The sequence below is a fragment of the Gymnogyps californianus genome, chromosome 3 (assembly GCF_018139145.2).
Source record: "Gymnogyps californianus isolate 813 chromosome 3, ASM1813914v2, whole genome shotgun sequence".
NCBI classification, from domain to species: Eukaryota; Metazoa; Chordata; class Aves; order Accipitriformes; family Cathartidae; genus Gymnogyps; species Gymnogyps californianus.
The window spans coordinates 21802579-22090936 of NC_059473.1; the positions used below are offsets into that span (position 1 = coordinate 21802579).

The window sequence follows — 288358 nt, forward strand, 5'->3', positions numbered from 1 at the left end:
AGCGCTCCCTCCGGACCCACCTCAGATGGTCTGCGGTTCATTTAGTGACTGGCTTGCACTGGAAGGGTGGATGTTCCACCTCCTTAACAGTAACTGAATCCTATCCACAACTGTAGTAGCGATTTCAGACACTAACTTGAATGAAACCTTTTCTCCCAATTTTCAAATTTAATTCTCAACAGCGAAAGGGCAAGAGGTTCCAAAATAATGGAGGAACAGGTGACCACTGAGATGTGAATAAAATAGAGCAAAATCTTGGTCTTTATTGCCTTTCATTGCACCAGGACATCTACTATGTTGTGGAAAATGAAATGAAAGACCTGGCCAATATGTAAGAGTAATATACCTCCAGCTGCATGTAATAAGGCTGCAATGGCATTTAGGACTCCTGAGGTCATTACAAACTACAGTTACAGGGCTCCATGGATTAGTTACTTTCATGAGGGACACAGGGCAAAATTATATGTACTCTGAATATATGTAGACTTTGTAAATATATTATTAGTTACAGTCAAGATTCTGATTTTGCCATAAGAATCATTAGGAAGTACAGTCTTGGTGAAAAGTTAAATAACGTATAATTTGCCCCAAATACTTTAAACCTCCAAACAAGTGAGCATTTTTTTTTTCATTTTAATAGGAACACATACCTCTTGTGAATACTCTTACCATGTATATACAAACAAAGGTTTAAATACATTTACCAGGCCAGAATTTGTCTCAAAGTCAGTTGTACAGAAATTTGTCCCTAAATGTAGTTAAGTTTGTGTTTTCACATTTTCTGGGTAACTGAAGATTTTTATAGTTTTGATGCCGTTATGAGGAACTGCCATAAGAATGTGCATCTAAGAACTTCATATGAAAACAGTGAATAAAAGGAGCATTTGTCACTGATCAGCCTGGATATCTGGGAGGAGTATAATAAAATCACAGTACAACTTTGTAGTTACAGGGCTTTCTTGCACATCCCCAGGGCCTCTAAAACGGTATCAGCAAATCTATTTCACAGAAGGAAGACCACCTCTAAAACATGTGGGTTGCCAATGGTCTGAAGAAGCTAGTAAGGACATTTGCTCTGTCCCTGGGCATGCCTCTGATGGCCTGAAAATACAGAAGAGTGTTATAAATCGGTCCTACATTGCTAAAGATCTCTGTACTGGCTCGTAATAATCATTGCTAAAAATAACTAGTTTCGATTGTTTCCTTCAGCTTTGATATCTCATCTTTCTTTTGACGCCCCCAGTCTCTACAGCCACAGCCAACTTCTTCCCACATCTGAAGAGTTTCAAAAAGGAAACTAGCAAGCTGCTGTAGCACTGAGGTAGAACCACAATGAAACCTGGGGCAATGGCAACTGCAGGAATTTCAGCCCTTGTTTTCATTTGCTGCAGTCTTTTTTTGACTGTTGTGGCTTTCAATAGTGGTTTCAAACTTACTTTTTAAAAAATCTCATTTTCTTTCTTTCCTTTTTGTAGCTTGAGCTTAGATTAAGTACATTAGCAGAGGAGGTAAGGCTTGAATCATTTTCATGCATCAGCACTGACAATATCTTATTTGATATTCATTTTTTTGGAAATGTTAACATTCTTAGAAAAGACTATGTATCAGAGAGTAATAACAATGAAAACATAGTGTAGCATGTTGGAAACGTGTGTAACATAATGCAATAGCTTGGTATCCCTTTTATCTGAAAATATTTATTTGTTATGAAAGCACGTTAAAGAGGAAAATAACTATTTAAAGCAGGTACTTACACGATTCCTATCACAGCTGTATCTGAGCTATCACATAAGACATAATGCACCACTGCATTAGACCTGTGAAGCTGGGCAGCTTCCCTAGCTGTTGCTCAGCTGTAGATCTGAGGAGTGGAGGGACTAAATGGTCTGTCCAGGAACAGAGAGGAAGCCAGGGACAAAGGAGACAGCAGACTCTCTATAAGTAGTCCTTTGGGACCCTCTGGGTACAGATTTAAAACCAGCTTTAGATAACCCCAGGAGATGGGGCAGGATGGCAGAAAGCCTGCAATAAGATGCCTGGTGATCTGCCATTGATCTTCAGAGGGCCATCAGAGACCAGAAGTGGGGGAAGAGTTGGGAAAGGCAATTAACCTAAGTGGTCACAGATGTTCTCACTCTACATCTGCCCTCTGCAGACTTCAGTGGTGTGGTTTCTGTGGAAACAGAAACTCTGTGCTAAATGGAGCTGCTATCCCTGGCAGGATCTAATTTTTCCAAAGATGTATCCTACAGCAGCGCAACAAGAGCTTGTTGATGCAGAAAGATGCAAAGCTATCCTACAGCAGCATTGCATATTTTGATCCAAACTAGAACAGCTTTTGATCCAGAAATAATTTCAGGGTTTGATATGAGTTAATCCAATAAATGATTCTGTAACAGGGAAATCTCTAACTGCTGCAAAGACCCTACATAATACTCAGTGAGTGCGGGGTCCGTTCCAGTCATCTTTCCTCTCCCCCATTTTAAGGTGACCAAGGAAAGAAAGATTTGAGCTAAACTCCTGACTGCAAGATTTAAGCATGTGTGTGTGTCTGTCTGAGTGAATATTTTTGTAGTTAATTAGGGCAACTTTTGTATTTTTATAATATTTTATTTGGTTAAGATACCTTGTTGAGTGGACTGGGCACATTTTCTTACTGAGTCATTCTACCACTTTCGAGGCTTAAAATGACTTGGGATGTTGGGTACTTTTTTTTTTCATCTCTCCCCAAACCCCCCCCAAAAAAGCAGTCTCCCTGTTTTGTTTTCTGCTGACTGCACTGAACTGGCAGAATAGCCTTAAAGATAATTGACAAAATGACAGGATAGAATAAAATGTTGGGAGGCAAGAACTGACACAGGCATTCCTGGACTTTTTAACAGTTAAACCACAATGGCCTGTTCAAGTGAACGCATTACTCCCACAAGAGAAAGTAAATTTTATCCCTCCCAGAATTTGTATGCGGAACAAAATGGCAAACAACTGCGTACTGCTGTGAGTCGTACTGACCAGGTCTTACAGCGGACTGAAGACTAAGCTGAAATCCGTCCCGCCTTCTCCAAGGTTATCAATTGGGAGCAAAGAAAGGCCATCTAGACCTCCTGTAACAGCCGCTGAGCCAGAGCGGGCAATAACCTTGGCTGCAATAGCTTCAGCGATGGATTTAAAAGAGGACGCATTCTAGAGGTCTCCTTTAAATGGTCCTAAGAGCGTGTAAAACGACCAGATGAGAATGATACGCAGCAGGGTTCACTTTGCATTGACTAAATGACTGCACAAAACCACCACCCCGAAGTCAGGCGCAGGGAGAGGAAAGAGGACCTTACTCTGAGTTACCTGGTCACCCCTGAGATGTGACTACTGACCGTACAGGGCCGTAGTCTGCCACCAGTACCATTGTCTTCCAAAACCACATCGTCTTGCTTTCCCAGCCTGTGAAGGGAGGGTGTCTGGAAACAGATACGAGAACACGGCAAACAAGAAAAGAAGCACATTGTCGGATTTTACTTTTTAAGTTAGCCAGAGAAGTAAGAAACAATACCAACCCAATTTCCAGAATGAGCTAAAAATAAACCAAAGGGTTTATTTTTAGATGTACCAAGCTATCCAATAACAGCTCAGCTTTACGGCATGTAGGAATAGGATCCAGATTCTGATTTTGGTTATATTGCTGGAAGTTTTCCATTGGCTTCAAAGATAATTAGGAGTTTCACCAAAGTAATTTGATCAGAATTTGGCCATAGATCTATTGTTCCTTGATGTGATGCACTTACACATAAGATTTAATGGAAAAATAATTATGAAAAGAAAAATAGAAGCAACATACTGATCTACCTCACAGCTTTTTTGAGGTTTAAATGATTTTAAGTGTTTTGAGAATGAACAGTGCTATATGCATACTAAGCATTATTATGCATTATATAAATGCATAATGTCAGGCATGCTGTTTTCATCTTTGACCACAGCACAATAGTGACGTATCTGCAGTGGGATGAAATGCAACTCTATATTTAATAAAGGTTATGGATTATGTTTGTATTTCGTGTTGTTAGGTGATATGCTGCTTCTAGTGTCTAGGTCCCTGTTCAAATCTGTCAAGGGTTAACCATGGCCAGTCATTCCTATCCGACACCTGGTATGCTTCTGCTGCTAGAGGAAAAGTTGTTCCCCTCTGTAACTCATCAACTTAGTTTAGAGCCAGTGAAAATGCTCTGTGATGATGCCAGCGCTTACAGGGGTGGAAGAAAATGCCAGTCTTTATTCTGGGATAACCTATTCAAAACTCAGCTAAGCAGTGTTGGTGATAGTGTTGTAAAATGAATTAAGGACATATAGGTAAAATACTGTAAAGTCCAGCACCTTTTAGGAGCACTAAAAAGCTAACTAAAATATCTGAGAACAAGTTTAGTAAGCTAATGGTTTACTTAAGATAATAGTTCCTTTTTTTGCAGAGATCTGATATGGTTGCAATGAAGTATGGGACAGAAGATCTCACTGGAGTACCAAAACATTTTCCAGTATGGTTTGCAAGTCCATCTTTGAGAACGCTGAAGTTTATTTCAGTTGCAAAACTGGAATATATATACAAATTTTTCAGGTTAGATTTGTGTCTCAAGCCTAACTTTTGGCACTGCTCCTGTATTGCCAATATTTGCCCCGCAGAAGTACATTGAAAATCCACTGGATCAAATCTTAAGGCCTTCTGGTCAGTTTTTATTGAGCTCTTACTAGCAACAGAACTCGCAGTAGTTCAAATCCTGACGGATAAAAAGCAGCTGAGCACGCACCCTTCCCTCTGATTTCCATAGCAGTTGTTGCTGAGTAAGGACTGGATGCGTCTCCTGCTCCTGCGTCAGGACTGCTGACATGAAGAAGTGGGAGGAAGATCAAGCTCTGGCGAGGACGGACTTCAGGAGCTGGTCCATTCTTCTTTCACACGGATGGGAGTGTCACAGCGTGCTTTCCTGCCTAATCAGTCTCAACACAGCCTTGCACAACTCAGCCTGTTTTAAGCTTTTAACCAGGGTGTAGGAGTTCAGAAAAAAAACCACCTCCCTTCCCCCAAGAAAAATGTAATTGCAAAGATTTGTTTTGATGTAGCATGTACAGTAAACTTGAATCACTGAAAGTGAACTACGCATTTGTGCGAGTATTTTTCTTTCCCTAATTTTCATTCCTAGTTAGCTATTAATTTTATTTACCTCCTAGAGAAAACACAGTAGAGACTGGATCCAACTCCCAGTGAGGCTCATGGTGGAGCTGCCAAGGCCGTAATCCCTGGGGCTGTAAGACAGCTCCTCTCTGTTGACCCCACTGGGGCTATCCCAGTATATACCAACGGATAATCTGGTCCCCATCATTGTTAATGCAGACAGTCCTCCGTGTGACTCATCTTATGGGCCAAAGCAAATGTTAATGCATAGTAATAATATCAAAATAGTGCATGGTGATAGGTTCCACTCTCATTGTAATTGTGTTACTAGTTACAAGTGCTACTTATTCTTTATGACACTCATTTGTTTTAATACTCAGAGAGATCAGGAGCCTAGTGCATTTAAAGCTTCATACAAACAAAAGCCTTGATGTTACAACATGATGTGCACTAAAAGCCATGCATATATGCAACTTCAGTGTCAAGATCATGGTCCTTGCAAGCTCTCTAGACCTCTGGTGAAGCCAACACAGAAGCTTCAAATTTATTCTTCCGTTAACAAGCTCAGAATATGGATCTTGGTTGTTATTATTACCAGTACGTAGCATGCCAAGATGTGGAGGACAAATGGAAGAGCAGTCTAAAATTCAAATTATGCAATAAATGGGCATAGTAAACAGCAGGGCAAGAATGGAATACCAAGGGACAAAGCCAAGAAGATGATTGTTCAGTTTAGGGAAGATGGTCGAACAAAATTGACTAATATTTAACAATCAAGTACTCACTGTAGAGTCATTTATTGTGACCAGCAATAAGAAAAACACTAGTGAATGGCTAGAGAAATGTACTGGTTGGGCCCCTTAATATAGATTCAAAACAATGCCGTCAATGAATATGGGAATTCCTTGACAAGATGAAGAGGAATATAATCCTATCTCTGGTACTTACAGACTCTTTTACCAGGGCACCTGAGCGCCTTTCTCACAGTAGTCCTCATATCCCATGCAATTGGGAAGCTTTAGAGCAGGCCCACAGCAGCAGGCATCCCTGGGAGGGGGGCAGGCTGCCAGGGATGGCACAGCTGCCATGGGTTGTCCTAGACTGAGTGGCTGATCCCTACCTCCTACTAGCACACCTGCTGGCACCATCACCTAGTGGTAGCTCTCCAAGCCTTCCCCATCCCATCCCATCCCATCCCATCCCATCCCATCCCATCCCATCCTTCTCTTCACCTCTGCTCTTGGTCTCCCTGCAGCAGGACTACGCCACGATCTCAGCCTTCTTTCCCTCTATTTCCAGCAGCATGGGAGATACAGGAGAGAAGGCTGGGACTGCTGCTTCTCAGGGGAAAGGAGAGAGCTGTTGCTTTTTGGAGAGGGAAAGAAAGTAAACTCTTACTCTTCCTATCCCCATCTGTATTTAACTGATCTTACCAGTCCTCCTCCCTTCAGACCTGCTCAGTGCAAGTACAAAATTCACTTTTACCCATCTATTTGGGATTCTTGGGAAATCTTATGTCCTTCATACTAATTGGGAACAGAAGCATGGAAAGAATAAATGAGGCTATCCAGAAAGTCTACAGCAGAGAGAGACCCAAAAAATGAATCTTCTCACATGCAGGCTGTTACCCTAGCTATCGAACCTTTCTTTTTGTGGAGCTGTACTTTCTACATGTTAATCCAGGCTTCTCTTTTCTTTTTCTCATATTTTTGGGCCTTGAGTTCAGTAAGAATGTGTTTTTGCTTCCTCTGACAATGTTGATCAACAGAATTTCTCTTGCAAGCATATCTAGGTAGCAAGAAAGTTTTGCAAATATTTGTGCAAATGTTCATCCAGTTCATTAACTGCATGATTTGACCATCTTGAAACCTTCCTATGGGTTGGAGAGTTGTGCAGACAGGGATTAGAAACGGTGCCATCTGACAAATCAGGCCAAACTATAGGCAGCTGGTATAGAATACAGTTGTCCTAATGCATAGTTCATGAGCGAGCCATTGGCTGCAATATGTTTGTGTTAGTCATTTATCAAATAATAATGAGCACCGAAGGCTAGATCCTGTAAATGGATGAATGGGGCTGATTCCCGCACCTTGGTATGAGGAATGTGTCTCGAGGCCCATGTTTATGGAGCTACAAATTTGTTCTTTGATCTCTTACCAATAATAAGACTAAAGGAATGCAATTTTTGTTGTTAATATTTTGCTTAATGTTAGTCTAGGGAAAGGTCGTTAGTATTCTATAGCTATCTCGTCAGTCTCAAGGGACATGTCATATACATTAAAGGACACAAATCAATAATTAACATAAACCCCTCCTAATCCTAAAGTCAAATATTAACATCCTCTCTTACTTTTTTCTTTTCTTTTTCTTTTTTTTTAACTTCTGGCAAATTCCTAAAGAACCCAAGGCTGAGAGTGGTAGAATTTTGCCCAGAGATGACAAAAATAATGAGACCACCATGTGCCTGCCTGTGCCAGATTTCAGGCATATAAGTCTGCAGTAAGTTCAAAAGTTAAGTATGCAGGGAAGTGCTTTATGATGTGTCATAATTCTGCAGTTTGCTCTAATCAAGAGAAAGTTCAATACCTAGTACCTATAAAACAAGAAATTTTTGGGACAAAAGGTATTCGTCTCTGGATTAAAACTGCTTCTTTCTAAAAGTCTGTAAAAAACCTCATTGCCATTTATAGAAACAATTCCATTGATATAAACCTTTAAAATATGCCTATTTAATTAGTTTCAAAATTAAATATTGTTAGATGTTTCTGAAACTGTGTTATGAACCTGTACATAAATCCTTGTAGTAAAAGCTCTGTTTTCATCTTGCAGCATTAACATTTAGAGCATTTAAAAAGGTGCAATAGTCCACATGTTCAAAGCAATTCCAAATTCCAATTAAAGGGTAACATCATGTTAAACAGTTATAAAGTTAAATATATGTGCATAATTTATTAGGTATAGGCATAAACTTTTTTCAAATGTCTACGCACATCTGAAAATGGTACCTATCACTATATATTTATACCTGTATGCATAATAAACTGCACACCCATAGATACACTAGGTACAGGCATATAGATAGTTCAGATACATTCCCAAGGCTTCTTCAATTACTAACATGTTTGTCAGTGAGAAGGAACGTGATCTTTCATAACAATGAAGTAATTGTTTATTTTCTCCTTGCCATTTTGTTGCAGGAATTAGACATTTTCGGTTACTTATTACCATGAGATAATTCCTGCCGGCCTGCTGAAGGCACAAGCAAGACAAAGTGTTTCCTAATTCCCAGAAGGCATGTGTTATCTCATGGTAACACACACACACACTGCAGTGTGACATTTCTTCTTGATACAGGTAAATGGACCATACTGTATCGAGGATACAGCTTTGTGCTTCCATTAAAATCTCACTTGTATTTCCCTGCTTGCAAAATACTTTATCAAGCTGTATAGTACAGAATAAAAATTTCACGGAGCGCTTGTACCACTGCGATTTTAATAAAATCCAGAGAAAGACTAAACAGAAACATACAACTGCTAAAAAGCTAAAGGGCTGACTTTTAGGTGAAAGTTGCTGGTTTTACTCTTGTGCGTGTGGGAAAGGATATTGATAATCTCATGCTACTGATGGGCAACAGTGTGTGGATAGCTGTCTTAAAACATATTGTGAATATAATGGAAACACATTATTGCTAAATGTTTTCAGGATGTTGCTGCTGGTGCCTGACTATAACAAGGTTTCCTAACTTCGTTCAGCAAATCAGATGAAGAGCCTTCTGCAAGTTGTCTCCACCCTGGCTTTCTGTATTTCTCAATATTCTCAGTCAGCTGCTCATCCAGGATCCATCCCAACTTTCAGATGGCTCCTTGTACTGTTGGTTCTGCAGTTAGTCGCTTAGAAAGATGGACAAGTCTGCGCAGTGGGCAGCCATCTTGCATCACGTCAACTGCCTTCCGGGCCAGCTCTGACTTATTTTTCCACATACTGGTTTACTCTGAGGCAGAGATTCTCCATCCTGCTAACGTCTGCTCAAGGGAGATGTAAAATCTCCCTTATACGAGATGCAGCAGAAGGAAATAGAGGAAGGCAAGCCCCCAAATCCATTATTAATTTCTGATTGCAGCATATTTTTCTCAGTTCCCCATAGTAGAGTCTCATTCCACTACTCTCAGCTCTTCATTTGAGTTTATAGTCCTGAGATCAGTATACAATGAATGTGGACATGAGAGGACAGATTAATGATGGAACAGAGAGAGGACAGTGAAAGTGGCCTACTAATTATTGCACTTGGGGATTTCCTCCAGAAACTAAGGTCCTTCCAGATTCCCTCTAGAAAGGAATTTGCAGCCACTGGGCACATACTCTTTGTGTCAATAATTCATTGTATACTGCCAATGAGGCGATACAGCCCTTTCTTCATGAACAAATAGCTATTACACTTGCAAATAAAGTCACGCATATCATATTATAAATGTGATCTTTAAACCCCAAGTTCTTCTGTGTTACAGAATCATCAACAGAGGAATCTCTTACTTCTATTAAATGGAGACTTGGATATGGGAAGATTCTCCACAGGGAACTCCCATATACCATAAAAATTATCATGAACCTGGTTATCTTCTAAATCCAGTCATAAATCATCTTTTCCTTTTTGTTAGTAAAAATCCCCCTGATTAGTTTGGGACATTAACAGGCAAATTTTTAGCAATAGCTTTTGGTGCTTCAGATGCTTTCCTTCAAGAAAAAAGGGGAAAAGACATTTGGATTGGAGGGAACTGGAGAGGCACGCTGACTCGAACACAGTTAGCTGCAGTAGCAAGACCAACATGAAAAACAGATTTTTTGCTTGTGGTTTTCTTTTTCCCCAAAGTTGTCTGTGGGACTAGCTCCCCTACGGATGTATTTCTCAAGAAGACAGCCTCTGCTTTGCGTCTGTTACATACAGAGCTGAACATGGGCTCTGAAGTTTGAAACTGGATTTCCAGTCAGTCAGAGTTCATGGAAGACTTGGGATTTTGGCTTGGTTTCATAGCTGATTACATGGGGTAAAATCGTAGCTGTCTTGAAGTCAATGGCACAAATCCTGCTGGTTTCAGTGGGGCAAGAATGTCACCCCTTGCAGTTTAGAGGTCAACTACAAAAAAAAAGAACTATGATTCTGACCATACAGTAATTATATCATCTTTATTCATGGCCGTGCTTGTCATGCTTTTAGTCTACCGGATCTATCCATTTCCCTTACTATATATTTGTAAAGGTATCCCTGCCTGCCTCTTTCTGGAGTTCCTGTGATCTGTTCAAGGGGTGTGATCTTCAAATCCAAGAGACAGAAAGACCACTACGAAGTGCATAAGCTTGTGATAAAATGCTGATAGCATTCTGGTGCTTAAATTCCAAATCCCAATGGGGTCACAAGACAGAGTCCATTTATTTTAATTGTCTCTACATCAGTTCTTTTTAGTGCTTAAGGAGTACTGGACACCATCAGATGAGACGTGCCATAAGTGTTTGTCAGAACAAATTGGCAATAATCTTCTGTGTAGCTATAATCTTCATTTTTTTTATCAGCACGTCTTCCTCAAATATTCCTGGCCATATATGGTATGAACTTTTTGCCTTTATTCAGGAATTTCCTTTTCAATTTCTCTTTTTCTTAAGGCAGCCTGTACTAGGACAACATGAAAAAATTCTGGAGTGTGATCCAGTCCCTCGCATTCATATCTGATAAACAGATGGTTCTGAGAGCCTCAGGCAGTGGAGGAATATCATCACATTTATAGAGTTTTAGTGATAACTCAGATAGTTACTCCAAAACATCATATGTTACACCAATATTTTGCACCAACTGAGTAATGTGGAGTGTTCTGCCAAGGCTCCTCTGTGTGCTTTTTCACAGCTGTGATGCTGTCAGCCCAAAGACAATGCTTGCAGTGAGGAGCCCAGTGCTCCTACAGACGCTCAGCTGTCTCGAGGCTGGATCTCAGCCAAAAGGCTCCTGAAACATTTTCCATGGGCTGCATCCTAATGTATGTTGCCTGTGCATTCATACAGTTCTTTCTAATGGGAGGATGGTTTGCAGCATAGCTGCTGGGCTGGCTTATAGTCCGCTCTGGAAGTGCATAAGGCAGAGGTCCCCTCTGTAGAACTAACATCGCATTATTTTCTATGATGACAACTATGAGTTTACACATAGATATTGTGTTGCGTTACTTTGTTTACTCAAACCTCATTAAACTATGTGGCGTTTAAACCCACCCATTTAAAGAACCCAAGCCATGATGGTTTATAGTATCCTCCTTGTTGACCACTGTGTTGACGTAGCTATGACCTTATTTGACTGAATGGCATGGTGTTCTGGGAAGACAGCCCCTGGTGTGATGATATGCCCCTTCGTTCTGCACCGAGTGGTTTCTCTGGCAGTACACCATGGGTTGGCCACCACGAAGTACAGGGGCTGGGGGCTTGGAAATTAAAGTCCCTGCTTCTTCTCTAGGTATTGATTATGAAGAAACTGAGTGAGTACTTCAGCAGAGCATTTGTCTGCAACAGCTCTGCTCAGTGCAGCACCACTTTGGGTGCAGTGGTGGGTGCAGCAGGGTACAGATGCCATCCTGGGGTCACCAACGAGAGTGACTATTGCACAGGAGAGCTAAAAGCTCCACTCATGCCTGCATCAGCAACATGCACACACACAGAGCTCCTCTCCAAGTTTTGCAATGACTGATCAACTGTGGAGGCTGTTGTTAAATGAGCATTTGTGGTTTTGTGAGAAGGTTGCTGCTGTATCACTTAATAAGATATAGCAATGCAAAGGAGTCTATAGTTGCTCTGCATTTCAAACAGTTTAGAAAAAGTCGTTACTGACAAATGGGCTTTATCAGATACCTTTAGCAGGTGACACATTAATACTTTGATTACTAATAATAACATAAAAAATAAGATGACCACACAAAATTAAATCACATACCCCAAGTCACAGGTTCGTTCTTTGGTGAAGAGGTAATTTATGCAAACCTAAGTTCCTTTCACACCCTTCGTGCAAAGACATCATCACTGAGAATGGTTATTTCTTAGTGGATTTTGACGTATGTCAGTTCAGTGCTCCATATCATTATAGAAAAAACACCTTGCCTTATGCTTCTCTACTTTCTAAAACTTTTTATATCTGTTGGTTGGACAGGAGAAAACTGTGGTCTAATTCTGAACTATGTGTTTGCAGAGTGCTGTGAATATGCTCTGGAATAGCTGAAGGTGGTAGCAACGCCTGTGTAAAAGCTGATGTTTCTTAGCATCTTGAGTATGTCATGCTAAGTGCCTGATGGTTTTTGCACATTTGTGAGGGTAAGAGAAAGATGCTGAAGGACTGTGGGGAACAGGAGGTCAAGAGATCCTCTGGACATATGTAAGCCAAAGAGGGTATGTTGGCAAGCTGCCTCGTGTGGTCAGGAAAACAGGATCAGGGAGGCATTATGCTCCCATTTAGAGACCAGAAAATAGTTGGAGGGAAGGAATGTCGTGTAACCAAGAATATGTGTTTGCATTTACTCATACTTGGAGTTAACAGCACAGAAGGATATTATGCTATTTATAGGTGGTACCGCAATGAAATTCTGCAACTGAGTGGTATCAGAATAAGTTTATTTTGCGATAAATAATAACAGAAAATAAATGTAAAAATATAGGTAGCACATTGTTTCTTGAATAACAAGCCCCTGGCGAACTGACCTTTTGGTAATTAGGTAGGTAAGTAATAAAGCAAGCAGACGGTGTAAGTTAATTGAATACAAATTAGGACCTCCACTGGAAAAGTGCTAGAGGTCTGCAAACCACAGACCACAGGTTAAGAATGACCAATATAGGTAATGCATTTGTTCTCGTCCATCTTCTGGGGGGTGGATTGCACATCGCATGCTGTGGGAGGGCCCTCCAATTACCCCTGAATGGTGTATCTTCTCCAGAGTGCAGTACTCCGGGATGCAGTCATTAGAGCCGATCACAAAAGAAGTTAATCCGTGACATTCCTCCCCTGCAATGCCTGTGTCAGGGTTTTTTCCAGGGCAATGAGCTCCATTTCAGTCCTCTGAGGATTCTCCGGGAAATGCTTTAGGGCCTTCTGTTGGGTTAGGTCCAGTAGCTGCTGGAACAGATCCCTCTCTCACTCCTTCTTTTTGAACTACATGTTGACCATTCCGTCTGTGTGCACTACTTACTGCTTTGGGGGAGCCGTGGCATGAAAAAGCCTAAAGCAGATTTAAAAAAAAGAGGAAGGGGTTTAGCATTATACTTTCTTAATATCAGTCCTCATGCTAAATGCAGCAAAACTGCTCCCCTAACACTACCCCATCTTCAGTTCATGCTCTGGAGTCCGGACGAGGCAGTAAAGTGTAATCCAAATTGCTTTTGCTTGCTGTAGGTCTTCGTGTAGCAAAGATGAGATGCTTTGGAATATGGCAAGACAGGGGGCAATTAGCTGGGGGGGCTGTGGTGGCTCATGTAAACAGAGGACATCAGTCAGCAGGTTAGCAATTCCGTTGTACCCTCGGTTCTCTTTGTACAGGAGGATATTACAGCCTCAGGAATCAGAAAGAGCCTTGCAAGGGTCTTGTGCAAGAGAAAGGACTTTGTCACGATGGTGGCCCAGTGGCTTCAGTAGTCCTCTCTGTGCTGGGTTCTTGTGCAATTTTCAGCCCTGCTGGTTTGTGCAGCATTGGCTGCTCTCATAAATCTCCTGGTTGAATCCCAATGCATACACAAGATCAAAGGATCTCGCAATGGGTTTTATGCTGTTTGTTTGGCTGTCTTCAGTGCCTGCGCTGCAGCCTTGGGTGCTTTGCGAATAGATAACCACCACGTAACATTCAGAGCCTCTGCCTGCAATACTTGCAAAAAGGTGGTCCAGCTTGTCCTTGGGTAATTCGCCTGGAGCTCTCTAGCTTTGCCTTGGTAGAGCGGCCAGCGCAGTGTATTCGTTATTCCCTATTTATCTTGAAAGTGTTCTCTAAAGGTGTCTGCATTCTGGTGGTTCTTCTGAGAGAGACCGCAAAGGTCTGTACGAGTGCCAGTAAAACCTTATCTCTCAGAAAAGGCATACTACGGCATAGTTGCTACAGCGCTGGTAGTGACTCTTCTTTAAAATATCAAATAGTAGTAAATTCACACATAATATTGTAACCTGGGGTCTTTACAGACCTCAAAACTAGCCCCATGTGAAGTGCTGACCCCAAACCCTGTAGCTCCTATTCTAAGTCTAGCCTGGGAAACTTGGCAAGTTCCAGCCCTAACCACAGCTTGCCAACACTTACATACCATGGAGCTGTGTGGTGTGAGGTGGCAGTGACCGTGGCCTATATTTGAGCCCATGAGCTGTAGCAACAGTTGTAGGAAGTAGAGGTATGGAGAATGTGGTTTTAAGTACAGAAATTCTGCAAGACCATTAAGATATGCTTTCTTTTGCCAAGTTGTTCCTGACGGTAACTTTCTTATAAACCTTGCATGACGCATCTGCTTGCTGCTCGGCTAGTTTTCATTGTACCTCTGAAAATTGATGCCCAACTCTAAGACATCACGAGACAATTCAACTTTGCTCCTTAGCACCATTGCAGGACTGCAATCTATCATTTCATATTGCTGCTTGTGACGGTCACTAGCCACCCACTGAATTTTATAGTCCGCACTTCTGTTAACAGAGCAGCTAGTTCTGATTTCTTCAAACTGAATATTTGCATGTTTATAGCAACCTGCTCCCTGCCTCTCTGTGTGAAAATACAGGTTCTGTAATCTTCTATACAGCTATTCACATGCTGAGTGTTTTCTGGAGACTTAAAGCTATGCCATCAATGCATGCATCTCCTATTCCAATCCGAAAGGTAGAACTTTACTGTTTTGTTAAAATCACAAATGACCTGTATACACTACACTTTCCCTTAAAATCACTCATGCAGCTCCACTGTGTAAGTTATAGGGAAATTGGTGTCGGCTGGTAATGAGGTTTCTACCACCACGTCAGCCAACCTTGTCTGCAACAGTGGCCTGTTTTGCATATTCAAGCTGGAAGCATAGTATACCAGTACATAGGAACACCTAATTTCATTTTAGCATCCATAAAGGGGACATTTTGATCTCTTCTGCAAAAATGAACTCTGATTATCATTTGATGAAGTAATTTGATGAACATACAGAGTTATGGGAACAAAAATATTGCAGCCATTATCTTTTGCCAGCTGATTAATACAGTGGAAGAGGGTTAATTAGGAAGTTGAACAAATCATCACAGAAATATATATCGTAGAAACGTCATTTTCAAGTGTTGTTGATCTTTTCCAACAGCATCGTGTAGACAATTTTAACAGAAGAAATTAAGACAAATAATAAGCAGTTACTGCTAGAGGTGAGCAACATATCAGTCTCTTAAAAATACCACTGACTGACTTCACATTCCAGACACTCCACAGAGATCATTCCCTGAATGGTGTTATGAATCATTTGCCCATCCCAACATTTTGTTTGAACAACAACTCTACTAGTCATCTGAGACAACTGGATGATGTCAAATTTCTCCTCTGCATCTCACTTCATGCCCCCAAGGCTGAGAAAATGGATTGATTTTAAAATAAGACCTATCGTGCCAAATTTCCTGAGCACTTCAAATGAATACTCTCGCTCGGTCATGACTAATGCCTTCTCAGATTCTGAGAACATGTCCGTGGCTTGCGTGCTCTCCTTTTGGTTGAATAACAAAGAACCTCCATTCATAAAGAGATCTTTCAAGAAACTTCTTGTAAATCAATCACTGACAACTGCATAGTCAGTCTTCTTGGTCTTGTCAGTTTTTAATTAAAAAGTTATGCCAACAACTGATGACAGACACGAGCAGCACAGCCTTCTTCATAATGTCCAAATGTGTCTGAAGGTGAGCACGCAGGACAGGTTACTGTGCCACTCACAGAATACCAGCTGAAAATGACCTGCCATGTAGAAATAAAAAACAAACATTAAAAGACAGATTTTTTTTTAGTTCTTTGTGATTTGTGTATACCCGAAATGTGGTCTCTAACTTTCTGCCCTATTCCAAGCCTAGATGTAGCCCCAGAATAAATAAGGCGACTGTACTTACTCTTGCATCATTTGACAGCATGACATCAGCATTCACTCGGTGGTGCTAGCATACAAGGAGTGAGGGAATGATGGCTCTGTGTTTCCATCCATATATTCTCCTAAAAAGCACTTTACTGTTTGGATTTTAAATTAATTAATGTGTTGGAGGAAGGAAGTCTCTGTTACAAAGCTATCCAGCACTAAGCGTGTCTTTCCCTTCACATCACCTCCTCCTGGCAATTTTAACCAGCGTGTGAGAAGTATTGACACACATCCTTACAGGATGCCAACAGATGTTCATGCAAAACTAGTGAAGACCCAGAATTGACAATCCAGACGATATGAGGTGAAAGGAAAGCAAGGCAATATCATTTAGAGGTTAAATCTTCTCAGGCTGCCTTTCAACATCAGAAAGAAGGAAAGGGAGAGAGAAAGGACAACTCAGATTAAAATGACTTCTTTCAAGGCACATAACCTTAAAAATAGAGAGAAGAAACCAGCTGATTTGGGGCTTGTGAAATCTTCTGTCCCTAGACTCATAACTCATGTAGTTTTCTGCTTGGTCAGGAAGCAGAGATCAAGGAAATTGGACCAGATTCACAAGAAAACTTGAGGCTCATTTGGAGACTTTTTTTATCTTTGACCCCAACTATGAAAGTTTACATTTTTATCATTCAGTTAGTCAACTCCGGATTACCTAAGATACAGAGACTTACTGAGGATTTGTAGAAGTCTTTTCAAAGGGCTTTTGCTTCTACACTATCAAGTAGTTCAGGCTGGCAACTTCAGAATTCCCCACTGTTTTTTTTTTTGTTTTATGTCAAGAGGTGCTTCATACAGCTTAACATGAACATTATTATTTTGCTTTCCATTAATAATTCAATGTCTTAAGAAAATGCCATGATTTTGCCTATTTTTATCCTTCCATTCTTTGTAGCAATGTCTGAGAGTAAAGTAACTGGAGAGTAGAACAAAAAAAGATAAATTTTCTCAACTTTATTTTATCCCAGCACATTGCATAGCTTTTACTTTCTCACTTTTTATGGTTATTTCACCTGCATTGCCAGTTAGGGCTTAGTTCTACCTATCGATCCAGCAGCATTGACTACTGCATTTATGTGGTATTTTATTCTCTGAACCCTGTTTTTCTTGCATTCTGAGTACACAAGGCAGATCATGGCTTTAACATTTAACTTTCTGCCTATTCTTGCATTACAAGAAGATCCTTTTAGACTGTGCAAGTTTCCAGCAGCGCTTGATGCTCGGTGCACCAAGTATACGCAGTGAATATATGTGAGGTACATTACTTGCATGGCCCAGCATGTTTTATAGCTTGTAGTATTTAAGAGATATATTTCACTGTAGGAAAGGCAGAACACAATGTTAAGCAGGCAGGCAGATCTGCTGGGAAAGCAAGTGAAAATATTAAAAAGAAAAAAAAGAGGAGAGAAAAGGTAAAAGACCAAATCAATGCTATGTAGTTAACAACTCCATAATGATCAATAAAACCCTGCACTTCTCAGAGACAGGCAGGGCAACCACAACAACATTTACAGAAAAAATTAAATAATTACAGATCAAGAAATAACATGTTTATTCATAACTTTGTCATTACAAACAAGTGATATATTTGTAGGAAGAAGACAAACATATTCCCCTCCTCCCAATAAATGATTTTGCCCCTCTTTAAATAGCCAGTAACTTCCCAGATAGAGAAGTACTCGTCCATATCTACCATACATTCTTTTCCTGAGGTTTGCATTATTGCTTAAAAAACCTATATGAAACACTTTGGCTTGACCCTTAGATTCTAGACTTTTCTGTAACTTCTCTCATTAAGAGGAAAGGATAGTATTGTGGTTAAGGTATGGCAGTTGGGCTCAAAACGTAGGGGAGCAATCCCCTACAAGTTATCCCAGGCCTCCTTTGGCAGAGAGCTGTAGGGCTTGTTTTCAAAACTGGCTTCTGATTTTTGCTGTGTTTGGTTTTGTTTGCCCAGTTGGAGGCCTGGCCTTTAATGCCTCCAACTCCATATGAAGTCCACGGGACCTGCAGTTTTTACCATGTGCAAATCAAGGTCAAGATGCTCCCAGAGCAACGAGAAATGGCATATCCCCAAATTAGAAGCCATGCTTCAAAGTCAGGTTTTTAATCTCTTTGTGATAATTCAGAATACCTAATTTACGTGGCTGGGGACTTAACTGACTCTATATGTGCCGAGCCAGAAGCTTAAAGGTTGGCAGTGTGAATATGTAATCCCCTGTAAAACGGGATACCGTCCCATCGCACAAGGCCACCATGAGGTTGAACCCCTGCATGCTTTTGAAGTGCTCAGACACTATCAGGTGTACATCAAAGACAATATATAGAAAAAGTAGAACAGGGCTCTGATGAGCCTTCAGTTATGCCAACTGCAGGCACAGAGCAGTACGCTACCAGTTTCCCCCCAACAAAATCCCTTGAGTAGGTCCCAGTTTAACTATATCCAGAAATCACACCAGCATCAATATCTTTATGGCAGGGATAAGGAACGATGGTGGGTAGCCAAGCAGAAAGTTAATATATTAATATTAGGGGCCTGATTCTCATCCTTTTTATACTCGTTCAAACCAAGAGCATCTCTCCTGAAACGGATGGATTTGCCTTTGTGAAATTCATTCAGTGGAAATGTAAAACAGGCTCTGACTGACAGAGACTCCTCTCCTCAGTTTCAGATGCCAGTACATAGGCAATAGATATTGACAGCGAGAAAGAGCTTAAGTTCGGTTTAATCCTCTTAATGACTTATTATATGTTCTAGTGAGCTTGACGTCATTTTGGGATATCATCCAAGACTAATAATAATTATGATACTATCGCATGAAGATTGGCTTTTACCCTTACCAGAACCCAGCGCAGCAGCAAGGAGGAGAGAGAAGAGAGAGGAGACAGAGACCCTTCACGGCTTTTCCCTGTCCACTCTGCGCACAGGCATTCAGGGAAAACTCACTCTGTCTTCTGCAACACAAACATGCTTTGGATGAGGGTCAAAGAAAGAATAATGGCAACGCCAGCGGCTATAACTGTGCCAAATCCTTTCCTGATGTGGGATTTACAAAGGTTATCATGGACTGGGGAATAATTTCAAAGGACTTCTTTATTGCTATGGCCTGGGGCCAAGGGAATAAACCTTCTGGAGCAAAGGAGGATTCCCTTTACCTTAGGCTATTTGTTGTAACTGTGAACACAGAGCAGAATTGGACCTACCAGTCTCTCCCCTCCAGAGGATCCTCAAAGTCTCTTCTTACAGCATCTAAAGAAAATCAGCTGCTTCTGGAGATGAAAAGATTAGAGCTGAATTTGCCACTACCCAAAGCACATTGTGTAACACTGTGGAGGGAAAAGGCTGGGCCAACGTCAGGGGAAATATGTGCTCCTATAAAAGCAGTACCAGGAGAGAGAAGCCAGGAACTGATTTCCAAAGCCCCATGTGACACTTCAAGACAAGACTACAGAGATCTATTTTTAAAAACTTAACAGATAAACTGAACAGTTAAAGTGGGGATTTTTTAATTCTTTGGAGTCCGTGGTCTGAGGCAAACACTTTGTCAGCTCTTTCAAAAGTCCTAGCCTTCATTTTTTAAAATTACTTATATTTCTTAGCAGATGGTTATTACTTTCTGTAAGTCAGACATCATCTAAAGCTCAGGCGGGGCAGTTAAATACTGAACTTTCCTCTTCCTCAAATCAAGGTTTGGGTGCTCCAGACTAGGCACAGTTGTACTGAGGCAACAAATGGGGAACTCCTGGAGAAGGTGTTCAATGCTGGGAGACCACCATCTCCAGCAGGACGTCCTCAAGGGGCCTGGCCTCGTTAGAGCATTTCTATTAGTTTTTTTTCCCCTGGTCCCTCGTTTCATTGAACTCTGGAGCCTGCTGGATCACCATGGCTGGTAGAACTCAGTATATGCCTTTTTTTGCTTTCTAATGGAGATGTTGTAAGCTTGTGTAATCTTTGTGTCCTAGGCAGGTTGACATAGTTGTGGTTTGTAAATGAAAGAAGGCTGGAAACTTTCATTCTTTGCTGTCGTTAGTGAAAAGGCTATGGCACAGTCACCCTGTTTTGATTGTGCCCTACCTTATAGTGTGGCAGAGGTGCTCAGACACTGATTTCTGGTTTACTGTGGAATATATTAAAGCCCCATTTTTTTTCCCCTATCCTTTATTCATTTTCCCGGTCTCTTCTTTCCACAACAATCACAACTGCCATCATTCTTTGCCTAAAAAAAAAATCCCCAGCCAGTCAGGAAACAGACTGAAATCCTGGGAGTAGCCATACGCTGCTGTCAGCTTTAATGCATATCCTTTTCATTGGCATTAAACCTTGGGGTCACGTGGAGCTGATCATCACGGGCCGAGGGCAGGGTATGAATGTGCGCGTGCAATCGCAGGACTTATCCCTCAGTCAGTGCAAATACAAAGCCCATCCCCAGGCCATTATTCATTTGGAGTCCTGCCTTTTGATCAGTTAATTAGGCCCTACTTTTGGATGATGCTAAGTACACCTAAACTCCAAGTAACTTCAATGGAAGCTAAGACCAAGCTTTCCAAGCACTGAGCACAAAAGAATAACAAGAAAACCTACTCCTGACCAGGTCTCATTGCTTAGTTGGTTCCCTGCTCAGAAGTGAGCTTGTTACACAGCCTCAGAGCAGATCATCTTCTTCTCTTACATGGTAAGACTGATGCAGAAGAGGGTTACTGCTGCAGATTCCAGCCCGAGCAGCTCCTTCTTGGAATCACTTCTGAAAATGAATTTACAGCTTCAAGACTACACCTGCACAGGAGATGCCTGTGGCAGTCAGTAGGGAATGTGGCTAATTAAATAGGAACAGATTTTCAAAGATTACTTCATCCAAGAAGCGAAAGCTAATAATTATATGGAACAAGATGATCACCTGGAACAAGATAATAAAACTGCTAATGTTCCTGTTTATAATATGACTGTGCGGCTTCTCTGTTAAAGCTGGGCTGCAATGCATTACAGTTGATTGTCTAATAATACAAGAAATAATGCTGCTGGTATTCTGTCAGAATCGTGCTTTTCTTCCAAATAAAATTCCACCTGGAACTGACCTGTCCAAGTAACTCCCACGGTTTTCTGTGGTTTATCCTCACCTGGGAGGAAGGAAGACTTAAGAAGGGAGAATTCTGGTTTTGCCTCATATATCAAATATATCCGGGAACTTCGGTAGATGTTGAAGGATTGGTCCCTTCTTTACAGGAGGGAAACCCCCCGACATTTCTACGAGACAGCAAGTTGCAGTCAGTGGGGTAGAGCTGTGATCCTGTGCCTCCTGTTTTGTGTGACAAGAATGTACTGATGCAATGGCCACAGCTACCCCTCTCTCCTGGATTTTATTCTAAAAGGAGAGCTCTGCCACTGTGTGCGCACCGTCAAAAGCTACCGGAGATCTTTTGTTCACTGTCAGCTGGGGGGGTGATTGCAGGGTGTGCCTCATCCATGCATCCAGCCATTACACAAGCAAATATAGCTGTTAAAATGTTGATATTTCTGTTATCGTTGCTGAGTTAACTCCTCTGACCTTCCCGTGGCAGAGTCCCAAGCTCTGTGCAGGCTCCACTCTGCTCTCCACCCAGCCTCTATGCCTTTTTATTTATATTCACATTTTTTTTTGTACCTTTCCCTATTTCTTTTAAAGAAACTTGAGATTCTGGAGAATAAAATAGCAGCTTACGAGAGGTGCCAATGTGTTGTACCACGAGTATAGCTCAGTACAAGCGCTGTCTAGACTCAACCACAGTACTCTCTATATTTTACTGATGACCCTCTGCAGAACATTAAATTACTGCTTGTCTCAAAACCAACCCTTCCTCCTGCTTTACCATCTCCCACATCTGCCCTGAAGCCATTTATATTGACCTCTGCAGGTTGGCTTCAAAAATTTGAAGGCATCTTGGCATCTGCCAGGCTAAGTGGCCTGGATGCTGTAGCTCCACACCCATGTGAAACCCCCGCCGAAGTGAATCTTGACAGTGGGGGTCAGCATCATTGGGGTTTCAATGCACCACTTTTAGCCCTTTGGAAATTTTTTAATTCTTTCAATTTCCGTGAGACAGTTCACATCTTGAGAGCTAAGTATGACTTGAAAAGGCTTCTTGGATCAGGACTTAAGGCTTTACCTGAGACAGTATCTCAGGATTGGGACCTGCATTTCTATATGGCCTTTAGCGTGCCTGCGTAAAATCTCCTGCAGGCAGGGATCCTGGAGTCTCTGCGTTTATAGGGCTGAGCAGCCTATTTCAAGTTAAAAACACTCTGATCAATAATGGGTCTGTTTCAGTTGCTGTTTGTTTTTAACCATTTGTGCAATACCTCAAGCCAATTGGCAGGATTAATAGGTTAACAGTACTATATTAATTAATATCATAAAATTGCTTTGAAGGAGGGAATAGCTAATTAACTACGAAGCATTAATACTCCAACCGAGAGAGAACCCAAGGGAAAAAGTCTACAGTGTAATTAAGAGAGAATACATTTTTCTTCCTGCCCTACTGTCTCCCCATTGTCACAGTCACTAATGACTTTCACTTGGCTTTCTGAAAGGTTTTCTGCTGTCAACCTATGCCATGCATAAAAAAACCCAGAGGTAATTTGTATTATTTGTTCTTTCTCGACCTTTTTTCCTGGTGATACCCTCGATGCAAGCTATGAACTCTCCTCTTCCCTTTCCTACTGTGAAATACTTGTGAAGCAGCTTCTTTCTTACATGGGAAGGGCCGAGCTGGTTAAGATCCAATCTCCAGCCGTCAGTAACACAGGCACGGCAGGAGAACAGGGCATGCTGCAGCAACCCTTTCCATTCTATACTTTCCCTTCCTACTGTACATCCCACATTTTTCCTGTGAATGTCAGATGACTCACTGATTTATTACAGGCTTTTTTTTTATCTAGTTGGCAGTCAATCTGCTTCAAACCACACTGCATTTTATTTGTTTGCTGTTCTCTAGTAACAATCCTCAAGAAACAAACAAACAAAATGACAAATTATAGACCATTAAGGGGGAAAAAAAGTTAACAAATATGTGCTTGCTTCTATAAAATTCCAGCTGTCCTGAGACAGAGTTTGAAATGAAAGCTTACTGCCCTGCTTTTTGTGTTTGGACTTCAACCACCTGCGCAGCAAACATTTGTGAAGGTGCCCGTGAATGAGGAGCTGGGGAAGGGCACAAGGAGAATTGTCAAAATAAACATCACATAAGGTGAAAATAGCTACCTTCTCACTGTAAAAATATCTCCATGCTAGAGTTTGGGCCGAGTTAACCGATGGCATCCAGGAAACAAATGTTTACAAACATCTAAACCAGCATTTATAAACATCTAAACCAGAATTTACAAACATGCAATAGCAGCTTCAGTGAACTAGCCATCAAAAATGAAAACCTTTGTCCAGATGAAAATGCTTTAACTACATCAGTATAATTGAAAGAGTAGAACAAACAAACTAATAAAACCCAACTGTAATACTGAAGCATTTCCACAACGTATAGCTTATTCCCTGGTAAGAAGTATTTTCATGCATCTGCAGCAGTGATTATGCCTAATTATTCAGTTTAAGAAAAAAATCATAATAATCAATTGAATTTATTTTTAAAAAGCCCAGGACTCCAACCTACACAGTCTTTAGAAGTTATTATGCATCCTCCAGCTCTGCTTTCTTAGTGGAAAGCAGTTAGTACAACCCATACACCTGAGTCAGGAGGTTCAGGTCTGAGTCCAACATGGAAAATACAGCTGTGTGGTATCGCCAGGGGAGTGCTATGTCATTAAAGAGTCTGTCCTTCAAAGGAGAGGTTAAATCAAGCTCCCTAATCTCTGGATGAATAATCTCATTATTTTCCTGAGAAATCATCTCACTGAGCAAATATAGTTGAGTCTTGCCCAGACATGTTTTCTATAGGTGGGAATTGATAATATGTGGATGAGGGTATGGAATGGCCCGTCTTGATGAAGTCTCTCTATGTTAATCATTACATGTCTCATACACGACAAGAAGTGTTGATGGAATAGGTTTAGACGTACTTTTGAGTTAGAACAAAACCCATGTCACACCAGCTCAACTAACATTAGTTTTCGTGTTGGTGGTTGTCTGGTATGATGCAATGGAAAATTGCTAATAAAATTCTGATGTGCTGTCAGCTCCCGTGAACTTTATCTGCAGGCAGGAGGGTGTCACAGAAATAGAGCAGCTCCCCAGGTCTTGCCACAGACACCTTCCTGGGACAGGAGGAGGGGAAGACTAAGATCACCATTGTGAGAGATGACTTTTCTCACAAAAGGGGGTTTGACTTTGAGGGCTTTGTGTCTTTATTTTAGTTACCTAGGGTTAAATTTCCTTTATCACCTTCTATTAGTCTGTTTAATCCACACAGGCCAAATTCAGCTGTCAGCTTTATAGAGATAGGCAATGCACTGTGATCCCTGTTGCTGGGCTAACACTTCACATGGTAAAAGGTTCCTGCCACCTCTTCTGAGAAGCTCCAACACCTTTATTATTTGTCTCACGCTTTGAAATCTGGCAGGAAGAAAGCAATCCGCACAGAAAAGTACCTGTTTTTTCCCTGTGAATTTCTCTTCAGGTATTGCCACAATAGAAATGATTGAAAACTTACTATTTCCTCACTCCTGGAGGAACTGCTGAAAGAAAAAATATTGGCAGCACATCAAAATCGTAGCTGATTACAAATATTCTGAAGAGAGGGATTCGCGCACCACCAGCGCAGCTGTGAGAACTGATACGGCACTGGCAGTGCTTGGAAACTGCCAGAGCAGATGGAGCAGCAGGTCTGGGAAGGAAGAGCGAGTCCAAGCTTCTCTAGCCATCACCTGGTGGTGTTCCCTGCCTGAAAGACATGCAGGGATCCTCCAAGCTATTTCCTCCCCCATCCTCTCCCCACATTATTCCTTACCAAGTCCCATGGGTGACCTGGAATAGGGTTCTCCTAGTATACCGGACAGGCTGCAGGCTCTCCTGCCTGATACTAGGTCCTTATCCCTTTTTAGAGAATCTTGCCTATTCTGTGGGTCAAAAAAACCCCAAACCACCTCCAGCCCAGTCCCAGGCTTCTCACCCATTTTACTCTGGGCTGACTGGTTGTTGCCTGAGGGAAGAGCGTTGCAATCTGGCACTTACCACTTATCCTGGACGTCAGCCCAACTGGCAAGGCATCCATAGCAGCCTCGGGAGAGAGCTGGAATAGGTTTGGGACTGGTGCCAGCTGTCCTCGGTAGGGCCAGGGAGGTAGAAGTAGCCTTGTTTGTTGAAGCAACTGAAGATGGAGCTGAGGGTCCCCTCCCCTGGGCTGAACCAGTGTCTGTGGAAGATAAGGAGTATCCACGGCTCACTGGGATGTTTGCACCTCCCATCTTGAGCTGCCTTGACACACAGCTCACAAGGTATCACTCTGCTCTCTGATGGGAGGAAGGTAGCTCTTGGAAATACCTTTGCAATGTAAATCCTCAGGGCGGCAGGTTCAAAAACCAAACCTTTGACAAATCCTTTTGTGATATTTCCTTACAATGTCATTGTTATCATGTACCTTTGCCAGTAAATTCATTTACTGGAGTCCTTACAAAGTAGAAATACAAAATGGGTAGAAATCCATTCGAAGCAAAGAAAACCAGTGGGATAGCAGAGTTCATCTGGACTTTTGGTGGCAGAAATGAAGCGGAGCCCGCACTCAGCCATGAGTAGTACAAAAAACATTGCTTGCTTTTTCTTTACAGCCCACTTCCTGGGCTTCTCCAGCTTGTCAAGTTTAGTGCATTAGCATACTTAACAGCTATGCCTGAAGCATGTTCATTTACACATTCAAACTGGGAAATATTTATGCAAAAACCTCTTGCAATATTCACCCAATTCTAGGGCTGCTTTTCTATATATATATTCAAGGGAAGAAAAACAGGTAGAAAAACATATGTTGTATGTAATGTTCAATATAGTTTTTAAAATGTGCAGTTTGAGCCTAAGGAAGCAAGCGACATCTTCTGCTTCTCTTACACTTTTGCAGGATGTGCATGATTCAAGTTCGAGTGTATGGCCAAAAAATAATGCAGACTTGTGAGCCAAAGGTAATATGCCCAACTTACTGGCACGAAGCACATTTTCCCTGCAGATACTCTACACTGCTTCATCATTTGGCTCTTTATTTTTAGCAGCTTCCAAAACTGATAAAATGTATATTGTTACAAACATTTTGGATGTACATTTTCAAGGCCGTATGACCATGAAGTCATGCTTGTGTGTGTCATTCTTTCCATTAGTGATGAGCCCGAGGTGCTGAGTTTATTTCTGAATCCAGATGGGTGTTTGGAGCCTGATTTTTCATCTGGGCACATGTTCAGATGCATTTCCTGGCTAAACGCATATCAGTATCTGTTATTTTTTGAGTATTCAGAGAAAAATGTAGTCAGCTTTATGTTACTACTGAATGAGACTATCAGTATTTCTTTCCATGCAGCGGACAAAATCAGGTGCAACTGTAATAAGTGAACACAAAAAGTGGAATCCCCATAGTCTTCTGAAAATTTTAGTCTGTTATACGTCTGTCTGGGTTCAGCATCTTTTCACACTTCCTTATTTTTAGCTTGAAAAAGAAAGAGAAAGCGTTGCCTAGACTGCATCGCTAGAGCCGATTAACTGTTAAGGGGGAAATACACAGCAGGCATAAATACAAAGATTCGGGTGGGAACCTTGTTATGTATTTGCACACTGTGTCCTGCAGCATAATTCATTCCTCTGGGAATGCACGTAGTACAGACTGCTATATTGTGCTACAAAGTCATACTGAAGTTGGTATTTAGGTCTGTTGAGACTGCCCAGGCTCTTGCTGTAGAGCCTGGGCAGTCTCTTGGGGCTTGTCCTTGAATCAAAAGTTGCAGTTCCTGAAAGCAGGAAAATGAATGCATGTGATATTTTCTATATATGCTGTATACATGCCAGCTAAGCTCCCTTTGCCCTTAGCTTCAAGATTTATTACTTGCTGCAGAGTGCTAGTTTCAGCTGCTATCCAGATCAGTGTTATATCTGGTTAAGAGCTAGCTAGGGACCCAGAATGGGTACAGGGTTTTTTACATACACCACCAGTAGGCAGCACACTGGCCTTCCAGGGAACATGGCAACACGCATCTGTAAAATGGGCATAATAATCCTTACTTGTCTGTGGTGTAGGAAGCTTAATTAGCAATTTTAAATCATCTTGAGATCCTCAGAGGGATGGCACATATGCTAATAGAGTGAGTAATTTGGCACAAATGTGTTATCACACCTACAACTTTATTACCATGTAGATATGCTAGGGCAACTAGTGCAGCGTGTGTCTCAAATGCTGTGGAGACAAATAGCTCTGGAATTGCCCAAAGGCCTCTAGCAGAAGAGAAGGATACACCTACTGTGCACGGGCTTTATTACAGCACATACTGATACATCAGCAGCCCACAACTTTTCAGCCCTATAGACAAAGACATCCACAACCACAGGCTTTCTGGCAGCACAGAGATACACCTACAGTCCAAAACCTTTTGGGAAGCCTTAGGGATATAGTCACAGCCACAACTTACTGGCAATGCACAAAAGATATGTCTATAGTGTGCAGACTTTCTGGCAACACAGCTGCATCCCCAGAGCCTGGTTTTCTATGAGCAGTGATATACCAATCATACCACATCCCTTAAGGCAGAGAGATGATACAGAAACACCTCACGTTGCAAAGGCAGATGCCTTTGAAAAAGAAAAAGACTTTTTTTTTTTCAAATACACTAGATAACAGGGGCTCTAATTGTTACCTAAGTGCCAACAATGTCAAAAGCTATCTGTGCATGAAGTGAATGCTCAATGTTAATAAAATACATCCAAACTGAATAGTCTGTACATTCTGCTGAGCTGTACAAACCACGAGAGCTCTCTGCTCTTGTGGTTTATGTTTCCACCAAGAACCCATAATAATGAAAGCACTGACCTAGCAATCAGCATTTTGAGTGCAAGCCCCGAGATTGCTCAGCTGGGTATAGTTTCTTTCTCTAGAAAAGAGCATGTAACGCCGTTAATCCAGCTAGTGGTGCACAGCACGTTAGGGGACGGCTGCTCCTCCGTATAAACAAAACAGCTGGCGTTTGAGTATTTCCTTATTTCTGGGTACTTGACTGTCAAAGCTTATGATGTTCTTTGACACAGGGAAGACAAAAAGTAAGGGAGGAGTTATTTAATATTATACAGCAGATCCAGATTTGTTGTTATTTAGGATTATAGCTAGAATAAAATACTCTGGGATTTACTTTAATCTCCACAAGGGTCTAGGTCTGTTCGGAATTGTCAATGTTTATACTATAGCTGATCTACTGGGGATCGCTTAGACCCAGAGCTTTTCTCATGGTGATTGTCCTCACGTTACACTCAAGAACTATTCAAAATGGGGTCTCGATTTCCAGGTGTTTTGCTGGCTGCAGCTGAGTGATGTGGTGGGAATGTAAAGGAGTTTTCTGCTACCTCGTGTCTTCTGCTCTCAGGTGGGAGGGCAGCCAGGAGGGCTGGAGGCAAGCAGCTGCCAGATTGCTGGTTGTCGTCTTGCTCAGTCCAAAGCAGCCACGCCACTCCCCCAGCGCCATGTCCTTCAGGGACTCCAGGAATCAACAGAGCAGGACATCTCTGCCACTTTCACACCACCAAAGGAGGAGAGTGGAGCCAGTACTCTGTGCAGAGTAGAAAATGATCAGAAGTCCTTGTAAATGGCTTGCTAAGTAATAAATCAAAAAGTCACTTAAATTTTGCCTATCATGCAGCAATAAAAGATGCCCATTACCCTGTAGGATGTGACTACACAAGGGCTCTGGAGAAACCCAGATTAGGATTTGGAGTTTCTTGCTCAAGCTTGTCTCCAGTAGACGTAACTCACCAAGAGTGATTCTGCCTTCTCTCTAGCTCATTGCTATAGCCCAGTGGTCGACTAGCTGCATTGCACATGTTAGTGAGAAGACACTTTGCCTGGAGTATGCCTTCAGGTGTGAGACTGTGTAAGGGGTGGTATGCACTTACAGTAGATGCAGTTTTTTCTCCAGCTGATGCTCATTCACCTTCTTCTGTGGAATGAAAGGCAGGAAAAAGGCCCCATCCATAGGCGATGGGGAGCCATAGTGGCAGAAGGATTGCCCCACACAGCCTCCAACATTGGAGACCGAGAATTGTGAAGACCTGCGTGGTTATGAGTGAAGGGTGTTGCTTCCCTCAAGAGCCTGCATAGACATACATGGCTGGAACCAGGAGACAAGCCTTTTCTAAGTATAGTTGACAGGTCTGGAAAATGAAAGTCAGCACAGCTGCTTCCAGCACTGTAGCTTTTATGAGAGGTTCTACATGAAGATGAAAATGGAGGTGGATGAAAGGAGACTGCTAAGTGCACTGATGCACTTACATCCCGACACCTTCTCTTGGGCCTTTATTGAGCTCTCTGTTTGCTGCATGGTGGTTTTGTGGGGGCACTGACAGTGTTCGTCGTGTGCTAGTGGAGCTGGTAAACTGCACTGGTCTGCTGTATGGTAAAATGCTATAAACAGTGTTTACAAAAAGAAAATGTAGTCCGTATCTCTATGGAAAGCTTGTAAAATAAGTTGCCAGGACAGCTAGTACTTAATGGCAGTGAGAACCAAAATGTAAAATAATAATAATAATAATAAAAAAGTAAGTCTTAAGGCTGGTATCTTGGACAGGAAATTGAAAATGAAATATTTCCAGTTTGTTGGGTTATGCCTAAGTACAGTATGTCTTGCTAGGCTATGTCAGGCTCCATTCCTACTTCAAAGTTTACTTTGATCTTCCTTTATTTACATTAGCCTTTGCCACAGTATTCAGAAAGAGTTTTCAATGACTGCTCCAAGTCATGTATTGCACCGTGCTAAGCCAAGTTTTAAGTCAGTATTGTGATGGTGCACATTATCTGGAATAATGATAATACCCCCAGCAGTACGAAGTATTACCCTTATTCCTTTAATGCACATACGTCAGAACTTATACAAACTCAATGGTGGTTCCAGATAATTAGTGACAGTTTCTAACCAAAACTCCCCAAAGTTCTGTGAAAGTTGCCTTATAGACCCAAAATTTGCAGTCAATATGCTTTTTCACAGAGTGTGCTTCCTCAGAGTGGTACATAATGGTACATAACAGTCCATAATGAGCAAACTCATAGCTTCCTTTGCCCAAGACAGGTACATAAACAATTGCACTAGGACAACCAGCCAAGTAAGGATCAAGCTAGGCACCAAGTATGGTGGCAGAAAGTGACTCTATATCCCACCTATATGCGTCAGGGAAGCACAAAATGTGCAGGGTTTTTACCTTTTGCTTAGGTGTAAGCAACCCGCATGTTTGAGGGCAACAGAAAATCAAGCCGTAAACACAGAACCTTTTTTGCATCTCTTGGCCCTCCCTTGCCTGATGCCATGGGCAGGCAGAATGGTGGCTGGCTTGGTTGTTCCCGTGGAAATCACAAGACAACGTGGCTTCTCCATATTTCTAAACATCCCGAGGACGAGGCAGGAAGTTTCAAAATGCTAGCTCTTTCATTACTTATAGCCAGGTCTATTTAGGAAGTATCATAATAATAACATTGTAAGCAATTGTCATGATAAATTAGGTAGCATTTTGCAATGCAAAATCCTAGATTTTTTCCCTCCCATTGACTTTGGCTAGGTAGTTGAAAGGGTGACGTAATGGAGAGACTCGTGAGATGATCAAAGCATTAGGCCATGAGTTTCATTTTCATTAAGGCCACCTTAGACTCCTGTAGAGCAAGGGAATCCTAAACCAAGCAGGTATACCAGCAGTGACAGACAGCGTGAGAGGACTATGAATGACTTTGAATGCAGATTTTATTCTGTAATTTACACTTGTCAGAAGGCTACAATAACTATATCACTCACGTAGGGTGTGGAATATGAATATTCCACCACATTTTCCAGAAACCAGACAGCTGGTACAGAAGACATTATGTAAACACCAAGCTTCTTGCTCCCATTAAGAATCTGTTGCAATCCAAGTAATGTTCCAAACTTGAATGTGCTTAGGAAAACACAGAATTCTTTAGATTAAAAATTTTAATTTTACTTATATAGCAATCTACCACGTTTCCATCATCATTTAAAATAACAATAGGAAACCAAATAATGCTTTCTGGCAGCCACACTGAAGGGTAAAGGGAAGAAAGCCAACCTCATGCCCTGCAACACATGCATAGAAGAATGCCTAGGAAAATATACTCTTTTCCATAATGCCATTTTAAGAACAATTGTATTCTTACCATAATGCCATTTTAAGAACAATTGTATTCTTACCAGTATCTGTTGTTGCAATAAGTCTAATTGATATTGCATTTTCATAATAGATTTTTTAAAACCAAAAATGTCACATTAATTACTGCAAAATGACCAAGTAGTAATAAATCATTAATGAGAAGCTATGGAAAAATATTTGGATGGTTGTATTTAAAAAGAGACCCAGAATTACTACTTTGTGAGCTGCTAATGTTTCAGTGATTGCGTTGTTTAAAATGGAGTGTTAAACGCTAAGTAATTCTCATTTGATGTACTGTAGTGTGTGCAAATTGTGAAAGGAATGGACAGACAATTAGAAATCCAGGAATTCAGATGTGACATTGGACTCAGTTCATTTTTCTATAATTCTCTTAAACTTTCTGTGTCCTAATTTCTCTGCCTTTCAGTCCGAGAAAATAATGTATTCTTATCTTTTAATAAAACACTGTGAGATCACCATATACAATTTTATTCATAAAAACAAACCATTCTAATTTTACATATAGAAAATATGGTCAATATTTTCAGTGAATACTGACAAGTGGATTTTAACCTTTCCTCTTTAACAACATCACTAGCACAAGCCTGGGAGCGATGCTGACTATAAACAAAAGTCACACCCTTTCTGCTTTCATCGTATGCCTTAGTGGATGGCATGCAGTTTGGGGAAAAGACTCTATTACAGTGAAGAGGTGTAAAACTGAAGTAGGACAAGAGATGGCTACCATATTCCAAACTGGAGGTAAAAGGGGAGCTGGACACATTACTCTTGTTGCCACTGAAACCACTCATCTCTATCAGTAAGGAAAATAAGTGGAGAGATGCAGCTGATGCTGTATACTAGAAGTCTGTGTCTGCTGTGTTGTTCTGGGTTGACTGGTTATAAAATCAGCAGAGCAGCTGGAAAAAGAGACTGTAGGAGGTATTGTCTGTGGGAAAGCAGACTGCAAATCCTGTGGAGCACAGAGGCACCACAAATTAAAGATAGGATGTGCTCCTCAAGCTCAGATGGGAACATAAACACTTCTGGACTTCAGGATATTCAGATTCCAGATTTGGATGCTTCCCACTATAAAATACGGGGCATTTTTTTCAGGATCCAAATCCAAACTCCATCAAGTTCATAGAAGCATGAATGAAATGCTTTTTATACTTAAAGACCTAATGTGCAGTGACTATAAATCTTTGTAGGTCCATTGATCTCACTGAGAATCTGACCTAAAAATTTTAATGTTCTCTCTATTTTTTTCCTAAACATTTGTTTAGGAAATGTTAACAGCATTATCAGTCATGGACTGGAAATGTCAGAAATGGTTCATTAAACCTCACAATGCTGAAAATTTCATTTTAGAGAGACATTAGTGGAAAAAATTTAATGACCAGATCTTTCTGTTCAAGAGTGCATTATAACCCATAACAGGCAGGTAATCTCTTTTCCAAGATGTCTTTTTTCTAGAGTTTTTATTGAATTGAATGAAATTATATAGCTCCTGCTTGTATGATTTTTTTCTCTTTCAAAACAAAAAAGCATCATAATTGCCATGAAAATTGAATTGTGCTGTCAGGTCACCATCCTGGGTTGCTGTGACCAACAGGGGGTCTTGGAAAACAGTATTAATCTGGAGGGTTTTTCCGTAGTAGGTTCAAAGCTTTGCTGAACTGCCCTGAAATCATCTTGGGATGCACAACTATAAAGCAACACCAACGAAGTTTTAAGAACAGTATGAAACAGAAAACCTGTTATCCAGTCTTGGTGAAATGCCAGCCCATTTGGGTATCCCCATGCAGTGAGCCAGCACAGATTCAGAGTAAACTTCAATTGGGGAGAGGTTTAGTCAGAGAAAATACAAAGCTAACAGTTCTTAAGCAACAAACTGAAAAGTTTCAAAGACCTGTGTCAATGAAATGTCCAGCACCATCTTGTGGCATTATCATTAATTCAACCAGTTGGTCTTTCTACTGTGAAACTACATAACTCGTGTGTTTTTCTCCCCTGAAGAGAGCTGATCAGAGATTTCTCGTTATAAAGGAAGAGTACAGCTACAAATCTGCTGACAAAAAGAAAGAGCTTAGGACTAGCAGTATCGTTAAAGATAAAATGTGCTCCTCAAGTTCAGATGGGAACATAAACACTTTCAACGCTTGCCATTATTACTTGAAAAGTACTTAAAAGCTAAAATTAAGGAGTGTTTATAAAATGCTGTTAGGCAGGAACTAGACAAGGTGACATCACGTATACCCAAAGCACGATGGGGCAAAAGGCAAGAATGCCTACAGCCAGCGTGAAATTTTGCAGCGCCTGTGTTGCAGGCTTCCTGACAAGGCTGTGATCTGGGTCCTGCTTTCCCTTGCGCTGCCAGTATCCAGGAGGAGGCTGGGAATCCATCGCTCCTTTCAAAATAGGCTGGGGAATAATTTTCCTTCTGATGGCCTGGCCAACATTCCCTTCTCCGTAAGATGGGATCTACTTTGTGCCAGCTATTACTGAAATAGAACTGCTGCCACATTTGCTTACGTAGCTGATGCATTACCAGTATCTAAGTCATTGTTTGTAGAGCACTATGCAAGATGTTCTGCATAAATGTGTATATAAAACCACATCATGCTCTCAGCTAAGTTTATAAAATACTGCCATACAGCTTCACAGCTTCAGCCCAGAGTTAAATTGGGCCAAAGAATGGAAAGAGTAATTTATGGGAAGTTTTCAATATTCTGGACTAATGCTTCTTCATCTTACTTTGTTCAAACAACAAAACAACCCAGCTGAATTGTCTTGTTTTCTCCACATCCGTGTGTGAATTAAATTCCACTGTGAGGTGCCTGGTTCACAGAAGTGAAGATTTTATCCAATTCAGAGGAAACTCTGGAAGCTCATCCTATCATTGCTTGAAAGCTGAAGTTTTCTGTGTCTTCTATCCCAGTGCTTCTCAGCCTGGACTTTAAAAGCCTGTATTTATGAATGAGGTTTTAGTTCACTCAGTCTTTGGCCTCTGCTGAGATGATTGATAAAACATTCCAACTTTAAACAGCACCTGGCAGGGGGGTTGTTTGTTTATTTTTAATATGGTTTGTTGCAGCAGAAGTTGTATTATTGTTACCAGATTCATTTCAGAGGTCGTTGGATTCTTTGGCCTCCACCCACAACTAATGTACACTAGTATAACTCCACAGATATAATATCTCCTGAGGATCTGGCTACATTTATTAATAGCATTCATAGCTATGCTGCAAATGTTGCTAATGCATAATGCACATGTGTATAAGTATCCACGTATTTTTTAAAGCCTTTGCTTTAAATTTTGAAGCTCATCCAAATCACTTTTATGAGCCCTTAAGTGGCAAAAAATAAAAAATAAAAAAAAGGCATAAGGATGTAGCACCTTCTTCAATTCTGTAATTGTTACTTAATCAGAAAGTCATGATCATGCCCTGAATTAAAATGATGGAGATGATGTCCTTCTTATAAGAAATACCTGCTCACATTAACCTCTGACAGCAGGGAGTGTCATTGTAGCTGGTTGTAGCCTTGCAGCCAGTTGTTGCACTCTTTGGTGTGCCCTTCCCCAGAAATCAAGAACGGGATTTCAAAGGGAATTAAAATGGGGCCTTACAGTCAGCACTTCAGATAGCATCTTTCTCCACTCTGAGACTGCATTCAGAGCCACGGAGGATGCTGTACCAGAGCCTGGAGAAGTAGAAGTCAGGGAACCTGCTTATGAACTCATTGTGACTTGCTCATGCTCCAGTCACAGCACTGGTAGATACTGGATAGATGCCTCAAAAGACCCCTGAAGGGTTGATAATTTAGATCTAGGGTAATGTTTTGTTTTGTAACGGCCCCTTCAAGCAGGGAGCGAATACAGGTTCTTGAGGTGCACCTTGGCAGTATCAGCACCTGCAGCCTGGTGCAGCTTCTTCTTTTTAAAAAAATAAATATTTTGGGATAAAACCAATTGTTGACCAAAGGTAAATGTACACAGATATTTTTTGGACAAAAAAAAGTTAATAGGTATTGAATTTCAGGTGTACTTGATATTTAGTTTAGCTATCAGTTTACTTGCTATTTAAGTGAGACAAGGCTGCACTTTGTTGTAAAACTTCAGTCCGTAGCTACTGTTAACTCCTTCTTTGCTTTTCACAATAAATCAGGTGAAACAGAGCTCTGAAATAAGACACATGCAGACACATGATTTGTAGTCAGTGGCCACCACAAGATATTCTAAGTCGCAAAGCAAGTGGATAAGACTACTCTACCAGAAACTTGAAATATAGTTGGGAATATATATTAATCAGATGGGTGCCAGGGGGACTTCCCCATGCTTTTATAAAAAATTGCTTTACAAACAGATGTCTGATCTCTAGCTAAAGGGATTACAGAATAAATAGCAGATTTGTCCTTCTAAGTGCACCTTAGTGAACCATTGGTAATATGTCACACTTGATGCACATCAATAAATTGACTTAAAGTGTAAGTTGTTGGGTGGGTTGTTTAGTTTTGGTTTTTGTCAAATGGAATTTCAATCTGTCAGGAATAAAGTAACGTGAACTACAGAAATGGAGTACCTTGATGCGCCTGAAAAAATAAGGAAGAATTACCAAAATTCAGTGTTGACAAAAGAAATTATCTGCTTTGGGCTAGGAGAGCAGACTGTGGCCTTACTAACTTATACAGGATAACTAAATGAATTCATATTCAGAAAAAAATTGCTAAAGCTATAAATTAATATATAATAATGATAGATAACCTAAGTGAAGAAAAATAATTGTTTTATTTGCAAAAATGTTAGAAAAAGATACAATATTCAGTAGTCAATCACTGAAAGAAATGCCTCTGAATGCTTTGAATATGTTTTTAAAGACAGACTTTCTTTTACCGTTGCCTGTCTGGAAACTTGACGAATGAAGACTGTTAGTTTTTAACACAGGACTACTGAAAACAATTTTTTTGTATAAAGTGTTATTCAGCAGCGATGTTTGCCTTTTTAAATTAAAATAAAGACATGGCATTGGCTTTGACAACAAATTTCTGTAACGCAGCTTCGTATCCGTTATCTACCCACGCCTGCAATTGTGCGCTAAGGGAAGAGGATGTTTTCTTTCAGACTAGAAATACACCATTTCTGCGGGGCAGCGATGTCTCTCGGCTCTTCCCAGGAGCAATGCTTGTCCCAGGATACTTTGGAAACAGGGAATTATGTATAATTGGACAAGGAGCAGGCCCACATAACCTTACAACCAACTTTAAGAGAAAATTGATATGTTTGATTCCTGTGACATTGAAAGGATTAACAGCTGAGATATTGAATCCAAACCCCTCTATTAATCCACTGGGCGAGCATAACATCAGTATGAGCACTGGCAGCGCACTCGAGACATTATTCTGTCACTGCCCTCTGTGCCTGAAATCATTTTCAACATCAGTAACCGCGGTGTGTGGCATGCCCATGCTTCTGCAGGACATCCCGCTGAGGGATGGGGCAGCTCCCGCCTTCACCCAGTGCAGCATCAGCATGGCTGAGAGGGCTGGCCGTGGGAGGCTGCTGCCAGTTTCATTTCCTTTGCCTGGAAAAAAATCTGTTTCAAAATGCTTTTCTTCTGATTTCCACACCCCTGATCTTCCGGGTGGCTCCTTGAGGTGATGAAACGAGGGCGAGAGTTGCTTCATCCTCACCAGTGAGGGGACTTGAGCTCTCCGTACCCCCTGTCCCCTGTGAGCAGGAGAGGACCCTTCACCACCTCCTGGCAGTCTGAGCAGTGTGGCACCCCTGTACTCGGGGTGCTACAGCACTGGCCTCCCAGCAGTCTCTGAAGCCCCTTGGCTCATGAAGTGCTCCGAGCCTCCATGCATCCCGGGTACACAGTCCCCTCCTGCTCGTGGGTGAGCCAGGTGGCCACCTGGGCTTGGCAGATCTCTGTCTGCACCAGCAGATCAGCACTGACTCCTGCCCTGGGCTGACGGAGGGCTCAGGCTGGGAGACAGGCAAGGGTGACAGCCCTGTAGCCAGGGTGTGCGTCATCTGGCACTCTGCAGCCCTCTGTCCCCACGAGCAGCTCCCCACGAGCTTGGTGCCCCTGCTTCAGCCAGGAATGACCCCTCCAGCCCTGTGCCAAGGGGCAACTGGAGGCAGTCCAGTGGTTCCCACTGGCTTCCTCCCAATATGACCACCTCCCCACCATTGGGGCGAGGTGTGTCGTAGTTTCTTGACAATATCTAGTGGAATCTTAGTGCCAATACAGATGTTTTCATGTAGGACCTTGCCGATGGTGGAGTATTCCTGTGGAAATTTTCAAGTGAAAACTTGTTGATGTGGTAATGCTGTTGTGGCATTTTTCTTGTAGGAGTTTGTTGATGGTGGAGTGTTTTTGTGGGAGTTTCCACACGGGAATTTGTTGATGGTGGAGTGTTACTGTAGAAGGACTTCTGGATTTATTTTGAGGTGCAATGCGGAGAGGACAACAGTGGTTTAGTGCAAGTTCATGGAAGCAGGACTCTTGTAAGGGACTGGTAGGTGCAGCGTAGAGGGCAAAGCTGAGGTTGCCTGCGCAGTGCAATGGGACTGGTGTGGAGAGCTAACATGAGTGCTTTTCCAAAAGTGAAGAGAGTTGAGATATAGCTGGCTGCTTCAGCCCCTTCTGCCTGGGCTGAGGAAGGCCAGGTGGAGCTGAAGTGTTTCCTCAGCAACTTACTGCACCACTGTAAATCTGAACTTCCAGAAATCTGAGTGGAAGCATAAGGTTTGCAGAAAAATCCATTTCTAAGCTATAACATCTATTAAACAGGCAATGAACTTTCCTCTGCATGGAGTAGATTTGGATAGAAGTGGCACTCTTTAACTTTATTTCAAGAGAGAATTTCAAAAGATATTGAAGTTTATTTCAAGAGAGGCCACTGTAAATTATCAAATAAGATCACTTCTTATAGTGCTATTATAATATAATTAAATAAAGTTCAGAAAGACTCTGGACTTAATTAAAGAAGAGGAAAGACAACACAACTGTCAGCTTTGTAGTGAAAATGAAATAAAACCTGCCCTTCGTGATGTAGGAGAGTATTTTATTGTAATGCCTTGCCTACTAATTTACTTTGTATAATAGAGACTCAAAGTTCAAAGAAGATCTCACCTAAACCAAAAAGAAATCAAATAAGGCTGGTGGGTTTTGGTATTAAACCTAAATTACACCCACCTGAGAGAAAGGTGGGGACTTGAAACTGGGAGCAGAGAATATTACAGTCAAGAAGGGTGTCGTCTTTGGAAGAGGTGGGCTGTGCTTTTGGGAGTGATGGGCGTGTGGTTTGGGTAATAAAAGAGCAACACTCGAGGCTTGCCTCCTGGTTAGAAGTGGAGGGCAGTGCAGTTATAGAGGTGGTAAGGAGGATAAGGGCTGTATTGTCTTTGGGAGAAGTGGGTTTTGTCGTTCAGAACAAGTGCAGGTGGACTGAAAACAAATTTTTAGAATAAAGTAGAGACATGTTTCCCAGCCCCTATGCTGAGCCAGCTGCCCAGGCTCCCTCTGCACAGTGACCTCATCTGGAACCAGGACACTGTAAAAGAGTTAGTGTAACTGTGCTGGGGAGTCTACATCATGATGAGAAATGTATCTATAAACCATTTTTTTTTTAAAAAGTCATGCTAGCGCATTTGGGAGCTGTTTGAGCAGGGATTTTCTTCTGTGTGGCAGAAAGAGAAACAGTAAACCAGACCCTCAAAGCTAAGGGGGTTGCACAGTTGTATTCCAGGTTCCCTCGGGGCTGGAGTGCCCGTTGGCAATAGGATGGCTGTTAACAGGCATGGGAGGCATTGGGGGCTCTAGAAAACTGACAGTTCTGCAGTCTTTGCAGCTAGTTGGGATATTGGCTACATGAGTGTGCAAAGAACATGCAGTCTATTGGTACACTGTTTAGATCAATTAAAAAATCCAAATCATAAGACCATTGCAGTCAGTTCGAAAGACAGATACACTGGACCCCAAAGGAAGATAATGAACTTGGTTAGAGTACTAGTGATCGTTTGCTTCCCTGCTTGGCTAGCGTATCTCTGGTTTCCCTAAGTTAGTCCATTTGCAATGGGTTTCTTTTTTCCCCCCTTTTGTTCAGCAGGTGCTTGTCAGTGCCATCAAAAGTCATACACTTAGGAAATCTCTGTAGGAGCTGAGAGGTGGGGGAAAAAAGCTCCTATCTGCCTGGGAAGGGGAGTAAGTGCAGCTGTGTGATCTTAGTACACCTGTCTTGAATCTTTTAATCTTCCCCAAGCAAAAATAAAAGACCAGCCTGCCACCTATAAAGATCGTAAGTAAAATTGTCCTTGGTTTCTGGGGGATTATGGGGTAATAGCTGGAACAGACTTGTACAGAGGTGAAAGAGCGTTGCTGGCTCTGTTCCTTTTCTAATTCCAGATGAAAAGTGTTTTTCAGCCTTTGCTTGCAGAAGTTCACCCTATGCTCCCTGGGCTGAGGGAACGTGCTTCATCTACTGATTTACATTTGTACGCTGTAGGCTTTTATTCTGCTGGTGGTCTGCAAAACTCAGCATCTGTCATTTTAACTGATATAATGACTTGACATTTAAGTTACATTCCTCCCGTCTGCAGAATGCAGCCGTAGATAGCTCTCCATGACAGGCCAGTGTTAGCAACAAAGTGCAAACAGGTTTATTCCCTTAGCTGTGAAACGTGTTCAACAAGGACAAAGAAGTTAAAAAATGAAACAGTAAAGTTTTAGAGGTCTCCTACAACTAATTATTTCCAGCTACAGCCAGCTCCTAGGGTAACATTGGAGGAAGTTAAAGTTAATTAGCGGGTATTTTAGCCATCTGCTCAAATTATATTTCTACATTCAGCTAGGTCAGAGTATCTAAACAATAATAATATCTTCTAAAAGTCATAACAGACTGCTCTTTTATCCTCACTGCAGCCATTTTTCAGAAATTACTTGAGTAAATTTTGTAGCTAGATGTGTAGGTGGAGACCTCAGAAGAGAGCAGCCTTGCCCTCAGGCCAGGACCCTCTCCTGCTCCTAAACCAACGTGCTCCCACATACCCCAAGAGCAGCTGGATGTTCCAGGCTTTCATTCTTCGCTTTCTCTGATGCACAACCAAGCCAAAAACACCTCACAGAAAGCTTTCCCAGGGGAAGAATCCTCTCTGCATCTGCTGCAGCCCCCCAAAGCTTGCAGCAGCAGGCATGTTGCAGCTTAGCCTGCATACAGAAAGGTGTCCACCAGAGAAGGATCCTGGATCCGTCACAAGGTAATGGGCATTTCTTTCTTTTTTCTTTAATATTTATTTTTCTTTATTTAATATTCTCATTCTGTTCATATCATTCTGAATATGAATAGCCTATGCTGTTCTTGTTTTGCATTACATTGTTTCCTTAAGGTCTCTTGCCTTCTACAAATGCCCACAGGCACCTGCACACATCTCCAAAGTTTTCTGTTGAGATGTCCACTGGCTAAAAAGCATTAAAGTTGTTGCCATCTACCATATTCAGATTTAAGGCTTTTCTTTACTTATACAGCAGGTAAGTACCAGCAGTGATATTCACATCTGGGTGCAGCTCTATACGCTATGAAAATCCAAGTGTATTTGTATCCGGATTGCCAGCTGAAGCTTTTATTTGAGAATGCATCATTGGTAATTCCCCACCTGCAGGCTGGTCTCAGTGAAGCAGATGACAGAGAATTATTCCTGGACAGCCTCAGACTCTACACTGAGAAATTGGTACAAAGAAACTTTTTCTTTTCTAGAGCTACCCTGTTCTTTCGGTTTTTCAAAAAAACCCAAAAAGTTAGTACATTGACATTTTCTCTTCTGCTTTCAGCTGAAACAAATTACTCCTGCTACTAACAGCTGTTTCCGCAGTCATGAACTAATTTCTTTAATAAAACGCACATTAAAAATATAGTTTGGTTGTCGCTGTCACTGACCTTGGTGTAATACCTGTGCACTAGAAAAAAAAAGAAGTGGATTAGGAAAGAAGAGGACTTGAAAAATATGGGAATGGGAAAAAGGAATGAGTTCTTAAATTACCACAGGTCAGGCAGAAATGCTTAAGAGAAAGTAAGATATTTAATGAAGTAATGAATAATTCCTTCAACTGGTTAGAATGAAAGTGGTACAGGAGCCTGGATCTTTTGGATGTTGGCATATTTAACGATAAGATGTTCTGTTTAAATAGGCTGTTCTTATTAACCATCTGCAGAAATGAATGTCAGAAAGGGAAGGAAGACAACACTACATTATATGTTGCTGAGCCTGAGCTCAGCTCATTCATTCAACAGGACAGCAGACAATTTTCACTGGACTGGCTGATGTCCACCCTGTATCATCTTTACTATTAGAAAAACTTCTCGCAGCCCGTTCTCTTCGTAGCCCACGCTTTCCTTTGGCAGCCCCTCTCAGTCCCACTCCAACGGCAGCTCTAGGCTTTCACTCAACCCAAACCTGAATCCTAACCCTAAAAATAACCATAATCTGAGGATTATCCTTCAACATGGGCAACCAGCCATTACCCAGAAAAACGGTTCTTAGAACCCAGGTCTCTCCACAGCCCACACTTCCCTTCGGGTGCCCCCTTCTAGCCCCACTGCAGCTGCAGCTCTCGAGGCTCTCTCTTTCTCTCAACTAAACCCAACTTCTATTTAGCCTGAGTCTGTAAAAAAGCTCCCTGGTTATTGTCCAGATGAAAAATGTCTCACGGCACAGTCCTCTCTGCAGCCTATGCTTTTCTTCGCTAACTTCCCTTGTGACATGGATTTATTTACTTATTTGTTTACGTATTGGAGGTGCAAGTGGTCATCGCACGTGCAAACCTCTGACTTTCTTCATTTTCTTTATTTATGAGGAAACATTTATATTCAGTATCTTTAATCAGGCTGTTATAATTAGTCAGGATTTTCAAGAGAAGCAGTCTGAAACTAAGTAACTGGAGAAGGTCTCTTTTTTGTGCAGTACACTAATTATTTGTGTATATTCTTCTGAATAATTCTGAATAATTCTTCCAAAGGAATAGTAGTCCCTGAAATGCAAATCACATGTTGGTCTGTGGAAGAAACAATACCTATGTTCAAAATAGACTCACCAGGAAAGAGAAGAAAGAAGAAATGACTCCTGAATGTACACATTTCTATTTAAGATTTAATGATGAAGTAGAACTTCAGGCAGTTTGCATCCTAAGTTTGCATTAACAAAGCAAACAAAAATACCCCAAAACCTGATGAGGTGAGATTCTGAACTCACAGGGCTAAATGTGGAATAACGCAGACATTTATTTCCTTATCTTAGCTCCTTTATACTGGCTTGGTTGTGTGGATCAGCAGAAACACTGTCCTCAATAGCTTCCTGCGAGTGGCCCTGAATAGGAAGAACCAGTGGGGCACAGCAAGATGGGCTGGGGTGCTACAACTGGGCCCCCACAGACAGGAGTTACAAGTGCCCGTATGAGATCTATCAAATACCCACTGTGTACTAAAATGGTTCACTCCTTCACCATACTCATATATTTTGCTTAACTAATGCTACCGTTTACTTCTGATTCAGTCACAGATTTTCAAAGGATTTGCACGTGCTTTCTCCAAATTAAAACGTGGCCTGCATAAAGCATAGTTTTCTATCAGCTCTTTGCTGAATTGTCTTTCTTCTCAGCATAAACAATGAAAAGTAGTCTGACAGTATTCCTTTCATATAACTTCTTCATGAACGAGATGCCCCATATCGCATAAGAGGTATTAATTTATTTATTTAAATAAATCCAGCAATGAGTAATGTGTGGTAAGTAAAGCGCTTCCCGTGGGAAATGTTCTTCTCTAGCTGAAACTGGACTTTCTGAAGAAACTGCACTGAAGCAAGCGATTTTATTTCAGCAGTGAACTTGATTAGATTTATTTATGCACATGCCTTTAGAAATTTTAATGGGACCTAAACTTATAAATTTCTGCACTGCTAAAAGGGCTTTTATTTTCATTGTCTGGAAGGAAACACTGTATTAATTTATTAAAATAGCAAGTTACAGTTTGACTTTTCTGCTATGTTGAGTGTTTACCACTAGGAAGATATTGTGCAATAACAAATCCCTTGAATTTTTAATACAACTCAGAGTTATTAAAATTCTAACTGTAAGCTGTTTAGTGGTACTTTCTAGGGGACAAGAAGCCAGAAAGGAATAAAACACTTATGTTGTTTATATGCATCATTTTGGCTACGGTATTAATAACGCCTTCCATTTTGTGAGACACAAGGGAGATCCTACTGCCCTTGCCATCAAAGCACTGCTGTGGCCAGAGGAGAATCCATGGGGGCTGTGACTTCCCCCACCAGCTTTGAGAAGCAGCTTCCAAAGTGGCTCAGGCACTCCGTTATTTTAATACGAGCTTGGTCCTGCTTCTCTTCAAATCGGTGAGAATTTCTGACGTTTATTTAAATGGAATCGGGACCTGTGAGGTCTTGGGTCAATCCTGGGCCAACAAGGTAAAGTGATGTCCTTTTTTTTAATAGAAGACATAACTCAAGCACTTCAAAAGTCAAGCACCTTGAGTCAGAAATGCCAGAATTAAGGCTGTATGCGCAGTTTCAATTCTTCTCCTTTACGTGTATGCATTGCAATACAGCCTATATAACGATGTTCTGCTTTCTCCAGGAGACGCTGGTTCTCTCAGATGTACAGGACAGACAGAGAATATGGCAGGAACATGTTTGGGATGAGTTGGTTTCTGTAGGATCCTTCCTACCTCACACGTGAAAGTTAGTTGGCAGAGGATGAGTCATGAGATATGGGGAGAAGCGTGCTTGCAAGTCTTGGCTATGATCTTAGTTGTGGCATTTCCAGATATCTGGTGTTTGATTATTTATGTAAAGTAATAACAAACAAAACCAGCTCGATCTTGATGCTGTTGCCTGCACAATTTTTGAAAGAAAACTGAGCTTTCACACATTTAACTCTATGACACTGATGTGGAATGACAACAGTGACTCCTGGATTCATTTATTAGATTTCTTGGGCTCTTGAGTTCAAGCAGTCAGTAAAGTAATAAGCTGTTACCTTTTTTTTTGCATGCCACCTTTAAAGGGAGATCCTACACTTTTCCAGAAAGAAAATATTTTGAAGGCTCAAGTCTGAACTTTCTGCTGTTTAAACAAAAAATCCAGAGGAGCCAATTAAATGCCTTTTTTAGACTAGTATTTATAGGTATCAGAGCTATGTGTACAGACAATTTCCTTTGGAAAGCAGTGTGGTTAAATGGACAAAAATTAAATTATAGTTCCTATACTGGGGAATTGAATCTGCAGGACTTAACTCACCTGCCACAGGATGGTCTCTTAGGTCAGGATGTGCAGGTTTGCTTAACACTTTAACTAATTGTTAAACTACTGTCATTGAAAGAGTTGAAGCTTAAAAAACTTCCAGAATCCTAGGCCATTTTTTTGTTTGTTTGTTTGCTTTTCCCCCACCTCTGAGATCACAGATGTGGGATGAGAGCTGAAGGAGGAGAAGGACATGCAGGTATCCTGATAAAGAGAGTAAAAGCACAGTATTGATCAAATATCTGCAAGCTTAAAAAGCAGATATTCAAGAGGTTTAAGTGGTTGTATCAGAATTTTATAATAGAATTATGTATGTTTACAAAAATTAAAAAAGCTCTAGAGTCCAGAATTACACTTTTCTAAAAATTCCACTCCCGAATGTTAGAAACATTAGGTGATTTGAAGAAATGCTTGGTAGGAGTATTTTTGGCATTAGCAGAATGATAGATTTTAGATTAATTGCCACCCTGAAGATGGTTGTAAAACTGTTCAAATTCTCAAGGAAGCCTGAGCTAAGAAAGATAAGAGCATGGAAAATATTAACCTGAAAAATTAAAACTTAGAAAATTCATAGCTGACTAGACCCAGTGGTTGAAACGAGTGCTGGGCAACGTTTCTCTGCCAGTCACTGCAGATGCCAAAAAGCCCTGGCAGAACTAGGTCAGTGTCCAGAGACCTTATTTAGGATATCTGCTGCCCTCTAACAGCAATACATAGGAATCACATATTGTTTTTTACTAGTAAACTAGAAAACACAGGACCAGATCCTGCTCTGAGCTGCACACCCTCCTGTCTCCTGTAACTCCAGAAGCGCGTGCTGCTTCTGTTTTGCTATAGCTTTAGAAGAGAAACTGCATGCTGCTTTTGCCTATCAGCCATCTCTCCTTTGATTTTAATCAGCCATCAGAAATGTAAAGGGACTCTCAGTACATGCGTAGCTCGGAGACCCTCCAACACCATCACAGTTTAAAACCAAACCAAAACAACCCTTCTAGGAAAGAAAGGGTCTTTTGGGTTGACTTTTTTTATTCCCTCCCTCAGTAGCTCTGCCTCCTGCACACATGCAAAGTCTGATTGCTACCGAGTGAATCACAGCTGCCGTTGCATTTACCAAAAAACACCTCCCAAACTAAATTTCAAAGGCATGTTATCTTCTTGAACCTGTGAAAAAAATGTCAAGGCTACGGTATTGATGTCCATGCTACAGAACTCAGGATATCTTCTCCCTAGAACCACATGGCTGATGTATAAAAAGATTACTGCCATTTCTGAGATAAGACTGTGAAGAGGAGGCTGTGTTAGGTACTCAGTTTGCTTCCACTTCATGAATGTAATACTCTGATAGACTCTTGAAAGGGTAACAGCATAAATAAAAATGCAGGAAATAAAATTTTCTTCCTGAAACCTATACAAGTACAGTTGCATAAACAGGAGGTTAACATTTTTTTATTATTTGAAATTAGTATAATAGGTAGATCCAGACAGGATAATCTCAAAATGTTTAAAATACCAATTTAGAAAGCCAATTTATGTAAGTACTGTAATTGCACTCTCTTTCTGCACAATAAACTCACGCTGTTCTGTGCAGTTTGAAAGGGGGAAGAGAAACTCTTTCCCTGCCAACCTAATTTCTTTTGAGAATTTATTTTTCATGCTGTGTAGGTCTTCAAATCTGAAGGAGAGCTCTAGCTAAAACAATAAAGCTGAATAAGACTGTCATCCAGTATGTTGGTTCCAGTTTTAGAAACTAAGCAGCTAATGTTAATGGGATTAACTGTTAGCCCACTGGCACACTTGGTGCTTGTGACACTGGCCAATCTAATGAGCCCATGGCACTATGAAGTTAAATAAATTACATAGAGCTTAAAGCTAGCAGCTGGTCTGTCTCCTTTCTCTATCTAGAGGTTGTTTATTTCTCTCAGGAGGCACAAATCATGCAATTTTCATAGTTATAGCTGAGATCTGGACTCCTAACCGTGTCATCCAGCTCAGCAATACACAACTGCTTGCTTTGTGCATGCAATACATCATCTGAGAGGCATTTATGGATGTTCCCTTTCCTTATGTCTTCTAACAACGACGCATTGACTTTGGTCTCTCTACTTCTCTGGAGTTACATATAGAAATAAGAAAAATTAGTAAAATCCCTCTGAGTTGAGCAGATGACAACACGATGTAAAGTAATCATATCTTAACAGACAGTAATTCTCCATGATTATATAAACAGATTGGTTATCTACTGATGCTCTTAATTGGGGATTTAAAAGACAAATTACTATTCGCTTAGCATTTGAGAAAACACATTCACAGATCTTTAAGTACACCTTAATAAATGGCATTCTGATTTTGATGTGATTCATTACCTTGGTTAGGTGGGAAGATGACAGAGAAAGCATTTCAATAGAAATGTTATGTCTACAGCCTTAATCCCATTTGCAAGTCCGTTCACATCGACCACATCCACACTATTTAAAATAATAGGTAGTGCCGGTCCCATTTCTGCTTTGGTAATGAATAACCACTGCCATGGATTAAAGAGTCAAGAGGACTAGCAAAACTTTTTCCTTTCTAAAATATCCGTGAAAGTCTCTTTGGGTGCTGACTGTAGATTTGTAACCTTCTGTGCCTGCGTGGATAAGCCCCTTGCTACATGAATAATTGTTAGGAAGAAAGATTATTCTGAGGGTGATAAGAGAAATCCAGTTATTTGTTTCCTGCTGATGGGGTGCTTCCTCCACAGGGAAAAAGGAAATCATTTAGAGATCAATGCAGAAACGAAAGAGAAATTACAGATAACATTGCGTATCTGTGTGCATCTCTAAGATAGACTTCCCTTAGTTTAGTTTAGTTATAATCTCCTCTCTTACTTTTTCTTTCATGCTTCTGAATGTGTAAAATAATAAAATTAATGTGCTAAGGAAAGAATGGTAGTTCGCAGGCTCCAGTTTTGCAGAAACTTATACTACCACTATCCTGATCTCAGCTAGAAAGGGCTGTGTAGCCACACAAACCGCCAATTTCGTGGTTCTCAAAAAATCACTAAAGAGCACTGCTGAGACTCAGTGCTGAGCTCTTCTGTTCTTAAACTGTGGAACAAAACCAAATGTAATGCCTGGCTGTAAAGCTTATTCTGGCACAGATGAGGTTGAGAGTTCTCTCTGTATATAGGAAAATATGTCTAATGACTGTTGACCAGATATATTTATTTCAGAAAAATCTCAAAACCACACTATATAAATGTATTTGTTCAGGATCTGCTTTTTACTCAGTCTCAGCCTGCTTACATCTATGTAGACAGGAATCTGCAATCACTCGTATTTTCTTTTACTCTTCAGTTCATGTCATCATCTAAGTTACTGCAGAAAACAGCTAGATTCAGCTCTTACAGATCTTTAACTAGAATCACCTTTTAAGCTGATGGTTGATAGACAGGGAATCCCGTTTTTATCAAGACCATAGAAAACTGCCTCAGGTGTGATAAAAGAAGAATTATTTGCCTGCAGAGACCTAGGATAATTTCTTATTACTGTTATTGCCCTTCAGGAAAGACGAAAGCAGATGCAAAGAAATGAAGCGTCTTGCCTAAGCTGTGATAAATCAATTGCCATTAGAACCAAAACCTGCCCTGTCTCTCAAAAGTCTTGGCTAGACACATATATTAAGAGTAAAGATAAGACAAACAGTATGTGAAATTAGGGACATTGGGAACTTGTACAGACAGTGCAGACGCCACTGCCCCACTTTTGCAGCATCCCAACATCCCTAGGAAATGATCCAGGCATGCCCTTCCCTGCCCTAGAAGGGCTTCTCTAGAGAAGTATGTGGCAATAAGCTAAAATATCCAAACAAGACTAAAAGAACCCACTACTCAGAATAGGAAATTTCCCCTTGCTCCAGGGAGTTATGGTGATACCTGGAACCAGCATGATGTGGATTAATGCGGCTTGATCTATTCTATAACAAGAGCCTCTGCTGACCCACGTCAAGCCGTCTTGCACCCCTGGCTCCTGCCACACCACTGTGGTTTGACAGCTCAGGCCTGCCTTCTGCTTGCACTCCAGTGATGATTTCATTACAAGCATTTGTGGGTGGCAATTAGCACTCTAGCTGGCTGTTATGTTAGATGGCGTTTGTGTTAGGCTATTCATAAACTTTTACACAAACCCAATGTTGTACACACAAACTTTAGGGAAGCATTTCCCCAGCTTCTTATGAATACCTGGATAGAGACGGATGTTCTTTTCTCTTCTGGTGATGATCACAGACAGGTGACTTACAATAGCATGATTTTTTGTTTATTAACCACTCTTTATTATTCAGTATATTTTACTTCCCTCTTTAAAAGGAAACAAAGGGGGAAAAAAATCCAACGAAAATTGAACAAAAATCCTATGTAAAGTAAATAACCGGTCACAGATCAGAAACACATTAAAGGGAAGTTTGAGAACAGGCTGCAGTTTGAAAATGATTCATCCAAACAATTCCACAAGTACTCAGAAATCACGCCAGGTTTACAAAGAGTTTGCAAACTGAACAACTCAGTAAAAAGTTCACTGGGTACGATATTTGCAGTGAATGCTTTGACTACTGGAAGATATCCAGTTAGATCCACCACGCAGGCTAAATTTCTCAGCCCTTCAGCCAGATTTATCAATCAGCCCTAAGTCCCCCAGATGGCAGTCTGAACTCATCCTCTGAGATGGTAAATTTGCTTTGCCGACGTTCAGGTTTTCTGTCATTAAGGATCATGAAGACTAGGCATGCTTTCTTCTCTATGTTTATATCTCTCCCTGATATTTCTCTCAGATCTGTGACATCAAAGTCTCACTGTAATGAATAAAGACATTGAAAAGATGAACTTCAAATACAGAAAATGAGTATTTTTTGCTTGATTGATAGCATGTTAGCAAAGTAGGAATGATACAGCATCTATGGATATGTCAGCTGCATTCTTAACAATACCGAAACCAAAAGAGAGGTCCCTAACTTTTAAGCACCTCTCTAGTGTTCTAGCTTACATGCTAAAAACCCAGATATATAATATTCTACTAAGACAACCAATTATTTAAAAAATGTACTTCAGACTTATGAATTATGTAAGAAATCCACCTTATTTGACTCTGTCACTGAATAAGCCTATGAGATTTAACTATCTTGCTTTATGTAAAACTCGAAGTAGTATCTGAAAGTTGTCTGAAGGTATATTTGTGAACTAAGATCTCTTAAAATCTATTGCTGACGTTTAAGAGCAGGAGAGAAATGGAAAAAGTGATTGACTGATACCCACTACAAGCAAGCCTACATTGCTGAAAAGCAATCACCTTACTTTTTTCTCTCTGCTTTCATTTTCAGTGTTCTGAACACCAGAAAACTGTGTTAAGCTTGTTCAGATTCACTCACAAGTTCATTGTAACAAAGAATTCTTGGCCTGTAAATTTTCCAGTCTAAATATTCAATATTTAAATTCTCATTCACATCGATTTGTCATGACTAGACCAAAAATTCAGTGGGGTACACATATGCTCCATGGCTGGGGGGGTGTAACTGGTTGAATCACAGTTGTAGTACAGGGTTTTTTTGGCAATGTTCTTCAATATTTGCATACTTTTTTTTCTAAGACTATCTCAGCCTGTGAAATTATTTGCTGAAATATTCATGAAAAGTGAACATAGATGGGAATAAGTACTATTGCAGTGAATTAATGACAAAACATTAATATGCTCAGAAAAACTTGCATATTTTTTGCTTGGCCTTTGTATCTCTAGAAGAATAATGTAAGAAATTGAGCCCAATAGCTGATGTGCCTTTTCGTGGAATGCTATGATCTGGATTCTGAGGTTGGGGAACTCGGGCAATACAAAAGAATGAGATTTGGCCACGCTTAGTTAGCACAGAATGTCCTTATTGGAAGAAAAATTCTTTATGGGCTATGCATGAATGCAGTAGTGACTTTTGTAGGGTTACAAAAAAAATACAGCGAGTCTCCAGTCACTGCGCAGTCACCCAAGGCCACTGCACGCTTCATGTCATGCAAGCCAGGGTGGCTCACGGAGTCAACGGAGGTAACAATTCCCCAGGACAGAAAACTGAACTATTAAATTCCCTCACTTTTCTTTCCATATTCTTTATCTCCTATTAGAGGTGGCTGTGAGGCTGTATCGAAATCCGGACCAGAGAGAGGGGGAGGTGGAAGGTTCTGCGGCAGCAATTTTTTTCACTTGTTTATATTATGATAGTGTCCCGAAGTCTCCCTAGACTTGGAGCTTTGCTGTGCTAGGCGATGTACAACTAGAGAGACAGCGCTTGCCCTGAAGAACACCTAATTCTCTATTTATTTCTTCCACTTGGGCCACATACATCATTCCCTCTTTGCTTTCAAAACTCCCCTTTCTGCTTGGACACCTTTTGTCCTCTAGGGCAAATCACAGCTGCCCTTTTTTTTTTCTCACTCCTGCCTGCTTGTCAGCTGTATCTTGTCTTCATCAAAACTAATTTAGTTAATTCTCCATTTTAGAACCAGGCTGTGGTGCCTGGTCCACAGTTGCTTAGCAACAGCTACCCTCCATGCAGAGATAACAGGCAGGCAGGGATGCCAGTCTGAGTCTGGCCCAGGAAGGTGAGAAAAAAAGGAGCAAGACAGATTGTCTCCCTCTAGGCTTTGACGCTGCACATTGTACTGCTACATGCTGGCAGATATGTCGGAGGGGCAGGGTTTGCTTTAATTTCCAGAACTGGTTTTTCAAATAAAATAATACTGGCTCAGCACAGGGTAACTTTATTACACAGAAATTAGGGGACTAAGAGTTAAAATCTCTAGTCAGGAGGCCTGGCATTTCCACGATGGATGTGTAGGATTTATGGTACAGATCCCTTCTGTCCCAAGACTGCCTTGCAAAAATGCGGAGGAAACTGTGGGAAGAAAACTTTGGGGGTTTTCACCATCCTCTATAGGTATTTGTACGTGGGAATATATCTTGGCTCTCTGTTAAAACAGTGTTTAAACCACATCTTGGTGAAAATCAAGAGATGCAATAGATAAGACTCTGAGTGGGCAGCATCAATCACAAACATTCAATGATGAAAAAAGATCCAGATTATCTTAAAAATCTTCTTACTTCAAAAATAAAAATCTGGAATATGAATTTAGGATTCAGATTATCTAGAGTTTGGGTGAAAATATTCTTTTAATTGAAGGCCAGGATAGTAAATACATCTCTCCAGAAAGATTTGTGAATAAAATCTGAAGAGTAGTCAAGTCGAGACACTAGTCTTCATGCCTTCCACATTACCTCAAGCTGCAAAGGATGAATTTGCAGCGAGGCAGAGCCAGAATTTTGTGAAGCCTTACAGGCTGTTGTAGATAAATTTCAGCTGGAGCTGCCTGCAGTGGCCTGCCTAAGTATGTTGAGAGGAAAAAAGCTTGCTTAAATCCAGACTTAACCCAACCCAGAATGGTCAGAAGAGACGTACTGTCTGGCCCTCTCTATCTTCACTCCTGTCCTGCCTTTGCTGTGAGTCAGAACATCTGATCTAGTGACAAAATGGAAGCAATTTCTTCAGTATGTTGTTTTTACTCCACAAACTCAGGTTTAGAATATATTTTTCTATATGCAAGAAATGTAATACATAGGAAAAGAGAAATATCAAGTGCATCTTTCCATCCTCTGTTCTTCAAATACAACCTTTACTAAATTTCGTAAGCTGTCTGTAACAGCAGTAATGAATCTTCATGCTTCTAGCCCTGCCCCAGTTCTGCCTCGTGCCCGTGTGGGAGCTCGGAACAACGAATTCAATGCCTTGTCTGCTAGATAGACAGAAAGGTCTGTTACAGATATCCCAAGACAGATAATTTTGTGACATACAGCTCTTTTTATATCTTTATATTTGACATATATTTATATAAATCTGAATTTAGAAATTTATATAAAGATATAAATATGCAAATTGATGTTCAGAGGTGACAAACCACCGTAAGTTACATTGAAGCTTTGGGAATCGCGGATATTTGGCGTGAGACAGACATCACTTACTCAGGCATCTAAGGATGCAGTTCTCTGCCTAGCTGTGCTCAGACAGCAGTGAAAGGCTTGGTACAAGCATGAATGTTTGACTGAGATTCTCTCTGTTCTCTGCATTTTATTGAACGCGGATTAATTCTTGCTCCCTCCCCACGAGTGCTAATTGCATAACTTGGAAGCCACTTATGCATGTATTTGATAAGGTGATTGTCTGTATCAAGCTGACATTACAGTATAGATGTGTCTGCTGTAACTACTACTAAATTGCCGGTTTCGGTTGCTCTTATCAAAGACCAAATTCAGGACTCTGCATATGATAGTACAATCACATTCATTTATGCTAACTAGCATGAATGAATGACAGGCGGAGATCATCACTGATGATGAAGAAAGCAGAGTTTTACTCGCAGTACTCCACAGATCTGTGGATTGACCCTGAGCAGATCACTTAATCTTTCATTACCTTCATTTCCCCAAGTGAAAATCCCTAACATCCATAATTATGCGTTTTTGTAAACTGCATTAAGGTCTCCAAATGACAGGACCTACGTAAATGAAAAGTATTGCTGTTACTGTACATGTATTGTTAATTTCGGACGTTAAGCATTTATCTGAACGGCTTCAAGAACTTTGATTAATATTTATGACAAAGGTATTTCAAAGCGTTTTTTTTTAATAGCCTCCCATATAATTACAATGAATATTTAAAAATCAGTAACTATTGAAGATGATGTAGCAAACACACAAAAGGTAATTCAGATGCCAAAGTGATAACGTGAGTTCATCAGAGCTCAACCCTGTCTTGAAATATTAACTCATTTGCTGAATTATTCATTGCCGTATTTTATGCATTAATTAGTATCTTGGCAGTTCTGTAACCTGACTTCTTTCTGTGCAGCAAACCAGGCAGGGATATGACAGTGTCTTACACTGTTCACTAGTCTCTAAATAAGGAAATTTTCATAATGTGATAAAAGCATCACTAAAGAATGACAAATAAGATTGTTAATTTAATTTCTTGCATACTCTTTATTTATTCACTTGACATTACTAGTGACTTTGCATGTTACACATCTAAAATGTCATTAAATATTTTTTCCCCCACAGGCTTTACATGTTTAATTACAGCATCTTCAAAGTCATTAGCCATTCCTCCATACCAGTTGCCTTCAACGTTTCCCACATTGTAACCTTATTTTCAAAGAACCTCCTTCCCATTGGTACACAGCATGTAGTTTCATGCCCGTTCAGAAAAACAGGATTCAACAACTCTGTATTGAATAGGCACAGGATTATTTATCATCTGCTTAAATTCAAGTCTAACCTGTGTATTGCCGGAGGAGCCACAGATTTTAAATGTAAAACCAAAATGTCCTTGCTGTCGCTAAGGGCAAAACTGCTGTTGGGTCCCAAGTATTGCAACAACATAGAACAGCTGAAGACGTTACAAAGTTGTCAGGATAAGTTAAAGCCAGTTTCTTTGACAGTCTGATTTTCTAGATTTTCTAGAGTTTATAGCCTGTTACAGTCTGTGCCTTCAGGACAGTCCAAATGGATTCCAGTTTGGAATGAAACTTCTTTTAGTAAAAATGTATTCAGTCTTAGGTGTTTAAAGACCACCCAAAAAACCTAGATCACAAACCAAACTTTCAGAATGACTTGGACTGCTTGCTCAATCATTTCTGCTTTTAACTACTAAACACACACACACATTGTTATCTACCAAATCAAAGACATCTGTGTGAAAACAAGCAACCATATTTTATATATATATAAGAAAGCCTGGTAAAGTAGGATCCATTAAAAGAAATTGTAAAGTCCTGTGGACGGGGCAATTTCTATTTCTTCGGGGCCAAGAAAACATCACCTGGTGTTCTTCTCACACATGCTTTTTTTCTCCTTGCCCTAGGGGGAGATTTTTGAGGCTGTGGATCAGCTGTCAACACTATACTGATGTCACTCCACACCAAATCTCACTCATCATAATGGCTGTTGCGACTAATATGCCTCAGTGTCCAAAGAAGGAATAGAAATTGGTCAACATTAAACCCAAGCAAAAACTTCCTATTTCCAAGAGCAATTAAGACTGAAAGAAACCCTGTCCTCACTACCTGTTAAAGGTGTTCCCTATTCATCAAAGTAACATAGGCATTGAGGGCCATGTTGGTTCATCATTAGGCCTGGATGATGAAATTGTATCAGCATCTCACAGCACCTTCCTTTACACCCAGGCCGGCTGGGAAGCTGTCCTGTCTTCCCTGCCAAGTACGCAGTCATTGTCATCAATGCAACTCTCACATGCCAATTACTGCCACTGACTGCGTGATGAGTTGGCCCTGAAGACAACACAAGACTTGGCGGCTGTTCTGCCTCCTGGGTTTGCCAAGACCGGGTGTTCACAGCCGCTCCATGGTGCTGCTGCCTGGGCCGCGAGCAGAGCTAGCCCCGAGGGCCGCAGGCGTACGGCAACTCGCACCCCAGCCGCGCCGCTCTGGGGACAAGGCCCTCCCAGCGGCGGGCCCAAGGGCCAGGGAAAAAACACACACGTAGGCCGCTATTCCCCACAGGAACCGCGGCGGGGAGGCAGCGCCCGCCACCGCCGATCCCGCCTCCTCAGAGCGGCGCCCGCCGCCTCTCCGCTGGGCCACTGTTTTTTTGCCCGCAAGCAGCCACGTCGCTGCCCGCCCGAGGACGACCGCGATCCCGGCCCTGCCGACCCGCGGCTGCAGCCGGCTCCGCCCCATCCCCGCTACTCCCCCGGCCCGAGGCGGACGGAGCCCCGCCGCCGCCTCAGAGGCTCCGCCGCGACCGCCGCCCCACCTCCCGCGGCCACCGCTCAACGGCTGCCGGGCTCACGTGACAGCTCCCGCGGTACGCGGAAGCGGGAGGGGGGAGGGCGGCCGCGACTCTCCGCGCCGCGCATGCGCTCTGCGCGGGCCGCACGGCGCCGGGCGTAAGGGAAGTCGGCGAGCGTTTCCGGGTTCGGCGGCGGCAGCAGCGGTAACGGCAACATGTCGTGCGCCCTGGTTCCCTTCGGCCACTTCCAGGACCTGGAGGCGGCTCGCGACTTCCTGTGCCCGCACTGCCGCCAGGGCAGCGCCGCGGCCGGCAAGGAGAGCGGTGAGTCCGCCCCGCGGTGCAGGGGAGCTGAGGGCCCGGCCCGGCCCGGTTCGGCCCGGCCCGGCCCAGCGGGGCGCATGTGGGGGCGGCGATGGTGGGGCTGTTCCCTGCGGCCCTCTCGGGGCTCTGTATGGCGGGAGTCTGGATGCTCCCGCGGAGAACGGCCCGGTGACGGGGGCCTGTCCCGACGGGGCCGTGCCCCCCTGCCCGGTGGCCACAGCTTGACGGTGAGGCCGGGGGTGCCGGCTGGGCTCTGGCCTCCTTCATCTCCGCTTTCCTAACCGTGTCTGTCCGCTCAAGAGTGTGCCAGGGGCGTGTAGGGGCTAACCGCGGGTAGCTGAGTGCTCGGCATCGTTACCGCGATAAAGGGCTGTAAAGGGTGGGTGTCCTGCTGCAGGTGCCACATCTTCACTTACAAGTTCAGATTTTCTTGGTGTCTGGAAGCTTCAGGTGTTCGTCTGTTCTCAGATGTTGGTCCTTATCCTGTAGTGTGTAGGTGAAGCTTTTTGGCCACAGACCCTGTGTGCCACAAACTTCGAGATGAAAGTTTGTAATTTTCTCGTAAAGAGAGTGCAGTTGTCTGAAGATGTTGTAGTAAAATTAACAAATGTTGTGCATGCAGGGTTGTCTAATAATGCAAAACGTGCTTAAAGTATATTAAAGATTTAGTTTGGCAACTTAAATTAAAAGACTAAATCTTAGCGCAACTACAGTCTGAAGTTGTGGACCAGATTTCCATTGTGTGAGGCAATGCACAGCGAAAGCTGAGCTGTCTGGCGCAGAAGCTGTATTCTCAACAGAGAAGAAGGACCAACAGATCCATGCCCAGGGTAGACAGTACAGGGAAATGAAACACTGGCCTGTATGTTGCTAGTGCTGTACTGTGTTAACTATATTTGGCTAATGTTTTGGCTTTCTGGCAACAGCATGGAAGGAAAGCATTTGAAGAGGACAATGAAGATGGTTGTAAAGTCCTCTCAACTGTAAACAGAGCTATGAGAGAAGGCAGCAAGGTGCTTATTTAAAAAGCTTAAAAGGTCTGTGGGGGAATTAAAAGGGAGGGGGGAGATCATAGGATGGTTTGGGTTGGAAGGGACCTTTAAAGTCCATCTAGTCCAACCCCCTGCCACGGGCAGGGACATCTTTCACTAGATCAGATTGCTCAAAGCCCCGTCCAATGTGACCTTGAACACTTGCGATGATGGGACATCTGTAACTTCTCTGGGCAGCTTCTTCCAGTGTCTCACCACCTTCATGGTAAAAAATTTCTTCCTTATATCCAATCTAAATCTACCATCTTTCACTTTAAAACTGTTGGCCCTTGTCCTGTCACTACAGGTCCTGGTAAAAAGTTGACACAACAATTGTGAAAAAGTTTTAAAAGTACACTATATGTTCAACTAGTTAACTTTACCACTAAAACTTCTGTATGCATGTTGTATTTTATTATTGCTTTCTTTTTGTGTTGAAGATTAAATTTATTTTCCTTTATTGTTGAAATGCACTTGGAAGAAAATAATTCTGGAAGAATTTTGTACAGCCAGTCTTCATTGTCCAAAACCTTTGGTAGAAGACAGTTATGTGTTGCTACTAGTGCTTGTTGTTTTACTCTAATAATGCTCTGAAAAATGCATACAGATTCCGTATGGCTTTTCTTTTGGTATCATCTGTATCTAAAGGAGGGATTCTAGAACCAGTAGGGTCCTGTTAGTGCCTCTTGAATACTGACGATAAAAGCAAAATATTGTAATGTGTTCGTGTTTCTAAAAGTACGTGCTGAAAGAAATTAAAACATTTCTTTCCTATTTGATGGTACATGTGAGAGAAGTTTGTGTAAAATAACTTTTGGATACTTTTGTTGGAGTGGATTTATCAAATAGCTGTAAAGAGAGAAAACATTTAGTATGTTTTAAAATTACAAAAATGATAGAAGCAAAGAAGATGCATATTCTAAAATGCGCTGTTCTTCCATTTTAATGAGTTAGCTGTATTCTGGACTATTTTTATATTTGCTTATTCAGTCATTGAAGCAGAGTGTCAGAATAAAGTATTTTTCAAAATATTGCTCATTTAGATTCTTTGAAATCTTTTGGATTTGTGCCTGTAATTTTTTGATACCACAGCTGTTTTCATGGTTCAGGATAAATGAGCATAAATGTAAGCAAGTGAGAGTTCCCAAAAGTGACTTTTACGTAAGATTATAGATTAGTAATTTTGAAGCAGAAGTCCTTAGTGCATTCATCTTTGACAGGGAGAAACACTGTTACAACTTGCAGAGGTATCTTAAGTTAGAAATAAGTAAATTGTGGAGGTATCCTAAGTTAGAAAAAACTGGATTTGGCTGCGTGAAACAGGAGATTCTTTTCCCGTTAGGCTTGTTGCTCCAAGTCTGCTTTGCTGCCAGTTTGTGGCCTAACCAACTGAATAGCTAAGCTGCAGCGTTGTTTTAAGCTCAGGTTGCGATGAGATGGTATAGATCCTGCAGTTACTGCTAGTCTCTTGGACTTGCACCCAGAGTTATTGCTCTGGTTGGAAATACTTAATTCAGTTTTTCATTCTTTCTTCCTTTATTTTTTTTTGCCTACGTACTGATCCATTCATTTTTCTTAGTAAGCAACTGACTTGTTGCATGGCAGTCCAAAATGACTCCATTTTCTCTTTGATGGTTGTTGTGTACCTTGACTTTTACATTGTTCACATGGAAGAACTCTTTGCTGTAAATAAAGTATAAGTGAGGAAGCATGAGAACATAAAACAAATCTCTGCTTCTAATGTTGTGCACCAAGGAAAGAAAAAAATTTTGTCCAAGCAGGTTTTTGTTGGTTTTTTTTAAGTGCATATTGCACTTTTATGGCACAAAGAGTCAAGGCAAATATTTTTAACTAAGCAAGACATAAATAAGTGATTTTTATCAATGAATGCTTTAGTAAAAACTGTTCCATTGGCAGAATGTACTGTTTTAAAACAGTAGTTTAATGAAATTGTACATTTAAAAACTTGAACTTTAATCTGCTTTTTGTATTTTTACTCTTTAGGGAAAGAAACTAGAGTAGTTTGTTTTTACTGATAAGTTCAACAAAGAAAATATGTTCATTTGCTATCAAATACAGCTTTTGTCCTGAACTTAAGCTATGTTTATTCACATATAAGCAATTACATAAATATTAATAAACATATGTCAAAGTTCTAAGTATTTTTTATTTTAAACTGGAGAACCAGCACCTTTTATTTACTATTTTTTTTTCTTGTGTGAGGTGTTTTTTTTTTAAAGTTACGCTGCATTTGTATGGAAACTTTTTCACTAGTATTTAAACTCTATAGTTAAATGAAAAATGCTGGCTAGCTTAGGAAAATAAATGTTTGTTAAACATTTTTATTTAACAAAGAGTATTTCAATTAACAAATTGATAACTTTTTTTTTGAGTCAGAACTTAATGTTTTAGGTGCTTACTACAATTTTCAAAAGCTCCTGTCAGATTCTGGATATCAAATGTTTTTGAAAAGGTGCCTCCAGGATCTTCAACGGGTGGAGTTTAGGGTTTTTGGTAGAAGCTGTAGGTCTTCTCTTTTTTGGTTGCTTAGTTATAGATCAGATAAGGTTTTTTTTCTGCTGTTTTAGTTTTGGCCATTTTTTCATTCTAACCAAAATATTTTCTGTGAGTGTATTTGCTACACTAAAATCTAGGATGATTAATGTAAAAGCATTTTTGTAGATACATTTTAAACAAAAAGAATTTTCTTGCTTCTGAAAATGCAAGCAGTATACACTTCCAAATCACTATGTGACACTGTGACTTTCATTAAAGTTTGAAGTTAGGTGTCTTTAGTATGAATAAAAAAGCTGTACCTTCTCACCTAGTCATATTTGACATAGCAACATATTTCATTTATTTATAGTAAGTTAATCTAGGTTGTAAATTTCAAATTTAGTTTGAAAAGGCTTATCAAAGTGCTACATATATTAAAAATACAGGTGTAAGTAACTGACTAAAAAAAAGGCTGCATGTTTATTCTAAGGGAACTTTATTTTTTTTCCTTCCTTTGTACAGGTAAACATTTAAACACATTCAACAGTAGAAAAAGATGATGGAAAGCATCCTATCAACTACAACTTCACTTAATCTTTTTCTGTAGCCCAACAGTTTGTCTAGTTTGTACAAAGGATTGTACTTGTCTGGTAAACTGAGGAGGAAAAGAAAAGGTGTCCTCCTCCTTTGAACCTTGTGTAAAGTCAGTTCTGCAGGTACCTGTTTCCTGCTTGGTCAGGAAACACTGGAAAGAAGGGTTCATGTTATTCTTGCTTGCATTATGCAATCATATGTTAAGATTGCTAATAATGCAATGCTGAAATAACTTAAGAAATGTTCATAGACTCTTTGAGGTGACCATTGATCTGCTGTGAAGCAAAACATAGCTACTTTTTAATTGTACATATTAGAATAGAAGGTGTTGAGGTGGATCTTGCCTCATGTGGCTTAAATAAATAAAAACGATATTATGGAGTAAGCTGGTTAAAGATGCTTTGTATGGAGTTCCCATACCTTTATTCTCTAGGAAAAAAAGGATTTGAATGCTTTTTCATATTTTAATGAACAGGACTAATAAAGCATGAGAATTTAAGATTCTTGGGAAAAGTTAATGCTAATAATGAGGCACAAATCCTCTGTGGAGCCTGAGCTTAGTGGTATTTAAGTGGCTTTGAAAACTGCTGTTTCAAGTGTGCAAATACTGGGAATAGAAAGTATTTGCATTACATTTAATTTGACAGCTTGCTGTGTTGAAGATATTTTGGGATGTGTGTTGGCTAGATCAGAAAACAGCTGTAACAGTTAACTCCATTATACCACTGTCTATAATAAGGCGTACACATGAATGAAAAAATCCATCTTATTTGCAAAATGTGATAAAGCTTCATAGGCATAACAGAATTTTAGCATTAAGAAATTAATGGATATTTAACTGAAAAGAGCAGAAAATTGAGCAATAAAGACACATAACACTTTCTATAATCTTTAGAATTTGAGGAATTTAACTACAGTTTATTTGAAGTGATGTGTGTGTCTGTTCTTCCAGTAGACTCTGAGCTTGAACTGTGTATTTTAAAACACTTGATAGGCTTGATGACAGCAATTCAGTGACATAGCCAGGTAGGACTGCTGCTAGGTAAACTTTGGGGGCGTTAAGATGAAATAAAAAAATTGGTACTTTCCTGGTGTGCAGATATTTTTAGTTCCCAAGTGTGTTTATCTCCCATTACCAAAATGAATTAATAAGAAAAAAAAAAACCAGAACCAAACTTGGCCTTGGGAGTTCCCAAGCAATGATACCTGCATCTGTGACAGTGAGCTGGTCACTTCAAAGCGGTGTGTGGCACAGCGCACAGCTTTGAGATGCTGCTGCTTATTTGGGGGAAAGAAAAAAAACCCCTGATTTGGGGGGTTGCTCAGAGCTGTGAGGTGTCGCTTTACTGCTTCTTTTTGTAGTAGGAATTATGGCTTAAGCCTGGCAGAGAAACTCTTCTCCAAAATCCAGCCCTGTTACATTGACAGCATCCTGAAAAGTGCTCTTCGGCCCGTTCCTCTAAACAACGTCTTTGGAGTTGTGCTTGCACACTCTGCTTTATCTGGATCCACTAATTTAATTCAGAAATACGGAAGGCCAGGCTTTTTATTTCAGAGTTGCAAACAAGGTTACAAAGAAAAAATATGTTACAGAATCAAATTCTAGATTGCATTTAGCAGTAGGGCTGTTCTTAACTGTTTCTGTATCCCTCTTATTGAATTTGGTATATTCCCATTGAAGAGTCTTCTGACAAACTCTTTTGTATTGCGTCTTTAATCAGATCCTCTCTCTCCAGATTGCATTATATAAATTTAAGATTCCTTTCTTTCCGTTTTCATGTAAAATATCATACAAATATGCACTCCACTTGAATTGTGTTACATCTGTAATTGTTAATACATTCTGAGATATGGGAAAGACTAAATGGCATGCTCTCAACACACATTACAGAATGGTGTCAGAGTACTTTGTCCAAATTATCTTCGCACCTGAGTTTTTTGCTGCTTTAGCACCTCCTTTACTGTATAGACTTCCTTCTTTCTTGCTATAACTTAAGCTGAAGTGCTGTGTTTTGTATGTAATCTGTTTCATTTGCTTCCTGTGCTATTATAGCATCACAAAGCTTTTTTTTTTTTCTTTTTCCTGTGGTACCTCAAACTTTGTTTTTGGACTTAAGTTACAACTGTAAGCCATGGAAATTTGCAGCATTACTTTAAAGAATCTATGTAATACCTGGATTATTTTTAACTTAGTCATCTTTTATTCTGTTGAAAGCAATTGTGACCAGCTGAAGGAAGAGAAGTTGCTCAAGTGGTTCTTTTTCAGATTAGCGAGCTAACTTAGTTCGAGTGTCATCTTCCCCCCCCCCCCCCCCTTATGGATGTCTGAAGTGATAAGAGAAAACAAATGTAATGCTAGTCTCAAAAGGGGCTTCCCAGTAATGCTGGCAAAACAACCTAATATATTTGTCAGTCCCTATGTTGGAGGAGCTTTGGGAATAAATACCCCATGATTACTGAATAGCAAGAAGATTCTAAACTATTTCTAAAATTCCTTGGCCTGAAGAGAAGAGAAACTGCTTCTATTTCTTCACTAATTATGCAATCCAGTGGTATCAGAATTGCAGTGAATATACATAGAAAAAAAATCTGAAACTCTTGCACTTAAGTAATAGTGCAAGAAATGATTGCTTAGGAATTTTATAAATTCTTAAAGCACGGATGGGGAAACAAGCTGGAAGATCATAAACCGAACAAACTACACACATGCAATTAAGTGTCATGGTTTAACCCTGGTAGGCAGCTAATACAACACAGCTGCTTGCTCACTTCCCCCTACAGTGGGGGGGGAAGGGTAAAGAGAATTGGAAGGGTAAAAGTGAGAAAACTTGTGGGTTGAGATAAAGACGGTTTAACAGGTAAAGCAAAAACTCTGTGGGCAATCAAAGCAAAACAAGGAATTCATTCACTACTTCCCATCAGTAGGCAAGTGTTCAGCCATCTCCAGGAAAGCAGGGCTCCATCACGCATAACAGCTACATGGGAAAACAAATGCCATAACTCTGAATGTCGCCCCCCAACAACTTCTCTCCCCCTGATTTTATTGGTGGGAAGGACATTGTATGGTATGGGATATCCCTTTGGTCAGTTGGGGTCAGCTGTCCCAGCTGTGTCCCCTCCCAAATTCTTGTGCACCCCCAACCCACTTGCTGCAGGGCAGTGTGAGAAACAGAAAAGGCCTTGATGCTGTAAGCACTGCTCAGCAACAGCTAAAACATGGGTGTGCTTGTGTCATCACAAGTCCAGAACGTAACACCATACCAGCTACTATGAAGAAAATTAACTCTATGCCAGCCAAACCCAGTACATTAAGATCTGAAAGAAATTGATGCATGACTTGGTTTTATTTATAGTTTTTATATGTGCAAAGAGTGTACATATTAGTTTTTTGGCTGATGCAGCTTGTTATTTTATGGCCGATAATCTAAAAGCTGTTGAGGACAGATTATTGTCTTGTGCATGAGTTGAAATTTTTCTCATTTATTTAAAAAAAAAAAAAATCTATGAACATAAACTTGCTCGTTTTAAAGCTATGTGTATGTAGGGGTAGTTTGACCTTTGTGGCTTTGGGGGTCCAGTTTTCAACACATGCTCTCCCACTTGGGCAAACATAGACTCTCCCGGGCAAGCCCATGCCACGCATGTCCTCTGGTAACCTGCTGCATAGAGCTGGAACATAGATGTGAGGGCAGGACGGAAAGGCTTCTGCTGCCTTCCCCAGGTCATCGTGCTGCTCTGGAAGGGAGGACACTGGCAGTTTTCTGTGCTCAGAGGTACATTCTGCAATTTGGGGAGGAAGTCTTAGACTGAGTAAAAACATCTTTTGTAGCGAATTTGACCTGTTAAATGCCAGTTAGACCTCATTGGTCTAGATCTGTTGCTAAGGTTTCTCTCTCTCCTCTGTTCCTGTCTTTTAAACAAAACATGCTTATCAGTAGAAATTGTTCTTTTGGGTATTAAGTTTATGATAAATATGCTTGAAATGAATTCTCTTGTACATTAAAACCAATGCTGCACATGTGCAGCATTTAAAGCGGCTCTAAAGTTTTAGATGTGCTGATGATGGAGTTTTAATGCCATATGCTTCAAATTAAAGAATGAAGTGGTTCTTGTAGACCCAGTAGATGAACTTTTATTTTTGCAATCTCTGCAGTAAAGCAAAATCTGGAATATTGCTGCTGTTTTCTCAAAGTAGGGAGAACTGTTTACCAGACATCTACTACTAGTCAGAGATAGAGATGAATGGGAATGTAGATTTGCACAGGGAAGCTTGATTTTTTCCCAACAGTGGAAAAAATGAACATGTTGCAAGTCAAGAACTGTTTAGGGCTTGTTTGAGTATTGGTTACTAGATAATGACTTACATTCCACAGTTGCTAGTTCTGATCTGTAATGTTACTAAAGGAAATGGCGGGGTATTTCTTAAAATCTTCATTGTAAACAGAACTTGGATCCTATGTCATCTCTCACTTGACCAACCTTATCAGGTGCTGGTGCATGGGAAAGTCTCTGCAAGCTGACAGCTTCTCTGGTATATTTTATAATTCATTGGCACAGGTGAATAGCAGTGTGCTTTGAGTTAAAGTGTGACAGGGGTATGACAGGGGCAACCCCCTCTGCTTCTCTGTCCATTGTTTCAGAGATTAGTTATCTGTTGTTTAATACCTTGCTTCAATAGCCATTGCATAGGTGAAGTGTCTGAATAATATGGATAAGGAAACAATTTTATTTTTAATTTAGTTTCTTTTTTAAAAAGGAATTAATGTATGGAAGAAAGGAAAGAATGCATGCAGGGGTTTGAGAAATACATATGACTAGCACATGCAGGGGCGGTCTATACGATGTGGAGGAGGGATATGAAGGAGCAAGCTTGTAAACCCTTGTAAGCTGGAGGAGATGCTGGCTTTGCAGAGCAGGTCGCAGTTCTGAAAGATCTCTGCAGCTTCATCAGTGGCATGGTGCCTCACCATTACCTCATTTTTCCATCCTTTTTTGATTGATCTAGCTTCATCCGAGGAAGATGACAACAACTATGAAAACGTAGCTATTCACAAAGAGGCAGCAAGAATCCTCACAGTTGAAGTCTTATGTTGGGTGTTCAGTCTCAGCATTGAAGTGGCTGAGGTTTCTTGGAAAGGTTGGTCTGCTCTGCTCTGTGCTGTAGGGAAGGCATTGGCCCCGACTGTTTCTTGGATATGGTTATGTTTCTCTCTGGACTGTGGCACACTGAGAGATTTCTTTCCTCCATGAATTTTATAGGAAGGAGATTTTGTTGCCTTTGGAGGTAATAAAATGCAAACAGAAGTAGAATCTTGTTAGCTGTCTTAAACTAAACATTGAAGTTAGTTACTGTTTTCTTCCTGTGGTTTATATTCAACAGTATTTGCCATAATTCTCCTTTATATATTTGTACGCTGGAAAATTTTCAACCTCAAATACAAGATGAGACTGTGACTCTTGGAAGCTTGTTGTTTATATAGTTATGCCTGAAATAACTGTGCAGTCAGATCTCTATTGATGATGATGCAGTAAAACTGGCTGTCTTACCCATTTTGTAGATGGTTCAGACCTTTCAGTTTTAACAAAGGTTATTCATGGAGTGGGCATTTTGTTTTCTACAGTCTTGTGAAATACCTTCTCAACAGCATTGGTGGAAAGTTTCTTCCTTAAGCGAAAATATTTTTTAAAAAGTTTTTTGTCTTCATTAGCCATACAAAAGTTTAAAAATCTGCCTAAACAGACAGAATACAGATTTCTGTTTTGTTGTACTGGATTCTGCCTTTCTTTGGTGGTAAAGGAACAAGAGTTTTTAGACGAAATAAAATTGGAGTGTTCTTGATACAAACCTTCTTGTGTGTACTGTTTGACCAACCAAAATGGCGAAATCTTGCTTGCTTAAAACTGAATTTAAACTAACTTGAGACATGGCATTTAGACTTCTTCTTAAGGTTAAAGTAGCCATGCCATCAGTTAATGAAAAAGTTGAAAGAAATCCTTGGAAAAGTCTTGAAGTCTTATTGATGTTACTGCTTCAGATTTCATGCTAGTGCATCTAGATGGAAGTCAGTGCTTGGCTTTTCTACTGAACTACAGTGATGCTTATTGACTTACTGAGGGTCCCAGTGATGGTGGTGTTTGAGAATTGTACGTCTTCTACTACTAAATGGCTGTGCATAATTACCCTTTGCATAGGCTTTTAAGTTCACATCAAATTCTGTATTTTTAGATGAAAGACTTTCAGATGTTTTTTATATAAGAGTGAATGTATTAGTCTTATATAAAAAAAGAGAACTGAGAAGTAGGCCTGTCTCTATGAATCTCCGTTTTCTCAGGTGTTTGAGGTATTTTGTAAGCTTGTGGTTTCTCTGAGGTTTCTGAATGACATAATTGAAACTGATCAGTGCCTCATTAATTTTCCTCTGTGTTGTCTTGCAAAGACATGAATAGCCAAGGTCCATGGGCTCATTTTCCCCTCAGAGGCCACAGCTTCAACTTTTGCTTTGGCTGCTTTGGGACTGGTGGTGGGATCTGCGTTATCCTGGGCTCAGATGTTTTGTTGTCACAGATGAATTTCCATGTACTGTCATTCCTTGTTAAAATGAATTTATGTTGCTACTGGCTGATCCTGCAATTGACTGAAACCAAAATCCACCATTATGGAAAAGAAGATACTTCTGTATAGAAATACTGTTTCTCATAAAATTGTGCATATGTGGTTCTTGTGGTGTACAGGTCATCTTATGCCAGTTAGTAAAACATCTGGGGGCATATACGTAGAGTCCTGAAGGGTTGGAGAGAGCCTGCTGTCCCCCTACTTTCCCTCTGTAGCTGCCTAATATGTAGAGGATGGGGCTTTTGTTGCCTTTGGAGTAGTAACAATTGGATAAATCAAGCTAAAGCTTAAATTTTGCAGTGAGGTTAGGTCTCTACCTACTGGAGAAAGTTTTTGTCAAGTGGACACATAGGGTTTCCCCCCTTGTGCCCTCGCTCTTTGCTTCAGCTTGCTGTATAAAACTAGAAATACGTCTTAGCTCTCTTGAAATGTCTGTGAGAAACTGAGAAAAGACAAATTTGAGTAATTTGTTCTAGTAAAGTGCAGAGAGGCCCTGTTGAATGATCAATGATGTGTTGTACCAGGCACTGTAAGATGTTACTTACCCAGAGTTCTAGATGCAGTCTGTCAGAATTAGACACAAGTGTCATTACATTTGTTTCCAATTTGTACTTAGGTTACATCTTCTGTATTACTTTTCCATAGTGTCAAAAATGGAAGTAAACACAGAGAAATGACAGCCATTTCTACCACTTCATGGCTCTTTCTGTAGAACTCATTTAGTATTTGCCATAAATGAAGTTATAATGCATTGGTGGGGAAAGGAAAACAACGACCAGCAATCCTTTTTGATTGTGTTTTTTGTTGCCTATGCTGTATTCAGGTGACATGTTTTTTCGCTTAAAGCAGGCAAATCAACAAGCTGGGAAGATGGTGGCTGGGGAGCCTGGGATGAAGCAGAATTACAAGAACCTGTAAGTTCATATTTATGAATTTTCATTGCTAACTTGCCTATTCTAAAAGACTCTTCCACTTGTTTGTGTGTGTGGTGGGTTTTTTTTCTCCTGTATAGTTATCACTTGGGCAAGAAGAATCTTGACCATTGTTTTACATGCAACTGCTTGTTTGTCCCTTGCTCCTGTAATTGTTTATAAATATAGCTTGGATGTTACCTATTGTGATAATTATTCATATTCTTGCATTCTGTAGGTTTTTTTTCTCATGAGAGTATACACAGCTCTTTCTGTGCTGCTGCAGCTGGGGGCATCTTTTTTGTCCTATAGCTAGCCAGAGACAGTAGGGCATGGCAGTGGAGTTATAATCTACCATGATTTAATATAAATTAAAAACTCCTAAGTCATGGACCACTGAGACAAGCATCTTCCTAATGATCATGTAGTACTCCTTTTATGTTGTGATGTGTGGATGGTGTTACAGGAGGAATCAAATTACCTATGTAGGATGGGGCAGCACAGTTGCTCTTTAAAGGGTGAAAAACATCTCTCTGCCCAACTAGTTCAACTAAGAATAATGTGGCTAGTCTATAATTGTTTGTAAGGTTGAGACTTCTAGCTACCAGCTGACTTGCATAAGATGTTAGCGAAGCTGTCTGTGTAGAAATCCTCTGCACCTGAATGAATCATCTGAACAGAGTTGCTTGATTAATTCCCTGTTAGAGAGAGCTAATGGGGTAGACTGAGGAATCCAGACCTCACCTTGCTAACAAAACTCTCTTATCTGCTGTCTTTACCTCAGTATTCAGGAATTACACCCAAGGAGTTGGGCAGTATCCTTGTAACTACTTACTTCAGCAGGGAAACAGATTTTTCGGCTAGGGTGACAAACAATTTGAAACGAGCATGGTGTCTCCCAGGGATGAATCACTGATGTCAGGGAATGACAAGAGTATAAAAACTTTTAAATAGGTTGGGTGTTCAGCTCCACTATAATTGCCATGAAACGAGTGTGTTTCTCAGGCCACATCTTTGTTAGATGTGCTGTAATGTTTATAACTTCCTTAATGAGGAAAACAAATGCTTTATTTTCTACTTATGTGGTAATTTGATAGCACCAGCAGGTGTTGCTAAATTGAAATTGTCTTATTTTTCACTCTTTTCTTTAAAATGTCAAACTCTTCTGCCAGGTAGTTCACACCCTTCTTGCTAAAGACCTCCTTCTCTGCTTATGTGTTTTCCTCCAAAGTTGGTAGTGGTTCCAGGTCAAACTCTTCAGAAAGAAAAAACTGTCATCCACAGCAAACAGGTTGTTCTGTGTAGGAGCATATAAGTACCTGAGTCTGTATGTCTGAACACACACCAAAATGAGTGCATCAGTCTAGCACAGAGTTGAGAATTGTTAGTACAATATAACAATGAATTCCCTTGTTAAAACTTTTAACTGTTGGTTGATTTGCATTATAGTTGGTGTAAAAAGCATCTTTTCTTGGAATTACTCAAGTGACCTGGACAAGTATCTATTTCATGGAACACAGCAACTTTTGAGAAGGCATTGAAAATTAAAAAAAAAAAAAAAGAAAAAACTTTAAAATGTTTTCTTCCATAAGGTGTCTTTTTATAGAACTGATTAACTATTTTGTAGGGATGATGATGTTGAAGTCTTGTCTTAAATGCTGATTTTAATCATTCTGTCTTTCACCTTTTAAAGTAGTTTCTTTTGACAAGTTCAGTGCTTTTCCTGTTTTAACCTTTAGCTTATGTCTGTCACTAATAGAAGATGGCCATACTTTATGTCTTTAGATTTTAAGTTCTTTGTTTATGCATACAGATAATTTTATTTAAATTCTCTGGGATAGGATTTTAATTTCTTTTAATCTTTAAACAGGCCTTTAATTTCTGTTTCTTCTTCCTCAGTTTGAAAATCATTACATTAAAAATTAGTACAAGGCTTTTCTTTGGGTTTTGGTTATATGTTTTTGCACATGATACATTTATCTCTGTCATGCGGAGTTAAAGTTGTCATGAGTATCCCAGACAACTTCATTGCCTTTTTGTAAAGTCTTGAAAAATACCAGTAATTAGGGAAAAATTGTTGCTATAGAACTTGGCATCCATCAACAGACAAGAATGACATGAAAATAGATTGTTGTCTTGCACAAATCGAGATAGCGTGGACAAAGGTAGTTAGCAGAGTGTTTGTAGTGTGCTAATGTAGACCTTATGATGGATATACAGGGTATTCTTATGTGCACAAAGTGACCGTTTTTTATGGTAAAACCTTCTGAAAGGAAATAAGTACAATGAATAGCTGATTAAGAGTATGATATGCAAATCCTTCTTACAGTTTGAGGTTTTTTTCTGCTGGGAGTAAATGTGTATATTTTCAAGTAGGTGCAACTTTACAACAGAATAAATCGCATGGATCAGAAAATGATCACACTGAAGTTGTTGGGTTTTTTGTTTATGCATAGCTGCTTTGAGATACTAGAGGATGGAGTAATATTTTGGAGAGCTACGAGGAGGTAGGATTGGATATGTGGCTATGGAAATGGAGACTGTGGACAAGGGAAGGTGTTTGTATTGCTGTGATCAGGGTAAGAGGATGGAGCTAAGAAAGCAGGAGTATCATCTCCGAGAGACCTCGTAGCAATCTGCTCAAAACGTATTACCTCCTTTCTGCCTTTGAACTATGGTTAGCAGGAGCTACCTTGTTTGTTCCGCAATGAAATATTTGGCTTGTTGGTCCGAGGAAAAAAGACGCAATCTTTTTGCTTTTATACATAACGATGGTATCTAAGTCTTTACTTGCCCATCATTAAACCCTTAAAACTTGGCACTTCTTAGTTTGGATTTGTTTCTTTGTAAAGTTCCTTGTTGTGGAAGGGCCCATGATACCTGTTGCATGTTACCATGAGGCTTTAGTGTGAATGTCAGTTTAGTTACTTTCTTCATATGTGCATATATTTACTTAATGCTGGTCAGTGTATTAGCTTGGATAAAGTGTTCGTTTTGAGAATGGATTATAATGAGAATAACTAAAGAGATTCTTTCCAGTCTCTAATCAATAATAATAAAACTTTAAATCTCGTTCTTCTGGTGTCTCTTTGGTGAAAGGAGAAGATTTTGAAGAGTAGAGTTAGTGATGAGTACGTCTTTGTTTTCTGTTTCGTAAACACACAGATAGAATTAGTGCAAGGCTGATGCATTTCTCATGGCTTTTCATGCAAGTTGGAGCTCTAGTGACTTGATAAGTAATAGTCCATTCAGCGCTGGTATTGAGGGCAAGCCAAATTGTTGTCACGAATCTTGCAAGTTCTGCTGTGTTTAAAGACTGTTGCATACATTGACTAAAGCTTTACCTGTAGGAAGAAGAGGAATCTAATTCCAAGAACCAGAGAAATTACTGGCTTCAGGACTGTGTGTTGTCCTTGTCACCAACAAATGACCTGATGGTAATAGCTAATGAACAGAAAGCAGTCTTTTTAGTGCGTAAGTATACATTCTACTAAGTAGGTATGCTAGTACACTTAATAGTAATCAGGACAAGATTTGTTTCCCCCCAACCCCATCTGCTTACCCCCCAAGTCATACTTTCAAGAATTTTGGAGTGGTTTATAGTAACACATTATGCATTTTCTAGGTACTGCGTGGCAAGTAAGTTGTTTTGGCTTTACTCCTCAGCTATATTTTGATCTGAGAAAACTATTTTATCATGTGTAATTAATGTATACTATAACTACCTAGTTGTTTGAGATGCTCAGAGATATTGTCATTAATTGTGTTCAATAAGAAAAACAAAAGTTTTGTATTAATTTTAGCCATTAAGAAATACTTGATCTTTATTTTTCTTTTCCCTTGGAAAAAATGAGCTAACTGAGCCAGTGTCACTTGGAGGAGGGAGTATTGGGCTGGATTGTTTTTCAGGTTTCCACCTTCAGTAGAAAATTCTTCTCTATCTTGAAGAATGGGTGGCTTTATATTTTACCCAAAGGTAGGGCGCTCAGAATTTTTAAAGGTACCCTTAGTAATATATGAACACTGATCAGCCAGCTGCTGTTTACATATGTGCTGTTGCCTGGGGTCCTGGTGCCATTAACAGCTGCAGTTGGTGGCACGTGAGCATGATGAAGGGAAACCTCCTGATATGGGGAATGTTATATCACTTTAAAACAAAAACAGGCTGTTGAAGCTCAGAGTTACATAATCAGATTGCATTGCGTTGTCATGCTGCATTTGTCATTCCCTGCAAAGTTGTGTGTTCCAAAACCGATGTAGATTAGTTGCTAATTTTTCAACAAAAATGAAAACATAGCAGTACTCCTCAGAAAGTTCTTATTGGATCAAGAATAAGGAGGTGATTTAGCTCACTTGCTGGAGAACTGCTTCTGCTGAACTGCACGGTGACAACTGTACCACACAGTGGCAGAAGTGTCCCTGTGTCTCAGGTTTTAGGTGTCAGACAAATGGCACACAACACTAACATTTTTTTAGTTGTCCATTGGCACCTGGGAGATGATTTAACAATTAAATGTCAGCTGTAATAGCACCCTATGAATAACAAAGTATAGTGTTTTCTAACCTTGATTATGATGCAATGATTAAAAACTGTCAGATTTAATGTAGGATTCCCATGTCCTTCTTGGCCATTAAAACTAAAATTTTCTATTTGTTTAAGCTGATCTTCAGTAATCTTCCCAGAAGTTTGCGCTTGCTTAGTACTTTTCTCCTAAGGATCCCTGTTTCATGAATTGAACCTTTTAAAATTTGATGAAGTAGATATTATTGTATAAATCTTTTTAAACGAAACTAGGCATTTCAGAATTTTAGTAGTGTGTTGTTCCATGTAAATTGCAAAGAAAACATGAGAGTTCTTTAGAAAAGTCACTAAAAATGTCTTGTTATTTTTATGGTCTTCAAGGTTTGTAATTGGTACTTAATCTAAGTGTGGTAGGATGTATTGTACAGAAGAGAAGGATTAGGAATAGAACTACATTTGTGAGATGCAAAACGTTACAGTTTTATAGATGGTGTCTTTATTCTTAATGGCAGCTAAATGGAAGCACAGTGACAAGGGAAAAGAGGAAATGCAATACGCTGTTGGCTGGAGTGGCTCTCTGAATGTTGAAGAAGGGTAGGTGTTGAAATGCAGCTGTGATTAAAATGTCATTTTCATGTTTAATACTTAGTAGCATATGCTTTTTACTTGTACTCTTTTTTCCTTTCATCTGAGTGTGTTCATGGTCTTACACATTTTAATGTTGAAAACAGAAGTGGAGTAACCTGGGTGATCAGAAATATTGTCTGCAAAGGTCACTCTTCATGTGTAGTGTGATATCTCAGGACAGGTTCATACAAATTAACAGAGGTACTCTCTGTGCAAATCAGTGTATTTGCATGTAATTTAGACATTTTAAGAGATCTGGGTTATCATGCTTTTTATAAGTTCCTGTTCCAGAAGGGAAAAAAATAAGTACCCTTTTTGAAAAATCTCCTTTTATAGTAGAGATGAAATTTTGTTAGGGGATGTTGCAACTGGAAATGTATGAAGTTGTTTTAGAAATACTTCTTTTCATTTTCAAAACTTTGAGCAAATACAAAGTCATCTCTCTGATCAAGAAATGGTTTTGGGCTCCAAGTCATCTAGGGACTTGGAAAATTTGCTTTGGTCATACATTTGGTATTTATACAATATTTCTGCTTGATCTGTCTTCAAATAACCAGACAGACGCTTTCACGAATCTCCCATATGGAAGAGAATTTTTCATTTTGTTATTAAGTTTGCAGCCTTGAGTTGCTGTCTGCCTTTGAACATGCTCCCTATCGGCTTCAACCTTCTGTTATGCTGCAGGAGGTGTTGACTTAATCAGCTTCTCTCCAATCTGTACAAATAATAATCCTTTTTTATAAAACTGCTGCTGCCACACATTTGAACTGTTTTAAGTGCATCTCGTTAAGTTTTTTTCCCCCCTTACTATCACTCAAATTACCCTGTCATCTTAAAAGGAAAAGAAATGCTGTTTGGGGGGTTGTTTCTTACTACTGTTACAGCCCCAAGAGACGCTATCATACGGAACAGGTAGCTTTCTTTAGATAGGCATGGTTATATTCAGTACAAATTGATTTAAGGTTTGTGAGTGTTTCCTGTAGGTGAGGGTTCTATTTCTGTGGAAGTGTAAATATGGCAATTACTGTCAGATTGTCAAAAGACTTTTTTTTTCTTTCTTCCCCCCCAAATTGCCTTCAACTGATAATGTTCTGTGGTGGCTAAGCTTTGCTATTGGAAGATGAGATTTCACTGAGATATTTAATATTGCTTTGAAGTTGTAATTGAATTGCATCTCATGTCAAACTTGCATTTAGAAAGCTTTTTTTGTGTAATTGTCTAGCCTGATTATTTAATCACTCCTTGGGGAATGGAGGTGACCTGAAATGCAAATAACAGTCCTGCGGGCATTTATGCTCTAAGTGCTGTTTGGGATGTCATCTTGAATTTATATGCTCTTTCATAAAACCTTTGTACTGCTTCTGTTTCCCCAGACAGTGTAAAACTTTCTATCATGGTAACAGTTAAATAACTTTTGATTTGATATATTGACGCCTGCTCATCTGCTTGCCTTCTGCATGCTTTGCCTGCTATGCATTGGGCATGCTCACTTATTGCATTAACTGGGAAGATCATTTTAGTCCTTCAAATGCTGTCAAATTATAAAGCAGTGAAATGTAAAGGATATAAAATCTACCTAATTGCATAATGTATTTAAAAAATTTGTTTTGATAAGTATGGTTCAGTTGTTTTTTAAAAAAAAGTGATTGTTCTTGGTATATCATTAAAGATCAGAAAAAAATTATTTGCCTTTAGGTACATGAGATTTAACTTGAATCTTTATTGAAGAGTACTGGCAGAATAATCAGTCTGTGAATGATGAAAGACAACATTAGCAAGGTGTAATAAGCACTCATGCAATCTATTTGGGCACTCTTGAACTTGTAATTGAAAATGTCTTTAAAATGAAAGGGATTTTTTTGCTTTTTAGTATGAATTTGATATATTGTGTGCTGCATTAATGTATTCTTAAAATATTAAAAATGCTGACTTGGCAAGATCTCTTGTGTAGAGCAAAATTTCACATCTGGAGAAAAAATATACTTACTAGTTTTATGTTTCTGTTTCTAGTGAATGTGTGAGTAGTGTGTTGTGTATCCCATTGGCAAGTCAGAAAAGGTAAGGATTGATATTCTTATGTGTATGCATCATCAGTCTCCTTACATTACACTTTTATATATCTACAGCTTAGAGCAGGATTTGTTTTTAACTTCTAGTATATCTTTGTGAAACAGGAGTTCCACAGGCCGTCCTGACTGGACCTGCATTGTGGTTGGCTTCACCTCTGGCTATGTTCGTTTTTACACCGAGGTATGTTTCTCAGCATGGCAGGCACGCAAGCAAGCTATTGTAATAAACATGTATTTCTATAAAACTTCTGTTTCTGCAGAGAGTGCTTTTTGCCTTCCGTAAGAAAAGGGACAGAAATGTTCATGCTTATTATTCTTTCTCTTCTAGAGTGGAGTACTGCTTCTTGCACAGCTTTTAAATGAAGATCCTGTCCTACAGCTTAAGTGCAGAACCTATGAAATTCCCAGGCATCCCGGTGTCACAGAACAGGTTTTGTCAGATTATTTCAAAAGCGAAGTGGCAGTGTTATGGGGTATGGAAGGGAGTCTTCTCTGTGAATCCTCTATGTCCTTTACCACTTTTTGATGGGATGGACAATTCCTTAGAACAAGAGACTCTGGATTTCTTGTTCTAGAAGTATTCATGCCTGTATAGTTTGAGGATTCAGAATTTCTTTTTATTTTTTGGATTATTTAGTTAGCTCTGTAGATTTGTTCTGTTTTTCTCTGTGATAATCTTGCAAAGGAAGGCTTCATTCATTTCTTGTTTATTCATTTATGTGCACAAAATACAATAATGTATTGATGAAAGGAGAAAATGCAACTTGACAGGTGCCAAGAGCTATATGTACTCATTCACAAGAACTTATCTTAATTATAGAATAAACATAGAAGATAGCTGAAAATTAAAACAATCTTTACAGGAGATAGTGCTAGGAACCTGCATGTCATTATGAGTATTTCCTGCAGAGGAGGCTCTTGCAGAGCTCAAGCTATTTAGTAGAAAAGCCAGCTTGCTTTGCTCCTGGCTGAGTTGGCATGCTTTATGCAGAAAACTAATGAAGTTACAGAAATTTCCAAGTTTGCTATATACAAATGCTCATGTGATTTAGCATGACGTTTTGGGATCAGTTTTGAAATACAGAAGCATTAAGGAATTTGAGTCTTGAATTTATATCGCCAAATCAGCATTTATGTGCCCAAGTGGTAGTTCAGGCGTTAATCCAGTTTCAGAATTTGCCTCATAAATCCTTGATACCTGCATTCTAGATAAACCTGTTTTTCTGTGGCCTTCACAAGCTGCTGCAACTTTTGTGTTTTCTCCCTAAGCTATAAAATATATTAAGCAAACATAAAAGTCATTGAAAGAAGATAAAAATATAAAATTATGTGCCTAAGTAACTTATTAATATATTGGATGGTTTAATACAGAATTTCTATAGTTTTGCCTTAGTCTGTTGCCTGTGGCTTGTTAGATATTAACTCTCTGGATGTAATCCTCATCTTTGTGTACATCTTTGTGTAGTTAATAGTATAAGAAGCCAGAAAAGAAGCTGTTACAACAGTAACAGTGATTTTTTTTTTTTTTGTCTCCCTTCTCTCATTTTCTTCCACAGAATGAAGAACTAAGTATCTTGTACCCAGCAGCAATTGTGACAATTGATGGTTTCAGCCTCTTTCAGTCCCTTCGTGCATGTCGGAATCAGGTAGCAAGAGGTACGTTTAAGAGGAAATGTTTGTTTCTGACTCTGTTGATAGTACTTTACATTACATGAAATTTACTTATATTTGTTAAATATCAAATCAAGATGGAATTTGGATCTTCCTTGCTTGTCCATCAATATATAGGCATCTACTGCATATAAGGAAATTTCTTCCTCTACAGAAGATGTTCTCAGAGCACAAGTTGTCCAAGTAGCATTGACTGTCTTGTACATTCTCACCGTAATACTGTATACTGGTTTTGGCTGGGATAAAGTTAATTTTCTTCATAGTAGCTGGTATGGTGCTATGTTCTGGATTTGTGATGAAAACAGCCTTGATAACACACCAGTGTTTTAGCTATTGCTGAACAGCGCTTATGCAGTGTCAGGGCTTTTTCTGTTTCTCACACTGCCCCACCAGCAAGCAGGCTGGGGGTTCACCAGAAATTGAGGGGGGGACACAGCTGGGACAGCTGACCCCAACTGACCAAAGCGCTATCCCATACCATATGATGTTGTGCCCGGCAATAAAAGCTGGGAGGAGAGGAGGAGGAAAGGGGGAACATTCAGAGTTATGGCATTTGAATTTCCAACTAACCGTTATGTGTGATGAAGCCCTGCTTTCCTGGAAACAGCTAAACACCTGCCTGCTGATGGGAAGTAGTGAATGAATTCATTATTTTGCTTTGCTTGTGTGCAGAGCTTTTGCTTTAACTGTTAAACTGTCTTTATCTCAGCCCACAAGTTTTCTGACTTTTACTCTTCTGATTGTTTTCCCCACCTCACTAGGAGGAGTGAGCGAGCAGCTGTATGGTCCTTAGCTGCCCACTGGGGTTAACCTACAGCATACTGCGAAGGTGCTTCTTAGCATGTCAGGATGCTGATTTCACTGTCAGTGAAATGCTTTCCTTCCCAGTAAGGACTTTCTGGGAAGTGATAATGCTGTGATGATGATGTCAGTAATGATCACTGCTCTTTGTGTTAATGTCTAAGAGCTTTTGATACCTGGTTTGATTGTGCAGCCTTTGATCCTGTTCCTTTAGCATAGTGCGTGTTTATACTCTAATTTGGAAACGGTCAGTTTCCTGGGGTGAGAGGAGAACCACGTAACAGTACTGTGTAGTAGATTGCATGAGTATGGCACTGTTACAATGCTGCAAGACAAAATGTTAAACAGGTGCTGTTGCTGAATTGTTCTCCCGAATTTCCTGATGATTGTTCTCATTGAACTTCAGATTTGCGAGATTCTTGTTTCCTCTACAGCAAGCCACATTAGCAGACAATCGTAAGGCTGGGTGTAGGTGGGAAGCACAGTGGATCTGCCAGCATGACAGCATTAGGAACTGTTCAGACAGCAGCACCCTTAAGCTAAGGCTTGAATCTTACATAGAAGGGATGAGTGGTAAAGAACTGAGAAATGCTACTGTGGTGAGACAGCTCTTCTCTGAATTATATGGGGATGGCCAATAGGAATGGATTGCTCACTCTTTCTTCCAGTTCAGGATGAAGTGGCATGAAATGAAGCTAGGTGATAGTAAATTCAAAATAAAAAGTAGACGTGTGTTTATGTAATGTGAGATTCAATTGTGGAATTCTTTGTCTGAGGTTGATGTGGATGCTAAAAGCTTGCTTGGGCTCAGAGGGAAACTGACAAATTAGTGGAGAAGCAAGCTGGGGATGTTTACTGAGTCCTTAGAGCTTACCTCTGGCTGAGAAGGTCTCTTCAGAAACTGGTTTAGAGGAAGCATCAGATACATGTCCTTGTTCTAATAGTCTTCCCTAGACATCTAGTTTTACCTCTGCTCAGATCCTGATCTGCCATGCTAAATGGTTCCCTGGGTCTATCTAATAATGTCTGTTCTTATCCTCTTAATGAAAAGGTAGCATTTCCATGGAGTATAAGAGAAAGCAAAACTCTTGTAAATCGGAACTTTAAAAACTGATATTCTGACAATCATGCAACAAATACAAAAAGAAACAGACACTGTAATGAGAAATTGCCATCTACTTTCACAACCAGAACATGCTCTACTCTTTCAATGAGATCACCATTTGCAGAGAAGCACTTACAGCTAGTTGTAACATCTGCAGCCAGAGTGCTATATCTTCTTTCATTCTTGATCATTTACGTTTGTTGTAATAGATATTTTGAAGAGTTTCAATCATTGCTTTAGTTTTACCGCTGTCCTTACCTCACACTGTTAAATATCTAGTGAATGTGCTGACTGTGCAAGTACCTTGGCAGGGGAGTTTCCACTTAAACATGCCCAGACCACAGAAATAAATTGTACTAGCATTTTAAAATTGTACAGAATATTAAACCATAAATGATTAGTAAAACAAAGCTCTCTGCAGGTAAAAAATATGGTTGTGATGGAATATCATGTGCAATTTTATTCAGTTAATTTTTTTAAAATATTTTGATTTCGTTAAGGTAAGTATTTCAAAAGGCCATTTTAGCTCAGCAGGTGTTTAAATGTATGTTAGTTTAAAACTGGGTTATTTTGTGGCTTCAGATTACATCAGGTTTTTTTCCCTCTGTTATGCTATTCCTTTGTCTTTGACTCAGTAGGAATTTTTTGTGTTTTATCGACTTTTGTCAGCTGCAGCATCTGGCAATGAGAATGTTCAGCCTCCACCATTAGCTTATAAGAAATGGGGTTTGCAAGATGTGGATACGATTGTTGACCATGCTAGTATTGGTAAGCATTTCTGTTTAATTTCAAATATTTGACTTAAATGAAACTGAATGTTTTCGTGCTGTTAAATTTGGGGTGAGAGCACTTAGTGGTATTGGTTGGATAGAAATAAATAGTGGGAGGAGGCTGTCATAGTGAATGATCTCATTAACCATCATCAAAAATATATTTTACTTTCTCTTCTAATTTGATTGAGCCTCCCCTCTCCACTTGAGGGGAGAAAGGATGCTACAGCTGTAGCTGTCTTGTCCTCTCTTGTTTGGTAAGAAACAGCTGAGAGAGACTAGATCAGATGCAGTTATTCCCATTTCTGTCAGGTTAAAGAACTGTCTGGCAGGCAGGTTAAGACTGGTATGGGTCTTCCCTGAGTCTAGCACATAAAGAAACTAAAATTTGAGATTGCTCCTTTCCAAAAAAGACAAACTGACTTCTAGGCTCTCAAAGACTTTTACTCCTTAGGAATTTGCAGAAGCACAGGTTCTTGTCAGACAGGCAGATCTGAGGGACAGTAAGCTTCATTTCTCTTCCACCCTTTTCACAAAAGCAGGTAAGAGGTCAGAAGGGGGCTAACGAGGCGAGGTGAAGTGAATTTGGTAGATGTGTTTTTGCTGCTGAACTCTGTTTTGTGTGTTTTTTTTTTTTTTTCTTCTAAGCAAACCAACTATGCTTTATAATTAAAGTACATTAGGTTACTTCTGCTGTGTTCTTTGGAATTTCTGTGGTTAAAGCTGCTCCTCCTCCTTTCCCCCTGAATGTTGGCTGGTCAGTCAAGAAGGCGGGAATATATTGAGGCTTCTAGAGCAATTGCGTGCCTTTGTTCTCAAAGTTAAAGACATTTACTTTAATGTTTTTATTAGGCATCATGACACTGTCTCCTTTTGATCAAATGAAGACTGCGTCCAATATAGGTGGATATAATGCAGCTATAAAAAACAGCCCGCCTGCTATGTCTCAGTACGTTACTGTTGGATCCAATCCTTTCACTGGTTTCTTTTTTGCCCTGGAGGTATGTACTACAAAGCTGACTTTCTGAAACTTTGAATAATTAATCCCTCTCTTCTGTATGGGTATTTCTGAAATATTCTTATGTTCATTTTATGCTGATATTTCCCATTCTTGATCTTCTGAAACTTGAATGATTTGCAGTGGGTGTGATAGTAATGTCTACCACAGGTTCCTGCTAATGAGAAATTTTATTTTCTATCTTAAAATGAATATGATAGTCAAGTATTTTTTTTATTTATTTTTTCATTTGTTAATTTATTGCCAATTAGGTAACCTAAGGTTTTTTGAAAAATTATTTTGAGATTGTGTAAACATGCATCTTATGGATTTTTGGAGGCCTTTGATCATGTACACACATGGCCTGAGTATACTGTGGTGATTTCATGTAGTGGAACTACTACTTGTAGAAGAAAACTGCAACTTATGCTTAACAATATCTGTAGCACACTTACGTCGTCTTCTGTTGTATTGGAGCAGAAGGATGGCAATGTAGCTGTTTGTCTTGTACATTCAGGCCCTACGCGTGTGCTGTCCTTACCAGGATCAAAAGTTGATTGAAAATGCTAGAATTGGAATTTTGATTTTGTACTTGCTTTTCCAGTATGTTGATGAAAAAACTGCTTACGTTGATATTTGCAAGGATGCCAAAGCCATACACCAGCTAACTCTCCATGATAAATCATACACAGGGTTTTTTTAACTTCTGTTGCAGACAAACATACTGAGCTACCAGTGACTTGCAGGAGGATTTTGAAATGGTAAAGAGATGTCAGAATGGCTTTTCTGGGGGCAATGAATTAAAATTTTGCAGAGTCTTAAAGCTATGCTTTCTGAGCTGAAAGTCCATAGGAGGCCTGAAAAACTATTCTGCAGTTGAGTTCAGTGTAAGAACTATTTCTTGGCTTTCTAAACACTTTGTTCCTTCATTTCAGGGTGGCTCACAGCTGACTATTTCTTGACTTTCTAAACACTTTACTCCTTTCTTTCAGGGTAGCTCACAACCACTGTTGTCTCATGTTGCCTTAGCAGTTGCAAGTAAACTGACTTCAGCATTATTTAATGCTGCCAGGTAATAAAATAAAAAATTACATTAAATTGTTTTTGTTGTAGTAGCTACATAACAGTTTGAGAATTTTTAGGACCATTAGTATGATTCTCATAATGTATTTTTCTATTGCAAGTGGCTGGCTTGGTTGGAAGAGTAAACATGAAGAAGAACCTGCCCAAAAACAGAAACCAAAAGTTGAACCTGCAACCCCATTGGCAGTGAGGTAAGTTTTACATACTGTCTCAGTTGCTTTAGATCTCTTGTGTTTTTAATTATTTGAAATATTTTGAAAGGTGCATAATTGATGAACATGTTTATTTTTCTTGACTAAGCAGTGATGATAGTTTGCAGGTCATTTGTTTTAAGCTTTGTTTTATTTCGGTTTATCATTCTGGACAAATAATTACTCATCTCTTTCACTTGCAGTGTGTGGGTTCATTGTTACTGTAAAAGAACAGTGTGCACAGTTTAATGACAGTATAAGTACACAAATATCAGTCCTGAAGTTTATCACTGAAGTGCTTCAAAGAAGTTGCATAAGGTGCCTGCTGCTTATGATAGTTTAAAGCCCCTCACAAAAATTAGGAGGTATCCTGTTTCCCTGTTGATTGTGGAGAGAGGAGAATGGGAACAACAGGTTGTAGCCTAATGTTATCAAGAAAGCTGGTAAAAGACTAAATTAATTCCTGATTGGTTTTCCTGATTTTTTTTTTTAAAGTATTCTCAAGACTGTTCGGCAATAAGAGAGGCCTTATAAAGTAACCCACTGCTGAGATCCTTGCCTGACAGTGCATGACAAGGCAATCGCTTATCCTAGTTTCTGAACTTTGGTTTTCAGTAGGATTTTAACAGATCTATGAGATCTCCCAGTAGACAGCACAAGAACTTTTTTCATAATTTGCTCTTAATTTTACCCATACCTTTATGTTACCTTAAAAAAAAGAAATCTTAGTCCTTATAAGATACCTATTTTTCTTCAGAAACAGTAAACAGTATCTAGTGGGTTTGATTTTTTTTTTAACTTTTTTTTAGGTTTGGACTTCCAGATTCCCGTCGCCATGGTGAAAGAATATGTCTTTCTCCGTGTAACACTTTGGCAGCAGTAACAGATGATTTTGGAAGGGTTATTTTACTGGATGTTACAAGAGGACTTGCAGTTCGCATGTGGAAAGGTATGGTAGTGTATGTTAGTATAGCAAATAATATTCTTCAAAACACTGTGGCTTCTTATGTTCAGACCTAGAATTCCAAGTGTTTTTCCGTTGTTAAGAAAGACTTTAGTACATTGTGTTATTACGCACCAAAGGCAGATGTAATACAAAGTCCATAAGGGTATTGTGCGGATCCCTGAAATACTGGTATGGCGTATAGTAAAAATTTGGTCTGTTTGGTTTGTGTTGTATAGATTTATTTTTTTTTATTCCCACAGACTGTATCCCAACAGAAAGCTTTTGACCTAATAATTTTTTTGGAAGAGCTTTCTCTCTATTCTCCAAGATTCTTTCTCTTGATAAGCTCTAGTATCTTCTTTAATTCTGCTGAGAAAATAAACAGAAGTTTGCAAAATGAGTAAGAAGATATGCAACTTGTTAGATTCTCATTTCATCATGGTGACTGTGCAAGAAGGGAGTGCTCAGTCTCTTCTAAACTGAGGGCTTTTTGTAAAATAATGCAGACGTTAAGCTCTCAAATTGTAATTATACCTAAAGTTATAATGCTTCTTATTTCCTCTATAGAATTAAAATTTTGCAGCTTTTTATGAGATGGAAGATAGGTTTTTAAGAACAGGTAGAAAATCTCTAGCTCTTTTCTCTCCCACACTGCCAATTCAGAAGATTAGCAGTCATGAATATAGTAGGTACTTCAGCGACATGGTAACAGTGTAATAGCTAGAGTAATCATGTTTCCCCTGTGCGTTGTCCTTCTCTCATATTTTGAAGCATATTAGCTATAATGTGCTTTCTAATATTCTTGGACTTTTTTTTCTTCATTACTGAGAGCTTCATATTGTCTAGGAAGTACTGTTAAAGTCCCAAGCTTTATTTGACAGTCAGACACATATTTACAATTTGCCAGCCTTTCCCTAGTGAGGCTGTTAAGAAGTGAAATAGCTTCTTCTTTTCTTTTTTTTCTTTTTTTAAGCAAAACTCTCTACTGAATTAAATACTTTGGATTGTACCTTTTCTCATCGAGTTGTGGATACTTTTCGACCTCCTCAGTATAATGTATCGTGTTATAAACTTGTTTTATACATTAGTATTTCACTTGTGGTTTGGAGTCATCATTTGTACTTGCTAAACCATTACATAGTTTAGTGATGTCATTAGAGCATCTCTGCCTTTTTTGTTTAGGAAGATTTTATGAGGGAAAGTATTTGCATTACTCAGAGAGAGAGAGAAAAGATGAGTATTCTTCATGGGTTACTAAAAATTGCATGTTAATGATGAAAACATACGAATGAAAACACATGAATAAAAACTTACATATCCTATTTAATAGGTTATGCAAATTTCTTTCCTTAAATCTTTTTTGTTGTTTTGAAACGTGAGAAATCTGGACACTTACTACAGATCTTTCTTCTCTGAGACGCTTTTGTGTTGGTGTAATGTCCAGAGTACAGACCTGATGAGTTTTGTGTTTTTTGTGACTTCTGCCAGAAGAACTTGTTCCTCCCCAAAGCTTTGCAGGAGGGTGCATTTGATTCTGAGGAGTCCTCTGGTGGACCCTGCTCTGAGCCCATGGACCACAGTTCTTGACAGGAGTCTGGCTACTGGCCAGAGTTGCAGTGTTTGAAACAAAGTTTAAGCCAGCTTGCTTCTGGAATAGTACTTAAGTGGGTGGTGATGTGTACTAATCATGTATTAATTTCTGTACACTAATGAACTTCTGTCTTCTCTTACAAAGGATACCGTGATGCAGAAGTTGGTTGGATACAGACTGTAGAGGACCTTCATGAGAGGGAAACTGAGAAGATGGATTTTTCTCCTTTTGGAAATGCACAGGGTCCAAGCAGAGTAGCTCAGTTCCTTGTGATCTATGCTCCGAGGAGAGGCATTCTGGAAGTGTGGAGCACGCAGCAAGGCCCTCGGGTTGGAGCTTTCAATGTGGGGAAATATTGTAGGTAAGAAACAGTTAGCAGGTAGGCATATTGGCTGTGCTGCTGCAATAAAGTGATATGTGGATATGCCAGTGGTAAATGTGGAAGGTGCTGGCAGGTGCTTTGTGTTGCCCACAGTGTTTCTACTGAATGCAGCTTATTGTTTTGTAGAAGGGGACTTTGTCATGTTTCATTACTCTACAGTCTTTCCTGATAAACACATTTACCCGTCATTAAACCTTAGCTTTATAAAACTTGTCTTCTTTTTATTCAGTGTGTGGAAAGGGAAGGTTGCTAATTTTGTGCTTCGCTGTAAAGGCTGTGTTTTTTGTTGGTTTCAGGTTGTTGTATCCTGGTTATAAAATAATGGGTGTAAACAATGTGACCAGTCAGGGATGGCAGCCCCAGACTTACCAGATATGCCTTGTTGATCCAGTCTCTGGAAGTGTAAAAACTGTCCATGTACCTTTCCATTTAGCACTGAGGTAAGGACTTTCTGTGCTCTGTCTAACCAAGTGAATTTCATTATTGTTTTTGGAAACAATGTTTTATTTAGAGAGCACAATTCTGGGGTTCTTTCTTAAGCTGAATAGTATTCTGGTAATAGTCTCATTGGTTTGTATGCATTAACTTGATTTTTATTAATGTGATGTTACCTTAAGGTAGCATAAATAATTTAAAAAATGTATATTTTTTTTTCTGAATCATTCACTTTAGTTCTCTTCACTAATACAATTAAAATTATTTCCCTTCAGCGATAAAAAGAGTGAGCGAGCAAAGGATATGCATCTAGTGAAGAAGTTAAATGCTTTACTCAAAGCTAAAACCTCAGATCCAGGTAGGTTCTCTTGTATAATTTCTTAAGATTGTATGTTATCAAATGGTTCTTATAATATCTGTCCTGTAAGTGTACAAACACAGGTATGATTGTGGTGCCTTCTGACAGCTGTATGTGCTATGAATTATGATCTTTAAGTAGCTTGTATTTTTTTTAATAAGCTACCAGATTAAATTTAATCTCATACAAGGATCCAGTATAAGCCTTGTCTGCCATGTAAATCTTAACTAAACTCTAATTTGAGTGCTTGCATAAAACATGGTCTGTTTGCAATCCATTATGCTATGTAATGGAGTTCAGCACTTGACTCTATATATCCTTCTTCCTGTAAGTAATACATGTTTCTTACAAAAGACAGATTTGGAGTAAGAGATGCCACTGAGCTGTTATTTTGTTTCATCTTCCCCAAGCTTACTTTGGCAACTTTTGTAATAGTGTCTTCATCTCTGTAGCATGAACCCATGTGCATCTTAACTGTGGTGCAGGTTGACTTGCTTTTCAGAATGCATTTGAGAAATTTGAATTGAAGTCATGATTGTCTTTGTTTGCAGATTTGATTGAAGCTGAAGCAAAGGAATTAATACTTGATATCAAATACCCTGCTACAAAGAAACAGGTGAATATTGAGAAGCCCATATACTTTAATATTAGAAAAAAAAATTGCATTACCAGATTAGAGTGCTAAATCTTTTTAAATCTTTCAAAATAGGTTATTTTTTCTTAGAGTTACTTGAAGCAAATAATTGAGCTGTTTTGTTTTGGTGGTGTGGTTTTCTTTTTCTTTTTCTTTTTTTTTTTTAAAACAACATATTGACTGGAAGTAATTTTGACTTGTGACTTCCCCAAGGCATCTTCCATGATAAAAGTCAAGATGATAAAAAGGGAGCAGACCTTTCTGTAGGATCAAATTATGCCACAAGTATATGTGAAGACAAAATACAGATGAAAAATCATTGTCAAAGTTGTGCTATTGTTGGCTTATCTTACATGTTTTTACAGTAAAATTAAGTAAATGTTTAATTCTGTTGAACGTCTGCTTAACAGGCTCTGGAAAGTATATTGACAAGTGAACGTGTGCCACTTTCATCTCTCACAAACATCACTCAGACATTAATGGATAATTTAAAAAAACAGGGTAGGTGGATATTTATTTTGCAAATATAGAGAGGCATTTGCACTTTGTCTGCAGTGCTGTAAGATTATTGTAGAACTGTTCTGTCCCACAGGGAGACCAGAGTTGGTCTGCTTAGTTTTGCTGCTAGATATCACAGGATGTTGCTTCTACATACTTGTTTGGTTTTTTTTATGCAGACTGCAAATAGCTTGCTAGTAAGTATGCTTTGCTGTGCTTGCTATGTGCCTAGTAACTTGTGATTGTAGTAAAAAAAGAAAAAACAACCCCAACAACTGGACTGGGTACTTGCATCCAGTAAAAGCTTCCTTCAGAAAGAAGCTTGCACAGACTTTTGCCTGTAGATGTTTTAGTTTGTTCTCTCTCTCCAAGGAAGGCAGTAAGGATATGGTACTCTGGATCTGTGAATTTTAATGTACTGGTACCATAAAATCCTTATCACTGAGGATCTGAGCTCTGAGCCAGGTGCCTAGTATCTTTTCCTGGTAAACTTCACTGAAGTTGTATTTCATATGTTTTGCTAGAGATTTCAGAGCCAATGTCAGGAAATGCCATTACCCATTCAAAAATCTTGTTGCTGAAAGTCTGCAAGATTGTTTCTTTGAAATTATACGCTTGGATCTTTCTAAATTGGGAGAACCTTCTTTGTGCTTGAGGTGACCCCATTTTGGAGACCCAACTGGGTACTGAGGAATAGAGTGGAGAAGCATGTGCCTGCCACTTCCTTTGCATGTGTTGGGATTTCTCAGCAATAGAAGTCTGCTTTGGTGGTTTTTTTGGTGGTTTTTTTTTTGTTATCACTGGATTCATTTCAGCTTGTTAGAAGATGAGGCTTTAGCAATAGGAGTCAAGAAATCCCTACCACTGTTGCATGGAAGTCCCAAATAAACCATTTGTAAATTAGGAAGGCTGTGTCCCTTGTCCTGCCTCAGTGAGAACATGACAACACGTTTTTGTAGTTTCAAAGCCTTGAGAGGAAGTCTCTTTCACTTGTATCAGTGGGGGTTTTTTTACCATTTTCTTGAAGTAGTTAGAGGAGATTGAGAGCTTCACAGGTGCAGTTCTCTACCTAATTTTGGTCTGGCATTCTAAATCACTAGCATTATCCATTTCTATTAGAACTCCTAAAAAACCAAAGAAAAATGGGAATGTGACCTTTTAAACTGAAGAGAGATTGACAGAACTGTATACTTACTGAAGTCTGTCTGAGTGTGTCTTTTTCATCATTAATCTCTTATTGTCATACATAACATTATTTCCTCGCAGTCACAATAAAGAACAAACTTGGCTGATATTCTAGCCTTCTAATTTCAGAAGACTAGTGGCATATCCTTCCACTTGTGCTTAGTAGGTAAAAGATAATGTGAAGCAGATGCTGGGCTCTGTGAATGCTGTGGTTGTGAAGAAAAGGTCAAGTGACTGTGCAGCAAGCTCTGTGCATTTCTCTTTTGTTTGCAGGATTTTTAATAGCAATGTTTCAAAAGTATTTAAGGGTTCGTAGGGAGGAAATCGTGTTTAGGAGCTGCTTCAGGTGAAGATGATATATTCAGATACCTTTTGTATAGAAAAGTCCTTGTAGGATCTCTAAAATGCTTTCTTTTAAAACAAGTTGGAATAGAGGTTTTTTTCAACATTGTGTTGGTGTTAGTTTCCTGTATTCTGATTGCTTTAGTTGTTACTGAAATTTGGATGTCAATAGATACATTAAATTTCTGAGACTAAGATTGTAGAAATACAAAAGGCAGTGTCTTGCAGAGGTGAAATTGAATTCATATCAGTAGATACCAAGCTCTCTTCTGATGCAAGGAATATGTTTAAAATATTGGCAGAATGAATAAAAGATTATAGTTTGGTATTCTTGATTTTAAAAAAATATGTTTGAGACTTAGTGTATTTCAGTTTTTTGCAATCTCTGGTTTGGCCTTAAACCAGGAAAAGACAATAGATTTGTCTTTGTTCAGTTCCACATTGTCAACCTCCTTCAGTTTAAAAATAAGCCTGATATCTTTCTCTAATATTTCTCATAAAAATAATTCTTGTTTTATACTGCTGTGAATTAAATACAATCATTGCAAGTGGCGGTGCATCAAAAAATTACACTGAGACATAAGTCCTCCAGTTCTAATAAAGGAGGAGTTTAATGCAGCTGCAAAGTATGTTTCGCTATTCCAGGCCATATATTCAAGTTCAAATGCAGTTTTATTTCTCCTCAGAGCTTGAGTGCGTGGATGAAGGACTACTGCAGTTCTGCGCAAACAAGTTAAAGCTGTTACATCTGTATGAACTCGTTAGCAAACTGAATTCCCAAAGCATACAGAAAGACACTCCACCCTCAGATAATGTGAGTAAATTCAGACTTTGGTTGTCTTATAGAATCAAGTGATGATTTAAGCATAAAAATACGTTTTCAAGGCCTCAGATAAAATAAGTAGGTAAGCAAGCTACCCGTTTTTGTGGCCTGGAACTTTTAATGAAGTAGTTGTTTTATAATGCCTTCCTTCTCCTGCCCCCAGTACAAATGCCTAGCAATTCATCTATGTAATATTCTTTAGCAGTCACATAAAGTTGAGACAGAAGTGAATATAGAACCAGGATCTCCCGATTTCAGTCCTCTATCCAAAGTACATAGCATATTCTTAACTTTGTTTAGTTTTAGAGGGGTATTTTGGGACCAGTAGAAATTACAAATTCTCATATTTGCTTGTGTAGCATCATAATTTGGCTTGCTTTTGATATCATTTGTAAAACTGCTTATACATTTATAAAAGCCATGCGGAGTGGTGTTATATAGGCTTGTTTGCTTGATTGTTATACTATGAGCAGGATGTAAATACAGGAAATGTATCTGAGATCCTTAAAAATGAAGCTAGACAAGGTCTTCATTGGAGCTATGAATAACTGATTTTGAGATTATTCAATCATTTTGGCCCTTCTTAAAGATATTTTTAATGTTAAAAACGAAATATTTTGACTCTTCTGACTTGTTTTAGTTTTTACTGTGTTTTGAAAAACAGATGTTTGCATTAGTCTTGTGATGTGGGATTTTTTGGGCTTTTGCTTTTAAGGACTTGGCTAAACTTCTTCGGCTGGAAGAAAAAGATTTTCATAGGCTTGAAACTTTACTGGAGAACTACAGGAAAGAAAACACCCAAACTACTGTTCAGTTTGCTGATGAGAAGGATGATGTATTGTCTGTGAAAATGTTCTTAGAATATTTGGAATATGAAAAGGACGTGATTAATGTGAAAAATATGGAAAATGGAGAATATGTAGCTTTAGGTAAGAACTACTGAACTGTTTGTCAAATTACTTAAAGACTGATTATGATCTAAGATGGTATAAATATTTTAGCCTTAATTTGGGGGCCTTAACAAGCTGACTTGCCTTGAAGTAGTATGTGACAGTGCTAGTTCCAGACTCTTACCTTTAGCCATAGGACAAGTCTTTCTACCTAGATGGATATTAATACAAGTTAACTACATTTGTGGATATAATTACCCTAAAGCCATGTTATCACTGTTCGTTCATTTATTAATGCCACTAAGTTGGACAGTAGTAACTAGGTACTTTTCAGAGCAGCAGTATCCTGCTGTTTCTTTCGTGGTCACAGCACCTCAAGAGTTCAATTAATGACAGGACTGACTTTAGGCTCAGAGATGAGGGAGCTGACCGGTGGCAGCACAGCACCATTAAGTGAAGGAATAACTTGTGGAGTTGAGGAGATTTTGGACAATGTTGATCTGAAATATTATGGATGGGGAGAGTGTCTGGGGTGTCTGTTGGGGTGTGGGATATGGTTACGGTCTGTAGTCTGCTTTAGTTTGCAAATCTGTTCAGGACTGTCCTTGAGGGGCTCTTGGGAAATAACTAGTGGAAGCAGCTTGAGTTAAATCTGTCTCAAAGGCACTGGCTTTCCAGATAATTACTTTTCTGGGGAAATTTTGGTGCAAACACAGAATTCTGTGCCCAGGTGTTGTATGGTGTTCAGTTTGTAGCCTCCTGCTTCTTTTGGCTTTAATCGTCAGACTTTGAGAGTAATTGGGATTGAAAAGTTAGGCAGAAGAGCTTGGCTTTCATCTGTATGAAGATGAAAGGCTGTTTCTAATAATCTTAGTTTGCATGTTCTCTACCATACCACTATACTTCGTTTTAAGAACTGAAGTAGAAGTACTCTTCTCCCCACGCCATTGGACAGGGATCACCAGTAACTTACTAGGTTGTTCAGCTGTAAACAAATATAATTGAAACATGAATGTCATGCTGAGCAGTTTAGATGGTTTCTTGAAGACCTTGTTTTTCCAATTTTCTTCTGCCTCAAAGGGACACTCACACTTTTTGTAGTGCTGGTAAGGTATGAATTATGTAATTGTTTGGCTTTTTTAATTGGTTGAAGTACCACTAGTTTGCTATATGAGATACAACATGCTGCCACACAGTTATGGGTTACTCCCAAGTGTCTGACACTTCAAGCCATTCTTTGAATTGAACAAAATATGTAATCCAATGTCGTGATTTAACCTGGCAGGTAGCTAAACAGCTGCTTGCTCACTCCACCCCCACCTGAGTGGGATGGGGGAGAGAATTGGGGAAAAAAAAAAAGAGGTAAAATTCATGACTTGAGATAAAGACAATTTAATAAGACAGAAAAGGAAGGGAAAATAATAATAATAGTAATGATAAAAGAATTAACATATACAAAACAAGTGATGCACAATGCAATTGCTCACCACCTGCCAACCGATGCCCAGCCAGTTCCCAAGGAGTGGCCCCCGGCCAGCTTTCCCCCTAGTTTTGTATACTAAGCATGATGTCATATGGTATGGAATATCCCCCTTTGGCCAGTTTGGGTCAGCTGTCCTGGCTGTGTCTCCTCCCAGCTTCTTGTGCCCTCCGGCCTGCTCGCTGGTGGGGTGGTGTGAGAAGCTGAAAAGTCCTTGACTTAGTGTAAACACAGCTTAGCAACACCTAAAACATCAGTGTGTTATCAACATTATTCTCATCCTAAATCCAAACCACAGCACTGTACCAGCTACTAGGAAGAAAATTAACTCTATCCCAGCTGAAACCAGGACAATATCCACCCCTTATTCTATACCATTTACATCATGCCCAGGTCCCATGCTTTCTAATACGTCCCAATTAATCACCACCACCTTTCCTATCTTTTGATATATATATATATATATATATATATATATATATACACACACACACACACACATATCATTCCCTTAGTCTATGGGCCATTCCTCTAAAATGTTGAGTTCATTTAGTCCATGACTTTGGACTCTATCTGTCATAGTAGTCCTTCAGGGCAGGAGAGATGGTGTGTGGTACTGGATTGTTGCACGCTAGAGACAGTTCTGGTTCCATCACTGCTGCGCTTGTCCAGTTCTATCAGTGCTGCACTCTGCCCAGTTTCATCAAAATTCATTCTTCATTAGTCTGGGTAATTTTTACTGTAATACCGTTGATATGGCATATAGCAACCATAGTAGTGATGACATACAATATTATATACCAATTAACATCATACAATTCAAATCATTGGCTATTCTCACCCAGAATCAAATGCCCCTAAGGTACACATCGGACATCCCCATCCTTCTGCATTATCCACCAAGTGCATTCAGGTCCTTGAGCAAAAGCAGTCCCATGGATGGGTTTGCCTTTGCCTGAGGCAGGAATAACCCAGACTGTCTTCCCCAGCATATTTTTTGTGTGCATGATAGGGACTTTATCCCCTTATATAGTACATAAAAGTTTTGAGTGGGCAGGGCCAGCTCGATTGGCAGATCCCCTAGTGTTGACTAACCAAGTGGCTTTTGCTAAATGTGTATCCCAGTGTTTAAAGGTCCCAGCACCCATTGCTCTCAGTGTAGTCTTTAACAGTCCATTGTATCGTTTGATTTTCCCAGAGGCTGGTGCATGATAGGGGATGTGATATACCCACTCAATGCCATGCTCTTTGGCCCAGGTGTCTATGAGATTGTTTCGGAAATGAGTCCCTTTGTCTGACTCAATTCTTTCTGGGGTACCGTGTCGCCATAAGACTTGTTTTGCAAGGCCCAGGATAGTATTTTGGGCGGTGGCATGGGATACGTTTCCAGCCATCTGGTGGCTGCTTCCACCATTGCAAGCACATGGCGCTTGCCTTGGTGGGTTTGTGGGAGTGTGATATAGTCAATCTGCCAGGCCTCCCCGTATTTATATTTCAGCCAGAGAGGCTTTAACTGCTTGGCTTGCGTGATTGCAGCACATGTTTCACATTCATGGATAACCTGTGCAATAGTGTCCATGGTCAAGTCCACCCCTTGATCACGAGCCCATCTATAGGTTGCATCTCTTCCTTGATGGCTCAAGGTGTCACGGACCCATCGGACTATAAATAATTCACCCTTATGTTGCCAATCCAGATCCACCTGAGCTACTTCAATCTTAGCAGCCTGATCTACCTGCTGGTTGTTTTGATGTTCTTCAGTGGCCTGACTCTTGGGTACATGAGCATCTACGTGATGTACTTTTACAAGCTGGTTCTCTACCCAAGCAGCAATATCTTGCCATAATTCAGCAGCCCAGATGGGTTTACCTCTGCGCTGCCAGTTGGTCTGCTTCTATTGCTGTAGCCACCCCCACAGAGCATTTGCCACCATCCATGAGTCAGTATAGAGATAAAGTACTGGCCATTTTTCTCGTTCATCAGTATCTAAAACCAGCTGGGTAGCTTTCACCTCTGCAAACTTGACTCAATTCACCTTCTCCTTCAGCAGTTTCTGTGACTTGTCGTGTAGGATTCCACACAGCAGCTTTCCACCCTCGATGTTTTCCTGCAATACGACACGACCCATCAGTGAACAGGGCATATTTCTTTTCATTTTCTGGCAATTTATTATACAGTTGGGCCTCTTCAGCACGCGTCACCTCCTCCTTTGGCGATATTCTGAAGTCTTTGCCTTCTGGCCAGTCCACGATCTCTTCCAAAACTCCTAGACGACTGGGGTTTCCTATTTGAGCCCGTTGTGTGATCCACTTGCTCCACGTCACCTCAGTTGCATGATGTGTAGAGAGGACCCTCCCTTTGAACATCCAGCCCAGCACCAGCAGTCGGGGTGCCAAGAAGAGCTGTGCTTCAGTACCAGTCACTTCCAAAGCAGCTCCAACTGCTTCGTATGCTGCCAATATTTCTTTTTCAGTTGGAGTATAGTGGGCCTTGGATCCTCTGTATCCCCGACTCCAAAACCGTAGGGGTCGACCTCGAGTCTCCCCTCGTGCTTTCTGCCAGAGACTCTAGGTAGGGCCATTCTCCCTGGCTGTGTAGAGCACACTTTTTTAAATCTTGTTCTGCCCAGACTGGCCCAAGGGCTACTGCATGAACTATCTCCCATTTAATTTGTTCAAAGGCTTGTCATTGCTCAGGGCCTCATTTGAAATCGTTCCTTCTCTGGGTCACTTGATAGAGAGGGCTTACAATCAGACTGTAATTTGAAATATGCATTCTCCAAAAACCCACAACACCTAAGAAAGCTTGCATTTCCTTCTTACTAGTTGGTGGGGACATAGCTGTTGTTTTATTGATCACATCCATTGGGATCTGACGACGTCCATCTTGCCATTTTATTCCTAAAAACTGGATTTCCTATGCAGGTCCCTCGACCTTACTTGTTTTATGGCAAAACTGGCCTTCAGAAGGATTTGGGCTATTTCCTTCCCTTTCTCAAAAACCACTGTGTTGCCCCATATGATGATGTCATCAATGTATTGCAGGTGTTCTGGAGCTTCACCCTGTTCCAGTGCAGCCTGGATCAGTCCATGGCAAATGGTGGGGCTGTGTTTCCACCCCTGGGGCAGTCGATTCCAGGTGTACTGGACGCCCCTCCAAGTGCAAGCAAACTGTGGCCGGCACTCTGCTGCCAAAGGGATTGAGACAAATGCATTAGCGATATCAGTTGTGGCATACCACTTGGCTGCCCTGGACTCCAGTTCATATTGAAGTTCTAGCATGTCTGGCACAGCAGCACTCAGCGGCAGCATGACTTCATTCAGGCCACGATAGTCTACTGTTAGTTTCCACTCTCCATTAGACTTTTGCACGAGCCATGTGGGACCGTTAAAGGGTGAGCGAGTTTTGCTGATCACTCCTTGGCTCTCCAGTCGATGAATCAGCGTTTGGATGGGAATCAGGGAGTCTCGGTTGGTGCAATATTGCTGCTGGTGCACCATTGTGGCAGTAATCAGCACCTGTTGTTCTTCGACCTTCAGCAACCCCACAACCAAAGGGTCCTCAGAGAGACCGGGTGAGGTAGACAGCTGTTTAATTTTCTCCATCTCCAAAGCAGCTATACCAAAAGCCCACCGGTACCCTTTTGGGTCCCTAAAATACCCTCTCCTGAGATAGTCTATGCCAAGGATGCGTGGAGCCTCTGGGCCAGTCACAATGGGGTACTTTTGCCTCTCATTCCCAGTCAGGCTCACTTCAGCCTCCAATACAGTTAGCTGTTGGGATCCCCCTGTCAATCCAGAAATACAGATGGGTTCTGCCCCTTTACAGCGTGATGGCATTAGAGTACACTCTGCACTGGCGTCTACTAGAGCTTTATACTCCTGTGGATCTGATGTGCTAGGCCATCAAATCCACACAGTCCAGTAAATCCGGTTGTCCTTTTCCTCCACCTGGCTGGAGGCAGGGCCCCTCTACTCCTGGCCATAGTATTTGCTACTCACTTCTTGTAAATACAAATCAGAAGTCCCTTCATTAAGATCAGGAGTAAGATCAGCTCTTCTGCTGTCTGGGGAACCGCCTGCTGGAGACTGGAGCAGCAATTTTCCTGGAAGAACCTGCTTTTGTGATTGTTTTTCCTTGCAACTCATGTACCCATATGTCTAGGGTTGAGGTAGATTTTTTTCCATCCCACTTCCTCATGTCCTCTCTGTAGTCACGCGGGTAAAACCACAGGGTGGCCCGTGGTGTGTACCCACTACATCCTTTCTCTTGAGCAGAGGAATGCTTACTCCTAATAGCTAAGATACTGGTCTGTACAGGTGGGGAAGTAGGATCTACCTTCTTTGAGTTGCTGGGCTAGTTTCTCCACAGCCGAGATGAGGGAGGAAGAGAGGCTTCCTTCGTATTGCTGGAGTTGGCCAGCCAATTCATCCACCGTTGGTCCCTCTCCATCTTTCCAGGTCATTACTGCCAATGAGTTGGCATACGACGATGGTGCACTCCGTACAAACTTCTGCCACGTGGGTCATGTGCACCTGACTTCATCTGGATCTTTGGATAACTGCGTGTTGTCCAGGTCATCATAAATCACCTCCAGCACAGCTAATTCCCTCAGGTACTGGATACCTTTTCCATGGTGGTCTGCTTGCCTGGGTGACATATGACATCTTCCTTGAAGGGATACCTTTCCTTCACGCCTGACAGGAATTGCCTCCAGAGGCTGAGGACTTGTGCCCCTTTTCCAATCACTTTGTCAATGCCCCCTTCCCTAGAAAGGAATCCCAGCTGTTTGGCTTCCTTACCCTCTAATTCCAGGCTACTGGCCCCGTTATCCCAACATTGGAGCAGCCAGGTGACAATGTGCTCACCTGGACGACAGCTGAAATCTTTTCGCATATCTTGCAGCTCACTCAGGGATAGGGATTGGGTGGTTACCACGTCATTTATGAGTTCTTCCTCTTCCTCCTCCCCGAGCAGCGGCTGCCTCTCTTCCTCCTCCTGTTCTTGTGATGGCCGTGCTTCAGAGTGGTCTGCCTCGTCCACTTCTTCCTCCTGCTCCCTCTTAGAAAAAGCTCCTTCATCCCTTACTAAATGAGCTGACTTCCACTTCCAATATTTCTTCTTGTGTATCTGGGTGACTGATACCAGCACAGGTTGGTTCTCTGGCTCAGCCACAGTGTCTGTCACTGGGGTTGTAGTAGCTGCAGTGCCTGTCGTGGGGGTTGGAGTAATCACAGAGCCTGTTGCCGGGGTTGTAGTAGCTGCAGTGCCTGTCGTGGGGGTTGGAGTAATCACAGAGCCTGTTGCCGGGGTTGGAGTAGCTGCAGTGCCTGTCATTTTGTCATTGGATCCAGAGACCTTCTCTTCCCCTTGAGGGTACTGAATAGTGTTGAACAGGGCTCGGTAGGCATGGGCCAGGCCCCAGCACATTGCAGTGATTTGTGTCTCTGGAATTGCCAGGGTGACAGCATACTTTTTCCAAATATTTTACTAGTTTTTCAGGATTCTGTACGTGTTCAGGTGTGAAATTCCAGAATGTTGGAGGTGACCGCTGTCTTAGGCACTTGCCCGTACTATCCCACGCACCCTGCTACTCATAACTGTCCAGCCTTGGGGCGGATCTCTGGGTGGTATTCTTAAATAGTTGTTTAACCCTAAACAAGACCTGAAACACATTCAGGAGACATAGCAATGGGAACATGCTGGTTTGAACATCCCGAGGATATTCAAAATTCTCAAGAGCTATTGTAATGAGCCTGGAGGAGAAGGGGAAGATGGAGGAAGTTGTCTCCCCCATAGATTGGCTCTCTGAGGAGAAAAGGTAAAAGGTGTAATTATTAATAGTTTCCAATAGATGGCTCCCGAAGTACGGAGATGGTGGCAAAGCTGAGTACAAATACCAGATTAGTCTCACGACCAGCAATTTTATCACATCATAAGCCAGTGTTACAAAGTACAACAAAATGATAACGTTAACCCAGCCCCCAGAGGTGATGAACAGCACAATAGGGAACATATACAGCAAGTAAGGTGATACATAACACAACTCTGAGAACAAGTGCAACAACTCTGACAGCAAATAAATCAACATTGTGACCAGTGACTAGTGAACTAATATAATGAATGCTTATAACAAATTTGTTTTAACATGCTCTGGTCAGATCTGTTATCTCAACCCTTTGTGCCCCATGTTGGGTGCCAAAAAGGACTGTCATGGTTTAACCCGGCAGGTAGCTAAACACCACACAGCTGCTTGCTCACTCCCCCCCTGCTCCCTGCCCCAGTAGGATGGGGGAGAGAATTGGGGGGGAACAAAAAAAAAAAGTAAAATTCATGACTTGAGATAAAGACAATTTAATAGGACAGAAAAGGAAGGGAAAATAATAATAATAATAGTAATGATAAAAGAATTAGCATATACAAAACAAGTGATGCACAATGCAATTGCTCACCACCTGCCAACCGATGCCCAGCCAGTTCCTGAGCAGCGGCCCCCGGCCAGCTTTCCCCCTAGTTTTGTATACTAAGCATGATGTCATATGGTATGGAATATCCCCCTTTGGCCAGTTTGGGTCAGCTGTCCTGGCTGTGTCTCCTCCCAGCTTCTTGTGCCCTCCGGCCTGCTCGCTGGTGGGGTGGTGTGAGAAGCTGAAAAGTCCTTGACTTAGTGTAAACACAGCTTAGCAACACCTAAAACATCAGTGTGTTATCAACATTATTCTCATCCTAAATCCAAACCACAGCACTGTACCAGCTACTAGGAAGAAAATTAACTCTATCCCAGCTGAAACCAGGACATCCAAGCAGTACAATAACCTTTGTTTTGTTATAAATCCATTTTCCATAGGACTCCTTTAGTGGTATGAACACTTACGTCCTTTGTGATGAACCTTCTTCTCCACTAAGGGTAAACCGTCAGGGTATCCTGGATGTAACTTAGTCCTTTATATTGCATTCAGTGGAACCAGATCAATAGATGATCTTTCATATAAGTGTAAGGGGAGAGGCTGTGGCTTTAGATGTCATTCATAATGTCAACTTATTTTTGCTTCAGGCAGCTTTTTTTTCTGGAAGTGTTTGTGTGGGGAGAGTTCCACGGAGGAAATGTGTCATGCATTGGAATCAGCAGGTTTTAGCCCTCAAATCTTGTTGGTAAGGTATTTATTACATACTTTAAAACTTTGATTTAGTATTTTGAAAACAAAATTTCTTCTACAAAGAAGCAAAAACTATGGCTAGTTAATTTCAGGTACCGATACATTTGTTACAATTCCTTTTTGCAAGCAAGGAAATTTAAAAAGAATTAAAAGTAAATTTTTCAGAATCACTAGTAGTGTTCAGACAATCATCTTTATCTTTCATCTGCATGTAATTTTAGTCTTTTGCTGCTTTTCTTCCATCCACTACATAATGATGGAAATACATATTTCAGTATTACTTGCCTGTGTTAAGATTTTCAACTGTGATATTAATAACTAATAATGTTTACCAAGTTGAGATTGCTAACATACTGGTATTAGCTGGCTGTGCCTTCAAAAGAGGATGTTTTCTAAGATATCTTTCTAAATTGTGTTGTTGTATCTAAATACAGATTGTGTTGTTTCATTTCAAAGTCTGTCATAGGGTGCCTTATGCAATATATTTTTAACTTTCTATGTTAATATAATAAGGGTTCATGGGTATAACATTTCTGCTCCATGACACAAAATTTGTTCGACAAAATGTTTGCATTAGGTATATTGCAATATTAGAGTTTCATTCTGTTGCTTTAATTCCATATTTTCCCTTTTTTTTTTTTTACAGTCACTCCTTCTCAATTTATGGCTTTCCAAGGAAAAAGATATTCTAGACAAACCAGATTCTGTCAGTTGCCTTCACACTATGCTGTCACTTCTGAGCAAAATGAAAGGTGAAATATGCATTTGGAACACTTAAATGCAACTGATGTTATCAGAAGTTTCCTACTCTGAGTAGCCTATATTATCACTTAAGGTTTTCCCCGCCTCACAAATTATGTAACAGAGCTAAATGCTGCATGTTGATGAACTAACTAAAAATACAATCACAATCTGAAGAGTGTCACAATTAAAGGCCTGCTTCATGCCCTGTAGTTTCACTCTCCACTAAGTTGACACAACTCCTATTTGGCACCCGAAGGTGGCTGTCCAGCTCCCCTTCCTCCCTTTTTTGGGTGTATAGTCCTGCCCCTCTCCCTTGTGCTGACTGGCTCTCAGAAGTCCTTTGAGTTGCTTTAACTCATTAAGACACTGTTACTCTAGCAGCATTTGTATATTGAACATCTCTGTAACTTGAGGGGTACTCTATAAAGTCAACTTGCCATTATTTGGGATAAGTTGTGTAATGAATAAATACTGATTCTCCTACCTCACTATGCTATGGGTATGTCTGTGCCAAGTTCCCTTATGTCTAGTTCACCATAGGGCACCATTATCAGCTTGAAACTGGAAGATAAGCTACTGCTGCTATCTGAATAAATTAATTCTGCTGAACACGAGGTAGCCTGAAGAGAGCCAGCTTGAGTACATTGAATATGTGTGGCATCTTGAAGTCAGAAAAGAAGCTGTCTGCATTGTGAAGTGTCATTTTGTAATATTCCTTAGATCTAGTAAGCGTGCAGCAGGTTTTACTACCTAGTGATTTAGATCTATTGCCTGTTTCCTACAAATGAAACTTGGAGAATGAGTAATTCACATTCTGCTCTTTATTTTAAATTTGAGTTATAATCTAGAAATTGTATGCTACGTATCTAGAAAAAGATAATGTAGAGTAATTGGAAATTACTCCTAATATAAGCTATATTAATAGGTGCTGCTTTCAGGTTGGTTGCTGCTTTACTAGTTTTAGCACCCAATGACCCAAGTTGAGTTTCCTACTCTCCCTTTCTCTACAGTTGCTATAGATGAGTCATGGGACACTCAGTCAGTTTCCCCCTGGTGGCAGCAAATGCGTACAGCTTGTGTTCAGTCTGAAAATAATGCAGCTGCCTTGTTATCTGCTCACGTTGGACATTCTGTAACTGCACAGATAATTGATAGTGTGACAGAGAAAAAGGTAAGTCATCTTGGACCTCCCCTTTCTATTTGATTTACTGTGTCAGTTCCATGCAAATTGCTCTCTTTGTAATAGCATAACATCCTCAGCATTCATTTGTTGTCATTCTAACATGGGCACAAGCATGCCATCCTACAAGCCTGGAAATTTGTATTTGAAGACTATTATGTTGAGCTGAATGAGTTGATATCTCAGAATTGTTTACTAAACATATTTAAATATGTGATGGGAACTGTACAGTAAGTTTTTTCTCTTGATAGCAAATGATGTTGACAAACTTAAAGCCTACACAGTTTCCACATAAATTTGAGAAGTCCACTGAACTTTGGATGGTAAACTTGTTTTAATATACTTGTGATTTTTTTTTTTAAATATACTGGTGAATTTTCTTAGCACCTATGTTACTATGCCGCCTTAAGGTGATGGGTGTTTGGTTTTCTTGACAATAAGTATCTTTTCACAAAGTTGTGATTAAGACTGTGAAACTGCACACAGCATTGCCATTCAAGATGGAAAAAGTTATTCCATTCCTAAATAGCACTAGTGTTTTACTACTTGTCCTAACAGATTAGATGGGGTTTAGGTGATGTTCAGTCTTGTAAATAGACTGCCTTATGAATTATAACTAGATTACCGGGAAGTGTTTTAGTATTTTTGCACATTCATCTTAACTACTGCAATTCTGTATATTAAAATTCTCAGCGTTGCCCAAATAGGAGTGTTGGTATGTTGCAACATACTATGCTTTACTCATATGCTCTCTCCTTTGTCACCTTTTCTTCTCTTCTGCTCTTAAAAAGAATAAAGCAACAGCTTTATTTCCCTCAAAACTTCCCTTCCATAAAGCCCCATCTTCCCCCCCCTTTTTTTTTTTCCTACCGTCCTTTGGCTTAAAGCCTAGAAGTGTTAATGGCCGGGCTTCTGAGAGCTCTAGAGTTTGCTGTCTTGGTGCGCAAAGCTAAAAATCAGATGTGCACGCTACCGGAAAGATTCTTGGGCTTCCCGGCAGACCATTTGCTGATAAACACAAGAATTATCAAATAATGCACAGAACTGCGATGTTGTATGATCCAATATTTCTGAGTGCATGATATATTTTTTTAATATGGCAGCAAATTGAAATGTAGGTGGATTAATCATATATGTAGGGAATGTGTATATAGTGGAGGATTTAAAATTAAATCTTTTTGAAGGAATTCTAACCCACTTTTCAACTAAATATGAACTTAAAAATGGGACTGTAAGATGACCTTTCAGGTCTTTTTATTTCCTTAGGCTTTTATTTAAGAATCTGTGCATCTTGTGAGCAGTGTGGGATATTAATTGATCTTTGCATAGTAGTTAATGTACATACTTTGAACTAAATTATTCTTTAAAATGCAATAGCTCTTGGGATATAGCTTTCAATTTTAATACTATGCATTTTTTTTAAACAAAACTGTACTACTTTGAAGTGAACAGACCTAAAACAGTTCATATGTTCTCTCAGTTTTCCCAAATAATTGTAGGTTCAGACACGGAATCCTGGGAAGCACTTTCCCTTGATACTGAATATTGGAAACTTTTGCTGAAACAGTTAGAAGATTGTCTGATACTTCAAACACTACTGCATAGCAAAGTGAGCAAAAGGACAAAAAGAGTTTCATCACTCCAGACTGAGCCTTTGGGCAGGCTTTCTGTAAAGAAATTGCTTGAAGCTGGAAAAGGTACATTTTTTTCTCTTGGAAAGATGGTTGATTGTCTTTCTAATAGACTTCTGAGCCATCCTTACCTCCTTAATGATATACACTGCACTGGAAATTGTTCTGCTGGTTACTTAATTTAAAAACCAATGCAAACCATGTAGAATACTGCTTTAAAATTGTAAAAGGCTACTACTGTAAAGACTGAATTGTAAACCTGTAATCAGTTGATTAGGAAGTTTTCTAATTGGCAGAGTTATCCTTATGTAATTAATGGTAGTAGTAAAAACTCGTATCTCTTGTCTTGTCCTTTGATTCTGAACCATAAATCTTCTGGGATACATTGACTATACTTCATACTTTTTTTTTAATGTCCTAGGAGGTATTGCTGACACTGTAGCAAAGTGGGTTTTTAAGCAAGGCTTCAGTCCTCTTGTACTGAATTTGGCCCAACACAAAACCAATACAGATAGTACTGAAGAATCTGTAGAAATGCATACTAATATCTTTCTTGAGGAACCAGAAGCAGATGCAGGCTTGGAAACAATCCTAGGTAAGAAAATAACATGAATTTTTCAAATTCTAAATGTCTGCAGAGATATTTTATTTGCTACTGTTGTGAACTAGCAGAAATTATAGTGGGAAGAGGTCTGTCTTGTAACTCCAGGTTTTCTTTTTCTAGAGCTGCTGCAACTAGCATATCAGCAATTTCCATGTAGTCTTGAAGTGGATGTACTCCATGCACATTGCTGTTGGGAATATGTAGTGCAATGGAATAAGGACCCAGAGGTAAAAGAATTTCATTTGGGGGGAGTAATGGTGAAGACCAACTCAATAGAAGCAGTTTCACAAGTTTGCAATAGTTCATAAAAACCTTCATTGGGAAAACTGACTTTGAAAGCATGCTAGTTACAATTTTTCTGTGGTTAGTGGCAAGCAGAAATTGAATTGAGAAAATGAATGCAGGTCCTGAGGGTGAATGGCACCTCACAAAGACAGGACTGTACGTTTCTAAGCTATCAGATTCTCAAAACTGGAAGTGTGGAAAGTAGATTCAAATATGCAGCGCAAAGAAGAGTTTTGACTGTATTTTGTGTGAGGACAGAACGGTTTAAGTACTGCAAAATAGTAATGAACCTTTCCTCTGTTCTAGATATGCTAAAACAGATCACAGAATACTAAATTTGTTAGACTAGAATCCATTCCATTTAAAGAGGAAAGAGGGATTTCTTGAATATTCTTAGATTACCTGGCCATTGCTGGGAATTGTCATAGCAGAAAGGAAAAAAAAATTCCTTTTTTCTGCTGCTGTCCTATAGCTTCTCTAATGTTGGAAAATGTTGTCCTAAGTTCAGATGATATTAAAATTGAAATTAACGCTCCTTAGATCTGTGCAACATAACACCTTGCTATAGAATAGAAGGCTCCTTTGAGATTGTTAAAAACTTACTCCATCATAATGAAATGGAGTAAAAATTAATCTTTCTAGCACAAATGGATTTTGTGTTTGAAAAATGACTGTAGTCAGTGGAGGTACCTTTCAGCAAAGAGTATGTCAGCAGTACATGTACTAAAACAAAGCTCTGAAAATAGTGCTGAAATCACAATGTGTTTCATGATTACTGAAACATACTTTGCCACATGCATGTATGTTTGTCAGATAGTAGCAGAGAAGATTGCAGTATCAGAGTAACTTCCAAGTTTTATAACTGTCAAAATATAGTAGCTTTACAGTAATCTACCTGGGCCCTTTAAGAATCAATGGTTTACATTTAAAACAAGTTTTGAATAATGTAGTAACTTGTTCTTTTACTTTTTTGTTTTACATAAGGAAGCATGTTTTCTCATTAGGTCTATAGATCATCTAAGATGCATCATTAATGCTCATGTTCAGCATGGTAAGTATGAAGCTGCTATTAAAAATGATCTTTGAAATTGTAAAACAGCAGAATAAATGAATTTGTCAATTAGTGTAAATGTATGCAGTTTGTAGTAGTGATGGCCATTTTGTTTAAAAAAAAAAAACCACCAAATTTTCTGCTGACATTCAAGCTTTTGTTTTTCATGGTGAAACTGATTTTCTGTCAGAGCCATGAAAATAAGTTGCTTAGATAAAGTTAATGTGTTTTTAAAAAATTTTAAAATAAAATTGCTCTGAAACTATTTTTTTTTATTTGTATTTAAATAGTGGCACATGCTTCTTGCAGTCAATTACTTTTCATGCATCTTTTTTTAATTCCTTCCCCCCACCCCCCTCAAGGAACTTTAGCCCATGGCTTTTCACTCTGTACTTGTAACATCTCTTTTCTATTCACTTGGAGTTTACAAGTTTGCAATTTGTTCTAGGTATCGCTCTGATGATGTGGAATACATTCATAGTAAAAAGGCTTTCTTCTGCTACGTATCTAATGGACAAGGTGAGTGCAGTATTGCGACAGTACTTTTGAGGCTGAATTTTTATTATTAACTGAAAAGTGAAACTAGTACTTTTAAACCATTGTTTTGGTTTTTTTAAAGTAAGTTTGGAATATCTTTGATTCAAATATCAAAACACCCCCCTGCTTATTTGGTTTATAATGTAGCTAACTTCTGGAATTGAAGGAATGCATATTTTAAAAAATCAAATCTGTGGAATGATCAACTATAGGCAGCTTTAAGTAATAGCTGATCAGCACTGGCTGATGTATACTGAAGACTTATGTGCAGTGTTAGCTTGTAATTGCTAAATAAAAAGTATTTGTGAAACAGTTTGAAACTATATGTGTGTGTATATAAAATTTTAAGTTAGAAGACAATAAATAAGGTGCTTTCTCTGTGCCTGTTTCCTGCTAAGTTATTGCCGTGAAACTTTCAGGTTACCACAAGCAGCAGCTTTTCCTAATGTTGTGGTCCAAGTTTTGCATGTATGAGCTCTTACTCTGCAACTTGCAGAACATTTTGTGGATGTTGTTGAGCATTTTTAACTATTGCTACCATTGTAAATCGGCTTCTGTTCTAGTATGCAGCTTGTTTGCTATGAGTTTTAGTAGTCTTTTGTCCCTGCTAAACTTCAGTTTTTTCCATGCTTATAAATATGCACTGGATCTGTTTACTGGAAGACAATTCTGTTTAGGACTGGAAGACAGTTTAGGAAGAGTACTGCCAGTAAGTGATAGATATGTTTAAATTGTGTAAGGGGAATCTGCCTGTTGGTTTGCTGGATGTAGAGCAGCAGCTAAGTGTTTTTCAGCCTAGAAGTCCAGATGCAAAGAGAGAAGTGTTGATGGTGATTAAAAAAAAAAGGGGGGAAAAAAAAAAATCCAGCACAAAACCCACAAGAATTTGCTGTCTCATCGTCTTTTTTCCGTCTCCTTTGCTCCTCTCGTTTTCTGCTTTTGCTTTTTGTTTAGCTCTGTAAGAATTGGAGAATATCATCTTCCTCATTCCTTTCAGCAAATAGGCTCAGTTGTATACAGTTGTAGTAGGTGTTTCTTCTTCAAACACTCTTTTCCAGTTTTTCTGCGTGCCTTTATGTAAATCCACTGCCATTACTTCTGCCTACATTAACACCTGCAGGAGAAGAGAGAAAGGTTTTTATTAACTTAACTAACTGGTTTTGCACACATCTGTTACCTCAAACAAATATCATTTAATAACAAATGTTGCTAACTTTTAATAGTTATTTATGTGTGTTTGAAAGCTGGGAATTAGTCCTTAGGTTTGTGTTACAGAAGCAGTAGCACAAGTGATCTCTCCCCAACTTCTAGAAAAATGCAGTTTCCAAATCTGTTGGCACTTAATCAGTCCCAAAATTGACAGCTGAAAGTTGTCTTGAATTCAGACTTTGAAACAGTGTGACGGATCACTTGAATTCGAGTTTAAATAATCCTGTAATTCAGGATCCTGGAATCTCACTTCAGCTGTTGTTTAGACTTTGCTATGATATTGTAATCATTACTTTTATTTTTTCATGCTATGGAAGAGAGAACTTCCACTTACATGTATGTGCTTCATCATGTGCAGCATTTGATTCAACTTGCAGAAATTGGACCTCGTAGTAACATTCCTAAACAGGATATGATTGAGGTGTCTCTTCTGAAGAATTCAGATAGGCAAAGCATGGAAACCATGTAATAACTTTCTTATTAGACCTTCTCCATCTCAGTGAATATGCTGGAACATTCACTCTTCCTTTCCTCTTCCCTTGTTCCCTAGTGTTTCTTTCTAATATCACGCTTGGTATTATAGCTCTAGTTCTGTATTATAGAAATCACTGGGAATTTTTTAGCTGCCTTTGAGATTTGAATGGGACCTTGGGGCCTTATTTCTAATCCTAGACTTTAAGAAGGATGAATGAAATATGGGCATCAGTGATGTTCATTTCTGAGTTGTATGATCTGTATCAAATCTTTTGTTGAAAGCAAGCTATGCAATGTGTTGCATTATGTAGCTGTAATGAACTATTTTCTCATTTTATATTAGGAAAATAGTAATAAAAGGTTAAAACATGGGGTAACAGATACCTTATGATGAAAATTATTTAATTGTGCTGAATTTTTTTTTTTCCTAAAACAGGTTGGAAAAGCTCCAAAGGACAGATTATGCAGACGGGCAAGTAATACTACTTTTGTCTAAATGGGAAGAATAAATAAAAATGCCTTAATTTTAGTACTAGTTTGTGATTTATTTTTGAAAGTTTCAGAAAAATTCAAAATGCAGCCCTAGAGAAAATGTTACAAATTTTAAGACATGTAAATTAATTTACATCTGCCAAGCAAATTAGAACAGTAGTATAACTTCGAATGTTATAGAAGGTAGACTTGAGACTATAACATGAAAGATTACTATTTTTTCATGCGTAATTTCATTAGTTAAAACTTTTTTGGAAGACAACTGATATGCTCAGAAAATGAAATTTACGCCATGTGATTACTTGAGGAATTCAGTCATCTTTAGAGATACAGTATTGTAAATGGCTACATTTAGCTTTATTCCTATTTTTCCCTGTTTTTTCTAATTCTTTGTTGTACTTCAGTGAATGTTGTTTACCTTTAAATATAATAGGTTAATAAACTGAGCTTAACAATGTGTTTTATGTCAACAACTGTCTTCTCAAACATACAGAGCTAATAAAAGCCTGTTTCAATTCCAACTGAAACAATTTAAATCATACTGTTTGTTAACAGGACGTAGGTATGGGTGACACAGCAATGACAGCTTTTCTTGGCTGCTGTTCAGATCTTCTGCAGACATTGCTAGAGGTAAATTTTTATTTTTCCTGTAGAAAGTAAGGAACTAATTGATTCAAACTTAATTTTAAAGAATATGGTTACACTAATTTCTGTACCGTTCAATTTAGACAAAGATTAATGAACTTCTAGACAACATGAAATTTTCTTTTTAATTTCACTGCAGAGAACTTGTGATTAAAGCTGTGTCTCTTGCATAGAAAGCCAATATAGATGACATTTGGTGCATGACTACTTTTCTGTGTTGCTCTGGCAGGCTGACGTTAGTAGCGACGAAATGCAGGCTCCTGTCTTAGATACTGAAGATGCTTGGGTGTCGGTAGAAGGACCAGTATCGATAGTAGAACTGGCTCTTGAGCAGAAACGCATTCACTACCCGCTTGTTGAACACCAGTTTGTGCTGTGTACTATCTTGTACGCCATCATGAGATTTTCTCTGAAGAGTGTGAAGCCTCTTTCGCTGTTTGATAGCAAGGTATGTCTTTTGAAAGCATACATCTTAATATTGCTATCCTTCCTCTTGGTATCTATAATATATGCTAGCTTTCACTCTTTAAACAGGTCATGCATAATTTTATGAAAGACATTTAGTCCACTGTGGTGCATTAATAAAGTTGTCACCAGAATTCAGGCTGAGACCCGATCTTGGTGCTTTTCCTTATGAATAAAAGATTTGTAGTGACCTCAGATGCATGAAAATCAGCCTCTTAATAATTAGCTGGCCTGAAAATACTGCGTGGCAAGAACACTGGATGACAGGTTTTTCTAGTTGCTTTGAGAAGTGCCAGATCAGAGAAAACATAAATATTTAACGTCAGAAATGTTATGTTAGTGTCACTGTTTTATCCATTATTGCTGATGATTATTCCAGAATTCTGAGCATCTCAAAGAGAATAAACAGCTTGTCATTTAATGCATATAAACCACTTTAAAAAAAAAAAAAAAGTCACTGCATTTAAAATGCAGTATGTCTCCAATCAGAGCTTGACCCTGATACAAAGCAGGTACCACAAATTGAGCTTTCCTCCTCCTAGCTTTACCACACTACAATTCTAAAAAAATTTAAACACACAGTACTGGTGTAGACGGTCATTGAATTCCTGCTGGGGAGAAAATTATTTAGTCCTGTAATACTGCGCAGATTTCTTCTTAATTATTTACTGGAATGTTATAAATGCAGAATATTACTCTCCTTTTGCCATAGGTTCTTGTCTGTATGCAAGCTCTGATGAAGCAGTTGGGTTTGGTTTTAGCATTTTACCGTAGATCAAATTCCATTGGTTTTATGCCTTTTTTTTTGCCTGTTAGCAGAAAGCATTGTGCTACCTTTTGTCATTTAAGAATGCATATTATGTCTCAAGAGTAAAATTAGATCCTGTTCCTGTGCCTCCTTTCTTTTACATACAACTGTTATTCTCAGCTGCTGCCTTTTTGCCTCCACTCACTCCAGATTTCCATTTGTTCTATGAGCTTTATGAGAGAATTTCTAACAGGTCTTTAGAGAATCTGGGCTGATGACTCAAAAAGTGGTTAAAAGTTTCAAAGACCATTTATTACCTTATTTCTGACAAGGCAAGTCACTAGACCTACACATTCATCACTGTCTTTTAACATAGGTGGGTTTTTTGTACCCGTTTCCCTACTCCCTGCGTTAGTATGGAGCAGGACTGCCAGAGATGCTTGGCATTGAGTATGTCACTGCTGGAGCGTGGTGGGCTGAAACAAGGGCTACCATGTGCCATCGTTCAGGGGTTTACCTGAAATTTGATTAATCTGTAGTGGAAGAGACCTTAAAATTAAGCGGTGTCAACTATATCAACAGGTATAAATAAAATACTGGATAAAATGTATTTTTGTATCAGCTAGTTTGCATTTCTTCCTACATATTATGCTTGGTGTGTTGGTCTAGAGCCAGGGACCAGGAAATATATCCAAACTTCAGCTCCAGCTGGTAGTATATCAGCTACCTAATTTAGTAGGCAGGCAGTTTTAAGTTTGAAAGCAAATCCTTGACATGTTGTGATTGCATGAACAAAAGTTTGGTTTGTTCTGTGGCTTTAACTTACAATGTTACTTTTTTGTCCTCAAAGAGAAATAGAAGATGCAGTACAAATTAAACGTAAAAAATAAGTAGGCTTCTTAGTATTGGATCAAAATGGATTACTTGTATTCCCCTGTATCTCTGAGGCCTGTCTTTGGTTCTCAATTTTAGGGCAAAAATGCATTTTTCAAAGACCTTACTTCAATTCAGCTGCTACCTAGTGGGGATATGGATCCAAGTGTGTTATCCATACGACAACAGGTAGGTGTAAGTTTTGTACTGGAAGTTCTTAAACTTCTAAAATTTCAAATAATACTGAAGTAACCTGCAATTTTTGCTTCCAAGTTCTTGGTCAAAGTTGTGAGTGCAGCGGTTCAAACACTCTGTTCATCACAAAAGGCCAAAGAAGTCTCAGAAGAGGAATTGTTTCCTTTTGAAAAGGGGAAGAATTGGCCAACTTTGGCTGTGGACCTGGCTCAGTATCTTCAAATCTCTGAGGATGCTGTCAAAAGGCATTATGTCTGTGAACTGTACAGTTATGGGATGGATCATCTTGGTGAAGAGGTAATAACAGCTTTTAACAATTTTAAATCAATACAGTATTATGTCAGATATTCTGCTAAAATTACTTTTTCACTTACTTAATACTTGCCTAACACTTCCAGGCATCTTATCAGGCTCAAAAATCCCCAGGCTGAAAAAGTCAGAGGTTGGAAAAGTACTTTTTCAAGACCAGTAGTTACCTTCATTTTTCCTTCTTCCCAACAAGAATCTGTGTATTAGCAACTAGTGGAAACACGTTAGGGAGTTATACTACTGGTCTAAACCAGTATAGCCTTTTTTATTTTACTGTATTTCATAGTTTCAGGAATCTGCTTTTTTGCCTGTAATCCCTTCTTTTAGGAAAAGTTTATCAGTCCTTAGACAAGAAAATCCTTCCCTTTCTTGAGGGGGAAAAGCAAACAAGATTATATGGAAGTTAGGAATGTGTTGCTGAACTGTAAAACGGATCTCGTGCTCATGCTAATCACTGTGTAAATTACGGAGTAATTCTCTGCCTTTGCTCACTCTTCTGCTCTTCTGAAGCTTTTAATAACGTGCTTTATTACAGTAACAGGTAACACAAGAAACAGTCTCAAAACTATTTGTCCTTTTAGTATCGAGAAGCTTCTTTTGATGCAGCTTTTCAAGCCTCCAGATAAGTGAGCTGTGTCATGCTGAAATGGTTTCTAGTTCCTTATATTTTTCTATTTTCAGGCCTTTCTTCAGGTGACTGACAAAGAAGTGCTTGCATCACAGCTGCTCATACTGGCTGGACAGAGACTGGCCTTTGCTTTACTTCGTACGCAGACAAAGGAGGGTATGGAACTCCTTGCTAGGCTTCCTCCAACATTATGTACTTGGCTCAAAGCTATGGTAAGTTAAGCTCAATTTAGGAAAGCAGCCTGATTTTCAGAAGCTTCTGTTCACCAAGACAGAGATCACATCTGAATGGTCCTTTCTTACTAATGGAAACAACAATTTGTTCTCATTTTTCCTGGTGCTGGTTCTGTTTCCTGAAGTGTAAAGCAGTTTCATGGGTCAAAGCATCAGCTTAATTGAGTTAATAAACCTTAGTGATCTGTTTTATGCAAGTTCAGGAGGTCTTATATGCAGATGATCATCTGTAAAATTACTCTAATGCTGTGTTTATTCTTTTCTTTTATATAGGACCCCCAGGAACTTCAAAATGTGGAAGTGCCAATTGCAACAACAGCTAAACTAGTTAACAAAGTCATAGAGCACTTACCGGAGAACCACGGGCAGTATGGCTTTGCCTTGAACCTGATCGAGGCCATAGAAGCCATCTCATCATGACATTCTTGGTTGGCACAGTTCTGCTATATAGTGGTATAATGCATGATTTTACACAATGAGGCTGAACTTTACAGAAAGAAACTTCCACGTGGCTCTTGTTAAACAACAAAAAGAACAATGCTTACTATCCCAGAATTTCAGAAGGTAATTTTAAATTGGAGTTTATTTTAAATTCTGCACTAGTACAAAGATGTTTAGTTTCTAGTACACTTGTCAGTATCTGAAATGCTTTGTTATTTATTTGACTTGAGCGCTTTTTGCGGTAGTCTAAATTGGATATATTTGACAGCAGTTTTAGTCTATTTACAAAATCACATCTTGTGAAATTCTGTATTTCATGCTGGCAGTAACTGCTGCAGTTTCAGTGTTCCATGTATGATTTGTTTTTCAAAACAAGCTGTAGAATTATACCTGAGAAGAACTTCAGTGTCTGAAGTTACCATGTAAAGCCAATACTGCTTTTTCAGAAGCTAGAGCTGGTGTTGGGCTCATGCCTTGTAACTGCATTATATGTGACAATGACAACTGCACTGGACGTAGGATGAAATGTGCTGGGGCCTTACACAAAGGGAGAATAGCCCACATTAGAAACAGCTTGCGAAGGAGAATCCAGTTCTCCAGACACAAATACAGACTCATCTTTTAGTCCAGATCTCCCAGTATTGTCTCTGGAGTGCTGGGCTTCAGCTAAAACTGGATTTATGTCCCTCTCCTTTATTATTAAGCTCTGCTGAGTTTAAGTAGGTCAAGGAATGTCTTACTGTAAGATTGTTCCCCCATCTTATCACTGTAGAAGACGTAGTATGCTATAAATCTCTGCACATGTTAACTTGTAGTCAAAAGCTGCTCAAATAGTTGACCCAACTTCACTGAAGATCTATAGTACTGAGTACTTTAGCCTTAAAAAAACCACTTTTATTTACAGTACCTACAGGGAATCATATAGTGAGTATCTTCACTATTGGAGTGGTATTAAATGTGATTATCTTGCATCAGTTAGTACTGTTTACTTTCTACCTAAAGGAAGCCAGGAGAGAAAAATGAAATTGGTGTAAACTGGTCATGTCTTGAAGTCAGCTGAAATTACTAGCTCCATCTTGTAACCTGCTCATCTTGCATTGTATGTAAGAAACATTCACGGTATTCTGCCTTGCCGGAGACAGAATTTGGTCTTACCTTTCTGAAGTACATGCTGCTGTCATCTAAGGGTTAGATTCCCCCTAAAACAAAGGTTATGTAGGTGGCTTGTTCTACACAGCCTCCTTCACCTGTGCAGCACCCCCAGTTCTTAATCACTGCACTTTAATGTAGCTGATGAAGGCTTCTTGAAAAGTTTTGATACTACATGTTTGACTTCCTACAGTGACACGAGATCAGACAGAGTAAAGAATAGTAAGAACTCTGGTAGAACTATGTTTTAGGTACTTCTATACTGACTTCTGTAACTGAGGTTAAAAGAGCTGTAGGGGAAAAACAGAGGAAGGCCAGATTGTACAGGTGACTTTACCACCTTGCCTGACAGCACTTCAAACTTCTGCAGAAATGAGTATGCTAGAGACTTGGTCATCATGGAAACTGAGGAAAACCAAAAGTGTTTCTTAGTTGCATTACATTCCTGTATCCTGGTACAGCTGTGTAAAGGATTTTACTGTGACTGAGTACATGTCAGAGCTGACACACTACACCAATCAAATCTGTAATGTATTGTAAGTAATACTCTGTATATAGTGCTATTTTGTGTCTAATTTGCTGTGGATTTGTGTAAATTGATTAAATAAAATTTGAGGTTTCATTGTGTCTTTTCCTTCTTTTTAGGGAATGGTGGTCACCACTTTTTCTTCTTCTGTTTTTTACAAGAGTAGATACTCCAGTGTAGAGAAGACTTGTTCTCTGCAGAACTACCTGCTGGCAGTATAAAAATTAGACAATAGCTATTTTACTGTGGAGTTTCACTTAAATGCAAGTGAACTTCAAAAGAACCCAGGTTGCCAAAAACTAGTAAATCAGTCAGTTACTTTGAACCACCCTTTTTATTAAGCGAAAAAGTGATATACACAATTGGGTATATACATAAAGTTCCCCCCAAAACACATGCTAATTCTGCTCAGGCTGGGGCTTAAGCATCTGTACAGGCCTCAGTACACAGACCTTCTGGTTAGCCACCACTTTTGTATACTTCAATACTCATGACTTTGGAGCAGCTTGTGCATAGGCATTTCATCTTCACGTGCTCCCTTTTCCAGCAATGACTTTCAGGCACCGTGGGCAGGGAGTGCTTGAGGAATTGGAAGTGTATCTCCTGCAGCGAGGGCACCTTGCTTTGGCAATTGGTAGGGCTATAACTTTATATGAAGATTCTTCACAAATATCGCCACCTGTTAAAGAAAGCATTACTACTGAGATCATGTAGGTGTAGTTAGCATACTCAACTCTACCTATGAAGTGAACAACAGAGTACAGTGTAGTGCAGAAAAGCAGCAGCTGCTTAGCACACAGCAGCCTGCCTGGAAGAGTTCTCTTACCTTCCAAGTTAATCAGAAAGGTCCCTTGGATGATGTTTGCATCTGCAGGTGTTTCTTTAGGTAGCTCACTCAGCAGGGTTGTCTGGGAAGCCATCATTATTTCATTCAGCTGTGAAACACTAGAACTTTCTTCAGCCTGCAGTGCCTAGGGAAGAGAGTTAATTTTCAGACTTGCAACCTGGTTTTGTTCCTCAGCATCCTCTTCCTGGAAAATGTTACAGCAAAAGTAGAATTACTGTGCAACAGCTGTCACAGCCTTGTTATGAAGAGAGCACAAGTTTGTTTACACACATGTGTGTCTAAATATATGCATATATATGTTTAGCATCAAAACTGAGGTCTACCACTGTAAGCTCTAAGATGCTCCATTCTCAAAAACAAATGCTAAGACAGTGGTTCCTAATCAGAGTGGATGATTTGAACCTAGAGTCTAATTTACTTAGTCCTGCCAGGAGTAAGAGTACAGACTTGAACTGCAGTGTCCAAGCTTCCCTCTGCAGAAATTTTCAAGTTACTTTGACCCTCACACCAAGAAAAGCAGATTACTTCAGAAGAGCACTGCCAGTGGCACTAGAAGAGGCATTTTCAAGGAGTCCAGAGCTAGAGGCCAGTCACTAGTTGTGTGGGCCAGTACAGAGTCCAGTACTGTTTAACATGATAACCTGGATGATGGGGCAGAGCACACCCTTAGCACCTGTGCTGTGATACAGTGCTGGGAAGGAGTGGCTGATACACCAGATGGCTGCACTGTCATTCAGAGGGACTTCAACAGGATGGAGAAACAGGCGAGCAGCAATCTCATGAAGTTCAATAAAGGGAAAAGCCCAGTCCTGCCCCTGGGGAGGAATAACCCCAGGCACCAGTACAACTGGCCGGAAAGCAGCTTAGCAGGGAAGGGGTCCTGCTGGACAAGCAGCTGACCATGATCCAGCAATATGCTCTCACAACAGAAGCAGCCAGCAGCATCCTCCATTAGGGTGCTGCGTTAGGAAGAGTGCTGCCAGCAGGTTGAAGGAGATGATTCTTCCTCGCTACTCAGCCCTGGTGAGACACATCTGCAGTGCTGGGTCCAGGTCTGAGCCACCAGTAAGAGAGATGTGAACTTACTGTGCGAGTCCAGCAAAGGACCACAAAGATGACAGACTGGAGCACCTCTTATATGAAGAGAGGCTGACAGTTGGGACTGCTCGGCCCACAGAAGAGAAGGCTCAGGGGGATCTTATTAATGTATATAAATACCTGATGGGAGGGTGTAAAGAAAGAAGATGGAGCCAGGCCCTTGCAGTGGTGCCCAGTGACAGGACAAGAGGCAACAGACAGAAACTGAAAGAGGAAATTCCAAGAAAACACAAACCCACTTTTTTTTACTGAGGGCAGTCAAACACTGGCACAGGTAGCCCGGAAAGGTTGTGGAGTCTCCATCCTCAGAAGCACGCAAAACCCAACTGCACACAGTCCTGGGCAACCCGCTCTAGCTGACCCTGCCTGAGCAAGGGGCTTGGACTACACGATCTCCAGCAGTCCCTTCCAACCTCAACTATTCTGTGATTTTCTGGCAAAAGCAGAAGAAAGTTTACAGAAATCAGTATTGTTTGCACAGACAACACTATTCTTAGTTGCATCTTTTACCTCCATTAATTCAAACAGCAATCCAGGCTCAATTACAATGATGACTTCATATTCCAAAGCATTCTTGCCAGAGATGGACCCAAGGAAAGAGTCTCTCATTGCACATGCACCTTCGATTGCTTCCTCAATGCCAGGCTTCTTCCACGCTGAGCTTGCATTAATCCAGCCAGTACGAAACACACCCTCCGAGTCTTGAAAGCAAAGCAAACAAAGGAATTTTTCATTTAGTGTCTTTCTATTCAAGTGTTTATTAAATGAGTAAGAAAGAATGACATATCTCTGTATTTGCATTCCTTTTAACTGTGCAATTAAACAGTGCACTACAAGAATTCCTTGGAAATTATACGTGCTTTACCTTTCTTATAAGGGAGGTGCTGGAAAACCTCCTCTGCCAAGTGAGGAAGAATTGGTGCAAAGGATCGGACTACTATGTCTAAAGCCTCTGCTAGCACAGTTTGACAGGAACGACGCTTAGGATCTTTTTCTTCTTCACAATAGAGCCTGCAAGACAGAGATGAAAGCTGGAAAGTATTCGTATGTTCATGTTACTGTTCTTGCTCAAGAGCCCTTGCTCAAGAGCCATACTTTCAGGACTGCCACTGAAAGTACAGAAGTCTGACCTAGCTTGACTTCTAAGGAAGGCTTTTCTTAACTGCCGTTCCTAGGCAAGCACAGTGGTACAGGTATAGGGCCATTTGCATATGCAGCCACATTGTGTCGTAGGAAAGGAGATTTTGTACATAGCATGTTAATTTGCTTCATTTATATAGAAGAGAATTGTTTCTCAGGGAGGTGAACCTGCAGCTCTGTTAGCCCTTTGTTCTGGTTCATCTATAAAATTTAGCATTAGGGCTTTTTTCTTTTTTTTCCCCTTTACTTGCATTCTGGAAACTAAAGATCAGTATAACCCCCGATCAGTATAACCCCCTACCTCCTTCCCCCATGAAACAGCCCTTTCAAAATTTACAAAGGTATCATCAGTCACATCCTTAGGATTCTTTACCTGTTTTTCAGACGAGTAAATGGCATTAGGTTGCCCAGATATGTGCTAAAAGCCCATCCCCCTACCTTCCCAAATTCAGATGCACACACTTCTAGGTAGAAATACAGATCCAAGCATCTATCTTTAAAACTTGATTTAGTTTTAAATGCGTAGGCTTGATTACGTTTCAAAATGACTCAGCACCCCTAGTGGACAGAATATAGAAGCACACCAATGACAAAATACTCGGCTGAAAGCAGCTAAGCCTTCACCTGTGAGCTTCAGTGCACTAAAGCACAATACATAACTGTGAGACATCTGTATTCACTCAACATTCGCCTGGAATGTTATTACCTCAAACTGATTAGCTTGTTTTTTCCCCCTTTACAGACAGCAGTAATGAACTTACCTGTCTTTGATGACGCTGAAATAAAAGTTAGACAAGTTTCTGGAACAAAATGCCTGCAATAATCGAACAACTTTGCTATAATCATATTCTTTGTATGCTTCTGTAACCTGGGAGAGGGAGCAGAGAGAGATAAGAACAGAGTATCAATTTTCATCACATGGCATACACTAATAACCCCTGATGAACCTGAACTTGCAGAAACTGTAATGAGTGACAAAAAGTCTGGGAGAATCTTTTCTTTAAAAGGTTGTTGGAGGGGGGAAAAAAAAAAAAATGTTAATTCAGTTAACACTTAGGACAAAGAAATAATTTCAATTCAAATTTGAGGGGAGAGGGCAGGGGGAACCCCAGAAATTATGCCCATACTTTCTCATTCAGCAGAACAGTTCTGAGTGACAGGAATGACTAAATTTTGGACTACAGCAGATTTCCAAAGCTCTAGAAGTTTTTGGTTTTGTTTTTTTTATATCCTATTCTAACTATTTCTAAAGACTTCTAATTTGAGGCCTTCGGCAGGGGGGAAGTGGGAAAAAACGGTCGATGTCCAAACCAAGTTAAGAATGTTAAAAACAAAGCTTTCCTCTCAAAAGTTGAAACAGGCTTAAGGGAGCGCACACTGCATCAAAGAAACCTTTGTAGTCATAATTTACCTAATTGACACATACTTTTTACTCATACACTTAAAGAATCTTCCCTAGAGGGTATCACCATTGAAAAACGTTACATATATATTCATCTAAACACAATTTATCCCTACCTTGCTGCCATAATCTTGCAATAAATGCAGCATGTATTGATCTACTATGTACATCTCTGAAGCGGGGATGGAATCAGTTTCTGGATTGAAGCCAGCCATGTTTCCCACCATGAAGCGTAGTGTATTCCGAAGCTAGGAACAAACCAGAAAAATTAAACAGTAATGGTCTGTACTTCAGATGAAACACAAAATGATAATATTCTGTAATGAATTAACTAAAGTTGGCTGTTTTTCAAAATGATTGTTTGAATATTTACAAAAGCATCATGAAAAACATATGCCAAAAGGACCTATAGAAAAGTAAAGAAAAGACTGGCTATTACCGAAGCATGCTGCAAAAACTAGTCTTTTCCTTCGTACACTTTACTATTTGATCCACAAATGTAAAAAGCAGTAGTACCTACCTAAATGAGTTCGGGAAAGCTTTCTTTAGTCTAAAAATTGAAAAGCTTTGCAATGAATTCTACTCAGCCAACACAAAACCAAATATAAAGAGGACCTGTCATTAGAATGAAGAGCATTAGCATATTTGGCTCTTACCTTGTTGATATCATCTTTTGCAGCATTAAGTACAACAGGCCCAACCAGCACCTCAGTAAAAACATTCGATTCTGCCACCCACCAGCGGAGAACATCGGCACCGTACGGAGGATCCTTGGTGTGATCCTTAAGTAGAGACAGAAAGGCACACGAGTAAAACTGCTGGGGGTCCTGCAGCACGGTGAGCAGTGCAATTCCGTGCTGTCAGTGCTGCGAACACACCTGTCAGCGTGCCCAGAAGGCCACTGTATTTGGAGGCCTTCACCCTCTTTTAGCAAGATTTACTGTTAAGCCAGGGCTACAATATATACTCGCAGCACTGTGTACAGGCAATGCTAGAACTCAGGTGAGATAAAACTCATCTTGCAGCCTTGAATCCTTTGAATGCTTAACATTAAGATAGCAATGTTAATATCTAAAACTACATACTTTTTTTCCCCCCCCCTTCAGACTGTTTTCCACCCCATTTTCAACTGTAAAAATGGCGCTCTCCTTTTTAAAAGAATAGAAACTATTGCATGTTTTATTGAGTCAGGTAAGCCAGTCTTTGTAAGGATTGATTCTTTTGTCTAGAGAGCTGCAAAATCTGCATGGCAGCCTCAGAAAGAGCAACAGCAGGACGGGGGAGGGAAAAAAAAATTGAGAGCATCACCTACAGTGCAACCTCCCTGACCACGGAATGACATAAAAGTTTCCAGAGTCAATAAACAGCCTAGGCTGAGAGCAGACAGGCTGCTGGGGTGCAACCGCTACTCTGACTGCTCTACCGCTAGGCCCAGCTTGTAGGTTTCAGTCAGTGTGAAAGCAAAGGTTAATTATTTTAATTTTTTTTAATCCCCACCATCACTCCATCAACAGTGTTCCCAAGTAAAAAGGAACCATTCAACACCTTCTATATAATGCATTTTTTCTCTTAGCACCAAACAAAGGTGTGGGGGTTTTTTGGGGCTACAGCTGAAGCAAAACAACTCAAGGTTCTTACTCCAGCCAAATGGAATAGCAGTGTAGCCAAAGTCTTTAGAGGAGCCTTACAGAGTTCTGCTACAAGACAACTGTTTAGAGAAAAACATGCCACAAGACAGGTGCAGAATCTGGTAGTGAAAAATTGTAACTAGCAATTCTAAGAAACTCAAGAGTTTGACTTACTTCGCCTCCATTGATAACTACATCCGGGTCAACCACGTTGCCAATAGATTTAGACATCTTCTCCCCTTTCTCACCAAGGGTAAATCCATGAACTACCAGAGTCCTGAGGAAAAGATTTTAGTGAAAACAAAATCCCAGTGAAAAATCTATGTTAAGAATAGATTTCTAATGAGGATATTCCTAAGTCAAAACATACAGAAATCCTCTATTTTGCTAAGCCTGAGGCTTCATCTGTCGAGTTCAACCAACCATAAATATGCCGTACCACCATCCAAGTAGTGCATACAACTTTATTTTCCTCATTTAATTTTGCCATGCAAGCAACAGATTGTTTGCAGATATCCAGGGCACACATATTTCAGGTGAATTACAGATTAAAGTATTATTTACTCTTTAAGCCAATACATTTCCCAAAATTGCACAGCCTCCTTGCAACTGACCCACATTACCATTCCCTATGCTCTTCATCTTCCAGGGGACAAAAGTATGTCACAGCTCCAGTGTAATACATGCACACAGTGATGCTGAATTCCTTACAGCCTAACGTTCAATTCACAAGTCAATGATCTTAGGAGATTTTCATACTGCACCTCCCGTAATAATCCCTTTGATTATGGGAGTGGGAGAGATGGCAAAAGAACAGACTTGTATCTGATAACGTAACAGGGTATACCTAAATGACTGAGAAAGAAAATATCTATTAAAATTACGATGAAAAAAATTTAAACAATAAATCCATTACAATCTAATCCGAGAAAAACTTTATACTGAAAATGTAAGAACATAAATCAGATACTTAGTAATGGCTTGATTTCTCTTGTATATACACTACTGTCCACACTATCAGAAGCCCAATATTTAATAAATGAACTAGCAGTGTGTTTGCAATCCACACACTTACTTATATGGTGCTTTCTTCCTTGCGGCCACACTAGTTAATAGAGAGGACTGAAACCAACCTCCCAGCTGGTCTTTTCCTTCAAGGTATGTATCTGCTCTTTGCTCTGTACCTTTAAAAACAGAAAATTTAAAAATATCAGCCTGTATCTTCAAACAATTAATACACTTAACAGAAAATCTCTGAAAGTGATTAGTAAAACTTATTCTGCTCTTTAAACCCTGTAGATAAGTTACTTTTATAAATGGTGTATGGTTACTTGAACATGATACAAGTGATTCATTAGTATCACAATTTTTTTTAAAATCCAAGACTCACTGAACTCCAAAATTTAACAAATAAGCTTGCTTTCCCCCAAACAAAATAAAAAATTATGAAAACAGAAGCTATCACACTCAGAGGGCTTCATAAGAAGTTCTCGAAATACCTTCCAAGTACTCCTAAACAAACTGAAGGACCCAAGAAAAGATCACATACTTTGGAATTAATAAAAGTCTACGCTACAACCTGAAACTTCACCAGTTGGGAGTTACTCAGGAAACAAGCCACAGATGTAACGTGCCTGACTAGCCTGTGTAAGGCATCAGGTATTTTCAGAGGAGATCAGGAAGCTTTGGCAGTGACCGCAGCTCACCTGCGACAGAATTTACATTTCTGGTCACTGGTGTTCCAGGAAGATTAAAAATTTCAGGGAAGGGTTAGGACAACATGGGAAACAGAAAGCCTGTGGTGGAAGAGAGGGGTCTGGAGGAGCCTGGCTTGTTTAGCTTATCCAGGTGAAGGCCGAGTGGAGATATTATTCCCTATAAATACACAAAAAAGAGCAATGCTAGAAAAGAACAACTGGAGCCAATGAGTACTGTTGGCATCAGAGAAAAAATGAGATGCAAGGCACACAGACTGGGTATTAGCTGACTGCACATTAAAAGCAGAAGAAGAGCAGACCCAGCTTTCCCACAGGGTTGAAAGAGGGCAGCAAAGTTTTAATGGCTTTACTGGTGGAATTCAGTCACTGTACAAAAAGGTACAAGACTTGTTGACTCAAGAAGTCCCTCTTTGTCCTAAACAACCCCAGACAGGTCACCATCAGAGTGAGAACAGACTAATGTGCAGCACAGCAGAACATGCAAGTCAAAGCCTACAAATGTGCAAAATCATACACTTATTTGGCAGGAATTTAGTTTTGATTCCAGAAGTTGGTGGTGTAATTTTCCAGATATTCAGAAAAAAAGTTTCTCTACTCAGTTTTTATCTACTAGCTCCTTTTATCCTCTTCCTAGGACCCCTGAGACAATGCTTCTTTCTGCTGCTGACACACTTGATTTATTTGTTTAACTTAATGGAAGTTTCGATATTTAGATCCATCCTGCAATAAAAGGAAGTTCAACATTACAAAGGTCAAGGCCATACAGTTCCAGCTAGCACAGGAAAAACGTGTGGGTGGATGTTACGGTTTTTAGCACATTTGTTTATTCCTTCAAGAAAATCTACACAGAGTTTGCATTTTAAAAGTCGAATAAGTAGGCATCAGCCTTTGTATTAACAGACTGCAAAAATATTTGTGAGGACAAGATAAAAAAAAGAATATTTGTGGTAAGGAAGAAAATAACAGTGGAAAATCTGTAACAACACATTTGTTATTTACAACTAACTTACTAGCCACTGGTTTTAGAGAAGTGAACTTTTCATGGAAATGCCAGAAGTTACAACTTAGAGGAGAGAATAATTTAAACAAACAACTGATTACGAACAGCAAATTGCATTGGTCTTTTCTGACAGGAACTAGTACATCTGGCAGGCTGGCTAATGTAGCTTACAAAATTAATGGAGGCCTGAACATTTTATCTCCGTAACATACAAACATGGGTTTTGCATATACAAAGCCTGCCTTTTAAGTGCACAGGTAGCTCCCCTACCTCAGTTTCATTAAAGTTACGATGGTTATATATAAATTAATTAGAACAGTGCACACGTTCCTTTGTAAATGGAAGAGTATGTCCGACAACCCAGAAGAGACTTTTCAGTTGTTTATTTTACACTGAGGTACAGTACATAGGTCACTGAAGAGAATTACAATTTATGATCCTTCTCGTTTGGATTTCAAGATTCCATATCTTTGATCTTACAGACTTTGACTTTTAGATTAAACGTATTGTATTTTAATGCCAGGAATGAATCAGCTAAGATGAATTCAGGTCTCTCAGTCAGCACAAAAGTTTAAACACTTAGATAGGTAAGTTGTAAAATAATCACATTCATTCAGTTAAATATTAGCCAATAAGATAGGGAAAAAAGTTACGATGTTGAAAACTACCATCATTGAGAGACAAAACTATGGGTAAAAAGCTGTGTGACTTTTACCAATGGCATATCACATCGCAATAGAGTCCAGTGTGCATTTTTATATGAAATATTTTGAAAAATAATAACCTCAAGGTTGTAGTGCAGATGGCACTCTGCCCACGAGGAAAATCTCAAGACCTGTACAAGAATTTTAAGACAGAAAAGAATTCTCTAAAATGGATACTCCAAAGACAGCTACTGAAATAAGCACTATCAAAAGGCTGAACACAAACTGAACTTCAAAGCAAAAGAGAAAAAAAAAAAGTCCTAGGCACCACAGCATTGAGTATTCAAAATTACCAAATGCTTTTGAACCAAATTTTGCTTTTACTACACCTTCTTTTTGGAGGCAGTGTATTAACACTCTTCTACCTTACAGCAGTACTGTGAAAATGAATTTATTCATGCATGAAGCATTCAGACTTAAATTTTAACATTGCATAAAAGAATATGGAAACAGTTCTTTCAAAAAATATTTGAGGCATGTGTAGCAAGAAAGAAACAGGATTAGATAGCACAACAATAAACTGTTCAGTGAAAACAGTGCTAGGCAAACACAGCATTAACGAAGCAAACAGTATCCCCAGAAAGCTTCAGTAGCAGTGGGTTTTCCAGAGCACATTGCACTTGTGGATCTGCTCTCAATGGTGCAAGTGGGGTAGCATTTATTTTACACACAATCTAGTTATAACTGTACATTTTTGATTTTGTGACTACAGTAGCTAAATCTTTGATCTTAGTGTGTAAGTCGCACCTTCCTACCTGCCACACTGCTGATGTAGAACGGTTTGGTTAATTCGTCATTTAGCTCAAACTAGTACCTTTGACACAACTAGGCTGGAAAAAGGAATTCAACCATAATTTAATGAAAAAAGAGCAACTTTAAGTCATTTCCATCAGAACTATGCCCAGTCTCTGGTAGGAAACGCAGCAGGGCAAGTGTTAGAAATACGACTGTATCCATGCAACCTATGATTTAGGCCACTGAGCTTGCTGTCACTGAGCAATTCCTTCAACCTGTTCAAAAACCTCATATTGCTGAATCTCTCTCTCTTCTTCCTCCTCCCCACCCCCTTTCCAACCTGCCATATTTTCTGAAAGCAATCTGTGCGGCCACCAGCTAAAGGGATGAATTTTATAACTGCTGCATCTCATTTAATAAGCTTGGACACAGCTAGTTCAAGTCCAGTGAAAACTCAGGCCTAAGTTCCCCAAGTTGCAGAAATGGAGAGAACGACTTATTTTTGCGAGACTGGAACTGGCAGGGAAATCTGTAATGCCTTTTATTCCTGCTGATTACTAACAGACAGATCATTGATTTATAATTTTCAATAACTTGAGTTCACGGTAGAGTGAAACAATTATAAACATTACTCTCACAGTTTTAGCCATCTATTATATCCTCCAGTTGCCCTGAAATTAACTCATGTGCTGCGAAAGCACCACTGCCATGCATGACACTGTCATCAGAAGGCAAGCAATAACTGTTGTTATCACTGATCTCCTACTACAAAATTAACAGGTAGCACTTTACAGGCAGCACACCAGCTTCCATATGTCTCTGTGCTTTCATGAGTTTAAGCCATGGAAAGTTTTTCTTCTTGTTACGACATTCTCTAAGCAATTTTGGATTTCTCTGTGGATTTCATCCATTGTTCCCCAAGAGTATTTTGGAAAAGAATCCCATCAGTCAGTCTGTTTGTAAGCCCTGCCAATTATTTTTGTTGACGTAGGAAGAAGTTCTGCAAAAAGTTTTAAAAGCTGGAGCATACTGGGAAATACAAGACAGAACTATTAATTCAACAACTTCTCTTGCAAAGTGGATTTTTCATAAAGGGTAAATTAAAACAGTAATTTCATATGAATCACTGAGACTGTACTTCCACTTCTGGCAGTGGCTGGGAGCCTCAATTACATAGGCGAAAAGGTAATGCAACTTTTGTGTCATTTCTGAAGATAAATAGGCTTACGAGATCACACTGCTTGTTAGTCCCTTCCCCAACTTTTGAACCAGTGGGTCCACTCCAGTCATGTCAGACAGCAAAAGAAGATGCCTTACACACACCAAGTTCCAGCAAGTTTCATGAAAATAGATGACTAGATAGAGAAGAGGAACTTTTAATGGTTCCATGAAAGAAGAAGTCTGTACTGTGAAAGACCCAACATTTATTAGAATTATTACATTTATTAGAATATATATTACAGAATCCATATGGCAGCCTTACACAAATTAACAGTGAATCAAGAGTCTTGATTCTCCTATTCCTTATTAAACACAGTGTCTTTCCTCTACACAGGATTAGAGATAGTTTTTGCATACTGAGGCGTTAAGCCCTTAAAGAATGCAAGTATGTAACTGTGCATAAAATACCACTACTTTGTTATACCTTTCAAAACCAAACCAGAAACATTTTTAAAGAGTATGAACTTTAATATATGTAAAGGTCTTCTAGAAAATGAATGTTTGCTGATGGTACTGTTGCCTGACCATGTTGCTAAGAAATAAAACCTCTGGTACTAACGTGTTTTATAATTCAACAAGATTGTTATCACTCAATTGTGTACTGAGGGTTTAAAGTCCAACAGACTTGATGTATGGGACCAGACTCCTCCTTTACAAAGGACTCCTGACTTTGGACTATCCTCCAGGCAAATAGCGTAAATTTTATATATTTTTATACATATATATATATATATCTGCTACCTGCTGAGTAGCAACTACTGGCAGCAGGAGCTATAAATAGGATAGAGCAAGTATAAATATTTTAAGCCACAATATACTGCTTTAGTTACCGAAAGTAATCAGAAGTGAAAAAGTACACCTACACTGTTAAAATTATACAACTTACTTAGATTCAGCAGCTGATCTCAATTTTGTTCTGCTTCAAATAGCATGCACAAGCACAAACTGAAATTTGTTAACTGAAAATAATTTAAGAGTTACCAACTAGCAGCGAAGTACCTTGGCCATTTGTGTCATGAAACTTCTATACTCAAAACAAGTATGTTCTGGTTAGATGATGCATGGTATGCCACACGGCAGAATCAGTCAGAATAGAATATTAGAAAAATGTCAACTTCAACTATGCTGAAAATGAGTTTGCCAACATTAAACCCTTATCTTTACAAGCAAAAGCAGCTTTACAAGAAGTCACAACCTGTTTGCTGCTGGCATAATCTAACTCATTTTTGCTGATACCAACACCATCATGCAAAACAGTTATATTTTGTTCTCCGAGTATTTTAAAAGAAAGATCAACTTATTAATTCTGTACCTTCCAAAACATGAGCCCAAGAAGTTCCACTGTCAAACCAGATGTCTAGGACATCCTGTCCCTTGACATAATCCAAAACATCATGACCACCAGCCTATTGGAAAAACAATTATTAAATAATGCAAATAGAATACTCCATATCATCAATGATTTTCAAAGCTAGAAATAAAATAGATTTGGTTTCTGGACCAGTTTTGTAGAGGCTCTGCTACCAACTTTGTGAGTGAACACAAAATAATTTAGGTAACTGTTCACAATAGTTTTCAGATAATTACTGACGAAAACCCAAAACAGAACAAGGAAAAATTACAAAAAACCCCTGAGATGGCAGAGTAACACTACAGTTTGAATGCTAGCTTAAGAACACAATTATTAAAAGAACAATACAAAGTTAGGAAGAACTAAATAAAAATTCTTATCTATTTTAATGACAAAGACTTAATATATATTTGGGCTCATAATTTGGTTAATTAGGATGTCACTTTCCTCCTGAACTAAAAGGAGGAGGACTGAGATCTCTGCCCTGAATTAGTGGCACAAATCTGATTGTGTGTATTTTGCCATACTCAGATTTCACTTTCTGAATATTTCTTTCATAGGATACCTTCTCAAAGGTACAAGACTGAAAAGGATCATGGGAATATATGAAGGTTTTATATTATTTCCCATCACATCAAGCACTTTCTGTATTTGAAGTCAAAAAATTACCTTCGCTACAGCCTCTTTTGATAGTAGTTGTTCAATAGGAAGGGTCCACCATGCATCTGTTCCGTGCTGCTCCACTATTTTGATGACACCTGTGATAGTTTCACTGGTTAGAAGGAAAAAAGGAGTTTATGAATTGATGAGTTAATCGTACCTTTCTACAAGTATCCCAGATCCAAAGTGGTGAGATAAACTGATAAAGAGATCAAGCTATTTAAACCCGTGATTTTCCAGCTTCTAATCCAGACAAGACTCCACAGAGCTTTCTGCCTGTATTAAAAAGACTTCCTACTTTTGTCTTCCAAGATGGGGAGGGTTACGTAAAACCTGGACATACAGAAACCTGCATGTATTCCAAATAGCTTTTTCTGCAAACACTCAATAACTGGGCACTCAGAAAAGATGCCAGCAGCTTGAAAACTTCGAAAATCCATTTCACTTGCTATTTCTTGACCTTGAATTTACAGAAACTAAACAACTACTTCCCCCTCAAAACATTTGCTCTTTTTGACAACAGGCTGCTTTTCTCCACTGGATAAAGAGACCTTGAGAACTCATGTGGAAATGGAGAGTTACGAAATAGCAGCATTTTGAATAACGTACATATATATTAGACTTCTGGTTGCCTGGATCTCCTCCCCTTTTTAGCAATATATTTTTTAAATGGTAAGAAACACATATATAAATATATTAATCCCAATAGTCTGGGAAACCGAGACTTCTGTACCCAGTAGAGGAGTGATGTAAACAACCATTCAACATTCACTCGGAAGGCAAATACGAGTTCATATGGTATAGCACCAGCCAGGACAAAGGTCCTGAAATAAATGGATACTACGGAAATAAGAAAAATAAAAAAATTAACTAAGCATTTTTCCTGATGTGAACAGTAACACAACCACAAGGCGTGCAGTTCTCTGCACTATTTATGACACATTTAATTGTTGTCCCCAGTAGGTAAGGCTATGGGGAACTGATTTTTAACATCATTTAATGCCAAGTCTAGACATAAATTAAGATAGCTTAAAAAACAAAACAAACCCCACATACTTTGTCTTGCTGACTCACAGAGCACTTTAGTAAAGAAGTGATTTTTAAGACATCTACTGTATTTAAGGAGTACAGCAGATCATCATGACCTGCCAACTTCAAACTAAAATCGCTGTGTTACCCAAGCCACCAGAGATTTGTTTTTAACTGGAGAAATGAAGATTTAATCACTTAACTAACTTCTTGACACAGTATTGCGAACAGGGAAAAAGTAAAATAATGATCTGGCATAATTAACTTGAAAACACAGAAGGCAGATGATCTAACTTCTTCAGTGTCATTACTGGGTTTTGTATTTGGACGTCAGTACAGTATTTTTTCTGCACTGCTAATAAGTTGAGCTACATCACTACAACATTTAGTGGACTCTTATACACGGAGTTTAAGCATGAAAACCCATGTTCTCCAAGAAGATGTAGAACAAATTATTACTTAATTACATGGCATGAGGTGCAACAGTAAGAAGAAAATGCAGTTTTGCTCTTGATTGTGGGAATAAAATTGCAACATAGACCAATGGTTTTGTATTAACCAATCAATCATCAATTAATCAATTTACTTTTCAAAGTAAATTCCTGGAGAACATCCCAGCAGGTTTTCTGGAGAGAAAACCCACTAACCAGTAACACTCACAAAGCGACAGCCAGCTAGCATACCACTGCCATTCTTACCCTTTCAGACTAGAATGGGTATCATTCACCTTCCAGTTTAATGATGCTAGGACACAATTTATGGCTTTAATATATCTGCTAACATTTATCTTGGTAAAACAACATTTAGGAGCTCTGGTTCTGAATGGTATCATTTCCTTTCAGAAATATTTGCACAGAGGCCTATTTGCCTATACTTCCAGTTGTGAAGTGTTACTTCTCCAAGACAAAAGCACACAACTCCAGTCCTGGTAGATTCCTGGCAGATAGCTGATAAGTATCCCTTATGTCTTGCCTCCCTCAGGCTAAATCTTCAAATTCAGAAAGCTCTCAGAAAAAAAAAAAATCAAATAAGCCAAGGAGAAGTTTGTTTGTCTCAGCCCAGACTAAAACTATTCCACTGAATTTGTCTCTCTCTTGTGGGGTTAGTACCTTCCACTGAAGAGGCAGGCTTTACACCCAGACCTTCAATGACGACACAGACTGTAGCACCTGGGAACGCTTCAGAAAAAGCAATACACAACATTATTTTTCACTCCTTGCCAACAGAAGGCTCCATCTTTGATTCTTCTCAAATACACTATCAGTGTATTTTTAAAGACGATTATGGGTAACTAGTTGTCTTCAAGTGAGTATTTCAAGAGCTCCCTCCACAGTCTCAATGCCTTCCTGTTACTGGCCAAGTGTTACCCATGGAAGTCACCAGCAGAAGACAGAGTAGCTAAATTTAAAAGATGATTTATGCTAAAATGTGGTTATTACCACATAAAATGTTAGTGCATGTCAAGTGATTCATGGAAGAGGTAATTCAGTGCTCAGCTAATGATTCTGGCATCAAATTAGAGCCAGAAAATTTTTCTAATCAAGAATCATACCCATAACTAGTTTAGAAAAGCTACCAGCATGCCCTATTAAAGCAAGTAGAAAATTTAAACAGGAACTAAGCTTGTCTTCCACATAACTTTTCCATATTGCAAATACACTTCAGTGGAGGGACATAAACTCTAGGGATGAATTCATTTTCAACCTATACATTTTTAATGCATTCAACAGGTATTTGATGATATCAGTGTTTGTAGGGATTTTTAAAAGGTGATAAATCCAGCTACAGACCAAAACTAACAGCTACCTTGGACAACATGTAGGAATATACTCTTAACAAACAATGTTTTCCAGCAACTGTCTGGATACAGTTTGATCACAGCAGAAATCTCAGTTTGTCAGATGTTCTAAGCTTTAAGTAAAGGAGATACAGCCTGAAGTGCCACCAGTTTTCTGACACTGCAACTGTTAATTGCAATGACATCTCTCCTCAGTGGAAGAGATAATGATTAAGGTCTGGCCTATCACACAAATATTTGGAGAAATTAACAAGGTGGGGGGGACCTGAAACACTGTGTTAGTGCAAACTGTATTACCTGTAGTGAGGATGAACTGTTCCCCTTTCCATTGGAGGCGGGGGGAGGGACAAGAAGGAAATAAAACCTCGCTATCGATCTCCTTTGGGAAACCATCATAAAACGACTGCCTTCATTTACAGTAAGTATTGCCATTGCTACACAACAGTTGTCTACTATCGTAGATACACCATTACTACAAAACATACTATGGACTAACCTTTTACCAAGTGTATTGCTATGCAACACAAAGGCTTATATTGTTAATTTATGAAGGGCAGAATTATTTTAAAGACTCATTTTCGTGACAGATACAATTATGCTACAGATAAAAGTTTTCAGACAACTAAAAGAAGGTCAGGTTTGTGTTATCAATCACTTACAAGAAATAAGGAGTCATTGACTGTGAATTCAACTTGTTATTGACCAATATTCTCAAAATTCTATCATAGTTTCAAATCAAGTAAAAAAAAAAAAAAAAATTTTTAGCAGTACAAGTTTTTTTCATTACATTCAGTTTCCCTACAGAATATAAGTGAAGATTAACAGGCAAGTATTTTCTAAGAGGAGATAGTTAAGACCAAAGATTTCCAGGATACCGTTTCAACAAATACTTTTTCCTCCTACAGTTTGAAAAACCCAAGACAAACACAACCCCCCTCCCCGTTCCTCTAATCTTTTCCCAGGATCCTTATGATTAACTATTACCACAAGAGAGAGAAATGACTATATTTAAGGTATCAGTATTGTAAGGAAGAAGATTTTTGCAAAGTACTTTTATGTAAGGTGCAAGTGAAAACCACCTTTCTCAAATAACTACTCATCACTTTATAATCTGTGGCTTCAACGTGAGCATGATAATTCACCGAGTTAGCAATAAACACCATCGTAAAACTTTGCCCTGTATTCATACACTATCTAGAAGAACTTGCATTACGTGTCACTCGCTACAATTTAACGCTGAAACCCCTACGGCAATTCACGCTACCACGACGCCAGCCAATCACTCCAAAGTCTGATATTGATTATGCTGAACACTTATTTAATGTGTTAACAGAAATTAGGCAGCATTAAGATACAGTCGGGAGGAGAAGAGTACAGTGCCTGATGTTCTCTCGACCTCTTTTCAAACAACAGTAAGGAGGGCAAGTTACCTTCTCTTTTACGTGAACACTGATACTGCAGCAGTACGTATTTAGGTTATGGTAAGTTGCTATTGCTTACAAGTCACTGAAATGTCTTAATATTTTAAAAAGCAAATTACAGCGCAGGGTAGATCTACTTCAAAAACAGGTTGGGGTTTTCTCTGTCAGAAATTTAAGTTACTCGTTAATCAAAGTCACAGAGAAGGGGACAAAAGTTCTTAGACATTAGAATAATCTTTGCAATAGTACTTATTATTACCAATATCTGAACAGTGAATTTGTAAAGAACTTATTGCATGAGGTCAGATTAAAGTATGTATCTCACATTTATTACCTGGTCTGAGCTAATACGGGAAATACAAATCTCTCGTTTTACTTTTGGAGCTCCTTCTCTCTTCTCTTCCATGAGTTACAGAATTTCCTAGAATCAGAATGTTTTCTCTCAAAATCTATTAAATTTTGAAAGTTGACAAACAGTATAAGCGTTTACTTGTGCATGTATTCTATTTAAAGTCTTTTTTCCCCACTCATGCAGAAAAATTGCACAGAATCTTACCTCCGTATTGTTACTGAAAATGGCAATAATGACAAAATATTCTCTCTTTTCTCTCTCTCTCATATAGGGTTTTGTTATTTTATAGTAATTTTTTAATTCTTGATTGCAATATGATGTGGTATACTCTACATAAAGAATCTAATCATTAGTAGCGTATTAAATTTACAACCATAGACAACAGTGTCATACAATCGAATGTCTTTTAGGGCTATGACGGGGCCACAGCAGCAAACAGGAAGACTCATGGAGATCTTGAATCAAACTTGTTACATACAAGATTACAATCTAGCTCTTGGCTTTCAAGTTAGAAAGACAGGATTGTTGGTGTGCGAAAAATATTCTATTAGAGAGCAACAGTTGCATCTTGAAAGAGAAGCTTTCTGCGGCCTTTCGCATGACAAATTCCGGGTAAACTCTCACTTACAGAGGGAAACACAGCGGTTTATGTTAGGGACTTTTTTTTTTTTTTAAAAAGTCTTTTTACAGGTGATACATAAACAAGATCACTCAAGATCGACCATTGGTGCTCTCACATGTAACAGCAACTCCATGTGGACTACACTGACTTCCAGTGGAGATGCTGTTACTTTTGATAGCCACTCAAAAACTCCAGAGCAGCTGCCACTGGAAGCATGTTTATCCAGCATTCAAGGTAAGAAAACAGCTTTTTTTTTGAAATGTAAGTTATTTACTGTTGTTTTAATGATATTAATAATTCACACAATCTGAATATGAAAATTCTTAAGTGTTAGAAATATGTCAGCAACCTATTGTGATACGATTTTCAAAATGATCACGCAAATGCAACGAAGTATTTAAGCTTAGCTGTTTATTTCAATAAGAACTGGTGTCCAGGAAAATGACCTATGAATTGACAGACTGCTTTCTAAATTTGCCTGTCATTTCTATAGGCCAATATTCTGTGCACTTTTCCTACTCTGGTTACAGAAGTCTGCTACGGCTAACTTTAAATATTTGATGAGTATTTTACACTTTTCTTTGAAAATTTCACCTCTACTGTAAAATACGTTAGAATTAAAGAGTACTGACTACAAATGAGCATCAGAAGCTGTCAGTCAAATGAAATAAATCTACTTTTCAAGCGTATTGGATCTGTCTCTTTTTTTTCCTAAATGTCTTCTTTTTTCCTCCAGATCAATTCTAACCAAACATGCCATACTCTCCCTTTGTTCATTCACCTACATGCGTGACTGCTAGGCCAATACCTACACATAAAGGTCGAGTTGTTAAACTACTGCAGAGTTTATCATATCAAAACGCCCCGATGGCCACATATTGTACAACTCCAGCAATAATCTCACACAGCTCAAGCACTTACAAAGACATGTGCTTTAATACAGGTCACTGGCTTTCAAGGTAATTTTATGACAACCTAAAGGAACTCCCATGCATCCCTCCTTCCAAATACTTTCTGTACCAGCTGGGTCAGCTCCTCTATGTTCTGAAGGAGATATTGCTTCATGGTGCCCTTCATGTTTGACTGCCAACTGCTAAACTGTTTTTCATCACACTCTTATTTTGTTGTTAAACTACATATTTAACAATCTTAAGCAAGCACAAGTAACACACTCAAGTCTACTCTGCAGATAGACTACAATAAGTATTCCTCAGAAATGGTAATTTTATGTGAACATACACTTACTTTTTAATACAGTAACAATTTTTGCAGGTAAAATGATTTTATACCCCACAGAGTCTCCATGCATTTATTTCCTGATGTGCGTCTGCATTATTCAGGTACTATAAATGACTAGAGGTTATTGTGGTCTTTTCTCACAGTTACTGCTTACTGTGGGAGAGTCAAAGTACGTATCTGTGCACCTACACGCCCAGCCACACTAGGTGAAGCTAAGGACTAACTGCTTAAAGTCCATTCCCTGCTCTCCACACCCTAAGCCTCACCTACTACTATACTTACGTGCTCAGCCCAGACTCTGGAAAACATGCTGGCCTCTCTGCAGTATATTTATTCAACACCAGAATAAAACAGGTTCTGCGACAGTACTTAAGTTCATCTCCAGCTATGCAATCTTATTTTCCATAATAAATTTGCACAAATGGTTGTAAAGTTAAGATGTATAAAATGGAGTTACACTAGCATATCTCAAGACAGAAAACAATTATGGAAATAAACAATGAATGTGGAACTCCACAATACTATTTTTATGAAATCACCTCTTAGAGGATACTCACAATTGAAACCCTCTGTTCCCCAAAGGGGTAAAAGCAGAACTCTATTACTCCTTAAAAGACAGAAAAGGATATTTGGTTGAGTTTTCTTGTTTTAAAGCATAGCTTGGATTTCCTCTGCATTACATTGTCTGGAATTCCTGAAATGCAGTGTTTGCAATATCTGGATACTATTAACCAAAAGGTTAGCAGAATAAGGCTAGCACCTGAAGCTTTAGACATACCAAATCATATAGCTAAAGGTCACTTACATTTATTGAGGCTGGCTCTTCAAAAACACTCTAATTTTATTTTGAAACAAAGTGCAGTTATTTATTCTGAAACCGATTTGATCATTCCGCTTCAGATATCTCATTGCCACTTACTCAACGGCAAAAAGCTACTTTGACAAAATACCTGTATTGTTCAATTTACAGCGCTACAATTACACTTGCAATCTATTCTAACTACAACTTGCATTTTACTCCTTGCTTAAATGTAAAGGCCAGTGATTACTGCCAGCTCACTTAACTTGAAGACGAGGGATGAAAGCAGCAATTACTATCAAGGGGACTTTTCAGGTAACTTAAGTATCCAAGTAAATTGATTCCTATTACTTACATATAAGTCACCTTCAGCAATGAGTTTTTGATTGTTTTAATTTATAGCTGAATTAGTTCTGTGTATAAACAATTACAAATAAAAGCATGTACTTATACTTAAATAGACGTTTTATAATGTTGTGTAACTGCAGCACAACAGACAGTGCTCATTCTTTCATTTTTCAGTACATAAAGCTAGACAAATACCTGTTTATCAAGCATTCTCCTGTGTTCTTCTGATAAAAAACAGGAATCGGAACACCCCAACATCTTTGCCGTGATATACACCAAAACGTCCTTCTGTCCAGCATTTCGAGCATTCTGTTCACTGCAGACGTAGGAATAACTTTCACTTTTTTCAGCACTTCCTATAAAGTAGACAGTGAATTGTTGAACACGCTTCAGCATTCAGACAAACACTGTTTATGCTACCAGTAAAAAAAAGCTACAAGTCTACACTCCCGCTCCCAGTACCGAATAACATGTTCTTGGGCCACTGTCACATTTACTTTGTTTACTTCACCACATGTTGCTCTTCAATAACATACTTCGAACGCTGCATATACTGTACATTTCCCCACAGAGCAACCAACGCTTTTTTGCCAGCTCTGATTCTCTAGCAGACGCACCCTAAAGTGAGTTAGAAATGGTATCAGTATCTCTATCTGAAGTTTAAAAGCTCATTGTGTCTCGTGCTGTTGTCTACCTTGAAACCCCATCTTGATACATACTGCCTGTATTACAGAGTGTGGGCTACCACCCACTCCCATGAATAACCATCATATTTCTTTCATTCTAGATAAAGATGAATATGGAATAAACACCTCATGCCCTAATTAGAATGAAATCACTGTTACCCAAGACAGCCTAAGGTGCTGGTCTGAGTTTTCTGTGTGGATGTACATAATTTCAAAGAGCAGTGTATATTAAAAAAATATGTTTTAAAGTTATTTAAAATAGGACTGTGGCAAAATTAATAGGGGAGCAAATGAAGATGCCTGGCTATACAAGGCTACCATAACAACAGAGGTAATTTTAATAGTGATAAAATTGTCTCTTCTGATTTAACTCCTTGAAACATTGTATTTTTAAAAATATTTTGGGGAAAAAAATTCAGTAGCTCTAAGAAACTTATACATCTCCTGTAAATAGAATGAACAAATATGTCAGTCAATGTATTTATCCTGGATTATATCAATATGGACAAAAAACCCCAATAACATTCATCACTTCTACAAATAATTAACACTTTTCAACTACTGTTTGTAAACCCTACAGAACATGTTCTGGAGTGAGCTATAGCAATACTGTTTTGCTGATTCCAAATGGCATCAGCTGTCTTTAAATGTCCCATAAGAAAGCAAAATTTTATACCTGTGCTGTAGCCTTCACACTTGCTGTGTTTACAAACCACTGTTTGCTGGCACGAATAATCATTGGTTTTTTAGTCCTCCAGTCATATGGGTAACTGTGCACATACTTCTCCTCTTTTAACAAACTCCCAGCTGCTTGAAGCATCTGAATGACTGAGAGAAAAAAATGAGACAAGATTAAAATCTGATTTGAACATACTGCTACTGTTAACCTCAATTCATCCCTTTCCATGATCAACACATAATAAGAAGTGCCTGTACCTCATCCACATTCAAAATGTGTTCAGTTTATATGAACCCTCAAAATACACCTGCAGAAATGTAACTGATAAAGTAACAAATGGCTAAACATCAAATACTCACCAGCTTCATTCCCCTCTCCAAGGACATTCTTGTTTTGAAGTTCAGGACCTGCAGCTTCGGTAAAAAACCCACCTTCATCCACAAGGCAATCCTAAAAATATGTTAATCATGTCAATAAAATACCATTTTGGTATTCAAAAGTGAGTTAAGTACTCTGCTGAGTAAATACTTTTCTGATGAACAGCAAAGTACATTATATTTAAGTACACTTCAGATTTAATGAACTGCAATTTAGTAATCTAGCAGGCAAGTGAATTTTACGTCAGAAGAAATGAGCACCGTTACGTTTGCAGATATACCACAACTGTCTTACATGAAGTCATTGGTTAGTATTTCATGACTTTTCAAATTAACGGTGAAAAACAAAAACAAACCAACCAACCAACCCCCAAGAAAAACCCTACCCCCAAAAGAAAACAACCACAAATATGAGTATAATTAGGTTTTGGAACATCTCAAGAGTCACCTCTTTAAAAAGGTGAAAGAGAAAAAGAATACCCTGCATCTTCATTTCCATCAAACACAAACTGATCTGTATTTATATATGTGTTTAAAACAAGCGTTGCTGAAAAAGAATAGTAATAGTGACCTACATAACTGATGATTTACTGGTCTGCAAGATACAGCTTTATAAGCCAATTCTGAGTACTGAGAGCCAATATCTGAGAATTGTTGTCTGTGTTATCGTTTAAAAAACAAAAACACAGAGAGAGAAGAGAAATCGCGTTCTATTCTACCACTTCCCTGTAAGCTTTAATTAGCAGACAGATGAAAAACTTCATCCTTTTATTTTGATACACACTTTTTTAAGGTTAGTCCTGCATTCCTGCAGGCCATTAGTGACACTCACACTTACGTGAATGCTTCAAAACATTTTCAAGTTTTATGCACAAACTACAACAATCACTTTAGGGGCATGTGATCAAACAGTTGCAGGAAATCAAGAGCAACAGCTGAAAAAATAAAATACCGTGGGTAGCTGATGGTGGGAAGCTACGCTGTAGTCTTCCATACCATGAGCTGGGGCTGTATGAACTAATCCTGTTCCTTTTGCCATTGTCACGTGATTTGCAGGTAACAGAGGAGAGACTCTGTCAGGAATTGTGGGATGAGCACAAGAACCATCTGCCAAATCTACACCTGGGGGTGAAAAAAAAAGAGAAAACAGAGAAACAATTCATGCATTCAGCTTCTTTTATCAGAGAGCAGAAATGGAACAACTGATCAGCAAGTGCATGCGTGGGATACTATTCAGATGTACTACTTCTTTATCTTGTTTGTGGGTGCCTGCCCAAATGCTTTCAAATTCTCTGCATTGTTAACCTTGCACACAGTTTTTTTTCCTTTGAAGAAAAAGCTTTTCTTCTACCTTAGACAATGGTATTCCGTTAGCAGTGACATTCCACCTAGAGACACTCCACACATTCCCATTCCTTGGGGACTGCTATCTCAGTGTTCCAGAAGCAGGTCTCAATAATGATTTAGTAGGCTAAAAACCTTGCATATGGGATCTATGCCTAGTTCTGCCACTAAGTACTAATATTACCATGAACAATTCATTTAAATTCTCTAAATTACATACAAATAAAGAGAGCACAGCATGAACGAAGCTAGTGACAGTTTAAGGTTAAAAAAAAAAAAACACTGAAGAAATCTTGGTAGTAAAGCCTTGCTGAAAGTCAAGAATCACAGAGCTTGAGGAATGCTTCATATGACAAAATGGCCTTCACTGAACGCTTTCTTCCTAGAAGGAATGTGTTGAAGAACTGCTGTCAGACAGTTAGGTACACAAATACAGAAAGGTAACAAAAATAACTAATTACTGAATATATGGGAAGATAAAAAGAACAGGTTCTAATATTAAATTTATTTTCAAGAAGGTCCAACTCCACTGTTGTATGTTATCTGCAAATCATGTGATTCAAGAAGGTGGAACCTGTGAGAACACCTCCAGGTGATTTTATTATTAGGTAAAAACAAGATAATTAAGCAGAGAAACGGATAATTTTCTTCCCTCTGAAAAAGAAGGCATGGAAAGACACCAAAACAACTTGAAAAGAAAAAGCCATAGAAATCACCATTCTCGCCTCCTTTAGATATGCATATTTCCAGCACTGAATCACTGATAAATGCAAATGAATAAAGATCACAAATGACACATTAAATCCCAACTCATGACACCAAATCAGAAGTCTGTCTATTAAGAAATATCACTATGCAGTTTGTCAGGATGCAAACTTAACCGCTTTAGTTTGTCCTTACAGACAACGGTCACCTACAATACCTCAATATTCTTCATGGTTATGGTGAAGGCTTAAGACACCTCTTAACAATGAAAAACTTGAAAAGTAACATAGCATGACAACAACGGCTGATAGTGCTACCGATTCTGCTACACTAGGTAGTTTCAATAGTTTTCGTAGAATTTAGCAATCAGGCAGTCAGCAAGCACACTTGTAATTAGCCCCTTGTTCTCATCAGCAATGAATGAGAAAGACAGACAAACTGTATTCAGTGTAATTAAGATTTTGATACTGAACAGATTTCCACTACATGTTTAAGCTTTCCAAGTGTGAATCCAGATTTTAAAAAGTATTTTGAAATCTATGGATGAAAATTTGAGCTACAATACACCAATACTAAATCTGGCAGACTACTCCTCCTCTTTGTATTATTTTAGCAAAGCATGTTCTCAAACTATAAACAAACTTAATACATCAAAACTGAAGCAGTTTTCAGACGCCTACAAGCAGATTTCTAAGCAGCTTAAGATTAACAATATTAAAACCTACCTTTACACGTTGAGATAACCTCAAACTGCGTGTCCAAAACAGCAGCTGTAGATTCAACTCTATCTGCAGCTAGAATGAAGTGTTCACCAGTAGTTGTACATTTCACAATTGAGTATCTACAATGCAAATATGTATTTGTGATACTAAATAATTACCAACACCATAAAGCCACAAATTGTTTAAACACTCCATCTCTAAAAGACAGCAAAGTATGTTTTAAGATCTACATGTCCAATTCACTTGTAAATCTCAAAAGAATTTCAAGATAACGTAACATCAGGAAGAAGAAATAACTTTAAAAAAATAAAAATGAAAGCAGAAAATAATATATTAATAGAGATATAGAACAAAGCTTACAATTGTGTCACTTTAAAAAAACCAAACACAAAAAAGATGCCTTAAATAAAATGTAATGGTAGTCCAACATTTTAACTTTGCTGATAAATATTGATAAGGACTGATGCAGATCACTGAACCAAGTTAAAGACACATACGTTGAATCTGGCATGTAGCAAACTGCTTGATTGGCTGGCACAGTCCAAGGTTGCGTGGTCCAGACTAGCACACTAGCAGGGGATGATCCATCTACAGATGTAAATTAGAAGTACTTTACTTACAATTATAACAAAAACAAAAGCTATCAGTCTTAAAATCTATACAGAAGTCATACCTATCACAGAAGTCAGCTTAGGTGGTGACTTTAACAGGGGAAATTTCATATACACAGAACGACTGACATGCTGCTCATTGTATTCAAGCTCTGCTTCAGCCAAGGCTGTTCTGGGTAGATATCAAACGTAAGTTAACACACTTGAACATGAAAAGCTATTGATATCCTCGCTAAAATTTTGAAGACAAAATAGTAAGTTGATTCTTACTTTGCTGAAGGGGACCAGAACACAGGTTTATAGTCCTGATAAATGAAACCCTAAAGAGGAAAGGGAGGGGGAAAAAAGAAAGTTAGGAGAATCGAAACTCATGACAAATCAAAACACATTTCAACAAAAGTTCAACATACCTTATCATACATTTTATAGAAGACTCTCAGCTGGTTTGCTTCATACTTTGGATCAAACGTACGGTAGCAGTTAGCCCAATCTGCCATTACACCCCAACGAATGAAGGCGGATTTCTGTTTCTCAATTGCTCTTTCTGCAAATTCTCTGGCTGAAGGGAATAGTGCCATTAAGCACATGGTTTAGCCCACCAAGATCAATATAATATCATTTAAAATATGCTATTGTCTTTTTTTAGAAAAGCCTGAGATGAATATATTGAAACTATGCGCTAATTACTGGTGTGCACTAAATAGATCATTATGGGTCAAAAATATACATATTTCAGGGAAGCAGTTACATAAAATGACTGCAAGAGTAAAAAGATCCAGGAGTGGCACTTTTTGACTAACATGGGTACATAAAGCACAAATGTCTCTAGAATACACACTCTTTTTAAGGAAGAGGGAAAAAAATAAGTATATTTAGTTATGAAGAACAATTTCTCAAAATGCATTCTCAAGTAACGTAAAATAAATAAGAGTGAAAATTAACCACCTCTGTTGATGCTGATCCAAACTTTTCAAAGCAACATGCATCTGAAAATAAGTTAGCCCATTTATCGTCACAATTTCAAGCTAAAGCAGTTTAAATTGCTCATTACAAACAGCTTTGCAGTTGAACGTTCATGTCTTTCAATACATATGGCATTTGAAATTATTTCTTCAAAACAGTTTCCATATAAAGCAGACCAACTTTCTCTGAAAGGAGCACCCCTATAGTTTTGTAATATTGTTAAAAACACTGTCAACAAATACATTCCTACTTATGATACTGAGCCAAGCTGTCCTGATGAAGCTTGATTTTTACATGTATCTTTTTAGCTCCTAATCAAATTCAGTCTTCAAAAACCAAAAGGCTGTTGATCTGATAAATACCAGTTTCAATGCACTACACAGTTAAGCAAGGCAGAAATCCAAATCCTCTGCCCTTCTTTTGTTTTTTTAAACCCATGGTCGATGCTACGCATGTTCATTACAGCAACAAATTAAGCCTGTGTTCAATTATCTCATTTCATAAGATTACATCGTACTCAATCTGCTTGGCAAATACATACAGTGATCATACAAAATGTCACCAATAGCTAACAGAAAAGCCCACAATAAAGTATAAAAACCATATATAAAGCATAAAATACAAAATATGAGTAGAATGTACAAATACTTAAGCCAACTTTTTCTATAAAGATATTGCAAACAGTAGTTTACCTCTCTGTCGAATTTCCATTGGTGAAAGATTTTCAGCTCCTTTGACTTCTGACAACGCCTTCAACTCAATTGGCAATCCATGACAATCCCATCCTGGCACATAGTGTACTTTATAACCTCTCATCATGTAGAAACGATTAGTGATGTCTTTCAGAATCTGCAAAGACACAAGGGTCTCTTACCACTTTAGCTCCCCCATGTGGAATAGCTACATTATTAATTAAGATCCTCCTATTAAAAAAAAAAAAACCAAATACAAAAGGCTGCGTGGTAAATTTACATTTAAGACCGTGCATTTGTGATTTTTCTTGCCCGTCGTTTTGTATTTTGGCAGAACCTCAGAGGACCTCTGATCAAAGGAGTTCACATTCTGTATAAGTGAAAGATGCAGTTTATAAACTTGCAAGACTTGAAGTGAACAAATCCTACTTGCTCTCATTTTTAAAACATTGAGCTGGATCTACAGCGTCGGCCTAGTGCATATTACTGTTTTTTTGATATAAGTGATCACCTACCAAAACTTGTCATTTTCAGAAGTCCAAGCTTTGGCACTAGCACTGTAAGAAGCTGTGGGTCACATTTTAGTCTTTCCCACTTTGTAGCATATGTAATGCTGTCATTCTCAGGCCTGAATCTAAACGTATCCAAACGTATTTAGGAGTAATATTTCAAAGCTGAAATTTACATTTTAAAAGCCATCAACATTTAGGCATTGTGGTTCCACTGAGGGTACCTAAATAAAATAAATGCAATAGAACAAACTTACAAAATACTCAAAGGAAAAAAGAATAGCAAGGCACAGCTCAACGATGCATTACAGCAACATTATTACATATACACATATAGAAATATACATTCACTACGCAAATAAACTGCATTTAATATTACTTAGGAATGAATTACAGGCTGGATTTTCTCTAAAAAGATGTTCTCTTTTTACTGAAACATTCAGCATCATAAATGAACACTCAGCATATAGGTACCATATACTTGTATATGGTATTTATGTCATGGTATGGTATCTACGTAACCACACTTGCTTTTTAAAAGGCCCGTCTGCCAAAATACCAAACACTTTAAAGTGTTACTGATTTAACTGGGAATGGAGAACACACAGCACATTATAGGAAGTGTTTACCGCTTCAAAACAGTAGAGTATGAACGAGTAAATATTTACTTTATTTAATGCATGGCCAACATGAGGGTCTCCATTGGCATAAGGTGGTCCGTCATGCAGACAAAATTCCTGCTTTGTTTTCCTTTGCCTTTGCCATGAATACAGTTCTGAAAAACCACATTTCTGTAGAGACAACATGAAAACACCTAAATCATCACAGGTCTTTGCACTTCCAAAAAGTCTGGATTTTGGCTAGACAATAAAACATATAATAAAGGCAAACAAACAAACACGGAGAGTTAATTTTTCTAACTCTGTAACAGAAGAAGTTAGTAGTTTAATAGTACTAAAAAGCCCGACACAGGCATAATACTAAGCCTAACATTATTACTCTGGCTCTCTGCTATCAGGAGGGTCGTTCCTCTTTCTCCAGACAAAACTGGAACACACTTGAGAGTACCCAGACCATAAATAAACAACTAAAGATCCCGAGTTCTTCAACCTTCTCCGCCAGCTAACGTCAGATGGCCTGGCCAGGCACCCGCGAAAGCCCACACCGCCAAGAAGGTGACCGCAGCAAAGGCGGGCCCGTAAACAAACCTCTGCCCGCCACCCCGCCCTCCTTCCCGGCGTTGGGGCTCCGCCGCCGGGCCAGGCCTCGCCGCGCCGCCGCGGCGGGCGGCGGAGTCCTACGTCCCTCTCGGGGCACGCAGCCCCCGGGCGAGCCGGCCCCGGCCGCTACCTGCTGCAGCTCCAGCTCGGTCTCGGGCTGCAGCCGCCCCGGGAGCTGCGCGGGGAAGCGGCTGCGCGGCAGCAGCACCGTGTCCCGGTACTGGGAGTCCTGCTGCCTCTCCGCCACGGGCTGCCGGCTGTTGGCCTCCGAGGCGGCGGAGCGCGCCCAGGCCCAGGCGACCCCCGCCCGGGCCCGCAGCCCGACCCGCGCCCCGGCCCGGGCCAGCGGCGGCGCCCGCCAGGCCCAAAACATCCTCACGGGCTCCCTGCGACGCGCGTTGGGGAAACACTTCCGCCTGCGCTACGGAAAGCGGTGTGGCGGCGACGGGCCGCGGGAAGGGACACGTCACGCAGCAACGCGTTTTTCTCCCCGCCACGGAGGCCTGCCGGCGGGCTGGGGCAGCGCGTCAGCCCTCCCCGGAGCCAGAAGGATTCGCGGCGTTTCGAGCTCATTTTGTAAAGGCGATGGCGTCCCCCTGACGCGGTCGAGTTCTTCCTGAAGCAGCTGGCGCAGGGGCAGCAGGGCGGTGCAGGCGAGGAGCTCCCGGCTGCTGGTGCGGGAGCTGAGCGGCGGGGCTTGGACTTCGGTTTTGGGCAAGGTTACTTCATCGTTTGGCAAGGGGACCGGCGGGGAGGGCTCCTGGCGAGCGCAGAGCGCCCCGCTGGTGAACGGTGACGGGGCGGAGAGGGAGAAGGAGAACCTCGGTCGCCGGAGGAGTGCGAGGGAGGCTGCCGAGATCGAGGGAAAAGCAAGGCTGGAGAGGGTGAGTGAGCTGATGCACCAGCAGAGAGAGCTCTTCCTGTCACCTGCGGCCGCCATTAAGAGAGCGCCGTTCAGTAACACCGGCTGCTCTGGACCGCGCTGCGGGCAGTTTACCGCCGGGAATCCTAATCAAGAATCCTAAACCAGAGAATCACGAACAGGCTTTTTTTTTTTTTTTTTTTTTAAAATACAAACTCAAAAGGCTTCAAAGCGCTGTGGTGAAATGAGGTGGCACAGCCCTTTCGCACTGGAAGCCTGTAGGTGAACCGCGGTGGGACCCAGGCGTTCCCACTGCGAGTCCCAGCCCGCTTCTGCTGGGTAAATACTCTTTCCTTACGTCATGCAGAATGAAAAGTTTATCTTTTACTAAATGCGAGCCGAAGTTTATTGTAATGAAATAGGGAGCTCTAGTCCCTTGGGCTTTGAAGAGTTCAGAGGAAGAAGTCATAGTCTAGCCCTTGCATTTAAAGGCATGCTGTGTGTGATGTCTCCGTTTTCTCCTTTCATCAGGTGAAATTATAAGTTTGGAAAATGGATGTTTGCAGAAAAGACACTGAGGTAGCAACGTCAACAAATCCTTCATATTGTTTTGATAAATTAATTGTAGCCATCCTGTAATATTTAAATATTTCAAAGTTAAAATGCGTAACAAGAACTGGAGAACTCATTTATTTTAGTAGGTATCCGAGCAAACTGATTGTCGAGTGGAAACCATTATATTCAACAATTTGGTTGCTAGGCTAGGAGAAAGGATGGATGGTCTTTGGAGAACAGGGTATGTTTTGAAAATTTAAATTGAGGGATAGTTGCTGTGCAATCTTTGTAAACTGTACAGTTTTGTAAGTGTCAAACTTGTTTGTCCAAAACAAGGAATATATTCTTGAAGGTATTGTGGAAGTATACGTTACACATTGCCCTCATCAGAACGTGCCATAAACTTATAAACAAATTAGGTAATTTGAGAGCAAAGATTCTTTAACTCAAACTTCCCATCTAATATGCTAATTTTTTTTACTCTCTCTCAGAAGTACTCATATTCCAGATAATTTCAGTATGGAATGAACTACATCCAATTTTCCTTCCTGTTAACTTGTTTCACATGATGGTATATACTTAAAGTAGCGTCTGTCTTCCCATGTGTTATGACATATTTGCTCTACGACTTTCAGTTGTTTGAGAGCTGCTTTTTGCCACAGGTAGCATTTCCAGAATTTCCTCTGTAACCGTTGTTACCAGTCCAAGATAGCCTGCATGTGTGCTTTGGGTATAGACCTTGGCTATTTTACAGGACTCCAGAGCACTTTGCTCCCGTCCATAAGCAGTAAATAATAATTAACAGTAGCAACTGCGCTTTTTGAATGTACCTACATGATCACGCTACACTTTTACCTTCACAGATCTTCTGACTTTAGAGATACCCATACAGTGTTTCTAAAATGCTGAAAAGTTTCTTAAACCAGCTAAATTTGGGATTTTCATACCTCTAACATTGCTGTTTGCCTTTGCTCTAAACAGATGTGAACTTGAGGTCACATCAATATCATCTACAGTAGCTAGCCTTATCACCTCATTATATTGTACTTTACCGAGTAGATTTCTCAAGCAAGAAAGGAAAGGTATTGTATAACGACCTATTGCCACTTATGCGATACTTGCTGCGATTGCTGCCAATATTGATTGTGAGCGTGGTGATTAATGAGTTCCTCTGTATTTTTTTCTAGCTCTGTGCTCAAGTGTTTACCTGGAAGTATATCATACATGTGAGCCCAACCCAAAAAAGCATGTAATCTACACAGATAGAAAAAAATTACAGGAAAACATAAAAAGCAATTAGCACTGCATTTTAAAGAATACAACGTGGTTATCAGTACTTTTTTTCCTGAGGTAGAGAAAAGCTGGGAAGAATGGATGATTGCTAGCCTTTTGCAAGAGTGGTATTTATTCTTCTATTTGGGAACCAAAGGCATAGTGAATTGCACTGATGTGTGCTGGGGAACAGATGTAGAAGACAATAGGAAGACTGACAGGACATGCAGTGTTGAGGGGAGGAAGGAAGAGGTAATAGATTTCCTTAAAGAAATCAAGAGAAGTTAAAGAAATACAGAAAGGATGGTAAAATTTAGATGAACAGACTTTCACATACAAGTGCAGTGTTTGCAGTATCTGCGTACCATTAGCCTATTTTGTGTCCACAATTAGGCCATCTACAAAAGCCTGTTTTATATTTAAACAAATAAAAATAGTAAGTAAAGTTGCTCTTGTCATCCTGTCTGGTAGCCTTGTACTTGAGTCTGGGCACAAACCAACTCTGTAGGTTCAGTTCTGAAAAAATTAACTTATGCTCAAAATGGACAAAAAATGAGTACTGTGTGTAGACTACACTTTTTCTTAACTTTTATGATAAAAGAGAGTTGCTGCTGCTGCTGCTGTTCTTGTTTAATGCCAGATTTTATTTTGGTGAGGAGAACTAGGTTCACTGTCAGACAGAGCATGGATATTTGAAAAATCTTGTCTAAAACAGCTTTATATCCCTTTGTTTGTTAACTGTATTTTTAAAAAAGTCAAAGCTCACTTCATTACTACTCACTGGCAGTAACCCACTTTCCCCTTCCTACTCGGCTTAAACTGTATCTGTTTGGAATGTTATGTAAAATGCTTTCCTTCTTGTCTTCTCTTGAGGAGAGAAATGTACAAGTTTGCTTTTTGTTTCTTTTCAGCATTCAGTATGGCTTCTCCAGCTCTTCTCATGCGTGTGGTCGCCTCTGCATATTCTGTTGCGGAAAAAGCTGCAACAATTGTTAGACATGTAATGGCTGCAGGAGATCTGGGGGTAGTGGAGAAGGTATTACTTTTACTTTGTTCCAATATAATTTCTCTTATTAGAGCTGAGTTAGGTCAAAGTGGTATTTTTGAAGATCGACAACTGGGGAAGGAAATACAGTCCTCACCTCTCTGGTACAAGAAATATTCCTTATTAAAGGATTAAAAAAGCACTGGAGAAGGTGTCTTTTGACCACTATTTCTAAAGAATGTTCAGACTCTCAAAAGAAACACACCATAATTTTGTCCTGATTCCCCTCACAAAACACAAGCTTTGGATAGCATGTCAGAATTCATAATAATGTATCCTTCCCATTAATTTCCATGCCTATGTTCTAACATCTGTAGTACAGCTTAAAGTACTGTGCCTTTGATGAATTTTGGATTAGGATAAATCAGTGTTTAGTTTCTTAAAACAAAAAAGAACCTTAGATTTTATTGTAAATCACAGTTTTCAAAATAAATTCAGAGCTTCAAATTTAATTCTAAGTAGAAAACAGAAATGAAACGACAGTCATCTGCATGAAGTTCTTAGTTTGCTGTAAGTTAGTAAGCTGCACTAATGAGCCAGGATCTTTGTTTTGAATACAGTACTAGAATAGGTGGAATTAACTTTTGAAGTTAATTCTAGCTTTACAGGTATGTCACAATATTTTCGACTGCATTAAGTATCTATATTATTTTTGGTCTTTTCATTGAAGTAATTGCTGCTACTTACATTTTTCTGATAGTAAGCACTTTCAGCCAGTTGTGAAGAAAAGTCTGATCCTTTATGACTTTTATTGTCAGTTCGGACAGTAGATGCAAAGATTTTTTCCCCATTTGGTCAGTTATATTCACCACTGAAAACACTTGCAAGTTTTTCTTATTCCCTTTTTTCCTAAGCAATTAAAATCAGGTGTGTGGGGGAGAGAATTTAAAAAAACCCCTGGACAGTAATGATCTGTGTTTTCAAAAGTACTTAGATGCATAGCAGCATTCTCAGGCACATGTAAGTAGAATATACTCTCCCACATAACCTGCTGGTAGGTTCTTGGAAAAACTCATGCAGCTTCACTATAAGAAAGCCTTAAAACACTTGCATCCAGAGGTACAAAGGAAGCACTGTCTGTACTTTCATGAACCAGTTAATTTTAAATGCATAAACAAGTTTTATTAAGCTTATTTTTTTAAGAGTCCAGCAAGGTTAAGGTAATTTTAACTGAAACTAAATGCTGGCTTTTATCCATTTAGTTCCATTTCACTTTAAAAAAATGCACGTGTATTAATATTATTTCCCAGTAAATCAGAAATGCATTGCTCAATCATTTTCCAATATAATAAAACCATCAAATGAACATATTTTAAGCTCTGTAACCAATTAAGTAAATAACTGTAAATACAGTATAACAAAAATGATCAAAAGTAACAGGTGATATTGGTTCTAAATAAGACTGGTTATACATACTTTTTTTTTTTTTTAAATGAATACTACAAACACACAAAATCAGATTGGAAACAATGACCAACAGAAGAGGTTCCTGTTTGAGGGACTAGTGATCTCAGAATTTCTGCAAGCTTCTTGTCAAAGGTGGCTGGTGAAGAAAGAGGAAGAATGCAAGAGAGAGAACCTGTATGTGCCTCTGCTTTACAGGCTGGAGGGAAGAGATGCACAAGAACAGAAAGTGGTGCTTCTCATCATTCATCCTCTTTCTGGAGCCAGCAAACATCAAGACCAATTCGAACTGGCCTTACTGAAAGCTTTAGAAAAGCTAGGAAGACAATATTCTACCTTTTCCCTCAACACATTGACCTCCCATCCATTTATCTAGACGAGGAAAAATAGTTCAAGGACAGTTGAATTTTTAGCTAGCTCCTCTCCTTCCTCTCCTGATGTCCAGAGTTTTCTTTCTCCCAGTCAACTCTAAGCTCTCCATTTATATTGCTTCTCTTTGTAGCATTTTTACTTCCCCCCCCGCAATGGGTAGGTGTACATTTTGTCCAGCTATTCTTACAGTATTGATGACTGTTTTGAAGAACTACTTTATACTGTTTTATTAGGTTGGTGTCCTGGAACAAAGGACATTCTCTGCAATAACTTGATCTTTCCGAGTCTAAACTCAGTGCCAAATTCAAGCAAATTTATTAGGGGATGAGAGGGAAATTTCGAAGAAAAATATCAAGTTTCATAAAAATAGGCAATTGGATAAGGGACAGACTAGGTTTTGAGCATGCAAAAATTAACCCATAACATGATTCTAAATGGAATATTCCATTCCTATAGCTAATTTCTGTAGCTGGATAAAACAATTTTCATGTTGTCACCAAATAAGATACAAGCAGATAAAATAAAATTTTTGTTTGATTCAGCTAACATGCAAATCCTTGGATGAACTGGCTTTCTTAATTCCAGTGCTAACAGAAGGATTTCTTACTGGGATTCTGTCTCCGGACCTAAAGGGCTCCTCCATTCATAGATACATGAAGATCAAGGCGAGAAAGTATTAATAAATTACCCACTTCCACTATATAGCAGGTTATTAATGTTTAAGAAGAAATGACTGTAACCCATCTGGCAACATATGTTTGGCTACACTGCATCTTTTGGGAATGCTTTCAATCATTGTTTCATGTCATCTTGAGACACCAAATCCACTGTTTCCTCACTAGTATTTTTGCTGGAAAAAATGTATGGGTGTTACTGTCCAGTTCAATTTCACTGGTTAGCCTCTGGCCTTCCTTGGTCTTTCTCTGCTAGACTAAGGAACCGTTCACTATTTAGATGTTTATACATCATAATTGTTTCCATTATTTTTTTTTAAACAAGCTAGATTAATTGGACCTTTAAATCACCTTTTACTAACACTTTCCCTGTATTTCTCCTCTTTCCTAATTTGCCATGTCTCTCCAGTAAGCCTTAAAATATTTTTTTTTCCTGTTAACATCTTAATTTTTGCTTTTCCCTCTTCTTGTATCATATCTGGGTTCATAGTTGTATTAATTTATTCTGTACCTAGTGTAGTATTTGCAGAAATACATATTCAGTACCATTGCACCAGTGCATGAGAAGAACACAGCACATAAATAATTTTCTAATAGCATACCAGTCTATCTTAGCTCTGGGGCGTACAGGGAAACTCTGCTGCTTTCAGTTTTTAGCCTGCCTCTCTCAAGATCACTTGCTAGGCTGATGATTTATCAAATTAGACTTCTTTTTCATTACAAGGTAGATATTCAGAGTGACATATGGGCCATTGTACTGTTGGTTTTTTTGTTATTGTTTTGAAATACACAAATTCCTATCCATCCTTTAACAGACCGGAGCCAATGACTTGCAGACCAAAGCTGACCGACTGGTACAAATGAGCATTTGTGCTTCCCTGGCACGGAAGTTTCCCAAGGTGACAATCATAGGAGAAGAAGTAAGTACCTAGTTTATTTCACACTAACAATTTAACTTGCTGTAACTTGCAGAGGAATTTGCTTTGGTTTTAGGAAATCATCTTGTTTTAAAAAAAAAAAAAAAAAAAAAGTAAAGCATTTCCATCCCATTTCATCTTTCCATTGCTTTGTCAAGCTGCAAGCAAATCCACAGTTCTAAGGCAAATTGAGGTGAGTCCAACACCTTTTTCTAATAATTCTGAGAATCCTTTTGTTAGGAACTGTCCACTGATGAAGTAACTGAGGAATTAATTGAAGATGGCCACTGTGAAGAAATACTGAAGAAAACTTGTCCTGCTCAGTACACAGGAATTAAAGAGGAAGAGGTAATGTGGTAATGTTATACAAATGTCTTCATATTTTACACTATCTATATTACTTACTGATTTTAGCTAAGAATGTATTAAGAAAAAAGGTTATGTCAATGTTGCCAATTTTTCTTTTTGGTTTGAAAACTGAAATGTAGTCATGAGAATCACACCTCCAGAGCTGGCAATGCTGCATATCCCTGTGTGCAATAATGGGAAATAGAAATTTGCTTCTTACAACTTGTGATTCAAATTAATTTGGAAGGAATCTACTTTGGACATAAGAAAGTAATGTCATTTCCATGTTCAGTTTAAGCCTTCATACCTCTGTTAAGATATTTGCTGAAAAGTTTTAGTCAGTTTTTAAGCTTTTTTTGTGTAAAATACTATTGTAGGCCTCAGTCATATCATAATGTTAAAAATTTGAATCTCTTTATTTCCTTACTGCCATAAGGAAATAAAAGCACTAAAGTAAAATATATACTTTGTATGGTAATTTACATTATTTGTATTTGTTAATTTTCCTTATTTTTTTTTATTTTTAAAGCTTGTAATATGGGTTGATCCCTTGGATGGAACCAAGGAGTACACTGAAGGTTGGCTTCTCTTTTAATTCTGCTGATTCAAAAAAAAATTATAGCAATGTAAAAAAGTAGCATGTACATGGAGATAGTTACATGATAGAAGTTACATACAATATTGTTTCATAAGGCTGATGTTGTTTCTGTACTTTTTGAGTTCTATGGAATTTTTAATCATTCCATTCAGTTCTAATCAGTATTGAATATTCCTGATGGGCTGCTGAGTGCTCACCAGTTTTTATCATTTCAGGGAGCAAAGGGCTGCCTTTGATTGCTGGCAGGTTGTCTTAAGTTTTTAGTCAAACTTACAATTTCACATATACTTTGAATTGAGGGACTAAATCTCCCATTCGCACAGGAACATGCTCAATTATATTTACATCCTCCTCTTCAAACAACCCAAATACCACAGCTGTATTTGTAGCCCTTTCAAAATAAAACAGCATCTTCCCACAAATCATAATTCTTCAGTTATGGGAAGAAACTGTTTTCAGCAAAGCCTAATTTGTGTCCATAGAAATAGACCCTAAAATGAAGGGGGGAAAAAAAAAAAGAGAAAAACCTCCAAAAACAATATGCTGAAGCCTCACTTTACCCTTCTGCTGCATCTTTTATTTGGTTAATGTGAAATCTTTTAGGCAGATTTTTTTTTCCCCTTTTCGGGGAAAGAGATATACAACTGTCAACAAATTGCTAGTTTTGAATACCATTAAAGAATTCACACCACAATTATAGAAGAATGTCATCATATACTGCTCTTTAATTGTATCTTTAAACTTCTTTCTCATTATGTGTTAATTATAACATAGTTCTATTAAGCGAATTCTATCTGGGGCATTTTTTTTTGCAGACCTCAAGGCTAAATGACCAAAAAAAATTCTATCAGCCAACCTGTTACACCTGAAAATCCTGATTAGTATTTGCATTTTTAAGATATCACCCTGCATATCAATTTGTGGACTTTCATTGAAGGTTTATTTTTTTTATACATATACTTTCTCTTTTTCAAGCATAACTACATTCATATTATTTCTGTACAGGTCTCCTTGACCACGTAACAGTTCTTATCGGAATTGCTTATGGAGGCAAAGCAATAGCAGGAGTTATTAACCAGCCATATTACAACTATAAGGTATTAAATGCATTGATTTGTTTAAAAGCATTAGGTGATTTCTAACTGTCACTTCCAAGCCATTTCTGGTTAGCACACTTTCAACTGAAAAGCAGTGCGTAGTGGAGTTAATGTTGTAATATAAGGTGGTGTTGTTTTTATTAAATACATACAATTTTGAATGTTGGTTTCCAGGAACTGAATCTCAGGGACCTACTAACAGCCATACAGAATCCTGAGGCTTGTGTAATACACTAATACAGTATATATTACATATATACTGTATATATTACTACAGTACGTGTAAAGTACATACTGTTAAACAAGTACAGATCAGTGTTTTTGCAGTCTTTGCTAGAAATTCTTTAGTAGATCCATACAATAGGTGCATTTGTGATGTGTGGTAACTGCTGTAAATCTGCAGCCCTAAACAAACCAAGTGTACCTGTCACTGACAGCTGGGTTAGAGTGTGTCAGGCCAGGTTTCAGGTGTAAGTACAGGATGGCCAACCTACAGGCATTTACACATGTTTGGAGATTATTTCAGTATTATCTGGGGCGGGGGGGGGAAGCTCATGATGCAGCCTGATTAATTAAACTTACTAGAATTTAAAAAAAAAGTTCTTGAGCTGATGTAATACATATCATCAGCTGATTCTATATGTTCTATGTGATACATATGACGAAACATTTAAAATGACAAGATATTTTCAGTTACAGATTGTGCCTGAAGTAGAGAAATACACAAGTATTAATTTGTCAGTCATTGGAGGCAGGATGTAATGCACCACCACAATGTCATGGATAAGAAAAGGGTAAATGATGTCATTGCCTGAGAGGGAAAGAGAGCCAATTTCTCACTCTGTGCTCTAGAGCAGTTCTTTTTAAGTGCCATTATTTAAATGTATAACCCAGCATTAATATTATACTCCCTGATATGCAAAGATGTCTCTAGGTACTCCTTTCCATTTGTGCTTTAAATCCTGATCACTGTGATTAACCATCACCTGGACCTGTGTACCTTTTTCGTAGGCAGGAGCTGATGCTGTGTTGGGCAGGACAATCTGGGGAGTCCTGGGCATAGGTGCCTTTGGATTTCAGCTCACAGAAGCTCCTGCTGGGAAACACATCATCACTACCACCCGTTCTCACAGCAGTACCCTGGTAAATGACTGCATCAGTGCCTTGAACCCAGACAGTGTCATCAGAGTTGGAGGAGCAGGAAACAAGGTATGAAGACTCCAGATCTTTTGTTTTTGCCGGGAGGTGGTACCTTTGGAAAAAGAAAAAGAATTTTTAAAGAAATCATTTGCTTACTTGCATGAATGTACAGGAGACTTCCTCCTCCTTCCCCAGCACAACTTCTCTTCCTAGCCTTCAGTCTGCTGTGAGGTAGAGAGAATTTGGTACAGGTATATTTCTAACAGTGGGCATGCTGGTCATGGCTGAGGTCCATCTTCCCCAGTGTTCTGTTTCTAGGGGAGAAAATAAGTTATAAGATCGGAATGACTAAATGGGAATTCAATTTAATCACAATTATTAGACATTTCCTCTTGTTGATGTTAATACAGTTTTTGTTCCAACTATCTAGCAGCACATATGAAAGGATAAAAACAGAAGCAGACAGTGATATTTCCTTTGCAAAACTTCTCTGCATAGAGGGAATACTCATTTGCCACAGTTTTTAAAGCTTAGTTTTGTCATGGCTGTCAAAAACAGACCCTCCAATCTCTTTTCTCCAACATGTGCAAGGCCCAAAATGGCACCAAGACAACGTGGAGACAGTTTCCTCTTTATTTTTTTAGTACTTGCACAAGATGGGAATTCTTGTTTCTGAAACTAAAAGCAGATTTTCATCCTATAGATTGTATTTATAACAATCAAAAATAGATCATTCAGAATGGTAATACAGTATAGCTTTCTAAATCTTAATATAATTTCTTGTAATACCGGAAAGGAAATGGCTGGTGTTCCTTTTCTGACTGTAAGTACATAGAATAAACTGATCTAATCCCTGTTTCCTGGTGTTATTTTTACCCATTCCTAAATGCCTAGATCCTTTGCAATGATTGCCACTCTCTATTCATAACAGATCATTCAACTTATAGAAGGCAAGGCATCTGCTTATGTATTTGCCAGTCCTGGGTGCAAGAAGTGGGATACATGTGCACCTGAAGCTATTCTGCATGCTGTGGGAGGTAAGTTAATAGCATTCAGAATTCCAGGATAAGTGAAACTGCATCGATTTAAAGTTATTTATACTTTTCATAGAAAAAAAGAATTTATAAACATGTCTTTGGAAAGAAAAATGACAGTATGTGTGTATTTTTAAATAGTCATGATTCACTAGGAGCTTTGAGCCCTTTGAAGTCAACAGTAACTCCAAAGGGGCAGCAAATTATGCTCTGGAAGGCTTGACATGATCTGTTTTGCCCTGGACTAATATAGTCAATAACTGTCAAATAATTAAAAAAGCCAAATTCCAAAATTTTGGGTATATTAATTTTAATATTTTCAAAACAAATGGCTTTTTTTCTGTTGGCTACTACTTCACAGTAAAATCACGCTGTCCTACTAACTGGATATTGTAGTTTATTAGTAGTAACATACTATGTAATATGTGGACATTGAATTCTTTAAAACAACAAAAATAGGCCAAATCATGCAGCTGTTCCTCGGATGTACAAACTCCAAAATTGAGTCATTCCTGTAATTCAGTAGAATTAGTGGTCTCCAGCCAACATAAGCCACTTCACCTTTCTAGGGGGTAAGGGGTTAGAGAAGTTACAAAAAGTCTCACTGACAAGAATTTGAGTATAAGTATTATTATTATACTTTTTCTGCTGTTTATGTTGATAGACTTTTTACTACCATATGCTAAAATTGTGGGGTTTGATCTCCTAAATTCTGTCAAGCAAGGGTAACAGGCTTCATAATGACATTATTTAACTCCTCTGCATTCTCTAGTGTTGATAACTGGGATAGCTTTAAACAGGTTAGCTCAGGCACAAAAAAACAACCAATCTGGGGCAGCACAGTGCTGTATTTAGCCTCCTTGTTATGTAGATATCTCGTGGTTAAATTAGCTTGCATAAAGATCTGTGTTGCTCTTGCTAAGTGACTTCTAGAAACTCATTTAAAACCAGCTGGGGTATTTCTATATTATGTTAGAGTTTGTTGTATAGACTTACCCCGGCTTTTACTTCAGCTGAGGCTTTTTCTTTCCTTCTTGTCAATGGCCAATGTAAAAACTACTCAGGAAGCATTTTAATTAATCCATAAGAGAGAGAGATTGTTTTGCTTTTCCTGAAACACAAGGAATTTAAGTATTGCTGAAAGAAAATAAAACCATTAGTTATTTGAATTCAGTCAATAAAACACTGTTGCACTTCAACTGGGAGCAAAGATATTTCACATCTGAAGACAGGCATGTGTACGCCAAAGACTGTTTTTCTAGTTATATCACTTGTACTAATAAAATAGATTATCTCTGTCCAACTCCTGTTTGCTGGAATATTTTTTTCTTTTTTTTGCAGGCAAGATAACTGATATCCATGGAAATTCATTTCAGTATAACAAGGAAGTGAAACACATGAATTCAGCTGGGGTCCTTGCCACTTTAAGAAATTATGACTATTATGCCAGTCGTATTCCTAACACCGTTAAACAATCTCTTGTGCCTTAAAGCAGTAAAGCATCTTCACTTGGCCTGTAAGGCTGAGAAAGTGAGTTCGGAGAAAAAGAAAGAAGGAAGATAACTGAGCTTGAAATTTTGTTTTCTAGAATCTGAACTGAATTCTTACATTAAGGTGTTCAGTAATTTCAAAATTGCATACAAAATCTTGAGGTATATGTTGGATCAGATTGTTTTGCTGTGTTTAGCAGACAACGTCAAAACAGTCACATTTCTTCAATAGTTGTTTTCCATATTCTTTGGGAGTATTCATTCTTGATGACTGTGCTTAATATACTGCTAATCATAACTCTATGGTCCAAAAATCGTCTTAGTATTCGGGGCACAAAGTCATGTTAAGTCCTTTACCTGATCTTGCTCAATGTTTTTTGTTGTATGTAGTCAACAAGGGTTTATTGTGTTAAATACAAATGGACTAAGAATTTGCCTGGATGGATTAGCCCATTTATAATAAAGTTGATAGTTTTGATTCTTAGAAGTGAATCTTTGAATTTTTTGATCTGCACTCAGTTTTGTGATGGCCAAAATTGCTATTTGTGGTGAGTTGGGTTGTCCGAGTTTTGCAGGAGCCAGGACACAGTCCAGCTGGGCCTCTGACGTCTCAAATAGGGGTTCCTGGATCATTGGATCCATTGAGGATCAGTGAAGCGTTAATACAGCAGGGTTCGGGACACCTCAGTTGAGGAGAACCCAAGGAAACTGCCACAAGGGGAGGAGTTCCAAGCACCTCTCTGATTATCTGAAATGCCTCTATCAGGGTCTACGCCACCTCAGTCTTGGAGAGCTTTGGGCATCCTAGGTCACTTTGTTATACATGGAGACAATAGAAATGCCCAAACTTGAAACTTTTCATGTCCAAATTTTGAGAGAAACGAAGTCCACGTGCCTTTCCAACAGCCCCAAGAGTTGAGGAACCTGACACTACCACTTCCCCCTCCTGTGGAACATAGGCATGTTAGGGGAGGGGAGAGAGCAGGGGACAAGATCACCTAAAATGAACTTAAAAATTGGAGAGCCTGTTTCAGTCAGCTTTCCCATAGGTGTGGGGGTTAGGAAAGCAGGATTCAACTGTTCAGTCCACTTGAATACAAAAGACAACAAGTAGTAAATTACATAAGACTAGCTAAAATTGGCAACCTTAGCCAAAACAGATGAAGTCTCTTCAGGCTGAATTTAGGATTCTGGAGTATCTTGAACCAGTGGGGCCCGTATGTACTTTGTTTTCTCCAGATTTTGTGACCCAAGTCTCTCACTCTCAAATTAAGGAGTCTTAGGGCCTCCCTTTCCCTAACAATGTGACACATACTGAGGCATGCCATGACGAGATGCCAGTTTCAATGGACAACACATGGTTGTGCTTTTCTTTTTTTTCTCTGTGTGGCTAGAAGAGTGGCATGAGTCAGGTTCTCAGGCTTGTGATGTCAGGGAGGGTGCCTGAACTTGGCTGCTTGCTTACATAAAGACTGAACGCCTTAGCTCTCCCAGCATGATTTTTGTCTTAACCTCTGCTGACACTATGAATGGCAAAGTAGCCTGCAAGTCGCCCTGCACTCATTCTCACTTCCTCCCTGCCTACAAGATTAAGTCCCCTGAATAACTACACTCTTGGTCCACTCAAATCATCTTTAAGCTAGCACTGAACTTGAACATACTAAAAGCTATGGTTTTCCATACAGCAGAAAATTTCAAAATTCAGTTTTCAACAGTGTGTTCAAGTTACTTCTTTCTCCTTTCATCACACAAGGTATTTAACAACTCTAATTTACTTAGAGTCCTTAGATTAGATCCTTTCCTCACAGTAGGGTAACACCGATATGACTTCATTGGCTTAAAGCTGGCTCCACCTCCAGCAAGCAGGAACAGCTTGACACCAAAAGATAGGAACAAGGCAACTCTTGCTGAAGTGTTCCCAGTCTCTCCATGTGCACACATGGAAAAGGATCTAAGGAAGCTCTTCCCTTATGTCGAGGTTTAACCCTAGCCAGCAGCTAAGCATCATGCAGCCGCTCCCCCCCCCCCCCAACTCCCAGTGGGATGGGGAGGAGAATCGGGGAAAAAAGGTAAAACTCGTGGGTTGAGATAAGAACGGTTTAATAATTAAAGTAAAATATAATACTAACAATAATAATAACGAAATATAATAATAGTAATGAAAAGGAATATTAAAAAAAAAAAGAAAAAAACCAGTGATGCACAATGCAATTGCTTGCCACCCGCTGACCGATGCCCGAGCAGCGATCCGCCCCTCCCAGCCAGCTCCCCCCAGTTTATATACTGGGCATGACGTTCTATGGTATGGAATATCCCTTTGGCTAGTTCGGGTCAGCTGTCCTGGCCATGCTCCCTCCCAGCTTCTTGCACACCTGCTTGCTGGCAGAGCATGGGAGACTGAAAATCCTTAACTTAAGATAAGGGCTACTTAGCAACAACTAAAACATCAGCATGTTATCAACATTATTTTCACACTAAATCCAAAACACAGCACTGTACCAGCTACTAAGAAGAAAATTAACTCCATCCCAGCTGAAACCAGGACACCTTAGTGAGGTCAGCTTATCATAACATTTACAGATAAATTAGCAAGATTATCACTTACCTCATTCTATCATCATCAGCCAGTCCATAATGCTATCATGACACTGGATTAAAGCTGCATATGTAGGAACAACGCATGCTTCTAATCCTTTCATCTGTCGCCTGCCTTTCTTCTCCTTCCTCAAGCGCATGACTAGTAAGAGCACGCAAGACAGATTCAGCCTGCTTTAACTGGAGCCTTCTTCATGTTTTGACCCATAAGTTTAATCATTCCACATACTGATTGTGACTGAAGTTTGAACCATGTAGCAAGTACAAGATTAATCTCATTTCACTGCCTCAATTATACATAATTCTCACCTTTATCTTCTGCAGGATTCTTGGATACACATGCTTTAGTATTCACATCAAAATCTGCATGTGAATTTTCAAAACACGTTACGATAAAATGTAGAACGACTTAGACAACACAAAGCCCGCCTTAATAAGTCTTTCTATGTAATCATTGAAATACAAAGTCAAGTAGAGAACCCACTCTTAGTAATCTTCATCTATGTCTCTATATCCTTATTCTCATCTGAAACTTGCTATATGTTTGAAAATTTCCTCAGCATAAGCCCCTTTCTGATTCTGCTGTTACTTATCTCTCTGCTCATTTACAGTTACCTCAATGGGAGTAGAACACACATGGCATACATCAGCTTCCACCTGATGTGTAAAGACGCTTAGGTATGGAACCACTTTCCATGCTTACAGAAACTGTAAAACTGCTAACACCGGAGAATATTAAGGAAACTTCAAATAAACTGCAGCAGCAGGAACCAAGGATAAAAGCCAGCACATACAGTGCAGTCATGCTCTGGCTATACCACTACGCCCTCTGCACAAAACAGCACTGGTCCACCAATCAAGCGTTTGAGAATTTCTCCGCTAGCCCATTAGGTGCTGTAGTACCATCTATAAAACAGACTGGGGGGGGGGGGGGGGGGGGGAAGCACAGTGACACTGCATTGTCCTTGCAACAATGTGAACTTGAGTCTGCCTCCTGTGAAAAACTGCTGACACAGCATTTTTGTAATTCGTTCCAAGACTAGTTTGGCCCACTGCAGAATCTGCGTGTTTGTGAGGAGTGTAACAAGTAACATTCTGCAAAAACAGATGGGTTAGACCACTGTACTCAAATGCGTCGGCATATGTTGCACGGTTTCATTTGTTTGTATCATTATATACGGAAAAGGGATTGAAGCTATCTCTACAGCGGCTGCCAGACCTCTAGCTCAAGAGTTTTTACAGTTAACTCCTGCAAAGCTCTCGGGAAGGCTCTGCCTCATGGCCGGAGCCGCTGTCAGAAGAGAAGCCCCGGCACACGGCCACACAGAGGCCAACGGCACGCTGAGAGGCAGGGCAGCCTCCACACAGCCGCCAGCCTCGACCGAGCACCCGTCCAGGACGGTTTCCCCGGGGCTTCTTCACCTAGCGCGGGCGGGCGTACCACCCGCTACTCATCTCCCGTCCGGCTCCAACCTCACCGCCTCCTCCCGGCGGACTTGGGGCCGTGGCTGCAAACCGGCGGCCCTAGCCCGGCCGCGGCAGCCCCCGTACGTGCGGGGGCAACAGGAACAACAAGACCCCTCACCCCCTCCACCTGGCGCACCGCCTCTATAGCTTCTCCCGCCGGAAGTGACGAGCGGGGCCCCGCCCCGCCGCGGCGGGCGGGGCAGGGGCGGGGCCTGCCGAGCTGGCCCTTGCCGAGCTGGCGCCGCCGCGCGCCCCGCCCCACCCTTTCCTTTGGTTCCGGCGCGGCGCCGGCGGTGACGGCGGGGATGGCGGTGCTGAGCCTCACCGTCAACGCGGGGAGCCCCCCGCTCGGTAAGTGTCGGGCCGGACCTTGCTTTCCCCCCCCCCCGCCCCTCCCCGCTCCCCCGGGGGGCCCAGCGGGACGCTGCCCCCTCACCGTCCGCCCGCCCGCGGGGCGCGTGGCCGCCGTGTTGCATCATGCGGCGCCGCGCGCCGGTGCGGCGGTTGTCCCCGCGTGCGGGGACGGGCGAGGCGTGAGGGGAGGCCGCTGTCCGTCCTTCCCTCTGCGGCTCCCACTTGCTGTAGGCCAGGGCCGTGTGCCCGCTGCGGCCTCGGCACGGCTGAGCGAGGCGGCCGGCGGGTCCTCGGGGCGCGGGGCGAACCCCCTCTCGCTGAGGGGGATGGCGGGGCCGGTCCCCGGCGGGCAGGCCGGCGCTGAGGGGGCCACGTCGCCGCCAGGGACTGGCCCCCGCGGGGTCCCGCTGGCACTTGAGGTGCTGAGGAGTCGCCGGCCCGGGAGCCCGGCTCCGCAGCGACTGCTCCGCCGCGCCTGCCCGGCTCCGGTCCGCAGGGATCGGGCAGGGCTGGTCCTGCCGCCCTCGGGGCGGCTGGTCTCCAGCAGGTTGCGTTCCGGGTAGCTGTTTGGGCAGTGGTGACAGCTGCCGGTACTTAACATAACTTACGCTAAAGAAACTGAGTCATAGGTAGAGCCCTCGAGTGACTTAGCACGTTGAGGCTAAATTTTCAAGGCAGCCCTAATTCAGATTGCTTGTTTGTGAGATCTGCCTAATTGCTGCTATCATTTGTTGTCACTTCTAATCTGTTGCTAAAATTCGGCTCATCTGGGGAGCTGGTTCAAAGTTGCACTGCAAAATCTTGCTTTTTCAGTTGCGCACTGTCCTTCGGTGTTATTTTGCCTTTAAAAAGTGAGAACCTCCTTCATTACACTTTCTGCCATCTGGAAACAGCCTTTTATATGTAATCCATATCGTTTCTCCATTTTGTTACAACTATTTAAAATACATTTTCTTCCCATTCGTCATCTTAGTGTATTGAGTTCTTTTTCATGCTGTTATTCCCAAATGCATTTCAGAGTTGAATACAACTTGCATGACTACTGATTTAAGGTATAATAATATATAAGTTTTAAATAACATTTTTCCTGATACTTGTTTATACTGAATTGCTAGAAAAGATATGATGCAATATGAGCTATGATTAACATGGGTTTAGGGGCTTTGGAGGATTCTTTTCTTTTGATAGCTGGTGAGTGGCACTAGAGATTTAATTCAGGAGATTGCATAATTATGTCAGAAATATTACATATTACAGATGAAACACTTTCGTAAACACTTGTATCAAGAAGACAAGCACACTCATCCTACTTGTGCCTACTTCGTACTATTCATCATGGCTGCGCACTGGGAAAAGTGTAGTAGCTTTTAATGTCATTAGTATTAATTACATAGCTTGGTATGCATAATACTTGTCATTTTCAAAGCATTTCCGTGCACATTGTTAAAATACTTACATGTCTTACAAACATATTGCATAAGGGATGTCATCCTGCCTTTCACAGATGGATAACTGAGGGATGGGAAGAAGGACCTTGACTTACTGTTGGTAAAAGCTTAATGCCACAAGAAGGGTTTGCAGCTGAGCAGAGGTGAGAGCTAGGGAATTCCTAGCTCCAGTGCTTTGTATTTAGGCCAGTGTATTAATAGCTTACAACATCATCTGCCTTGAGTAGTCTGTGCGTTGTTCTAGGGAAGATAAAGTGCACGGCACACTATGAAGACTGTGACAAGTTAAATGCCTTTCAAGACCTAGAGCATAGTCCTTTGGCTAGTTTCATTTAAGTAATATTTGCCTATGCAAAAGCTTGCTGTCTTTGTACGTGATTCTGACCAAAGCAAAAGAACACAAGCTCCTCTACTTATGCTCAGCAGGCTGAATCTGGACCAGAGCCAATCCAGAAATACAGCCAAGCTAGCTCGGTGCTTTGTTTAAGGTACTGTGTCATGCTATAGAGCATCGAGATCAGAGCAGGTTTGCAGCAAGTGACTTTGAATATGGGCAGAGCTGTCTTCCAGTTGATAATGTAACCTAAAAACTTGAATAATTCTTTTATTTCTAGAGGCCATCCTTTACTGTCACTGGTGAACTACTTTGAAAACCCTGTATAAGCTTCCTGCACTTTTACGTGGATAGAGTTTCTTGGTTTTGAATGGCTGTTCTTTTCATAAACATTAAATCAGGTTAAAAATAGTCTCATCCTTGTTCAGAAAGTACTGGTATATTCGGTAATTGATCTCCTTTGATGCATATGTCAGGGCTGGGATGGAGTATGTTACTATACTGTTCAATAATTAAAAGCAATTTGATTACATTCTCTACATGTATTGGGGGACAGCACTAATTTTTACAATACCCTTAGGAAGCAAAATGTATTGCTGCTGACACTTGCTGAGCTCACTGCAGGTTGCTGTATGCTGGACATTATCAATTTGAAGCTGTAACGATTGCCAAGAATAAGAAGCCTCTTGCATATGAGACTGAACATTGATTTCTTCCCTGGGCAATCTTACTTGAAGGAGCCAGTTCAGTCATCTGGTCCTATTTGATGAGAAATGTAACTGTTTTGTTGCTACTATGAAAGATCTCTTTCCTGTAAGAAAGTTCAGTATCTTTTTCTCTTGTTTTTTAAAGGAGCTCTGCTGACAGTGGAGCATGTGAAGAATGATGTTGAAATTTCAGTGGAAGAAGGCAAAGAAACCATCCTCCGTGTGTCCGAGTAAGTGACTTTGCATCTCTCATTCTAGCTTTGGGTCAGCAGTTTTAAAAATCACATGGCTGTAACATTGACAGTAACCTTTTCAGGTAGGAGGAAGCGAAGAATACAGTTTTATTCATCACTGCATTACTGATGTCTCTTTGTAGCCCAGACAAAACATTTACAATATATTCTAAACTTGATCTTTATGGAAAGAGCTCTGGTATTCTTATCTGTATGCACTTATGTCTAATTGTTTGTGCTGTACCAGTCACTTAATTGTTTAGGTGCTTGCCTTTTTGAGGTGCCATGGATTATCAAAAGCAAGGTCATTTTATATTAGGCAAGATTGGTATACAAGATTCCTTGGACTTGTACATATGTGGTGGAATGAATTTTAAATGTTTATATGGCATTATGTCGGGCTCACTGCTGCATATAAGGGAAGGCATGATGTTATCTCAGAAAAGTGCTAATTAACTATGCCATGCTGTCCAGTGTATCCATCTGCATCCTGTAGAAAGAAGCTTGGAAATTTTTGTAGAAATCTATTGTCTATCCTTCTAAAAATACTCTGCCATTGGAATTAATATTTTCAAGTTTGGGGCATGAAGGTGGTTTTTATGGTCTCAGTAGGATCATATGCATAGCAGAAATGCAGGACTAATGCTGTTAGTTTTGGGAAGCTGCATTGTCATCTTAGATTCCATATCAGGTAAGATACCTGGATCTATCAAGAGGAGATATCCCGATATCTTAAGTACCACTGACCTATCAGTGGAAATCTCTGATTTCTAGTATCTACAGTAAGGAGCATGTTTTGACCCATAAACATTGCAGTCCTAACAAAGTATATTAATGCTATGATGAGTCTGGAATTGGTGATTATAAGTGTAGTTTTTGAATACTGATTGTTTTTTGAAAGAACAGGGAAAAAATCTATTGTTCACAGACTTGCTGGCGAACTCGCATTTTGTGAGCTATTTCAGTAGAATATACCGTTAAAGCTACCAATGCATCATAAATTGGTATTCCTGCATGTCTGTAGAATGGTTATAAAAGCAACATAGTATTTTTATGTTGTGTTGTGGAGATCCTGACTTGATCCTCATAAATTAATGCCGACTGAGCTTTTCCACTGCCTTCTAACCTTGGGGAAAGAGCTTGTCACTATGTACATATTTCTGCAAAAAATCAAAGGATGATTCACAATCTTCAATCATAATGATTATTTTACTGGTTGCAAATATTGCTTTCTGTTTACAATGTTAGACTTGAACTCAGATATGAGTTCTTTCCTTACTGTAATCTCTGATTTTACGTGTTGTCTTTTGCTGTGCCTAGTGATGGCATTGAATTTGTGATTTTGAATTGAAGCAAGAGAAATGTGGCAGGTTGTATTGGGACTTAATTGGTACAGCATTAATAATTTTCAGTGTGTGTCATGAACATGTGGGATACAGCTTACCTAACAGAGAGTTAATTGGATATTTTTTAGTTGCATGAGAGAGTTTTCCCCTTAAGTAGTCTCAGTCAGATTTTGGTTTCATTTTCCTTTCACAGTTTAGGCAGTGTGTGTGTATGTATATACCAAAAGATATACGTGCACATATACACTCCTGTGACACATGGGGATGATCTTGGAATAATATAAATTTATATACTCAGCTTTGAAATAATGTTTTATTTTGTTAAATAATTTTATATTACCATGCCTTCTTCACACTGTATTGCAAAACCACTCATTTTCACTGTAATGGAACTTGTCAGAAATGTAAAGCAAAAGCTTTTCTTCTGCGCTTTGGCCATGTGTGGATAATATCTAGAATCATGGTTCCATCAGACGGAATTTTTTGTGTGTTAGTGTCCTCTCATCCCTGGCATTGGATTAGGTTTAAGAAGTTATTCCAAATCTCAATATTGCATTAATTTTCTCTTGCTCAGTTGTACAATCATTTTAAAAATTGATTCTCTATTTTAAAGTCTGTTAAAAGTGTATCTGTAACTTGAGAAGCATCAGCTGAACTCATATCTCAACTAATGCTTTTGGTAAATGGATTTCATGGCATCAGTTCTGCTGAAGCTATCTTATTTTGGCATGACTTGAAGTGCACTTGGGATATTTCAGACTTCGATTTTTTTTTTCAGGAAACCATTAGTTCTAATGACTTGACTTGAACAAGAGAGAACGTTTTATTTGCTATTTTTCTAGGTTATATTTTGAAGTGCAGTTAAAATCTGGTGACAAACTTTTCAGCTAACTAGCTGAAACTTAGCTGTCAGCTAGTTAGCTGAAAAGTTTATCACTAATTTGAGATGATGAATTTTATTTTAAAGGTTATTTTTGAAGCCTTAGCTTCAAAACTTCATGTGGTAGTAGCTCCTAAACAAACCACTCTGCTAAATGCCAATGGCTTTATGGAGTGTTTTAGTATACCTGCATCTTATCAGATAACAAGCTGCAGTACAACTTTTCTGGTTTGTGTTGTGAGCACATGCATACTTCAGAGTAGTATTACTCTTAGGCAGATGTGTCTAACCTCTGCACAGAATCATTCTGCAATGCTTTTTACAAATTAATTCAAATAATGATTTATTACAATTGGAGATTCTCTGTGTTTTGTTTTGTGTTTGGTTTTTCTCCTTCTCCCATCTTGTCTTCTGCTTCTTGAATATTTGCCCTGGTATTTAATTATATGGCATTTCATGTCACTTTCGAGAGACACTTACTCTTTGCCTGTAACACTACATTGTCCCTGTTTATTCTTCCTTACCCCTGGAGTTAGCAGGCACTAGCTGCAAAGAGCAGCCTTAATGTTTTGTAACTTTTTCAAAGAAAGGAGGCCAATTAGCACTATGTTTGGGTGGAAGTAGATCTTATTTTCTTTGGGGAAGAAAACCACCTTTTTTTTAAGCACGAGTAGGATTTTACTCAAAGTAACATTGTCACGTTTCATGTATTTATTCAGTTTTGCTTGAGTAATCAAGGGTATTTGTTTTAGTGTGAACTAGTGAAAACAATAAAAACACATTTCACAGACTTTCTGTAGATGCAAATTTATTAGAAATGTTTTGTTTTTCTCACTTTGAAAAAGCTTCATTAAAATCAGATAGCAGTGTGAAATTATAATAGGGCATACTTTGTGTATGTTAAGCCCCCCACTGTGGCTTTTGTTTTTAGTTATATTTTATGGATCTTCTGTATACTGGATCTTAGAAGCTTCAAAAGCTAGAAGCAAAAAAACTACAAATTAACTACGTTCCTTAGGTTTTAGTGCAGTTAATCTAATGAGACTGGCTGATCCATTTGTACTAAAAATGGGACTCATTGTAGTTGTTAATGTATCAAGAAGTCTTCTATCTCTTTTTCAGAACTTTCACTGATTTTTGTAAGGCTTTTTGAGGGCTATGAAAAATTCTTTTAATTTTATAACGGACACAGTAGATGTAACAGGAAGTACAGAACAATGGCAGAACAGAAATGATACCTTGTTTGGACAAATTGAAGTGTAGCATTCAGTCCATTAAGTTGAATGGAACAGAACACTTACAGGAACTCTTTTTGTTGATGTCAATGCTTGTTTAGAAGCAGTTGGAGCTCTGATTTTGTAATCTACACCTATGTGGGACTGTGGAGATGAGTATTATCTGGAGAATTGATGGTTGTGATGCATCTTTCTTCCAAAGCTCTTTAGTAAATATTAAGGAAAATGTTCACATTTATCTTAGATTAATTTGAAGCTAGATTTCTGACAGTATGCAGCTTTTTGTAATACTGTATGTAAGGTAGAAAAGGGAGATTAAAACACAGAAAGAAGTGTGCTCTTTGGAGAGCCTTTTGCCTCCAGATCTGTTGAGAATTTTCAACAGCAGAATGGGAAAAACAAATTCAAATTAGTCTTTTATCTGGAGAAGACTGGGTAAAAAACAGAAATACAGGCAGCCAAGTTTGTTCAACAGGGAATAGTCTCTATGAAGTGTGAATTGAGTAAAGTGAGTAACAAATGAACAGTTCTTTTTCCTCTGATGCTAGCCGTGCTGGAGACCTCTTGATTCCTCTGTAGATTCTCTAGGAATTCTCTTCAAAGTCGTCCTTCTTGTATGAGAAGAAAAGAAAACAAATGTTGATTTAGCTCCTTGTATTCTGGAAAATGTGTAGCTCAGGTTATACTTATGCATTCTGTCAGATGTGGAGAGAGAGTTTTATTCTTTGAAAGAATAATCGGAGTTTTATTTTCTTGATTTCTGTCTATCTAAATAAAATTGTTTCATGTTTAGAAGCTTATTGTTCCATCTGGTGATAGAAAAGCAAGGACTGATATATTCTTTTGCTAGGTATGTTTTTTTATTCTGGTGACCTGGTACCTGTTGGTTCACCCAGAAATTATTTTGCGTTTGCTTTACACATGTTTCAACTATGTGTGTACAATTAAAATTGAACTGGAGGTAGTAATTTAATATACCTTTATCTTGCCTCTTTCTTTTTTTAGGCATGTTTCATTTACCGATGTGAATTCAATAGCTCGTTACCTGGCTAGAGTTTCTGGTTCTGCTGGGTTGTATGGTTCGAATCTGTTGGAACACACTGAGGTGAGAAGGAATCACGCCTCTCTCTTTTTTTGTTTTTCTCCTCTCTTTTGGCCTGGATCAAAGTTGGGTTGTTTTTTGTTTGTTTGTTTTGTTTGTTTGTTTTGGAACTTGTATCTATTGTTCTGCATTTTATTGTTAGACTGAGGTTCCAACCATGTGGGATGCTGAGGGTTTTGTTTTCTTAAGCTTGCTCCTTCTTATAAAGAAGAGTCATAAATCTGAGCTTTGAAAGGGTTGCCCTTTCTCACCCCTGTGACAGCAACTCCTAGCCTGACTGTTCACTGATACAAGATAATTCAGGATGGAAGGTGATACCTGCAATTTTCTCTCTTCGCTTTCCTCAGCTCTGTTGCCATCAGTTGCTACCTTGTAACATTTCATTGTAACACCAAGGAAGGCTGTATGACATTGAAATACTGAATTAGTTTTTGCTGTATATGATGGACAAAACCCTGACCCTGATTTCGTTTAGTGAAATGTGGCGAGACATCGCCACATAGATGGACTGTTCCCTTGTGCGAAGTCCTGTTTCCGCAATGCTTCTCTAGTGGTGCCATGAGGGCACCAGAATTTTTGTGCCAAAGAGGGAACTTTTTTGGTGTTCCTTGCTTACACAGATTACCAGAAGTTATTAGGAATGGTGGATATGATAGGAAATAAGAGGGAATTCTTCGTGAGTCTTGCTCAGAATAATCATGTGCTGAATTTTAAGTTGGTAGCTGAAACTAACAGGTAAATTGAAATTTATTTCATCTGAAATTTGGGGAGGGACTGAAGGACTTGATTCAGCTCTTTTCTACAACTACTTGAAGCTAGCAGTAATCACTCTCCAGCCCTTATAGCTGGTCTCAAGGGAAGTACTGTCTTAGTATATTGCTTGTAAGGCATTTAAAAAGTTGTAGGTTATCTTATGGCTATTTAAACTTTCTGACCAAACCCCTTGTTTTTAAGTTAAGCCCCGAGACCTCTGCAAACACACTTTCAAGATTGATATTTCTGATAAAATACTTCTTTTCTCTTCTGCATCTTTCAAAAGTTGTACTTCAACAAGTACAGTGACAGCTGCATTTGTGGTGCAAATATTTTGGAGCATAACTGCAAATGACTGAACTGAATTCTGTGGTGGTGTAATTACATCTGTCCCTGCCACGTTGGCTCGAATATTGGAAGGATTCCTGATGCAGTTTACAGAACACTTGCACATGAAATAGACAAGAGACAGTCTCTTGCAGGACTGAGGGATTCAATTTATAGACAGGGCTACATTCTTAACCAAGGGCCTGATTCTTAATTTTTTTTTTTTTTTGTTTATGTACCAAGATATATTTCCTTTTATGGGAGAAGACTGTTTTGCAGGAGGGAAATGAGGTGGAGGAGGGATTTGATTTCTTCAAATCTAAAAGGAGACGAGGCAGAGAAGATAGGGACTGAGGGGAAAATAGTATACTTATACAGTAGCGGTACCAGGAAGATCAAATAGGTCACAAATGTGTTATCTAAATAGTTGAAGGATAATGACGATTATTATATACCCTGTGTGATAAGTAAGTACCTAAGAACTGCTGATCATTTTTACCAATGGGAATAGCTTCAGTAAAGCCGGTATTTTCAGCAGTTTGAACACATCGTGAAGGAAGAAATTAAATTTAATCGTTTAGTATAGTTCTGGGTGAATGTTTCAGTATATTTTATTTTAAATGTTCTTTAAGCATATATTATGATTTATTGTCCAATATATTTAATGCTAATGTTACAGTTAGTATTTTCTGTTCTGCTATTAAATGGGTTGTATATTACTTCAGTTTTTTAACAAGCTTCTTTCTCATTCCTTTATTAACTTTGACTGTCTTTTGTCCCTTAAAACTAGATTGACCATTGGCTGGAGTTTAGTGCTACAAAGTTATCTACTGCCAGCCAGTTTCTTTCAGCAGTCCAAGAGCTCAACCACTGTCTGTCTCTAAGAACATACTTGGTCGGAAACTCTCTGAGTCTCGCAGACTTGTGTGTCTGGGCTGTACTAAAAGGTATCAGTATATGTTCTCACTTTCATTGGCTTGCAATCAGCGTATACCAGGAGTCCGCAAATTTTCTTTTTTGTGGATGCTAGTAGCGACTCTTAGCTGTATGCCAGACTGTATACTATCGTGCATACCGCTTTGGCCTGTGCATCGCTAGTGATGGGAATAGTATTGCTTAGGAAACCCTAGAATTTTTTTGAAATTGTTGTTATATTTGGAAATTTATAGGAGGTAATCATAGAAGGGAATTTTTTAAACTTCTTTTGTGTTAACGGTAAGATTGTCTTTTTATTACCTGTTGCCTAAATATGAAAATTTGCTGTGGCCCAAAATTTTGGATTAAATATTTAAATTATTTTGTAATACAGAGTAAAATTATATACACAGAGCTTTCCATGACATTATCTTAGTAGCGGAAATTTCTTTGGTGTTTAGTTTGAATTATTAAAAGAGGTATATGTTACTCTGTGAAATACCCTTCGGAGGTTAAAAGAAGCTTTGATGATCTGTTTTTATGGGTTTGGGTTTTATATTCTCTTAGATGTATATCTAAAGTTGATAGGTGTCAGTCTACCATTCAGTATAACTAAATTCCTCTTGAAAGTAAAAGGCATGTTCGAGATTAAAAGCTAACATCTTTTTATATTTTTTCTAAGTTGCTGCTCTTGAGAGAAATCTGAAGGCAGTGTACTTCTTTCATTTCTTTTCTCCTTTCCCCGTCAGAATCTTTCTAGTGAAGTTATGTTCCTTGAAAATTAGATTGTGGGAACACAGCCCCTCAAAAATAAAGGGTAGTATTGATACATGCTTCACTTCTGATAAAGCTTAGAAAACATCAGATGTAGACACACTAGAGTTATATCCTATATTTCTGTCTTGAAAAAAAAATTGTTATTAATTTTGAGGTGGGTGATACAAAGAAAAATGTATGTTCCCCAGTCCCCCCCACCTTCTGCTTTGATGAATCCAAGAAAGAATGCAGTATGTTTTGGGTTTGGAGGGAGTTTGTTTATTTAATTTGCTTTAGAATGACTCGTGTCCCCATGACTAAATGTCTTTTCAGAAGAGAGCGTAAGTAGATTTTTTTAAAATTGTAATCTTTTTTTAGTCTTAAAAATTACTGTTGGTAATCATTCAATTTTTATAATGTAATAGCTTGAAAAATGATTTGTTTTCTAACAGATAATAACATCTGGCAAGAGCAATTAGAGCAAAACAAAGCTCCTGTCCATGCGAAACGATGGTATGGCTTTCTTGAGGTACAGCGTGCTTTTCAGTCAGTAGGAGCCAAGTGGGCTTCTGGTACACCAAAGGTTAAAATGGTAAGATTTACTCAGATCCTCTGGAGAGTGTAGCTTTATTTGTGTGAATACACTATAAGACAAATTTTTATTTTTTTTAAAGTTAGAGAATTAAAAGTTAAAAGGAATCACTTGTGCAGTAAATTACATTTTTGTAAACTCTTGTTTAAAGATAAAGCTGTCACTTTCATATTTAGAAAGGCGTGAGTGGTGTAGTCCAGTGCTTAAGTGAGATCATGTAAAAATGGCACATCTTAATCAGCACTGCTCTTTAGATATATTGTTTGCTTTTTCTAAAGAGGATTTTGAGGTCCTGATAAACTGCAAAGATTGCAGTCTTTGGTTGATTGAACTTGTTGATCACATTCAGATTAAGAACAGTAAGACATAAAAACTTGGCTAGCAACTGTTTTCTTCTATGGAGTAAATTAAACAACTTGGTGGGACTTTTCAGTCCTGGATCAAATTTGGAGACAGAATAACTTAAAACTCCAGAATTAATCTTGTTTTGATGTACTACGAGTAATGTGAAAGTTGTGAAGAGATGAATTTGGGGTGCAATATGGCAGCTTTTCGTAGTCTGGTTTGAAAGGAGACCTTGGTGCAGAAGCTATTATCTAGAGTTTTATATCTGATTATACAGCTAATGCGATCTGTAATTATGTCTCTGTTAATTTTAAGGCAACAGAAAAGAAAGCGGATGTTGGGAAGTTTGTTGAACTTCCTGGTGCAGAGATGGGCAAGGTCATTGTAAGGTTTCCTCCTGAAGCAAGTGGGTAAGAAACATAAATACTTTGAGAAGGTTCTATTTGTGTTTTTTCTTTCAAAAAAAAAAAAAAAAAAAGTGTGCTTTGGTGAGGATGTTAATCAGCTTATCAGACAAGACTTTTAAGCCAAAAGAGTATTTAAAGCTTTGTCCACATCTACATTAGAGCTGTAGGTTTACTTCTCCTCTATACCTCATTGCACTGTTGCCTGAACTTGGAATAGGGAGGTTAGTTGCCAGCAGGTGACATGGTGCTGCTCAGCAGTGGGATGAGGAGAAGCAGAAGGACGGCATTTGCATGGATAATGGAGGCGTGTGCACTGACAGGAGCTGTGATGTGTAAATACAGTCTTTATGAGTTGGGCGAAAGGACTCATAGTGCTTCTCAAGGAAGCTTGGATTTGAGGAGGGAAAGATGTATGAGATAGCCTCCCTTCGGGAAGCTTGACACCAGATGTGTAATGGAGGCCTTTGGCCCAGGGGTCCAGACTGCATGTAGTCCCAAAACACACACTCCTTAAAGACCACACAGTGGAGATGTGATGAGCCAATTTAATAAATACAGTTTTCAGCCAGCTTTTAATTTTCTGTTTCTTTTTAGAATTGCCTGGTGAGCTGTAAAATTTCCATGATTGCATTTCTTCATTAAATTGGCTGATCAGCATCATGTGACTTCTGTAGTAGTGTTTCTTACTTTATTAGTCCAGTATAAACTGTTGCTCAAATATCAGAAGTTATGTATTATGTGCATGTATGTGTATAACATACATTGTTCTCACATTACTTTAGTAGCTTTTGATGTCTTAATTCTGGTGTTTTACTTAAAACACTGTTCTTTAGGGACGCATTTTTAATTTTTTTGGAAGTGATTTTCATTTTGTGTATTTGAGTTTTTTCTATTTAGTTTAAATTGACAGTAGCATTTTAGCTTACGTTAAAAATACGCAGCAACCACCAGTTTGGAAAATTCCACTCTTCTGAATGTGGTAGGTTCAGATTATCTGGTAGCTACTACTGAGTATCATAAACAGTTGGTTTAAGTTAGTCTGTAAAACTGGAGATAATTGCAGTCCTAACTTTATATCCATAGTGACACTCTAATTTACAGATTTAGGTATTTTTAACAGTTAACTACTAGATTTATGGTAGAAAAAACATAATCTACTTTCATAAAAAATGTATAGTATTTCAACAAATAGTCTGGATTGGGGGTTTTTTGTTAGACTTAGGTATTGCTTTCCACTCTTTCTCCTTCCCTCACAAAAAAAAAAAAAGTCTAGCTGAAGTAGTGCTGGTGTATATATTTATTTTTTATTTCCTTTTTAGATACCTGCATATCGGTCATGCCAAAGCTGCCCTGCTAAATCAGCACTATCAAGTTAACTTTAAAGGAAAACTTATTATGAGATTTGATGACACAAATCCAGAAAAAGAGAAAGAAGACTTTGAAAAGGTATGATAAGAGAACAGGGAAATCCATTCACTGTATAGCTAATTCAAAGGTAAATGACATGCAGATCTGCTCTTACATGCTTTTTTTGCACTAGATTTTTATGGTATCAGTATTGCACTTAAGTCTTATGCTTGGAAGAAATTTCCATCATCTTTACCTTAAAAAGCGTAAAGCCCTTTTGCTGGTAGCTTATTTCTTCCCTTTCTCCAATGTTTATTTTACAGTATGTAGATATGGAACTCTTGCGATACACTGTTGTTTTCATTGTATAAATACTACTTAGTCCGTAACAAGTAATTTGTTTCAGCTTTTATCTCCTTTTCTTGTCCTGCCTCTTTCTTGAAGTTGTTTAAGTCTCAATTCATATAATTATAGGCTGTGAATGAATGATAAGTGCCTGCCTCTCTTTTCTTTCATGCATGTCATATTAATCTTATGGCTTATCCTTCCTGGACAATGGAGCATTAAAAACACCACATCTGGCATGAAGAGGATAAAGGTTTAAGGAAACTAGCTTTCCTGAATATTACAGTATACAATTTCACACTTTGCAGGTTATTCTTGAAGATGTTGCAATGCTGCACATCAAACCAGATCAATTTACATATACCTCAGATCACTTTGAAACAATAATGAAATATGCTGAGAAGCTTATTCAAGAAGGGAAGGCATATGTGGATGATACTCCTGCAGAACAAATGAAAGCAGAGCGTGAGCAAAGAATGGAGTCTAAACACAGAAATAACTGTAAGATATTTTAAGCTTCTGTCTTGCTTTCTTATCTTTTTAATTTGGCATCAAAACTTGATTTTTATTAACAAAGATGGACGAGATGACTAATTGCATATCTCTAAGGTCCTTATAGGAACTTGGAAGTGTTTAATGCTTTGTTCTGCAAGGCTGGAATAAGTGTACATTTAGACAGGTGCAGTAAACTTGTCTATGTAACAATTCATCACCATTCATTACCACTTTTAAAAAATTCAAAATATAAAATGTGTGAAAATGAATTCCAGTGTCTAAAAAGGGGGGTGACATTGCTTTTTGTTACCGCAGTTTATTTTTATTGTTCTTAGGTGTTGATAAGAATCTACAAATGTGGGAAGAAATGAAAAAGGGAACAGAATATGGACAAACATGTTGTCTACGAGCAAAAATAGATATGAGTAGTAACAATGGATGTATGAGGGATCCAACTCTTTATCGTTGTAAAAATCAGCCTCACCCACGTACTGGAAGTACCTACAAGTATGTCCACTTCCTCCTTGTGTGGCCTGTGATTTTTGCTCTTTTCAGGGCATTTACCATTCCTTAGTAAACTTATTTTAATACTTGGAACCTGCTAGCATTTTTCAGTCAGAATATGTAATGAGTCTCTTGACTTTCTGAAACTTCTGCAAATGACTTTTAAAACCTGTGAGTTGGCCATCGTGGTCAGCAGTGAATGTTATTTCAGTTTTGGTCCATGAATACATTGTATGTCAGTGAAGAGCTTTGAGTCAAAACATGAATTAAGACTTAATGGCCGTATCTTGGACAACAAAGCTGTTTGTTTTAGCTCTTGGAGCTTAAACAGAACCATGGCAATTTTACATTACTAGAATTTTATATTGCTGCAAAACATCCTTGATCTACTTACCTGAGTGGCTGCTTCCATTTTCACAGCAACTGCTGTCTTTGTGCAGAATGAAGAATTACTACCTTGTGTATTGAAAGTAAGCCTACCCAATTGTTCAAGGCTATGGTTCAGTGCTTATTTGAAACCTCTGTTTGCAGCTATACAACTCCCTTTTTGGAAACATTGATTTAATGTGTGTATAATAGTAAAGCTACGTCTGTGGGTAGGGCTGTGTTTTTAAACATGAAAGCTTTGCTCATTATTCAGTCAACTAATGATTCTTTTTGATGTTTAAGAAAAAAACCCCTGTTAGTCAGCATTTTATGTGTTTGAAAAGAACAGGAGCAGTGTAGGATTTTTTTTTTTTTAGTCTTGAATATTAAGGCTATGATCAATTAATTTCTTGAAGGCTTTCTTTGTTTTAAAAATGTATTGCCCTCTGGGTCTTTTTATGGACAATTAGTTGTGTATGTGCTATTTTGGTCTTGATCTGAAAGTTTTCAGGATCATAGATTATAAATATTTATAATATATGAATATAAATTATGCTTAGTTTAAATGTTTACATGTGAGGAAAATGGTTTGTTCTTCTGCCCTGCTAATTTAAGGTCTTTATTCTCAGGGTTTATCCCACATATGACTTTGCCTGCCCCATTGTTGACAGTATTGAAGGTGTCACACATGCATTGAGAACAACTGAATACCATGACAGAGATGAACAATTCTACTGGATCATTGAGGCACTGGGCATAAGGAAACCATATATATGGGAGTATAGCCGGCTAAACCTCAACAACACTGTGCTCTCTAAGAGAAAGCTTACGTGGTTTGTCAACGAAGGGCTTGTGGATGGATGGTATGTTACATGGTTGTAGTTCAGCATTGTTCCTTAAGATACTTATGACTGATGCATGCATTCTCTGTTTTGGACAGTGCTTAGACATCAGAGCAGCATGAATGAATATTTAAACAATATTTAAGAACATAGATAAATTACAGTGGCTTCTGCATGTACAATGTGTCTGTTTACTACTCTGCAGTAACTGTGTACATACGTATTCATATCCTGTAATAAACATGAGGTAGCTTATTTTTGGACTCTGGCTCTTGCTGCGGGTGCTACTTACACATTTTCCACTCTGAGTCATTGGATACACTCCTGAGCAATGCCAGAAGGGAGCCTAAATTGAAGAACTTCTGGTCCTATCCATCTAGTCAAATCCGTCCTGCTTCCCTCCTGCCTGCCATCCCCCCCTTTCTTTCTGTTCTTTTTTTCATGTTAACTGGATTTCTGGAGATAGTGCTCGGTGGCCTAGTAGTCTAAGTATTTTCCTAGAAACGGTGAGCCGTAGGTTTACACTTCTGCAAGTAGTTCAGAGTGTAGAGAGGCTCCTTTGTTCATTCCCACAATGGGCTAGCTGTGGGAGCATACCATCTGAAGTCCTCTCCTCATAGTACAGGAGTCTGAAGAAATCCATGGATAATGCTAAGTTAGACAACTGCTTGTAGTGTTTTTCCTGGGCTGGTTTTAGGTGATTCTGTGCTCAGCCTATGGGAGCATCATTTTATACAAGTTCCTAGGCTGCCTGATTGTCTTGCTTAGGTGTGCCAAGTGTGCTTTTTTTTTTTGTTGGTTTTATTTTTCGATTGTGTTGGAAGCCTAGATTCCTAGCTTATGCATGGAGCCACTCTGCTAGAGCCAAAATTCTTTTTTTCTTTTTTCTTTTTTCTTCTTTTTTCTTTTTTCTTTTTTCCTTTTTTTCTTTTTTCTTTTTCTTTTTTTTTTTTTTTTTTTCTTTTTTCTTTTCTTTTTTTTCCTAGAGGTGTTAGCTGGTTTTATGATGACCTCTCCCTCCCTAAGCCTCCATGTTAGGTCCTCAGCAAAGTTTGATTCATCTTCCCACCAACACATGTTTTACATTTCAGATTAGGCTTTTTTATTTCTTGCATAAGAGAATAAAATCATAGAATTCTATCAGTTATGTCATTGAGAGATAACATTGTCATTCTCACTCATCTCTTTCTGGTTTCTCTTGAGCAAGAAAGAATCAAACCCTGTTGTTTCAGGATCCATTATTCAGGTGCCATTGAAAAGGAAGGAATGTGATAGGGGCATAACTTTTGCCTTGCCAGTTTTTGAGAGGCTTAAGGTTGAATAGATATAGGAAAAGAGCCACTTCACCAAGAGATGGCTTCCCTCCCTGGGGTGAAGTAGAAGAAAACCTGCACCATACATTTTGTGTGGGTAAGAGCTCAGTCTTTTCAGTTAGGTCTTCTCATCTGGCTCTTAATTCACACAAGCAAAATACACTGAAGCTGTGCCTTTCCTGTGTGGCAGTACTAGTAAAGTTTTTGATCAGTGTAACTAATAGGTAGAACTTAGCATGTGACACTGATGAAACGCCTGTTTCTACTAGGGATGACCCAAGATTTCCCACTGTGCGTGGTGTCCTAAGAAGAGGCATGACGGTTGAAGGGCTAAAACAGTTTATTGCTGCTCAGGTGGGTGTTTTCTTCTGATTCTTTGACTCTCACACGGTAAGGACAAGTTTTTGTGAAGTTTCAGTTAAAGTACTTGTCACTGGGAGGTTTCTTCTTTTGAAGGTTTGCTGCTTTCATGTGTACTGCTTCAACAGTATTAACACCTGTGAGGAGGTCCTGGCAAAATGGGGTAGCAGGTTTCTTACTTTAAAAAGTGTTTATTTTGCAAGCTCAAGATGCCTTTCTAAACTGTTTTGAAGAATGCAAACCATAGAGGGTTTGTAGTCTTTAAAGGACTTTGTTTTAAATGAGTCTAATAGCTAGAATATTTATATTAATGTGTGGGGTTTTTTTTCCCAGGGCTCCTCTCGATCTGTCGTGAATATGGAGTGGGATAAAATTTGGTCCTTTAACAAGAAGGTATGTGCTTACTTGAATTTGATGCTACTCCTGGTATCCTCTTTCTGGGATATGTAGAGAATCCAGTGTTCTTTGGAGTGCTTATCACAACAAGTAGCAGTTGCAATATGTTGCATCATTTGGCACACTTTCAGGAAAATGGAATGTCCCCCCCTTTCTAACCTGAACTAGCACTAATCCTATTGATTCTCCTATACCAATACTTACTTGCCTTACTCAGTAGTACGGGGAAAGATAATGATATTTGCTGTAAATCTGATGTGAAAACTGCATTTCATTTTTCTGCTTTCAAGCTGCGAGCTATCTGTAAGAAGGTATTACTTAATGCTTTTTACCTTAGCATATAGCTTACAGTGCTGTAAGCATACATAGCATAAGCTATCATTTTGCAGCTTCATAGCACAGTCACATTTGCTTATATAACAGGAGCTCTACAAACCCACTGAAAATGCATTATTCCTAGTTTTAAAAGGCTGCCCATTTCTGGTTTGGCTTAGTTGTTAACATAAACACAAATCTTATTCAATCTGATTCATGTTGGCCGCTTTTCCTTTCTGTGGCAAAAGGACTAATGCACTGCGTATACTGCCTATGTAGATAAAGCCAGCACTGCTGATATTTTTGACTGAATGTCAAATAAGGAATATTGCATCTTGACACGGTTAGTCGCTTTTTGGCAGCGGATGCTTGGACACTATAATAAGGCGAATTGTTATAATGCTGATTGCATATTTTGTGTGATTGTGGAAACACCTGTTATTTTGCATTGGGATTCCTGCTTGGTTTTGCTTAGATAGTACCCAGATCTGTTCATTTAAGTAGTTTTTGCTTGTCTGGCATGTGTCTTGTATTTCTTCATGTATTTCGCATTTGGTCTGCTACATACACAAAGGTTTATGAATTGGTTCTTTCTGTTGCTGCATAAATATATTTATGACTAAGAATTGGATTTTGGGGAAAAATCCACAATGGACTGTCAGGGCTCATTTTTTGAATTGGCTTTTAAACTGAGTTTCTTGGACCTCTGACTCAACTCCTTGGACAGCACCATATTTATTACCCAGTTTTATTTACATGTATCTGTGCAGATAGTTTGCAATCTGCAATATGAGCAAAAACAATTGGTTGCATGCAGGTAGTTCTGAGCTCAAAGACTTCGTCAGTGTGAGAGCTCTTATTTTATATGTTATCCTGTAATTGTGCTACTGACTCTTTAACACCTGTCATCTGAGGAAGGATTGTGAGTTTTAATTGTGAGTAAAATAAAGAGCCTGGTAATAACATTGTAAAATTCAGTCATTTATCAAAATTATGATATTAAATCACATAATACACGTATATTTTGAGATACATACACAAGTCCTTTTTTGAAGTGTGTGTCTAACATTTAGGAGTCTGACTTCAGTGACTATGAACTTACAAATGTGTCACTTCTTAAAAGTATATCATCATATCACCTTGCTTGCTAATGTCAAATAATTAGATACTAAATATTTTTTTCTAAAATTGCCATGTAGTTTTTCACTTGAGCAGGAATAAAATCAGGAGAAAAAAGTGTACTTTATATTAATAAAAGCAGGTGTTTTCCTTTGTGTTAGTTTCCAGTTAAACTGGTAGATCTCTGATATTCCTTTTTGGACCTAAACAACTGTTTTACTTTAATTATGTTTTTAAATGCCTCTGAACAGTTTGACAACCAGTATTTCAGGTATGAAAAGTGCTCTGGAAAACTACGTCAGCTGAATTTGAAAATGAGCAATAAAAATACAGGAAGACATTTTAGTGGTATCTTTTTCTTGCCAAACTCATGTTGTAGAAATCCTGATGAAGTCAATGTTATGGTGTTGCCTTATTATAGTATCTAATGCGTCTGTATTAAAACTGCAGACTTAATTGGTGCTTCCTCTATAGCCAGGTCTGTCCCTGATTCTGCTGAAGTACTGACCTGGAAAATGAGTATGGGATCAGGTCTTGTGCTGCTGGAAAAAGAACGAACTGCACTGATAAATTATTGCTTTAAATTCAGCTACCTACAGAGAAAGTGGTCCAGGAGTAATAGCCTATGTGCATAGTAAAACTATATCAAAGTACATTTTGCTATCTTCTCTATGAGGCATTAGCTCATAATTTTGGTTGCTTCTGGTGTCAGTAGTACCCAATCCATAGTTTTTACTCAAAGTATTTCAGTAAAGATGGGAAATTGTGAAGTATTACCACTGTTTTCTCACTTTTCTATAGCTTTGGATTAAAGTAATGTTAAAGCAAACATAAAAAAATGCAGTAACATAAAGAATACCAGTTAATATTCCTTTTCGGTGGTTGTTATTTTATACAACATCTTATTTCTCTGTCAATGTCATATATTCATGATCCACCTCATTTGTTTTCTGTAGGTTATAGACCCAGTAGCACCTCGGTACACCGCTTTACTGAAAGATGCAGTGGTCCCAGTAAATATTCCTGAAGCTCAAGAGGAGATGAAAGAAGTGGCTAAACATCCAAAGGTTCTCGCTTTACTCTCTTAATATTCTTGTATTGCAGATCAGTAAATTTGGAAGTACTTTCGTTTGGAGCAGTCAGCAAGGAGAGTCCTGCTTTTAACTTGCTCAGACAGCATGAGATAAAACCAAGGTGTACTTTTTTTTCACAGAATTGTCAAAAACTAGGCAACTACTGAACGTGTTTATTGTGTTAAGAGGATGTAGGAAACTACTTTTGTAAATATGTAGAGTGCATATAGACAGTGCATTGAAAGGCCCCTCTGGGAGTTTTCAGAAGAGGCGAGATGTTACAAGTATGGAGTGATGCTTAGACTGTTTTTATTATTGTTTGATACTAACTTTCACAGAGAAATTTAAATATAAAATTTTATTCAAGCTTTATGAGTATAATACAGTAGATGCTGCTTATTCATAAGAGTGAGGAATGCAGGAGATTTTTTTAAAATAGTTTATAAAATTAGACTTATGTAGAGAAGTGGTATATTAACCTGTTAATTCTACCATTCTCTGGATTTTTTAATAAGACTTTTAAATTCGGATAGCAAATAGTTATCAAAAGTTAAGAACTTGCTAATTTGATACTGTTAGTATCCAGTAAACAGAATAATATCCCTTAAGAAGGGGACTGTGATACTGGTACAATTTGGTTTTGGCACTACAGTTAGGAAAGATGCTTTCCTTTGAGCGTGGCATCTCAAATTGTACTTAAGCTTCACTGAAAGCATCCCTTAGATATCACAGTTATACTGAGAAACAAGTGAATATTGTTGAGGTTTTGCTTCATTTATTTGTTTTTATTTTGTTGCTCTGAGTTCCTGTAGCCATTTTTTGTAACTGAGAAGTTCATATCTAGTTTGCCCTCTTTCCCGTGGCTGATAAACAAGGAACAGATTTTGAGCAGATGCAAGTGAGAATTGTGACTCTTAAAAGAGTCAAAAAGTCTGAAGTTTGGTCAGATGCAAGCCAGCATATTAAAACATTGATATTAAAAATGCTGCCTCCAGTATATAATGAAATAAGTACTGACCAGAAGAAACAAGTTTCAAACTCCTGATCAGTTGAAAAAGTCTGAACTCCCAGCTGTCTGCCTTTTTAAAAAACAAAAAAGTTTATCTCCATTGTTGAGATGCTTTACAGCTGAGTGTTTTTACTGTTATGACATATTTCCAGTTTCTATCTTTAAAAATCTATGCAGCTGAGAGAAGCTCCATATTTGTTTCCATATTAACTATGCAAAAAAGCAAAAATGAGAGTTATTAAATTATTTTTGAAGGGAATTTGCATAGCAAAACAGAAACTTGAGAAAAACTTACTTAGTTCTTATCTGTAAGATCTTAAAGATGTATGGACCTTAAGGAAATGGGATATGCTATCAGGTGTGTTGGAGCTAATATCTGATAGAAGATAGAATTTTTTTAGTGTACTGTCAGAGGAGTGCATGCAACACTTGTGAACGAGAAACCTGAGAGAGTTGTAGAAGAATACTATAGCTTTGCATTACTGTTATTGTCCATCTTCTCTTCATCTATCTTCTATCATAAATAAAGCAGTGTTTTGGCACTGCATTAACTTCAGTCAGCTTATATAATAACAATCTCTCCTTTGAAATTAAAATCATTATTCACAGAATGCCGATGTTGGGTTGAAACCTGTGTGGTATGGCTCCAGAGTCCTGATTGAGGGCGCAGATGCAGAGACCCTGACAGAGGGAGAGGTGGTTACATTCATAAATTGGGGCAATATTATCATCACCAAATTAAACAGGTAACCTGTTTACTGGGAGATGAAATTAATTTTTGCTTTTCAGCTTTTTGTTGATTTTTCTTTTAATAGGTAGCTTGTAACAGTAAAATATTAATAGTTGTCTATATATGTCCATTCTATGATTCTATATACAAATATCTACTTTGAAATATGCCACAAAACTGCATTTTAGCATAGAGCATACTTTACTGTAGATTCAGGACTGAAATCACCAGTCAGTCCTGACACTGCATGCCCCTCTCATCCAGCGTTCTCCATGTTTCTACAGTAATATTTCCCCTGTGAAACAGCTTTTTCAGACAAAAAAAACACCTGGAATTTTACCAACTTTCACTCTGTAACGAATACTGCTTTTGCATACTAAAAAACTAAACCTATCACAGTTTCAGTTGCAGAACTGTTGAGGTGGGAAAGGAGACCATTAATGTCATCATAGTATCTTTGAAATGGTTGCGTTGAGACAGTGGCAGAATGGGGTGAGCTGGGATAGAGAACATAAATATGTAGAGATTTTTTTCCCCGTGTTCTTTACTGTCTCTTGATATTTAAGAAATCAAAATTAAAGGAGAACTTAAACAGGAGTGAATACACTCTTTCATTTCCTACGTCTCCCACACTTCAAAAATGAACTCTGAACTCTTGTTTTTCAGTGAATCTATTGATGGTCTGTAGTATCAAATAAGAACTAATCGTTTAGGCTTTACTCTTATAATTTCTGTTTTCCTGTAGAAATTCAAGTGGAAAAATTGTGTCCGTTGATGCCAAGTTGAACTTAGAGAATAAAGACTTCAAAAAAACAACCAAGATCACTTGGTTAGCAGAAACTCCACGTGCGCCACTCATCCCAACTGTCTGTGTAAATTATGAGCATCTGATCACTAAGCCAGTTCTAGGCAAAGATGAAGATTTCAAGCAATATATCAACCGAAATAGCAAGGTAAGTTATCTTTTTGTCCCCTTTATTCCACAAAGCTTAATGTTCAGGCGTTTTTTTTGCCATCACTATTTCCAGTTACTCTTTTTTCAATGTAAAGATTTCATTTGTCAAACAAGTAAATCATGTGCTGCTGTAGCTGTTTCCATGTTTCCATTTAACCTCTCATAATTTCAAAATTACAATTTGACTCGTGTTTTTTGTCAGGCGTTATCTGGCTTTTGCACATCTGGGACCGATAGTTTGAGTTTTTGTCTTGATACATTCTTATGATATGGTATATTCTTGCTAGTACTTGTTCTGCTGCCCCTGGTATTAACTAACATTTCAACACTTCCAAAATCAGAAAATCATCACTATCCTTCCACAGCTGTACTGTATTTCTTACTATTTCTTGTGCTCTGTTAGATTCGGACTGATTTCTTTTAACACTTACAGCAAGAAGAACTGATGTTGGGTGATCCTTGCCTTAGGGAGTTAAAAAAAGGGGACATCATACAACTTCAGAGGAGAGGATTCTTTATTTGTGATCAGCCTTATGAGCCAGTGAGGTAAGCTACCTAAGAATGGCCTAAGCAGACTTCACAGAATTTGCTTTAGCTTGCTGTGTTTTAATGTTTTCACATATGCATTGGCAAGAGTAATGTTGCCTGCAAGTAGTTTCCCCTTTACCATGACCTTTCTGTGGAACATTTCTGTGGACTGGCATGGCTTTTAGCTTGTACATTCCTACCTCTTCAAACTGTCTAAGCCAAGTACATGGCACTTCTGGTGCACCCCAGCTAACCTGGACTTAGTAAAGAAATCATGGTTTCCTTGTGATTCTAAGTATATGAATGAAGGAACAGTATTACAGAATAAAACAGGCCTTTGCCCAATTAGAGTGTGCACATACTATTTAATTGTAACAGTTCTTTAGCAAGCTACCAAACATCTGATATTACACTGCATTTCAGCATAATAGTATAACATAAAGAAAATTTGTTTGTAAAATGCAGATCCCCAGTTATGTAAATTTGGGTAACTACAGTTGTGTACAAAGATAAACTTGCAGTTCTGCGAGAGCATCTTGTAGAAAGAATAGAATGTTTGTTTCAATAAATGTTTCATATGTATCGTGTATTTCCTTTATTGTTGTGTTTTCTATAAATCCTTTTATAGTCCTTACAGCTGTAAAGATGCCCCATGCATTTTGATTTACATCCCTGATGGACACACTAAGGAAATGCCAACATCTGGGTCAAAAGAGAAGACCAAAGCTGAAACTGCAAAGAAAGAGGTAAACTTGTGTTTTAGAAAAGTGCCATAAAATGTATTACTGTACATCTATTGCTGTACAAGATTATCATGCTGAATACTTGGCTTTTTTTTTTTTTTTTAAGGCTAGTTCAGCTGTAAAAGGAAAATCCGCTCCACTTGTTGGTGATACCTCTACTCCAACCTGTACTGCATCTGAAGGTCATCTGGTCATTTACAACAGGGTTTCTGCACAGGGTGATATAGTTCGTGACTTGAAAGCTAAGAAGGCAGCAAAGGAAGATATTGATAAAGCTGTGAAACAGTTGCTGGCCTTGAAAGCAGAATACAAAGAGAAGACAGGCCAGGAGTATAAGCCTGGAAATGCTCCAGTATCTGTAACTGAACAGTCTTCAAAGCTTGAGACCTCTGGTACCCTGGACAGTAAGACTCTGTATGATAAAGTGGCAGAGCAAGGAGAAGTGGTCCGAAAACTGAAAGCTGAGAAAGCACCTAAGGTGGCTGATTAAACTAATATTTTTTTGTTTGGGTTTGCGTAGCCCATTGTTCCCTGTCTGTGGAGGTGAATGGGTGCTTATGGATCCATGTTTTCATAGTGATCATCATTTGGACTGGGGTCTGTTCTGTCAAGGCTTGTTCCAATACTGATCTTTTAGCTAGATATATATGACAAAGTTTGTGTTAATATTGATAAAGATGCAAGTAAATTCCTTTATTTCTTAGACTGCTATTCTGAAATGTGGACAGGATTCATCCCACAGCATGAGTTGATTAAGTGTCTAAATCTGGTCCTTGGGGTTAAAGTGTCCTGCAGTATTTATTTATTTATTTATTTAACTAAATATGGTCAAATTATGTGACTTCATAGCATTGACTTGTTGCTATTTAGACCTTAAAACCAAAACAAAACCCCCAAATCAGAAAGGAAAAAAGAAAGTAAGGATGCAAATACTACAGATATTTTCGAGACATCTTCCTGTCTGGAACTGAGCATAGAAAACATAGCTACTAGTAGCTGTGTTCTTTCCATTCTTTCGAATGCAGAGCAAGAAAGGATGGGAAATAACACACTTTGCCTGGTGGCTAAATACTGTTCATAGTAGTGTCTTGGTGGCACCATAAAATCTAAATAAATGGGAAGATCTAAACTAATTTATTGCTATAATTTTACTTAGGACTGTTATCGTTGTATATCCCTTGACAGGAGTTACTTTGTTAAAGTAGGAAACTAGTAGAGAAAACTTCTCTGAACTTCTACTAAATAGTTAAGAAAATGGAATAGGTGCGCATAAACTGCAGGTCTTTTCATGAAAGTATTTAAGGTGCACTTCAGAGTCTTATGTCTCTATATCTTTGTTCCTCCCTCTTTCTGCCCTTTCCTTTCTCTTTCAGGATGAGATAGGTGCTGCCGTGGAAGTCCTTTTATCCCTAAAGGCAGAATATAAACAACAGACAGGCCAGGAGTACAAACTTGGAAGCCCACCTGTGGTCTTTGTCCCTCCTCAGTCTTCTCCTGTTTCTACTCTTCCATCCCCATGTCCAGTAGACAGCAAATCTCTATACAACGAAGTAGCTGAACAAGGCGAAGTGGTCCGCAAGCTTAAATCGGAGAAAGCTTCAAAGGTGAAGCTTTACTATTAGTATTAGCAGTGAATACTTCTGAGTGGAACAATATTTTCAGTTTAGACTAAAACCTAATTACAGGTTTTGTGAAACTTGAGGAACAAAATATAAGCAAGTACTTTCAAATTCTATGAAGTGCTTTCCCAAATTCTCTTAAGCTGATGATATGGCTGACTTAATGAGTTCTGTGATAGTGCATGGAGAACCTGGAAAATAAATAAACAAGTTCTTTTTTTTTTAGTGATACAAGATAAGTGAAGCAGAATATAGGCAGTAACTTGAAAAAAGGACTGTAAATTGAAAGCTAGAATGGCAATAATAAATTTGGTAGTAATTTGATAGTGGCCAGGGAACCATTCTTTATTCAGAGTCTGAGTATTTGCTGCCATTCTCCAGTGTACAAAGTCAGGGACTGCTGTAACTGGAGGGAACTAAGCTGCCTAAATGGGAAGCTTTCATGGCACAGAAATCAGCCCTTACATATACTACCTGATTCGGTCCTTTGATGTGCAACTCTTAGGTATTCTGGCTGAAAAGTTTTACCACAGAACTCAATAATGACAACTTATACTGACAAGTTAGCTCTAGAAGTTTTATTACAACAGCTATGTTAGTGCCATTCTAGTAAAGGTTATGTTACCTTAGCTATTGTGTTGCCTCTCTGTTATTTCTATCTTTATCTGCAACTGCTGTTTTTCCTTTCTTGCTTCAGGAACAAATAGATGAGGCTGTGAAAATTCTTTTAAATCTAAAAGCAGAATATAAACGAAAGACAGGTCAAGAGTACAAGCCTGGAAATCCACCTTCAGCTCCTCCTTGTATACCTTCTACTACACTTCCATCTCCTGTATGCTGCAGTAACTTGGCACTATGTAGCTTAGTGGATGGCAAAGCACTTTATGATAAAGTAGCTGAACAAGGGGAAGTGGTACGCAGACTCAAAGCAGAGAAAGCTTCCAAGGTATAATAGTAAACAGAGAGTAAGCAATTGTAATTCTTACCATGTTCTGCCACGGGGGGGAAATCTTTCACCAAGTAATGATCAAACTCCTTTATGTCAGGGTCATAGCTTAGCCATCAAACTTGCATGGTCTGATAATGCCACACAAGGCTACTCTGATGCTGGATACTTTCTTGACTCCGAGCTGTAAATTCTAAATTCTACTGGTGTAGAAAGTCAAACTTAACCTCTCACATCTAGATGAATAGGCACAAGCATGGCAGATGTCAACCCTGCAGAAGTTTTTAATGTATTTTACTTTTTCTTGCTGTATTTCAGACAAGTGAAGATAAAAGTATCTAGTGTGCTGCAACAATAGCAAGACTTTTCAAAACTTGACAAATTCAGTGATAGTTGTGGAAAAGAACACAAGACAAACCTATATGTTTTCAGGAGCTGATGGGTTTTTTTGCCTATATTTCTGCCTTGCAGAATTGGTTTTGGTGTTGGGTTGTTGTTTTTTTGGTTGTTTGTTTTGGTTTTTTTTTTTGAAAAAGCTCTTTTCTAAAACAGTTTATTGTATTTTTCAGTGTAGATTCTGCTGCAATTATTAACAGGTTATAGCTGGCCAGGTGGGCTAGGGGAACATTCTGGTACAACGTGACAGCTCTCAAACATACTCCTGTTGCTTGGGGAAGAGCTATTACTTGAGTCCTCCCCTAATTATGAAGCACTTTTTATTGCTAGATGGAAATTTTATTTTCTTAGCCTGAGAATCAATGCTTCTTGTCAGTTCTCTCTTTAATCCTCATCAGCACATCTTGCTATTTGTCCTCCATATAGGATGAAATAGATGAAGCAGTAAAACTCCTTCTTTCTCTAAAAGCTGACTACAAGGAAAAGACTGGGCAGGACTACAAGCCAGGACATCCACCAGTAGCTCAAGGTGCTTTGCCTCAGGCATCAAACACAGTGCCCAGTGGTCCAGACACACCCGAAGCTAAAGCCCTGTTTAGCAAAGTAGCTCTTCAAGGAGATGAAGTTAGGAAATTGAAATCAGAAAAAGCAGAAAAGGTAAAAACATACGGTAATATAAAAATGTAATATATGTATTTAAATCTAAAAATCTATTTTAAATTCAGTATGATTATGGGAATTAGAAATGTACATTTAGAATAGGCAGCATTTGAATTCTGAGATCTGAAATGTACTTTTAAAATTATTCCTGTCAGATATGGTCTTTAAAATGTTAACACATTCAAGTTAAGTATTGGCTTTTGCAGATTTTTCCCCCAACACTGTGTGGATGTCCACAATGCCATACATAGATCCATTTTATTTTTTTCATTTTATTCCTGTGATTTCTCTATAAATTTATCTTTATTTTTTTGTTCTTCAAGGAAAAGATAGATGCAGCTGTTAAGGAACTTCTTCAGTTGAAGGCCCAGTATAAGTCTGTTGCAGGAGTTGACTATAAACCAGTTTCTGCTAATGGCACTGATGACAAAGACAAGAAGAAGAAAGAGAAAGAGAACAAGTCTGAAAAGCAGAGTAAGCAACAGAAGCAAAATGATCGCCCAAAAAAAGAACCTCTGCAAGGACAGAGTGGTAATGAGCTCCCCTCAAATGGATCAGGAGAGAGTCAAGGCCCTAAGAAACAAACCAGGTAAAGATGTGATCTTTAATCTATTTGCTAGAAACCTCAACTGTTTACCTCTCTTCAGATTTAGAGTTTTACAGGTTTCTCATTTCACTTGAAAGTGTGGACATTTGCAAAATAACTGTGTACATTTTCATATTTAGGATCAAGCCAAAAGCAAGTTACCAAAGTTTATTTAGTGTCAGTTGTACCTCAGCATCCTACTGAGGAAAATTCTACTTAGCCTGTAGAAAGCATAAAGCAGTGTGCACACTCTGTTACTGTGGGTACTGTTACTATCATTGAGAACTTGCTATACTTCATTATTTGCTTCTGCAAATGTGCTGCTGTATCTTGCTCAGTATAAACCCTGGAGAAAACAAAAACCTTATGCTTATTTCATTGTACCAGGGTTTCCAAAATATTTACTGCGAGTACCATGAGAAGTATGTAGCCCAACCCAGAGCAAGGCACTGCTGCTGTTGATGGTGGAACTCTCCAGCGATGATTGCTGTGCATCCCCTCTCCTGGTCCCACCCTGAAAGTTTAGAAGTCTTTTCCACAGCATGTAGTATGCAGCACTATTTATTTCCTGTTTCAGAATCGTAAATCCTGTTAGAGACGCAGATGTGGTTATTTTGTATAGAGATTATGCCAGAAAAATGCATTTTTCACCTTTAAAACTTCTCTGTTTGTAGAGATATAAAAAAGTCACTTTTGTCTACTGTCATTTGAGTATGGTGAGTTTAGCCTCCTTTAGAATCTTGTAGTTTTACTGGTTATCTTTATTTTGATGGTAGGGTCAGTTTTCTGTCTTGAACAGTGTGACTGACATTCACATGAATGGTGAATTCAAGTTGCATATGTTTCCTGAAATTGTAGCCACTGGCTAGATAAGAATTTTTTAAAATAAAGAGTAAAACAGCTTACACACAGGTCTGGTTAATCTTAAGTTCTTACTGGAGGTGCTTGGGTTTTTTAATGCATCATTATGAGGTTCTTTGATGCAACCATGGTGAGAATTAGAAGGGTTCAAACAGTAGAAAAGAAACAGAGCTGTTTTTATGAAATACTTTGTTATCCAAGGTAAGGAAATACTAGCAATTCCTACTAGTCAATACGTACTGAACTGTCAGAAAAAAATTGAGAAAAGTTAGCTTTATGAAGTAAAATTAAAATAATCTGTTCCATGCCCCTCTTTTTCTGTGGGCCCTCCCCCCCTTGAAAAAAAAAAGAAAAAAAGTTAGGATAAATTTCTCTGCTAAATGCTGTACAGCACAAATCTGGTTCTTTTCTAATACCGTAGGCTGGGTCTAGAAGCTAAAAAAGAAGAAAATCTTGCAGACTGGTTCTCTCAGGTAAGTGCACATCAGTCTGAATTAAAGAATTATTTCATTCTCTTATAAATCAAGATCTGTTGTGGATTTATATCTTATCTTGTATTTCTGTTTGGTTTTTTGTTGTTTTTTTTTTTTTTTTTAATACAAAGCGAGGTACTTGCTCTTTTCTATTTCTTACATTGCTATCATGGTCTTAAGTAGAAGTGCCTGGAATGAAGAGCTGAATAAATTTAGGAAGCTGTAAAAAGGATGAGCATCAACCATTTCACCCCTCCCCTCGTATTTTTTTTTGTTTGTTTGTTTGTATGTATGTATGTGTAGGATTTTCTTAATTCATGTATGAATTCCTCTTTCATTAAGAGTGCAAAGCTTCAGTGAAGTGATAGGAATTCCACAGGCTTGGGAGTTTTATTTCACCTCAAGGTGATGTATAACAGAAGTTAGTATCTGTTGATACTGAATGAGTTTGCTGGCTCATGAGGTTCAAAACAACCATACTAGAGATGATTAGTTTAGATTAGCCTACTTATGAAAGACTGTAAATAGATATCAGTGGTGTACATTGCTTCTCACTAGTATAATTTTTGCCTATACCCTAAGGAATAAAAATCCTTTCTGACATGACCTAGAGACTTTTCTTACAAAAGTGCAGTTTGTTGGTTCCCAGAAATTAGCTACTGTCTCGCACTTGAATTCATGAAATTCAGTTTTAGTTGTTTACATTATTCAGATCTATTATTAAACTTAATGTTCCTGCTTAACTTTCTCTAATTATAGGTAACAAAAGCAATCTCAAAGCATATCTTTGCTAACTTTTTGAGCACAAAGACTTTTAAATAGAAGACTTTTCTTGAATTGCATGCCACACACTTGAATTACTGAATGTTCTTTGTGTATGAAATTGAAACTTGAGTATCTAAATAATCTTTTGAAAGGTGATCACAAAATCAGAGATGATTGAATACTATGATGTGAGTGGCTGTTATGTTCTTCGTCCTTGGGCTTATGCTATTTGGGAAGCTATCAAGAACTTCTTCGATGCAGAGATCAAGAAACTTGGAGTGGAAAATTGTTACTTCCCCATGTTTGTGTCCCAGGCTGCCCTAGAGAAAGAGAAGACTCATATTGCTGACTTTGCTCCTGAGGTACACTTCAAAACTTTGTTTTAATCTGAGTACAAGAAAACCCAACCACTTAGTCTGCAGCTGAGTATGAAAGTAAGGGTTTTTTTCCAAACTTGTTTTGTTTGATTCCTCCCCCTTTAGGTTGCTTGGGTCACAAGATCCGGGAAAACAGATCTGGCTGAACCAATTGCTGTACGTCCCACAAGTGAAACAGGTAGACCTCTTTTCATGCAGTTTGGCTGTAAAGAAAACAGTTACAGGTATAGTGTAGCTGATAGACAAGAGTCCCTTTTGAAAAGCGGAAACCCATTTTTTAGAATGTTTTCTATAATTCCTTATCAAAATTTCCTAAATTTGCTGCTGCTTATAGCAAATGTCATAACACTATACGTTCCCTTAAATAGGCTTTTCTAGGAAACGTATACTCTAGGAATTTTTCCATTAATATCCTGAAGACTGACTTGCTTTGACTGAAAAACACGTTTGGTTGTTTGTTTTATATTGTTTATAAGAAAATTTCTTCATCTTGTAATTCACTTCAGTTTTGCATGTACTTTGACTCTAGCTGTAAAACTAGCTTTTACTAAAATTTACTCTGAGTAGTTTAAACAAACATTTTAAGACCTAAGGCTGGATGAGTTTTTAATTGAATCAGGTATGGTATAGCATCCTGAAATCTCGAGGTCAGTGGATTTCTATTCGTGAACCTAGATGTATTTACATACAAACATAGTGTCATTAGATATTAAGCTTTGGTTTGTACTTCGACCAGCAGCAAGCAAGCTATTTTGCAGAGACACAGGATGAAGTGAAAGTACTCCTTTCAGTGAAAATATTATGTGTTAAGACAAAAAATGTGTTTTAAAGAGAATTAAACATAAAAGCATAGTTCTCACAGCAGAGAACGTTAAGCTTATCTGTAGCAAAAAGAAGGGTTTGGCATAAACTGGCTGTATTGTGCAGAGACCCAAAGCTGCTTTCTTTTTACAGTCATGTATCCTGCCTATGCAAAGTGGGTGCAGTCACACAGGGATCTTCCTATCAAGCTTAATCAGTGGTGCAATGTTGTGGTATGTCTGTACACGATTTCTGAGTAACTGTTGTATCATAAGTGCAGTGTAGGACAATTATTCTATGTGGACACGGCATGATGATACTGATCACAGCACATATTTCATGGCAAAATTATGACTGTGGTTTATGTGATTTGTTTTTCTCACTGCTTTTAGTAAAACTTACTTTATCAATGTATATTGTTGATTATATTGTTTAAGTAGAAATCTGTGGCTGGTTGACTTCTTATTCAGAATTTTCTAATACTTATTTATAAATATTATTTTTAACAATAATTTGACACTTCAGTGTTAATCATGGTGTTCAATTTTTTTATTTCCCCCCCTCCAGCGTTGGGAGTTCAAACATCCCCAACCTTTCCTTCGCACTCGTGAGTTTCTTTGGCAAGAGGGTCACACAGCATTTGCAACATATGAAGAAGCAGCAGAGGAGGTAAAAAGCAAATGCACTAGTGCTTTTGCTTTCAGAAAGTTACCTTACTCCACAGCAACACAAACAAATCTTTTTACTAGGACCATGTAGAAATCTGTCTCCTTTTCTTTGGGAACCCTCATGAAAAATGCCAAGTGTACTAGAACCCATTTTTTTCTCAGATGTAACCCGTGTCTGAGGCTTTAGTCTCTTCAAACAATATGGGGAGTTTGAAGAGTGTGATATATGAAGAATACTTTCCTTAAAAATCTCTTTTACTTAAAAATCTAAATAACGCATTCATGTGTTAACTGCTCGAAATTTTAACACTTCCTTTGCCCAAAAGACAGATGTTTCATTGAGTATCATGGCATACCTTTATTTACTTAGCGGATGTTCAGACTTTTAGGTGGAAACTAGAAGTCAGTATAACCATTGGACTGGCATTTCTGCAGTGACTCTTCTTGTTTTCTGTCATGGTTTATAGTTTTTGCTATTTGATTCATAGAAAATAACAGCCAAAGTTTAAAGCAATTGAAGAAAACTTAATTTTTAATCACAATCTTAGGGAAGTGTTAAATTTTTAAGATTTTAGACTCAGGCATATAAAAATATTTCATGATTTAGCAAATGCAAAATACTGAGTAATTCTTAAGACAGTATGTTCATCATAGGTGATGCAGATACTTGATCTGTATGCTCAAGTGTACGAAGATCTCCTAGCAATACCTGTTGTGAAAGGAAGGAAGACAGAGAAAGAGAAATTTGCTGGGGGTGATTATACAACCACTGTAGAGGCATTTATATCTGCCAGTGGAAGAGCTATCCAGGTATTTATCTATTAGAAGAATATTTTTTTCAGTAAATACAGTAAGATGAAAGCCTTAAACTGATGCTTGATAGACTTAACTTTCCATTGAGTAGAATTTTCTGTGTGCAACTATTTCAGGGAGCAACGTCACATCATCTAGGGCAGAATTTCTCAAAGATGTTTGAAATTGTATTTGAAGATCCCAAGAAACCAGGAGAAAAACAGTTTGCTTATCAGAATTCCTGGGGCATTACAACTCGAACTATTGGCGTAATGACAATGATTCATGGAGATAACATGGGATTGGTGCTCCCACCTCGAGTAGCCTGTGTTCAGGTGTGTAAAAATGCCTTAAACTACCATTTTGTTTCCTTTCCTGTCTTGGAATTCATGAGCATTTTGTATTGGGCACCTGGAAGACTTAACATAGGATAGGAGCTGTCTAATTACAGAGCGTGCTGTATAAAGTTAATGCAAATCATTAAGGTACTTGTGGTGGACAAGCTCCCTTTGATAGTCCATCCATTTAAAATAATTTTATCTGTATCATTTGGATGAAAAGGGAAATGTATCCTTTACTTCTGAGAACTTGAAAGAAATTACTGGGATAAAGGGCCACAATATTGGTTTTAAGTTTTTATAATAACTAGGAGCTAATTTTTTTATAATGTAAAGTACATGTCATGTTATATTGCAGGTTGTGATTATTCCCTGTGGTATCACAAATTCCCTTTCTGAAGAGGACAAAGAGGCTTTATTGAAGAAATGTAATGAATATCATCATAGGCTGCTTAGTGTTAATATCCGTGTACGGGCTGATTTAAGAGACAACTATTCACCTGGTTGGAAGTTCAACCACTGGGAACTTAAGGTATGTTTCTTTCCAGGAGGTGTTTTGGAGCTTATATGTGGGGGGTATGTATGAGGCATGTTATGCGTGCCTTGTTTTCCGAAGGCAAATATTTTCTCTAAATGAAGAATTGCTGCCTGATAATCAGTGATCACTTTCATTAATAATTGAAGAAATGATGTTTTCTGAGACTTGCTCTGTTTGCTAGGATTTGTGTGTCATTAGCGATTTTTGAACTTCCAAGTCTCCACTTTATATACCTAGAAAATGAAGTTAATAGTACAAATTACTTGCATGTTTAAAAATTTGTACTAATACTTAAATGCCTCCAGGGTCACCACAGTGCCTTCTTTGCACACAGTGGAACAGAGAAGATAAACCTGTACAGGGTCAACAAAGAAAGGAGCAAATTTTTTTGTTTCAAAATTACCATGTTCCCCTCATAGTAGTTGAGAGGAACAGTTCTGCTTCATCAAATATAAGAGGCTTTTGTAAAACAAAAATAGTGAAAAGAATGAAACAATGGTAATTAGAAATTGAATAATGTATTGAGTGATGTTATGGGATCATATTTTTGTTTTGAATTTGAAATTAGTTTCAATATGTTAATCTTCAATGTAAGATGATAGAAGCTCCCTGAACTGTTGATAGTTCCCATTGTGTCCATGTCCTCTTCCCTTTGTGTAACCTTATATTTTTTTTAGATGGAGCTCTAATACCATGAATCCATGTTGGGAGACTTTTTAAATAAAATTAGGTTTATCAAGGAGGCACAGCATGGGGCAAACGATGTTTTTTATAAAATCGACTAAAGTATCCAGCATAATACATAAACTGCATCTTCAGGCTAATTGCAGGCAAACTGCACTCATTTTATTAAGTACTGATAAGGAATTTCATAGGGTAAAAAATATAAGGGTATTGAAGTAAGAAGTACAAGAATGAACTGGAAAGTATTTTGCCTTATGTACTTTTCAGCTTAGCAGATTTCTGATGTTACCTCCAAAAAGAGCCAAGTCATTGGTATTTGTTTTATAATGTCTGGTATTAGTTCCATTGCTCTTTCTTAGGAATTCTTCCTACATGACCATTAGGCATCCTTCTTTCACTGGAAAGTAGTATTACAATTAGGAATACTAGATACTTTCTGCTGAGTTTTAATTATGGGGACAGCTTTTTTTGTATGTCATAAACTAGAATGTTCAGTTTAATTTGCTTGTTAATTACAGTTATGAATAGCTTTGTATGTAGCTTTGCAGTAGGAGTAGATATTTCACCCTTTAGACAGGTTTTACTATATAATTAATCTTTTTAGCACAAATAAGGTGGGGGGAGGTATAGGGAATCATTTGGAGGCTGTGAACCTGAAGAGATTCCAGAGCACAAAATGCATAGAAAGCTTGGGTAAATGTCTTTGATTCTCCTGTTCACCTGTTGAACACTGTAGAATGTTTTTAGCTTTTAGCTTTTTAGCTTACTGATTAGTTTTCCCTTGAGGAAAAAAACAAACCAAAACCACCCACCAAAGTGCATTCACACTTACTCTCTTCATTTCCCGTGAAAGAATGTGTACAGCTTGGGACACGTTAGCAGGGTGTAGAGAAAATAAGTTAGACTCAGTAGACTCTTAACTGACTAGTAAAATGGAAACTCTTTTTGTTTGATGGTATATGAGAGATGAGAAATTACATGGTTCTTACCACCAAAGTTTATGAAGCATAAAAGCTTTACATAAATAAAGCAACTATCTGTAGTCAAATATTCTATGCAATTAATGTCGATATTAGGGCTATATTTAACAGAACTTTTGCTGTTTGCTGTTCATACAGTTGAAAGTGTTCTGTGAAAACAGAATTAAAAGGTATTGTTGGATGAACTAGAACATTAAAATGAATATAGAAGTCTTAATCATTCAGACTTTAAAAATCTGATTTGAACTATCTGGGATAACTGTCTTAGTGTAGTTTCAGTTGTGCTTTAACTGTCTTAGTATTACTTGCATGTTGGCACAGATGCAGTCTCCAAGCTAGTGAAGCAAGGTTGGAGCAAGGTATAATGCACAAGTGAAGAGAATGTGGATGGGAAAGACAGAAATGCATAAAAGCAGTGGAATATATGCTGATTTTTTTCAAAGAAACTTAAAATGTGTAAAGTGATTCTATATTAAGACTGGGCTTTAGAACAAAAAAAAAAGAGAGAGAGAAAATGAACTCTTCTGAGAATGACTTATTCATCATAACTTCTAACTTTTTTTAACAAAGGGTGTTCCAGTCAGGGTTGAAGTGGGACCACGAGACATGAAGAGCCAACAGTTTGTAGCTGTTAGAAGAGACACAGGACAGAAGCTGACCTTTTCTGAACATGAAGCAGAAGACAGACTGAAGCAGATTTTGGAGGAGATCCATGCTAACCTTTACAACAGGTAAATTGAGAGGTACAGTAAATGGCTGTGCTAATCACAGATGCACTTTACCTGTCAGAAGAATTTCTCACATTATTGGTTCATCTGTGGAGAAAGACGGGTTAGGCCCATCTTTCTGTTTGTGACTTTTCATTTTTCTGCCTCTGAAACTTGTTCACATACAGTGATAGAAGTTTCTTATTGTGCTCAGGAAACAGAATGTTAAAGGTTGTGAAGTTATTTTAAAAAATACTTTTGTGAATTCATGTGGAGTATTAATAAACAAATACACCATAAATAGTTCATGGGATAATAATGCACAGGATTCATTCCTGAAAGATGCTTTTGGTAGGGAATTTTGAAAGATACAAAGTTGTCCAAGAAACTTCAGTAGTTGCAGTTCTATGTTCAGAAGTGTATTTTAAGACCCTATATCCTATTGACTTTCATAGGATTGTTTTCTTATTAGCAATCAAATGCTTTTTGGAACTGTTATTTGTACTAATTGCATATGCCAAAATCCCTTGCATGTCTGTCATTGCAAATTGTTGTTTGTAAATACACTGAGAAAGAACAGGGTGCTGATCCAGCACCACGGCAGATGAGTTTTCCTACTTTCTTCTGTGGTGATCAAAGTTGCTTACAAGCAGAATATTTTTACCTAGTTAAAAAGCATTTTGCTATTTAGATTTAGAACATAATTAAAAAAGAAAAATCTACATGTATAGTACTTACCTGTTTCTATCTACAGCTGGTCAGTGTTGAACTGACATGCACAACAGTGTGAATTAACATGGTGAAATGTGGAGCAACCTGGAGAACACCCCGTTGGCAATTAATCAAAATTTTATCTCTTTGAGGGCAGAAGTGGTAGAAAGACATAACTGGATTAGGAAGGTTGGAATGAATATATAGCTTCTCTTGTAACTATTTGTTTTGACTGACTCTGAAAACTTAGTTCATTTGGCCAGTGAGGTTATGTGCATAAATCTGCCCTGACCGAATTTTTTTTTCCTTTTCTTAGAGCTTCTGAGGACCTAAAAAGTCATATGGTGGTGGCCAATACTATGGATGACTTTCAAAAAGAGCTTGATTCAGGAAAGGTAAGGAAATTTACTTCATTCTATCCCAGTAAGTGCCTTCACACACTTTCTGTCCCTTACAAATAATCAGGGGCTAGAAATTTCAAAGCTTATATATAAATACTGCTGTGATTTTTATGGAACTCTCCCCTCGCAAGCAGATGAAGCCTCTCTTGTAGAGCTGCACAAAAATAAATTAGCTTTTCCAAATTTGTGATACATGTTGCTTTCTTCTTCTGCTAAAATACCGTATTTACTAAATATGGTGTTTCAGGCTACCACCATTCAAAATTTAGTCCTATGCCAGAGGTGACAGGGTGTCTTGAAGTGACTTACAATGCTGCAGTTTGGTAATTTGCATTTAAAATGTTACATTTTTATCAGAAAGTGCTTTTCAGAGAGATTAATATAAATATTTTATTCAGATTAAGATAAACTTACTGTCATTATTCTAATGCAAACAGTGAAAAACACTTGTCAAATCTTGTAATAGGTTCCAAGTAAGAGTTTAAAGTACATGCTATTTACGTCAAAGAAGTTTTACCTTTATGACCTGAGTAGAAGCCATTGGGTTCATTAAGAATTACTGCAAGTCAGAAACCTCCTTGGGTTGATAGTAAGAATAACCCATAATGTGGATGATTGAGCTCTAGTGATCTAGACATCTGTGAAAAATTTAAAGTTCTGGCAAAGTATTTGAAGTTTAGGTAAGAGATTAAGTCTTCAGTAGAGAATTGAGCTGCTGCTTCTTTTTCAGAGATCCACTGACAGAAGTTCTTAACCCTGAAATTGTCACAGACCTCAGCTTGTGAAATTGTTCATGTATTTAGATTAATGTGTTCAAGTAGTAGGATCACCAGGATCAATCATTAAGGCTGTGTATTTTATAAAGAGTGATCAGGGTTTTTTTGTGTACCAATTAGATCTACTCTGAAAATTTCAAAATTTCTGATGGAAAATGCACAAGTGCCAAGAATTCATAGTACTTTTGTTAACTTCAGAAATAGTTTTAAGTTATTCTTGGTTAGGCTTGACCTTCCATCACACTCTTTTCTTACATTTCTATTGCACTTCAATTCAATTCATAATAAGATTTAAAGGAATAATTATGAACTTCAGAGGAGGGACTGATTTAGCATGCTTATGAAGTTGAGGATATAGAGTTTTTAGACATTCTGTGCCTAGGTGCTATAGTAGTAGTACTGCCTTATTTTCCTCTACAAAACTAAATATAAGTGTGAAACATTCTGTTTCCAAACAACTTTGGGCTCTTCCTACTGACTGCAAAGTATCATTTCTTTGGTGCAAGTGTCTCTAAAGCATCTGATGATTCTGGTGGTAGACTTAAAAAACAAAAATCTTTAGTCTTTGCTTAACAAATAACTGTGCTCTGCATAGATCTTCAACTAGTACTACTGCTCTCATACATTGTGATTTCAAGATGTGCCATCACGTATCTTTCACTTCTGAATTAAACAAGCACTCTGAAACTATGTTTGACTGTCTTCAAGACAAAGAAACAGTTGAGGAAGACATAAGCTCTTAAAAAATCTTAAGAGATGCAGTAAACTTGTATGGCAGAATAAACTGAAATGAAGGGTCAAGCTCATTCCAAGAGCAGGAATGGAATGTGAAGCTAAATCTGTATTTGTACATGCACATAAATTATTATGCTTTAATTTTGATGAAATACTATAGAACACCCTTTCTTCTCCTCCTGCCACAGCGGTTCCAAATTATACCCTCTGCCTATGGAGAGGATAAAATGGCTGGTCTTCCATGTCCAACACTCACTGTTGTGTACAGCTAGATTCTGGAGAGGGCCAAGAAAATTAAACTATTTGTATTTTGTTTAGAACTCTAATATAATCTAGTTTATAATGTAGTTAAACTTGGAAATGTGAACGAATATTTTTACATTCCAAGTTGGATGCTTGCACCATTTTGGTACTTAGGATATATAAGTTTATTGTAATTGGCATATCTGAATTGAAAAAGAAAAGACGTATGTCATTTTATGACTGTTTTCCTCTCTACCTATATATGTTGTATGGACAAAATTTTATAGCATATATATTAGTGTAATTTCAAGAAATTACACTATGTTAGCACTGGCTACTGTTTAAGAAGAAAATTTTTACGCTGAATTCCTGTTGCTGTTTTCCCTTTACTATAACTGCAGTGTAGACTATTAGCTCTTTAAAAACGCGAACCGATTTTGTGTTCTTTTAAGTTGCATGCAAAGTTTAGCTGAAACTCTAAGAATAATTGCACAGGTATTTAAACAAAGTTTCATTTAACTAACAAAAGATTAATGCAAGAACAGTATAGTAGAGTGGTAATAGTTCCTTTTTTCAGTGGCAAGAAAGCGAAGCTATTAAGTGAAGTCTAATAAAGGTGTGTTCCAGTTCAAGGCAAATTGAGAATTTTGCACTAAGAATGTAAATTTGGTGAAAGAAAGCCACAGATGAGCAAACCTTATTCACAGTTTGGATAGAATTAAAATGACTGTGAAGGCTGAATTTAGTAGCTGTTGTTGCCCTCAGCTGTTAGCATTACATGAGTGTTCAAATGTCTGTAGGGGGTGTCTTTTTAACAGTAATCCTACTTTTTAGTAGTAAACAGAATTTTCACTGTGAAAGTCCGTTAAAAATGAAAAAAACCCCAGTAAAATGGAATACAAAACTTGGGAAAATAGATTTTCTGCAATAGCTGAGAGTAGTACTGAGAAGAGTGTATGAGATTATAATTTCAATTTTACTTTCTCAGTTTTCTTCGTTTAAGCTAACTGAAGGAAACAGCAGGAAAATACGCACCACTTCCCCTGCCCCCAAGAAGAATGCGCTGTTGGCGATTCTGTTTCCTTAAAATATGTATGTCCTTGTCTTGTTCAGAAAATATGAAAATTCATAGTAATGGAATTAAAATGGAAACTTCATTAGGAAAGCACTGTCCTGCAGTATGTAAGCAAGCATTTGTTCTGCAGTTTGAAAGTTTTAAACTTTTCCTGAAAAACAGAGTATTTGAGGAGAAAACAGTATTTATACTTTCCACAGAAGGAAGATATATTGAGTTAAAAAAAAAATAAATAAAATCAGCACCCTGACTTGATTTTAATGCTGCTTTGGGTTTGTGTAGGTTTTTCCATGCTGCACTATGGAGGGATGACTCTGCTTATCTATTTCTCTGATGAGAAAGAGCTATTAAAATTTCATTGTAGCAATGGGAACTTTTCCCACTTTGAGTGTATATGAGATCTTAAGGTTTAGGAATCTTCCAGAGACAAGGATGATTTTTTTAGATGTATAACTGTTTGGGTTTTTTTTTTTTCTCTCCCCCCTTCCCCACCCCTCTTCAGATTGTACAAATCCCTTTTTGTGGGGAAATTGAGTGTGAGGATTGGATCAAGAAGACCACTGCCAGGTAAAATATAACTGAACTGGAGAGTATCTACCAAGATCAAAATCAAAATGTTTTGCATATGAAACAGGAATGTAAGATGCCTCCAGGTATAGCACTGATGTACAGTCCTCACCCTTTACTCTTGCTGTCCTGCATAATTCAATATATTTAATCCCTTAGTGCTGAAACTTTCAGACTAATTACTGTGCTTTTGAGATTTTACTTATAATACACTTTATTGCACCTTTATTTTTAAATAAAAGTGTTTATTTATGAGTATGCTTTTATTTCAGGGATCAAGATCTTGAGCCTGGCGCCCCCTCCATGGGAGCAAAAAGCCTCTGCATACCTTTTAAGCCTCTCCGTGAACTACAGCATGGGGCAAGATGTGTCTGCGGCAAAAACCCTGCCAAGTTTTACACCCTATTTGGTCGTAGCTACTAAATTACTAGTGAAAGCACCTTATCCTTTATCTGTGAATTGAACTTTTTTTATTAAGACTGAAATAGCCCCCAAACTTAATCAGTTTTGCGACTTTTTAAATGATTCAAAAAACAAAGCCATAAACCATAACCCCCCCCAGTTGTCAGTCTTAGGCTAGCAGTAATTCACAGACTTTTCTGTAAACATCTCTAATAATAAACATGTATTGTGAGCTGTAATATGCTTTGGTTGTTTTTTCTGTGTTGCTCAATGGGGAGGATAGGTATCCTTTGCCTCATGTCTTTTTTCTGTTTTGGTGCATGTATTTTCTTGTACATTGAGAAAATGCCTGAAAGATTGGAGAGAATGTCATAAACGCTCTACAGTACAGTTTAGTATGCTGACATAAAGTTTATAGATAAAACATCTGCCTTTAATTTTGCCTTCAAATTTTTCAGTTTTCAGTACAGATTTGCTGCTAACTTGTAGGCATGGTAAGTGCTACCCTTTTCAAAACTCCCTCTGGAGCCAGGTGTTTCAAGGAATATTTTCACCCCATCGTAAAAAAAGTTTGAAAGGCTATCTTAGATTAAATGCCACATTGTTAGCAAGATGCAGGTGAATGCCATTTCTTGCAGATATTTTGCAAAGCCCTGTTTCTTGTCTTATAAACTCGCATTTATAGCTGCCTCACAGTGATACTGCAATGAGTAATGCAAAGGCAATCTGAAGAGAGGTATTTTCAGTGCTAAAGATTTTAGACTGTGGTTATACCTATAGCATATTTATCAAACCCTTTTGCTTTTCCCACATTTACTATATGTTGCTTTAGCAGAGAAGGCTGGGTGTTGCAGAGTTACGAAATTATTTTAAAATTACTTCCACTCTGAGCATAGGATTGACTTTAAAAAAAATATGAGATAGCCGTGGCACAAAATAACTTTTGGATGACACGTACTTAATTTGTTACTTTTTTCTCCTGTATGTTTGAAGGCTGTCTACGTAAACCCATTTCCCTGAAAAGAGTTGAGTGAAAACTTGGCAATTAAAAGGTGGACCAGTAAGATCCTCCCCAAACTCTTCCTGGGACAATACTACATGGCTGCATGTTTCCAAACCCCTATTTTTATGTAGCATCAATAGTCTAAAATTCTTAAGCATACAGGAGACTTACAGTGCTATTCCCAGATCTTCGCACTTCTCTGCTTTTCAAAAGCATGCAAAATGTTTGCTTTTGCCCAGATTCCTGTGGTCAGCCGTCCTAGTCAAAATTTTGAATATTAAATTTGAACCAGTGGCCTGTCCAGTTTAGGATCATGCACCTTGTAATAATACCCCAGTTTTTCACAGAAAAGTGTGAAATTGATTAAATATTTCAGATCAGCTTGCTCAAGAGTGCGTAAGCACTTGGAAATTCTCTGTAATATTCCTTGGATGATGGTTAGTCATGAAGGCTTGGCTTCAGTTGCATCTTAAAACCCATCTATCGTGCATTCGTCTGTCTAGATATTTTCTCACTGTGTAGACGAAGTGTCAGGGTTAGTAATGAGCAAAGGATTTGGGAAATGATATGTCCGTGCATGCATTCATCTTTTGTTTTCAGTTGACATACCAGAAGAGTGGCCCTAAGGTCTTTCTATCCTGGTATGCTGTCTGATGCTGACTGGAATTATACCTCGAGAAAGAGCATAGGAAGTAATACCAGAGTGTTGTTTTCCCAGCCTCAAAGGATGGTAACTAAGACTAGCCTTCAGAGGTATTGCAACCTTATCAGTTTGAACAAACAGCCAACCTTCAACCAGTTGACTGGATCAAATTCATGAGTAAACATGTTGACAAGATGTTCGTAGAAATGAGTTGCTCTGAACCTACAGATGGGTTTGTCTGAAGCCAGAGATTTCACAGGCGGCCAGCCCTTTTTTTTCTTTTTCTTTTCTTCCCCCCCCACCTTTCTTTTCCCCAGAATGTTTCTTCCTGATAATAGTAGGGCTTGAAGTGTCTGGAATGTGGATGACTCACCTGCAGATCTCTCTGTGGTGATCTTCCACAGAGAGGCTAATGCCTGCCTGGGAGAGACACGTCCATGTCAAGTATTCTTCCACCAGAAGCACAATCTGAGCTATCTGTAAAGCATTATAGAAACATCCGTACTCTTAATTACACTGGTATGAAAACTCAGACTCTTAGTAGATTGCGACTGTTAGAAAACAAGTATATGAATCAGAATAATACGCTACAGCTGATTAAATGATACTACTCTGTGTTTATAACAGAACTGCCCATCTCTTAGTGTTCCTTAGTTCTTACAGTTGTATACTGATAAATTTGGGTTAAATAGCATAGTAAGGTGGGATGTAGGGGAACTGCCTTAACATGGGGCTGCTCCTTATTGCCAAAATAGAGCACACGTGAGCATTTTAGCTCTGCTGCAAAGGGAATGCTTCATTTAGCTTGAGCTCTTGTTTTGGTAATCGAAACCTTGTGTAAAGCAGGACTTTTGAGAGCTGTGAAGATTGACCTTGGTCTGTTCCCATTGAAAGGAGAATAATTCTTGAAAAAAAATTCTCACTTTTCACGCTCTGTAGTTCAGATAATAAAATAATTAAGTAGTTGAACATTACTTTAATACAAGAAGGAAGAAAACACCATAGAAATAGCTGGAATAGAAGTAGTAACACAGGTGGGAGATGATGAAGAGGAAGAAGAGCAAGTACCAGTTTCAATGTTGTAATTAGTTCTACTAATTCACCCTACCAGGGTTAGTGGTGGTCTTAAAATGGGGGGGGGAACCCTCAAGAGTTGCAGCTGCAGTGTGTAGGTAGACAAAGAACCAAATGTTAAAAATTACATCTGTTGGCAGGCAAGGCTTCTAACAAACTGGACTTTAAACATAAATATTTTGGCTGTTGAAACCCTGTGAGCAAAAAAATAAATGCAAATTGGGGGTGGGTGTTTGAATTTTTAACCTAAAGTTAATGCACCTTGGGAAGTGTAAGGCCAGCAGAGACAGTTGGTCAGCTCAGGTTATTAGTATTATTATCTTATCTCTCTATGGCTGTACTGTATGTAATTTCCTTCTGTTTTATCTTGTAACTAACTGTGTGTATATATGTACGCAGATGGGCATTTCAAACAAAAACTGGATCGTAGGCTTTTTAAGGAAGGCACATGGTCTTATCATCCATATTGCCTAGTGTGCTATTAGCACCTAAATTTCTTTCACCGCGGTTTGTGAGCGTGCATCAACTATGCGTACACTCAAGAGCTCAACAGGTACTACAATGAGCGACAAAAAAAAGTTACTGCTTCAGGTTCTTACTCTGTTCCAGAAATGGCACCAAGTACAAGCTAGGACTTCTGCAGCTCTTATTTCCCCCTTAACTTCTGGTTGTGCTTTCCCCAAATCTGACTTTTCCTTGCAAGCATATGAGGATTACATTGGGATTTTGAGATAGGCAGGGTTTTCTAAATGGGAAATAAACAATGCGCTTTGGATTTATTGTTAAGGCTCAACTTCTGTGTCTACTGGCTGCATATTTAGAAAATGGCCTCCAAATTTGCTCCGTTTCCATGGGCAATGTTAAAACGTGCCAAAAGTACAAGCAGATGAGAACTCTAGGTTGCTAAAATGGAAGAACGATTCAGTTGTCTTTGAAATTTGCTCTATGGACAACATGTTCAACGACCCTTGCAGGCAGTTCATGTTTACTGTGTTCTTAAAAGTAACGTCCACCCAACATGGATTTCAAATGTCTTCTTCCACAGGCATGTAGTAGTATTTTGTCAGTACTGAAGTTACTAGCAACAGAAATGGCTGAAACAGACATCAGAGGAGAGTTTTGTGCAAAAGAAATGCCTTCTCTAACTGCTTAAAATTCTGAGCCACCTTCTTGTGCTCTCCTGTCTGGGCTTTATTCAGTTTTTTAGGACAGCGCCATTGGGTAGAGCAGCAAGTGCTGGTGCTCCCATTAGTCTCCCTTGGTTTATTTTTGGTTTTGTAGGGGGAAAAAAAAAAAAAAGCCTCCTGAGGGTGGAACCCCTACAGGACTGGAGCCTTCAGGCTGCCTTCATGTGACAAATCTTGCTAAACTGCCCTTTAAACTGATTTATTGCTTTACGGCTTCCTATAAAAGTGGCTCCCGCATGTGAGCAGCACTGACAGGTGAAGGGCAGAATCGCAAGCAGCGAGTTGCTCCTCGCACAGCTCTGTCTTGCCAAACCTCAGAGTAAGGGGAAGTGAGCAGCAGAAATGGGCCGCTACTCGGGCAGGAGCAGCAGGCTCATCCTCATGTGTGTGGTGAGCCTTGTGCTTTTTGCTGTTGAGATCTCAGTTGCCTACGTTGGCAATTCTCTTTCCTTAGCTTCAGATGCCTTTGCTGTTCTCTCTCACTTGATCTCCATGATCATTGGTTTGTTTGGTGTTAGGTTCAGTCGCATCAGATGGCACAAGTCTAACACTTTCGGCTTCAGCCGGGCAGATGTGCTGGGAGCTTTTGGCAACTCTGTTTTTGCCACCGCTCTGATGTTTAGCATCTTTGTTGAGGCAATCAAGAGGTTTATCAATCCTCAGAAGACTGAGAAAGCACTGCTCGTCCTCATTGTTGGGATTGCAGGTCTGCTCTTCAATGTGTTCAACTATGTTATCTTCATGGACTGCTGTTATTGTCGTGCACCCCAAGGAGACACCGAAACAGGTAAATAACCTAATGCAGTTGCTCAACGTTCCCAGCCCTCTAGGCTTCTGCTTAGTGACTTTTCTGGAGACTATTTACTGCTTCTCTGAGATGGGCAAGTAAAACGTTGTAGTTTTCTTCATTCTTTTGTTGGCAAGGGTAATGGATTTTTATGCCTGAACCCATACGTGTTTCCAGCTATCACCACATGTGTTTCTCAGTAAGTAATGTGTAAGTAGTGTATGCATTGACTTTCTAAAGTGTACAGTGATCTACAAGAGAAATTTTCTCCCTAATCCACTGGCTGGCCAAACACAGGACAAAGCGTACTACCACCCTAAAGAGATACTTATTAGGAAATACCTAATCCTGAAATACCAATCATCCACAATCTCCACTCTCAATGCTTTAGTAATTCTGCTGTAATTTTTGTCTAGGACGTGGTTATCTTTTGAGAAGTGTTCACAGTTTGTATGAGACAAAAGAATAGGTAAGGGCAAAAGGAGAGTCTCAGCCTTCCTTGATTTGGGGGTAAAAACTGTTTTGAGAATATTTGGATGCTGACCGACAAACCTGTGAATACAGAGCTGAAGTATTCTTTGCTGATGTTTATTAACCTGTGCTTGGGAGAGCGTGCAGGGGAGAAACAGGGATACTCTGCTACACCTGCCTTTTGCAGGAGGTTCTGTTGAGTGCACAGAGGTTTAGCCTTTCAGTTTATTTTTCTTAGCATAGAATTTTCAAATTTCTACATTTGGGAGGAGGGATGGGGACTGGTTTTTGTATTCCTGCAGAAACTATCTCACTTTATTTGACATAAGATACATGCGAGTTCTCTTTCTGTCTCTCTGTACATCTATATATATACACACATACAAACATATTTCTTAAAAATAGAAATATTTCAGTTGCAAAAGAAACCAGACATTTGCAAAGCGTTAACTGGACATCTTGGGGGGAAAGCTGAGAGAACCCGTCTAATAAAGCAGCTGCTGTTATGTACTGCTTTAGGTGAGGTAAGGTAAGTCTTACATTTGACTTTCAGGCTGGACAGGGCTTTGGAGCTAGAAATTAAAAGTTTGTTAGTTTACATTTCAGTGTTTAATGTGTTTTCTGTAGAACTTAAAGTGGAAAAGATTTCTGTTCATTATTAAAGGTACCTCCAGATGATATTGAAGCTTTAACTTTACTGGTGTATAACACTAAAACCAGATGCACAACTTATTTTGCTGCCTGTTTGTTTAGATGCCCAACTGTTTAAAATTTGAGCTGCTCTTAGACTAAAGTTGTGGTGGTACGTAATTAGCAGGGGGATTTAATGGGCTTTTATGTTCGGAACTGTCAGCAATTCCTGACAAAGTCTCTGTTTGTGATGACTGCTTGGAAGACAGCTTCCAAAATTGTGCCTCTGGGTGAAGTCAGGGAGGAGGAACATATCAGCACTTAAAACTGAAGGCAGAGTGTCAGGCAATTAGGGAATTAACTGAAATTAATGGCAACTGTGTAGGTAACTGCCGTTCTCACGGAATTTCCAGGATCCTGCTCCTAAAAACTCTCTGGGACAATACAGACGTCCCTCTCCCTCCCATAGACTCACGTCCAAATACCTGGCAACTCCACTTTGCTTTCAACTGAATTGCAGTTGCATACGCCAGGGATGAATTTTGTACTACCCCATAAACACAGCGTGTAGATTTATTGGTGGTTTTGCCTCTCTGTTTCTGGTACGGTGAATCTTCTCTGCTTGTGGTAATGCCTACAGGCAAGCCAATGCCATTTTATGCTGTAGAGGGAATGCTCCTTTCTTCTGGACTTGATTTTATAATCCCCCCTTAGGTAAAATTTCACATTTATTTCCTCCAATTCTCTCTGTATTCAACCTGATTGCGATTTTCATTACATTTCTTTTAAAAGAAATGTTACTCGCCAAGTAGCTGTACTCTGAAAAGTATACTTATATGCTTTATGTATATATTAAAAAACATGAAAAAAGAGAGATTCTCTCTCTTGTCATCCTGTGTACGAGGAAAAGATACTCTTTCCTGGAGATGGAAGTCAAAGCAAATTTTCGAGTGCGTCAGCGCCACTAGCAGAAATTCAAGTGGATGGACATGAATGGTCTCTGAATCCTGCTGGTGCAATCCAGCTGTCCGCAGGCAATACCCTCGGTGACACCTAAGCAATCTCCTGACATCAGTGACGGTTTGCTGGAGGGTAAAGGTTTATAGGGTAACCCTCTACCTCTTAGGCTTTCCGGGGAAGTGGGAGAGCTGCCTTCAAATCTCTCTTCCCCATGTAGGGAATGGATTTAAACAGCCCTCTCCTCTCTTCTATGTGATTGTTTGCATCGTTGTGAAAAATACAAAGCAAAAAATAAAGAGAGCGTCTGTCATCTAGTGCTGTATTGTGGGTGCTGACGGCAGTGGGAACATCTAAATCCACTGAAACAAATTCTTCGACGTGTATTAGTGCCACAATTAATTGCAACAGCCAACAGTTCATCTCATTCCTCTGTTGCATGGTCTACCATCAGGGATGGAAAAATTAGCTGGTGGGTTTCCTGGATGCTGCTGACAGCAGGGGCAGAGTGAGCCATGCCTACAACGAGCGTTGCTAGCCAGGTCTGACATCCAGTGGACACAGAGGGTGGTGTTTACAGGTGTCAACCCAGCTCTCCGTCCTCTTCCCTTGTTCTACTTCTGTACTCCTCATTTAGCTCATTGCAACATCCATGCCTCAGTTTCTCATCTTAGTACAAATACTCTTGTTGAGCAAGTATAAATGTGTTTTTCTAAGTTGCCATCCCTGCTTACCCAGGCACACTCAATTTCCCTCCTCCACCCGTCGGCTGGGTTTGTTTTGCCTCTCACCCTTACTATTCTGTCCCTCCCCCTTCTCTTTTTTCTGGTTCTTGCTACCCTTTTGCTCTGTGTCCGACTCCCTAAGTCTTCACCTACTGCCGTCCCCCTTTGCCTCTCCCCGCTCCCCCCCCCCTCCAAATTCCCATCTGTCCCCTCTGCCAGCTATAAGCACCCATCTCTTCCCACCAGGTTGAATTAAGGTCTCTCTGCCCTCTAGGTCTATCTTTGCACTTGATTCAGACAGTGTAGTTCCCCACGCTACATTAGGACTAAGAGGAGAGGTCAGCAAGAGTACGGGGAGGACGTGCCCCTGTTCTTTCTTTTGATGGTGGCCCAGAGCAGCTATTACAGGTATAAAATATTTCTACACTCTCTAAAGGAGCTGCCATGTAGAGGTACTTGGGCCAGCTGGGCAATCCATAGCAGCGTGAAGGGCAGCACAGACTAGTTCTTGCTTTAAAATCCAGGAAATAACTTGTTAAAACATAGAAATATTAAAGCTTCCCTAAGAAACTCTTGCCAGAAGTTAACATTCACAAAATGCTTTTCTTAGTGTTGCTGTTGGAAATGACAGCAGCTTTAGCCAGAGTTTTCTGACAATTTTGAGGTCTTGTATCTTATGCAGAAAGTTTTGGCACAAAAATGAAGAATATGGCAAAGTAATAAGCAGCTGAAAAAAAAAAATCAGGCTCTTATACTGAATACCAGACAACTTTAATACCGGTCATAGCCTTTATAGTCAGTCATAAAAATACAGAAGCCTGTTTTACTGCACACGGAGATCAGCTTCCTCCTGTTCGTGTGGTTCAGTGTAATTGTCTCTTCTACTCATTTATACACAGTTTTAAACTGTTAGGGGGACCACAGTTTGAAAAGCACCACATTAATCTGATTATAGGAGTGCTCTGTTGTTTGTCTTGAGAAAATGAATAAAGATTTAACATGGAGAAAACATTTGTCCTGTCGTCTTGTGATCTGTACAGGGAGGTGGGGGGGAAGTAGGAAACGAGGAAGATGTCCCCCAGCCCAACCTGGGTGATACTGAGCCACCCATAAAATTGCTGGAGCTGTGAGAAACAGCTCTAATCTTCTCATGAGAGACCTCACGGTCTTCACACACTTCACAACTCATTAAATAAAACACGTTCTGTGTTAGCAGCCAAGTGGCTTGCTTTTATATTCTGGTAGGTGCAGTTTAGCAGGCATGTGTGTGAGCTTTTTACGTGGTAACACTGTTGGGTGTTGACTCTCCTATCTCACTGCGCACCACTCAGCCTGCCTCTCAGATAAAAGGTGGCATGTAAGCTAGCAATCACATAAATGGAAAACATACCTTCTTTCTCCTCCTGGACCTTATGCAGGGTGAGTTTGTTTATTCTGAGGCTTGCTGTGAGGCATATCTTTTTTTCCCAGGCTTTTGTAAGTAGGTGAGATTTGGGGGTATACATGTGTGAATGAAGAGAAGCACTAGCTTCAGCTGGCTGGGTGACTTGAGAAGGCTTTGTTGCTATAATATTCTGAACTCAATTTTCGGATCTGTTGCAGCAAACATACTGATCCCAGGGGAAGTGAGAACACTTATAGGCCAAAATAAGTGGATAAGTGGCTGTTTGACCAGTATGTTAATGCCATAGACCTTCCCAGTGGAGACCTGGTGAGCAGAAGTGTGCAGGTATTGAAAAGCAATTGTATTTGTAGTGGTGCTCTCTGATTCAACAGAACCAACAATCTATATTGCAGGAGATAAAAGCGCTCTGAGGATTCCTCTGAGCCAGAACAGAGGATTTCAGTTTCTTAGGTTGTCAGTGTGAAGAATTTCATGATCACTTAATTCACCTGCGTTTAAGAAGAGAAAAATAAGTTCCTTGGTCTGAACAGGTTTCTCTCTCAAATGTACTGCTGAAAGGGCGTCAAACGATGCAGCCTGATAGCTTGGAGACCTTTTTAAGGAATGGGAAGGAACCCCGGGTGTGACACCTGTAACAACAAACCTCTGGCTTACTCTGCTTTTCACACCTGAAAAGCCTGAAAGCTTTTCCTCAAGATCAGCATTACTACCTCGATTTAACCTCTCTTTTAAGTATGTCTTCACCAGGTTGATACTGGTTTTCCCTGAAAGCACCAACCCTTCAGTAAACACTTCATGCCAATTCATCCCCTGACTCCATTCATAGACAGATGATTGTTGAACGTGCAGCACCAGGGTTTACCGATGGACAGTTCCTTCATTCACACAGGACATCCTCATCCTCACGGATTTATGCTGCCTGTGTAGTGCACTGTGGCATCCAACTCCTAACGTTTGCCAACATAGTATGTATAAATGAAGGGACATATGCCTTATGCATTTATTTCCATAAATCCCAGACGTGTTAGTGTGTTGGCATGCAGGTAACCACAGCCTACTCTAACCAAATATTTAGATTTTCTGGCTTTGATTTCTACAGCATTACTGGACGTAGTCCTCTCAAATGGAATAAAAAGGCCAAGAGAAACTCTCAAAGCAATTTTAAGTGTTTATCAGATACCTAAAACTGAACACATATCTTTTCTGAAGGTCTTCTTTAGTTTAATAGTGTGCCAAATAATCCTCACCAAATTCTTCCAAAGCCTTTCTGAGCAGCTACCTCAATGGTAACCAGATCTGTGTTAACTTATATTAGCTGAAGCTCTAATCCAGAGTCTTTAAGAAGACAAGACAGATGGGAAGAGACTGTGAAAGTTTATTTAGCAACATGCTTCACTAAATTTTCTTCAGATCTGTTTTGAATGCTTCATTCTCTTAAAAGAAACCTCAGAAGATAATCTAAGGGAGAGACATTTTACTTTCCCCAGTTGTTGTCAATGAGAAAATTTTGCATCAAAACAAGTAAAAACAAATGTTTTGGGGCTACTTTTTGGCCAAAATGGAAAGTGCGGAATGAAAATTTTAAATCTGTCAGTAAAGCAATCAAAAGCATCCCTGAATGGTTTACGCAACAGCATAAAGGTAAGATCAAAACTTCTGAACCTAGATTCCAACACTACTAGTGCCACTGAACTTTGGGTGGCTGCATTTGCTCTCAACTTTGAACCAATTTCATAGTAAAGGCATAGACACACTGTCCGAGTTACATCACAGTATCTGTGGTGAGCTGTAAGGAAATAAAAGGACTGTAAGATAACTGAGTTCAAAGTCATAAACAGTTTCAATACAATGGGGGTTTTTAAGGCTGACATGTTATATACGTTAACTGCAATTGTTTTATTTGGACAGCTATTCTGCAGAGAGCTTGCTACAGGCACAGGTTTGGTATCAGCTTCAGTCTAGAAATGCTGCTGGGATAGAGAATGAAGTTTTTGCAGTAGGACTCAATGTAATTTACAATGATGAAAGCAGTGAGTGGCTTTCTCCTCTTCATGTTCTTTGCAACATGCTATGCTACCTCCTGGTAGGAAAAGCTTATATGGCTGTGTATATATACACACACGCACACATTTATAGGGGAAACTTAACAGAACTACACTTCTAAAAAAGTGAATTATCAAGTAGTTGAAATATTCAGGGAAGCACTATCCAGGTGCTAGAGCAGATACTGACTGGATATGTCTTAAAGTATCTAAAAGGTTTCTTTATGCTAGATATTAAGAGCAGGGGAAGGTGGTTTGTAACTAACAAACTGAACAACCATCTTAAAATAGAAAAAAATCTAACAAAAAGAAGACATTCCAGGCTAGTAACTAAATAATCCCACAGGTTCATCATTTCAGATTGACCTACCAGTGTATTCAAGCCCCCTTTGGAAGGGCACAAAAAATCTGTTCTCCGTGCCCGGCCAGCCCGTGGTCTCTCCCCGGGACAGTTTCAGGACTGTCATGAAGAGTCACAGCTGCGATTAAAAAAGTCAGGGACATTCACCTCCATACTCTGCCGAAGACGCTGACAAAACTTTCACCCAGACTGCTGAACTCTTGCCGGAGGGCTAACTTTTAGGCTTCTGCTCCCTGGATTGAAGCAGACCTAATGAACTGATTTCCCAGCTCTTCCACCCTTCAGTGTATGCCAAGAAACCCCATCTTCCTCTTGCACGTATCGTTCTGAGCAGAACGAGAGGGAGATACAAATAAAATGAGGAAGCAACGAGGAACAAAACATCTGCAAACAGAATACTCTTGTACTAACCATCTTCCACAACAAGGTCTGTTGGTTGGTGTTCATTTTGTGATTAATTTTGTGGTCAAATTCATCTGTGGCAGAAGCCAACCACATTGTTTCAATTTAGATTTGTTACGAATTTGGCCCAGCATTCCTAGTTTAAAGAAACAAGCTTCACAAGCTTCACAAGAGCCTTCAGGGCTGTCACCACGTCTTGTTGGAATGAAGCTTAAAGGTCCACTCTCACCCACCCATTGCATTTCAGGCTCCTACAGCTCAGGATGCTGCCTTTAAATGTAATGTACCTAGGGTCAGCCTCAGCTTTTTAGTGCAAATGTAATATTTTTCTCTTCACAGTCTTAAAGAGGCATGACTCCTTTATCACGTACAGTGATGTGTGGGCATTTGTTTCTTTCATTCTCTAGTTTCTTCCAGATCATTCCTGAAACATCTTTTGTAAATCATTTTTATGATGGGTTAAAAAGTAATCTCTGCCCGGACTTTGATAAGCAGGATGAAGAGTTATCTCTCTTAAATAGTGTTCATAATTAGTTCTTTATTCTCATAATGTTTTTTACTATCCAAATTCTATAGCACCACAAGGCTATGAGTGATCTTACTTTCATTCTTCATTCAGCAGGGGAAGAAAATTACCATTGTTACTGCTGTTACTGCTGTCATATTTCATAATAATACAGAGATACCTTATTTTCAAAGGCTGGTAATGGCTTCTCTGCAAGGAACAACTGAGCAGATTTCAACCTGTCACCTTGAAAATGGATAACTTAAGGAGGGTGTGACAGAAGTCTGCAAAACCAAGAGCAGCATAGGGAAGGTCAGTAGTTGATGAGTGTTTGTTCTGTCCTCTGATAAAAAACCAAGGATATATTAAATGAAACTAGCAGGACCCAGGTTCAAAACAGAGAGAAAGAGGTGATTCTTCATACCATGAGTAGAAGATGTGGGGAGCTTGTTGCCAAGCACTGTTGAAGTCTACATCAGTGAGTGAAAGGCTGGACTAGTACATGGAAGAGAAATCCGTCGAGGGCTACTAAATACAGATATCTAGCTCAGAAACTCGCTTAAGCTGAAAATACTTGAAGGATGGAAGAGTATTATGGGAAAGTATCATATATACTTATCCTGTTCTTACTGTTAAACTAAGCATCCCCTTATGGCCACAGGTGGGGATAGCCTGCTGGCTAGAAGGTCTTAGCTAATGGCTAAGTGTTAAAAATTGTTATGTTGAGAACTTTAAAAACTTGGTATGCAGAAATCTTGAAGCTTACAGGAGTGCTTTGCATCTTTGGGGTTCAGAAGGAAAGTTGTCTTGTTTGTAATAATTTTACCAGTTCATAAGAATTTTACCAATTCCTGCTCCTGATCAGGATGAGGAAACTGCAAGAACAGCTTTTCTATCAGCATTGTAGTTGAAACTAAAGTTCGCAAATAATTCAGAAAACTAAGGTGTTGGACAACCTTTTCTGAACACCCTAAGGTGGACTTGTTCAACTCAGCATAGTTAGAAACAGAGAGACGGGGATATTTAGGTCGATTGTTTTGTTTAATAGCAGGTAGCTAGCTCAGGCAATCTCAGTACTGGATGAGTAAGTGGACCTGTAACATTATATTGTTGAATGTCTGCAGTCAGTGTAAAACACACAAGGATGCTAAGCACGCTGCAAAACAATCAGAAACACAGTTCCTTTCTAAAAGGATTTGAGATCAAATGTTCTGATACTGCAAGTGGATCGGTGCAAGCAGACCGGTAGTGCCCACAAGGCGGGAAGAGCCTGAGTGAAAACCCTGGTAACGGGGTCGGTGCCTCCTACGTGCAGGATCAAGACTTTCTTTTGGACTATGTGGAAGAAGATCAAGGTGCAAAAGAGCTACAGGGGTAACACACACTTTATTCTGAAGATTGAGCTAAATTAACTATTGTTATTGAAAGCAACGACTTATTGAACAAAAATGACTAGTGTAGCTTTGTTCAGATGACAGTTTTAGGAAACATTTGTCTTGAAGTGATAGTGGTACCTGGATGAAGAGGGCCAGGGAGGCTTGTATGCATAGTGGGGTGAGCAAAAGCTTGGATTTCCAAGGGGCTTTCTAAGCAGCCACAGCGTGAAGGGAAAGGCCCTTGTGTGTGGATAAATAACTGGTCAGAAGACGAGAAACAGAAAGCAGGAGAGAATGATCAGTTCTGTAAAAATGTTCGCTAAATGTTCAGAAGACAAAAGTGAATCAAATGTGAGGCAGTACTGGGAAAGGAGGAAAGGAGACAGTCGGGAGCTTTGCTGTGCCTCTGTATGAATCTGTGGCTGACCTGTGTTTTGCAGACTGTGCAGGTTTGGTTCCCTCATCTCCAAAAGATGTAGATGGGAACTGGAAATAGTTCAGAGGTGGACCTCTGGTCTAACCCAGCACAGACATTGCTCTGTTCCTATGTCAGTGTGTGGCTTTCAGACTTGACGCTGCATCGTGAGAAGCAGATTGAGGTGTGTGACCTTGACAGGCAGAAGAAGGAAGAATCAGTGGATCAGCAGACACAGCTTCGGAGCTGAGGCTCTGAACACTGCTTCTGACTTCTTCAGTGAGTCATCTGTAATTGTGCTCCATGTCAGAGGACTTAGTCACAGCCTTATTTGCTGAAAATAATATTTTTAGCACTATTTCTTCAAAATAACTGTGATACTTTTATGTTTTTGAAGTGAGTTCAGGGCTATGACATGTTATTTTTTTTCAAAGAGAATTAATGTATATTTTGCACAGGACGATTAATGATGTTCCAGCTACTGTATTGTACACCTTCCTAAAATAAGAAACGCTGGAAATTCTTTTCAGTTGTATGCAGGTGCAATGAGCTGGGCTTCAGTGAATTTTTTTTTTTTTTGATTGTAAGTGAAGGGCCAGAGGCAGAATTTTCTATCATTAATTATAGTAAAGAAGATATAGTCTATCATTCTAAAGTTTATATCTAATAGACTATTTAACTTCCTATAACTGATACATATTTGTCTTCTTTTTGTTCTACCTATGTCACACTGCCTTTTATTTGGCCCAACTGTTTAAAATCTCTCATCTTATGTTGGTAGATGTAATTACAGAGCTGAAATGTGTGTTGATGTAAATTATGCTATCTGCTCCCACTATTGTGTTTGTCTTTATGGTAAGGTTCTTTTCAGTACATTTATATTTATGCATTTGTTAATTTGAATATTGCAGAGTACTTTCATTGCTTGGGCACTGAACGTGTGAAGGACATGCACAGGAATCTCCAGTTAATTGGGAGTTGTGTGTATTAATCCTTGCAGATACACGGGAGATTATCCCCTGAATGGCTACTGAAGTCCACTCCAGAGGTTAAGATACATCTTGGGTTATATGCAAGAAAGGCTTTGGTTGTGTACACAGAATTTAGGTGGAATTGAGAGGCCTCATTTAAAAGATGTATTCAAGCAAGCGATCAAACTCAATTAACAGCAGTAACAATGCAATTGCTTCAGAGTTAGAATAAAGAGGAAATTCCTGAGGCCTTTAATGAATTTCTGGTTGTGGAGAACAAAACCTTTGGTAGTGTGCTGGTTTTGGCTGGGATAGAGTTCATTTTCTTCATAGTAGCTAGTATGGGGCTATGTTTTGGATTTGTGCTGAAAACAGTGTTGATAATTCAGGGATGTTTTAGTTACTGCTGAGCAGTGCTTACACAGGGTCAAAGCCTTTTCTGCTCCTCACACCACCCCACCAGCAAGTAGGCTGGGGGTGCAAAAGAAGTTGGGAGGGGACACAGCTGGGACAGCTGACCCCAACTGACCAAAGGGATATTCCATACCATATGACGTCATGCTCAGCATATAAACCTGGGGGAAGAAGAAGGAAGGGGGGGATGTTCGGGGTGATGGCATTTTGTGTTCCCAAGTAACCGGTACGCGTGATGGAGCCCTGCTTTCCTGGAGATGGCTGAACACCTGCCTGCCGATGGGAAGTGGTGAATGAATTCCTTGTTTTGCTTTGCTTGTGGGTGCAGCTTTTGCTTTACCTATTAGACTGTCTTGATCTCAACCCACGAGTTTTCTCCCTTTTACTCTTCTGATTCTCTCCCCCATCCCACTGGAGGGGAGTGAGCAAGCAAGCAGCTGTGTGGGGCTTAGTTGCCGGCTGGGGTTAAACCACGACAGGTAGGAGGGACATGATAGTGTTCCCTAATAAGCCATGCTGGCTTATTATCTGATAGTGATGTATGCTTTGTCAAGCGTGGTGAAATGTTTGATGTGGCACTTCAGTGTGAATTGTAGTTGCTGAAGCAGTAACTCCAGCACTGGTGTGCCTCTTGTGTAATTGAAATATTCCAGACTCTCGCAGGATATAATTTTAAGGACATTATTTTCTTTAGGTCTTACGTCTTTTATTTAAGTTTATTATTTTTGGGGCCCAGTTCTGTTATTGAGAACGCCATAATTGAGGATGACTTAATTTCCCAGCACCTCCTTTGATTATTCAGTTGCTCCTATCATTTCAAAATGCTGTATTAGTAGTCCGGCTCTGTCCTTTTTCCATTTGCACGCAGGGGTGTCACTTTCCCAAGAACTGTCATAACAAAACAAAACAAAAAATCTACAAATACAAGATAGAGTTTTACTCGCTTATTATGCTTCTTATAGACTATTCTGTAGGTTAAAAAAATGTATGAAATTATTTTTCTCATAGGATGATGATAGATTCATGCACACTTAGGTACTATTTTGACATACTTTTTTTAAAGGCTAGCGGCAGAAAATTACCTGGTTCAGTAGATGGCACTCTATCCTTTGATTTGGCACTTAAGCCACCAACAAAGCACCAAAGGAGTATAATTATTGGATCCGTCACTGAAACTCCACCGTATTCGGATAGCGCGGTGGTACCTGGCGTCCTGGAGAGCACGCAGGACAGCCTTCTGGTTTCGCCTGGATGGCCCTGCCCGCCCAAGCGGGCCCTTTTCCAGCCGGCGCGCCACGTTCGCGCCTCCCCCCCCCCCCCCCCCCGCCGTTTCATTTCGTATTTATTTCGTATTTTATTTATTTCGTATCGCCCGCCGTCGTTTCCAACGACCCGTGAGCCCCGGGGGCTCGGCAGCGGTGAGCCCCCGCACTCTCCCAGCCGCGGATGCGGCGGGGCGGGGCGGGGCGGGGCGGGGCGGGGTGGGCGGTGCCTTCCCTGCGGGGCCGGGCGGCGGGCGGGGCCTGGCGCGGCGGGCGGCGGCGTTAAGGGCAGGGGCGGCCGCACTTGTTGCGGGCTGGCGGCGGTGCCTGCTCGGCGGCGGGGCATGCCCCGGCGCTAGCGCGGGAGAGGGGCGCCGGTGGGACCGGCCGCCGCCATCGCCATCATCATCATCATCATCATCATCATCATCATCATCATCATCATCATCATCATCATCATCATCATCATCATCATCAATCATCATCGCCATGGGGCGGTACTCGGGGAAGACGTGCCGCCTCATCTTCATGCTGGTGCTCACTGTCGGCTTCTTCGTGGCCGAGCTGGTGTCGGGCTACCTGGGCAACTCCATCGCGCTGGTGTCCGACTCCTTCAACATGCTCTCGGACCTCATCTCCCTCTGCGTGGGCCTCTCCACGGGGCGCATCGCCCGCCGCAGCCGCCGGGGCCCCCGCGCCACCTACGGCTACAGCCGCGCCGAGGCGGTGGGGGCCCTCAGCAACGCCGTCTTCCTCACCGCCCTCTGCTTCACCATCTTCATGGAGGCCATCCTCCGCCTCGCCCGGCCCGAGCCCATCGATGATGCCCAGCTGGTGCTCATTGTTGGCACCCTCGGCCTTGCCGTCAACCTCGTGGGGCTCCTCGTCTTCCAGGACTGGGGCGCCTGCTGCCGCTGCCGCCGCCCGCCTGCTGCCGCCACGCCGCGGGCCGTGCCCGGTGGTACCCCGACGGGGGAGGCGAATGAAGCAGGTGCCTTTCGGCTGCATCCTCGCTGCCTCGCCTCGCCTCGCCATCCAGCCTTCCCCTCCTGTCCCGCACCTCTCCCCACCCCTCGCACCCTTCCCCATCCCTCCCCGTCCCCTCTGTCCCTCCCGCTTGTCCCCAGAACCTGCTGAGCTGCCTGACCCATCCTCTGGGCCCTTTCTCAGCCCCAAACCCGCTCATGGGCCCCAGGGAATTTCTCTAACCTCGCTCAGACACCCGCTGCCTCTTTCACCTTGTACTTTACACCGGGCTGCTGGGCGTCTGCTTGGGATGGGGGAAGGAGGTGTTGCTCAGAGAGCTGCATGGAAAATGTTTTGGCTTGTATTTTTTTTTCTTCTCGTCATCTTTGAAATAAGTTGGTTTTGAGAAGGTTGATGTTTTTTCTGTTTGTAGAACTTATACACAACACAGCGTTTCTTCTTTGAATGCAGGTGATTCACCAAATGACCAAAAAAGCCCTGAAGAGGGCTCTGAGAAGAAAAAAGAGAAAAAGTCTGAAGCCTTGAACATCAGAGGTACAGCATGGGAGTATACTGCTAATATTATATTAACTTTAAACACTTTCTGGTTTCCATTTCAGACTTCCCCTCCCCCCCCAATATCAGTAAGAAATGGAGCAAAAGCCCAGGACTCTTCTATGTATATGGACCCTGTTATCTTTAGCAGAAAGGTTTTGGTTGTATGAAATAGCATAGATAATAACAATATAGTGTGATGCTGATTTGGCTCCAAGTGTGCTCACATTTTGATTTTAATTCTATAGAAGAGTGCAGCTGAACTTTTTGGAAAGGAGGCAAAGCCTATTGCACTAAGCTCAAGTCACTAGAGGCCTTATAGGAAGGTAAAGCAGGTAGCTATGAGGCGCTTCTTTGAGTGTCACTGCTGTAGTAGTTGAGCAGTTTTAAACTTGCAAATGCTTTTGGGCAGAAAACAGAATTTCTTTAAATCCTGAGGTTGATGATAGTGTTTTGTTGTCAGCATGAGGGAAAAGGTGCTGAAACTGGTGCTTCAGCACAGTGTTTTTCCAGGTCCTTGAACTGTGAACCTGTCCCTGAGAGAGTCTGTGACAGGCTCAGCCCTTCTTATGTTGTAATTCAGCAGCTCTCTGGGTATCTGCGGAGTGAAACTGTATAGCTACTTCTAGGAATAAATTAACCAAGTGTCTCTCTCCCTCTCTGTATAGGTGTTTATATGCATACAAGTTTACATACCTATTCCGAGCAGAGCCAAAAGGAGGTATCTTTGAGTTAAGCTCAATTAAACATTGAGTTTGTCCCCAAGGAAAGGGCTGTCAGAAAGCTGAAACAGAATGGTAGTTTCAGGCTTCTTATGGTCACCTATCAGCATCTGATATTCCCCCAAAGTCCTGTAAGTTGGCATCACGTGAATTCAGCTTAAGACTTTGACATGGCAGTCAGGCACCTGGCGCTTTTTTTTTTTTTTTTGGTGTGTGTCTGTCTACCTGTCTTTCAAAACTGTTTTCAGAGTTACACAAATGTGTCTGTAAGGGAAGACACTTTGGAGATCAAACCATGTGCCACAACACTTTCCTGAATGTCTAGAAATTGGTGTCACTGGATATTATGGTGTTATAGTGGTAAGATTATTGGAGCAGGAAAAGCGAACTGTCACTTTCAGGGCTGGAGGAGAGAAGAATAAGAAATCAATGTATTTCTTATTGTATTTTAGAGAAAGCCTTACTTGCCTGAACAACAGTGCTTAGGCATAATGATGCTGGAAACTTTAAAAAATGTCTGAAGGATAAGGAGTTTTGTGTCAGTTATTTTAAGATACCTGTCATCTTTGATTTTTAAAAAGAGAATTTTTCTTTAAGTGCTACTTTAGTATGTTATCTTTGCAAAATTTATTTTTATTGTCCTTACAAATATTACTTACTTCTGTAGCCAATGCTACTGATATGTGTCTTTAAAATTCTGATTAAAAATCTATATTTTTCCTTTGAAGTTGTTACATAGCTATACTTACTTCATAATCACTTGGCAAAAATTTCTGTACATTATAGAATCGGAGCCTCCCTGAAAAACATGGCTGGACAAAAAGGATTGGCAGAGGAACTGCTTCCTTGATTTTAAAAGTGTTAGGAACAGGAATACATACATTCTGCCTGACAGGATTAATTCTTGTAGTGTAAAACTATTCCTTTTACTTCTTGAGCATATGCAGAGTAGTTCAGACTTTCCAACACAAGCTGTTGGAAACTATGCATTACCTATGGTCTTACCATACTGACTTTATTTAATAAAAATTCATTTTCAGTTCTATCTTATAACCATAGCTTTTGGGGATCGATAGGGAAATGGGTTCATTTCTGTCTAGGCCCTCATTATGTGATGCGTAACCAAGACATACGTATTAATGATGTTAGTAATGTAAAATAAGCATTTTCCAAATTCCATATTCTCAAGTCACAATTTATCAAAATTCTGACATACTTACTTTTTTCTTGTTTCAGAAAGTCTTCTTTTGAATTATTTTCCTGTTCTTTTTAAGCTGTGCTCTCTCGTTAGTTGCCTTGGCAATTGCATCCTACCTGTCCCTCTTGTTTGTGCAATAGCTGATAGCCCATGCTGAATCAGGATTATTTGTAAATGAAAAGGAAACACTGCAACACTGTTAGGAGGAGTAAAACCCTGTGGGAGTCTGCCAAATGGGGCAGAACACGCCTGACTCCAGCAGAAAGAGCTGGACTCGCTGGAAGCTTGTACTTTCTTATCTGACCCAAGTGATTTGGAGGAACTCCAGTGGTTATTGCCTTTTCTCACACAGAAGATCAACGTTCATGCACAGAGCTGGCAAGAAACAGCAGCACAGGCATAGCTCTAGGTCTAATCCACTGTCTAGCATCACCAGAGAGTCAAAACTCTTAGCTGTGTTGTTGATGAGTTTCGGAGGGAGCCTTTTACAGCTTCTCCAGCCCAGAGGAAGTGATTAAATTGGCATGAAGCTCTTGAAAGTGCTTGTCGTAGGGATGTTAAAAGGAGATGGTCCATTTTATTCTCTCTCAGACTCTGAATAAAAAGTATTGACAAAGAAATTAACTTCATATATTTAGAGATGTTATGAATTAGGCATGGGTTGGAATGAAATCTGAGTCTGAACAGTAAAGACTGACAAAACTGGAGTGCATTTGAGCAATGATGGGAAGAGGGAAGATTATGTAAAGTAGTAAAAAGAAGAAAGAAGGAGTTCTTAGTATTGTAACTTTATAGCAAGAAGACTACTTTGATCATTGTAGTTGAAAAAGTGGTACCCAGTGTTCCTCTCGATTTAGAGTAGTCCAGGTACACATTAAACCGTGGCATCTATGTGACTGACTCTTAAACCAGATTCTGATTTTTTGGGGGTCTGAGGGCTAGTAGTGTTGGTGGGACAAGGTTTAATATGACTAGTAATCAAGCTTGATCTGAAAATTGGAGTTTGAGAGCATTTGGAGCCATAGGAATGGGCTTAGGTTTCACTTAGGTAATTTTTCAGATTTCAACAGTGTCACAGAAGCTGATGGAGGAGAATAACTGTCACTGGGGGTGGTCTGTGGCTCTCTTAGCTTCCAGGGTAGAATGGATAGATTTAGTCATCAATTTTTAATTGAGAATTGAGATTTAATGTGCCAGGATCTCTTAATAATCTGCAGGCATTTAAGCAAACACATTTTACGTTGCCATGGCATTGCAGTTGGACCGCAGTTGCTAGCATACCCTACATGTTTAATAATGCATCCCACTTAAGCAGCTGTGGTTCAGAGTCAGTATTTCCCTTGCTGTTTTGTTCTGAAAGCTGTTATTGAAATCTTCGGTTATGATGTTAGTGTCTGGAATATTGCATTTTTCATGTCAAGTAGAACAGACTTGAAAAATGCAGCATTACTCTCCCCCCCCCCCCCCCAAAAAAAACCCTCCACTAATGGAAGTTGTGCCATTTGTTTCAGGTGTTCTTTTGCATGTTATGGGAGATGCACTTGGATCTGTGGTTGTGGTAGTTGCTGCTACAATCTTCCATGTACTTCCTCTGGGGAATGCTCCATGTAATTGGCAGTGCTACATCGATCCAAGCCTGACAATAATTATGGTGTTCATCATCTTGTCTTCTGCGTTCCCACTTATCAAGGAGACCTCAATTATTTTGTTGCAGATGGTTCCCAAAGGTGTTAATATGCAACTACTGAGTAAGTCAAATTTGTTGTTGAAACGCTATTAATTTTAATGATACATTTCAATGCATATGTTATTTCTGGAATGACATGTTTGGATTATTTACTCATAATAGCTCTAAATTCTCAAGAACCGTGAGAAATAGTCACATGCCTGTGTCCTAGCAACATAACTCAAATCTCTCTGGATTAGTTAAAGCATGCATTTTGAGAATGTGGTACTCCAACAATACATCAAAAATACCAGGTCTTGAGCTGTTAATTCTTTGTGTGGGATGTTTGTGAAAGAAACAACATTGAATTACAATATTTCCCAACCCTGCAGCGGCTTCTTCCGAAAGGGTTCCAAAACAGCTTACAAATTTCCATTAAGGTTGATTAATTTTGTAGCTCTCCGGCGTTGTTCACACTGGTTAATTGTGAGGTAACACTGGTTATTTCTGGAATTGCACCGTGCTCAGGGCTAAAGAAACCAGAAGATGTGGGGTCTTGGCCAAGGAAGTGGTGCTCTAACGTTGCTTCTATGAACGGCTGGCAAATTGCCATTAGGGAGCCTGAGGGACGGGTGAACCCAAAAGGAAGGGTGGCCTCCTCGTGTGGTCATCTGGAGGCTGAACTGAAGGTAGCTGGGAGTAGACATATTTTACCAAGTACAGCTCTTTTAAAAAGATAGTTCAGACACTGCTGCTTTTGGATAGGGCTCTTAATGAGAAAGCTAGTAATTAGCCAGTACACCAAAGCCTCTAATATCTTTCTCTTATGTCTTCCAGCTGACAGACTAGCTCGTGTACCGGGGGTTAGCAGCCTTCATGAGGTGCATGTTTGGGAGCTTGCAGGTGGGAAGAATATTGCTACTCTCCATATCAAGTGCCAAACCCCTACTGATTACCAAGATGCTGCTTATAAAATACGGAAGGTTTTCCACGAAGCAGGGATCCATTCTGTGACCATCCAGCCCGAGTACATTGACCACAAGACCTCCCAGCTACTGTGCAGCTCACCCTGCATCTCAAAAGCTTGTGACTCTCAGCTGTGCTGCAGTCAGCGGGAGCCCCCCCTGGCTAAAACTAATGGCTATACTGAGAAAAACGATAGTTCCCTTTCTGCACTGCATAAAGACAATGGTTCAAGTAAAAATGATATTGAAATCCCTATTGAGTACCCACTGGCAGAGGATAGCATTAAAAACGTGAAAAATTGTGACGTGTCTGATGACAAATCACAGTTGAGCAGTACACGCCTTTAGGCAATTCTCTCTACTCTCTGTAATGTTTTCATAGAGCAAACGTATCCTGGCTGGGAAGGGGGTCGTCGGTGGTTGTAGCTGAAGTTGGTGTGGCAAAAAGATTTCTGTGCTTTAGCTGTAAACCAAAATACACCTAAAACCCCCTTGTATCTGAAATAAGGATTGATATTTCCACGAAGGGCGTTGCGTTCATCTGAGATTTTTCTGATACGGCCTAACCCAGTTCCTTACCAAACTGCGTGTGAATTTCTGTTGTTAGAGTGGATGGGGTGTATAGCTGTCTGCACTGATGCTTGGAGTTAATGGCCAGTGGCACTGGGAATGAAACTCTGGCCTTTTCTGGCCTTTTCTGCTGAAGTCAGCTGTTTCCTGAAAGCTCTGTGGCCAGTTAACGATTGTACTGGGCTGAAGTACTGTATATTTATAAAGGACTTCAGTAGAGATGCTTTACTGATCCTTAAAACCCATTTTTGCATAGATAGGTCATGTTTAACAGTAATGCTTGTGCTTCTGGCCAGTGGGGTTTGTGAATGAAATTAAGAGTGTCTAAGGGGGAGGGGAAGCACTCAGGAATTTTGACTTGCATTGTTTTCTTGATTGACTCCTGTATTTAGGGACAGAGCAGAAGCTTCTCTACTAATAATACTGGAGTCCTAGCCTAATCACAGATAAGTATGCTAAAGAATAGACTTCTTGTCATGAAAGCAAAGAAATACTTACTAACGTCTGTACTGATTCTAGCAAATGGAAATGCAGGCAGTCATCCAATGAACTTTTATCTTGTTCACTGTTGTGATTGTACAACTCAGTCTTTTTTTTTTTTTTTTTTTTCCTCCTGACAATGGACGTTACAATAGCCACGATCTTAATTCATCATTGTGGGGGATGATTGCAGTATCTTTAACACTGAGTGTCTGTCATTATTCATGCTGAATAAATAACCTAATGTGTTTATTATGAACAGTTAAAATTCTGCGGTTCTATTATTAAGACATGATTTAATATTGTATTAATTAAGAAAGTCCCTTTAAAGTTTTATATGCAGTATTATCACTTAGAGGGAGCTTTAAAAAAAATTACAGGGAATTTTTCCTGGTTTAGTCTCAATTATTTCTTGTTGGTTTGTTTTAAACGTCTAAGCCCTCCGCTCTGCCCTGCCTTGCCCCTCCTCCCCCTGCCCAAAGGTGTATTTCAAAGTGTATTTAGTGACGCAGTTCCATTATCTTTTTGCTGCTTGCTCTTTTTGAAGGCATGCAAGGGTGCTCTAACGAAAAGAAGATGACATGCCCTGTCACCAGTGCTGGATTTGGGTCAGGTGTGCTCTCCAGGTTTCTGGGAGAGGAGACCCACTACCTAATCCACACTGAGTGTGGCGCTTAGCCTCACTGGCTATGCAGATCAGATCCAGAAGCTTTCAAATACATTTTGCTGTCAAAAGCAGCCTTTCAATAGTCTGTGTGGCCTGGGCAGGCTATTTTATTCATTTATTCATGGGGACACCTTTAGAAAATAGTGGTGTCTTTACGTCAGTGACATGTTAACAGAAAGGGCAAATTGATTGCCTGCCTGGGCTGGGAAAATACCAGGACCTCCTTGTAAGGCTGGCTTGAAAGCAGCCAACTCCTTATTAATAAGGACGATTACATTAAGTCAATGAATATTAGAACACACAGCAGGATATTTTGCTGCTCGGAAAATGGTATTTACTGAAGCAGTGATTGCAGTCTAAATAGCACATTTCTAGATTTGTAGTTACCCCTTTTGAACAGATTCTTGGGTGAATTAATATATTTATAGCCTTCCATTGTAGGTTTGTATTACATAAATTAAACTATGCGTTAGTATATTTAAAAGCTTGATTCTGCAGTCTGATTGATTCTGTTGGCAGCAGCAGAGGTGAAAGCAGCAGGATCTTGCTTGGCAGTTATTGCACGAATTAATGTAAATCAGGAAACATTTTAAGAATTGTTCTGTCTCTTAAAATCGTGTGGCATAAAGTAAGACAGCCCTTTCTTCTGTTCTTTTTGTCCTTATTTTCATCTATGATGATGTTTAAATGTCGAGGTTTAGATGTAAATAACAAATACATGCATAGGTTTTTTTGAGAACTGGAGTAGAAGGCTCCCAAAATAACAACAAAGTCTATGTGAGAACTTACTTCCCAGATATCCTCTAAAGCAAGCACCCTTTCATAATTACGCATTTGTGTCTTAAATCAGGTAATTTTTTTATATATACATTTTATTAAATGGTTGAAAGATGGAATGGTATTATTGTTTACTCTGGAATTAGAGAAAACTAGTATGTGTAATGTTGAGGCATTTGACAAAATGGACCATCTTTTTCTTGATCCTTCCAGTGTTTGTTAAAACTGTGGTTATCTATTTTTTAAGCTTTTAAAAGTGTTGTAACCTGAAAATACAATGAAGTAACATTCTTAAACTTTTTTTCTTGTCTGGTTGAATGTACTGTAATTGTTGCCTGTGAATAAATAGGAAAATACCAGGGATTATAAAAATTTTCAGGTATAGAAAACAAGCAGATTTAAAATTTGCTTTATTTCTTAAGCAAGCAAAACCAACAGAGCTATGTTATTGATGAGATGAACCTTGCTTTTTCTGTGTAGGGACTTTCAGGGTATTCAGCTAAGGTTTCTGACCTGGTATCCTTGCCTTCCTTTGAGTCCCGCAACAAAGTATTTTTCTCCTCTATTTTAAGCGTGTCACAACTAGGCTGTGCTGGGTGCCCCCTCTCTACTTCTGTAGAAGACTTCATTCCAATCAGTGGGTATTTTGTATTGGCTTATTTCCCTTCAGTTCTTGGCGTATCTCTTCTAGTTCTCTTGAAGTAGGCTTACCTCATTTTGAAATACAGTATATTTCAGTATTTGCCCTTATCTATGGGCGCTTGTTCTAAATCCAGTTTTGTAGTGTATCGCACTGTCAAAAAATCTCTTTTCTGGCCTCTTTAGCTTAATTGCTTTTTTCCCCTCCAATTCAGTAACGTAAAATTTCTGACGATTGCAGGTTGATTGTGCTACTCTGTCCTCTTCAAGTACTCCCTTGTGATTGCTTTGTTACGGCATTCGGGTTCTCTTGCAGTGGTTGCCCCTATCTGTCCATCACTGTCTGTAGCAAAGGAAATCTGCTTAAAATACAGGTGACTCCCAACTGGTTGTCCAGCTTTTGTGGCCCTCTGATCCATAACCAGTCACACTTGTGACCTAGTTGTATGACAATGAAACGTTTGCTAGCCTTGCCAGATAGTTTTGGAGTAAAAGTGAAATCTGGAATAAATTAACATGTCACTGAATGCTAAAGCAATTTACTGGCCTTCACCAGTCATGGGCCTTTTCTTAAAGTATATCAGTTTTTTGCCACCTTTTCATATGTGCCAAACATGCCAATTTGATTGCTAGTTTTTCCTTCTTCTGTAACTCTCTAAATGCAGGTCTTGCCTTTGCTCTTCTGTGTAAAGAAAAATAACTGATGCTATTTTTAGGAGTATTGCCTTTGTTTTACCAGGTTTTCAGTTGACTTCCTTTCCCTTGTGTTCTTTGCGATACTTAATTTGACTTGTAGTGCAACCGTGTTTTTTTCCTCTTAATGTTTTTCTTATTCTTTGTCTCTTCAATAAAAGCAGTATGGTTTTGCTAGCCTTCTGGTCATGGTGATGTACCTATAATATAGTTTAGAAATACCTCTTTTATGCACTGGTTTAATTTTTGCACTCCATTTTATTCAAATTCACCCACTTTCTGTTTGTGCTATGTGATATACTTTACCATTGCAAACCACTTTTTGACCTTGTTGAGTTTTTCCTATTCTTCCCCCCTGCCCTCCCCGATTATAATGCTTACTGTCCTAAATGCTCCCTTTTATTCTGAACTTTGAAGGGAATATGCCAGCGTCCGAATTTTCCCTGAAGTGAGGTTCACCACCTGAGGTCTATGAATGGCTTGATGTGAGCTACTCCAAGGACTGTTTTATGTCCTGTGGTCTGTGTAGAAGTGTTGTATAAGTAGTCATCCTGAGATATAAATATATATATTTATATATACTTAAATTCTTTATAAACACTCCACCTGAACCAACTTTTTAAAGAAGGTTGGTTTCTAAACCCGAGAAGGTGTAATGAAATCAGTACCATTTGTTAGTCATTCATTAATACCTTTTAGAGGAAAGCTTGGATCACTAATTGTAAAGCAGGTAAAAGGGATGTTTCTGAAGAGATAATCCAAAAGCTATGAAGATTTCTATAGGTTTTACTACTTACTCTGCTGTACAGTGGAAGCACTTTCTATGTTAAATACTTTATTTGAACAGTGATACCTTGATATGAGGATGTCACTGTATAAGATTGTTACATTTATGGAGTTGTGTTGCTTAAAAGTTTCCTCCCATTTTTCTGTTCATTATGTGATTTAAATAATGTGCCAAAATGTAATTTCCATGATTGCTGAATCAATGAATTGTAAATCTCACTGTGGTTTTATTAACTATTAGTGAAAAATCACTTAAAGTTTTATGTACAGTTATATTTTTTTCAAAATGAAGTTTGAATGTCTTGTAAATAAAGTGTATTTTTAAATAAACCTGTTGTTCTGCGCTTGATGTATGTTAGCAATAGGAAGCTTGTGTCGGTTTGGATAATTTTAAGACCTTTGTATGAGTAAAGTTTGTACTTAACCTGTGAGCTTGTTAATGCTGCAAATTTTGTTAGGTATTTGGAAGAAAAGGGACAGACACTCAAAAGCTTTTCCTCTGCAAGCAGCTTAGCGTTTCCTAACCTGGGAGTGAATTTAGAGCCCGTCACTCCGGGGTACCAGACAAGGATCTTGGCTGCAAACGTTTGGTGTTTAGCTTCTACTCAACAACTCTCCTGCCTTCTCTGTCTTCAGATATGCACCTCTGTGTGTGAGGATGTTGCTGCATGGAGAAAGCTGACTGTGTGTGTAACATCAGGCTCAGGAGAACTTTGAGATTCTCGCTTCTGGGTTTCATGACCTGAACGTGCATGTAAGAAATGAGATGAGGCCTAACACTACAAGTTTATGTGCTGTTTTTGGAGCAGTGGTCATGGAGGTGCCCTCATGTTTCTGTCTCCTTAGCATCAATATCAAGTCATCTGCCAGCTGGGTCCTACCCCCTTGTGTCTGATCCTCCAGTTGTCCATGTACCTACACATTTTTGTTAATAATGATCAGTAAGGAGGCAGTAGTAGTTGTGCCTGGCTTTTTTTTTAATCTTTTGAGTATGTTCAAATTGCAGAAACTACATAAATGCTCCATGAGAAATTCAATTCAGTTTTGGCCAATATGTTGCCTGTGGTCATGTGCTTGGTTGATGTTCCTCAGCTTGTAGCTAGTGGACCCCTAGTGATTTGGGAGACAGAAATGAAAAATCTATAAAGCAATTCCTGACAAATAAAATTAAAATAATACATATACTCAAGAGAAAAAAAAATTAAGGTCAGAAAATAAATGTTGAAGGTTTAACCTAACTGTGGTTATATCAATAGAGATAGCAGGCATTTGAGTAACTGTGAAGCGTTATTGACTACTTCTATATTAGGAAATTAATTATACCTGGGAATATTCCCAGGCACAGAGACCAACCGGCATAGAAGAGCTTGCATCTATGCTAGTGAAGTACCGTCCACTTCAAAAAAGGGTGGCTCTGTGCTGATGGCCAGCTGAGATTAGGTCCTTGACGCTGGACTGTGCCCGGGAACGGCTGGGGAGAGCCGTAATTGCCGCAGGCCATGAAACGCTTGAACAGCTTACTAATACAGATGATCATGGTTCATCCCTAGTCGCTGTTTAATTTGCTAATATTGATGAGGCCTTTCGTCCCTGAGCCTCTGTACTGTTTTGCAACATAGCAGTACCTGCAGATAGAAAAGGAGATGAAGCTGGCGGTGGTTTCTTTGGATCTGGGGTTGAAAGGTTTCCTCTTTTTCCACACCTATGTTGTGCTGTGTCAGTGCTCAGGGCGAGCTGCGAGGGGAAAGGCTGCCCATATCAGCAGTGCAGTCAGCAGATAACGCTATCGTCATGGCTGCTTGCATGGCTCTGGAAACAAAAGGCGCTAGGCAAGTGGCACGTTTGATATGGTGTTGCACTTTGCTTTACCTCCTTCCAGTCCTGGTACATTTATTTATTTTTTTTCAGCGTTCACCCATGTTTAATAAAGCTCTGTGTCTATTTAACCACATATCACTGACCACGCTGTGGTGAGGAGTTGGAAACAAAACTATGGCAAGAGGCTTCAGGGTACGTATGGGAAAATAAACCTGCGAAGACATTATACAACTCATTGAAATGGCACAGTAGGTCCGCAGCCTAGGGTACAGCAAGTTTTGTAAGTAAAGAATTGCATAATTCAAGAGGTAGAAAACAACCCTTTTTTCAATATGCACCTTAAAAAACAATCTGTAAAAAGCATCTGATGCAGATGAGCCAATCCCCCAAGTTTTAAACCAGAAAGTACAACAGGCGGTGGGAAATCAGCACAACGAATGCCATGGCATCTTGCAGAACAGCACTTGCTTTAATTAGCTATTTCTTTTTAAAATTGCCATATGAAGTAGGGCTGGTAGCCTTTCTGCGTACCCCAGTTTCCTTTCCCAGATTGTTCACAGAAAGTGTTTTCTTATGGCTGGGCTTAAGAGTCCAGCAGCGTGCAGGGTCTACCCTGCGACAAAACACCCACCGGCAGTACCTGCAGCTCTTGTGCTGGCTGGTGCACGCTTCAAACATTTGCACCCGAGTCATTTTGGGGACATTGCCATCTGGGGAGCACATTTCTACTTGTGAATGTCTCTGGCCTTGTGTAATTTCTAAGAGTGTAAGAGGGTGTTCGGTCAGCCCTAAATTGTCTGGGTGTAGCTCGATAAGTCACAGCAGAGGGAGGTAATCAGGACCACCAAAATAATTGCGACCCTTTGCATAGCGCTGAGAGGAGCTGCTTCCCAGCCCTCGCTGAGGAGGAAGAGGGTCCTGCTTCTCCCTCAGAGCCACACCAGCTCTGAGGGAGAAGACCTGTGGTGGTGCAGATCTGTGCCTGTGCTGCGGCAAAGGGACATGGTGCATCCCCTGGGACAAACAACTTCAGCTGCTGCCAGGGAAGGATTTGCTGAGGCTTTCGGAGAGGGAAGAGTGGGAACCTGCACAGGTCCCTCGGTGACCTCCGAAACCCCGTTCTCTGAGTACCAGCTGTGCTTTCAAGCACAGTTTCTGAGGCCAACCAGAAGTGGGCAGTGGTGTACGTGTCTTCTTTCTGCCTCCTACTCCTGGATGCTTTTTCCATGAAGGGAAGGGACTTACTTGGAAATGTGTTGAGGCTTTTTTACGATTTCCCTTAATTCCCATTGTCTCCAGATGTGAGCTTTTTCATTTGTTTGCAGTAACTCTAATTTGCCTCTGTGCTTTAGTATCTGAAACATGAAATCCGATCTTAACCGACCAGCTCCTTACATTCACAGTCACAGTAAGTCCATCTGCCCCTGAAAGTAACACTGGCTCATCTTTTATGCTAATATGCCAGCGCTGTATGTCTGCACTGAAAAGAAAGGAAAAAGCAAAGGCAGAGATCCCAAGGTATATTTCTCCTACAGGCTATGAAGTTCTATAAACAACAAAATGGATTATGCTTCCTCCTGGTTGTAAGGCAGGGTACTGCTCCTCCAAGAAGCAAGCTGATCGTTTTGGGTTAGTGGTTGGGCTGACGTGAAGGCTATCCCCAAAGCCTGCCTTTGGCAGGCTGAGCATCACTGTCCTTACGGTTCTTTCAGCATTGCCAGCCCAAGAATGAAGGGATTCGGCTCCTAATACAGGAACACAGGAGCAAATTATCTGCTGGTGGAAGCGAGCACAAGTGTATTGCCTCGAAGGAAGTTCTGGCTATTTTCGCTAGCTGAAAATTTGGCCCTGTGCTCTGCTTTTCTACATGTGGCAGGGAACTGGGCTGCCGGCACAGCAAGGAGGGGTTACACAGCGACTCAGCGGTCACCTTAAAGGGGATGAAAATTTATTTTTCTGGCTACAATGGGGATCTCCAGGGGCCAAGGAGCAGCAAGGCAATGACCCCCCCTCCTGCTGACACTGGTGCTTGTTCCTGTACATATATATATATTATTTCTGGCAGAAGTCAAAGGCTTCTGCTAATTATGTTATATTTGCAACCTCCAGCTAACACTGATGTTACGTTTCCTTCTGAAAGACAAATACTGTCTCTCTTAAGCACTCTGTGTCCTCGCCAAAGAGTAATCATGTGAGGCAGCAGCAACGGGAGACCGAGGGGAACAAAGAGGAGCCTGGCTCACAGAGCTCTTTCAAAGTAGCTGTTCACTTGGCCAAGGAGTTCGGCAGCTTGCCTGTGCCTTCTTTGAATCCAGCATCTCTCATACAGCCCCATGCTCGTGGGTAGGGGTAACCTTCTTTGTATGGGACACACACGCACACACACACAAAGCAAAAACCAGTCTGGACAAATGTGGCCTCAGGACAAGGAGCTGTAAGGAAGAGAGGGATGGAGTATATCTCTCTCGTAGGATGGAGGTTGTTTCCACAGCAAGTGCCAGCAGCAGCTCTGCTGCCTGAAAGGCAGTCAGCAGAGAGGGTCTGATGAAATGGAGAAATGTCTTATATTTAACACACACACACACACACACACACACACACACACACACGTATATGCATGTATTTTTTTTTGCCTGCATGCAAACGTGTATACACACACACACACATATATACTGACATATATATGAGTGTATGATACTGACTATATATGACCATATTTATTACCATTCAGCAAATGAGAGTTTTTGCTTTAGTCACAGTGCCATACAAATACTGCTTGCTGGGTATCCCCGATATCTTCTGTCTGGTATATCCTTCCTGCTTATCACTTTGAAATTGGACCAATTCAGTATGCCAGGATTGCATAGTTGCCCTTTAAATAGTTGTGCATCTGCCTGGCAGAAACTGCCAGGATTTAGTGGCAGGGTTTTGTGTGCATTTGGTATATTTTCTGTACCATTAATGAGCACTGCTGTGTGGACCCCAACTGCGCGAGGCAGCTTTCTGCTAGGTACTGAAGTTGTCTAAAAGGCAGAGGCATAATAAGAGGACTTTCCTTGTTGTGAGATTTACGCTGATTTTCCCTGCTGTGGGTGATCTGGGCAGAGAGGAGCACAAAAGTGGTCTTAAAAGTTACCTAGACATGCACAGGGAGAAAAGAAGAGGGCATGGATGGCCAAATACAGCCACTCCCCTGGGCAAAGTCCTCCTGCTGCTTCATTCAGTGGGTAACTGCTACTGCAGCATGTTTTTTGGCTGGCGACAATGGCCATAATCTGACCAGCTCTTATCGCCCCTCCTCAAGCGTGCTGGGTCCTGCTCCACCCTGACTCTATCTGGGGCCTCCAAACTCCAGCCCCTCTGATCCCTTTGATTATTTTCCTTCCAGTTGCTCTTCTCAGATGCTTTCTCCCTTGTCACTCAGCGCCTCCCTAATCTCCTTTCTTCCTTGCCCATCCGTCCAGGGCTGCCAATCTCTCCCTTGCTGGCATGCTGCTGGCCACCTTGCACTTGCCGTCTTTCTGCTTGGAGTCCTCTTTAGCTTAGTCCTGGAAAAGATGGAAAAGGGAGGTGTTCAGAGTGGCCAGGTCTAGGGCTTGAAAGAGCAGCCAGCTCAAAAACTAACTTGTTCTTCACAGAACTGCTTCTCAGTTTTATATCTAGACATGGAGGTTGACAATACACTGCTGGCCAATTTTCTCTTTTGTATTGAAAACTATCAAGTGGTGTGTTAGAGGCTAGAAAGTTTGAGGATGTGAAAACTCAGCTCAGTTACTAGGGCTAAGTAGAAGTGTTTTTTAATGCTACTACTACTAACAACAACATGAAAAAGAAAGGCTGTGGTGACTAGTTTCAAGCAATTTAGAGAAGGGGATCAATACAAAGATAGCCTGCAATATTGCTACTTAAGGAAATATTTGTGAACCCTCAAAGCTTTTGTGGGAAACCATGTAAATTCAGGGGTATGGGAAGAATTTGGCTAGACCATTTTCCGCAGCCTCCTTCAGGGTCACACAGTGACTCCCGAGACAAAGCTCCCTGCAGATGCTGAGTGCTCTCCCTTTGGCAAAGACCACAGATATCCTCAAGACCATCCTTGAGGTCCTGCCCATTCACAGCACCAACAAACCACCCCTTTTTTAAACCTGGTTTTCGTCTTATTTGAGACCGGGCTGGCTAGACTGCAGCCGGACGGGACTGCTGCAAGGCTGACCTGCGCTTGGCCTGTTCCTTTCTGCCTTTGCCACCTTGGTCCGCTGCCGCCCAACAAGCAGCGCTCAGAAAAACCCAGAGCATCCTTCTGATGCGTGATTTTTCTCAAGACATAAAAAGCATTTTAGAGAGCTTGGGGTGAATACAAAATCAAGAACGATGCGCCTGCGTGTGTCTCTTGTTCTCAATTTATTGTTTGGGGTGGGGAAGGAAAGAGGGTGTTTTGGGTTCATTTACAATAGAGATTTATATGTGCTCTTTACTCAGCACTATGTGCTTTAGCATAAACCTCCTGACCCCTAGGGAACTGCTGCTGTCATGATAACAGGCAGACATTATGAGTTAATGCTTATAATAACATTTCATATGGTAAAAGATTTCCAGGGTTTACAACTTTGAACCTGTTATCCTATACCAGATTAATACAACTGTATTTACAAAAGTGATTACAAGGGCACTTCTCTTGAGATAGGCAACTTTTCTTGTATGAATGATTAAACAATTCTGACTAATTTCAGTGCCATTACACTTTTTAAGGAAAGAAGTCTAACAGATCTTGAGCAAAGATTCCGGGCACTTAACCTTTGATTAATTCAAAATGAAGTTCTGCTGATTTGAAAGACTGGTGATTCTACCTTCACTGAGACAATGGGTATTGCAAGAGCTGTGGGACTGAACCCCATGAACCTCCACTGTGACACTCATCACTGCTGTTTGTTTTGCCTGGCTGAACCAATGCCTCTGTCCTCCCAGATTTTTTTTTTAATCTGCCTCCCCCCCGTCTTTCAATGATAAGACTATGTTAATAAGGCTGAATTTTGTTTGCCCAGCTGAGCATTGTAAAGAAACCCTCTGAAGTATTGTTTGACTATATACTAAGGAGTAAATGTTTAAAAATGTTAATCTGTATAGAAATGTCCTAAAGTTTATTGCTCTTAATATTACTAATCGTTCCTTTATTAGGAGAGCACCTGAGAACAAGTGAAGGTCAGAGCCCTGTTTTGCCAGACGTACTGGAAACATAAAATGAGTGGCACTTCTGAGCCTGAAGAGTTTAAAATGTAGACCAGGTTCTCAAACTTCCTGCTAATTTGGGGATTTTTTTAATGTGAGTGTTGCTTTTAGTGGGGTTTGGCGTGAGTAGCCAGTCTAGCTATGGTGAAGGGGGTGTCAGGAGCATGTTTAACTTTTGTTTCTTGGTTGCTTTATCTTGACTTCAGATTTAGTGGTGTTGAGTCAAGTTACAAGTTAGTACATCAGGATTTATGCATGTAGATATATTTTAATCAGTGAACTCATTGATTTCAGTTGTTCTATAAATAGCTTAGGCTTAGTAAAGAGACTAAGACGTTAATGAGTCCATTCTTCAGCTCTGACAGGAGTGGTCAGGCTGGCTTCCAGTCCTGGTATATATGTCAAGCTTCATGCTTCACCTGTAGATGCAAAAAGGAAGTTATTTGGTCCCTGGTCCCCGGTCCCCAGGCCTGTGGCAGTCAAGGGATGATACCCTTCTGTAGATTTTGGGTTGTTAATATAATTCAATTAATGCTTTTCAAGAAATATTTCATGAAGTCCTACTTGAAAGGCAAGCACAAGCAGCCAGGAAACAACTTTTACGGAAATCACGCTGAATTGGAGTTGTCTGGGAGTATAGGCTCTATACTATCAGGAATGTTATTATCTGCCTGAACCAGTTCCCTTTTTTCTTATCTGCTTACCACATTGTGTAGCCAGAAGTCTGCTTTGTATGCTATACACAGAACAACTTAAGCATTTATTTTAAACAATGTGCATTTCTTAATGAGCTAGTAATGAGCTACTTAGCCTGCCTTTTGGAAGCACGCACCTCTTCTTTTACACTGCCCAGGGATCTTCTGGGTCTGACTCCAGGTTTTGGATTGCACACTCAGGGCTGGGAATCACAGTGCTGCTGCTTCTGGAAGTTTCTAATGGGCCTTCAGCTCTCTAGTCATATAATGGGTTTCAGTAGGACAGCAAAAAGAGCATCAACAAGGCATGCAACTATACCAAAGCTGGAGAGCTGCTTCAAAGGTGAGATGAAAGAAAAACCTTAAAATGAAGAGCATGGCAATTCTCTGATGACTTGTTTCTCTACTTTAATGTCATTTGTTGAAGATGAGCCTGTTGAAACAAGTGGCAGCTTAGTCCTTATATGTCAGGGTAATGCTGGGAGGGTGTTTTGTGAAGACTGCAGGGTTTCTAAACAATAAAAATCTTTTCTACTCCTCTTTTCAGTACAGGAAGGACTGGTACAGGGAGTCCTGCTGCGGGCTGACTGACTCCAGCAAGGAGTCAGCAGGACTCATCTGGTGTGGGTCAACTTGACCGACACAAAGACAGTCTGCTCTCTGGAAAATTGAACTTCTTCACACCAAGAGAGATTTTGGGAGATGGCAAGAAACAGCAGACTACTGGCATTTGACAGATCCTGTTGGACTTGCTTTCCTGATCAGAAACTGCTTAGTGGTGAGAGAAACATAAACTTTACGTGGTAATTCTCTGGCAGTTTTGCGTGGTACTTAAAAGGCATGACCCTGATGAGCTGCCCTATACTTGCCGTACAGTTTCAGTCAGACACTTAAATCTCAGAATGAAATAAGCTAACTTAATGTAAACTGAACCACACTTTAGTTTTTATTCAATAGAAAAAATCAGAATGGGTTATGATATCACTGTTATCTTAGTGATGTCTTTGGTTACACATGCATCTGTCTGGGTCTGATGCAAATAAGCAGAAAATAACATGACACATGGGATCTGATGTATTTGACCTTCTGCAGTTGATATAATAGATTCCCCCTCATCCCCAGGTACTCAAGCTTTCCTTCTTACTCACTTTTTCAAGCTCTAACTGTTGAATGCCTGTCTTTTTCTAACACTTTTCTTGTTCCTTTAACTTATCTTTAGTATATGATTTCCTAGGGGTTTTGTTTGTTTACATAGAAAAACTGAAATGGCAGTGCCCTCAGGGGTCTGGAGGCACATATGGGAGCACAGCAGCGGGGGGATCTCTGCCTTGAACAGAAACCCTCCATATGTGCCAGCACTTCAGTAGGATGAAGTTTTTTTGGTAGTGAGTTTCACAGACAGGCAATGAACATGCCTGTTGGACACACACTCTTGCTAACAATATTTCCATCCTTGTTTCTTTCTGGTTTTCTCTTTCTTTTCTTTCACATCTCCACTATCAGGAGTTAGTTTTCACTCCTCTGGTTTTTTTGTGTCTGTTTGACCAGCAAGTCTTGTATCCTCTGCAGTTTCCCTATCCCATTCTCAGTTACCTCCTCTCACCTTCTCTCATCTAAGTTCATCTAGTCGTGGTCTTCTAAGTGTTGGGTTCACAACCTTGACAGTTACAGCCTTGGTCAGTGTAAGCAGTATATACATGTTTTTAGATTTACAAATAAGCTCAAGGAACATGCTGGGATTGTAGGTGGGAATCCCACAGCTCCAGCCTCCCAATCCAGGGAGCAAGACTTGTCATGCCACAACTCCCAACAACCTTGTTTTTGTAGGGTGGTGCTAAATAAGCTTCTGCCAAACAAGGAAGGAATCCATTTCACCACATGGCCTGCTGCCCTCCAGTCAGGGTCCAATTCGGTGCTTGCTTTAAGACATTTAAAGCAGCCTGCTTAGACTTTGGATTTATTTCTGGGGAGTGGAAGGTGACTGATATCCCTCCTTCCCATCCCACACCTATACACAGAATCTCCCAGGGGAAGGCGAGATGTCAGTAAAATAGAGAGATTAAGTGGGAAGTCATACTAAATGGCAGGAAGAGTGAGGGCTGAGTCAGCCTTCTTCACATTTAGGCTTGAAGATCAGCATAATCTCCAGAGCCATGATGTAAGAGCCTGGCTCTAGGTGTTGCTCTCTTTGCCTTGACATAAGCCAGAGATGCAAACCTGATAAATATTGTACTGAGTTAAATCTTTCACTTGCACTGGCTTCATATTGATGTTGCAAATGGAATTAATCCTGGTTCATGCTGGAATAAATCAGGGGAGAGTCTGTGCCATGGTTTCTTGAAGTCTCAGTAAGAAGTCTAATCTGAAACACAATAGATTTAAAATCCTAGTGAGGGTACTAGGTACTGGATCATGGTCAAAGTTAAAGTTTAGGATGACTTGTTTACCTTTGGTATCAACAGGGGGTTGGTTCTTGAGTCACTAATAATTAGTAATAATGATTCATAGAAGAGACAGAAAGTGGTGGTCAAAGGTGAGATGAATCATGCCACCAGTGAAGCCCCATATTACTACTGATGCATGTCTTCCTAAGTGTTGGGGCTTTCCTCTTTTGGAGGAAATAGCAATTATCTGAAAAGCAGCTGTGAGAATGGATTCAAGGGAGTCTACATTTTTTAACTACCAATGTTTTGCGAACAAAAGCATCCTGCCCTTGTTTAAAACCAGCATTGTCTCTCCTCATTGCCAGTCCTAAATATACTCATGGTTCTATATTCTTATACATTAACCTCACACAGAGTGAGACTTGTAATGCCACGCTGTCCACTACCAGAGCTGTTCCTCCAGTGGTGCACAGGAGGAGCTGCAGCACAGAGCAGGTTGTGAGGTACCTGGGACCATGCCGGCTGCTGTCCCTCTGCCAGGAGGGGCATGGCCTCATAATATTTCCTCCTTGCTCTTCATTTTCATCTCTTTAATAAAGGTGGTGCAGGCCAAATTGTCACCTCCATCGCATTGCCATCTGCAATACTTTAGCGACAGGTAAGCTCCCTCTGCAAAGGCAACAGCAGGTCTTTGCTAACATTAGTCAAAGTCAAGTCTGTTGAAGATCCAAGTTCATTGAAGTCCTTAGAGGGAGTCATACATCACTGTCCCAGAGATCAGAAGCCAGCTGGATGGATTTTTGGATGTGGGAGGGACCTCCTGCTGGACTCCTCACTCATCCTTTAGTTCAAGTCAGTATTTGAGCGAGAAGATACATTTGTTCAAAGCACGGGTGGGTTCATGTGTGCTAAGGCCTCCTCCCAAAATAGCAGCACTTATGTATGCTCAGTAAAAACAATCCCGAAGTAATAAATCCAAATGTTTCAAGATGTTGTTGGATAAAAGCAGATGAAACTGCATAGGGGAGGAGACATGCCGTGCTGGTTGACTGTAAGCTGACTGGCACATTATTTCACGGTATTCCTCATATGAGTATTCCTCATACAAGGAAATTATAATGCATAAACTAGTGACCTTACACCCAGCCTTCAGGTGAAATATGCAGCAAGGCTTGAAGAAGTATGTAAAGGAAGATCTTTGCACAGTACTGATCTTTCTCAACTTCCCTTTGCCCCCAAATATGATTTAAAAACCTATTTAGTGAAATTTCTCCTGCAGAAAGAATATCCTTTAGGGAGTTCATTTGCAGTATTATGAACAATACCACATACTCATTTAGCAAGCAGAAGCATACAAGATTACTTAATAAAATATTTAATAAGCCACTGTAATTATTAGTGGGCAATACTGAAAACAGGTGGTGTTAAAACATTTCTTATTGAAAGGAAAGCAATGCTGCAATTATCTCAGATGAACACAACAAATTTCAGGTCTGAAAATCTTAAGAAATTGGTCAGCCAAGGTAATCTCTGTTAAATTAGATCTTTGTCTCAAAGAGATAGCCCGAGGGAATATGTTTTTCCTTTGCTTTAGGAGACAGGTTTTTTTCAGATATCTGTCCATTTACCACTGAACTCTGATGAGGTGTGGAGTTAAAAGCATTTTCAAGATACATTTCTGCATGATGTTATTAAAGTTTGGGAGACATAAACAGTCCTAGGAAGGATATTTAAATTTGATTGCAGCAGACTAATGATCCTTGTTGATAGATGTAGATTTTTTCTTTACAGTCATTATTTTCCTTATTCTAATTTCTGAGAAGATGGGAGGTTTTTATTTAGTCTCTACCTTGGAACACTAACAGTCTTCCCGAGGCAAATTGTTTAGCAAAGGATTAAATGTGTCTGGTGGGACATAGTTTGTGATGATAGAGATGAGACCAATGTGCAGGGAAGACTGGATTTTAAGAAGGAGCTTCCGAAGGAAGTTAGAGCTCTTCCACAGTAAAAGTGGTAAAATATTCCAAGTATAGGAGTAAGTATTAGAAAGCAAGATGGAGTAGAAAAAAAATTATTTCAAAATCTGGGAACTGTCTAAGGAAAGAGGTATACGAAATATTAGTTAAAGGCTATCCCATTTCCTTTCATCTGAAACTTTTCCTCTAAAAACTTTTTGAAAATTGATTTTTTCAAACATTCATCTTCTTTTGGACTGTCTACCTCTGAGCCGGGAGGAAACTCGGCTGTTTCAAAAGGCCCAACACAATTATGAGTTAAAAAATAAACCATACCAATCCACCACCCCAAACCCAGCCCCTTTAATTAAAGGTACTTCAAAAATCTTTTCATACGGTCTGTTGAAATTAATTTTCAACCATTTCTTCCCCAATGTGCGTGACAGTCCTTGTTTCTTCTCTGTTCTGTAAACCATAAAATAGTAGATTAGTTGTTGTTATCGTTGCGTGCTACCAACAGTTGACACAAAGGTAGCAATGCCTGTGACGCAGGCGTCCACACGCATTTTTGACATTTGAGGCATTTTAAATAAAAGTGAGAGATATGGCAACTAAAGAGAAGATCACCTAGGGTAATTAACAGAGTTTGAACCTGATAACTCTCATAACTGTAACAGGCAAGAATTTTCCGTTGCACTTTCCCCTCTACAATGGACAGATCTGTTTTTCTTTGGAGACGGTTGAAGTACTGCTGGCCAGACGTAAGATACGGCCTCTTTTCCCTGCAAGGAGTGGGATGTCCTGGACACAAGTTATGTGCGTCTTCTGACCACAGGATGAGCCAACACTGCTGAGTCCTCCATGGAGGCTGGGAGGTCAATCATTTAGCTCCTTTTTCTGCCACTGCAGGACACTTCCCTACATTAAATTTCTCGGGTGTAGTATGAGGGCCAGTTTCAAGTGGAAGTGATTTCCCTTGCAGAAAGCATTCCTTACTTGACTAGATAAATGCTGAGAAAGGATGAAGAATTACTTTACTTTACCATAGCCAGGAGATATGGTGTAGGGATCTGCAGCTAGAAGTCGATGTTGCAGTCTTTCTCAAAAAAAAAAGTTACTGTTTGCTGAAAAACAGCAATAAAACAGAGGAAGAATGAGACGCTTTATACCAAATAGCAAGACACCATGACAAAACTTCTGCCTACACAGCAGTTTTCAGATTCAGATGACACGGATCCTGGAGCCCATTTGTGCAAGTTATCAGACCAGTCTGGTGACAATGAGTTTGCTCCTCTGCTATCAGCCTTTCCCAGTAGCCGTTGGGTTCACCTTATGGTTTGAGTTCACATATGAGGTGGCTAACAACCCTTTAAGAATTTGCTCTTTGTTTGTAAAGATGAATTGTGTACCCTGAAATCTCTTAACCTCTGGATGCTATAAATACTTGTATGTCCTTGGCGCACATGTTGCTTTTGCAAACAAGGCCTGCTCAGTGCTCACCTTGAGCGAAGGCACCAGCCTCTGGGCTGTCTGCATCCACAGGCTCTTTTCGTCTTCCTAGGACAGAGGTCACTTCTGGGACACCGGCAGCATCCACTCAGCACATTCCTGCCTCCCATTTGTGTCATTCCCCAGTGCCCTGAATGAGATCAACCTCTCACTGTACGGACAAACAAGAAGTCATTTGCTCAAGGGTCAGTCTCAGTCCTCACAACTGGTCTACCCATCTCATTTTACAGCTGCTTTCTACCAAACCTTCTGAGCACAGTTCCTGAAAAATCAGTGACAATAGCGAAGTTGCTAGCAGATTTTTTGGAGTGTGTGGCGTTTCACACCTCTCAGAGAAACCCCATCCTTTGGGATGAGTTTTTGTCTGCCTTCAATTTCTTTTTTTTGTATCTTTTTCACTGATCTCATTTTTTAAAGGTATTTTTTTGTTTTGAGATGATTCATGCTTCTTTGCTAACAGTTTGGAGTGTTGCGTGCTCGGGTATATTATGAGTGTGGTTCTTAGGGGATAAAGGCCATTACCTTATGTTAGAAAGAGAACAGACGGAGGGGAGGAGAAAGGCAGGGCTTCTACCCCATGGATGAATGAGGAAACTGGTGGCCAGCGAGCTTGTGCTTTGCTGAAGACCCCAGCTGCACGAACTGCACTGCTGGCAGCAGGGGCTCTCGGCTCCCTCCTCTACCTGGGACCTCTCAGGGTGGCTGTGGGCAGGGAGGGGATGCATGAGATATATAACACTTGTATAGATGGATCATTGCCTCTTGGCACTGGCTAGGGTACATAGTCACAAGGGAGGGGGAAAGGATCCCTTAGCCTCCAGGATATGCTTTCTTCAGCTTTTTCAGTTACTTTTGTCTCCCACCAGCAGCACTAGAAACCTCCTTTCTCCCAAATGAAAGCTGAAGTCACACATGATTTCATCAGGTGGGTGGCTTAATAAACCCATGCAACAACACGAGACTTGCCATGATTTTACGCCTGCCGGTGGCACTATGGTTTGTACAAGCTCACAAGCCAGCCCAGCTCCCTCAGCAGAGCTGCGTGGCGTGGGTGATGGGTGCATACTCTGAGGGCATGCAGCAGCACCTGATCCTGCTCTGGGCATTCTTGGGTGTCCCCTGTCAATGGGAGCAGCAGCCAGTTTAAGAGCTTGTGAGATTCAGGTGCGATTCATTGCACATCAGTGTGGCTGTTAAACCTTAAGGGCGGTTTAACCTCTAGAAAGCAGAAGCTCTGTGCCCTTGTGGGGTGGATGCTCAGGCAGGGAGACTAATTTTTGTGTTTTACACTTCTTGAAGGAGACTGGGAATTTTACAAGATGAAGAACTACTGCCTGTTCAGTGAATTTTCACTCCTCCCTCAGTCTTAAGTCAACCCCATTTTGTCAGAAAAGCCTTCCATTTATTTCAGTGGGCTATAGACGTATATATTTACATCCCACCTTTTCTTCTTATTTTCCCACCTAACTGTGCCTTGTTGCTGGGTTGTACCAGCCTTTCATTCTGAGCTTAATTCTAATTTGCAGATGTAAAATAGCGTGAAGAACTGAGTCGAATAACTCTCATAAATCGGGCAACGAACACGCACCGGGCAGCCGGGCTGCTGCTGAACCGTTAATGCCCACAGCAGCAGGGCGGCGGGCGGGACGTCGGTAACGGCACGGTTTGACTGACAGGGCTTTGGGTGCTTACGGAGAGAGGCGCCTCGCGCGGCGGCCGTAGGCCTATGGAAGGGCGCCCTCTAGCGGGCGCTTGACAAAATTGACGGGCGTTGCCGCTGGGCGAGGCAGGAAGGCTGATGGAGGAATGAATGAAAAAATTGCCCAATATTGGGGTGGGGAAAAAAGAAAAGAAAAGAAACAAACAAACAAAAAAGAGACGGCCGCACTTTCTTAAACTTTACCATTGAAAAAAGATTTTAAGGTGATTGTTGTGGGAAGTGGTAAGCATCGCCAAAAATGCTCATTCAGTGACTTTCGCAAAACTCTTTAAAGCACTTTTATTTGGATTTTTTTTTCTTTGAAGTAATGAGACTGTTTTACGTATTATCATAAGTATCATCTTCTTGGGAGAGAAAAAGATTTGAATCTTTATGAAGTATCTTCTGAACGTTCAGGAAAAAAAAATCTGTTGTGATTTCTTCCTCAAGGAGAAGGCATAAATATTTTATTGAAATGACTTTTTAATCTTTCAGTCTTTTTCAAGAGATTTCAAGAGATCTTTCAAGAGATTCAAGCAATTTACAACCAAGAAGCAGTCAGGCTTTGTGCTCTAACAAGCATTGCAGGCACCACCTGCTTCTAGGCCAGAGACATCATGTGCCTTTCATTACTATCATTGCTCATTGTTAGCACATCTTGTTAAGAGCAAACCATAAAAGATCAAGCTTGCTGGCCCCTCTAACACTGAGATGTGTGCTGAAGTTATTGTGTGTTCTGCTTGTGTGTGGAAATGTGTGAAATGCCTAGACAATGTCTGATGGAGGTCCGAGGTATCAGTTGTCCTTAGCTGCCCTGAAGAAATAATTTGTAATTAACATTTTCTTGTTGCTGCTACTGTGACAAATCTTTGCAGCATAGCCTCTAGCAGCCTCTGCAGCAAGCTCCTCTCTGAGTGACCTGGTGCTGTATCACTGCATGCTTTCCTGTAGGGTCAACCGTGTAATCCTGTGTTGCAAGAAGTGCTCCCTTGTGTAAGTACAAGCCTGAGAACTTTTGGGTAAACCTCCAGGTGACCCTATGCCACCAGTGGAGCATAGCTCCTGTCGCCAGCCCCTTGCTCAGCTCACTGGTAGAAGGGGTGGCCGTAGACAGGCATTACGCTACTGAAATCTGGTTCCTCATGGGTTTGTGCTGTATCTCCCTTCATCCTCTCCTATGTCTAACTCCAGTGCTTCCCTCCCCAGGTCCTCCATCCCACAGTTGCTCTGTGCCTCTGGCTCACTGGGGTGCTCCCGGGAAACAGTGGAGCCTGCTCCACTAGGTGACCCACACAGACCCACCCGGTTCCTGACCCAACGTAAGCTCCTGCTTCAACACAGCTGGATGCCTGGCCAAAGGCAGACTTCTTGGAGCTTTTCTTCTCCAAGCCATGCAGCCACATCACTAACAGCTCTTTTCAAGGTAAGGGTTTCAAATGTTTTTATTTTCAAATGTGTCTGTTTTCAGACTTTTCTTGAGATGTGAGAAGAAAAGGCAGGGCCCCAAAAGGAGGTGTTCATGCACTGCTCAGGCAGTGCCGATTTCATTCCCTTTTGTGTGGCTACACAGGTGGTCTGTGCTGATAAGCTGTGCCGCTCACGAATCGTGCTTGTCCATGCTGCTGCTCCATGAAGCTTCGGTAGAGGGGATCCATCCTTAGATCTATATCGCAGCTTCCAAGTATAACCTACAAATATTTTTATTCTCCAGGTACGTCCTTGTGCTCTGTCATTGGAGGGTCTTTTCTTTACCTCATGAGGCTAAATCCTGCCGATTTAGAGGCTAATATAGCAATGCTCTTTCTTTTATATTCCCAAAACATAAGCTCCAGATGAAGATTAGTGTGTGTTGGGGGCAGGAAGAGAGAAGAAAAAAGAGATGAGGGGGAGAAAGAAAGGCAGTGCCTTGACACCAGCGTCGTGCTGAGTGGTGACTTGGTGTCACTACAGAGTCTTGTGTTCCCTGGAATTATAAAGCAATTTCAGAGGGAGGGGAGTAACATGGTTTTAAGTCCCAGTGAAACTGATTCTACCCTTGTCAGACAATGGAGAATTCCACTGTTAGACATCGCATATTAAATGCTTCAGAATAGAGATATTTGAAGCTTTGACAACAGTTGTGACTTTCCTTCATGTCACACACTAAGTTATTATCTTGTGGTATTGAGTTTGAATTTAAATCATGACTGAACTAAAGCAGTCTGTCATGTTCATGGTTTGCTTGACAAAAGTATGAAACCACTGAAATGTATGGAATTAGCTCTTTCTGGGTATTCATCACAGAATGAATGTTTGGATCACTTATTCACACCAGTCTTGCATTAGATAAAAGTGTCTGTGGAAAACTACTTGTTTTGCAAAGAACTACTAAATATTCTGTCAAGCTTTGACTTCAACTCACCGGTAAGACTCATGAGTGCAGTTCCAGTGAGTGGTGCTGGTGGAGTTCCCCACTCACTTCTCTTTGTAGAGAGGATGCTTTTTTAAAAAAAGTTGGGATTTCTTCTCTCCTAGTCTGTGGATTTTCCCAAGGTGCAATGGAAACAAAGGGCTTTTCACGACAGTTTTGACTGTACTTCATGGGAACCATTTTTCCGGAGATTGTGCTGAATTCAGCTGCTCATAGAAATCCTATAAAAGGATACTCCATGTCATGGAGAGCAAAACAATGCGAGTTCAGGCAGCAGTGAGTCTTACAGTTGGGCAGGATCACAGCTGACCTCTTCTCTCCATCTCCGATCAGGGACATCTTGCAGTGATTCTTCCAAGTAGAACATGGCTTGCAGGTGGAGCAGGTTGTTGGTTCTGTAGAGGCTCCTTTACTGTGTGTGGAGACCTTATTGTTTTGTCTGTATTTGGCTGTATGTGGTTGTTCTATTAATAAATGTGCAAATTTAGTAGCAACCTTTTCATCTTCACTAGAATGAACTGGATCAGGTTCTTACAGAATTGAACCCATCTGTTGAAGCTGTCTGCAGGTAGCTCTGTTATTTTCCTTAGAAGTGAGCATCATTTGCAGAAATTAGTTCTGTATTTGGGACTCAAATTCAGGGAAATTAAAGCGTAACGCCCTGTCTTGGACAGGTAAAGGGAATATCAGTGAAGTTTACAATGCATTGCCTGCTTATGTTAAGACTTGCAAAATTTGACTTCTATACAATCTATTTTTGCAAACTTCTGTAGTACTACTAATTGCCCTACTGTAGTATGCAACCCTAAGTAATCAACATTAATATGTTAATTAGTGTAATGACATGTTTGCACTAAGGAACAGGGTATATGGGCTAATGATGCCCAATCTCTGTTCTTTCAACGTTTGAGTTGTATATAGTGTACAGGAAGTGAAAGCAATTTATGCAATTATGTAGATTGTCTAAGCGATCAGACCTGACAGACCATGGGTTTCCGGGGAGTGCTGTGATATGCCTCAAATGTACTCTTAGACAGGCAGTTGACTCCAGTAACCCAAATAATCCATAGACCACCCCAAAATACATCACCCACAGGGTTTCCCTGCTGTTGAGAGTTTTTGTTGGGTGGTGGTTGTTGTTTGTTTTTTTTTTTTTTTAATTATAGGTTATACCCTTGCAGTGAACTAGGGGTGCAATGCAACCTTGTAATTTGTAATCACAAAACTCTGTGCCTTGCCTTCTAAAATCATGTCAACAATGTAAACATCAAATGCTCCTAAGGTTGTCATAAAGTGGACCTGATGTGGGAATTTTGAAGCACTGGTAAAGTTTTGGCTTTAAGTACAAAAATCAGTTTAGTTCCACATTATTTTCTTTTAGAAGTCCTGGCAAATATTCTCATTGAACAGGAGTGTTCGTTTGCAAGGTTGAGGATAAAAAGCTGTAATGCATTTCTGAGCACAGGTGACAATCCAATCTTTGAAGGGTTCACAGCTCTTGAATGACTGGGGTATTGGAAGAACGAGATTTGAAAACAGCAGGCTCAAGACAGGGCAGTTTGGAAGAGCAGCCATGTGGGCAGCTGAAAGAACTCCAGGGAACAGGCTCAATTTGGGCTAAGTTTTAGCTGAGTAAGGCATGACTAACAGGATTTTTAACAAAGCATTTTTAGAGTCTGTTGAAAACATCTATTTCCCTTGAAGGAAATCAAACACTTGCAAGGTTTTCGCTAATCCTAAACTAAAGCTCACTGTCTCACATTTAGCTTGTGTGGTGGGAAACTGCATGCAATTCACTTTGGAAACCTCGCTAGCATTTAATCATCAGTGAATTGAACTACTTAGGTCATTAAGCATTCAGCTGTTCTGCCATCTCGGTGTAAAACTTGGTGCCTGCTTTTCATGTCAGCTGGGGTGAGAAAGTTGGAGAGCAGAATACAGAATTAATTGGAAAATTAGCATAGATTGAATTACACTTGTGGAAGCTGTAAGTAATTTGGATAGGAAGGCTGGAAGTGTTTACTGGGGGATGCAGCAGTGTGGAGAGTGAGCATGCGTTATAAATGTATGGGGGCAGGAGGATGTTTTGGAATGTGGCAGTTCTTGAGCTGGAGAACAGGTGGAATTCATGCCATGGTGTTACAAGGCATTATTAAAACTATGTAACAGTCCTTTTTTTGTTGTTTTGTTTTTCCTTTTTTTTCCTCCAGTGGCTTTGTGTTTTGGGGCTGGGCATAATATAGAGGATGACTTTCACTGATTGCAAGTGTATCTTAGCAGACTAAGGCTGTGATTGTATTAGTTTACTTGAGGACAGACTTTTTAGTAGGGTCTGTAGAGATAGGACAAGGGGTAATGGTTTTAAACTAGAAGAGAGTAGACTTAGACTAGATATAAGGAAGAAATTTTTTATGATGAGGGTGGTGAAACACTGGAACAGGTTGCCCAGAGAGGTGGTAGATGCCCCATCCGTGGAAACATTCAAGGTCAGGTTGGACAGTGCTCTGAGCGACCTCATCTAGTTGAAGATGTCCCCGCTCATTGCGGGGGGTGTGTGTGTGTGGACTTAGATGACCTTTAAAGGTCCTTTCCAACCCAAACAATTCTATGATTCTACTTAGGAACCTTTTTGTTGAGAAAGGTATCCGTGAGCTTCTGTATAGTTAGCAGGTGCCACTCAGAAGGTGGTAGTGCAGTTGAAGAATGAACAAAGGTTGTAATTTCTTCTTAGTCCTAGGGCTTATTTTTAGTCTTTGTATGAGAATATGGATATTCTCCTTTCAAGTCTGCAAGTCTACCCACAACCACAATAAAGTCACTCTCCGCCTATTGCCCATGGAGACTGTTATTCTGCACTGAGGCTTTGACAGAAGAGATAAGTGGAGAGTGTTCCCAGGTCATTTAAGAAACATTTCAGCTGCAGACATGTAACTCTGTAAGGTGATGGGCATTTTGATGTTTATGGTGCTAAAGTGATTACACAGTTTTTTTATTTTTTTTACTGTTTTTGGGACGGTCTAAATATGATTATGAGAGTTAGCAATACTGAATATTATTGCTAAAGTAGATCCTGGATCACGTGAGCTCTCTTTATGCATTTGGCTGGATATGATGGATATGAGTAGACTTGTACTAGAGAGTGGGTTGCATTTTTGTTGTAGAATCTGTTTTCTTTTCATGTAACGTTTGCTTCAGGTGGCTGCAAATATGTTTCTTGGAAACAGTTTTACATCTATTTTCTCTTTCAACTTCTGGAATGTTTTGTGCTACATAAGTTGCATAAGATAGTAAGTTCTTCAGATATTTTGGGGAGATAACATCAACATCTTAGCTGACTTCCTGATACCTCCCTTTTGGATGTGGAGGTTTGAAGGACAGCTGTGAATGCAACTACTTCAAAGATTCAGCATGGAAATTCAAAAACACATTTCTGTCCTAATAGATTTTAATGAACCATCTGCTATTTATTTAGTTTGGTGTTGCCAAGTTAGCTCAATTTCTCAGCTGGAAGCATCCAAGAAGATGAAAGTCGTTTTGAAGGAGGAGAATGGTTTGGAAGTCACGCTTCTAAATATCTCTGTACATGACTGATTTTTTTTTTTTTTTTTTTTTTTTTCCCCCAGCGATTTTCATCTATGGATGGAGTCATGAGGTGTAGGTATGGCAAAACATTTTAAGATTTCACATGTATCTTTTTATTTTGAGAACTGCCAAGTTTGGTGCGTAGTGATAGGGATGATATTGACCTAAACAGAGTAGGTGACTATGTTGCTGGGGTGATACCTCAGGATCTTCACTGGTGTTAAGGTACATCACAGTGCTCCCCAGCATGGGTTTGTCAGAAAGCTTTGAGAAGCGTGTTGGGTCTTCCAGACTTCCAGCAGTTTAGCTGGGAACCCTCACTTAGTATTTCTGGTTTCACCCTCCAAAGGAGCAAACAGAATTTCTTCTAAGACCATACTGAGCTGACCTTGGCTTCTGCCAGTGCTTTAGGTTTGGGGACCCATCTCAAGCAGCTCTCCTCTGGAGTTCTCTGAGGAAATGGGGTGAGAGAGGAGAAAAAAGGCTAATAGCTTTACTTGTCATAGACGAAATAATTCTTTTTTTTTGTGAACTGTAAAAATACTGGAAATTTCTATTCTTTAGAAAAATCTCAAATGTTTGAACTTTTATTCCATATTGGAATTGGGTTGTCTTCAATGTAAGGCATTTTCTAATGAGTTCCAACTGGCTGTAAGCATAGAAGGGCTGGGAAAAGTTAGGTTACATGTCATATGTATTCATAAGATTGGTTTCTGCTGTTTTCTGTTAAACTACACCCTTCAAATGTTAGAATATATCAAGAAAAGGAATGATTTGCTACACAAGTGATCATATTGATTTGCCAGGTACGATTACGCTGGTCTTTTGTTACGTGGCGAGGTAACATAGATGTCCAGTTCATTGCTAATGCTTGTGTCTGTAGCATGATGTTACTCTGCATACTGCACAACATGAGGCACATGCATTCCAAGAGACACATGGTGATATTTTAATGGGGGAAAAAGTTAATTGCCAATTGAAGTGTGAACATAGCTTTCCTAGAAATATGGCTGGATGGAGTACAGTTCAGGAAACTGGGATGTTTTGTATATTTTTATAGGGCAATTGGGTGCAGTTGTGACTAGCATCAAGTTAAAGATTCAGCCTTCTTGGTGTTTGCATGGCAAGCCATACATGACTTCCTGTCTTCGGTCGCTTCAGTTCTGCAGCTTCATCCACATCGCAGCTGAGCAATGTTATTCTGCACTGTTTAATATTGCCCATGTAACACAGAAAGAGCCTGTAATGCAGTCTTAGTAGAAACAGGCTTTGGGTGTGCTTTAGTCAGGTGATGTATAGCATCTTTATTCTTATCGTGCCAGTGTAAGTTGAGAGATGCAGTGCATAATCTAGTCTGCTGTTGTACTGAAGAACAATTGTCACAATTCTTGTTGTCCTTGTTATAGGTAAAGAAACATGCAGTTTTGACTTGAGCAATAAGAAATTAATTTTGAACGTTAAGCATGGCATTCTAGGGTGAAAAGAAAAAAGGAGTTAAAAAAAGTGATTGTTAATGGGAGTGTGATGACTATGGAAAGCTTCTCTGGAAAAATTGCTTGTAGGAGATTCTTCCATTGGGGTTTGGAGAAATCAGGAGTATCATAAGCGTGTGTGTATATATAAAAAATATTTCTTCACAGTCTTGAGGGGAGGAAGTAGAAGAAAATCAAAGTGAAACAGAAATGGATAGAGTTGTTACAGAAATGAGAAATTACCTATGCTGGTTTGTTCTGAGCAAGTGAAATGTATTTTCACGCTTTTGTGTTTAAGTAGTTTATTTGTGACATGATTTTGCTATTAATTTCATAAAATGTATATTTAAAGTATACTTCAGTAAAAATGGAAAAAAATTTATTTTTAAAGCGTAGGTATGCATATAAAGTCCATGTAAAATGTAGGTGTTGAATATTTTATTCACGTTGCTGGTTTTGTCCACGTATGAATACGTGTATACGTACATAAGTAAAAGGATAATGGATAGCCTGGATTTTCCAATATCACACTGTACATTTTCAAGCATATTTTAAGGCTCAGCACGTCTCTCACATTCTGTTCCAAAGCCATAGAGACGTCTTTGTGCCAGGATGTGTATACATTTATGGAGGGTGTGAAATTTTTTACAATTTCCTTGGCAACCTAACAATATTTAGACCACCACAATTTTCTTATGCAATAAACATTTGCTGTTCAGCTGGCTAGGGCATCTCTGCTCTTCTCTTCCTTTGAGCTGTGTGACTGGGTTATCCCAGATAACATTTTTGAATTGTCATTTACTGGGCATATGCATGGACAAAGGATCTGTTTGGTCTCTCTAAATTTTTGTTTGTTTGTTTCATGGAAACGGACGCAAAAATTCTTTGTGATCCCATAAAAATTTTGTCAGGGGTGCTTACAGGAAACAGGGAAGATTTCCCTGGCAAAATACTAATTCTGTGGCTTTTCCTGCTGCTATTTCATATTTCCTACAAGAAGTCTTCCCAAGTCCTTTGAAGTCTTTTTCCTCATTTGCTGAAGGCTGCTTCAGTTCTTCGTTCACGCAGCTTTTCTGCTTTTCAGAGTGAACTCTTCAAAATCCAGAAGATGTACCTAAGTACATGATCAAAGGATACATTCAAATAGATGGAGAGATGTGTGGATTCAGAAGAGCCTTTCAGGAGCGGGTGCACCAAGGCTATAAAGGTTTCTCTTCCACCTTACTTGGGATCCAGGCTGGATAACCAGCAGGAATCACTTTCCTCCTCTGCAGGATAGTACTTCTATTTCTGGTCCCCAGTGGAAATCGGACACATTAGGCAGGCCTGGAAATGTAAATTAATAATAAAAAAAGAGGGAATATTATTCTTACAAAAAAAAGGTTGGTTTAGAAATCGGAAAATTACTAGTCAGTGGAGAATTTACTTTTGAGTTTCCTAATAGCTAACACTCATCCTCTGGCCTGGGAATGCTGTTTATTTTAAATGGTTAATGTAAGCCTGCATTGTAATGTAGCTAATGGCTCCAGAAGTTCATGGTTCTGCTGTGGGTGTTGGTTTGTCCCTGTGTCAATATGTGTTGTTGACCACACAGTATCAACATGGCCTGAACTTCTCCTACTCCTTTTCTTCCTGATCACCTTGTGCTCTGAAGGAAACGGCAGGAAATTATACTTTCTGGAGGGGAAATATTTCATTATCTGAGACACACAAAAGGTAAGGGCTGCCTCAGCTGGCAGAGGAATGATAACGGGGATTGCGGGATGCGACATAAACATAAATATCAAATAACATTCACAAAGAGAAGGGCGGGCTGTAACGTTTGTCAACGGCAAATGGACGAAACGGGAGTGGCCGCAGGAGGGCACCAGCACCTCAGGAATGGAGATGTGCTGCTGTCCCAGGCCTCATGGGCTGCCACAGCTGCCCTGCTTGCCACACATTTGAAAAGCAAATCTGGCCATAGCATTAGGTAGTCAGAGGGGTAAACATGTCCCACAGTCATAACAGTAGATGAACTCAGATTCGACTCGCTTCTGCTCTTACTTCCATGGGTCATTCTTTAATTATCTCTACTGTGTCCATCCAGATTAGACTGTAAGGTCCTTGGGGTAGTGACTTGTCTAAACGATGTATTGCTATGCACACCTATGACACTGTGAAAATAATTAACTGCTGTAATTATAGTGCCTGTAAAGCACCCTCACTTGACATTGCTACAGGGCAGTTAATATCATCTGAATGTGACTGTGTCAACCAGACTAAGACCTTGAATCTAAAACTGGAAGACGCTAAGCCCTCATTCACTAACATATTCTATTGTTTTTAAGTGTTTGTAGAAAGAAACCAAAATTTTACCCATTAAACTTTTCCTGAAGTGCTTCATGGGTGAGAATGACCAAACAGCCTGGGGACCAATGCTTCCCAATGGTGAGCATCTGGGAGAATGAGGTTCTAGCCTGTGCTCCATTAAATGTTAAAAACGCTTCTATTTGAGATAGAAGGAAATGCATTAGCAAGGGCTGTTGTGAGACCTTGGCAAGTTTTTAATCTATTTCACCATCTTCCAAGGTGCTCATCAGTAGAAGATGAGGTTTCTAGGGGTCATGGCCTCCCACAGACGCTGACCTCCCTCAATGTACTGTCGTGATGCTCAGTGTGGTGAATTGGATGTGTTGGCTCTTGGAAATAGCCCAAATCAGAAGCTATGGGCAATCCCTGTCTCACCTGGCTCTAGAAGAGCTGCCTGGGATGCTCTCCATCCCTTTTCTTGGCTCCCAAAGTGATGGAGTCCCTTGAGTATACACTGACCTTACCAGAGCTAAATGCTTGCTGCCAGACAGAGTTAACACATGAGGAACAAATGCTTTTCTTTCACAGACAAGAGCAGGTAAAAGATCATGAAGCCTTAAGGAAGGAGGGTAGAGGAGCTAAAAAGCACTGCCAAAGCTCTGCTCCTACTACCTGAGCTTTTGGGGTACACTTGGGAGCTTCTTCAGTACATTTCCTTCCCAGTACTCCTAGCAGCTCTGCAGAGGAGCCAGCTCTTGTGCAAAGGTGTTATTTTTGCAGAACAGGAGTCCTGAGCTCTTGCAGAGGGGTAATGAGGGACTGCTGGTTAGTAAAGGTGGCTGTCAACAGAGGAAATGTGCAAAAGTAACTTTATACCTAGAATGTGCAGAGATCAAACAGGATTAACATTGCAGAAAACCAACACAGGCATGTGTGCACTTGTGTGTGTGAAGCTTCATCCCGTGGTTTCAGGGAAAGGGTGGTGTTTGCTGCAGAAAGCACACTGGTGCCAGCAGGAGCTGGCCTGGCTGTGTCAGGGCTGCAGTTAAGAGCTTGAAACCAGCACCTAGAGCAGTGGTCAAGCTACTCAGCTGGAAGGGGTAATTCGGGACTGCTGGTCACTGCTGCCTGGGTTATTCCCTTTCTTTACCTCCAGTGGCCAGTACAACCTCAACAGCCCCCTAAAAGGAGGAAACAGCCTGGGTTACCCTATTCCCAGCTGAGCACCTCAACTGCTTAACTACAGGATTGGGCTCCTTTCACTTCTTTCCCTCATGAGTTTTACCTTCTTGGTATCCACTGAGGTGCCTTCAAGAGGGGGAATGGACTAGGATCTCATCTGGTTCGTTCACTGATTGGTGCTGAGGTGCAGCTTGGGAGGGAGGATGCCTTGGATTCACATCTCTCTTGGGCTGAAGGGGCCCTAGGCGTATGCATTAGTGCCCTTTCACCACCTGGGGCTTGGCATGGGCATTTTTTGCGCCACAGGTCCAGGCAGGGGCATCTATTCTGGCACCAAGGAGACCGTGCCCTACACTTCGGATATGGACTCAGATGCTACATCTCAGCAGTTGTCCTGCAACTACACGAGGCTGTACTGACAATTTCGGGCTGAAGAGGTCATGTGTATATATAGGCACTTGATTCAAAAAGGCCAGTGAGCCTGTTGTTACAAATTCATACCAAATAGGCTTTGTCACATGGATGTGCTTTAGCTTTTCAGCTCTCTTGGGAAGCAGGTTGGTGTTACTCCCATTTTAAATATGAGGGCTAATTGACTTTCTCCTACGGGCTACAGCGGATCATAGCCATGCAGATAACAGAGTTGTTTGCTGTCCTCAGGCTGTACTGCCCCATTTCAGTGTCCTCTCTGTGTCAAGGACAGAGGCCAAGCTCTGCAGGTCTCCCAAGCACATCTGCAGGTCTATTGAATTCAACAGGATCCAACACTTAGGAGAGCAGAATTTGGTCCTAAATATGCAAAAGATTTAAATGGGTGATTTGAGACACAAGGACAAGAGAGGGATTTCTGAAAAGTAACAAAAGGTTATGAAATTGCTAAGGGATTAAGTTGTTTGAATCATTGTTCCAGCTCTATTAAAAAAGGTATAAATTCATTTCAATTCTTAGCGGATTTCAAGTTGCCAATTTCTGAGCTTTCACAGCCTTTGATGTGATTCCAGCTTTTTATGATGTAAGTGGATTATTTTTTCCTTAATTCTGAAAAGGCCTTTTCCCTCCCAGCCCCCTCCAGAAAAACATTGCAGCAATCAGACTCTAACTAAATGCTGATTTTGGCTCATTGTGGATATTAACCTACTCTCCGCAGTGATCTATTTTTCGTATACTTCTTTCAAGACTTGAGTGTAAGATGAGGATACCAGTGGTAAACTGCTATTTTAAATAACAATGATCCTAAAACACACAATGGACCATGCACTCCCGTTCCAAACTGCATACATAAAGAACAGTTAATCCATCCTTTAAATACAGCCAAGTCTGGGGTGGAATATGGCAGCTTTTTAGCATGCAGAGCAGCAAAACACAATTTAGGCTGCAGCATGAGGAATAGTTTATCCAACTGAAAGCAAAAGGGAAATGTAGACAGGAAGAATGCAATTATGTACCTGGACTTAATCCAAGATACCTGAGCTGACATTTCTGCTCTAGCTGAAACAGCCCCAGAACCCTTAAATCAGGGCAAACAGTTAAGAATGTCCACCTTCTGCGGTGGCAGAGACCTCCAGTGGTACTAGGGTCCTTCCTGCTGACGTGGATAAGCTGGATCACTGCAGGTTCAGAGGAAGACATCTGCCTATTGAATTATCAGTGTTACAGCCTGTACATTACTAGCATAGTAATACCTCTGACAAGAATAATATACCATGTGAGAACTGCTGAAATCACAGCTCAGACAAGTGTGGCTGAAGATACTGATGTATATTTGGGACCAAAAATAATACAGCTTTTAACAGAGAGTTGCAAGGACAAACTTTGTATTTTCTCCATTTTGTACAGGTTGTACTTCCTTATGGGGCATCCAGCACCTTTTAAATTACACTGGCAACCAATGTCCCGAAGGGTCTGGTGGAGCATCCAGGAGCAGGGAGATGCAGAAAGTTTCCTATGGGCACGAAGGAAGAACGACTGTTCTGTGATTGGGGCTATAGGGGGATGGACCTGCCTTTTTGGTGACTGGCACGCACTGCAATGTATCGTACCATGAGCAGGAACTTGGCTATTGTCCAACCTAGAGAGTGGTTTCACTTTGCAATGGAACATACTCCTGCAGATTAAGCTCTTAGAGTAGACCATCTCCCTTGCCTTGCATAGCACTGAGTGTGTACTGTCATGATGTGGAGAATTTGGGCAAATGCTCTTCTGGCTTCTCTGGTATGAGCTTGCTGGCGGGTGTGCTGAGGATCACCTGGTGTCACTCCAGCAGTTTTTATTTTGAGAGTCCTCTGTGCTCTAAGCAACATCTTTAGGCTTTCTGTATTAATTGCAAATGTTGCTCTTGTGAGCAAAACAGTGGTTTGTGAATTTACATGTTTAGCTCTTATAAATGCCTTATCAGAAGGTTTTAAAGAGCAATCACAACCAGTCTCATTACTTGAGACCCACTAGTGATTCTTCTTTGATTGCTTTACTCTTTCTTAGGAGAATTCAGTACACAGGCTGTGAAACTGATACTGCTGTGATAAATATATGTCTGATTTTGGGGGTGGCTAGGAATTTGTTGTTTGTTGTAAGGAAAATGTTTTCTCTGCATAAGCGTTTAATGAAAGAACGCAAATGTTGAACAGATACAATTAATTTGCATTAGTCCAGACCTAAATTTTACAAACAATTGAAATCTGAAATTTTGTGCTAAAGGTGTGTCCAGCAGTTACCTTCAGGATGTTTTTCCTTGGGGAAAAAGATTGTTTAATCTAACATCCAGTATGCACTAGATGGCACTGTTTTATAGCGTGTGTACCTGTAGTTTGTCCTGCAACCGAGTTTATTGCTCTGCAGGGAAAGTTAGTGCTCAGACAGTTGTTACATTTGAAATACTGGTAAACAAAATCAACGTCTTACACAGGATCTGATTATTGTCATCTAATATACAAATTGGCTCAAAGCACAATACTGAAACCACACTTGGTTAGGGATTTTGGCCTGGAATCTGGAAACAAAGTCCACAGCTGAAGCTTTAAATCACACCAACTAAACAAAAACCAACTAACGTTTTTGGGAGGTTTATACAGACTTTGAACCCTCACAACCCTCCTTAGTCCGTGGTCTGAATAGTCCTGGAAGCCGTGCAGGAGCACAACACCAGAGACAAGCTCACCCTATAGACATACATGTATACCCTGTACACCCTTGGACACTAACTCACTGTCATCACTGGGCCCTGGATTTGGCCTAAAATATGCAGCATAAACATACCCTGTCTGACTTTGTAACTTCACTGCTTTTATCTGTAAAATGAGGATTTCACTTTATTTTCCCTCTTATTGGATTAGCCTGTAAATCATAGCTATGTTCAGGTTTCCCCTTTTTTGTCCGGGGCCTCACGACTGCTATTACTATGAATAATGCTACGTGTTCATAACGTATTATGGTCCCAAAATAGCAATGAGCTATATAGGAAACTGTGTCCCAGGATAATACCAGTGTGTTTTTTACAGTCCAAGTAGATATTCATTTGAATAATATTAAGATTCCCCTTGCAGAATAGCAGACACTGGTTGCCTAAATTTAGGTGTTACACCCTATATACCTGAACACAGAATGACATTGAGTTGCTTATTACTCTATTGCACACACTTACTGCTAATGTCACTTACGGGGCTGTGAGAGGATGAGTGTGAGACCCAGCTATTTGTGGTTTTTTTTTTTTTTTTCTTCCTGTGACAGAAAAGCTTTTGGCGGCTCTGGATTACTAGGTCACATTCATTTGCAGTCCTTCTGTGGTTTGAAACTGGCAGTCCATCAGTGATAGACAAAAGCAGTAACCTAGTGAGCCACCAAAGCACTTTTGAGAGCCAGTTTGCAAGCATTTCTGAGGAGGCCAAGATCTGTCTTCCCTCTCACAAAAACGTTTTGACTTGTTTTTGTTCACTAGGTGGCACAAACGCATAAGAGATTGATTTGGAAAAGTTTTCTCTGCAGTTTTACGGTTGATGTTATAAATGTGTCCAGGATAATCTTGAATGTGTTTCAAGAATGTTTTGGGCTCCAAAGTTCATTTTTTGAAGAAAGACCCATACTGATATGTTCACTGGGGACAAGCCAGTGCACCAAGTCTTAGTTATCTGAGCAATGCTTCTTCCAGTGCTTTGATATGACCAGCTGTATTCATGTCCTTCATGTTCATCACCACCCTTCTTCCCTTCTTGGTCTTCTCCCAGGTCATAGAACCAGGGGAAGACAAATTTTCACTAGAACAACACTAGCTTAAAGATGATAATGCACATTTTTCTTAATTGGAGAGGCAAAATGCTTGGGGAAAAACTTTACATTTTCTCAGCTTTTATATTCTCATCCACTTAAAAAAAAATATTACATGTAGATAATTAGTTATTGGGACTTTATCTCCTATCCCTGCCATACTGAGAGGTAGAATTGATTGGCAAAAAAAGCAAAGATTTACCAGGAAGATGCATTTCTTGACCCTTCTTTTCTTGTGTACTTTTGCCAAGAGAAAACTTCAAAATAGAAAATGATCCACTGAAAAGAAAGAGAAATTTAATTTTCCAGTTTCAGTGAGGAAGCTGGATGTGTCAGGGAGCCAAATTTGTTTGTAGAACTTTTAAAAAAATAAAAAAAAGTTCAATACTGAAAAAAATCCCACCAATTCCAATCATGGAGGAAAAAAGTGAAGAAAGCCCCTAACTGGATAGCAGGAACAGTGTAAACTGAACAGCATTAAAAGAAATACTAGTAGATGCAACAGATGGTGGCCATGTCATTCCTCACCTAAGGTTTGGCTGGAGGGAGGGAGTGGAGGCAAAGCTAGTGGCACAATGATGAGGGCTGACCTGCCTCCCGCCTGCCTGACAGCCATGCTGCTTCTCTCAGAGCTGGAAGGATTGAGCTGGAGTTGGGAACTTTAAGACTTAATTCATTGTTTGAGGTTTCTTTTCTGGCTTGGCAATACAGGTTGGCTTCGTACATGTGCTTTTAGAAAGTGCTAGCATAAATCCCAAAAGATCTGTGTCCTCTAATCCTTTCTCTAAGGATCTAATTTACTACTTAAGGTTTCCACAATTTCACCAAAATGGTATTTTCCAAATATGGCTTTTTTGTTTGACATATATTTACATACATACATATATTTTATTTTCTACCTTGATAAATTCTTTCCTTTAAGCGATAAGGAACTCTTGGGTTTCTCTCCCTGCCTCCACTGCTTAACTCTGAGGATAATAGAAGTGATGTGATTTCAAAGTCAAGGGTGAGTGCAAGACCTGCCGACTCATGAGGTTTGTGCTATGAATAAGGAGGGAGCAGGCAGTGGCAGAAAGCCACCACAACCATTAAAATGCAAGTGGAATATCGAACGTAGGGAGGGCTCAGGCTTTGAAAACGAGTAACTTAAACATTTTCTTTCCAAACATCTGTAAATTGTTAGTCTGATTTATTTTGAATTAAAAAAATCTTTTTTAGCAGACTGACAGCTTATTTTAATTTTCAGCCATTAGACTTTTCAGCCAGTTAAATTAGATGCTGTGCCATTGCCTTTGATGTTGGAGAAAGGTGCCCCTGCTCATCAGGTATACTTGGGTCCTTTACCAATGAGTACTGTTTTTTTTTCCTTCCTCTGTGGGCAATACCCTTTTACCAGTCTTTTAGTCCTGTCTGATCAAGTCCTTGAGGCTGTCTGCAACCCCTCTTGAGACTCTGATATGGCTTTTTAGTCCTACTGAAAACAGCATTAGCTCGCTTCCTAGGCCAGTCAGATGAAGCAGTGTCTTGGTTTAAAGTGATGTTACCAAACACTATAACAAACATGGGATGTCTGTCTCTCTGCATGGAAGCAGCCAACATAAAAAAATTTCAGGACTTAAAGCACCCATTTCCCCATTGTTTCCCCTCCACCGTTGGCATTTTGCTTTTGTTACAGTGATTGTTTGTTCAGTGAAATTACTTACTCTCTTTTTCTGGAAATCCCAAACTCAACTCGTATAAGCATTTTCACCTCTAATTTCAAAAAGATTTATGGAAGAAAGGAAATGTGTTGGACTATATCTCTACCATTCACTTTGGTAACCAATACTGACGGGAGTTCAAATAAATGCCTGCGATACTGAGTTTGGTGCTCTGACAACTGAAATAGCTGGACTTGATTTTTTTTTTTTTAATCTACAGCTGAGTGAGGACTTCCAGGTAGTTCAGATCTGTGCCTTGCCGCGACCTTTCTAGCAAATACATCTAACCCTGAAACTTGTTAAAAATTTAAATCTGAATTTAATTAGACTTATTTCTACCTGAAATCATATGAGGTAGAAGAAGAGTTAAGTGTTTCTATAGATGATCATCTTCAGCATCAGATGATCCACCTACGTATACATTTCAAGTAATCTGAAACTGCTGGATTTTCCTTGTTTTCAGGCCCACACCGTAGGATTTAATATTGTTTTATCCCAATCTATGAAATTCTTCCTTGGCATCTGAAAACCTTCCAGTTTTGCTTGAATGCAGTAGCAAGCTCAGCAGAGGTTTGGATGAATGAGTTATTTTGGCAGGTCCCAGAATTTACTCATCTCTAATAAAAGCCTGACCACCTTACAACTGAACCCAATACAGGTTGTGGCAATGACACCGCAGGGTGTTTCACTTTTTATGATTCCTCTTGTTAGTGTCATAAAGGTCTTTATGGCCAAGACAAGTTTTCTGTTGACCGTGGCCAGCAGACAGTAAACACACCTTCCAATAGATTACTTGATCTCTGAGTGTTGTTAGGTTTGGACTTTATAGTAACAAGCATGCATTAATGTTTCTAGATTCAGGCCTCCATTCTGCAGACTTCCCTAGATGCTTGAACTTGTAAGCAATATGGGCACCATGGTTACACGGGTTTCATCAGGAACAGTATGATGAGCATCTTGCTGGGTCTGGGCAGTATTTGGTTAATGTGTAAGAGAGCAAAAATCTCCCTCCATCTCTGCCCATCTCCTTTGAACATCTGACAAAACATACACTGACAGATTCCTGAGCAATCCTCCAAGACAACAGGTATCCCAATGCTTTCCCAGACTTTCCTCTGTTCTCCCTTGTTGTGACAGGTCCTAAGCCGTAAAACTAATGAACTACTTCCACCTAATACAAATATAACAAGTACAGGATAAACCCAATGGAAATCCATGCAAAAAAATTCAGTGACAGAAACATGCAAACATGGATTGAGAAAGTGGCTACTTGTTTAAATTCTTAATACTCTACCATTTGTACAGTGTTTTGGGAGTCCTCAACATTGAGGGATTCTGACAAATTACTTTTCATGGAAAGTGTTTAATGACTAGGCATAAAACAAATTCATCAGAAGCACTTGTCCAGCCTGAAAAGTTTAGGTCTGGATAACTTTAGTCACCTCTTTTATACAGAAGTTGGACTGAATATTTTGCAAGATCAGGTTTTGCCATGTTATTTCTATTAGTTTATTTCCCACCCCCCCCGATATTTCAGTAGCTTTTCTTTCTGTACCTTTTCAGCTTTTTTTTTAACCAACCTTTCTGGAAACTCAGAGTTTGATTTATGCACAGTTATGGGTGAAGTGTGATATGGATATGAATCAGGTAATGCAGCTCTATAAGCTACCAAATGTTTTACGATGTTATACTGAGAAACTGTACCTTTGCAGTAAGTGGTGGATGAAAAGCACCTCATCAAATCAGAGGGAATCCTAGAAGTTTCACAGGGAGCGTGAGTGACTTTCCCACATCTTGAGTGGCTGGCTTTTCCTTCCTATCAGCCTCCCATTAGCCATTCCAGCAGTAATGGTCTCGCTGGCCTCTGATGCACTGACAAGATCGTATAACTTAAGAGCTTAGGGAAACACACAGTACAGTTGCTGTAATTTGTTCTTCCAGCTTAACTAATGGCTTGTGAAGTTGGAAATCTGTGCCCTGAGTGTGATGGATTTTGTTTGGAAATTGATCCCAGTGGATAATTCATTTAAAAGAGTTCCTAGAGATGAGACGTGTACAGGGAAACCTATTTAAAGCAAGGCTCATCTCAACATACGGGGCCAGCACAGAGATGCGAGAAAGAATCCTTACATGATAAAGACTCATGTATATTTAGTGTGCACAGTCACACTGAATGATTTTCAAAGCTGCCTTCTTCCTCTTTTTTTTTTTTTTTTTAATTCATACATCATTCTTTGAGCTGTCTTTGCATGCTATCTTTCCCATGGCACTTGGCCGAGAAAGAGGACACAGGGCTACCCTATAGTGGGAATCCAAGAGGAGAAGGTCAGTCATTCTCAGCCCACAAAAGAGGACTTATCAATCAATTGTCAGACCATGAGGCCAGCGTGTCCAGCGTTAAAGAAGTCTGAAACAGATCATCACAAACACCTCACAGCTCTTCTGTAGCAAGTGCGTGGAGGACGTGGGAGGGAACTGAGCTAGCTGTTCCTTCAGGTCTGAGAGAAAGTGTCATCGTTCAAAACCCGTTTGATAAACTGTCTTGCAGTTCCAGCAAAAACTGTACACAAAGACAACCGTCTGCAGGGTTAGGAATTTTGGATCAGAAGAGGGAGGGGACACGTGGGGACGGTGGAGAGTAAGGAATGCAGCTAAAGGGTTTTAGAAGACCTATTCTTAGTCTCTTCTGTGCTGCTAATTGTTTAAATAACTGCTCTTCTGGTAGAAGATTTTTTCCATGTATGTGTTCACAATCTCACCACCAATCACACAAACCAAAAAGTGTCTGGGAACGTACGTGCGAAGCAGTGGTTGCAGCCAGCAATTCTCAAAAGGTATTGGCGCACCAAAGCTAGTGCATAGTATGTAAGACTTTAATACAAGCTGGGTAACTCAAATTGAAGATGCAAACAGTAATGTGAATAATTAACTCTGAGGAGGTTCACATCTGTATCTGAAATGTTCCAGCTGCCCTCTCCATGTGTACAAAAGGCTGAACCATAATGCTGGATTCAAGCAGACATAATCTGGGAAAATTCAAGGCAACATGTAATCTTCCTTACTGGCAGCCATCTCCTTAAAGAGAACAAAGAAAACTGCAGATGTGAACTCTAGGAGCATTATGGACACTTGTGATTTTAATATGGATGCTATGTGTACAGTTCTTCTTAAAGAAAATAGAGAGCTGAGAGAAATGTTAAACTTAAGTCAGAGGGAGACTTGAAATCCATTTTGGTAGGTACCGTAATATAGATTGCCCTATTAAGGGCAGTTGGCCCTAAGTTTATTTTTATATATTTATTTATATTTAGAGTGGAGGCCTGTTGGCTGGAGTCAGGCCTTGCATGACTTCATCCAGGATGCCATTTCCTGGGTTCATTAGGGATCATTTTAGTCTTATAACACCTAATATTAATTTGGGTTTAGGCAGCAAATACAAAGCTGAGGCTAGCTTAGATTCTGGTCTCGTTTTGTTAAAGTATCTGTTAATGGCCTATGGAGAAGGGTTTGGGTTAATCCAGAGATGGACTCAAGATGCTGCCATTCTTGAATCTGGACACACATTTAAAAGCTCCAGTGCAGGAGGTGGGTGGAGGGCTACTTGGACCGTTATAAATATTTCAAGATGATGAATAAACAAAGGATAGATATTTTGATTTCATTCCATTTCTGTTATCAGCTGCCAATTCTTTACAGTCCCCACCCTAACTCTTAAGGATAAAGCCAGACTGCAGAACCATTGTAAGCCTCCTCTTGACACTCTTAGCTATGACAATTATTAGACTGAATCAGTTTGCATTGCTGCAGGAGCCACATGTCCCTCTGGCTACAGCTGAAAGTGTTAATGAGTCGCTGCTCATCCAGGTAACATCTTTAATGTACTCTTGAAATGAACAACAGATCTGCTTGCCTCTTGTAGCTGATAGGCACTGTCCTGCATGTGAACATCGGTGATGGAGAGGGAAATCCACTTGAGGACCATGTTGTGCAGAGTTGCAGGGGGCTGAGGTGTGCTTCTTGCTTATCTCCAGTGCTGCTTTGGGATGACCAACCATGGCCGTCTTCTCACAGAAGACCCTGCATAATGTTTCTTCCTAGCATCGTTGCTGCCTAAGCCATTAGTGAAATTGTAGGCAGTGTTTCTTGTTAATAAACCATTCAGGTGCCCTCCTGGAGAGGAGCCACACCCAAAAAGTTGATGAAAAAGCAAAAAAGAAAAGAAAGAAAAAATAGAAAGGAGGGAGTGGGGAATACGAGAAGTTTTCATGAGTGTTTTGGGTTTCTGGACTGTATCTTCAAGCATGTCTCCGAGTTGATTTGCAGGCAGAGAGAAGCTTGTGCTCTGAAGCAGCCGGATGTGAGCCAGCTGTAAACTGAGAGTGCTGTGGTGTGTTAGGGCAGCGTTGAACCTGGGGTAGCCTAAACCTGGCTCTCAGCAGGTCTTGTGTTCACTGCTGGGCTAGCCACGATGCCTAGATGATTTCATGTTTGGAGCTGGCAGGCTTGGAGAGCACAAGCAGAGTCACCTTACTTCAGCGCACAAAACACGATGCAGATATGCCCTTGTGCTGGTGAGAAATGCTGGCAATCTGTCTCCCACTGCCAGTGCTGAATTTACTGCCGAGAGTCATCCATTAACGCAGGTGGACGTGCCACCTCTCTTACATCCGTGGGGGTCCAGGGCAGGTATGAAGATCATCCATGAGTGAAAGTTAACGTTACACTCAAAATTTTGTCCTGCAGAAAGAAAACATACCTTATATGTAATGTCAAACATTATTTGTGTAACTGAATTGCTATCAGTATAATTAGTGAAAAATTATTAGTCCAGTTCTAAATATTAGAGAAAAGGAAAATAGCATACAATTCTAGAAAATATCTCAATAATGATGCAATTAAAATTGCTATATACACGCTCCCTTGTACCTACCATTTCTCTGCTCTTATGCATACCCTTCCACTGCCCTTTGGGTCCTGAAGTCACTGGCTTCAGTCTGGAAGAGGAGTTAGTGTGTCATCAGTGTACTAAGTCCTACACGTGGAAGGCGATGATGGTGGTGTTGAAGGCTTTTTCCTCTTACTCTAGGGTACATTTGGGACTATTTTTAGTTTTGTTTTTTTTTTCCCCTAACATGCTTTAATACTTGGTTTTTTTCATCAGTCAGCACCTCCACGTTACACCCAGATTTGCTGTTTGGAGTGTCTTACATCTATTGGATACTTGGTTTCTTGTTCACTTTATTCCCCCTAATACCAGTTTTACACATTTCACGAGTCTGCAGTTCTTTGACTGGTGAGATGTTTACGTTCTCAGGGCTTCCAGTGCTGTCTCGTGCTCCCTCTCTGATCATCCCATGCCTGTACTCCTCTACCCTGTGACCTGTATCCTTGCTTTCAAGCCTTCTGCTGCCATACCTTGCCTTTATTCACCTAGACTATATTGTTATTCTAGACAATATTTCATTCTACTTCATTCATTACTACAGAAGTGCTACTTGTCACAACTGCCTCTATAAAAATGATGGTTGTACAACATAATTAAACAAAGATAAGTGAAATAAAACAGATAAAGCAATTGCCACCTGGTCATTAAAAAAATTACTTTTACAAGGGAATAAAGTGAAAGCAAGCTGTAGGTAGGCCGAGACAAGTCCAGACAAGGCTTGCAGAGTTAGTATGAAGCCTGTGGTCTGTCACTAGCCCTAGCAATACTGTATTTACTGAGTTTCGAGGGAGAAGAGTATGAGGTGACTGGTGGTACTGTTAACTGCACCTTGCAGGGTATTTGCCCATCTTTGATGAAGCTGCTGCTTCATCATACCTGATAGCTGACTCTTCTGCTGTCTTCTGAAGGATCCCTGCCTTTCCAGGAGAGTCCTACAGCCCTCCGTAACCTCATGGGTTATGAGGCATGAGGTGGTGCTGCTCACTGTCGTGGCTCAGAGGAATATGAGAATTCAGGTTTTCTTGCTCCAGAACGTTCGCTTCTTGTGAATGGTAATGAATCAATTGATATTTGCTGTTAGCAGCAACAGACTTTTGTCAGGCTCCTCATTGTATAAGTTAAGGGACATTTTTCAGACACAGGCACACATGTAATTGGCATAAAGCACTGGAGAATTGTGTCCAGGTTGTGTACAGATCTATAAATGTGCAGGAATCAGATTTTCCATCTCAAGGTACATTTTACTTCATTATGTAGGAAAACAGCAGGATCTGCATGGGTTTTTTTTGTTGGGTGGTTTTTTTTTTTTTTTTTGGTCCCCAGATGTTATGAGAGGACACTTAATTAGTTTGCACAATCCCTAGGAAATATCCCACTTGCATGAGGAAAGGATAATGCGTGACAGCCTCTGTATGTTCCAGTTGGGAGGGCAGTGCTTTTCTCCTTTCTCTCTTTTCTTTCTCAGGTGTGTGGCTATTTTTCATATCCAGGACAGTTCCATTTCTCTGCTCAGTCAGGCACTCAACCGTTTTGCCTAATTATATCTAATGTTTTACTCATAGTATTATGCTCTTCTTCAGAGGAAATGAAAAACAGATTGTCTCCTTGGCAGCAAAGAATAACAAATGTGCTGCATCGAATAGCTGCTAGATGAAAAAGGGCCACAATCCGCCTCCGTGCCAACCAGTGCTGAAGACACTCTGACAGACAGGAGGCTGCTCTTAGAGCTACTCCCTGCTCCCTTGGTGTCTAAAAATGCTCTGAAGTAAAGTTAAGGTTACTTTTCTGAGATGCAATTGTGGATATCTGACTAGGCAGAGGGTATTGAAAAATTTCCAGTAGACTTTTAAAATTTATTTCAGTGAAGTTTCATTGAAAATAATAATAATAATAAAATGCTGCACTTCGATAAGGTTGAAAGACAACATTTCCTTATCTGGACACATCTTTGTATTTTGGCTTTTTTTGGAGGCAAATTTTATTTATATATTGAACTTGTTGCAATTAAAAAATAATGAATCTCTCCCTCTGAAAGCAAATATATATATGGAAATTAAAATATATTAAAAAAGCAAAATCACACGAAATATTTTGCCTTTCAAAGCAGGGTATTTTAGTAGACCTGAATTTATTACTTTTTTCTGTTGGAAGTTTTGCTTCACAGAAACATTGTGGGTTTTGTCTTTTTTTAATGCTTGGTACAATTCCCCCTACCCTACTGAACTGAGACTCTAGAATTTGGCTAGTTCTGTGATTGTAACGGTGCCTATGCCATCTATACGTGTTACTTACACATTTCATAAGGTATTTCAGATTCCTCTTATCCATATTACCAAGAAGTTTTTATTAAGAGTGTGAATTAAAGTAGGTGAATGTTCATGACTTTTTATAAATGAGGCACAAGTCCAACATTTGATTTATTTCCTTTAACATTTGCAGGTACTGACTATTAGATCAGAGTCACAAAGATGGAAGAATGAGCAGAAAAACTGTCACAAAAAGTACTTACCTCGACTTTGTGTAATTCCATCCTATTCCATTGCACCCTATACCGACTGTTAGGCTCTCTTCCAGGAATGGTGTCTGAGTGCCTCTGGGGACTTCCAGTGCTTTTTTCCTGGGGCGAATCAAAAAACGGGAAGCCAGAAGTCCTTCACTGGTGCCCAGTGCAGACAATTCTGCTCTAAAAATCCTTTGGTGGACTGGATTTGAAAAAATCCTTTGTCCCAACTCGTCATGATGTACATTAGGCAACCTACCTTTTCTGGCATTGCTACTTTTCTTCTTCCACTGTTACCTAATTTCAGTGAGAAAAGTGAAATGTGAAACTCATGATGATTGCATGTTCTGCTGGTTATGCTGGTGAAACGGATAGTTTTCATGTGACGTGACATACAGTTCTGCTTGCAGCGGGCTCTGTTTGATACCTTCATAGCATATGTTGGGAACTGCATTTCATAATTCAAGGAATCTGCAATGACTGGAGTGGGCAAGCCCAAACAGAAAAGCCTGTGGAATTAGTCTCATCACCCTAGGAGAGGTGGTGGTGGACGTCTCTATTCCATCCTATTCCAAATGATTTCTCATTAACTTGATGAAAGGGAGCAGAAAATAATTATTTTTCCTATTGTGCTAGTAAGATCCCCAAATATTTTGTTAAAACAAGTTTATGAGTCTGAATGTCATCACTGCAACCATGCTGAGTTTCAAGAATATGTAGTTCTTGGTTGTTTAATCTGTGATGGGTTTTGTTTTTTGGGGGGGTTTTGCTTCTTTGTGTTAAGCATCTTACTTCACTAATTTTACCTGCTATGCCAGCTCACTACTCAAGACAGGATTGTTCATATCTATCTAATTTTCCCATCTGATTTCCGACGCACAAATGTCTGCTTTTTGTTTGTATTGACTACTGAGCCATTTCAATACTGCATCTGTGCAGACAGACTTTCTTCTGCTTTTTCACAGGAGGTCAGACATAGCACTATCTTGCATCTTACCTTTCACTTACACAGACAAATCCTAGCCTTCCATCATTACATTATAGCACTGTGCAAATGAGAGGCTCATAAACATTGTCTATCCTTCCCTTACCAGCCAGAAAGCCTCATCAAATATATCTTGTTCATGTTACTGTTACCAGTCAGAGAGCTCAGTCTCCAGCTAGATGATGAATTTCAGCTTTGAATCATCAGTACTACTCAGTCTTGTTAGAAATATGATGAAGAAACGCATATTTGTTCGTATGTGCAAAAAAAAATGCTGGGTTTTTGGCTGGAAATGGAAAACAGAAATCAAGACAGAAAACATGTTACCCTGCAGATTCTCAAAGCCTTACATCAGCCTCCTTTTGGTTGTGGCATACTGCTGCAGTGGTTGGGTTACCTCTGAGCCAGGGTCCTCTGACCTGGCATATCTCATCAAGACAAGCGCTGATGAGAGCACCCTGTGACTGCCTACCTTGCCTCTGAGAGGTGGATACTGAGGTGCATCATGGCAAGGTAAAGTCTGGCTTAAACTCTGTCCTGAAGGAGGATGGACGGCTATGACTATATGGCCCTTAAAGGGCTGGGACAGTAACTCAGAATCAGGATAATTTTTGTTCCTAATGCTTTTATTGAAAAGTTGTCTTCTATGGCTTTCTTTTCCATTTTCTACCTGGCTCTACTTCTGATGATACCACTTTGGAAACCTAGCAGGTTGCCCTTTCAGAATAAGGGGTTTATATTCCCATCTCTTCATATCTGCTGGGTTGTCTAGGTGAGTTGCCAGGTTACGCGAAGAGACCAGAGGCTGTGGCAATGCTGTTAGCTCCTTTTCCTCTCCAGCTTCTCTGCTCCCTCTCCAGCTCCTGAATAGCAGGACCAAGTCCAGCACTGCGAAGGCATGCAGTGTCTCTGAGCACCAGAAGGACATAACAGCGCAGGGACCTGCCAGGACAGAGCTAGCTTTCGCCACTACTCCATAGTATGGTAAAGGTAAGGAGAATAGTGTCCCATAATGCTGAAGAGAGTAGCTATGTTGTGGAAAGAAAAGAAACATTGATTAGATCTGGAGATTTTATAGTGTAGAGATTGTGTCCTATAAGCAATGCTCACTGCTCCTCCACAAAGTGTGACCTAAGACCAGTTTAGGACAGCTGGTGAGACTTTCCAACTTGTAAACAAAGGATATGGAATGGAGAGAAAATTAAGATAACACTGAAGTCTTAATCACAAATGAACAAAGCATGTGACATTCCAGACTTTTGTGTGTGCTTGTAATCACTAATCTTGTTTTAAAGAGCAGCAGTAGGGACTCATTCTTAATTTCTACTTCAGCTTTCCTTTTGCTGTTTTTTTTTGTGTTATCTTTTAAAGTTATTTTTTTAAATGCAGTTAATCCGTCTTAGAAAACAGCCTTTTAAAAAGTGTTTTTTTTTATTGTTCCATACAGCCCTTGCTTTCCTACCAGCTCAAATCATGTTGACATATTCACACAGTTGAAGCTGGCATTTTGACACGTGTACACATCGTTTTCATCTGCTTCCTGGGGATGACTCCAATGCCTGAGGTTTCTTTTAACACTCTGAAAAGCCTCTGGCTTTGTGCAAGGCTGCATTCCTAAACAGTATACCAGCTCTGAGGTTCAGCCAATGTTTACTTTGTGAGAGAACCTTTTAATATCAAAAGGAAAACAGTCTTCCTACATTCCACGTAGGTAGATGCTATTTGCCATTTAAAAAAAAAAAAAGCAGTAATAATAATGATAATGATAGATGAAATTGCTATTTCAGGGGAAAAGTCATAATTACAGTTGAATCATGGCTGTGGGCTGACAAATAGATAAGCAAAACATGTTCTGCTGAGTCAGGCACGTGATTAAGAATACATCTTCTCGCTTTGCCCTTTATGAAAACAGGAGTGACTGGTGGTGAGGATATATTTCATTTTTATTGGAGAACTACTTAATATATTCAGCTTCAGGGGGAGACTGGCTATAATAGGACAAATTGTTAGCTGGTTTAAGTCCAGACCTCTGTAGTGATGATCTAACTTTGTTGATTTATCAGCAAAGGATGTGGCCCAGTACATCTGAAAGATATGTTTCTTGTTGATGGCCCTCCAAGGCTAAGCTAATTTCAAGCTGTAAGAGAAGTGATTATTCCACTCTTGCCACTGCATCTAACTAGGTGCTCATGCCCATCCCTTGCTTTGGCGATCATGCAGCAAGCTGATCTGGCTAAAAATGTTTACTCTCTTTTTTGGTAGAGTTCCCATTCTGCCAGCTCGGCTGATTGCAGGACCACACTGTTGCTGGAATTTGTGCAGGGAAGGCAACAAGAATGCGCATGGGGTAAAGGCAAGGCACCCCTTTCAAAGGCACCTCACAGATCAGTTTAAGACATCTGTGAAAATGCTCCATTAGATATAGAGTTGCAAACTGGGACCTTGCTCTTGCTGAGGTGAGCAGTAAAACTCCCCTGTGGTAGGACTGGGTTCTTACTGAATAAATCTGATGATGTTACAGAAGAAACGTCTTTGTTGTCTGTGTAAAATGCATGTATCGTGGGAGTGAGGAGAACAAGAAACAGGCAAAATAAAATTTTTTTTTATACAGTTATGGTTTCCAATGCTGAAGGATTAAATCAATTATGGAAAATATACGTTCTGGAAATTGAAGCATGTGGCATACGGAGCATGTGGAACGCCTTTGTGAGCTGGGGAACCAAGAGTCAGGAAGGAATGGGGGAAATGTCTTTCAGTATTTGTTGGATTCTGATCTTCAAAAGCATGTATTATTGTAAGTAGCATGCTCTAGCAAGAACAACGATCACTGGAAAAATGGTGCCATTAAAGATGATTTTAAGTTCAGGGTTTAATGTGTTATTTTTCCTAAACCTAGAAATGTGCTTTTATTTTTAAAGATTGCTCTCATGGACTGTCAACTGTTCATTTTAGGAACCAAGAAGAAATCTTTCCAAAGCTATATGAGGATATATTAGTTTTACCCAGGGTGAATGTGACACGAGCACTTTCCTGCAAGAATGACCCTACTTATTTGTCTTCTACTCAGCAGTTTATCTGTTTTTACAACAATCCAAATAGATTCAAAGGGATGGAGGTCTGATCCATTTGTTTTTTCCCACACAAGATGCGTTTCAAATGTTTTGCACTTTCGCAAATGTGCAATCAATCTCATTCAAAGATGTGCAGCCCACAATATTTAGTCCTGACAACTGTGCCGACATGAAGAAAGAAGGTGCAGCTTTGTTGTTCTGAATCACTTCATGAAGACCAGCCAATCCAAACAGATTTTATTTGGGTGTAAGGCTTTTTTTGGTATTATTGCCAAGACTGCTTCATGCTCAATTAAAAACAAAACATGCTGAAGCCCTAAACCTTTTAGCAATTCCAGATCTGCTAATGATGTCAGATTGGGCAGTTCCCCACCAAGGAGACATCATCTATTACAGAGGCTGACATCAGTGAGAGATGATGGTCTGCTGTCAAAGCTCTTTACTGGGACACAGGAGAACTAAACTCAGTTTTCACCTTCCCAGTGCAACCTTTGTGTGACCTTGATGAAACCACTCCTCTCTCTGACTTGACATCATGGTACTTAGGGAGTTTATGACATACTCACATGCCGGATGGTAGCTTCTGAAAAGAGTGGTTAAAGTGCTGCACGGGAAGCTTGTCATCGTTAGTAATGTGCTTTTGCAATTTAGAAGGTAGTTTAATTCTGGGTTATACATTTGGGTAACATTTCACTGGCTGTAATGTACTGAAATGTATCAAGTTCCACACAACACAGTAAGTGTGCAAGACCACCGGGATCAAGCGGACACGTACATCTTTCCTGGAGCCTTCTATTTCTTCTCTAGCACTAGTTTGCCTTCATTTAGGCAATTCGAACAGGAAGTACCAAAAGTGTGTCTTCATGCCAAATTGTCATCTTGACCGCCATCTAATAATGGTCTCTGTCATTAATTACAACTTTTCAGGTGCTGCAACTCATAAAATTGGGAAAATGAAGTCGATGGCAACCAAAGTCAGGAAGAAGGACAGTCTGTGCCTTTTTCTGAACTTCTTAGGTCACTCTAGAGAGTGCAGTTCCTACCAAATTTCATGATTTTAAGGTACCTGTTATCTCAGTAGGTGTCTGCCCCAACAGGGGTGCTTGCTTCCACAACTGCTTCTGATAACCAAGTGAATTTTTTCCTTAAAAATGGTAAAGTCTTCTGCCAAATGGCTGTCTGAACAATTACATTTGAACTGAAAAATGGAAGGAAAAAACATTGTGTCAGGTCAACCTGAAACAGAAGACTTGCAGTTTTCTTGGTGATATCAGGTCTCATCCATCACATTTTTGTAGTTAAATATTTGTTCCATTAAAAATAAAATGCATCAAGAGAAATATCGTTTCAGTGAAAATAGATGTAGGTAAATTTGGTCTCAAAACGTTGCTTCAATATGGAAAATGGATTCACTCCCTTTTTGTCTTTTTCCAATATTATTACTTTTTTGGCTGTTCTCATGATAGTAAGGAAAACTCAGAAATTTCAGGAGACAGCCTCTTGTGAAATCATAGTCTAATTTCCCAAGAAGGAGAGAAAGAGCGGAAACACATGATAACAGCAGGGAAGTTGTGCTCTCCCAAAGTTTACTGGCATCATGCACTGGGTGAATATCTGTATTCATGTTCAGCAGTAACTTTTTTACAGAGGAAGTCCCACCGAAACCAGTGGGAACAGTATTTTATATAAGAATGAGAACTGCTGAAGGGTAGGAAATATGGGGAGTTAATCCTAGTTCCAGGGAAATATGTGAGGCTGCCTTTTGCTTAATGGCAGAGCTCAGATTTAGTTGGACCTCTCCAGACGTTTTTGGGTGTGGGGTTTTTTTGTTTGTTTGTTTTTCCCCCAAACTGTTATGTAGATTTTCTCCCTTTGAAAAGCTTCTCCTAGATGTCCAGATTTCTGCCAGCATCTGGCACTGGCCAACCTACTGCAGTTCCTGACTGCAGTGCACACGAGCCTTGATGTTAGTGGGATGCACAAGTGGATACGTGCTTTTTTTGTCCGTGTTTACTTCATGGCTTGTGAGGAAGAGCAACAAGCAACCACCTGCCATGTGTAGAGTCACTTCCTTGCTGCTGAATGAGCTGGTCTTCCCACCATTTCAGATAATCTTTTTATGCTCCTGACATAGGAAATTATCAAAGTCAGTAGATGACAGGCCTAAAAATAGCAACCCAAAATGTAAGAGTCTGGGAGCCCAACTCATAATTTCTACTTTGTTTAGATTGCAAAGCATCCTCAGTTATTTGCAATAGCGATAAAAGGAAATATTGTCTTCCTATTAGAAGACAGAGGTGTTTTTGTTGTATTTGACAGAGAAGGGAGCTTTTTATATGGATTACTTCTGCCATTGTTTTGATACGATATGTTGAAACTAAGAATTTGTATAAATGCTGACTGTCTTTCCCAGATAAGTGCCTGATGGTAGAATAGCCTGCTATCCACTTTTCTTGCTCTGTGTAACATTGATTGATGTTAAGTTCCAGCTGGGTAACAGGCAAAGTCTCAGAGCTTCATAGCAGGTTATAGACTCTTTCACACCATAGGTTAGATGCTAAACCACACTGGCATAGATTGTTCCACAGACTTGTAGAATGGATCTAATGGGCTCTGTTTAGCTATCAGCATCCATGCCTGTCCTGGTTTCGGCTGGGACAGAGTTAACTTTCTTTTTAGTAGCTGGTACAGTGCTGTGTTTTGGATTTAGTGTGAGAATGATGTTGATAACACGCTGATGTTTTAGTTGTTGCTAAGTAGCGCTTATCTTAAGCCAAGGACTTTTCAGTTTCCCATGCTCTGCCAGCAAGCAGGTGTGCAAGAAGCTGGGAGGGAGCATGGCCAGGGCAGCTGACCTGAACTAGCCAAAGGGGTATTCCATACCATGGAACGTCATGCCCAGTATATAAACAGGGGGGAGTTGGCGGGGAGGTGTGGATCGCGGCTCGGGAACTAACTGGGCATTGGTCAGTGGGTGGTAAGCAATTGCATTGTGCATCACTGTTTTTTTTTTCTTCCCCCCCCTTCCTTTTTTTGTTATATTCCTTTTCATTACTATTATTATTATATTTCATTATTACCATTGTTAGTATTATATTTTACTTTAGTTATTAAACTGTTCTTATCTCAACCCACGAATTTTACTTTTATTTTTCCTTTCCTCCTCCTCACCCCACTGGGAGGGGGAGGGGGAAACGGCTGCGTGGTGCTTAGTTGCTGACTGGAGTTAAACCACGACAATGCCCTAGAAATCACGGCTATGCTGGGCAGTGGTGTGACCGAAGAGCAGGTAATGCATCATGCTCTGCATCAAAGGTGCTCAGTCAGAGCCGTGGACATGCAACATTGGCTAGACAAGTGAGGGATGCTTGCAGAGCCACAGCTTGCTGTAACTGCTCTGTATTTCCCCATGAAGGATGATTGTTCTGGGACCCTTTCTTAGCCAAGAATTCTGAAGGACCAAATGGTGCTTCTGTACCGGTGTTACAGTCTGAATCAGAAGAACGTTACCAGCCATCACCTCTTACTGAGCTTTGATTTGCAGCAGCAGAAGGTTGTGATGCTCATGAGCTGGATTCCTTTTGTATGAAACCAAACTCGAAGACATGCATGTAAAACCCCGCGGCTGCAAATGAACACTCAGTACCTGGGATCAGACTAGACTTAGCATGAGGAAACTGTGGATGTCAGATCCTCAGCAACAAATGGTTTGCCCTACAGAGCTGCTCCTATTGATTTGCATTACCTGCTATGAAAGCTGGGTGTACAACTGCAATGTGAATTCAAATGAGACTAGAAAAACCTAACTCCTGTCTGTGAGTTATCCTTACGCAGCCTCTGATGGCGAGGAGGGGAAGAGCAGAACTGGAAGACTCAGTACTGCAGGTGTGAATGAACAAAATAAAGAAACCTCAACATGCGCTTGCTTAGCCTCACTCAATGCAATGTTTGCCACAGGTTCTGCTTCAACTCCAGCAAAATCATATATTTGCAAAAGTTAACGTGGGTCAGAGGATGAGAAAGATAAGTGAACCTAGTGACACATGGTGGGGAAGAAGTTGGATGCAAAGTAGGAATGCAGTGTTTGGACAAGAAATGTTACTGTGTTGAGCCAAAGGAAAAGGCTCAAGATCAATCAGCCAGAAGACGAAAAGCTTTAAAGGCAGAAGAAATGCTAAAGTTAGCATGTGTGGCTTACTATAAATTGGGGTAATCTGAAACAGATATTCTCTGAAGAATACTTCCAATGTTTCCTGGCTCTGCTCCAGATACTTCAAAGCCCTGTTATCAGTGAATTGTGGTCCCAGTGTTAGGAAAGCTGGGCGATGTTCTAAGGAAATGTCAGCTTCAGATCACAGTTTCCTCTCATTTCTGTGAAAAGAGGTCAAATTAGCAAAAGCACTGCCCACACGCCGTCTCTGTCACAGCCCTCCGTGGCCCACTTTGTTAATGCTTGAGCTAATCCTTAGGATAGGGAACAAAACTGCTTTGAAACAGTAAGTTATTTGATTTAGGAAGCAAAGTTTAAAATAATACACCAGCAGTACGTGTTGCCAAAAATCTACTAGGCTGTAACTTTCATTAGAACAATTAAGGGAAGTTTTTAATTCCTCTCCTCTGCTTTAGGATCCTTCCCACCCTCTAGGATCTCTTAGGGCATTGGGTAAACCTGTACCTTGCTATCTGGGTGCTAATTGGTACAAGGTTTGATCAGGTAATTGGGGTGAATGGAAATCTTACTTCTGTTGTGTTCTCTGTAGGCACCAACGTATGAAATTTCCTCTTTTATCTGAAAAGTACCCATGCTGCTCTTCACTGCTTGGTTCTCACTGGTCTGAAGGGCAGAGTTAGGAAAAGTTTATTGTTTTATTTTATGTAATGTGTCTGTTTCACAAACCCAGGTGTTGCTCACGTTAAAATACTGAGATTGCTTGATCTGCCAGCATTCAATCTTGTTACTTCAGAAATGGCTTTGCTAGCAGGCCATGTGTAAGAGACCTTTTTAGAGGTTAGATATTGCCGTCAACAAACTGTCTGAGATCATTGAACTGAATCACTTTAGTCTGGCTGTTGAATTTCATTGGAGTTTGATCTGACATTTGTAGTGAAGCACAACTCAGTGTATCAGCTAAGGATCCATGGAGGCGTCTGTGTAGCTATTGCTAGCCACCTGAATGAGGAATCCCTTGGTTCTCACTTCAGAGTACAGTTTTGTCTCGGCCGAGTGAATCTGTGGATACGTTCCCTCTCCTCTACACCAAAAGCTTTGCAGTGGTGGATGGGTAAATGCAATGTCATCCCCAGAGCTGAATCAAACTGAATGGGAGGGGAGCTGGATTTCCATGATTCCACATATTATGAAAGCAGAGAAGAGCAAAGCTAAGCCTTGCTAAAAATCCGTGTATATGTCATGCCCATTAAGTTCTTTTTAATGCTATATCCTGTGGCAGAAGCAGAAGGAAACACATAATTAAAATCCATTCAATATGTTGGTCTAAAACCAACTCCGAAGACACAGGCTGTTAAGACATGTGATGAAAAGAAATCAAAAGATGACAGTGTTTTGGATGTGTTTATTTTTGCTAGCTGTGGGAGTACTAGTAACTGACAGACAGAATCATTCGCTTCACTGATCATGGATATAGCTGTAGCAATGATACAGGTGACCCTTACAAAACCCTCAGTGAAATTCCATCCTCACAACAGTCTAGATCTTTAATGGTGTCTTGCTCCACACCACCAGTTGAGTACAGGCCATCCTTGGGCAGGGATGCACACGCACATGCAGTTTAGGTACAGTGTTACATGTATCACAGATGTTTTTACCTTCATTCTGCCATTCTAATCTGAAAAATTGCTCCCTATAAAAAGATGAAAATTGTAACACCATTATTCACCAATAAGTCTTCAGAATCACAGGCTAGGTTCCGATGAGATGTGAAAAGCCACATTAGTAGCAAAGCATCAGAAAAGGCATGCAAGAGATGAGGAGGAAGATAGTTATGTATTACTCAGCTGGAATTATGAATCATGCTCGAGAGTGTCTCAAACATTCAATTCACACATACTGTTTTTCTCGGAGAAAGGATAGATGAAATAAAATATTGTAAGTGAGAGATGTTAGTCACTTTGTTTACTGCACTAATAAAAAATGCTCAGATGCTCAGCTGAATATGCCATAAAGACCTATATGGAGCCAGGTAGAATAAGAGTAAGAAAGCTGAAGTAATTGGCAGACAGAGACCCCTGTGGATTTGGAAATGCCTAGTTAAAGCAGCCTTTTTACATTTCTTACTGCTAGCGGCAAGTTGGTGCTGGTTCTGGCCTTTTTTCTTACTTTTGGCTCATGGCTCCCACCTCTCGTAGAACTGCACAAAGTAATTGCTGTGCCAAGCCAGCAATGGTGTTTCATGCATGATCTAAAGATTCATCTCTCTGAGATTAGGTTGCTTGTCTTTCAAGGCTTGTTTTGCTTTTTTGATCGCTCTTGTTATTTTAAAAGGCAAAAAAAGAGATCACGGCCAACTATGAGTACTAAATAACTTTCCAAAGGTTAACCTTTGTTCTCTTTGTAAGTCATTTATGAATAGCCAGCTATTCAGTTTGTTCAGTTGTTATGAGTTACTTCATTTCAGATTTGGAAGTTTGTCATGAACTATTTGCTCTGTGTTCAGGTAGTCTGACTAGTGGGGTATGACTAGTCTGAAGTTTTGCTGACTGGAATGCTAATAAATGGGAGGAAAGAATTCAGCATTTTCGGGATGACTGCTTTAACTCATGCATGTGAAACCTTTTCTGAGCAAACAGACACCAAAATATTCACCAGACTTTCACTTCCAGAAAATCGTCTAATGCACTACAAGTCACTTATTTATAGATGCAGAAAACTACTAAGATGGTTTCCGAGTGCTGTAGAAGTTGTTCACTTTGAACCAATGTTCAAATAGCTCATTTGGTGAGAGTGAGCAATCATCACATTTCACTGGGGGCAGAAGATGTTCCCTTTGTTTAACGTATAGCAGTTGCAGTCTCATGAATAGCTGATCCCTAGGGATTTGAGCTTCTTAGAAATAGGACTTCCTCCAAATCCATGCTCTCCTATTCCCCGAAACTCGTTCAAAGAAGTAGAGCTTGTGCAATTGAATAAATGACTGTGTCTGTGGAACAGCTTCATCTTAGGCCAGGTCTCAAATTTATCATAACAGTTCTCCCCTGAGGTACAGCAGCAGAAAAGAAAATTCAGGGCTCCACTGATGGAAACAATTTTCGAAGAGGAGACCGACTGTCACAAAGAGTGAAGGCAGACTAGTTGTTAGGTTTAAAGTATATGGAAAGGGTAGACTCATGATTTTTTTGTCTTTCTGGTCCTTTTCCATTTAACCCCAACAAAAGTGTAGCAGACAACAGGCTGTAAATTTTTTCTAGATTTGATATGAAAATAGAAAAATGACTTTTTGATTCTGGAAGAATTCAGATTTCAGGAGTGGCAGAGACATGCCTTTTCTTGGGGCTTTGCTGTGGGCTTGCTCCTTCCTAAAGGCAACCCTGTTTGGCCCCATTTAAAATTTCAAAGGCTCACTTTTCTTTTTTAAAATGCTTCTTCATTACAATGTTAAGGGACTTGCCATCTTCCTTGTCAGGGAGGAGAAATGAGGGTAGTACTGCTATGTGATCCAACCTGTGAAGTACTCTCTGCAACTGCTGCAACTGAAGTAAAGACAAAAGAAATAATTTTGGGACCATGAAGCAGGACTGTTACCTTAGGCTGATTCAGGAATTGTTGGATGTGGGCTGAGAGCAGTTACTGATTCCAGCAGGACTGGCCGTATGGTAACTGATTAATGACTGTGGTGCTCACTGTTTAGTTCTTAACAGTAATAGAGTACATCTTTCCTCGTTGTTGTTACTGCAAAGGAGGCCCTGAGTACAATAGTGCTGCTGCAGGCAGTTATTAAAAAAAGAAAGTCTGAGAAGCAATGGGTATGTTATCTCCTCAAAAGGCAGGGGCATCTCCCCTTGCCTCTCCCATCCTGGGGTCTGGCCTTCCTTCCTCAGACCTGTCTTTAATGTCACTTACTGAGAGTTACAAAGTGCAGCGCTGCTGAGAAACGTCTGGATAGTGAAGCCTGCCTCTCATCAAGGATGGATCCTGAGAGCCTCCAAAGAACCCCGACTTCCTCTCTAATCTTTCAAAAAAGATTATGTGAAGAGGAGATGGTGACTGTGTGTATGTGTTCAAGGAGGGGAGAGGAGGAACATTTCCAAGAAAAGAGTTAAATAATTCTCTCTGTTAGCCTGATGCATCCTTCTACTAGCTGACTGGTTAGCTGAGAAGATCCCTGCACACCCTGAAAGACACAATTTCCAATCTAATTCTCACAGCCTCTCTGGGAATATTGCAGACAACTTTCTTTCTCTTTTTCATGGTCTTGATATTTAGGGAAATTTGCACAAAGCCAGTTTGCCCCAGATGATGCAAAGTTAAAGTTGTGAGAAAAAAAGATTAAAACCAAGGAGATTCTGAATACTGGAGTTATTCCAGCAAATATAACTGTGCAGTCTTTGATCTCCTACATATTTCATGGTTTACATCGCCATTATCTTTATGTTCAGATTTAAGCAGAGAGAAGTAAATTAAAGAAATACATCATCCCAGTTTTACCTTTAAGATGATCAGAGGTTCTGTCTGTCAGAGACAGCAGGTGGGGCCAAATTAGCAGGAGATGAACTTTTAAGTAAGGGAACAGTAACATGAGGAATTCTCATGGCCCCTTTTATTGCTAAATCAGCAAGATTCATCTTACAGGTATAATTTGCTTTGGATAGAAGCTCTTACTGCCAGCATTGCTCTGTTTGTGACCTTTTGCAAGCAGCTCCTTTCCATAGGTTCCTCCAGTTTCCCCTTCCTAAAATGGGGGAAATAGGTTTTTATCTGATTTTAAAAGCAATTTGAAACTTAATATGGGGTAAGAGTTTCGCTCATGGGCTTTTTTGATTTAGAAAAAAACATAAGGCAGAAAGCCACTTTGTCCCTCAAGCCCTCTTTTCTGAGAATGCCAACAACTGAGACTGACTGTGACAATGCTTTTTGAAGTGAGAAGCCTTGTGCCTGTCGTATCAGCTGAGAATCCCAAACGCACTTAATATGCTTTGGACTCCTGAGTAGCCCAAGGAAGCCAAGCACAATGTTGCTGTTATGGTAAGGCCAAGATTTTTGCGCGCACTTTTTTCTTTAAATCGGACTGGAAAAACTGCACGAAGAGCCTTTTCTTCTTTTGTCTCCTTTTTCAGTTCCAGACCAAGCCAGAGTCAGACCTTCATGAAAGTCCAGACACTTTTTTAAAAGTAATTGTTTGATTCTGTGCATATTTTTGTGTGGAGGTTACAGTACATACAATTAATGTGACTCAGGCTCAGGGTCAAAAGTCTGGGTTGACTGTGACTGGACTTCTAATTTCCTCCATACTAAGTCACCCATCCTTTCTCTGAGTCATTCTTCAGCAGACAGCTTCAAGTTTAAAATTAGAAAGTAGAAACATATACCAAGAGAAATGACTGGTGAGAGTACTGGAGGCACAGCTTGTTTAAGTTTCATGAACTGATGGAGCAGCAGCTATCTCAAGGGGCCCGCGTTCTAATGTCTACAACAGATGCCCCTTAAGTTAAGATATTCATAAATAATTCAGGCTGTAGAACATCTGCAAACATCCATGGCATGAATGCATCCTGAGCTGATAAACATACCTGTTGTTGGTGTCAAACAATCCCTTTGTGCACACTTGCTACAGATGTCTTTTGTAGAAAGAGTCTTCCACAGTGTACCCTGGTCGTGCAAGGCCCTGGGAGTATAAGCAAGGGCTACCAAGCAACAGCAGTGGCATTTGTTGTGCACAGAGGCCTTGCTAGAGGTCTTTGGCACTCACCAGCAGGCAAAGGTAGCAAATGAGACTCTCACCAGATGCATTTGAAAGGAAAGCTGAAGATCTGAAGCATACAGAAGTGGTAGAATAAGTCACTCTCGTGACACTCTAGTCCTTATAGTGGTACACTGAATCCCTTTCAAAGACAGGTCTGGGAAGATGTTTATCAAAAACTAGGTCATTTATCAGACTAATGAGCTATCTACTCCTCTTGGTTATTTAAAATCTATTCAGTTAAAATACTGGCACTCAAAAGGCAGGGCTGAATAAAGCTGAGATCACTGTGTACATGAATAAAAAGAGCACAAAATCTATCATCAATGCATTTGGAAGGAGTTGAGAGAGTCTATTCTGATTGCAGATTTCTCCCTTGTGTAATTCCCTTTGCACTCCAGTCTGAAGCTCATGGTTTCCACACCCTGCGCTCTCTTAATGGCCACCAGACTCATAAACATTTTTTAATACTATTTATGTTATTGTAGTGTATGAGAGACTAAGTAATAGAAAGGGACAAACAGATTGGATTGTAACGTAGAAAGGAATAAGATGCTTGTCCATTGAAGTTAATATGGAATCTCAGTCTGGATCTTACACCTTTTCCGTTGACTAGGTCTTAAGTTTTAAGCAAAATCTTTAACTAAACCAAAGTTGAATATGAGTTCATAAAGATGTCTAGCAGTGACATTCTTGGAATTCACTTTTGCCATCCAACAAATATAGGGAAATTATTGCCAGGAGAAGAGGGATTCCTCTATCTGAAAGACATGGAACATCAATTCACTAAAACCAAAAAGGAAACAAAAACACTTGAAATGTTTGTTAAGTATTTAAGTCCTTAGCATTTAAAATTGAAGATGTAGCCTCTCCACATCTCAATTTCCATCTCTGTAAAAAGGGGTGACATTAATGTCAATTCATGGAAATTATAATAATCAGTTGGGACCCCCGAAGATGGTCATATGTCATGGTAATAGACACAAGAGAAGATCCTCAAATGTCCCATTGAAGTCACCTGCTGTTTTGCGTTTAACTTCATGAAGGCAAGATTTCTCGGAGGGCAAGAGGCTGATAGAAAGTGTTCCTTCTATGCTACATATCACCATAAAAGTTCCAGATATTAAGCCAAAGTAGCCAATGTTACTCAGTAAGTGAAAAGGAGAACGGGTAATGCTTTCTGACAAGACCAGGTAACAAACAGTTGCAGTCTCCATTTAAAGATAGCTTTCCCTCAGCCACCAATGAGTCTAATTAATGTGTATGAAAATAGCTTGTGTTTTCCTGAGGAAGAGTGTATAAAAGCTAAGGAGGAACTCCCCCCAAATCACCACTACATGTAGCTTTTTTCTGTAAGAGTCAGCACTGGGGTTTGCTCCTAGTAAGGATCCCAAATTGAGGATGGTTTTCTGAAATCTTATAGGATCTGTTTAAAATGCCAGCATCTGAAAAACTAGTTTAGATAACTTGTGTTAGGCCAGGAAAGGAGATAAATCCTGGATTAGGCTGAACCAGACCAAACAGATGAATTGATGCTTTTATAGAGGAATAGAGTTGTACTGAAAAGATCTAGTCTTGGTTGGTTTTTTTTTTTTTCCTACTTGGAATTGCAAACTAAATGCACTTGTTCCCTTCAGATTTCCTATTTCAGCATCGACATTTAAACAACCAATTGCTCTACAGAGTGTTTTCTAATGATGATAACCATCAGCTAACCTACACGATTCCTTGGGAAAAAGTGTGCAATTAAGAATGTACCTACCATATTTGCTTTGAAAACTTGTATAGTTGTATTGTAAAACGTCTGGAAGCATTCGGCAGCATGAATTGTTTGTGAAAGAAGCAGTGCAATACAATGAAATATGGAGGAATGAGATTATATAACTTTCACACTTAAAAACAGTGACCAGTTTATTCCTCATAAGGAGGATTGATGTTTTGTGTTTCACTCAGTGCCACTTACAGTTGCTCTTAGGTCACATAGCTCATACAGCATATACAATAACAAAGCCAAAAATACTTTTATGCCTTTACATCTGATTTTTTGCTATATTTCTAAGATAAATAAGGTGCAATACTGGAGCCAAGGAAGAAATTTTCAAGCCCTAATATTTCATTAAGGTAATTGTGGTTTGGAAGTGCATTAGGTGCTATCTAGAATATCTTTCCGTCTCTTTCTGATAAAGATCAACTATTTATGTTTCATTGAGCAGAAAAAGCTTTTTAAAAAGAAAGGAAAGAAAAATGAAAATATGCTTCTAAAACCCACAGCTTCTAAAGCATCTCAGTGACAATCTTGGTAGAAAAACCTGACTGAGCAGCCTTTCAAGTATGGGTAATTTTTTACTTATGGAAGTGTTTTTATAAAGTGCTTACACTTAAGGTTCTTGCAACAACATTTGCTGACTTTGCTGAAATGTCACAGGTTAGCTTTCATGACCATGATTTTTTATATACAGCATAGTAATAAATATAAATTAAGCTTTAAAGCATTATGATGAAGCAGGAAATTATGCAGTGACAACTTCCCTAACTTGTCAGTTGAAGATACTTGGGATGAAGATGAAGAGCACTTTCACAGAGAAAAGCAATTTGTGCAGAAAAATAATATTTCCAGCCAAAACTCCATGAAAAGGGAGATTCTATATTATCCAGACTGGAATTGCTAGAATACCCTGAAATTAAATTCATGTCATTTTCTAGAAAGGCATGTAGTGGTTCTAATGGCCACAGGAACAACCTCTATTTTGCTCTTTCTCTGGAAAAAAGAGCCTGTGCTCTCCATACAACAGTGCCTCCCAACACTGTGTTGAGTGACTCTTTTAATAAAAGCTCACATGGAAGCCTGCCGTTGACTTAATTAACCTTCCTCCTTCCTTTAGGAAGACATTTCTTGGAGGTCCAGGAGAAGAAGCTTGACTATTATTTTGTGAAATCTGATGGTAAGCATCTTTGAAAGGTACACAAAGAGATTTGTAATGGCATTCACTGCCGCGTTGTGCTTGCCTCAGTGTGCAGGGATGCAGTCCCATGGGGCAGGCACAGCCCGCACCCCTGGGGTGATGCTCGGGTAGACTTGCAGCCTTGCAAGACTCCAGAAGAGTATTTGATGTAGACGCAACTGGCCTCCATCTGCATTGGAGGGCAGGGGCAGCAGCCTTTTATCAACACTCAGCAGCATCCAGTCTCTTCTTAACTGCATCTACTACCATATCTGAGGTTCGTGATATTGATGCCTCTTGTATCTTGCTGCACAAGAGTTGTAACACATTCAGGACTTAATAATCAGCATTTCGCCTGTTACGAGTTTGTACCTGCTCTTTATAATGCAACAGGTTTCATCAGGCTGTTCTGTGTTTTAAGAAGTTCAAGCCTTACAAGAACCTCACACTAGATAGCTCCATCTGTTGCGGATTTTACTCAACTAAACAGCACAGGTTTTTTGCCTGTGTGTTGCTGGAATGGCATCACAGAGCCTGTTTTGAGCCAAAAGGGTTAGGGTAGAGGCAAAATTTTCAGCATGTGTTTTCACACTGAAGTTAAATGTGAATAATGCATGACCCACAACACTGTTTAAATAAGCTTAGGTAACATTTTCATTTTTCTTACACGATTTTATTTAGTGACAGAGGAACTATAAACTGGTTTACACTACAGGTCTAGCTTGTCCTGTTTCCTTTTGTCAGCCTTCATTTCACTGCGGGAAGAACTTGTGAGCTAATGTGAAACAAAATTATAGTGAAATGAGTTAGGATTTATAATTTTTTTTTTAGTGCTAGTTGTCTGATAAAAAAACTTTCTCACTATTTGCACATTACCTGCTAATTTGGATTTTATAATATGTTATGCCATTTCCCCCATGAAATACCTCTCTCTGAGCAGTCAGAAGGTGGCACAAGAATCTCTGTCCTGAACAAGTCCATGGGCAAGTTTCTTCCAATCCTTCAACGTAGTGTTGGTGTAGACAGTGGAAGATGCAAATTTTAATTGTTTTCGTCTATTTTTTTATTATCCATGTAGAACTAAGTTGGGCTTGGACATTCTTGCTCTTAGCTTTTGTGTAGTATAAAAAATGTGTTTAATGAAAACTAAAGTTATGAGGCCACCTAAAATAAAAAGAAAGGAGACTGATAGCCTTTGGGCAAAGGTGGGTAATTTCTACTGACTATTCTGCAGTCAGTACTGTCAATGTGAGCTGTTATCAATCATATTTCAAATGCATCATGTGCTCAATCTAAATATTATAGGAACCTGAGGCTGCTACACTGAGGATAGTGAGACCTAAGATAAAAGTGTGAGGAAGACCTCCTTGCAGTAGTTTTTCTCACAGTTTTCTGAATTCTTAGAAAAATAGGCTTAAAGTAAATATATAAAAATATATAAATGATATACGTGTGTGTGTACGTGTACACTTGATCAATATTCATTTCAAATTGAAGAGATAGACATATGTATTTCTTTTGCAAAGGGAAAAAAAGAGGAACCCTTTCTGTAAAGGATTTTATGCTGCTGTTTCCAGCAGTACATCTAGGGACATTCTGAAGATAATTTTTATGTATGATCTTTTGAAAAATGAATGAATAAACTGTGTCATATATCTGTGCAACAAAACAAGAAAAGACAACTTTGTGTAATTCAGCGCCAAAAAAATGATTGGAGGATGTGGCCAGTACAGTTTTAAGACTTTTAGGCCATAGCGCTTCCTTCAGTTCATTCTGTTCCAACAACTCAACGCAAGCGCTGTCCATGCCCCGGATGGCTTTATTCAATTAAAGCTGCTTCCCAAGGTATTGGGTCCCCGTGGTGGAATCACGCAGTGCAGACATGTGCATCCGCTGAACTGGAGTCATATTTGCTGCCAGCTCGGCAGCTTAAGGTCACTTAAGTACTTTCTAAGAGGAAGAAATCACTCCAAAGAATTATCTGCTGGCCTGGCTCCTTCAGACAGGAAAACTGCTAACTTTCTCAACACCCACGCTTCTGCCAGCACTTTTGTATGCATTGCTTTATCTTGTGTTGTGGTGGGTTGACCCTGGCTGGATGCCAGGTGCCCACCAAAGCCGCTCTATCACTCCCCCTCCTCAACTGGACAGGGGAGAGAAAATAAAATGAAAGGCTCGTGGGTCGGGATAAGGACAGGGAGATCACTCAGCAATTACCATCATGGGCAAAACAGACTCGACTTGGGGAAAAATTAGTTTAAACTATTACTAGTCAAATCAGAGTAGGATAATGAGAAATAAAACCAAATCTCAAAACACTTTCTGCCCACCCCTCCCTTCTTCCCAGGCTTAACTTTGCTCCCGATTTTCTCTACCTCCTCCCCCGCTGAGTGGCACAGGGGGATGGGGAATGGGGGTTTGGGTCAGTTCATCACACGTTGTCTCTGCCGCTCCTTCCTCCTCAGGGGGAGGACTCCTCACACTCTTCCCCTGCTCCAGCGTGGGGTCCCTCCCACGGGAGGCAGTCCTTCATGAACTTCTCCAACGTGAGTCCTTCCCACAGGCTACAGTTCTTCACGAACTGCTCCAGCATGGGTCCCATCCATGGGGTGCAGTCCTTCAGGAACAGACTGCTCCAGTGTGGGTCCCCCACGGGGTCACAAGTCCTGCCAGCAAACCTGCGTCAGCGTGGGCTCCTCTCTCCATGGGTCCGCAGGTCCTGCCAGGAGCCTGCTCCAGGGCGGGCTTCCCTCGGGGTCACAGCGTCCTTTGGGCATCCACCTGCTCCAGCGTGGGGTCCTCCACGGGCTGCAGGTGGATATCTGCTCCACTGTGGACGTCCATGGGCTGCAGGGGGACAGCCTGCCTCACCATGGTCTTCACCACGGGCTGCAGGGGAATCTCTGCTCTGGCGCCTGGAGCACCTCCTCCCCCTCCTTCTTCACTGACCTTGGTGTCTGCGGAGTTGTTCCTCTCACATCTTCTCACTCCTCTCTCTCTGGCTGCAACTGCAACTCCCCTGTAGCTTCTTTTCCCTTTCTTAAATATGTTATCCCAGAGGCGCTACCACTGTTGCTGATGGGCTCGGCCTTGGCCAGCGGCGGGTCCGTCTTGGAACCTGCTGGCATTAACTTTATCGGACATAGGGGAAGCTTCTAGCAGCTTCTCACAGAAGCCACCCCTGTAGCCCCCCCACTAGCAAAACCTTGCCACACAAACCTAATACATTCCACCCCTCACCTCTGTGAATCACATATTCAAGAATTATCATTAAAATCCACATTCATCACACAATCTTCACAATCTTCACAAAGTTCACTCAGATCAACAAAAAAGAATTCCCCACACCAAAATCAAAACAACATCATCACAACACCGAACGGAAGTGGACAATTTACGCACAATCCACCCTTCGTCCCTTCACCACAATTACAACAATCAAAATTCCCCACGATCATTCCGCTCTCTAACATTATTCAGTCCATGTTTTGCCCGTTACCTCTCTCAATTACTATCCTTATCTCGAATCCCTCATGCCCCATGTTGGGCGCCAAAAGGACTGTGGTGGGTTGACCCTGGCTGGATGCCAGGTGCCCACCAAAGCCACTCTATCACTCCGCCTCCTCAGCTGGACAGGGGAGAGAAAATAAAACAAAAGGCTCATGGGTCGAGATAAGGATAGGGAGATCACTCAGCAATTACCGTCATGGGCAAAACAGACTCGACTTGGGGAAAAATTAGTTTAATTTATTACTACTCAAATCAGAGCAGGATAATGAGAAATAAAACTAAATCTTAAAACACCCACTGGGTGCAAGCTACAACTTGTATCTGCGTTCTGCCAGCAGATCTTAAGATGGCAAGGCTCTAGGTCTGAGTGTCTCACCTCACCTGTGTGAGCACCCAGTGAGCAATAAAGCTATGAAGTGACAGGTGCTTCTCACAAAGCAAGACAGCATGCAAAAACAGTGTTCTTCCCATTTAACATTCGGTTCCCTGAATATGTATAGTTCTGACTTCCTATGTAACACCAAAGGACATGAGCTAAGATGAAGGTCAGATAAGATTAAATAAAAG

At 39.8% G+C, this 288358-nt stretch overlaps 5 protein-coding genes and 1 long non-coding RNA gene across 10 annotated transcripts; 5 read left to right on the top strand and 1 right to left on the bottom strand.

Moving 5' to 3' along the window:
* The first annotated feature begins 55934 nt into the window (after positions 1 to 55934).
* Positions 55935 to 112760, top strand: RAB3GAP2 (RAB3 GTPase activating non-catalytic protein subunit 2). Of its 2 annotated transcripts, XM_050893527.1 has the most exons (35): positions 55935 to 56043; positions 67627 to 67691; positions 71039 to 71162; positions 72723 to 72804; positions 74848 to 74895; positions 75012 to 75087; positions 75235 to 75336; positions 76463 to 76562; positions 79153 to 79251; positions 80106 to 80254; positions 81243 to 81322; positions 81435 to 81524; positions 82334 to 82473; positions 84206 to 84422; positions 84740 to 84883; positions 85154 to 85236; positions 85788 to 85852; positions 86281 to 86371; positions 88582 to 88709; positions 89434 to 89647; positions 98143 to 98240; positions 98892 to 98997; positions 100000 to 100160; positions 101650 to 101866; positions 102222 to 102395; positions 102525 to 102631; positions 103674 to 103740; positions 104189 to 104259; positions 106397 to 106432; positions 107008 to 107082; positions 107327 to 107545; positions 109283 to 109372; positions 109457 to 109675; positions 110369 to 110527; positions 110822 to 112760. In XM_050893527.1, exons 1-35 carry the CDS (start codon positions 55935 to 55937, stop codon positions 110966 to 110968), a joined length of 4152 nt encoding a protein of 1383 aa, XP_050749484.1. In that variant the 3' UTR covers positions 110969 to 112760. The 2 variants fall into 2 exon arrangements, with proteins under 2 accessions (XP_050749484.1, XP_050749485.1); XM_050893528.1 differs by lacking the exons at positions 55935 to 56043; positions 67627 to 67691 and having other exon boundaries at positions 71064 to 71162; positions 79159 to 79251.
* Positions 112761 to 112985: 225 nt separating this feature from the next.
* IARS2 (isoleucyl-tRNA synthetase 2, mitochondrial) lies at positions 112986 to 142748 on the bottom strand. Its single transcript, XM_050893254.1, has 23 exons — positions 142415 to 142748; positions 141733 to 141855; positions 140556 to 140712; positions 139311 to 139459; positions 139171 to 139220; positions 138963 to 139072; positions 138787 to 138877; positions 138293 to 138408; positions 136471 to 136640; positions 135501 to 135591; positions 135139 to 135290; positions 133972 to 134132; positions 126178 to 126280; positions 125470 to 125563; positions 119855 to 119963; positions 118954 to 119056; positions 117808 to 117933; positions 117268 to 117399; positions 116511 to 116617; positions 115475 to 115620; positions 115120 to 115310; positions 113491 to 113635; positions 112986 to 113343 (listed from the first exon to the last, which is right to left on the bottom strand). The coding sequence occupies exons 1-23, from the start codon at positions 142655 to 142657 to the stop codon at positions 113192 to 113194; spliced, it is 3021 nt and encodes a 1006-aa protein (XP_050749211.1). The 5' UTR covers positions 142658 to 142748; the 3' UTR covers positions 112986 to 113191.
* A 17-nt stretch (positions 142749 to 142765) lies between these two features.
* On the top strand, positions 142766 to 155573 carry BPNT1 (3'(2'), 5'-bisphosphate nucleotidase 1). 2 transcript variants are annotated; one of them, XM_050893255.1, is made up of 9 exons: positions 142766 to 143168; positions 145885 to 146009; positions 149284 to 149388; positions 149626 to 149733; positions 150263 to 150311; positions 151337 to 151428; positions 152440 to 152637; positions 153500 to 153605; positions 154944 to 155573. In XM_050893255.1, exons 2-9 carry the CDS (start codon positions 145893 to 145895, stop codon positions 155090 to 155092), a joined length of 924 nt encoding a protein of 307 aa, XP_050749212.1. In that variant the 5' UTR covers positions 142766 to 143168; positions 145885 to 145892; the 3' UTR covers positions 155093 to 155573. The 2 variants fall into 2 exon arrangements, with proteins under 2 accessions (XP_050749212.1, XP_050749213.1); XM_050893256.1 differs by lacking the exon at positions 145885 to 146009.
* A 3886-nt stretch (positions 155574 to 159459) lies between these two features.
* Positions 159460 to 200668, top strand: EPRS1 (glutamyl-prolyl-tRNA synthetase 1). Its single transcript, XM_050893579.1, has 32 exons — positions 159460 to 159505; positions 162143 to 162227; positions 166697 to 166796; positions 168664 to 168820; positions 169997 to 170136; positions 170797 to 170891; positions 172208 to 172334; positions 172889 to 173081; positions 173411 to 173582; positions 174575 to 174808; positions 176370 to 176454; positions 176794 to 176853; positions 179247 to 179357; positions 180982 to 181118; positions 181848 to 182055; positions 182491 to 182603; positions 183214 to 183331; positions 183435 to 183806; positions 186716 to 186946; positions 187273 to 187538; positions 188818 to 188869; positions 189787 to 189996; positions 190117 to 190189; positions 190966 to 191045; positions 191380 to 191481; positions 192135 to 192290; positions 192410 to 192607; positions 192969 to 193142; positions 195383 to 195543; positions 196547 to 196625; positions 199963 to 200027; positions 200300 to 200668. Exons 1-32 carry the CDS (start codon positions 159460 to 159462, stop codon positions 200448 to 200450), a joined length of 4551 nt encoding a protein of 1516 aa, XP_050749536.1. The 3' UTR covers positions 200451 to 200668.
* Positions 200669 to 217548: 16880 nt separating this feature from the next.
* On the top strand, positions 217549 to 223601 carry SLC30A10 (solute carrier family 30 member 10). The gene is made up of 4 exons (XM_050894821.1): positions 217549 to 218050; positions 218497 to 218580; positions 222012 to 222248; positions 223004 to 223601. Exons 1-4 carry the CDS (start codon positions 217549 to 217551, stop codon positions 223477 to 223479), a joined length of 1299 nt encoding a protein of 432 aa, XP_050750778.1. The 3' UTR covers positions 223480 to 223601.
* Positions 223602 to 243774: 20173 nt separating this feature from the next.
* LOC127015287 (uncharacterized) lies at positions 243775 to 271198 on the top strand. Of its 3 annotated transcripts, none has more exons than XR_007766319.1 (5): positions 243775 to 244022; positions 244236 to 244452; positions 244600 to 244740; positions 249063 to 249097; positions 251578 to 252317. It is a non-coding gene; the product is annotated as an uncharacterized LOC127015287 (long non-coding RNA). The 3 variants fall into 3 exon arrangements; XR_007766320.1 differs by lacking the exon at positions 251578 to 252317 and adding an exon at positions 250082 to 250231; XR_007766318.1 differs by lacking the exons at positions 249063 to 249097; positions 251578 to 252317 and adding an exon at positions 267309 to 271198.
* Positions 271199 to 288358: the final 17160 nt, after the last annotated feature.

Bases quoted from the DNA above. Each gene is read 5' to 3' on its own strand.
- RAB3GAP2 (XM_050893527.1), top strand. From the start codon at position 55,935: ATGTCGTGCGCCCTGGTTCCCTTCGGCCACTTCCAGGACCTGGAGGCG. The intron at 67,692-71,038 runs GTAAGTTCATAT...CTTTACCTGTAG, and splicing joins AAGCAGAATTACAAGAACCT to GAAGAAGAGGAATCTAATTC. The intron at 107,546-109,282 runs GTATGTCTTTTG...TCTCAATTTTAG, and splicing joins TTTCGCTGTTTGATAGCAAG to GGCAAAAATGCATTTTTCAA.
- IARS2 (XM_050893254.1), bottom strand. From the start codon at position 142,657: ATGTTTTGGGCCTGGCGGGCGCCGCCGCTGGCCCGGGCCGGGGCGCGG. The intron at 116,618-117,267 runs GTAGGGATAAAT...TCCCTCTCCCAG, and splicing joins TGCAAGATTATGGCAGCAAG to GTTACAGAAGCATACAAAGA. The intron at 115,621-116,510 runs GTAAGTTCATTA...TCTGTCTTGCAG, and splicing joins TTCAGCGTCATCAAAGACAG to GCTCTATTGTGAAGAAGAAA.
- BPNT1 (XM_050893255.1), top strand. From the start codon at position 145,893: ATGGCTTCTCCAGCTCTTCTCATGCGTGTGGTCGCCTCTGCATATTCT. The intron at 149,389-149,625 runs GTAAGTACCTAG...TCCTTTTGTTAG, and splicing joins TGACAATCATAGGAGAAGAA to GAACTGTCCACTGATGAAGT. The intron at 152,638-153,499 runs GTATGAAGACTC...TATTCATAACAG, and splicing joins TTGGAGGAGCAGGAAACAAG to ATCATTCAACTTATAGAAGG.
- EPRS1 (XM_050893579.1), top strand. From the start codon at position 159,460: ATGGCGGTGCTGAGCCTCACCGTCAACGCGGGGAGCCCCCCGCTCG. The intron at 188,870-189,786 runs GTAAGTGCACAT...ATCTTTTGAAAG, and splicing joins TTGCAGACTGGTTCTCTCAG to GTGATCACAAAATCAGAGAT. The intron at 191,482-192,134 runs GTAAAAAGCAAA...TGTTCATCATAG, and splicing joins ATGAAGAAGCAGCAGAGGAG to GTGATGCAGATACTTGATCT.
- SLC30A10 (XM_050894821.1), top strand. From the start codon at position 217,549: ATGGGGCGGTACTCGGGGAAGACGTGCCGCCTCATCTTCATGCTGGTG. The intron at 218,581-222,011 runs GTACAGCATGGG...CATTTGTTTCAG, and splicing joins TGAAGCCTTGAACATCAGAG to GTGTTCTTTTGCATGTTATG. The intron at 222,249-223,003 runs GTAAGTCAAATT...TATGTCTTCCAG, and splicing joins TGTTAATATGCAACTACTGA to CTGACAGACTAGCTCGTGTA.